Below are 220,758 nucleotides of genomic sequence, written 5' to 3' on the forward strand. Positions count from 1 at the left end.
TCTGGCTCACAGGTGACTGTTTCTGTGTGGGAAAAGTTTTACTTTGGATACACAAAGTAAAAAAAGGGAGCTTTTGGAAACCTGATAAAAGAGTTTTGTACAGGGTACAAATTTTCTTAAGATGTTGAACTGCCTTTGAAATCTTTCATTGTTATTTTTGCTAAGTGAATACCTTGTTACACTGTAACTATTCTGTGGTACGTGTTACTAATACAGGTGTTCTAACACTTAAATGGAATTCGTAAAGACCTGACATGTCCCGGTAAATGTCATTAGTCATGGCTCTAGTTACTCTCTTAAAATGCTATATGTCACAGCAGCAACCAAGTTGCTTTGCCTATTGAATTGCAATGAGATTTTAAATGTGCTTCTTAAGCCTGTCATCACAGAGGGCTGTGATTTCATTCTGACGCCCATGCAAAAATATAACCTCTTCAAGATTTGTTTAAAAAGGGAGGGGGCTTTCTAAGATTAAATTAAAATTAGGTAAATAAATTTTTTTATTAACAGAATTTAATATGTTTAATATAAATTATAAATATAATATATTTGATATATTATTTATTATAGTTTTCTATATTGCCCGTTTCAAAAAGTGTTGTTTCTTACATTACCAAGTGTGTGACTGAGCCCCTGATAAAATGGTGGGCTACAGTTCCATACGAGATCAGTGATTGTAATAGTGTGACTGCAGGTAGAAGAAGAAGCAACAAGAGGGACTATTTCCCTGGACCAAGAGGCCGGTAAGGTAGGTGCGGTCCAGAGACTTTGGCTACTCGTGGGGCCTGGTCCAGAATCAGCAGACTGAGTGGCCCGTGAGTGAAGTCTTTGACAGACCTGGGAGTAAGCATTCCCGGCACCGAGGGGCAAAATGGTCACGAAATGCCCCCAAACCGTGGCCAACCTGTGGCTGTGAAGGGGCCCTGCCCACTGAAAACTGGCACTCGCTGCTGCCTCTGCGAAGGTCAAATCACGCCACTACAGCTGCTGCCCTTCACGCCCCCTGAAGGAACTCAGGGCGGAGAGCAGAAATCAGGCACTCAGTTTGTGCTCTGGGAAAACGGACAAAACAGGCCTTCAGATAGTTAGATATCTTCATGTAAGCATTTTCTTGAGCCCAAATTCTTACATCTTCTCATACCTAGAAAAACACTAAAATTGTTACTGGAGACAACTACTTTGGCTTATATGTTAATACCACATTAAAAGGCTAGAACCTACTCAGACAAGCGTAGACAACTGGCTACCTGGCAAAGCACCGTGTCCGGATTGGCTTTCAGGCTCGTTCTCCTGGAAAAAAAAAGATTTATTTTGTCTGCTAACGTTCAGGTTGTCAGTCCTTCAACTACTTTAACTAGGTTAAAATACATAAAAAAATATATATGACCACTCCAAATGGCTCCATTCCTGTGAAGAGGGTAACTCAAGTGTTGACTCTACCTGGACCAAGATCAAAGTTGCTACTGGTTCTTACTCCTGCTTGGACTGCCGGTTACAGTAATTCTTTTACTGACCTCTGCTCCCTGCCTTTTTAACCTACTTGTCTAGTTTGTTCTTTCTAAGGACACAAGAGCTTCCCAGACGAAGTGAAGGTGACACCTGACCCCTGACCCCAGTCACACACTGAGCCTGACTCTGGTCACACTCTGATCCTGGTCACAGTCTGACCCCTGACCCTGGTCACACTGATCTCTCACACTCTGACCTCTGACCCTGGTCACACTGTGCACACTGACCCCAAGGCCTCTAGAGGAACAGGGAAGGGCATAGACCTCTTAGCAGGGAGGCTTCCCAGCAGAGCACCCAGACCCTGGCTGGGGCACATTCCTCCTCACTCTGTGCACAGCTGTGACTTCAGAAAGGCTCTCTAGGAGGAGCTAATGCCCAGAGGCCAGACTTGTTCCAGAAGAAAAGGACAGGTGAGGTCTCTGGGTCTAAGGACAGAAGGCATTGGGCTGGTCCAGCCGCTGGGAGAATGGCCCAGGAGGAAGCTCGGGTGTGCAAGGTGCTGTCTGCTCCTGTTAGCCGCGCCCAGCATCACCCCGGCGTCCTGGGGAGCGGCAGAATCAGACAGGCCCGGCTGCCGTCTTGGCTGTCATCCAGCACTTCCTTTGAAGTGACCAGCTTGTCAACTTGCTGCGACAGCCTCTCATCCCGAATCTGAAACTCTGGCACCGCCCCTCGCTGTGGTGTCCGGAACCAGGTCCAGGGTCTGACACCTTCTTGGGCGTCTGACACCTTCTTGGTGTTTAGGGAAGGCCGGGCGCCTCTCCCCACCCTGGTGCCCAGGGAGCCGCAGCTCTCCCAGTCTCAGGATCAAAGACCACAGCCCACATGGAGCTGCTGCCCCCGGACTAGAAAAAGCCACTGGGGGCCCTCGGGTGGGGTGGGAGGTTCCCAGGCAGAATTTCAGCCTCAGGACGAGAGGAGGGAAGGACACCCTGGAGCAGGAAGGCAGGGGTGGAGCTGGAGGGGAGTGAGATCTGGACCCGGTGGGAGAGGAGGGAGGAGCCCAGCGGGGCTGTGGTGGAGCCGGGTGAGTCGGGCCCAGCCCGGCCAACCAGGCCTGTCAACAGCCCTGTCCCACTCCTACCCATGCTGACTCGGGCAGCGTGGGGCCCAGAGTGGGGAGGCAGGGTCACAGACAGGGCAGACCCTGGAGAGGCCGAGGTGCAGCCCCCGGGGCGGGGGGCGGGGTGGGGTGGGGGTGTGGGCGGGCTGGGGAGCAGTGCCTGGTGCTGCTTGAACCTAGGACCGGATCCGTTTCTCCCCCTTCTGAGTCTGGGGCCAGGCCCATCCTGTCAACTTGCTGACCTGCAGCGGGGCCAGGGGCTCCGATCAAGGCGTGCCGGACCCTGGAGGGGACACCAGGATTCGTGTCCCCCTCCCCCTCCCCTGCCACCGTCCAGGATCTTTCTGTTGACCCAGCAGTTTTGCTGTCTTTGTGCCCTTAGCCTCTGAGCACATTTTGGCTGGTTGTCCAGGCGACCATTTCCCCATCAGGATGCCCCACGTGACCACCTCAAAGAAGCCGTGCACTGGGGCCTGGGCACCCTGGGAGGACTCGAACCCAGAACCACTAGCCCAGGACTCAACACCGCAGACAGGAGTGGGCATCCAAGGCCCTTGACAGAGGCGGGAGTCAGGGTGCAGGGGAGCCCCCCTCTGCCGCTCCCTTCCAGGCAGGCTGAGACCATCCTGAGGGGCAGTACTGTCTGGTGGGGAGAAGTCAGAGCACCCCCGAGGGAGTTACAGAGGCAGGCAAGGACCCCCAACCATGAGAGAAGGGTCATGAGGGGGTCACAAGGGTGCGGGGAGGGGCCCAGACCGCGGGAGGCAGAGGAATGAGGAAGGGGCAGGGAGGGGCGGAGGAGAGCCACGGAGGATCAGGATCGGGTTCAGGTGGAAGTGGGTGGGGCCCCCGGGTAGGGGGCGGGCCTCCGTACCTCCACCACCCGGGAAACCAATCCACCTAATCTGCACGGCTGACGGGTCGGGTGGCTGCACGGTGCTCCCATCCCCTCCGAGGGGTAGGCCTAGGACCGACGTGCTGCAGGAACCAGACCATGTGGGGGACACGGCTGGCACTGCCAGCGCTGGTGCTGGCCGCCTGCTGTGAGCTCGGTGAGGGGTGCCCGGCAGCCGGAGGGAGCAGCAGGGGCCAGGGAAAGGCAGAAAGCAGGGAGGTGAGGAAAGCATGGGGGGCAGGCACAGAGGGGCACCGGCAGAGGAGTGCCTGGGGCCCAGGGAGGATGAGGACGGGGACAGCGGGAGGCGCTGTCCAGGGCTGGGACTGGCAGGGTGGTTGGCCGCCAAGGCCCTGGGTGCCCACTGTGGGGAGTGGCCCTTCATCAGGGGCGTGGGCACCAGGGACGGGCTCTCCGCTGGGGCAGGCGGGCAAGGTCAGAGTCACATTCCCAGATTCCGGGGCCGTGGTTCCTGGGGCAGGACTCAGGAGATGCCGTGGCGACCCCAGGGAGGCACTGGGGTGGGGGCAGCAGTAGGTGAAGAGGGAAGCAGACCGGACATCCTGGGGGACTTGGGTCTCAGATACCCAGACCCTCACGGGCCCCACTCCCAACCTGAGGAGGAGCTGGTGGGGTGGGCCCCAGCCAGGCTGTTCTGTCCAGGAGGAAACAGAAGTGTCTGGGAGACACAGTAACAGCAGTAGGGGCGGAGGGCCAGGCTGCAGGGACCCGGCTGGGGCACTGGCGCTGGAAGGAAGGGGTCAGCCCACCAGCCCGCACCCTGACCAACCTGGGTCCCTCTGGGCCTGAGCTCTCCTCCTCACCCTTGTTAAGCTTCCACCAGCGGGCACAGCAGGCCCGGCTCAGCCCACCCTGCACACCATACACCTCCCTGCCCGATTTCCGATCCCCCTGCAGCACTTGGGGTCCTGCATGTTGCTGATGAGGACGCCGGGGGTGTGTGGGGGGTGACCTGCTGCAGTGAGGCCCTCCGGGCCCCTGCCTGGGCCTTTACTGCAGAGGTGTGGGTGCAGCCCCACCTCCGTGTGCCTCCCCAGCACCCCCAACACAGCAACATCTCAGCTTTGGCCGGCAGGCTGAGCCCGACCGCCAGGGGCATACTCTGCCTCGGGACTCAGCGACCCAGCTCGCAGCTCTTGAATCTTCCTGGGGTTTTGGTTGGTTGGCGACTGGAGGATCGGTGGCATTGTCCCCCTCAAACCTGGGCTCTCGAGTCCCGAGGCTTGGGAGGGACAGGCCTGCCTGACCAGCCCTGGCCGCCCCTTCCCCAGTGGTCACCCTGCAATGCTACACGTGTCCTGAGCCCATCAACGTGTCCTACTGTGTCACCATCACCACCTGCAATGTCAACGAGACCATGTGCAAGACCACACTCTACTCCCTGGAGACAGGTCAGTGGGGCGGGTGAGCAGGGCCCCAGAGTCGGAGCTGCCTGCAGCCCAGGCCCTGTGTGCGGAGAGCAGCTACCACCTTTGACATTTCCAGAAAGAGCTTTTGGTCCAAGCAGCCAGGCTCCCTCCCTCTTTCCTCACCCTCCTTCCTGGAATGGGAGGCTCTTGCAGCCTTGCTGGGGAGTCACGGAGTGGCCTCACCCCTCGAGGCAGCCTGAACAAGTCACTGCGCGCCCCTGGCGCAATGGTGGTGGAAGGAAGGAGGGGCCAGGTCACAGAGGGGCTGAGCCAGAGTGGGTGCTGTGGGAGGAGGCTGGGCTGGGGCTCGGGGGCCAGCCTGACGCCGGTGCCCCCGTGCCCCCAGTGTACCCCTTCCTGGGGGACTCCACGGTGACCAAGTCCTGTGCCAGCAAGTGCGAGCCCTCGGACGTGGACGGCATCGGCTGGACCCGGCCCGTGTCCTGCTGCAACACTGACCTGTGCAACGTGGATGGGGCGCCCACCCTGGGCGGCCCCTGCAGCCTGGCTGGTGCCTTCCTCCTGCTCACCCCACTCTTGAGCCTCCATCTCTAGACCCTGGCCCGCAGCCCCATGTAGCCCAGCCCCCAGCGCCTCTGAAGAATCACGGCCCACACCTGCACCAGGCCTCCTGAATCTGTTTTCTGGGAGCAGACCTACCCGCTGGATGGGGGGGAGGGCTGCCCGCTGCAGCTCTGGCTCCTCAGCCTAGGCCGTGTCCCCCTTGGCCATTCTAGCCCCTCCATCTCCCCACCCTCTCTGCCCGGCCCAGGCTCTCTCTCAGCCACGCCACTGCCCCATCTGTGGGCCCTCCATCTCCCTGTGATGGGGTAAGGGGGGATGGTCACTAGACCTGGACACACTCTAGTCCTGAGCACCCACTAGTGCTGAGACACCCTCTAGTACTGCACACCCACTGGTGCTGAAACACACTCTAGTCCTGCACACCCACTAGTCCTGCACACCCTCTAGTCCTGCGCACCCACTAGTGCTGAGACACCCTCTAGTCCTGCACACCCACTAGTCCTGCACACCCACTAGACCTGCACACCCACTAGTCCTAGCTCTGGGGGCCTGACTGTGGCAGGACAGGAAGTAGGGCCCACAGGCACACCATGTCCACCAGGGCTGGATCAGGGGTGGCTTCTTGGAGGAGGGGGCATTAGGACTGCCCTTGAATGACAGAGACATTGGGTACAGGATGGCAGGCCAGGCCAGGCGGAAGGTAGGCAAGGGGGGCCAAGAGTGGCCCAGGACCTGGGATTACTCCACGAAGCCCCCCAAGGCTCATCGGCCCAGCCCCTGAACAAGGCCTTACCCTGGGTCAGGCCTGTGGTGACAGGGTCCCCTGCGTCATGTGGCGGAGGGGGCAGAGTGGGGGAGTTCCAGGCCCTCTCCAAGCCCACCCCAGAAAGTCCCCCAGAAAGCCCCCAGCCCCGCTCTCACAAGCCCTACTCCCTGGTGCCCAGGCAGCCCAAGCTCCAGTGCAGAGGGGAGCTCCGTCTCTCCTGGGCCTTGGGCCAGCCCAAAGCCTCCAGGCTGCTTCCCCAGGAAGCCCCCGCCTCACAGGCCTCTCATACCCACTTCCTGCCCCCGCCCCTCCCCCAGGGCCCTATGAGCACAGGCCTGGGCACTTGACGGATGGAGGGCAGGAGATGGACCCCAGGTACCCTGAGACGCACCCCCAGTCTCTGCCCCGCCCCATTTCAGAGGCTGCTCTGAGGCCCTGGATGCACACAGCACCCAGAGTCTCCAGCCACATCGAGACAGGGCTGCACGGCTTTCCTTCTGCACCACAAGGTGCCCCCTCCTAGCCCACAGCCCTGAGTCCGGAAAGCCCCCACTGTCCGCCACCCCCTTTAAGGGTTTCCTGCCCCTGGATGGAGGGAAGCAGCCGCTGGACGCACAGTCGAGTCCCACTGAGGGCGCCCCATGCCTGCGGGACAGGAGGCGGGCAGCCTCGGAGGCCTCCTATCCCTCAGACCCTGGGAACGCCACACCTCGTCTTCCTGCGGGCAAGACTCGCATTCCCAGCCAGCTCCCAGGGGCAGGACCCTTGCAGACCTGCTGCTGGGAGAGCACCTTGGACAAACCCCCCGGAACAGTGGGGGCCAGGAGGCCAGGAACGTTCACACAGTCTCAGACACCACCCCCGGGACCGCATCTCTGGGTGCTGACCCTGTCAAGGAGGAGACCCTGCCCTCAGCTATCCACCAGCCCTCCCACCTGGCTCTTCCCGCCTCTCACAAAAACAAGGGCGGCCGTGGGTCACTTAAGCCTTAAACTCTGGATTGAGACTCAGTAAGGGCTCCCCTGGTAGCTCAGCTGGTAAAGAATCTGCCTGCAGTGCAGGAGACCCCGGTTTGATCCCTGGGTCAGGTAGCTACCTTGGAGAAGGGCATAGCAACCCACTGCAGTATTCTTGCCTGGGGAATCCCATGGAGGAGGAGCCTGGAGGGCTACAGTCAATAGGGCCGTGAGGAGTCAGACATGACTGAAGCGACTACGCGCCCAGGTGTGACTCAGTAAACACACACACACATGGCCCTACAGGCAAACACGGGAAGGCTGTGTGTCCATCCTGGTCACTACCCCACTGCCCTCAGCACCCTCCCTGCCATCTCCACCTCCAAGGTCTTCCGGCTCCTTCAAGGCTGCTTTCCAGCGGCCTGCCCCAACGGCCCACGGGGTCTCCCGGCCTGGAGCCCGACCAGCCCACCTGGCCGCCACGCCACATCCATCACCACCGCAACCTTCGCTGGCTAGTTTTCACAGCTGCCCCCCGGGTTGATGGTCCTCTGCCTGCTTTACATCTAAAAGCAGGGGGTCAGGGTGGCTTATGAGCAGACCTGGTCGCACAGAAGCCTGGGGGTGCCAGGACCCACCGTCTCTGAGGCTCAGACCAGACCCTGCCTGGCTGCACTTGCACAGCCCTCGTGCCTTGGCAGCCCAGGCCCCAGGGAAGGGCTGCCCGGCTGTGTGCTGGGCCACGCCCGCAGCGTGTGACTGCATCGTTTGACCTGGATTAACCACGGTCCTCCCTTTGCAAACAATTCCCTTTGTTTCCTTGCAACCACCTCCCCATCCTCGAGGCCAGGTCACTTCTGCTCTCCAACTGCCCTGGGTTCCTAGTTTCATCACAGAAAACAAAAATCCAGTCTGGAGGAAGGAGAGTCACCCCAAGGTCACATACGGAGACGGCAGCACAGCCAAGGCTCAAACCCAGGCCTCCTGAGTGCCAGCCCTAAGCTCCTCCCAGCACATCACCCAGCCCTGAGACTGGGGTGTAACTCCCTGCCCCACGGCAGGGCCCACCCCCACCCTCCACCCAGCACATACCCCTTCATCCACCACCTCTCTTACTCTTTCATAAGTGGTGAAAGAAGTGGGCACGAGGCTCCAGTGCCGGAATGTGCCCCCTCCCTTTCCAGCCAGCCCGCCCGCCACCTATGCATCGTCCATCCGTTTATTCCTCCTTCCTCCCAGCCACTCGCTCAAGCATCACCGAGCCATCTGTCTTTTCAACCATCCATCATCCATCCGCCCGTCCATCCACACACCCACCCATCCACCCACTGCACCCTCAGAGGACAGAGAAACCAGAGGCTGAGACAGCAGACGGGACCCAGGCCTCTGGCACAGGGGAGACGGGCGGTAGGGTCAGTGAGTGGCAGAGCACAGGGGTGGACGTGGGGCAGTGTGCGGTGGGAGGTGGGCCGCACGGCGGGTCCGGGAGCCCTGCTGTCTGGGGCTGGGAACGGGAAGCTCAGGCCTGGTCTAAAGGCCATTTGTGAGGAAGGGCTTGGCAGTGATGAGGGAACCATTGGGGATGTGGGCCTGGGGCACCACACTCAGCAGTGGAAAGGGGCTCCTGTGTGGCGGCCAGGGGAGGGGCTGGCCTGGCCAGCTCCAGCATCCGGGGCTCCCGCCCCGAAGGCCAGCACCTAAGCGTCCTCTGCCAGCTGCCTGCCCAGCTTCCACCCTGCTGACTCACTGGCGGCTCCTGCCGCCACCCAGAGTGGGGACCCAAGGGCTGGGTATAAATCCCCACGGGCAGCTGGCGGAGACCGCGGCCGCTCGGCTCGACTAGAGGGATGGCCGTCCCCAGGGCCCTGCTGGCCCTGCTGCTCGCCGCAGCCTCGGCTGTGCACCTGGGTGAGAGAGGCGGTGCAGCTGGCTGACGGGGGGACTGGCACTGGTCCTCGCCCAGCCCACCTCCGGGGCGGGGAGGGGGTCACCAACTGGGCTGACCGCCCTGACCCTCTGGTCCTGAGCCCGGCTCCACCCAGGGCAGGGGTCACGCCCTGCTCTCCAGGCAGGGAGACCGAGGCTCGGGTCGGCGGGGGAGGGGGGTTGGGGGGTGGGGGCTCGGGGAGGGGCGGTGCAGGGATCATGTCTAAGCCGGAGGCTGGGCCTGAAGAGACTCAGCAGGGCAAGGCGGTCCTCCAGGGAAGGACTCCGACACAGGCTCCAGGCGGACCTGTGGGGAAGGGCCTGGGGCTGGACCACCCCTGGCCTCTTCTCCTGCCCTTCCTGTGACCCCCAGGGTGGGTCTCAGGGCCGGGTGATGAGGGTCTGCCCCCGCCCCTCCCCCAGGTGAGGCCTTAAGTTGCATCACCTGTGAGCAGCCCACGGCCCTTCCTCTGTGCAAGAACATTACCTACTGCAAGCCGAATGAAATAGCCTGCAAGACCACGCTGGTGACGGTGGAGGCAGGTGAGGAGGGGGCCCGGGGCTCCCAGCTCCCACCTCAGGGCCACACTGCAACCCCAGTAGGGGCACAGGTGACTTCCAGGCCATCGGTCAGTTAGGGTGGCCTGGGAGGAGGCAGGAAGCGCAAGGTGAAGGGCGCAGACTGGGATGGCCAGTGGGGGCGGTGGTGACTGTGCTCTGACACCTGCCCTCCCTCCAGAGTTCCCTTTCAATGAGAGCCCCGTGGTGACCAGCACCTGTGCCAGCTCCTGCGAGGCCACCGACCCAGACAGCATCGGGGCTGCCCACCCCATCTTCTGCTGCTTCCACGACCTCTGCAACTCCGTGGGCATTGCCAGGCTCAGTGCTGGGGCCCTGGCCCCCCTGGGGGCCGTGGTCCTCAGCCACCTCCTTCCCTGAGGCGCCCAACGCTGCCAGCTGGCCGCTCTGTTGGCACGTGCCCACGGCCCAAGCTCAGCAGGCACCAGGCTACTCATGGGACCCCGGGGGAGAATCGTTACAGGGTGCGCTCTGCCCTCCTCCCCCAAACCTGTGGAATACATAAATAGACCGAGGCTGGAGACCATCTCTTCCTTCTGGACACAGAGAGCCCACGGGGCCGCCTTCGGGGAGCTGGGTGGGACCAGGTGTGTTCCGGCACACGAGCCTTGTGCCCACCACGGCCGTTCTGAGCAGCTTCACAGGCAGGCAGGCAGAGGCTTCAGGGGACAAATGCCTTCCTGCAGTCTGACCAGGACTCATTGCTCAGCCAAAGGAAAATCTGACTCTGCTTCCAGAATATTTCCTGGGGTTCTGGAGGCATCCCCCCCACCCCATGCCACCTCCCCAGGATGGAATCGTGTTCTCCATGGGTGGGTGGGTCTGCGGGGCCCAGGTCTGCCGCGGCAACAAGGAGGGGCCTGGGGAAGAGGGTGTGTGGGGATGGCCTGCCCCCCCAGGCTGGGTCTTCCGAAGGGTGTGGGGTGGGGTGTACCTGGGTCTGCGGGCACCCACACAACTCCCCAGGCCCCAGTCACCTCCTGCGACAACAGGCCTACTATACCCTGGGCCCCAGGGACAGCTGAGATTAGAGGGGAGTGTGTGTGCAAGACACGAAGGCTGTGTCGGCTTGCCCCGGACCCCCAGGGCTGGCTCAGGGCCACTTCCTGCGTGGTCTAGCCCGTCTGCTCAAGGATGGGCTGCAGAGTGTCCTTGGGGGCTGACCACTCCCCTGGAGCCCAGGATCCTTCAGCTCTAGGAAGCCCTGCCAGCTATCCCTGGCGGTCCCTTGCTCAAGCCCACTGCAGAGAGTAGGAAGCAGGAGCTGGACTGACACCCGCCTATCAGTGTCACCTTGCTGTCGGGCCTCTGGGCTGGAGATTCTCCACATTCTGCACCACAGCCAGACTTCCAGACCACCCCTGATGTGACCCTGCGCTTGGAGGCCAGGGCCACCACTCACCTTGGCGCACAGTGAAGCCACATCACTGCCCCCTTCAGCCTCGCCAGCAGAGCAACAGGGGGGCACCTCTGGGCGCTTCAGGGGTGCAGAGCAGGTGTGCAGCTGGGAGAGGCGTGGCAGCTGACCAGTCCCAGGGAAGGCAGGTGGCAGGCACCTGTGGGGCCTTCACGTGGCCAGCAGAGGGCGCGCGCCCTTCGGACTCCTCGCCTGGCGCCAGGGTCACCGGTCCTCCCCACCTGCACCTCCACCGGGAGCCATGGAGGGTGGCCTGAGCTCACGGGGGCCCGCCAAGCCCCTGCCCTGGCCCTGGGCACGCCCGCTGGTCTGCACCCCTTTGGGAGCTGGGGAGGCCATGGCTGGGGGCCACAAGAGTGGCCAGCAGGTGGCTGCAGGGTGGACGGCAGCTGTCCACACCATCTGCGGGGGTGTGCGGCCTTGAGGCAAGTGGGTGCTGATCGCACACCCCCACCTCCCGTCACATGGAAGTGGGTGGGTCACAAAGAGCTGCGGCGGGGAGATCTCAATACTCCCCCCTCCCCGCTCACTGGCCAGAGAAAGAAGGGCGCCTCTTCCATCATGAGAGATGACAAGGAATGCCACCACTGCCCCCAGGAGCTCTGCCTCCCCGGACGTCCCGCAGGCAGGTGGCGGGGGTGGGGGGCAACGGTCACCTGGGGAGCCAGACGCCGCACGGACCACAGGGGGCGGGGGCCTGGGGTGGACGGTCCTGTACCTACTGGCGTGTGGGAGGGGGAGCATGGTCTAGGAAGAACCCGTGCCCAGGCCACATGCGGGCTGACAGTCACTTGAACTTCTCAACAAAAGCAGCCACTGCATGGGATCAGTGGGTCTTGTGAGAACTAGGCTGCAGATACACTCCCAACGCCCCAGTCCTGAAGCCAGGCCCCTTAGTCAGCAGGTACCCTTCTCCTCTCTGCTGTGGGCCTGTCCTCCAAGTGCGGACCCAGAACCTCCCCTACCCACCCAGCTGGTCTGCATCTCCCTGAAGTGGACACAGAAGTCCCCATGCCCCTGAGGCAGCCACATGCAGCCTAGATGTCCATGACCATCCTGAACCCCACCCCCACCACGCCAAGCGAGGCAGACCATGCCTGCTGCTGCTGCTGCTGAGTCACTTCAGTCATGTCCAACTCTGTGCAACCCCATAGATGGCAGCCCACCAGGATGCCCCGTCCCTGGGATTCTCCAGGCAAGAACACTGGAGTGGGTTGCCATTTCCTTCTCCAATGCATAAAAGTGAAAAGTAAGTGAAGTCACTCAGTCATGTCCAACCCTCAGCGACCCCATGGACTGCAGCCTACCAGGCCCCTCCATCCATGGGATTTTCCAGGCAAGAGTACTGGAGTGGGGTGCCATTGCCTTCTCCGAGACCATGCCTAGGCACCTCCATTCCATCTCCCCAGCCACTGGTCCCACATGCTCCCAGCCAGTTACTAGAGGCCACTGGCTGAGTGCACCGTTTCCTGTCTGTGGTCCCACCAGGAACTTGTCCTGTCTGGCAACGAACGGTCAGCTCAGTCACCTGCCACGATCCCCCAAACCCCACCGCCCCTCCCTACAGGACCTATGCAAACATGTGTCATGTGAAGAGAAACAGACCTTCTGGGAGGGGGCCCATGTGACCCTCATGTGGCCATTGGCTCAGGACAGGCATGAGGCCCCGCCTGGCAGGCCCCAGGGCCCTTGGGGAAGGTGGAAGGTGAAAAGGGCTGAGGCTCCAGCCAGCCTCCCTGGCAGCACAGCACTGCCCTGCTCCAAGCCTCTCCAGCCCCACCGCCCCATCGCTGAATGCCTGCTGCACACCCAGCCACTTTCAACAGCCTTTCTCTCCCAGGCCCCAGTGCCGGCCCCTCCTGGGGCAGGTGGTCAGAGCACGGACACCACCCCCCCACACCACTCACCTGCCTTCTGTCCCAGGGGTCCCATCCCTGCCCTCCTGGGAGGGCCTATACAATGGTCCCTCTGTTCACCCTGCCCCCCACCCCACCCACTAAAGCCCACTGACTTCTGCCCCACCTGCCAGCCCTCACCCTGCCCAGTGAGCCCAGGAGCCTGGGGGCCCAGACCCAGAGTCTGGGGTGGGACCTCCCAAGCCTCTGTGGACAACCACAGAGAAGGAGAGGGCTGTCTGTGAAGGGCTTGGGGCAGCTCCTTTCAGGCCGCGACCCCGTGAACCGGAACGGGCATAGGTCCTGTCCTGCCAGCGTGGACCCCAAGCTCACCCAACAATCCCGACAGCGACCCCCGCCCCGTCAGAAAGGGCTTCGGAAATGAAGACTCCCCAGCACGCTCACATTGAAGGCCCTTTACTCTTGGGCTTTCCTTAAATAAAACAGAAACACCGCGATGTTCCCATTGGCTGAGGCAGACAACGCCGTGGGGGCAGGGGAGGAAGAGGGCTGTGGCCGTGCTCCTGGCGCCGCTGCCGGGGGTGGACAGGGTGGCCAAGGAGCAGTCCTGGGCCCCTCTGGGCTGCCCCGGGGGCCGCTGCAGGGACACAGGTGAGCGGGCACCCTGCCCAGGGCAGAACCCACCCCCAGAGCCCTGACTCTGTCCCAGCCAGGGACGAGGCCCACCTGCGCTGCCCTCTGAGGCCCCGGGCCAGTGCCTGCTTCTCCCCAGGTGGCCATTGCCCCAGCTGCAAGGCAGGAGAGCGGGCAGGCCCCAGCTGGCACCTCAGCAGGCTGGTAACGCCAGGACAGAGCTGCTCGAGCAAAGCCAGGAAGACCCTGTGTGGCCCCAGCCCACTGCGCAAGCAGCTCTCAGTGCAGGAAGAAACTAACAGATCAACAGCCGGGCAGGACGTCAAGTCAGGCAGGGACAGCCCCAGCAGGAGGGCAGGACCCCAGCCAGGGTCACAAAGCACGGTCCTATGGGCACCCAGGCAGGACCCCACGCCTCTCCCCAATCCCTCCTCAGCAGCAGGTTCCGACTAGGACCCCCCACCCCCACCCCCAGCTATGACAGCTCACCGCCTCCACTGGAGTCTCTGCACATCTGACCTGCGCTGGGCCCATCGTACTCTCCAAAGCCCCAAGCCCCTGCTGCAGGCCCTGCTGCCACCCCAGCGCCCGGTGACCAGGCCTCTCTTCTGAGTACCCTGGGCCGGTCGGCCTGCGCCCTGGCAGGCCACACTCTGCCCCGCCCTCACGTGCAGCAGAGGGATCTGCCTTGAAATGCTGCTCTGATCCTTCCAGCTCCTCGGGGCCCACATTAGGGCCCAGGCCTTGGCCAGCTCCAAGCCCTACCCCCGGCCCAACCCCCAGTGGCAGCCTCAGACTCCAAGCTCTGGCGCTCAGAGCAACCCCAGCCTGTTCCCTGCCTCAGGCAACCTGCCCACTCAGAGCACGGAAGCCTGACTTCACCTGTAAGGCGGCCCACCCTGACCCCCTGCTGCCTGCATGCCAAGGGCCCTGGGCCTCCCAGTTTGCCCATTGTCATCACCCCGAGGGCAGAGCTGGCCTGGGTGCCTGCGTCACCCCCACCCCATGCTGTGTGTGGGATGGGGTACGGAGGGGAATCAATTGGGGGTGGGGGAGGGCCTTGAGCATGTGAGGGGGCTTGGTGGGTCACAAGGCCACTCCAGCCGGCCCATGCTGCCTCCAGGTCAAGGCTGGTGGGCAGGGTGGGCAGGCTGTGGCGGTCACTGCTCCTTGAGAATGTCGTGGAGCCCACTCTCGGCCCGGAGCAGCTGGCTGCTGGCCTCATTGTAGGCGATCCAGTGCTGCAGGTCGGCCGGCAGCTCCGGGGGCTCCACCTGCAGAGGGAGGGGAGGGTGAGACCGGATCCAGACTTGCCTGGAGCCCAGCCCTCCCCACGAGGCCGGGCTGCCCCACACCAGCCTTTCAGCAGGCAGATCCCGGCACTGGGCTCAGCCTACCCCACGTTAAACCTGACACTGGACCCGGGGCCCTCTGCCCCATCTGGGACCGGACGTCCACAGGGTATCCCTGCCAGGCCAGGTGAGGGCCGCCTCACCGGGCATGGGTGTCACCCTTCAGCCCACGCCTGACCTCATGGCACCCTCCCCTGCAGGAAAGTGCCCTTGGCTCCCTCTCCTCCAAACTTTGGTCGCAGCTGAGTCCACGGATTTAAAGCCTAGATGGCTCTCCCCTCCCGGTCTCCTGACGATGCAGGGATACACACAGCATCTCTGTGGCTGTGAGGTGGGTGGGATCCAGGGTCTCTGGGGGTGTCCCTGACTCAAAGAGACAGAAAAGCAGAAGGCTGGGCCTCTGGCCTGCTGTGTAGCCTCAAGCAGTTTGCATCACCTCTCTGAGCCTGTTTCCCCACCTCTGATACAATGGAAATACATCATGCATGCCCTCACCATGACCGAGGTGAGGCTGTCTCCCTCTTCTGAGCCTGTCCAGGGCCAGAGAGGGCAGCGCCCTGCCTGAGGGCACCAAGGTGTCCAGCAGGTCCTGGCTTTGGCATGCAGGTGCCTGCCCTGGCAACCAGCACCGCAGCAACGTCCCCAGGGCCCCGTTGCCATGCCGCAGCTGCAGGCCCGACTGTGCCGGGAAGAGCAGGCCTGGGGGAGGGGCCTTGAGCCCCAGGCAGGTGCTGCCGCCCTCCTTTCTCCAACTGGAAAAGACGCAGGTCCTGCAGCTCTAGAGAGCTCAATTCTCACTCGAACCCAGGGGATGGTGACCCAGCCCCTCAGCTCTAATCTGGGTGAAGGGGGTCTCAGGACCTTGAGAACGCCCACCAATCTCTTGTCACCGACACCACCCCCACCCCAAAGCCATCCTTCGTTCAGATCCGAGGACCCGTGAGACGGGCTCAGCACTCTTAGCCACACTTGGACTGAAGAGAGGGGTCTTCCCTGTTTGGAGGGTGCGGCCGGGAGCCTTGAGGAGCTAGGTTCCTAAGAAGCGGCGGGAGGGGGGCATGCTGAGTCCTGCTACAAAGAGGTAATCAGGGAACCCTGAGGGGTCCCACGAAGAAAGGCATCAGTGAAGAAGGCCCTGGCCTGGGACCAAAGGGAAGGGCGGGAGCGGTACCCGGCGGGAGGAGAGCATCCCGCAGAGGGAAAGCGGCAGTGTGGGGCCAGGAGGCCAGGGGTCCTCAGGGGCCAGGGGAGACGTGCAGGGGACGGGGGACGCTCACCCTGCGCTTGCACAGATGCTGAACAACTCGCTCTGGCGAGGTGCCCAGCACGTGCTGGCGCGAGCGCAGCAGCGCGCACACGAAGCCGTCGCGCAGGCTGATGAAGCGCGCCTCCACGTAGAAGGCTCGGTCGTCCCAGCCCAGTAGGCGTGTGCGCACCTCGAACGGCTCGAACAGACGCAGAGAGCGGCGGTAGCGCGCGCAAGAAGCGGCCAGCACTGCGCGCGCCCCGAGCGCGCGCAGTGCCTCGAGCACACCACAGCGGGTCAGGTGCGCGATGCGTGCCACGTCGGCCTCGCGCAGGTAGCGCGCGTTGTTCATGTGCAGCAGCAGGTCCAAGTCCGAGGGCAGGACGCGGCCCGCATAGCTCTGCTCAGCCAGCAGGTCGCGGACGCGCGGCTGCAGCAGGCGCGCGCGCAGCACAGCGCACGGCACGCGAACGAGATACCAGCCGTCCAGCAATGCGAAGTAGGCGAGGGCCAGGGCCAGCAGCGCTACGAGCAGCTCCAGCATCGTGGCGGCGGCCGTAGCGGGCGCGGGGCGCGGGAGAGCCGTCAGCGCGGGTGCGGGTTCCGCGCGCACCGTTGCAGCGGCGGCGCTGGTTTCACTGCTCTGCCGGCCCGCCTGGGAACCGTTGAGCTTTGCGCGGGCGGAGCGAACCATCTCGCGAGGCCGGCTGAGGGGGCGACGTGCCTGGCTCCGCAGGCCGAAGTACCGCCTCTAGCCGCGGGCCCCCCCTCCACGCTCTCAGTGGTTCGTCCCACTCCGGGGCGCGAGCGGCTTTCGCTTTCTCCGCGGCGGGCGGGGCTCAGGGGGCGGTGAGCCCAGGGATCGCAGCGGCACCTGGCGGTCACTCCGGGCGCTACGGACGCAGGAGCGCCCCCGGGTCTCCCGCAGTGTCGCCCCCGCCCATTCTGGGAGCGCGAGCCCCTCGCACCTTCCCTGGTGCTTGAAGACTCGGACTGACCCCGGAGATTCCACCTCTAATTTGGGAGAGCCTCCAGCACTTCCCTGGCCTAGGCTGTGGAATTTTGCGGGAGAAACGGAAAATAGCCCGGTCGCCAGCGGCGTTACTTGGAGACGACTGGAAACCGATCCTCCTCTGCTCCCAAACCTCCAGGGGCTCCCCGCTTTCGCAGGACGACAGCCCCACGTGCGGGCGGATTCAAGGAGTGTCTCAGTCTGGCCCCAGTACACCTGTTCAGTCTCAGCCTGTGACCTCATTAACCCCGCCGCACTCACCTCTTCCCCGCAAGATCCTGACAACCGCAACCTCATTTCCAAGCATTCCTACCCTTTACCCTTTTTAGAAACGGGAGCAAAGAACATCAGGGTGGAGAGGGAGGAGTTAGTAACTGAAATGACTCAGCAGTGGATTCAACGGTAACTTGAATTAGGCACCTGGACGCCTGGCCTGACGCGCTGCTGCACTGAGTCGCTGTCCTGTCCCTTTTCTCTGCAGGGCTTTGCGCGAAGGCCCAGAGAAGGCAGGCCAGCTCGCCTGACCAGCCTCCAGGCCTCTCCAGCGACTTCATCTGCCAGTGACCCCCGAGGCCTCCTGCTCAGGTCAGTATTAGAGTCACGGGACGGTGGGTTTGCTGAGTGATTGCTGCGGTCCAGTGGCTCTGAGAAGACATCTGGCAGCAGCTGGACTGAGGAAGCTGCCTGTCCATCCAGTCCACACCCAGCGGGCTTGAGCTGCAGGGTTCTTACAGGCCGGGAAGAAGGAGCTCCTGGGGCAGCCGTGGTCCACAGTCCATGGAGCTGGGTGCTAGGCGGCCTCCTTGCCAAGGTCAGTGTCGGGCAGAGGCTGAGTGGTTTGCTTTTCTGGCTTTGCTTCTGGGACCAGCAGCTGGGCGGAGTAGGGCCAGCGTTGTCCTGGGTCCCTGGATCTGCTTGGATACTTCCAGGAACAGAGGGCTCATTTCCAATGTCAGGGCAGGTCCACCCACCATAGGAAACCCTGGCAGTAAGAAGACCCTTCCACAGATGCTCACACTTGTCCCTATAACACTGTCCCTGCCCTGGCTGGGCTCTGAGCCATCTGTCCAGGGGTGGGCTAGCTTCTCAGGGCTAATGGAATGCCATGCCCTTCGAGGCCCCCTTGGCTGCCCCTCAGAATGCAGCCGCCTTGTCACCCACCTTGTCCCATCCCCCCAGGGGAGGACCCTGTAGCTAGAGAACTAGTTCTGGAGACCACAGTGCAGCTTGGTGGGCGAGGCTCCGGCAGCCCCGCCCTCCTCACAGCCCCCGCTCCTGGGTCCTTCTGAGCTTCTGCTGTGCACATCACCCAGCACACACATGTACACACACACACACATGTGCATACACACACGTGCACACATATGCACATGCACACACGACACGCGGGCGCACACACGTGAGCCCACACACATGTACACACACGTGCACATACATATGCACACATCCACACACACGTGGGCACACAGACGTGCACACACGAGTGCACATACACATGCACAGACATCTACACACCACACGCAGGTGCACACATGCACGCCCTCACACACATGCACATGTGCACACACATACACACACATGCACACACGACACACAGGCACACACAGACGCGCACATAGACATGCACACACTGCACATGCTGTTCCCTCTACAGGGGACCCTCCCTTCCATCTGCCCCTTTCTGGAACCCCAAACAGGGCTAGATCCCCAGAGTACTTACTTTTACACTGATGCAATCCGTAGGTAGGGGGTGCCCTCTCCCCGCCGGACCCTGCGGCCAGGTGGCCAGGGCTGGTCTGTCTCGTTGACTGCCAAACCCCAAGGCCAGCGGGATGCTTGGTGCACTGAAGGTGCTCAAAATGTGAATGCCATAAGAACCAGTGCCTTCTCCATGGACGTGGACACACCTTCACCCAGTGGACACACGCCAGCGCCGTCTCCACGCCCCCACCATCCAGCTGCTTCTGTCCCACCCGGTGGACACATGGATCTTGTGACAGGTCCCTGGCACCTTGTGGAGGGCTGGAAGGAGTCCTGGGCGCAGGACCTCGACCCCTTCCCTTTGCCCTGGAGCCTCCGAGCCTGTGGAACCAAGCAGGGCAGACGAACAGAGGGGTACTTCTGGGTCCCCTGGGTTCCTAAGGACTCTCCTATCTGGGTAACGCCGGGCGTCGCCGCCAGGGGCAGGCCTGTATACTAAGCTCCACTGGCCGCCTCCTGGGTTTGAGCTTCCAAGTGAAGAGAAGCATGGGCTCAAGATGCTGCCCGAGGAAACAAAAGCAACAGTGCCTGTAGTCGGAACCAGCAGGCAGCCCCTGGACCCCGGCCCTGCCTGGACCCCGCCCCTGGGTCCAGACCCTAGCAATTCCACACAGGGGTCCCGGATCCAGCGGCAGCAGCTCTGCGGGCCCTTTTGGCCTAGCCAGTCCCGCTTGGGGCTCGCTTGGATCCATGCATACCTTGGTCACCACCACATTGCCATGAAGAGGTAGCCTGGGGGTCGTACAGAACCAGGGTGCAGACCTGTTTGTCTGCAGCGCCAGCTGGGTGGCCAGTCCACTGTGGAGCTGACGGGGTGGTCGCTCTGGCAGAGAGCAGCTCTGTCAAAGCACAGGGGTGGACCCCAGGAGACTCTGGGGGTACTGACCGGATTACTCCCAGGGCTGGAATTCTTTTCTAGGTGCTGTGTGCCCAGGCCCAGGCTGGGGGCAGGGACAGTCCCTGAGCATTCAGCAGCAAGGCGGTGACTCACCTGGGGGCTGCCCCACCCCAACAGCCTATGTGGGCCAGTTGATGGGGTCTCCAGGGGTTGCTCTGCAGTCCTGGGGTACCTCAGGGGGCCCTTCCTGAGTCAGGAGAGATGCCCACCGGGCGTGGGGAAGCACTGGGCATCTCTCCTGACCCAGAAAGGGCCCCTGAGGTACCCCAGGACTGCAGAGCACCCCTGGAGACCCACACTCCCTGCTGTCCAGCCTGCCTCCTTGAGCAGCTGGAGCCAAGTGGGGAGGATGGGGATATCCCTAGGGAGTCAGACCAGTCATCAGCCTAGGGGGAGCCCACCAACCTCAGCCCTGGAAGGGCCAGACAGGTAGTCCAGTGCAGCCAGAGTCCTTGGAGGAGGACGGCCTGGGGCTGACTGTGGCTGGGAGCTGGGGCCAGAGCAGGAGATGCCCACTGTGGGGCCTGGTTTGGGGTGGGCAGGAGCCAGCTGTGTGACCTCAGGTCAGCTCCTTCACCTCTCTGAGCCTGTTTCTACTGGAGTTCGAATATGCAGACTTGCCAGTTCTAACCAGCTGACTGCATGATCTTGGGCAAGCCGCCTCACCTCCCTGCTTCAGGTTCCTCCTCTGCACAGCCTCACCTCTAAGTAGGGAGGAATGAATGAACGATTGTGCGGGAGGTGGCAGAGAAGAGCCTGGCGTGTGGCGAGGGCTCTGTCAAGTCTGCTGGGTCATCACCGGCTACTGGAGCTGCGAGCGGATCAGATAGCATCTGCCCCCTGGAAGATGCAAGGGTCATCTTAAAAACAAACACGCCGGTCCATCTGGAGGACCACTTCGGCCACCACAGGGTTTCTATTCCTTACCGAGGAGAGACAGAGGTCAGAAACAAAAGTGGTTTCCCTTAGAGAGTGTGACCAGGTGTGTCAGCTCGCAGAACATACCTTGTTCCGTACAAGAAGCAACACCATGAGGGTGAGATGGGGGCAGGTGTCGTCCAGAGCTTGGGGACAGGGGTTTGCACTTCCTCTTTGTCTGTGGGGACTGGGGGGGGGCTGCCCCTGCAGGTGGCCCCGTGCTGTCCGTACCCTTGGGGGGGCCCGTCAGTGCCCCGTCCTGCAGGAGGGGAGACCTCTGCCCGGGGAGCTGGGCCGGGAGCCGAGCTGTTGTGGAGGCTTATGGCTGCGAGGCCTCAGGGACGGCAGGAGGTGGGGCAGGACGTGGGTCACAGGGCATGGAGGGCGCAGCCAGGGCTCCCACCTCCGGGGGCCATCCGCCTCTTCCCTCTCACGCTCGCCCGTGGAGTCCAGAGTGGGGTGTGGGGACCCGGAGCACCTCCCCTCCTGAGCCTCGGCCCAGGGCGGAGCACCCCCCACGGGGAGGGGCTGACATGTGAACACCATGGCCTGGAGCCCTGCTCGGTGGACGTGGCTGCTCTCAGCACCTCAGTACTTCCCTCTGGACCTTGGGTCCTGCAGAGGCCTTCCAGGCGCCAGCGCTGGGGATCCTCGTCCTTGGCTTTCTTTCTTTCCTAGAGCTCTAAACGTGCTCCACATTTCCATGTTTACACCCGCACAACCCCGGACCCTGACCCTGACCTCCGCCTGGGGGCAAGCAAGGACAGAGGCTCTCTGCCGCCAAGCCCACAGGCCTTTGTTAAGGGCCTACTGTGTGTATGGTGTTGCTGCCCCCCGACCCCCATGAACAAGCCCGCCCCTCTGAGCTTCCTCTCTTGGGGCTCTCAGGACCTCACACTGCTGACTCCAGGACTACTCGGAACACTTCCTCTCAGCCTTTGCAGGGCCCTCCAGAGAGCCTGCTCCGTGCTGGGTGTGGAGGACACTGCACGCAGAACCTGGCTCAGCTTATGGAGGGGCAGGCAGGGAAGGCTTCCTGGAGGAAGACGTGCTTGAGCAAGGGTTAAGGGTGGGTTGGAATATTGAGCAGGGGTCTGGTGGGCTATCTGCCGGCTGTTTCACATCATGAAGCCCAGCCTGCTGGGCGGTGGGAGCTGGGCAGGAGTCCTCGAGGGAGCCACGGAGCGCTGGGAAGGGCGGGGGGCATCGCCCGACCTGAGTGAGGGTCTCGGAGGGTCTGTGACGGGGCCAGGTGTGTCAGGAGTGGCCCAGGCCATGGATACCGCTGCCTGGCATGGGGCACAGCAGGGTCCTCCTGGATCCTACAGCTGGGCCCGGCCCCAGAGCAGCAGATGGCCAGGAGCACCGAGCAGCACCTGGGTGACGCCGGCCGGCTGCAGGGCCTGGGCCCTGCTGGCGTTGCACAGGTCAGTGGAGCAGCAGGCGATATTTTTCTTGCTCCCGAAGGAATTCCCCGAGTCCTCCACACAGTGCGAGCTGCAGCCTTTGCTGATGACGGTCAGGAGACTGATGCCTTCTGTGGGGGGAGGGGCGGTGGAGATGCTGGGCAGGGCTGGGCCTTGGGCACTCATCCACCTGCCCTGGCCCAGCTCCTGTGGCCTGCCTCCTGTCCTGACTCTTGACTGAAATTCCAGAGCTTGGGTCGACCCCAAGACGACAAGCCCTGTGAGGGCGGGGGCCTGGTCGCATCCATGTCCACATGCCCGGGCATCCAGACCCTCTGCCGGCACTGGAGATGCTCAGTGAATGACTGGATGCGGGGTGGAGGGACGAGGGCCAACGGGTGCGTGGAGGGTGAGCGGTGAAAGGGACGGGTTATGGGTGAGGAGACGGATGGGTGGATAAGGGGTAGGGCGGGGGTGGATGGATGGGAAACGGAGCGTCCGTATCTGTGCCCGGACGGGAGAACAAGGGGGCTGGTGGGCGGGTGGTCCAAAGGATGAACAGTCCAGTTCGGAGACCTAATCCTGCGCCCTTGGAGCGCCTGAAGGAGTCCGGGGGATGACGCGGGGGGCGGGGCGTCCTGGGGAGTGCGCGGGCCGGGGGCGGGGGGTGGCGTCCGAGGGACAGCGCAGGGGGGCAGGGCAGGACGCAGAGAGGCCAGGGGTACATGGGCCGCTCACCGACACGCTCGGTCCAGCACTGGTTCTGCAGTTCTGCACACGCTGGCAGCCCTCGTTGTTGCCCTGGTCCTCGCAGGAGTAACACTGGAGGGCGGTGCCTGTGGGGGAATGAGGGGTGGGGTGATGGGTTGCCCCTCTCTTCAGTGCTGGGGGACAGGAACCTCGTTTCCTCCTCTCCTGCATGGAGTGGGGGGCACCATCTGGTACACAAGAGCCACAGACTAGGGGCCCTGCACACGGGGGCGCCCTGCCCAACCTCCCGAAGGCCCTGTCATGATGCCACGCTCCTGAGAGGGAGGGGCACCAGGCAGGGGAGGGCAGGGTGGATAGGACCCTTCCCAAATGGCCTGCATCAGCGGGCAAGGTGCCTCTCAGTGGCCTCGTCGCTCCCCCGGAGCGACGAGCGGTGGCTGCATCCCTGGCCAGGCCAGCTCTGTCCCTGGGGCGAGGCTCCAGCTCCTGGTGATTCGTCTCCTCGGGCAGGACAGGTCGAAGCTGAGGTCCACACGGCGAAGCGCCAACAGGCCGCCAGCAGCCCGCCTGCACGCAGGCTCCACCGGCGCCTTGAGCCCCTCTCCTGCTTGCCTCCTCCCAGCCGCCTCCTCCCTCTCGGCCCCTCTTGCCTCCCTCATCGTCCCACCCCCAGGGCCCTGCTCCCCCAGCTCTGCCCCGGGCCCACGCAAGCCTCACCCGGCTGCAAGGCCAAGTTAGCAGCAAGCAGGGGGAGGATGAGAGCCTTCATGGTGGTGGGCTCAGGTGAGCAGAGCCTGGGCGGCTTTAAGGGCTCTGCTGGCAGGGGGGGCAGCTGCCCACGGTCAACACTAATGGTCTGGGCCCCAGGGCGGGGCAGATCCTCAGTGCCTGACAGGCTGCACCCTCCCTGGCCTTCTCTATGTTTCCAGAAGGCAGAGCCTGCCGGGGACGGGGCCCATTTCTCAGCCACCCCAGGAGGAGGCCCGCAGGCAGCTTCTCCACCATCGCAGAGAGGGCGGTTCCATAAGGAGCCTAGAAAGGCTTCCACTGGTTAAGACCTGGGGGTGGGAGATTCATCAGCAGGCCAGCTCTTTGGCCACACCGGGACGCCAGGGCCACGGTGGCACTGACTGTGTCCCTTTCCCAGCCTTCTCCCATCAGCGGCTCCGGCCAGCCTCTGGGAACCCGCCTGTATTGCAGAAAATCGTTTTAGGTTTGACGGATTTGTTAATGAAAGAAACCACTTGTTACACACAAATAAACAATTTCAATTTTTAACAGAGGACTGTTTGACTTAATTCTAATATACAGTCATTAAAAGAAAAGCAAAGAAAGAAATAGAACAGAGAGAAGTTAACAGCTTATTAAACATCACCAGCTTGGGCCAACTACTTATCCAGACTTAAAAGCTCTGGGAAGACCCTCCAGCAATCTGGAGTCCTAATTGGGAAAGGGTCCCCAGCGGTGCGTCCACCCCACGGGTGAGACTTCAGATTGCAATTTTGGGGGCTCCTGCTTATAAGCCCAGGCTGCAAACTGATACCATCATCAGCAAAAATGCAGCTTTGTTTTTTAGAAGTTTTACAATGCTGATTGCTTCACGTTGTGAATTAGACCCATGAGGTTGGCCAGACCAACCCCTTCAGGGGTTCAAGAATTCCAAGACCCACTCCCTTTCTGATCTAAAGTGTCGCCTGACTCTTTGCGTGCGGGCAGGCACAGAATCCACGCAGTGACCAGGCAAGGCAGAAGCAGGCCAGAGGTCTGATCTCCTGCTTCTGAAGCCTGAACAAGACTTCTTCCATTTTAATTTCCCTAATGTGGCCCTTCCCGCATTCCTCCGAACCCAGCGGTGGAGGGTGGGAACGGTGGCTCCCGACCACTGTTGACCTGGGGACCAGGAGTGATCCCTGCTGTCCTTTATCTGACCTTTGTGAGCAGTCTTCCCGGGACCCCTTGGAGTGTCGGCAGGGGCTGACGGCCCAGGCCACACCAAGTACCTGCTGGCCCTGGCGTGAGTCTGGGGGCAGCAAGCCCCTCCCTGCGGGGGAGAGTGCCTTTCGCTTCCTCAGATCTTCCTGGCCCCCAGATGGCCTCAGGGAGCAGATCTTACTGCCCTGCTTGATTTACCCTGGAAAAGGGCCAGGGCATGTCACGAGTGGAGAGGACACTGCTGGAGGGTGAGCACTGGAGGGGCTCCCTGGGCTGTGGGGAGGCTGAGGGCTAGGTGGGTGCCTCACTAGGGGGCAGCCCCGGATGGCAGGGGCGACCTGAGACCCGGCCCTCCCGTGGCTCAGCACCCCTGGGTCTCCCCCACCCCCCGGCCCCCGGCTCCCACAGGCTGGGCTCTGTCCAAAAGAGCCTGGGGCCAGAGACAGGGAGGAACCCGACCTTGAGCGGAGGTGAGTGTGGCACAGCACGGCACACCTTCCTTGCCTGGGCTGCCTACCTGGAACTTCCTGAACCCCGTGCGCCCCGCAATCCCCAGGCCATCGCCCGCCCCCCAGGCCATCACCCCCCAGGCCATCGTCCCCCCAGGCTCAACTGCCTCACATGGAAAGCAAAATGCTTGTTCCTTTGCTGTTCCCACTGGGGCCACCTGTGTGCACCCCACCCTCACTCCATTTCACCAGGGCCGGGGTGCCTTGGGCTGGGACCTTTCTTATCTGTCTTTGTAGTCAAGTCACCCAGCACCAAGCACCAGCCTGGAAACCTCATTCTTCAAACATTGACCGTCGCATCTGTGTTTGTTGATGTGATTTGATATGAAGTGGTCATTGTAAGGCAGTGGTTCTCAGACAGGGGCGTTATTTCTGCGGCCCAGGGGACCTTTGGCAGGGCCTGGAGACATTCTCGGTTGCCCTAATGGGGGTCTCCTGGTGTCCAGGGGCACAGGTCAAGAGCGCTGCCCGACGCCTGCAGTCACAGCAGAGTCGTCAGCTGACACCGGGCAGGACTGGCGGCTTTGCTGGGGTTGGAACCCGCCACCCTTCCTTCCAGTTTCCCCCTTTGCAGTGGGAATGTCTGTTCTCAGTCTATCCCACTGCTGTATTAACTCGTCTGGCTTCACAGATTCGCAGCTGGAGAGGAATCTGCCAGGATGAATCCCACCTGGACTCGGCCACGTGCGATGGGAGATTGGGGAGACTTTGGGCTCTAGGCGTTCGCGTTGGCGCTGTGATGAGTTAGGGCTTCTGAGGCTTTCGGGATGACATGAGTGCACCGTGCATGTGAGAAGGATGTGAATTTTGAGGGGCCAGGGGCTGGACAGTGTCCTCCCCAAATTCATACACTGAAGTCCTAAGCCCCGATGTGGTGGTTCTCAGAGACGAGGGCTGGTCTCTGTCCCGAAGGGTCCTGGTGGCCGAGGAGGTGCCCCCCTGCACATCCCTGCAGAGTGAAGTCGGGGAGCCCAGGAGCCGCAGCCACGCCCCCACCCCCCAGGTAAAGTCCCCTCTGCCGTGAAAGACCCTTGCCCTGGCTCTGGTCTCCCCACTCGAGGGTCCAGAACCTGGGGGAGCGGCTCTACTGTGCCCAGTGTGGCCCCGGCCGAGGACCGAGGATCCCAGCACTCAGGAGTCCCGTGGACTCAGAGGCTGGTGATGATAGCTTACGTCGACTAAAAACAGATGCACAACTTGAGAGCTGTGAGGTAAGTTTTATTTGGGCCAAAATGAGGACTGCAGCCCGGGCGGCATCTCAGAGAGCTCTGAGAGACTGCTCCAAAGTGGCAGTGGAGGAAGGTCAATATATAAGGTTTTGGGGAAGGGGGGGTTCAATACCATGAAGCACTCATTTTACAAAAGGTTTTTGTTAGTCATGAGAATCTGATGTCACCAGGAAGGGATTTAGTGCTTCTCTAGATAAGAGGAGATGCAAGGATTGAGATCACAAAATCTGTTCCTAAAAACATCCAACTAGATAAAGACCGGTCCCACCAGATTCCCAAGAATCACCAGATCCTTGGTAAGTGCCGATTTGTAGTTGACGTGGCCCCCTTGTGGTCATACATCCGACCATACTTTGGGGGGCATTTCATGACCATTTCGTCCCGCGTTGCTGGGAAGGCTCGTTCCCAGTTCTGAAGGTTTTTGTCCTAAAACACTCAACGTGCTATTACTGGACTAGGTTTTAACAGTCAAAGATCTCTGGACACCTGTCTTCTAGTCATGGTCCAGGAAGGTACTTCCTTTGTTGTATCTTTTCATACCTAGAGTTACACTATTACAGTCATTGATCATATATTGAGCTATTCATTTGATCAACTGCTTCAAGTCTAGTCATCATTTCCACTGGAGGCTCAGTCATATACTTGGTAATACAAGAAATAATAATCTTGTGAAACAAGCAAAATACAAATGGTATATTAATAACATTAGTGGAATTAAAAGTAAATATTTTTAGCCATGAGGCTCCCACACCGGTTTTTTTTAAAGATCGTCAAGACTAGGGAATGAATCACTTAGAGCAGAAATCTGATTTTTCACGTGGTTCAAATGTGTTACATTAAAGGATTTATCAGGTACGAAAATACAGTATTCGATTTGAATTATAGCACAGATATCTCCCTGAGATGCTGTAAGGTGTCAAGGGCCTTGCAATTGCCTAGCACTGCCTTTCTCATCATAGAGACAGAATTCAATAGGCTAATAGCCCGGTTACTACCATTTAAAGCTTATGGAAGTTGTTAAGGCTTAGATATGGTCGATTACATCCTCCAACACCATTGAAGGCACACACACACAGATACACACAAGCTGCTAAGTGGTCATACCAGTAGAATACAGGTCTTTGACGCACTGGGATCATACTAATGGTAGATTGGTTAGGGTTACCTCTAATTTGTTAACATGTATGAGCTTAAATTCATGGGAATCCCAGGCTACACCTTCGTATCCATCCCTGTATATGTGAAGGCCATAAATTAGTGCCACAAATCCCCTGAGTTCCATACCAATCACTCTCTCTATGGGTAATAATAGGCATAGTTCATAAAGCACCCAGTTTTGTCTCATAATTAGCAGGTCGATCATTTTTAGTATGATTTAACTGTTCCAACATAGAGGAGCCTTTAAACCTAAATGACCATAGCCTGGTGTTAACCATGTAGATCTTCCCCATAACTGTGGGAGTTTTCCTTTTAATGGATGCGAAGATGTCCATGATAGAAAACATGTGGCTGACAGGCATAGGTCCAAGGAATCAAGAAAACATTATCAGTTCAGTTCAGTCCCTCAGTCATGTCTGACTCTTTGCGACCCCATGAGTCGCAGCACTCCAGGCCTCCCTGTCCATCACCAACTCCTGGAGTTCACTCAGATTCACATCCATTGAGTCAGTGATGCCATCCAGCCATCTCATCCTCTGTCGTCCCCTTCTCCTCCTGCCCCCAATCCTTCCTAGCATCAGAGTCTTTTCCAATGAGTCAACTCTTCGCATGAGGGGGCCAAAGTACTGGAGGTTCAGCTTTAGCATCATTCCTTCCAAAGAAGTCCCAGGGCTGATCTCCTTCAGAATGGACTGGTTGGATCTCCTTGCAGTCCAAGGGACTCTCAAGAGTCTTCTCTAACACCACAGTTCAAAAGCATCAATTCTTCGGCGCTCAGCCTTCTTCACAGTCCAACTCTCACATCCATACATGACCACAAGAAAAACCATAGCCTTGACTAGACGAACCTTTGTTGGCAAAGTCATGTCTCTGCTTTTGAATATGCTATCTAGGTTGGACACAACTTTCCTTCCAAGGAGTAAGCGTCTTTTAATTTCATGGCTGAAGCATCTTTTAATTTCATGGCTGCAGTCACCATCTGTAGTGATTTTGGAGCCCAGAAAAATAAAGTCCGATACTGTTTCCACTGTTTCCCCATCTATTTCCCATGAAGTGATGGGACCGGATGCCATGATCTTCGTTTTCTGAATGTTGAGTTTTAAGCCAACTTCTTCACTTTCCACTTTCACTTTCATCAAGAGGCTTTTGAGTTCCTCTTCACTTTCTGCCATAAGGGTGGTGTCATCTGCATATCTGAGGTTATTGATACTTCTCCCGGCAATCTTGATTCCAGCTTGTGTTTCTCCCAGTCCAGCGTTTCTCATGATGTACTCTGCATATAAGTTACATAAGTAGGGTGACAATATACAGCCTTGACGTACTCCTTTTCCTATTTGGAACCAGTCTATTGTTCCATGTCCAGTTCTAACTGTTGCTTCCTGACCTGCATACAGATTTCTCAAGAGGCAGATCAGGTGGTCTGGTATTCCCATCTCTTTCAGAATTTTCCACATTTTATTGTGATCCACACAGTCAAAGGCTTTGGTGTAGTCAATAAAGCAGAAATAGATGTTTTTCTGGAACTCTCTTGCTTTTTCCATGATCCAGCAGATGTTGGCAATTTGACCTCTGGTTCCTCTGCCTTTTCTAAAACCAGCTTGAACATCAGGAAGTTCACGGTTCACATATTGCTGAAGCCTGGCTTGGAGAATTTTAAGCATTACTTTTCTAGCAAGTGAGATGAGTGCTAGCTCTTAGACAAATCAGTGTTACGGCTCTATTTTATTTAGAAGATAGCAGGAGAATCCATCCTCGAAGCGTGAGGGCATGCCAACCCAAAGACGCGAAGAGAAGAGAGTGGAGGAGCGCGCCAGCATGCGGGAGAGAGAGAGAGAGCACGGGCGCTTTGGCTCCTCTTTTTATGTTTCTTCCTCCCCCGGGCCTGCCCTATGCAAACTGGGCTTAGCCAGGAGTGCTGTTTGTTCCACTTGAGGTCTTCACCCCGGTCCTCGGACCTTCCTTTCTTCTATTTTCACAGGCTTTTCCCTTCCTTGTCTTTTAGCCACTGCCATTCTGGACTCTTTTTCCCTATTCTAACTACCTAGCATAACCATATACAAAACTTTTCCTCAGGGTTGACTTTTCACAAACCTTATCCCTTTCTGTACCCATTACTGTCATCGTCCATCTAAAAAGCCACCTGTAAGTTAGGCTTACTTCCTTTTCCCTTCACAAAATGCAATTTCATTCCTCATACCCTTTTTACCGAAAACACACTTCCTACTTCCCTTAAGCAACCAAAAACTGATTTTTATATCAGCATTTTATAGACTGGTGAGCATAAATACCAGTGATAATTTCTAAAACCTTTGTTTTCTTAGAGAGAACATTTTAGGATAGCACCAAACATCATTTATTTTTAATCCTAAATCTCTTATATTCTCTATAAGAGGTAGTGTTTAGTAGTAAATGTTTCAAATTCTTATTTTATTTGGAAATGACTTAGCTATTCAATAGACTTCCAACACTTGGTTAAGCACAACCCTTAGAAGTTCAAGTTACCCCAGTCTGGATAGACTATTTTAGACAGACATTCCTAATAGAGTTCTTATTTCACGTACATTTTTTAAGAAGTTTCTTCATGCAAGGTAATTTCTTTGCTGACAAATTTGTAACAGATATACTAATATTTAACTTACAGGCATTTAATACTGAATATTTCCCAGTTCATGCATGTGAACCTGAAATTCATTTTGAAGAAGGAATTCATAGGGCCTGGACTCCATCTTAGGCCTGTTCATGCTGATCATGCTCGGCCACCTTTCCAGTGGACTCTAAACTCTGTGTTTAGTGCCTATGAAAACAACAACAGAAGGATAAGACCCCCTCCAGACAGGGGAACCTTGAAGATCGTATCTAGGTTACTCATCGCCTAAGAGAAAACATATACTAATCACCCCTTCCTCCAGACAGGCCATAAATTTTTCTGTATCTATCGGAGTGTCAGATCAGATCAGATCAGTCGCTCAGTCGTGTCTGACTCTTTGCGACCCCATGAATCGCAGCACGCCAGGCCTCCCTGTCCATCACCAACTCCTGGAGTTCACTCAGACTCATGTCCATCGAGTCAGTGATGCCATCCAGCCATCTCATCCTCTGTCGTCCCCTTCTCCTCTTGCCCCCAATCCCTCCCAGCATCAGAGTCTTTTCCAATGAGTCAACTCTTCGCATGAGGTGGCCAAAGTACTGGAGTTTCAGCTTTAGCATCATTCCTGCCAAAGAAATCCCAGGGCTGATCTCCTTCAGAATGGACTGGTTGGATCTCCTTGCAGTCCAAGGGTCTCTCAAGAGTCTTCTCTAACACCACTGTTCAAAAGCATCAATTCTTCGGCGCTCAGCCTTCTTCACAGTCCAACTCTCACATCCATACATGACCACAGGAAAAACCATAGCCTTGACTAGACGAACCTTTGTTGGCAAAGTAATGTCTCTGCTTTTGAATATGCTATCTAGGTTGGACACAACTTTCCTTCCAAGGAGTAAGCATCTTTTAATTTCATGGCTGCAGTCACCATCTGTAGTGATTTTGGAGCCCAGAAAAATAAAGTCTGACACTGTTTCCACTGTTTCCCCATCTATTTCCCATGAAGTGATGGGACCGGATGCCATGATCTTCGTTTTCTGAATGTTGAGCTTTAAGCCAACTTTTTCACTCTCCACTTTCACCTTCATCCAGAGGCTTTTTAGTTCCTCTTCACTTTCTGCCATAAGGGTGGTGTCATCTGCATATCTGAGGTTATTGATATTTCTCCCGGCAATCTTAATTCCAGCTTGTGTTTCTTCCAGTCCAGCGTTTCTCACAATTGCACTCATCTCACACGCTAGTAAAGTGATGCTTAAAATTCTCCAAGCCAGGCTTCAGTAATATGTGAACCATGAACTTCCTGATGTTCAAGCTGGTTTTAGGAAAGGCAGAGGAACCAGAAATCAAATTGCCAACATCCGCTGGATCATGGAAAAAGCCAGAGAGTTCCAGAAAAACATCTATTTCTGCTTTATTGACTATGCCAAAGCCTTTGACTGTGTGGATCACAATCAACTGTGGGAAATTCTGAAAGAGATGGGAATACCAGACCACCTGATCTGCCTCTTGAGAAATCTGTATGCAGGTCAGGAAGCAACAGTTAGAACAGGACATGGAACAACAGACTGGTTCCAAATAGGAAAAGGAGTACGTCAGGGCTGTATATTGTCACCCTGTTTGTTTATTTAATTTCGGTCTAGTTAGTCTAAATTTTGGCTATAAAACTATGGTCACCAAATAAGAATTACAATTTTTGACAATGTGGTCACAATGTTTTTTAGACTCCCGAGGAAACTTGAAGAAAAACTTCTCTCTTTAAGAATTCTTGCACTGAGGAAATAACTCCTCCTATACCTTTAGACCAGAGCTCTCTGGATCACTTATCTGCTGCTGCTACTGCTGCTAAGCCACTTCAGTCGTGTCCGACTCTGTGCGACCCCATAGACGGCAGCCCACCAGGCTCCCCCATCCCTGGATTCAGCAGGCAAGACCATATCTAATTCCTGAAACCAAAACGAACAAAAAGGGGATTTTAAAATCTTACTCCAAACATTTTTTTATTCATAACTAAGTTTGGAAAGCAAAGCTATAAGACCTCTTGTGTCTATTTGGATGAATGTATATCTCAGTGTGTGTCTTTTTTTTTTTTTTAATAATATTGCTGATTGCTGAGATCAATTTGTAAATGAGCTGTAATCTAATTGGCCTTAAAAGAAAAAGAAGTAAGCACTTACAAATCAAGTAATTCTAAATACAAGAGAAAGTAACCTAAATTGTTGTAGCCACGCATTCCTGGAAACAAACTCACTCAGAAGGACAATGCGGATAGTGGAGTGCAGTTTATTACACAGGTGGGCCCAGGGCAGAGTCTCCTCTTAGCCAAGGGAGCTAACCCTTGGGTTGGGTTCACAAACCCAACCAGCATTTGTGAAAATCATGTGTATGTGTCTGAGCCCACCACTCCAAATTCCTTGAGACTTACATAAACCGAGGAAAATACAATCCCAATAACCCCCTCATTCATGTCCTATGTGTTCGTGTGCTCAAACAGTCAAACAATTAGCCAATAATCAATAAACTGTTCATCAAGGCTGTATATTGTCACCCTGTTTATTTAACTTATATGCAGAGTACATCATGAGAAACGCTGGACTGGAAGAAACACAAGCTGGAATTAAGATTGCCGGGAGAAATATCAATAACCTCAGATATGCAGATGACACCACCCTTATGGCAGAAAGTGAAGAGGAACTAAAAAGCCTCTGGATGAAGGTGAAAGTGGAGAGTGAAAAAGTTGGCTTAAAGCTCAACATTCAGAAAACGAAGATCATGGCATCCGGTCCCATCACTTCATGGGAAATAGATGGGGAAACAGTGGAAACAGTGTCAGACTTTATTTTTCTGGGCTCCAAAATCACTACAGATGGTGACTGCAGCCATGAAATTAAAAGATGCTTCAGCCATGAAATTAAAAGACGCTTACTCCTTGGAAGGAAAGTTGTGTCCAACCTAGATAGCATATTCAAAAGCAGAGACATTACTTTGCCAACAAAGGTTCGTCTAGTCAAGGCTATGGTTTTTCCTGTGGTCATGTATGGATGTGAGAGTTGGACTGTGAAGAAGGCTGAGCACTGAAGAATTGATGCTTTTGAACTGTGGTGTTGGAGAAGACTCTTGAGAGTACCTTGGAGTGCAAGGAGATCCAACCAGTCCATTCTGAAGGAGATCAGCCCTGGGATTTCTTTGGCAGGAATGATGCTAAAGCTGAAACTCCAGTACTTTGGCCACCTCATGCGAAGAGTTGACTCATTGGAAAAGACTCTGATGCTGGGAGGGATTGGGGGCAAGAGGAGAAGGGGACGACAGAGGATGAGATGGCTGGATGGCATCACTGACTCGATGGACATGAGTCTGAGTGAACTCCAGGAGTTGGTGATGGACAGGGAGGCCTGGCGTGCTGCGATTCATGGGGTCACAAAGAGTCGGACACACCTGAGCGACTGATCTGATCTGAGACCAAAATTTAGTACTCAACTTGGCCCTGATAACAAGGGCAGATTGGCCTCAGCAGGGATTGTCCCTCTGGGGAAGTAGGTGTCTTAGTTTGATCAGCCCCAAGCTGTTGATTACAGGAGGAAGTCCTGGACATAAGGGAACTTCAGTTCATTTTCCTATCCTATGTCAATAAAGATCTAATATCTTTAGGCCACTTTTCTTGTCATTGGATCATAACTATAGATTAGCCAGTCATTTAAAAAATTTTCCCAAGGGGTTCCCAGGTGGGGTGTGGAACCTTAGAGTGAGAAATTCACGTATTAGCTCGAACAGTTTGTACCAGATGTCTGTGCACTTAAACCAAACCAACAAACCAAACCAGAACTTCACCATCCAGGAGTCACACTCCAAATGAAACAAAAGGCAAAGAGATGCCCAGAAATCAAAAGCCAAGTGGCAAGAGTGCCCCAAAAAGATGGTAAAGCGATGCCCCCAAATCAAAAGCCAAATGGCATAAATGCCAAACGTGACCTCCCAGTTCCCCTAGACCTGCGACCTGCAAAGTGAGTGCCAGCAGCCTTTTTAGTTCCGACAGTTTCAAGCAATTTCTTGTTGATTTGCTGCAAAGAAGTTACTCTATCATTTCCTGCTTTAGAAGCTTTTAGATACCAGTCAAAGCACAGCCGGCCTCTTCTAATTGTACACGCAAAAACTTTTAGAATATCAAAGAACCCCAATTTGGCCATTTTAGGGTAAGATTTCTTTCAGTATAATTTCTCCAATTAACTAGGTACTTGCGAGTATGAGCTCTGTGTGTATTGTACATGAGTGTTAGTCAGAGGCTGGCTTTCTGACATCCTTTTGTTTCTATTTTTGAGAGTTTCTGTATCCCATTTTAAGCTGAATTTGTCAGGGATAAAAGTCACTAGTGAACCTGTGTAGTGGGCCCACGTGCCGCTTGTGAGCTTAACTCCTCCAGGAGTCACTCCAGAGTCACTTCAGCTCATCTTACGTGTCTCGGATTCTGCCTCCAGCAATCTAAGACCACCGTGGCTGCTCAGGTCACTGAATGGCAGTTCTTATGTGCGACCCCCAGATGAACAAGTATTTTAGTTAATGAGTGGGTTTCCCTATGGGACTACTGCATGATATGAGGACTAGGCCTCCACCACTCCTGTACATTTCTCAGTCATCTGAGAAAACCAAAACCAGCCGGGAGGAGTCTTGTCCCTTTTCTTCAGAGCACAGCTCTCATGTATTTTCCTCACTTTTACCCTGACAAATTCTATAATGGCAGTCAAATTTAGTGTCATATCAGCCTCTTACTTAACCACTCAGCCAACACCGTTCAGTCCCCTACAACGGAGCGACTTCAGCATCTTTCAGCCGAGCCCTGGGTATTCCTTGATTTTTTTCCCAATCGAACCCCCCTCCCCAGTACCTTTCCACTGGGTGGGCAATTCTCCTGGCGTGTTTCAGCCAGCCCCCCACCCAGGAGCTTTTGACTGGGTGGGAATTCCTCTGTATCTTTCAACTGAGCCCCTCTCAGTGTGTAGACCATGAGTGGGTATGCCCCGGATATTTCACCCAGGCCCCCCCACCCCAGAGTCTTTCCTGGTGGGAGGGGGCAGGTAACTGCCTCCACCGCCAAATAAAACTCAGAATCTCAACCAATATGGGAGATTCAAGAACCAGGAGAGACTTTACCCAAATCCGTCTGCACTCCCCGAGGAAGCGGATGGGTGCAAGGGGCCGCTGCTGGTACAACAGCTCCGGTTCCTTGTGGAGTCCAGTTGCAGGAAGGAAGTCCACTCTGGGTTGTTTCATCGATCACCATAACTGTCGACTAAAAACAGATGCACAACTTGAGAGCTGTGAGGTAAGTTTTATTTGGGGCAAAATGAGGACTGCAGCCCGGGAGGCAGCATCTCAGACAGCTCTGAGAGACTGCTCCAAAGCGGCAGTGGGGGAAAGTCAATATATAAGGTTTTGGGGAAGGGGGAGTTCAATACCATGAAGCACTCATTTTACAAAAGGGTTTTTGTTAATCATGAGAATCTGATGTCACCAGGAAGTGATTAGTGCTTCTGTAGATAAGAGGAGATACAAGGATTGAGATCACAAAATCTGTTCCTAAAAACATCCAACTAGGTAAAGACCCATCCCACCAGATTCCCTGGAGCACAGAGTGTCTCCCTCCACCCTGAACCCCCTCGGGGGTGTTGAAGGTCAGCAGCTATAGGGCATGGGTTCAATCTCTGTAGAGGCAGATGGCAAATGCCTTTGTTGTTCAGTCGTTGGCAATGCTCTTGGTAAGTGCCAATTTGTAGTTGACACTTAGGATGAACGGTGCTGGGTTTGTGATCTCCGAAGAAGAAGATTTAGCTTTGGGACCAGGGACCAGGTTTGATCACTCAAGAGCTTTTGTGTAGCAGAGTTTTATTAAAGTGAAAAAGGGACAGACAAAGCTTCTGACACAGACATCAGAAGGGGGACGGAGAGTGGAGCTGTATACTTTTTAGTTATTACAATAGATCAAAAGAATGTCTCAAGGTTGTAAAAATTTTACCAGACCCACTCCCACAACTTACATTTTAGGATGACAGCATTAGAATTTAACAATGGAAAGATCCTACCAGACCCATTCCCTAATATACATTCTAAAATATCAGGATTAGTCAGAAGGTTTTCAGAAAGGAGAAACTGTCCTCCTGCAGAATACATTGTTGTTATATAATCCATAGTACAAACTGAGTTGTTTGTTGTGTAATCATCAGTTTTGGGCTTAAAGAAAAAAAAAAAAAAAAAAGTTTGTTCTTTCCTTTTCGAGAACCTCAGACCCCTATCTCCTCCCTGGGGACGCTGGACTTATCAAACTGCCTAGGAACTGACTCTCTCAGTGACAGCTGGACCCAGCCAGGCCTGGTGGCCCAGGAGGACCTTTCTGGGGCGCACGGGATGCGGGGACGTCCACTCAGCCAGATCCTTTCCAAGACTTCCGGGCTGGGGACCATCTGGCATGGTTGGGGGCCAGACACTGTCCACTGGGGGGATACTTAGGGGAGGGGGCCCTCCACGTCAGGCTTCATGTGGCACCAGGGGATGGTCTTCCTCCTCCTGTCTCTTCCAGACCCCTTCCTCTCTACCAGAGTGGACTCAGTCCTGGAGACAAGGTCTGAGGTCCCAGTGAGCCGGTGGGAGCTTCCAAGGGAGCTCTATGCAGGTTCGCGGAGGCGCAAGTGATCCTGTGCCCACAAGGTGGCAGCAGAGTGCCCCGCGAGGACAGAGTGGCCTGGACCAGAGAGAGGGGCTGGCAGAGGCCAGATGCTGCCTGGATGTGGAGGCCAGAGTGCGCGTGTTGGGGGAAGGGGGTGAGAGGCAGAGGGCGGGGATGGCTGGGTTTTTGGCTGGAGCGATGGAGACGTGGAGCTGCTATTCACTCCGGTGGGGAAGGTGAAGCTGAAGCTCGCGGGGCGGGAGGGGTGTGCACCCAGGTTTAGAGATGGCTGATTCACAGTGCGTTAGAAGGCTATGAGGGGACGCTGGGCGCTGGGTAGGGCACACGCGGCTAGAGCTTGTGGGCGGGGTCCTGGCAGGAGGCGTACATTTCGCCGCCTGCCTTTGCTGATAGGCACAGCGTGAGGCTGGAGGAGATACCCCGGGAGTGGGTGTGGACAGAGAGGAGAGAGCCAGAGATGAAGTTGGCCAGGTGGCAATCAGCAGGAGAGGGTGAGGAAGGAGGACCAGGGGTGGGAGCATCCTGGGAGCCAAGGCAAGAAGCTATGAAAATCCATCTAAGTTCCCCGCGGCCACCATAACAAGTGACTGTAAACTTGGCTTCAAACAACACATATTTATCATCTTGCAGTTCTGGAGGTCAGAAGTCTGACATGAGTCTTAGAGCTGAACTCAAGGTGTCCACAGAGCTGGTTCTTCTGCAGGCTCCGGTGAGAATGCCTCCTTTTCTTTTCCGAGTCCTAGAAGTTCTGCATTCCTTGACTCGCGGCCCCTTCCTCCTGTGTCTGGCCTCACATCTCCTTTTCTGGCTCAGCTCCCATGGTCCCATGGTTCTTCAGCCCTGTGCCTCCTTCCTCCTCCTCATGAGGAGCCTGTGACGGATGACACCCGGCCCATGGGATAACCGGAATAATCTCCCACCTCAAGAATCGTAACTCAGTAGCATCCACAGTCACTGATAACAAGTGAGGTGACCCAGTGACACAGGGCTCTGGGCATTCGGGCTCGGACGTCCTCTGCCCCTCATGCAAAATACATTCACCCCATCCCAAGGTCCCCAAATCTCAACTCATTACAGCGTCAAGGCTTCAAGTCTTTTCATCCAAATCGTCTCAATTAGGGGAGGATGAGGCTCTAGCTAGGAGACGCGGGTTTGACCCCTGGGTCGGGAAGATCCCCTGGAGAAGGACATGGCAACCCACTCCAGTACCCTTGCCTGGAGAACCCCACGGACAGAGGAACCTGGTGGGCTACAGTCCATGGGGTCGCAAAGAGTCGGACACAGCTGAGCGACTAACACACGGGAGGCTCTAGTGGAGGCTGGGGAGGAGAAAAACAGCCTTGGCCTTTGGGCTTCGCAAAGGGAGGGGCTCAAGCACTGCTTTCCCCCATCCGCAGCCTCCTGCCACCCTCGCCCAGCGATGCACCCATCACCGAACACACAGGTACGGTCACCACCCGGCCCGGGCAGCCAGCCGCAGGCTCCGGCCGCCCGCGAGACCACAGAGATGCCGAGTCCTCCGAGACGCCTAGAGCGCCCCGGAAGTGGCTGGGGGGGCCGCGGGCCGGCGGGGGGCGGGGCGGGGCGCTTCCGGCCGGCGGCGGCGGCCAGGCGTCCGCAGGTGAGCGAGCTCTGGGCCGGTGTGGCGGGTGAGGCGGGCGCCGGAACTCGGGGCCTGGCTGCTGGTGCGGAGCGCTCCTGGGTCCCCCGGAACTGATTTGGTCCCTCCGCAGCCTCCCTCCGAGCCGGGCCGGCATTCCGGCCCGAGGCGGGACCGGCGTCCGAGTTCCTTTCCCCCGGAAGGAGCCGGCCTGAGCCCTGGCCTCTTTCTTCTCTTTTTAGCTTTTGCCCTTCTGCCCCAGACGTGGTCCCCGGAATAGGAGCGTTCTCAGAACAGGCCTCGTCTCTTAACCGAGCCGGTCCCTTGCCCTAGGCTGCCCCAGGCTTGGGTCCCACAACTGCGCCCACGACGGCCTCGCTTCCCTGCAGGGTGTGCCGACGTCCTCGCCTGAGCGCGGACCCCTGCTCAGCCCCTCTTCCCTCCCAGGATTCCAGCCCTTCCTCGGGCCAGAACGTGTGTCTTGAGCACTTCTCCCGATAGTCAACCCCCGACCCCTGCCCCGACCTCACGCTGTTGGCTGCTCCCAAAGAAAGGTGCTTTCTCACTTGCTCCCCCTGAATTCCGCAGGCCTTCTCTGAGGACGAGCCACTCCCTGCTCGCAGGAAGGGGCCGCATGCAGGTGGTGCCTCGCTGCTCTCTCTCTTGCCCACAGTCTGCCCCCTGCCCCCTCCTACCCTCCCCTATGGCACAGGAGGATGTCCACAGCGAGGCCGCAAACGGTCTTCATTGTTCTTGCCGTGTTATGGTACCTTTTAGCGTAAGTTGCTTCAGAAGTAATATACCTGCATGTCACTTTTAAAGGAAGTTTCTGCCTCGCCAGCAGGACCGGTGTGTTCTAGCTCCTGCTGCACACGCCTCGTGTCAGGCACCCAGTGAGCAGTTTCTGGCACTGAGTCCCCTTCTCTGGTCCTTCCTCCTCCTTCCTGTTGTGCTTAGTGTCAGTCCCTCCGACGTGACTGGGGCCCCCTGTTTCCTCCTGGTTTTTACAGTGGTTTTGCACTACACGTCTTCTTGAGGATGGATTTTGGCCTTTCATCCCCTCTGCTCCTCATGGGGCCAGGCAGTGCACAGTCACACTGTCACACAGCCATTAGGATGAAAACAGGTCCCAGAAGGACCAGCACCCCCACTTTGCAGCCCAGGAGACTGACTCAGAGGGCTCAAAGGATGAATCTGGGGCTGGCTGCTGACAGGCCTAGTGTTTGTTTTTGGGAGTCTTGCTACATCTGAAAACACTTCACTTGTGTTGAGCTGTGGTCTCAAAGGGCTGCTTTTGTACATTCCACATGTGAGTAGTCCTGTGGCTTCACCCACAGCATGAAGTTGGGTGGGGCCACACGTGAGGGTTTGGGAGGGAGGTGAGGTGGGGGTCCCACCTGGAAGAGTGGCTGTGAGCGCTGCCTGCCTCTCTGCGGTGGGACGTGCTGGCAGTCACTCCCAGGTCAGAGTGGGTGTGAGTGCTGTTTGCACGCTCATATGTGACTGTGTGACCAGAGGTGTCCGAGGCTGTGGGGACCAGTAGTTGAGAGACTGGCAGCCCCTCCTGGCTCTGGGAGGAGCCTGAGGCCCACTGAGCTTATCTTTCTAGAAGGAGTTTGTAGCCTACTCTTGAAGAGAGGGCTTGAGGGACTTGTTTCTGTAGAGGCTTGCAGGCTCCGCAGCCCCAGACTCCTAGAGGAATCCCTGCCCACTGCAGCTCCTTTGCCCCTGCCTCAGCCGCTCTCTAAGGAACGAGGGTTTTATGAAGGCGCTCATGTCGGGTGGCCCAGTGAGCAACTGTGGAGGGAAAGTTGAGTCTGGATGTGGGACCTCCCAGCGCTTGGTGACACCCCAGCTTTGTTCAGTAGCCTCACCCGTCACGTTTTCCTGGGAGGTCAGATTGCACCCGAGAGCCACTTTTAGTTTGGAGCTGTAGCGAGCGACTCCAAGGTCACCGTGGAAGCTGAGAAGAGCCAGTGAGCCCAGTAGCCCCCGAGCTGGCCTCTTGCGTCACCGCCGGCAGCTCTCTTCATTGTCCCCCAGACCCCGCCAGTGGCTGCTTCAGCGCAGGTAAAGTGCCGAGGCCGTGCTTGCGAGGCCGAGGCACGTGCCCTGTGATGTTTCTCTTTCTTCCCCCTTTTGCTTTCCAGCTGATAAAGCACCATGTGCGAGAGAGAGACCCCCATGGCTCAGGCGGCGAGACCTCGATTAGCTGGAAACCAGCTCCCAGGGGCCCTCTACTCTCCGGTCCATGTTTGAGGGGAGTCGCTGCCACCATCCCTGCAGAGAAGGCCAGAGGTCCAGCCGTGGGAACGCCCAGGGTGGCTGACGCTGGTCCCCCTGCAGAGAGGGTTGGGAAGCTGCTGGAGCTTGAGAGAGGAGCCAAGAAGGGGCCCTGACTTGTGCTGGCCCTCGTCAGCACCGGCAGGCGAGGGTGGGGGAGGAAGCGGCAGGAAGGCCGCCAGCCCCTGCCCAGGCGCGACCCCTTGGCTGGGACGAGCCCCCTCCTCATGGCCTCCAAGCCGGCTGCCGGGCGGAGCCCTGGGGAGAAGCGCAAGAGGGTGGTGCTGACCCTGAAGGAGAAGATGGACATCTGCCGGCGCCTGGAGAAGGGTGAGAGCAGGCGGGCGCTGATGCAGGAGTACAACGTGGGCATGTCCACCCTGTACGACATCAGGGCCCACAAGGCCCAGCTGCTCCGCTTCTTCGCCAGCTCCGACTCGGACAAGGCGCTGGCGCAGCGCCGCACCCTGCACACGCCCAAGCTCGAGCACCTGGACCGCGTGCTGTACGAGTGGTTCCTGGTGAAGCGGTCTGAGGGCGTGCCCGTCTCGGGCCCCATGCTCATCGAAAAAGCCAAGGACTTCTACGAGCAGATGCAGCTGACCGAGCCCTGCGTGTTTTCTGGCGGCTGGCTCTGGCGCTTTAAGGCCAGACACGGCATCAAGAAGCTGGATGCGTCCAGCGAGAAGCAGGCGGCCGACCAGCAGGCAGCCGAGCAGTTCTGCGGGTTCTTCCGGAGCTTAACCGCCGAGCATGGCCTGTCCCCGGAGCAGGTCTACAACGCTGACGAGACTGGCCTCTTCTGGCGCTGCTCCCCCAGCCCCAGCCCAGAGGGCGGGTCGGCACCTGGGCCCACACAGAGCAAGGACCGGCTGACCGTCCTCATGTGCGCCAATGCCACGGGCTCCCACAGGATCAAACCCTTGGTGGTCGGGAAATGGGGCAGCCCCAAGGCGGTGCAGGGCCTCCAGCACCTGCCCGTTGTGTACAAGGCCCAAGGCAGCGCCTGGGTGGACAAGGAGATTTTTGCTGACTGGTTCCATCACATCTTCGTGCCCGCAGTGAAGGAGCACTTCCGAGCCATGGCCCTGCCAGAGGACAGCAAGGCCATCCTCCTCCTGGACGGGTCCCGGGCCCACCCTCGCGAGGCTGAGCTGGCCTCGGAGAACGTGTTCACCATCTTCCTGCCCGCCAGCGTCACCGCCCTGCTCCAGCCCATGGACCAGGGCATTCGGAGGGACTTCATGAGGAACTTCGTCACGCCCCGCGGCAGGCTGCAGGCCTTGGCCCCGCGCTGCAGCGTGCAAGACGCCGTGCTCGACGTGGCCTGCGCCTGGGACGCAGTGCCGGGCGCCGTCCTCAGCCGGGCCTGGAGGAAGCTGTGGCCTGAGGCTGCACTCACGGAGGGCTCATCCTCTGAGGAGGAGCCCGAGCGGCTCAGGACTAAGCCCCCTGACCAGGCCTTCACGCACACCCCCGGGCTCACAGCAGGCGCCCCGGCCCACCTCGGGAGCGCAGCCTTGGGGAGCCTGGAGCCAGCAGAGGCTGGAGGGGTGGACAGGGCGGCCTGGGAGCAGGCGGCGGTGTCCTTCGATGCCCTGGTGCGCTTCGCAGAGGCACAGCCCTGCTTCTCGGTGCAGGAGCTGGGCCAGCTGCGCGCGCTGCGCTCCGTGTTCAGCAGGCGGTGGCAGGCGCAGCGGGGCAGGGCCCCCGCAGCCGCGGTCAAGCTCGAGGCGCCCTGGGAGCGCCCTGGGCCTTGCGGCACCCAGCCTTGCTCCCCACTGCCCGGCTCGTCCACGGCCGGCGAGGCGTGAGGCAGTGAGGTTTGACCTGCGATCTCGGGGTCACGTTTCTTGGAACAGCCTGCCCCGTCGAGGTTTTGCCGTGTGCTCTGTCCTGCCACCTGAGTGCGAGGAGGTCTTGCTGAAGGGCCCACCCAGACCCAAAATGTCCCAGAACCTCCAGGGGCCACCACCCAGCTTGTATTCGCTGCCTGAGCCTTGCAGTGTGCAAGGGTAGGGATGTCTGTCTGTCCAAGCGGGGAAGGGCCACCTTCAGCCAACTGACTGCGGTCCCCACTGCTGCTTGATGGGGCTGACACTTCCCAAGGGCCCCCTGCTTGCGCCCTGGGGCTGTATGCAGGTCTGGGGGCCAGCCCTGGGTCAGGCAGGTCACTGAGGGTAGGACTTGATTGTGAATGAGAGTCCGGGTGGCCCCTGCCTGTGGCGTTGCAGGCCCTGTCCCCACGTCAGTCGTCAGCTCTCCTGGCAGAGTGAGCGTCACTTCCAAGTTGCCCTGGGCCTCGGGCCCCAGGATGCAGTGGTAGAGTTGTTAGAGCCAGCAGGAGCGGGCCACTGGGGAGCCCATTGCCGCAGTGTGGGGCCCCAGATCGCTGCCAGTGTTTGAGCATCTTGGCTCCAAGTCCTGTACGTGGTCCATAGTCCCTCAGTCCCTAGAACTTGCATTTACAGCCTCTGCATTAGTAAAACTGGACCAGACGTTCAGAAGTTCGTCTTAGGTGATGTGACAAGAACAGTAAAAGGAGCTGCTCAGATGCCTAGCAGCGTCGGAACTCTCATTTTGAGCTGTTGGCCCCATAGTGATTCACGTGGGGAAAGCTGACTGTGGGGGCAGCTCTTGTAAAGACCCGTACCAGGAGACTCGCTGTGCTCCCTACGCTTCTGATGCCTCTGTTCTGTATCGCTCGTCACCAGACGGAGTGCCCCTGGCCAGCCTGGTCCCTTATCACCAGACAGAGAGCCCCTGGTCACTCATGACCGGACGGAGCGCCCCTGGCCAGCCTGGTCGCTTGTCAGCAGACGGAGCACCCTGGGCAGCCTGGCCGCCCTCTTTGAATGAACCGGAAGTGGGCATCCTTTTCTGGGCTCTTCAGCATTTGCCTTCTGTTTGGGCAGCTGATTGAACACACAGTTTTCATTCCTGTTATTTATCGCACTGAGACACCCTTGTTCCCGCAAGAGCCAAGGGGAGGCGAGGGTTTGGTTTGTGGTCGTTTCTCTGGTCTTTGCGTCCTTCCAAACACTGAGGTGACAGTCATGGCTGGCCTGCCACTGCTCTGTGAGCCGTGTTTCCTGCTGAAAACGCGTGTGTGAAGATTGTGAAACAAGCACAGGTCATTTTCAAAGTGGCGTTGCCGATTCTTTGGGCCAGACCGCCTCCTGCTGAGCCGTCACGTCGGTCTCCCGCACGTGTGGGGGCGACAGCTGTGCAGCGTGCACTCGCACCCCTTCTGCACTCGTGTGTCCCCTGTGCTGTGGGCATGTAGCAGGGTCAGATGTCGGGGCAGCAGCCTGGACGTGAGGGATGGACACACGGAGACCCTCCCCACGGCCAGCCCCAGTCCAGCGGCCTGGAGCCGCAGGACGGTGCTGGGGGTGGGCCAGCTTCCTAGGCCCCTGGGGGTGCTCGGTCCCCACCAGACGTAGCCCCTGGGCTGGATTCTCGTCCTGCCCACACAGCCTGCTCCCGTCCCCACTGTGTCATGGCCGGTCAGTAAGCAGCCATCACCACTGGCCGAGGGAGCTTGTCCTTGGCGCTCCTTCTCGAACCACTGCTCCCCTATTGCACTGGGCCTCGGGGGTCTGGTTAGACCTTCAGTGTGGGAGGCCCTGGAGGCTGTGCAGATGGAGAAGGCTGATCTGGCCTGCAGGGTCGAGGTGAACCGCCCACCTCACCTGCATTTCCTGTTGGGGGTGGGAAGCAGGAGGCCCTGCCCTGCGCACCCACAGCTCTGATGGCCGGGGTGGTGGGGGCAGGGGGGTTGATGGGTGGGTGGGTGCAGGACAGAAAGGCAGCTGGTTGCAGCTCCTCCTTGGACCTGTCAGCCAGGCTTCCCTGGGGTGGAGCCAGAGCCCCTTGGAGGCAGCTCGAGGCCATAGTAGCCAGATATTTCTGGAGGGAGGGGGGTTGGAGGAAGGGACTCGCGCTGCTTCTGTTCCTGGGAGGCCATGGCACAGGGCAAGCAGGACTCACCCCCGAGGGCCTGCCCGGCAGCTGCACAGACACCAGCTGCAGTGGGTTTCCTTGGTGCATAAGTGTGCTTCCAGCACAGGGCATAGCGTTCCTGAGTACCTGCTGTGTGCTGGGCATCGAGCTCATCTGGAGGCCCAAGGGTGGTCAGACAGACCCTGACCTGCTTCCATGGAGCACAGGTCTCCCAAGAAGGGCTTCTGGGGGGCCGCGCTGTCCATGAGTCACATTCTCCACGGCTGTCTCCACAAAGACGCAGGCAGACTGCTGAGGTGCCCGGGGTGAGCCGTGTGGCGGTTCCACGCTGAGGGGCTGGCCCCGGAGGCCTGGACCGCTGCCCCCTCCTCGCAGCACTCAGCCGTCACTCACCTCCAGCAGCGAGCGTGCTCAGAGGTCTTCGCCAGGGGAGAAGCGGGCTGGGCCTGCAGGAGCGCCGCTAGTGCTGCTGCTGGAGCTGACTGTGTCTCCTGCAGAGCGTGGCGGGGCCCACCCCAGGGTGCTCTCAAGAGACGGATGTCATGGAGAGAGTCTGGACTGCAGGCCCCCTGGGGTCAGGGGAATCCCCAGCACTGACCTCAGTATCTGCTTCAGAGGAGCCAGGTGCAATGGGATTGGTCTGAGAAGCAGCTTCTGCCCAGGGCATCGTTGAAAACAGCAGTTGGCCAGCTGTGAGTGGAGTTTAACCGCTGGGTGCAGGCAGGGACCACACAGTCAGAGCTTTGCCAAAATCACCGCCATGGAGTGGGGTGGGAGGGGTGGGGGGGGGCCGTGGGCCTTCCTGAGGCCGTGCCCCTGGGAAGGAGCGTCAGAGCCTCTGTCAGGGACGGGGAGCCCCTAAGAAGAGCCAGCCAGCAAGACACAAAGTAGAGAAGGCAAGTCCCAGTCTGGGGTGACCAGTACCCAGAGCTGGTATGACACATTACCTAAAAGGACCAGTTTCCAATCCAACATTACGAACATACAAAGAAACAGGGAAACACGACCACATACCATGCTCCTGAAATGCAGGTGGTGGAGTGAGAAGGGGGCTTTAACAGTGAAAGACTTCAAATTGATCATTACAGATGCAGTCAGAGAACTAGAGGAAACTAAGATTGAAGAAGGAAACGGGGGAAAGGAAGATAGTAAGTAGAGAAATCAGTAAAAAGATGATAAATAAAAAGCTGTTTTTAAAAACATGGAAATCCTGGCATTGAAAGGTACTGTAACATGACAGATTGGCCAGAGGGCCCAGCAGTAGATGTGAACTCGTGGGAGAAAGAGCGTGATCTTGATAGCGCTTGAGAGATGATGCCATCCAAAGAACAGGCCCTTTTGCTGCAGGAGGGGCCTCGGCTCTTGATGAGCTGCTGGCCCAGCTGCAGGCCTGCTGCTCGGGATGGGGGGAGATGCTCTGAGGCCCGGGTGGTCTCAGAGCGGTGTGGTCTCCCCACCCGGAACTGGAGACTGGCTGGGGCAGCAGCCTGGGCCTCCATCTCGGCTGGAGCACCTGCCGCCTCCCACCCACCCACCCGGGCTTGCTGGGCGCACAGCCCTTGAAGGTGGAGAAGGCCAGTCCAGGTGGGTGGACGGTCCTCATGACGGCCCCATTTCACGGAGGCGTCCAGAGGCCCGCTGCCGGCCACAGGCTTCCCAGTCAGTGTGCCCACCTCTGTGGGCCTGGGGCAGGAGGGCCTCCTTGGGCAGTGCCAGGAGGGAGGGCTGGAGATGCCAGGCTCGGTGGAGGATGGCCGCATCGTTCTAGCAGTGTTAGCAGGCGCACAAGCCCAGCAATAGGGCCTGGGCCTGGAACTGGCCTGCAGTGAGGAGTGAGGAGAGGCCAGAGGCCCAGCAGAGGGCTCCGGGTGGTGGCTGGAGTCTGGGCATCACTGGCTGCCCCTCCCCTCCCACAGGCCAGGCTGTGATGTGTGGTCACCCCTCTGCCACACCCTCTTGAGGGATGGTCTCCTGGCCTGGGGACAGGGCGTGTGTGGATGTGGAAGCTGCCAGGAGTTGTAACAGCCCCACAGACCCTTTCAGACAAGGAGCTTGCTTTGTCTGTCTCTGGGGGCTGTGTAGCACCTTCTGGGAAACTCTAGGGAGTGCAGGCAGCCCCAACCTAGAACCTTGAAGGAGCTGGAGGGTTCCTGAGCAGCCAGGGGTCTGCCGTGCATGGCCTGGGTGAACCCTGACGCTGGTCCCTCACTGAGCCCCAGTCCTTGGCCCCACTCCTGCGTCCTGACCCTGGTTGCGGGCTGAGCCCCCACTCTGGCTCGTGTGCTCTCTCAGCTCCCAAGGAGGGCAAGACCAGGGAGCCTGGAACCATGTGTGGGACTCACTTGTGCCCTGGGGGAAGGTGAGAGCTTTGTGACCTCGCCCCTCCTCCCCAACGTGTGACGTGGCGCGCTCTGTGACCACACCCCCCACCCCCACCCCCGCCTCTGCCCTGGCTCCAGGCCCTGCTGACAGTGGTCCCGGGGCGGAGAGTGACTGTGTGGCTGACTCACGGCAGGTGGGAGAGGTGTGAATGTCAGAGCTGGGCTTCCCCCAGGGCAGACCCCCGCGCATTCGGGCAGCTCCTGGGGGTGCCTCAGGGCTATGCCAGGCCCCTCTGTGTCCCCCATTGGCAGGCACACACCCGAGCCAGGGTCAGGGCCCCTCCAGAGCAGCCCCGTCCTCCGGCAGCTGCCTGTCCTGCCTCTGCCCATCCCTTGCTGGGGTCCTGGGCTCTTCCCAGTCCAGCTGAGGCCAGTCATCTCTGGCTGCAGGAGTCAGGAGGCTGTAGGTCCTGGAGTGGGAGGAGCCCAAAGAGCCTGCTGGAGGCATCCTTCAAGGCCAGAGACTTCCCTGTCCAACCTGACTCTGTGCTCGCTCTGGGGCCTGCAGCCAGCCAGCCCTGTCCAGACAGCCTGCAGCCCAGGGCCTGGGGGAGCTTCCCAGAGTTGGGTGCTGGGAGGACAGAAGGGACCTGGAGAGCAAAAGGCTGGCGTCCTGGAGGAGGGGGACCATGGTGCCCAGGGCAGCATGGGACTCACCTGTGGGGGTCCCTCTGCAGGCTCTGGTACCCTGACTTTGAGGGTGGGGCCCAGAGGACAGGTGTGAGGAACAAGGGGCTGGGGAGCAGGCGAAGGGCAGACTTTGTGCCCTTGTCCCCCAAGGCTGCAGCATGAGCTCAGGCCTCCAGGTGCCGAGACACTGGCCACCACTGAGGGCAGGCAGGGCTCCCTGTGTTGGAGACGCTGTGTTCTATGTCTGAACCTGGCAGGGTGGAAGCCTGTGTCAACTTGCCCACATCTCTGCGGCTTCCCAGTAAGCCTTGGAGGAGGCCTGCTCCCCATCTCCAGATCAGGACCCCTGGAGCACATGCAAGGTAGTCTGGGTGCAGGTTCTGGCCCCGGGCCCCCAGGCTCACTCTCCACCTCCCCCCATTCCGAGCAGCAGCCCTGCAGCCGGGCCAGCAGCTCGGCAAGAGCTGAGGCCCCCCTGCAGCGAAAGGGCCAGGGGCAGCCAGAGGGTCTAAGGAGGCCTCTGTTAGCTCAGGAAGCAGCGTGGGCCCGAGGGTTCTCCTCAGAGGAGGCTCAGCTGCAGTCTCCAGTGAGTGGGCGTCCGTCCCCCCCTTTTATTAATAAAGCAGAGTAGTGATGTCACTGGCGTGCTCAGTGAGCCTGCCGCTCCACTGGCCGACATTCCCTAATTAGGAAAATGGAGTCCAGCTGTCTTTGGGAGGCTCCTCAGTGGACGGCATGAGGCCTTGGGTGGCTGCCGTCCACTGGCCTCAGGTGTCTGACCTGCCCCACCATCCAGGAAGGGGGCCTGGCCAGGAGGTGTGGTGCCACTTGGCAGTGAGGCTCCGGAGACGGTGATGCTGGTGAGGATGGTGGTTATAGTGGTGGTTGTGGCAGAGATGACCAATTGTGGTGCTGGATCAAGACGCTGGTGATGGGGTTGCTGTGGTCTGGATGTTTGCATACGCCGCCCCGATTTAACTGAAATCCTAACCCCCAAGCTGATGGTGTTGGGAGGCGGGGGCTTTGAGAGGTGATCAGGTGGAGCCTTGAATTGGATTAATGCCCTTAAAAGAGAGACCCCAGAGGGCTTCTCGCCTCTTGGGTCATGTGAGGATGTAGCAAGGTCTGCCGTCCTCAGCCAGGAGGGCTTTCACCAGAACCCAGCCACTCCAGCACCCTGACCTGGGATTTCCAGCCTCCACAATGGTGAGGAATTAATTTCTGTAGCTTGCAAGCCACCCTGTCTGTGGTGCAGTTAGAGCACCCGGATGGAAGAAGGCGGGGATGAAGGTGGCATGGTGGCCAGGGCACTGGTGGTGGCGCATGGGGCAATGAGGAATGCATGGTGTCAATGGTGTGGTGGTTGGCGAGATGGTGGTTGTATCGGTGGTGGCGATGTTGAGGATGGCAGGTGATGTGAACTGATCTGTGTCCCTCCCCCATTCATATGATGAAGCCCCAGCATGACAGTGTTCAGAGATAGGGCTTTCAGGAGGTAATTGAAGTTAGATGATGTTATAAGAGTGGGGCCCTTTTCCAATAGGACTAATGCCTATATCAGAAGAGGATGATGGCTCTCAATTCCCCTTTCTCACAAACCAAGAAAGGGCCTTGTGAGAACACTTCAAGAAGATAGCCATCTACCAGCCAAGAGAACTCTCACTAGAAACCTGATGGACTGACACCCTGATCTTGGACTTGCCAGCCTCCAGAGCTGCAAGAAAGAAATAAATGTTGTTTAAGCTGCCCAGTCAGTGGTGTTTTGTTACAGAGACCTGAACTGACTCCCACTGGGAATGGTGAGGGTGATGGTGGTGATGATGGTGGTGGTGATGGTGATAGTACTGGTGATGGTGATGATGGTGGTGGTGGCAGAGATGGTGGTGATGGTGATGGTGGTGGTGATGGTAGTGTGATGGTGATGGTAGTGGTGATGATAGTGGTGGTGGTGGTGGTGGTGGTGGTAGAGATGGTGATGATGGTGATGGTAGTGGTGATGACAGTGATGATAGTGGTGGTGATGGTGGTGATGGTGGTGGTGGTAGAGATGGTGATGGTGGTGGTGGTGATGGTGATGACAGTGATGGTGGTGATGATAGTAGTGGTGATGACGGTAATGATAGTGGTGGTGGTGGTGATGGTGATAGTGGTAATGACGGTGATGATAGTGGTGGTGATGATCGTGGTGGTGGTGATGGTAGTGGTAGAGATGGTGATGACAGTGATGGTGGTGATGATGGTGGTGGTGGTGGTGGTAGAGATGGTGATGACAGTGATGGTGGTGGTGATGGTGGTGGTGGTAATGACGGTGATGATAGTGGTGGTGATGATCGTGGTGGTGGTGATGGTAGTGGTAGAGATGGTGATGACAGTGATGGTGGTGGTGCTGGTGGTGCTGGTGGTGGTGGTGGTGGTGGTGGTGGTAGAGATGGTGATGACAGTGATGGTGGTGGTGGTGGTAGAGATGGTGATGACAGTGATGGTGGTGATGGTGGTGGTGGTGGTGGTGGTGCTGGTGGTGGTGGTAGAGATGGTGATGACAGTGATGGTGGTGATGGTGGTGGTGGTAGAGATGGTGATGACAGTGATGGTGGTGGTGGTGGTGGTGGTGGTGGTGGTAGAGATGGTGATGACAGTGATGGTGGTGGTGGTGGTGGTGCTGGTGGTGCTGGTGGTGGTGGTAGAGATGGTGATGACAGTGATGGTGGTGATGGTGGTGGTGGTGGTGGTGGTGGTGGTAGAGATGGTGATGACAGTGATGGTGGTGGTGATGGTGGTGCTGGTGGTGGTGGTAGAGATGGTGATGACAGTGATGGTGGTGGTGATGACGGTGATGGTGGTGCTGGTGGTGGTGCTGGCCATGGAGACAGTGGTGTGACAATGATTACACAACTTACAAGTGGGACACTTGGAATTCAGAGCCTGGACTGTGGGCTGTGGATCTTTTTTTTTTGAGAATTTAAAAATTTTTAATACAGTTCAAAGCAGGATATGTGGTTCATTTCAGCTCTTTCACTGCCAAACCTGGGAGCAGGGACTGCTTCAGCTTCTCTGCCTTCTCTTTCTTTGTGATGACCAAGGTGTAAAGGTATCTGCTGCATCAAAATTTCAACTTCACATTATCCTTATTTTTCTTGATCTTGACAGACTTGGCGTCCTTGCGCCAGGCCGTGAGCAGGAAGTCCTTGATTTCCTCAATTTTGCAGGGCATCGCGACAAGCAGGGCGCATGACTGGAACGTCAAGGGGCAAGAAGCAAAGACAGCCTGGGCCATGGATCTTAAATGAATGCCTCCTGCTGAGGGTGGCACCAGGGGCCACACGTGGTGGGTAAGCCTGCAGGCCTGTCTGGGATGGCTCTCCAGGAAGCCACCTCCTGCCTCCCCAGGCTCCCTCTCATATTGCCAGGGGAGACACTGAGATGCGGGCTCCTGACATGGCATTTTATGTTTATCTAGGAAAGTCTGCCTGCCCAGTTCAGGGGGCACAGCTCCTCAGGCGGTGCTTAGATGGTAGATGGAGGGCCTGCTTCCACCCAGCTCCCCCGGCAGGGGCTGGGGCGGCTGGAGATGGATGGCTCCCCACACTGCTCTTGCCCATGGACACGGGCAGTGGGTGGTAAGCTCCTGGGCGGACGAGTCTGCTCTGGTGATGGGCTGGCTTGGATAGGTCCCAGGCTGAGCTGGGTGGGGAGCAGGGCCTGGGAAGGAGGGCCGCACTTGGGGGTCCTGACCCTGCAGGGGTGGGGCTGCCGTCTGGCTCCCCAGATCCCCAGGCTCTACCCCAACCCTGAGGGAGCCAAGCCCCTGAGGCACCCCTGTGGGGGCACGTGGGGCCCCAGGACAGCCTGGTTCTGGGGTGGGCAGCACTGTCAGGGCCGAGGGTGGGGAGCTAGTGCAGACCCCTGCCAGGAAGTGCTCTGTTCAGGGCCCTTAGAGGAGTGGCCCTCAGGCCTGCCGCGGGGGCCGGGGGTCTGTGGAAAGGCCCTGCTTCTCAGCTCAGACGGTCTGTGTCTGTGGACATGGGGCACTGAGGCTGGAGAGGGTGGGGGGCAACCCAGGGCGCTGGACCCTATCCTCACCTTGGATTGGGGAATGGACCACTGCCCCCAGAGGCCATACCTGGGCCCTCCTGCTCCCCTCCTCTCCAGTCCCCCCAGGGTTCTTCCCCAGCCCCAGCCCAGGTGCCCCCAGGAGGGCTGGCCTCCTTTGAGGTGGACAAGGACGCGCCAACAATGACCACTGTCTGCAGGAGGACTGAGGGGCTGGGGCCAGTGGGTGCCACACACAGGCGGGGGTGGTGGGAGGTGTGGCGGCCCCAGCAGAGCAGGGAGAGCCTCCACCCGAGACCTGAGGGGTCCTAGGGCTCCCTCCCTGCAGGGAGCACCCTGTCCACAGGGCAGTCATGGGCCGGGGCCAGCACTCGGGTGGGTGGGGACAGGCTTGCTCCCAGAGCCGGTGGGCGGCACCCAGCCCGGGACAGCTGGCCCAGCCTGGCCTGCGCCCTCAGGCCCTGGCCCCAGGCCCAGTTCCTCTCTCAGGGGCCCATCCTCTGACGTGCTGCCCAACCCCAGCAGGGCCCTGATCCCCAGGCTGTGTGGGCAGGGACGGGCAAGTGTGTGTTGAGAACCCATGCAGTGGGGGGAGGGTGGGGGCGCCCGTGATGGTCTGGGCTGTGCACTCCTCGACCATGTTGGTTTATTTCTGACCCTCCCACTGGAGCTCAGCCAGGAAAGGGAGGGAGGGAGCGGGGAGGGGGCATTGTGCCAGGGCGGCAGGGAGAGCCCAGGGGTCCGGGATCTACCCTGGCCTGTGGGGGTCGGACCGGTGTCCCCAGGCCAGGAGGCAGGCGTGCTGTGTGCAGGTCACGGAGGTCACCAGCCCCTCCCCCGAGTGCCCCGCCTCCCGCTGCTGTGGCCCCCACACCCTGGGGAGCACCTCCAGATCCACACACAGAACTCAGGACCAAGAACGCGGAACATGGGCTGTGTGTCGGCTGTCCTGCCAACCAGCCCCTTACCCTGAACCTCCGAGGGGCCACCTGCCCATCAGCTGAAGAAACTGAGGCTCAGAGGGTGTCCGGGTAGCCTGACCCTGCACCTGGCCAGTGGTGGCAGATGGCAGGATGGGGATCGGCCTTGGGGCCAGGAGACTCAGTCATGTGCTCACCAGCTGGTTCCCCAAGCTCATCCCCTACCCTCCCTGCACCTCAAGCTCCCCGTCTGTAAAATGGGTGACAGTGAGCACCCAGCTGTGTTCCAAGGCACAGGGAGATGCTCGGCACGCACTGAGGCCCTGTCTCCCACACGCCTTCCATGTCGACCCTCTTTCCAGAGAGACCCCCGAACCAGGATGGGGGCCCTGGCAGGTGGACTGCTGTGCAGCGGGTGGGGTCTGTGGCAGAACACAAGCACAGACCCTTTATTCAGAATTGGTAAGAGCTGCCTGGCAGTGACGGCCGGGCACAGGGCCAGAGGGCACAGACGGTGCCCCGGAGACAGAGGCCCAGGGAGGCGCGGCTGAGCCGTGGACAGGCCGGGTGGAGATTGGGGCCAGAGGTCATTGCGGCCGTGACTGGCATCTGAGAGGCCGGCAGCAGACAGGGAGGCACCACACCCCAGGGCGGGGAGTGGGGCGATGCCAGCCTCGGCGGGCAAGGGGCCTGCAGCTGCACCAGGCGTGCAGCTGTGGATCAGGAGCCCAGGAGAGGCCTCGGCCGGACCGGGGGCGTGGACGAGACGCACGCGTGGTGCGGGTGGCTTCAAGGGCAGGGGGCTCAGGCCCCAGCCCCAGGGGCAGGGAAGGAGAGGCTACAGGGAGAATGGAGGCGGGACCCTGGGCCTCCTCCGGGCTGGCCGCCACCGTTTCCCGCGCGCGGGGGCGGAGCTGGGACAGAGCCTGCCTTCCGCCCGCCTGCGGCGCCGCCTGCACCTGCGTGGGGAAGCTCCCCGCGTCACAGCGAGCTATTCTCAGCCCCACTCCTTTTATGGCCCCGGAACTGAGTGGTGGAGGCTGGCGCACTGCGCTGGCTCAGAGATGTAAATGGGAACGCAGAGCACGGCAGAGCAGCGGCCACCACCCGCTCCCTGGCACGGGCGTCTGAGGCACCCGGCTCTGGGGACATCTCCCTGGGCCGGTTGGCAGTGCACCCCGCATCCTGGCTGAGGGCCCAGCCACCTTCAGGGTTTCTGCTGGGCCCCTGGGGGTCCAGGGAGGCGGTGGGGGCTGTGCGCAGCCCGGCTGTGCCGCAGTGGGCAGAGGGGAGGGGGCGGCTGCACGATTCCAATCCCCCAGCCCCCCGCCCGGGAGCCGGCTCTGCTCTCATCCTGACCCCCTACATGAGCTCTCAGAGCGGCCCTCCCACCTCCCCCACACCCCTGTCGTCCTGCTCACTCTCTGGCGTCCCCGCCCCGCAGGACCCCGCTGGGCTGCTGGCCCCAGCACGCTTGGGGTGTGGGCGCACCGCTGAGCAGGCAGAGTCTCTTCGGGCAGTGAGCAGGGCGTTTTGTCCACTCCGTGTGTCTAGAGCAAGCTCAGGGCCTGGCCGTTGGCCAGCTGGAGCACGCCTCGTCCAGAGAGATCAGGAAGCACACGCACTGACACACTGACACACTCTCACACTCTGACGCTCACTCACACACACCTACAAACTGCACAGGTGGGAGGATGCTGCGCTCAGGGGCTCCAACAGGGGCCCAGGGCAGACGAGGCTCACGCATCGGGAGCCCGGGGAGCCTTCCTGGAGGTGGTGACTCTGGGCTGGGATGTAGATGCCCCGTGAGCCTGGCTGAGCTTCTGTGCTTAGCTTCTGACACTGGGCAGACCTCCGTCACCTGAACAAGGTGGTGTGGTGGGCAGCTGGCTGGCCGGGGCCTTGTGCGGACCAGCGTGCCCAGCAGCCCAGTGCCCTTTTCCTCCCCACCTTCCACGGCTGTCCACCCTTCAGGGCGCCGAGGATGGCGGGGTCAGTGGGGTCAAGGGGTCCACAGGACGCCACCCTGAGACGCCTCAAGGAGAAGTGGGGGTGGGGTGCGGAAAGGGGGTGCCCAGCTCCCGGCCAGGGCGCCTGCCCAGCAGAGGGGACACTTGGCTCCAGCTGCTGTGCGGGGCGTTGGCCAGCGAGCGGCAGGCACAGGGGTGTCCTCGGCCCTGGCCGGTGTTCCTGCCCCACACCTCTGCCTCCTGGCCCCATTCTCCAGCTCCCAACAGCAAAGCCACACAGCCTTGCTCCCCAGGCCCCACCTGTCCGACTCCCCGGCAGGCACCCTGGACGCCGCGGCTGCTCCTTGAAGGGCCTGACCCTCTGAGCAGAGGTGCCGCCAGCTGGCGGCCCAGTGCCAAGGGCAGTGGCCCCGTGGGCAGCATGCCTCAGGCCATGCCCAGCCCGGTGTCCTCTGGGGACTGTGTGGGGGCTCACGGCGGTGGCCCTATTTCATGGGTGACCTGCACCTCCCCACCACCCCACCTTGCTCGGTGCCGGCCAAGCCAGGCTACGGAAGTGCCGCTTGATTGACTGACTCACCTCACAGCCAAGCAGGGCAGCGATGGCTGGACCCACTCTGCGGGTGAGGAAACTGAGCCCGGGAGGCGGGTGCTGAGGGGGCCCACCCCTGGTCATGCAGGACGCACCTAGCGCCTTGGGGAGCCAGCAGACCGTCCCCACGCCCTCTCACCAGCCTGTCCCGGCTCTGGCTTCCCTGCGGAGGGGCCTGGAGCAGCCCTGGACCCTCTCGCTGGGGGCTTTGCCTTCCCTTGCGCAACGGCTGGGGGTGGCAAGGAAAGAGTGTCCCTTGAGGACGGGCCCCGCCCCGCCCTGCCCATGGCCCCTGCTGGGGCCCTGGCCTGGAGGATGCAGGGAGGCCCTACCAGGCTGGTATTGTCAGGAAAATGCAGAACTTTCCTTGGCGAGGAGGGAGGAGGGTCTGGAGTGTGAGGCTGCCTGTTCCGGGGACAGGACGCAGCACACACCCTGCCAACTGGGAGAGGAGAGGAAGCCCTGGAGGAGGGGCGGGACAGGAAAGAAAAAGAAAAAACGCTCCCGCAGCTCAGGGAGCAGCTCAGCCCCCCCCCCCCCCCCCCCGTGTCCCCACATGGTCCAGCGCCCGCTGCCTACCCCGGCCCCCAGGCTGGGCCCAGCCCCCTGCTCAGGGTCACTCCTGTCTCAGGTCAGCCCATGCCGGATCCCCCGGAGCTCCTGCCCTGGCCTCCTGGGCCCTCCCAGAGGCTCTGCTGCAGCAGGCCCCCCGCAGGCACGCAGAGCAGAGGGACCCCAGCCGTTGCCTGCCGGCTCAGGGCCTCTGTGAGATGAGGGAGATTGTCTCCCCAGGCAGGAGACCACCAGCCCCAGCGGCTCTCCCTTCTCTGTGCCTCCGTTTCCCAGTGGACGTGCTCCTCCAGGGCCCAGCTCTGCCCCCATGTCCAGGGTCCCCACCCGCTGTCCCGGCCTCTCCGCGGCCCGGCCCCCCGCAGCTGGGCTCGGGACCGTGGCTGGACCGGCAGTGCCCTCCTGGCTGCCTGGGCTCGAGCCCCAGGCCTTGCAGCCGGCTGTCCCCAGGGCCTCTGCTCGGCCTCATTGCTGGAGCCCGGGCAGGTGTTCTGGCCCCACCACTGCCTCGGGGACATGGGCGCTCCCCACAGGGGCCACAGGGAGGGGTTCCAACCACCTCCCACCTCCCAGATCCCGGAAGTGACGCTCCTACGGGAGGCTCTCGGCAGGACTCAGGACGAGGGGGGCGTTCTCGGGTGGGGACCAGGTCAGGCAAGAGGACCAGCACTCGGCCTCACTGGACCCCAGGCCCTGGCACCGTCAGCCCACTTTACAGACGGACAGTTGAGGTTCACGTGGGCAACCGCCAACTGTCTCCCAACCAGAAAGGGAGGGAGAAGGGCCCACTATCTCGCCCGCTCCACGACCCATTGCGCACGCACGCTCTGTGCCAGGCCGGCTTCAGGCTCCGTGGCTCAGCTGTGAGGGTGCGGACGGTGTTCTGGGGCCTCCATCACACCCGGCTCTCGGCTCTAAGTGCCTGGCTGAGCAAGAGGGAAGCAGCAAGTGCGGGAGACCTGGGTTCGTACCTGGTTTAGGGCGAGGGGCCGGCAGCAGTGCTGGCCAGGGTGGGCACCGGGACAGCCGGGCCGGGAATGACAAACGAATGGGCAGGCAGGTGCAGGAGGCAGGAGGAGGCCCCACCGGCTGGCAGGACGGGTGGCGGGCACACGTGGAGGGCGGGCACCTGGACTCCAGGCCAAAGCTGGGCAGGAAGGGCCAGGTGAGAGTGGGTGGCTGACGGCTGCTCCGGGGACGCCGCGGCTTTCCCTCCACAGCCCCCCTCCCCGCCGCAGGAGGCAGTGACCTGGGCCCAGGGGGTCCATGACAGCGGGAGCTCTGCCTGCAGATGCTTGTGCCCACACTGCGGGCTGATGAGAGGCTGCGAGTCTGCAGGGCGGCGGCTGAGGCCCTGCTGGAGAGGCAGGCCAAGCCTGGCTCCCAAAACGCACCCCAGACCCCGGAAGAGGGGCAAGGAGGGAGGCCCGGGCCCAACAGCCTGTCCCACCCCGCCCCGCGGAGGAGTGCCCCTGTGCCTGTGGGGCCTGGGCCCGGCTCTGATGGGTCTGCAGAGCTAGGTGTGTACCCTGGGGACGGAACCTGGTCAACCTGATCATGGAGCAGTCCTGGAAAGGCAGGTGCTGCAGGGAAGGGAGGGGTGGCTGGCTGGAGAGGGTGAGGAGACCCGGGGCTGAAACAAGGGTCTCAGCATCGGGAGAGCAGCCCTGGGGGCTGGGAGCCCCGAGCCCTGGGGGTGGGGTGTTAGAACCCGCAGGGGCTGGAATGGGGGCTGCCCGGACCCTCACATTGGGCAGACCCAGCCTCCCCCGCTCACCCACCTCCGTCCGGAGCAGGTGAGGCCTCAGGAGCTGCCAGGCCTGAGGAACAGCCGCCCAGCTGGGCTCTGAGAGCCGGGGGTGGGGGGCTGGGCCCCACTCAGTCCTTGCACACCCCGGCTGCCCGCTGCACCCGCCCCTCCTCAGCCTGAGCCGGCCTGCTCTGGGTGGGCTAGAGCTGGAGGCCTTCAGCCCTGAGGACAGGGGATGCCGGGGCAGCCCCCCTAAGCACAGAGCTGGCCAGGCCTCCTCTCCGGAGGCGGCGGGAGAATGGAGCCTGAGGCTGCAGCGCGGGGGTGTGCTGAGGGCTTCTGGGGCGATAATTGGGCAGCGATTAAGTGTTCCCGGAGCAGCGGCTGCGGCCCATCACCTGTCACAGCGGCCTCGTGAGCGCAGCCTCTGTGCAGCACCCCCCGCGCCTACGGCAGGCCGGGCAGAGGGGCCACCGAGGGCCGGGGTCGAGGCCAGCTCGCCTGCCAGGCTGCCCTGAGACCCGCTCTCGTGCCCACAGAGGGGATGCCCACCTCCAGCCTCCTGCCCCAGCCGCCCCACGGCTTGGGGGCCACAGGGCCTCTGTAGACTGAGGGCTGACCAGCCATCCCCCACTGGTCACTCAGGTGCTGGCTCTGGCACCCCCGCCACACGCAGGTGTACACACACACACACACATGCGCGAGCACACAGGTGCACACACGCAGTCCCTGCCTGGCTGGCTCGCCGCAGGCTTCTCCTGACCAGGGCCCTCAGATGTGGTCGCAGGCTCATGGCCCCACTCCGGCGGCGGTGACCAGGCCCGCTCACGCACACAGACATCCTACTGCCTCCAGCCCCGGGATTCCTGTTCTGGCAGTGGCTGGCCCACTCCCCACCCTGCTCCCTCTCTGCTCACCCACTTGCCTTTAATTAGAAATGCCAGGAGCGCGATTCAGGGGGAGTTTCTGCCAGGGAGACATTCCTCCTGGCTAGGGGAGAAAGCTTAGAGTGGGAAAGGAGGTGGCAGCTTGGCTCTGAGGGGTGCTCCCAGGACAGCAGGGGCCTCCGGTGGGGCCCAAAGGGGGGATTGCAGCGTGGGCGCCCGTGTGCCCTCGCGCGTGTGAGCAAGACGCTGGGGGCGGGTGGGCCTGGCATGAGGGGGTAGGTGTGGACAGACAGGGATGACTGGATGGGGGGAGGATGGGCGGGTGGGAGGTATGAGTGTCTATATGGGGGAGGGGTGAGTGTGCAGTGTGTGTGAGGGCGCTGGCTGCAGGGAAGGCATCTGGACAGGCAGTGGTGCGTGGCTGCGGGCAATGTGTGCCACCTGTGCCCGTAGAACTGCAGAGGACCTGGGACCACAGCCATCTGTCTCGGGCATCCAGGGGGACGTCCCTTCCCCACACTGTTGCCAGGGAGGCAGAAGGGACCTCCCTCTGGAGGGAATCTCAGCTTCCGGAGCCCCGTTCCTTATATGGTATATGGTGCTTTGGTTCTCAGCCTCCAACCGCATCAGGCTGCCAGCACCCTCCCCCCTCCCCCAACCCCCCACCTCCATCCTCCTAGAAGTCTTGGAGCTTCTGACCAGTTCTGGTTGTGCCCTGGGGGTTCAGGGGCCACACCCTGCAGTGGGAGGCAGGACCCCTCCGTCTGCCCCACCTCCTGCCCCCTGAAAGCAGCCTCCAGGTGTCCCTGGAGGCACCAAGTGAAGAAGTCCTGGCCTCAGCAAAGACCTGGGAGTGGGGTGACAGGCGGTCATGCCCAGCTACTGCCAGCCAGGCACACACACACCCACTCCATGGCCAGGGGAGCCGGGGGAGCCAAGCCCTGGGTGTGTGCCCCTCACACAGGGCGCAGGGCCAGCTCCAGGCCTGGATTCAGGGGCTCCAGGGCAGGGACAGAGGGATCAGGCCACGTCGGGACTCACACCTGACACCTGTGAGTGTGTGTGTGCACGAACATGCCTCAAGGTCTTCAGATCAGGGAAGAGGGTCCGAGTGCCGTGGTGGCGGCTGGGTCTCACCTGTGGCTGAATGTCCTGCAGACCCGGGCTGGGCAAGGTCAGGGCCTGCGCCGGTGGCCCAGGACTTCCTCCCACACCCCACCCCCCAGCCCCCCGCAGGCAGGAGGTGGCAGTCACTGGAGGAGCAAGCCGGGAGGGGCCCGGGAGAGGGGCTTCCTCCTTAGCTCCGGGTGGGGGCCCCGGGGCGCTCACCTGGCCTCCGGGCCCCGCGCTGGCTGAGGGGGCGTCGCGGTCCGTGCCCAGCTCCATCCCTGGGTCCCCACGGGCTGAATGGGTCGGGGAGGGGGCGGCGCGAGCGAGCGCATTAGTCACCCCGGGCCGCCGGGTGTGCAGGGGGTGGGTCCTCCCTCCGCCGGGAGCGCGCGTGGGCGCGGGAAGGCGGGCCGGCAAGCTGGGGGCGCGGGCGGGGAGCCGGCGCCCGGGCCAATCGGAGCCGAGGCTCGGCGACGGGGCCGCCCACGGGCCGCGCTGGCGGCATAAAGAGCCGGCGGCCGAGCCTCAGCGCAGAGCTCGGGCGCTGAGTCCTCCGGCTCCGCCGCTGCCACCACCGCCGCCGCCGCGACCAACCGGGACCGGCCGCTCCTCCGCGGGACCCGTCCGCCGCGCCTCGCAGCTCCGCGCAGCCGGCCCCCAGCAGCCCCTCGCCATCCCCAAGAGGATTTTGCAGCCTCCCTCTCCCGCCTATCCGAGCGAGCCCCGCCGCAACCTGCAAGCCGATGGAGTTGGACCACAGGACGACCGGCGGCCTCCACGCCTACCCCGGGCCCCGCAGCGGTCCGGCCGCCAAGCCCAACGTGATCTTGCAGATCGGTAAGTGCCGGGCGGAGATGCTGGAGCACGTGCGGAGGACCCACCGGCACCTGCTCGCTGAAGTGTCCAAGCAGGTGGAGCGGGAGCTGAAGGGGCTGCACCGGTCCGTGGGCAAGCTGGAGAGCAACCTGGATGGGTACGTGCCCACCAGCGACTCGCAGCGCTGGAAGAAGTCCATCAAGGCCTGCCTGAGCCGCTGCCAGGAGACCATCGCCAACCTGGAGCGCTGGGTCAAGCGGGAGATGCACGTGTGGCGGGAGGTCTTCTACCGGCTGGAGAGGTGGGCTGACCGCCTGGAGTCCGGGGGCGGCAAGTACCCGGTGGGCAGCGACCCAGCGCGCCACACCGTCTCCGTGGGCGTCGGGGGTCCCGAGGGCTACTGCCAGGAGGCAGACAACTACGACTACACTGTCAGCCCCTATGCCATTACCTCTCCACCGGCTGCCGGCCAGCTGCCTGGGCAGGAGGAAGTGGAAGCCCAGCAGTACCCGCCCTGGGGGCCGGGGGAGGACGGGCAGCTGAGCCCGGGCGTGGACACGCAGGTCTTCGAGGACCCGCGGGAGTTCCTCAGCCACCTGGAGGACTACCTGCGCCAGGTGGGTGGCTCCGAGGAGTACTGGCTGTCTCAGATCCAGAACCACATGAACGGGCCGGCCAAGAAGTGGTGGGAGTTCAAGCAGGGCTCGGTGAAGAACTGGGTGGAGTTCAAGAAGGAGTTCCTGCAGTACAGTGAGGGCACGCTGTCCCGGGAGGCCATCCAGCGGGAGTTGGACCTGCCGCAGAAGCAGGGCGAGCCGCTGGACCAGTTCCTGTGGCGCAAGCGGGACCTGTACCAGACGCTGTATGTGGACGCTGAGGAGGAGGAGATCATCCAGTACGTGGTGGGCACCCTGCAGCCCAAGCTCAAGCGTTTCCTAAGGCCCCCACTGCCCAAGACCCTGGAGCAGCTCATCCAGAAGGGCATGGAGGTGCAGGACGGCCTGGAGCCGGCGGCCGAGCCCACTGGCCCCCACCCGCCCGCTGAGGAAGAGGCCGAGTCCCTCACGCCCGCCCTCACCAACGAGTCCGTAGCCAGCGACCGGACTCAGCCCGAGTAGAGGGTGCTGGGCCCCGCCTGCCCGCCCGTGGCCCTTGCCCGCCGGGACTTTAGAGTGGCCCGCCCCTGCAGGGGAGCCCTTAGTCTCCTCGTGCAGCTGGACACTCACCTCAGCCTCCTAGCCCGACTCCAACAGACACGCGTGACCCAGATGCGGGCAGTGTCCCCCAGACAGCCAAGGGGCTTCCCTTCCTTGCAGACCCAGCCCTCACCCTCCCTGCGTCTGTCTTCCCCGATGGTGGACTGGCCTGAGTCAGCAACCCCGCCCTCCATACTCTCAGGCCATGACAGTTTCCTCATCCTGCTCAATGCCTGGGCCCTCTGGGCACTCAGAAACCCAGTGTCCAGATGGCACGGGCTGGCGTGCACCCAGCTCAAGGAACACCCCAGAGCAGAAGCTCAGGGGCCACTGGTGCCCCCGGAGCCTGGGCTTCAGGGAAGCTACTTCTCCTGGCAGTCGCCGTGACCGGCTGGCACCCCTGCTGCCTCTTGGGGCAGCTGGCCAGCCTTGGGCAGTGTGGCTCCCTCCCCCTGGAGGAGAGCCCAAGCTCAAGACACAGCAGCAGCAGCAGCCGCCGCAGTGGCAACAGACCTGGCGATCTGGTGCCTCCTGGCCCCTCAGGTGAGCCCCTGCCCCTTGGCACCACCACCAGGGGGCACCATAGGGTTGGGAGGGCCCTGGGCGAAGCCCACCCCACCCCAGGTGAGCCCATGGAGGCTCAGAGCCCCTGGCATCCCCATAAATTAGCTGCTGGGATGGGGTTGGGGTGGTGCCGAGGGGAGATCTCAGGGGTCAGGGAGGGGGCTGGAGTGGGGAGCAGGGCTGGGGGAGGTTGCTGACCCAGCTCTCACAGGGCCCTGTGTTTTCTCTCCCCACAGCACCAGTGATTCACGCCAGCCTGGAGAGGGACAGAGCCCCGCGCGATGACTCACCCATGGCAGGCGGCAGGTCCCCTGGGGCCTGAGTCCTCCAGCCGGCTGAGGCAGCAGCCGGCCTCTGCAGCCAGGAAAGTGACGACAGGTATGCAGGGGACCCCGCCCCTGGCTGTCCTCACCAAGGGCCCCCCAGCTCCCCCCAGCCCCTGGCCCCAGGCCCCCAGTCCTCTGGCCTAGCTGAGAAACAGCCCCCCAGGACCCCAAGGGCTTGCTCTCTGAGAGGTCAGCCCTGCCCTGCCCCGCCCCGCCCTGGCGGTCCCTGAGTCCCTGACCACCTGTGTCTTCCTTCCTTTCAGGTCTCCAGGCTCCATGTAGCGGAGCCTTTGCTGCTGTGCCCGGCACTGTCCCTTGTCCTCTCCCCCTACAAGCTGCCTGCACGAGAGGAGAAGCCTGAGACCAGAGGAGGGGGCCCAACAGAGAGCTGATGGTGAAGAGGGGCCAGTGTGAGGGCCAGGGCCTGCTGCTATGCCCGCCCCGCTGGCTGCCCACTGCCCGCCCGCCCCCAGGGCCGCCGCCTTCCCGGGCCTGGCCTGGCTCCCACCCCGGAGCCCCTGCCCGTTGCGCGGCCATCCTCTGCTGCCAGAGCTTCCGCCACGGCCGCCCCTGCCCGGTGGCCCCAGGCCCAGCCCCAGGAGGCCCGGAAACCTTTGCCCCTGGGGCTCACTCAGGCTCCCTGCCAAGCCCTGCTGCGGCCTGGCCCGGACCCCCACTGCCCCAGCCACCAACACCCTGGTGCTGGCCGGCCACCTGTGTCTGCAGCCCAAGCAGGCCTGGTTGGGGGCTCCCAGACTCAGGAGACCAGCTCCCGCAGGAAACTCTGCCAGCCCCTCCGTCCTGCGTCCTGCCAGCGCCGCCTCCCGCCCCAGATTTTATTTTTGCATATAAGCCATAACCTGCTCTCCTGGCGCAGGCTACGGGGAGGCCCCAAGGTCCTCAGGGGGGTGTGGTCAAGTCCCCGCCCGCTGTGGATCAAGCCTCGACTGTCAGGCCAGGCCATGTCCACCTTGCCACCTCACCTGAAGACAGACGCTTTTTCTAAGACTTTGTTAATAAAACACTGAAACTTACTAGTGTGTGTGTGCTGCTGTTTCTCTGCCGGCCGGAGGGCGCCTACAGAGGGAGGCCGCTCAGGGTGGCAGGACCCTGGAACCCAGGGGGTACGGCTGGCCATCTTAGAACACCAGAGCCACTGACATTCACGCTGAGTGGGCGACAAGGTGTGGGACGCGCTGGGGGAGGGGGCTGGCGGGGGTGCCAGACACGCATCTGCTGCCAGGACTACGCCTGCCCAGAGGCCTGTGGGCCCAGAGGGGATTCTCAGGGTGTGGACCCATGAGAATTGGGGAAGGTCCCTGCTGCGAGAAGACCCTGGTGAGTCCTGGCTGCAGGGTCTTAAGCTTGATCTTTCTGAGCCTCAGGTTGCTCAGTCACTCAGGTGTGTCCGACTCTGCGACCCTGTGGACTGCAGCACGCCGGGCTCCCCCATCTTTCGCTATCTCCCAAGGTGGTGATGCTCTCTAGCCATCTCATCCTCTGCTGCCTCCTCCTCCTGCCCTCAATCTTTCCCAGTGTCAGGATCTTTTCCAATGAGTCAGCTCTTCGCATCAGGTGGGCAAAGGATTGGAGATTCAGCTTTAGCATCAGTCTTTCCAGTGAATACTGGAAAGTGAAGAGCCTCACATTCCTGGTCTGCAGACAGAGAAGCCATCACTAAAACCATTGTGGGCTCGAGACCTTAGACGGTCCACACTGCGCACATAAGCCGTAACACACCTGCCTTCTTGGAGGACGCCAGGTCCTTACCGGAGATGGGCAGGTGGCCTGTGGGTGGGGCGGCTCAGACCCCTCCACCAGGCAGCGTGGGATGAGAAGCAGGCCTGGGGAGGTGGACATGAAGGGGTTTGTGTCGAGGAATCAGTTCACCGGCTGGTGGGACTGCAGGGCCAGCCCCGAGTCTGCAGGGCAGGGGGGCCCCTTGGGCATGGGACGTCTCCTCTGGTGAAGGCTCAGCTCTGCTCTTCAGGTCTTTCAACTGATGGACCCCGGCCCACCCAGATAATCTCCCTTGATCTTTAGTTCCAGTTGTCTGATACGGAATGTCTGTCGTACTCATAACAGACCCTCAGGACCTCTCGGGGATGAGGGTCTGACGGAACGCCTGGGACAGGCATTCAGGTACAGGTGTACAGGTTCGCCCCAGCCAGGCTGGTGGTAAAAGCCCCTTCCCAGCCTCGCAGCTGCCGTGGTCGTCGGCAGGCCCTTGTGGCCTGCCAGGGCCGGCCCTGCCCTCGGAAGGGGCTGCTCTGCTGGGTGGGGTGGGAGGCTGGGCGCGGCCGCCCCTGCTGAGAGGACGGCGCCCACGGGGACGCAGGGGCCACCCGGGAAGGCCGGAAGCACACGGGAGCGTCGAGAACCACCCGCTGCCAGGAACGCCGTCACCGTGCACGCAGAACCGAGCGGGTGCCCGGTGTGACGCCCTCGGTGAAGGCCGCCTCTTCCCTGTTCTCCTCCTTTATTCCTTTCAAACGCTCAGAGTGCTGACAAGAATGGGGAAGGAAATCGGCAGGAACAGGGGGCTGGGCACCATGGTGATGCCTGAGAGTCAGTCATTTCTCCGGGAGACCTACTCCTGCTCGCATCAGAAGCTGGGTGTTCTGGGCCCTTTTTCCTTTTAATATGAATTTCCTGTCTGTAATTGGATGATTGTAGAACAGGCAAGCTGAACACTCGCAGTAATCTGAGAGGCAGCTCTGTGTCTTTGTGTCCCGAGAAAAGAGGAGGGAGGGCGGAGTGGAGTGGGCTGGTCCGGGCAGGGGAGTGGGACCTCCAGCCACCCTGGAGAATCCCCCAGCCCAGGCCCCTGGACAGAGTGCTCCCTGCCCCCACCCCCACCGTCCTGCCCATCCAGACCCCTCAGGCCCTGGTCTCATCTCCTCCCTCCCTGGCAGGGAAGCTGGAGCTGGAAGGGCAGAGATGGGACTGGGGGCGGGGCTGCCCCAGGGGCCCACCCTGCACGCCCAGCTTGGTGGGGGGCTTCTGAGCCGGGTGGGCTGGGGCTCAAGTCCCAGGGCCTCTCTTTCTATAAAATCGAGTCTACCTGCAGAGCTGATGTGAGGATGTGAGGGCAGGGTGCCGGCCAGGGTAGGCTCAGCACGTTGGGTGTGGCTGCCCCCAGGCCCAGCCAAGCCTGTGCCCCCAGTGGGCTTTCATGGGCCGGCAGGATAGGTCTTGTTGCCTGTGACTTCGCTGGCTGCCCAGGGGTGTCATAGACTCTCTGTGCCCTGAGGTGGGGGGTGCACAGCCAGTAGCTCATCCACCTGAGAATTCCAGAGGGACACCTAACTGCAGGGGGCGGGGGGACAGTGACTCTGGGTCCAAGGCGTGAAGTACGCTCCAGGCCTGCCCTGATCCGAGGCTCGGGGGTGCAGGGACCCACCCTGGACTCCCTGTCTTCCAGGCCTACCTCCTGGAAGATGCTCAAAGTAATGACTTTCTTGAAGGGATGCTCCTGACCTCGAGATCCAAGCTGGTTCGGCCACTAGGGCTGCTGCTATAAGCCACTCCTCTTCCTGCTGAGGGTCAGAGGACTGTCCACGGGAGGCCAGTGTGCTTTCTGGCCTCCCTGTCCCCTCCCCTTGGCCACTCATGACCCCTGCTTCTGACCAGTCATCGCCCCCCGGGCCCTGGCTGCCCACTGGCCCAAATTATGAGACTCCTCTCATGCCTCTTCCCCTTTCCTGGATTCCCCCCTGCTAGGGGCCCCCTCAGACCTGCCAGACAGCCTAGGGGCTCTCCCACGCTGCCTGCCGAGCGCCCAGCTGGTGTCCCCTTCCACAGCAGCTGGGACGGGAGGAATACATCCGCTTGTTTCCTCCAGGAAGGAGGCCGGGCAGCCCAGCACCCAGCCCTCCGCGCCAGGGGGCAGCAGCTGCGGGGGCTCCTCTGGCCCTCCACCCCCACTCCTCTCTGGGATGGCCTCTCCACAGGTGGGGAAACTGAGGCCCAGTAGAAGCCGGGGTCGGCAGTTTCTCCCGACGGCCTCCTCCGCATCTCTGCCATCCTGGATCAGGCAGCCAGGGCCCCTGCTCTGGGCCCCTCCGCTGGGTCCCCCTGCCCTCTGTCACCCTGAACCGGCATCACACTGTCCGTCCACTAGCCGTCCTGTCTTCACCACTCCGGACCCCTGCAGAGGATCCCAGAGCCCCAGGGCTGCCCCCAGGCCACCTCAGGGGCCCCAGGAGAGCAATGTGGGCTGCGGTGGAAGCTGGAGCCAGACCCCAGGGCTGTGGAGTAGCCAGCGGGGCGGACCTTCTGAAAGTGGGAAGCCGTGGGCAGGGCAGGGGTGCCCTCTCCCAGCCCCCCACCCTGGCTGGCCAGTCTTGCTCTTCTCTCTGCACCCATGTGTCCACCTGGAGCTGCGTCTCTGTCCCCAGCCCGGGCCTTGCAGCCTCACGACAACCCTGTCTCCGTGGGGACCCCAGGAGAGGCCTGGACCACACCGGGCCCTGCCCACCCATGGCAGCTCTCCCAGGCAAGCTGGCTGGGGCTCCGTGTCTCCTTAGAGAACGAGTCATCCCACCGGCTTCCGGTGTCCCAGATGACCCGTCCCTGAGCAGCAGCCCCCACCCCTCCCCGGGAGGCCAGCGTGCCTTCCCTGCTAACTTCGTGTTGCATGCTGTTAGCCCGACCTGGCGTCCTCCAGGCTAGAAGGCTAATTTTCCTCCTTCTACTTGTTTTGCTTCTTCCTGGAATTTCAAATAGCTTCTCTCATTCTGTTTACCATCACCACATACATGCTTTCCCCCGGGGGTGCCGCTGTATGAGACGCTGGGGCCTGTGTTTGCATTTGGTTTGCGTTGTTCTGAAACACCCTCCCTGAGTAAAACAGTCTGGAAAGAATAAAATCACTACCGGGAAGGCCCTGAGCCCCGATCTCTAAGCATCTCTGCAACCTCTGGGTGAAGTCCCAACTCCAGGCCAGCCTCCAGGGCCCCGCGGTGGAAGGTGACGCCCACTCCCCAGCCCCGTTTTCACAGCTGCTCCCAACCTCCGTGTCCACTCCTCTCCGCCCGCCCCTCAGCCTCTGCCTCGCTCCCTCCAGCCCTCTGGCCCCTCCCCACCCTGCTGGGCTCTGTCCTTCCAGAATCCCTGAGAGGCAGACCTCCTCCACCTTCCCTCCCCGAGGCACCTGGCCTGCCGCAGGCTCTCATTAGCTGTTTCCTCCCACCTGGCTCTGCGGCAGGATGCATCCTCCCGCTGACCCGCTCTCCTGGCAGGAGCCTGGGACCTTGGGCTCGGCCGCGCCTCAGGCACCTCCAAGCACAGCCTCCTCAGCTCAGCCCCAGAGAGGGTCAGGACTGCGTGGTGCCCTTCACTGAGGCCTTCCCCATGTCCTGGCTGAGCCCCGGGCTTGGCCCTGACCTGAGGAAGGAGCATGGGGGCAGCTGGGGCTCAGCTGGAAAGGGTGCACGTGGAGCCCGCACGGAGCATGCCAGGCCCGGGCTCAGAGTACCCACGGGCCTGGAGTCTGGCTTAGAGTCTGTTCCCCAAATGCAGAGGCTTCCTGAGGAGGAAGTGAGCCCCCACCCCGAGGGTCACCAAACGGCTCCGACCGTGGCCTTGGAGGCCCCTCTGACACCACCCTTGCCCGCCTTTCTGACTGTCCCACTGGGAGCCGTGACACAGCCCACGGTGCCCCCACCTCCATCCCTTCTGCAGGGAGCTGTCATTTTCTGCCAAACTCTTATTCACCCTCCAGAGCCCTGCTCTCGTCGTCCTCTTGCAGAGACCACCCCCCCACCCCCGCACCTTGGTATCAGCTTGGCTCCTCCCCATCCTTCCTGGCCCTGACAGTCGTTGCCTGAGCACGGATGTCCCCACGCTGCCCTGCACCCGCTCCTCGCCCGCAGGCATGCCAGGGGTCCACCGCCTTGGCAGCCCTGGTCTGGCTCCTGTGCTGGCTCGTCTGGCTTCTCCAGTGCCAGGAGTCTGGGCTGCGAAGGAGGCTATTTTTAGTCTCTGTTATCCCCGTAATTATCTTGTCTCTGTTTTGCCCTGGTGCTCAGTACATTTCTGCTGGAAAATGTTAGTCTGTGTCTCTGCACTCAGGAGAAACGGGGACGAGGGCGCCTGCCCTCGGGGAGGACGTCGGCCGGGTGGTCAGAGACCCTCTGCCACATCGTTCTGTCCGCTGTGGGAGGTATTGGCTAGGGGGGCCTGACCAGAAGTCTTAACGCCTCCCAGTAAAGGGGACCAGACATCCCAGACTATGAGACCCCGGTCCATCCTCGGCCTCAGAAACAGCCCGGGGAGGGAGGGGCACTGGACCCGGCAAGGATCCCCGCCTGGCCTTGGGGGGGCATGAACACCGCTCTCCTCTGACCCCTGGTGGAGCAAGCTACGCCTCCCGGAGTCCCATCCCTGGTGAGAAGGAAACCCGCATTCCCGCCGGGACCCTGCCCGGGGTTTGCTCCTTTCTGCTCATGTAGGAAAACCCCTTGCCATGTGGGCTTTCCCACCAAGAACAGATGGGCCGTGGGCGCCCGCACTGCAGGCTGGACCGGGAGTCCACGTCCTTCCTCGGGCTTGAGGTAGACATCTCAGAAGGAGGCTTCTCAGACGGGGCGGTGTGGGGGAGTCTGGGGACACTCCTCCGGGGCTCTGGGGCCTGGACGCACCCGGGACTCCAGTTCATGACCCCCTGATCTGACTCCTGAGGTTGTCTGGCACCCCTGGCACCCTCCTTGGCTCCCTCGGCAGGTCTTCGAGGCCCTTTGGGTGCCCCTCCACACCCCTGACCCGTGCAGCCCGCACTGGAGGCTGACGTGCTGCCTCGCCCCCTGCCTGGCCACCCCCTCTCACAGCTGCTCTCCGCAGACCCAATCCTCTCCTCCTCTGCAGGCTGCCTCCTGGGCAGCCTCCTCCCGATGCTCACTCCCATCCAGGGGTTCCGGAGCTTAAGTCACCCCAGACGAGCCACCCACACCTCAGCCCTGCTCCAGTCCTGGCCTTCCGCTGGACAGCAGAATCCCCCTCCCCCAGGACGCTCCTCCCACACACCGGGCCTGGCCACCCCCATGACAGACTCAGGGATGCTGCGTGGGCCTGTCCTCTGCTGGCAGAGCCATTCTGCGGCCAGCGCTGGCCAGTGCGTTTGTGTGAGGGATGGGCAGCGGTGCCTTCAGCCCAGGGCTGGGCTGCCCCTCAAGGTTATTTCTCCCTGAATGCTCATTTTTGTAAGTTGTTGTTCTTGATCAAGTGTTTCTGTGCATTGCCACTCTCTCCCCTCCCTCACCATCTATGTGTTGCTATGGGAACCAGGCTGTGGTACCCACAGCATCCTTGATGGATGGGTTTCAGGGGCACCTGTGTGTGTGTGAGATATGGTGGGTGAGGCTTGAGAGAGGCCCCTGGGGTTTCAAGATCAGGATGGGAGGTCCAGGGAGGGGGAGGGGTTATTAGAAACCACCTTCTGACTTTTCCAGTGTCCCCACCAAGGGCACCCCGCTGTCGCTGCCACTCTCCCTTTCCCCACGATCCCCTTCTGGATGTCACCGCCCTGGTCCCGGGTGATGTCAGCCTGGCCCTCACTGTCTGGGAAGGCCACGCAGCCCTCGCCCTGCGCCCACGCCCTTGCAGAGGTCCCTCCCCGCACACCTGACCTGGGGCCTTGGGGTGGGTGGTGCTGGCTGATTCAGCCCTTTCCCTTTCCTGGCTTTGCATTGGTGCTGGCCCTGTGTTCCCTGCAGTACACAGGGTGACCGCAGCTGCAGGCCGTGGTCACGGTCAGGTTCAGTGCCCAGTGCTGGGACGCTGGCCTGGTTCCTCATGGACTCACTCAGGACCTGTCCCCTGGGGCCCCTTGGCTCCCCTCCTCCCTCCTGGAGGCCCATGGCAGCCCTCAGGGTAGGGGCGGGGTGGGGAACTTTGTCAAATTGCTGAAGCCCTCCAGGCTGACTTGGACACAGGCCACTGGATGCCGGGGTAGTGAGGGGGAGGGGTCCCAGCCAGGATGGCGAGGCGGGAGGCACCGGCTTGGCGGGGATGGGGGGGGCCTGCAGCGCTGACAGCAGCCCCCACCTGTCATGCAGCCTCCCGCCCACCTGGGAGCTCTGTGCCTGGAATCCCGATGCTGCGTGGGTGAGAGAGGGGAGCCGGCAGTGGGGGGCGGCTGCCTCCCTGCGCCCCGCACCCTGGGCCAGCAGTCAGGTGATGGGGAGGGGGTGCAGGCCTCGGGGCCTGCGGGGTTGGGAGGAAGATGCAGAGCCAGGCAGTGGCCAGGGTCTCGTCCCAGGGCCCCAGGGCAGGGCAGTACCTCCCCATCTACCCTCAGCCATGTTCCGCCACAGCTCTGCACACTGACAAGGGGTGGTCCCGATCGCACCTGCCTGGAGGCTAGAATAAACCCCACACCGAGTATTTTGGATATATTGGGTTAAATAAAATGTAATTAAAATGAATCAATCTCTATTTTTTTGTGAGATTACTAGAAAGTTTTCAGTCCTATTTTCGGCCCTCTCTGTCTCTGTTGCTTGGTGCTGTCCGCCTTGCCCAGAGCCCGCGGGATGAGGGCCACCAGTGGGGCTGAGCTTCCCTCCAAGAGGGGGTGGGTGAGGGGCAGGCCGCTCGGGGAGGCCTCAGGGCCGTGGGGGTGCCTGGTGAGCTGGTCCCAATCACCCTGGGGGAAGGCCGAGTACCTGGGGCCCCTGGAGTTCCGGCTTCCCCACCTATCAACCTGGGGGCCCCAGAGGGCTCGTGCTCTGGGCGAGGTCTGCCCAGCCTTCAAGGCAGCCACAGTCTCAGCGGTGGTGCCCTTCCGGAGCCTGAGGCCCTGCCCTGAGGACACCCTGGGGCCTGCCTGCAGCCAGGCCATGCCTTCTCCTGGCTCCCAGCTCCTGAGGCCAGCTCCACGCTGCCCAGCAGAGGCATCCCTCCCAGACCCTGATGGAGTGTGGGGCTGGAGGGGAGCCTGGTGCCCAGTGGGTGCCCTCCTGCCCTCTGGATTCTGACCGGCCTCCCTGGTGGCCCCTCCCCACTCAGGGCTCTACTCTCCCAGGGGTCAGTTTCCCCACCCTGGGGGACTCCCAGCCATGGGGAGGCGTTTTGGGCCCCAAACTTCCGGGGGCTCTCGTCATGAGATTTCAGCCCCAGAGCCTGGGTTCAAGATAGGTCCCGAGGCTCATGAGGCTGGCCCCACAGGACGCGTTTAGGCAGAAGGGCAGCATTTGGGAGGTGGTCTGCCCCTGCCCTTCACAGGGAGGAAACCCCACGACCCCATGCCTCTGGCCTGGGCCCTCTGATGGACAGTCCCGGTCGGCCTCTCTTCTGGGGCCCCTCTTGCCCCAGGCCTCCTCCAGGAGGGACAGGAGGGGCGCCTGTAGCTTTGGCCTGGATGATGACTCCTTGATCCAACAGGAGGGATCCAACTGGAAGACCGGGTCCTGGCAGGGATCTCTGGGCCCAGCCCAAACAGGGGACCCTTGCTCATGGCCTCCTCCACCCCGGGCCTTGGACTCCAGGCCTGCTGTGGGGGCTCTGCCTCCTGTCCTGTGGGGTACTTCCTGGTCCAGACGTCTGCCTCCAAAATGCCAGCTGTTCAGAGAATCTGGCCTTGGCTACCGTGTCCCTGTGCCCATGGCCCAGCCCCGCCTTCCCTCTGTAGGGACTGGAGAGGGTGGCCCTCCGCCACGGGTGGTTCTGTCTTCCCTTGACCTGGAGCTGCTTACGATTCAGTGGCTGTAGGAGACCACCGTCATGCGGATGGCCCCTGTCCTCGGGAGGCACGGGACTCCTGCTGCATCTCTGTGTCAGTTCATCTCAGATTGTCTTCCTCCCTGTTGCTGTGCATTCCCTGGATTTACCTCTGAACTGGTCGAAACATTTTCCTGGGTCCCTCCTTGGCGAGGGAAATAATGACTCTGACCTGTGCATTTCACTGTTGGGCAGAGAACCGAGGCCGTGCGCCCTCCGCCCCACCCGGGCACCCTGTTTACCAGGGAGTGGCACCCAGCTAGTGAGCCACAGGGCCAGCCGTGGAGACCCCAGCGGCCAGCTTTAGACCGGAAACCTGATGGGGCTCTCTCCAGTGGGCGGGGGTCCAGGTGGACGCCCCACTTCTCCATCTGATTTCCTACGCCTTGCTTCTCCTCTCCTCAGCTTGGCCTGAATGCTGCCTTTTCCTACGAGGCTTCTGTCGGCCGGCCTGTGTGGGGACCTGCTGGGACCTACAGATGGAAGCGGGGAGACAAGAACAGGCTGGCCCTCTGGTCCGTCAGGGTGGGCGCCCTCAGCTAGCAGCACGACCGCAGGTGAGCGGGCTCTGTGGGCCATAGCTGATTCGGCCTGTCCCAGGACTGGAAGGCTGGCTGTACCGGCAGGCGGTGGTGGGGCAGGGGGAGTGGGCTGTCCTGGGCTGTTTGACAGCTAGACCCGGAGCTTCTCAAGACAGAGTCCCTGCTTCATTGTGCTGGGCGGGGGCCGGGGGCAGGGGCACCCCACCACCTGGCCTGTGCTGGGCACTCATTTGACATATATCAACTGAAGGGAGGGAGGGAGACAGCCCCGGATGAGGGGAAAGCCTTTTTCAGAACCAACCTCATTCTGGCCAGGTGGCTCCCTTGCACAGACCTCGCCTCATCCTCCCGGCCCGGGGCTGGGGCTTGGCGCGGTTCCTGTGAGGCCCCAGACACCCATGCCCCAGGGCTCTGCCCCGAGCCCTGCAACCTGGGCTCGGCCTGCTTCTTCCTCGTCCCAAACGCCACCATCCGGGACCCTGTTCCCCATTTATCCAACCCAAGGACAGGGGCTGCGTCTTGCCCAGCTGCTCCCTCCCTCCTTCCCCGCTCCAAAACCTGGCGTGGAGTGGGGCTGCGCTCCTCTTCCGGCTTCCTGTTTCTATCCTATTTCTCTCTCTGGCATTTCGGGGCCCCGGCTGTACCAGGACTCAATTAATCTTCATCACTCCCGTATGTGGCAGCTGCTGTTTTACAGGTGGGGAAACAGAGGCCCAGAATGGTTCAGTGACCTGCCCAAGGCAACACAGCTCACCGCGGGGCTCAGAGCAGGGGGTCCCGTGGCACTGGCCCCCATCAGGCTGGCCACAGGAGGAGCAGCCTGGGCCTGGGGCCACCAGCCGTGAGTGCCTTGCTGTCCCCGGTGCCCTGTCCCATGCTCCTTCCCGGCACACACCGAGTGTCCCTGCCAGCCCAGCCTCTCCTCCCAGCCCCACTCCTGCCCTTGGGCGTCTGGAAGGAGAGTCAGGAAGAAAGGGGTGGGAAGGAGGGAGACAGCAGGAGGTGCGTGGGGTGGGGAGGCGCTTCTTCTTGGGGGGCTCTGAGGAGACAGATGCAGGAGCAGCTGGGGTTGGTGCGGGCAGGAGCCAAGCGGGAGGAAGCCTGCTAGGAGCGCAGCCTGAGAGGTGGCAGGGTCCAGGAGCCTGGCGGGGCCCCTGGACACCTCATGTTCTCTGCTGGCCTTGGCCGCATGGATGCTCAGAGGGACCTCGGAGCAGAAGGACTTAAGGGGGCCTGGAAGCTCCTGTCTGGTCTGACGTCGGCCTCGCCTCCCATTGTCTGGCCTCCCCGGTCCAGCTGGCCCTTGGTTGGACCATGTGACCTTCCTCAAACCCAAGCCCCTCCCAGACACCCCCTCCCACCTCCGGACTGGCCTTTGCCCCTCTCTCACTTGCTCTGAGACTTAGGGCTTCCCAGCTCCCCACCTCTGTGCGCCAGCCCCTCCGCTGAGACACCTCTTCTTTGCTCCATGTCTGGCAAACTCCTATCTATGCATCAAGCCCCAGTTCCTATGCCCCTTCCTATGCAAGGCCTGACCTGAGTACCCCAGGCAGAAAGGGACTGTTGCCACTGAACACCTGTCTTTTTGAATGGCTGTCCGTTGGTGAGTCTGTCTCCCTACCAGGCTATGAGCCCCTAGGGGCACAGACTGCCTTGTTGTCGTTCAGTCACTCAGTCATGCCCGACTGTCTGCGACCCCATGGACTGCAGCACGCCAGGCTCCCCTGTCCTTCACTATCTCCCGAAGTCTGCTCATGTCCATTGAGTCAGCGATGCCATCCAGCTCTCGGTCACATCTTTCTCATCCTTTCTTAAGCCAATGAGGGACAGTACATTCCGAGTGCTTGGTTATCATATGCTGAATAAATAAATGAGTCAGATGGAGACAGCCTGTCATGGGGAGGGGGGCGTGGGCTGCACAGGATTCAGAAGAGTCCGTGTTGTTCCATCCTGTCTTCCCACCAAGACAGGCTCTAGCTGAAACTCGAGTTCCGTGCAGCCTCCACCATCCTGCCTGGCCCCGGGCCCCTCCCCATGTGACCATGGGCAGCAGGGAGCCAGGGAATCACGTAGGGCTGCGTGAGCCTTGGGCAGAGCCGGCCCCTCGAGAGGGGCTCCTCATGGACCCCCAGGCGCCCGGCCCCTGTGCTCCACAGCAGTCGTCTCGAGGTCTACCTGCCTGACTCCGGGTTTGCCAGCTCTGGGACTGACAGGTGCACACCCAGGGGTCAGAGCCGGGTCCAGGGAGAGCCGCACAGGGCGGGCGGAAGCCCCCTCTGCCGCTGCACCCTTCAGTCTGCCCTCGCCCCTCCTCTGGCCTGCCGCCACACAGGGAGGGGGGCCCCAGGGGGGAGCTGCTTCCCTGGGACAGTCGAGCCACCCCAGCTTCACTCTCACAGGGGTGCCAGTGCCTCCCGCCTGGGTCACTCACGAGTGTTTGAACTCAGGCAGTCACAGTGGGGCCTGTCCCCTCCTCAGCCTACTTGTCCCACTGCCACCGTGTCCATCCCTGGATTCTGCCAGTACAGCCTGCATACTACCTACCCCCTCCGCCCCGAGCCCCTCCGCCCGAGCCCCGCCGCCCAGCAGTTCTCACTGCCCCCCATCTAGCCCCACCCTCTGCCTCTGCCCTCTGGCCACTCCCATAGCTCCTCTCACACCATTTCCCCAAGAGCACCCAGGGTCCTCCGTCCCTCTGCTGCCTGCCTCTGAAGCCCTCCCAGGCTGCGCCAGCCCCATGGCTTGCCCATACCTCAGGATCCTCCATCCCTGGTCCCCACATCAGAGCACACTGGCAATGCCACAGGTAGTGAGCTCTCCTTTCAGCCCTGGTCACCCTGTAACGTCTGACCCTGATGGTGATGGATCCAGCCCCCTCCACCCCAAGGTCCCTGAGCCTCCATTTCCCGCCCCTCAAGCCTCTGCATCCCAGACCCCTCCCTCCCCCCGGGGACCCCTCTCTATAGGCTGGGTCGGGGGCATGGGGCAGAGCTGCCTGGGGGAGGGCAGGTGTGGCCTTCTTCCCGGCCTGGAGCAGGAGGGGGCCCTTCCGAAGGGATGGCTGGGCAGGGGTCACTTCCTAACTCTCCTCCAGGAAAGGTTGTGTTGCTTCTGTCCCAGTGACCCCTGTGCTCAGCATTAAGGCTGCCCCCCTTGATGGGGAACCCCAGCTCTGATCCGGCCCCTGGGGACCTCGCTTTGTCCTAGAAGGGGCTGTCCCCACCCCCACCTGCCATTGCTCCCAGAGCTTCGAAACAAGCTTCGGTGCCCACGTATCATCCAGGCCCTCAGCTCAGCCCCTCCCCCAGTGGCCTCGTCGCCATGGAAATGGCACCAGCCTCCAGGAGCCCCCAGGATGGAGGTGCTGATTCAGATCTGGGGTCTCTGAGGACCATGTGTCCTCCATGGTCAGTCCCCCCAGTGTGGCCGGGGGCTCAGCGCTACCCCATGGGGCCTGAGGGCTATCAGGGTCCTTACAAGCCCCACTGTGACACATCCCCAGGGCCCGTTCTGGTACTTCGTCCAGTAGCAAATGGTTCTGATGAAAGTCTGAAGGGTTTGCAGGGACAGCAAGACTCCTGTGTGTCCCTTCAGCCCTAGAGCCTGGGCTAGGCTCCGTCAGGGTCATCTGTCCCCCCGAATAAGCACAGAGGTCAGAGGCCTCGCGGGCCCTGGTTGGGAGCAGTGGGCACGAGTGGAGAGAGTGGACAGAGGACATAGCCCACCCCCCAGGCCTGCAGCCTTCCGCTCTCGGGGAGCCGTGTACTGGGGGCTGCTCCTATAGCCCAGCTCTCTGGGTTGGGAGACTGGACCACAGATTGAGGTCTGGGGCCAGCTGCACACAACTCCCTCCTCTCCCTGCAAGCCCTGGGGCCCACCTCTCCAGGGTGCTGTTGGCTGGGGGGCACACGGTAGAAACCCCCCAACTGACCACCCTGTGAGGTTACCCCTGAGTTCCTCAGGGCCCTTGGGGGCGCCTGCAGGACTCCAAGGGCCCGGGTCACTCTTCCCGCTGCTCTTATTCACACCCTGCCTTCCCCAGCCTCGAGCTACCTGCAGGCCCGCCCAGCCCAGCGCTCTGCCCGTGGGTGGGTGGGGTGCCTGGCTCTAAGCTTCCCTCAGCCCCAAGAATCAGAGCCACGCTGCAGGGCAGCAATTCCCTCCAAAGCCTCCCAGATGCCCCCTGGAAGCCTGAGACGCCCTCTCTGACTGGGCAGAGGACCCCCGGGGGAGCAAGCCCCTTAGACTGTCGCAGCAGACCCTGTTGTGGAGCTGCCCTGTCCTGGGGTGCGAGGCGGGGAGGGGGCTTCCTCCAGTCTTCCAACCTCTGAAGGGGCTGGAGACACCGGCAGGGGGAACAGGCTGCTCCCAGAGGCCCCGGCCATGCCCCGGAGGCGGCAGTTGGTGTGGCCACACCCCCAGCTGCCCTCCTGGTGTGACCGGTGGAGACGCCACTAGTCTTGCAAGGGGGGCTGAGCCAGGCCTGGACGGGTTCCTGCTCTCTTGGGGGCTGAGAACCAAGGCCGAGGGCTGGGGAAGCAAGGGAGGGATGCACGTTCTGGAAGGACCCAGCGAGCCCAAACCCACAGAACAGATGCAGTTGGGCAGCACCCAGTGCCGGCAACAGGGATGGGCCCCCAGTCCTGTCTGCGGCCGTGAGAGAGGGCGCAGGGCTCCAGGAAGAGGAACCCGGGGGTAGCAGGGCCTGTCCTGGGCCGCCACCGTCTCCAGGACCTGTCCATGTCTGGATCAGGTCCTTCTGGTCCCCAGAGAAGCAAACTCAGGGCCATAGAAGTCCCCTAACTGCCACGGACAGCGGTTGGAAGACGGAATTCTTAGGTGGGGTGGCTGTTGGGAAAGTAGGAACCGTGGCTTTGGGAGCCCTGGGACAGGACTGGACTCACAGAGGGATCTCTCAGGAGGTACCCACCCCCCACGCCAGCCCTACCCGCCCCCTTTGGGGCTCCCAGCATTGCTGGGTCCCCACCACCTGCTGTCCTTTGGGCTGTTTTGCTCAGAGAGTGATGCCCACCTGCCAGCAGGGGCGATGCCAGAGTGACCCCACATTGGCTGTCCTCGGTGGGCCCTCCAGACCTCTGGATAAACTGGAGGCCCTGTAGGCACTGCTCCTGCCCGGGGCCGCTGGGTCCTGTGGTCATGTGGCCGGGCTCTGCCCCCATCCTGTGAATTCATAAAGTCCTCAAGCCCTTAGAGAACACATTCCCACTGCTCTGCCAGCCACCACCAGGCGCAAGTCTGGACCACGTGCACCCAGGCTGCCCTGCAGGGTCCTGAGCACCGTGGGCACCGCCTCTGTCCCTCAGATGTCCACAGGGTGGGCAGCGAGTTTGTCCCCAGCCAGAACAGCTGATGTACTGCCCTCTCCAACCTCTCCGCCCACACCAGCCCCTTCCCAGCCAGCTCCCATCGAGGCCTGAGACCTGAGTCCTCCATTGTGTTCTCAGGGTGCTCCGCGAGGTCAAGCCTCTGGACCCACAGAGCTGGCCAGAGCCCTCGTGCCAAGTCCCTCCTCCGGTGGTGCTGTCCACTGACTTGTCTTTTTCTTTTATTCTTAAACCTCATGTCACCTTTGATTTTAAATAAGCAATCTTTTTTTTTTTTTTTCATAAGGGTAATCATTCTCATTGCAGACAAGTCGGAATTTGCAAAGAGTTCAGGAAAAACACCCAAACCCCAGCACCCAGAGGTAATGGTTAATTTTAAATTAGAATCATACGGCTTTTTCATTGCACGTGGGACCCTGAGCAATTTCCCGCGTCATTAAATCATCTTCAGAAAGATGATTTTTAATCACTGCCTGTTCTTCCTGTGTTTTTGAACATGTGTGGCTATTTTAACTGTGCGAAGATTCCTTGAGTAGAGAATTTGCTATGCATTTCTCATTCATTCCATTGATTAAACTCCCAGAAATGGGATCCTCCGTGTGCTCCTGGGGGTCTTATCAGAGACTCCCCTCTTGGGGGCTGTCATCAACGTTTTAAGTGATCTTTCCATGTGACTATCAGCTTCTGGATGCGATTCCATTGGCTGCCGGGAGCTCATATCTGAGACCAGGGTGGAGTCCTCCCCGCACCTGACCCTGCGTGTCTGGGGAGGCTCTTCCCTTCTAGGAACCTAAAGCTTCAGAGAGGCAGATTGAAGGCAGATCCTAATGGGGGAGAAAGGGAGGCCCAGGCTTGGAGATGGGAGGGCAGGGGGGTGAGGGAGTAGGGAACTCAGGGCAGTGGGCAGGAGTGCCCCAGGCAGCAGCGCCCTTGTGCAAAGGCGGGTGGCAGTGCAGTGGTGGGGCCAGGAACTAAAGGGGAGGCCTTGCGGCCCTCTGGGGGAGGGCGCTGGGGGCCCGCAGTGGACCAGGCGGAAGGAGGGGCGTGATCCTGCCCTCTGGCCAAATTATGCTCTCTGGGGCCGGTTACCCTGGGCCCTCCAGCTTTACCTCCTTGGGTGCATGTCCCATTTGCTGACTTTGGTCTGGTCTTACCTCCCCAGGAGGCCTCCAGACTCTCTCCCGCTGTCACTTCCAACAGCCTGGTCCCAGGACCACCCCAGGTGTGGAAGGGACCACAGTGACCTTTCCATCCTCTGTGAAAGTGGTTTGGGGGACCAGCTTGCAGATGAGAGGTTCAACCATCAGGAGAAAACTGTCTCCTCTAAACAGAGCAATAGCCCCCCCAACCCAGCCAAAGCCAGTGGCCGGTGTGCTGGTCAGGAGGGTCTTTGTGCAGCAAGCGTTTCTGCAGGGGGAGGGGGGCTGAGGGGGACCACTGAGGGTGGAAGGAGGGCAGTGGCTGCTGGGCCACCGGGGGGAGCCCTGAGGCGCAGGGGAGCGGAGACAGGGCCTGGCCGGGGGGGGGGGGCCCGGGGAGTGACCCGTGATGGGGGGAGCCCTGAGGCGCAGGGGAGCGGGGACAGGGCCTGGCCTGTGGGGGCCCGGGGGAGTGACCCGTGAGGGGATGCGGCCAGGAGGGTCGGGACTGGAAGGGCTGGTCAGGTGTGGTTCAGGGCGGGGGGCTGGGGTGGAGGGTGGGCTGGAGCGGGGAGAAGTGGGAGGCGGAGGAGACCCTGAGGCTGGCAGGAGGAGGTCCTGAGCCGCAGGCCGGGTGCGGCAAACTGCAGGCCCTGAGAATCGGGATGGCCCGCGCCCATTCTGGGGGCTGGGTTGGGGGTTGTGCGGCTGGATGCCAAGCGTTCTGCTGCGAGTCCAGTTGCAGCACCCGCCTTTGTGATCAGGGAGGGGGCTGGGTTGTGGACTGTGGGAAAACACTGAGCCTCCCCCACACTCGCCCCTGCTGCAGGGACCGAGCTGGTGGGAGGCTGGGGAGATGCAGTGACAGGAGAGGGGCCGGGGGGCCAGAGCTGGAGGTCAGGCCACAAATAGTGGAGGGGCATCAGGGCGTGCGTGAGGGCTGGGCGCCTGGGGACAGAGGAGCCAGGGACAGTTTCTAGGAGTACTTAGGAAAGAGGCTGGAGGTGAAGGGAGCAGTAGCCCCGTCTCGGTGCTGGTCACCGAGGTCCCGCCTCCCAGGGAGGGGCTGCACAGTCCGAGAAGGAACACCTGCCCACTCTGCAGCCGCTGCCTGGGTCCAGGCCAGTGGAGGCCCAGTGGGGCCTCCAGGAGGCCACGAGCCAAGGTGGCAGCCTGTGGTAAGAGATGGAGGCTCGTCAGAAACGCAGATTCTGCTGTCCCAGTGCCTACAGGCCCCTGCCGCTCCGCATGCTGGACGCCACTGAAAGTACAGGCGGGGATGGAGTCCCCAGGGCACCCCATGGCTGCCCCAGGGTCGCCACTGCCTCCCAGAGCGTGTGGCCTGCCCACCTAGGCCCAGATAAGGGGGTCACAGTCTGGCAGTGACCGGGCTGGGCGCATTGTACCCCAGGAAAGTCCCGCTGAGCTCCTGCAGCCTGTCCTCATGGCCCCGCACTCCTGGCTGCCCCTGTGGGGGCCACACCTGTGCTGTGCATGTAAGGATGGTGGGCAGGTGGTCCCTGCCATATGGACTCTGTATTTGAATCACAGAGCCCCTGGGGTGGGGAGCCTGGTGGGTAGGCTGGGGCCCAGGGGCCCTGGTAGTGTCGGGGGACCTCAAATGTTGGCCCAAGTTAGGAACCAGCCCCTCCTCTTCCCCAGGTCCCGTGGAGGCCTCGGAGCTGCTGACGGGGCGTGGGGGGCCTGGCCTGGTCTGGAGTAGCTGACAGAGGAGGGGCTGGCCACCCTGGCCCTGCTCCTGCAGGTGTGAGAGAGGCTGCCCTCTGCCCTCCCAGGACCCGTCCTCCCGGAGTGCCACGCGCCATGGTAGCCGCACCCAGCGACGGCTTCCACCGCCCCTCCTGGAGGTCCAACCGCCTCTCGCCTGAGGCGCAAGAGCTGGACGTAGGTGAGCAGGGCTGAGCGGGACCTCGGGAGGCCTGCTGAGCTGTCCCTCCTGGGCCTTGGTTCCCGTCACCATGGCCAAGTGTCAGCCCCACACACACCCTCCCTTCTGGGGTTCCCTCCTGACACTGTGTGGGTGAGCAGCAGACAGAAACTTCTGGAAGGGCTTCGGCAGTCTACCAGGGGCTGGAGCTGGCCCGCGGAGCCTCACCCAGCACCTTGCTGTCCCCGTCCCCCGAGGCCGCCCGGGCTCTGTGCTGCCTTCCTGGGGTCCTGGCGTCTCGCACCTTCGAGGGAGGCAGAGGGTGGAGTCAGCCCTCGCCGTTGCCAGTCAGGGTCTGGGGACGCAGTGCTGGCCTGAGAACCAAATGAACACAGTCGTTTTGTGTTAGTTTGGGGTTCCGGTGCCTGGCGGGCACAGATCCTCAGCAAGCGTTCAGTGAGCGAGTCAGCGAGTGAGCTGGTGGGCAGGCAGGCAGCTTCCCCTTGCTGGTCAGAGCCAGCAGTGCACCCCCTGCCCCATGACAGGCACACTCACTGAGACGGGCCCTGGCTGTGGGCCGCAGCAGGGGGCTTCTCAGAGCAGGCTGGGGAAGGTGGGGGCCTGCAGAAGGCAGGGGACGTGGGCACCGCGGGGCCCACGCTACGCATGACCACCTGACCCGAGCACCCGACCTGTTTCATTCCCCACGAACACTGGCTTCGCAGCCTTCTGGTTTTTTCTGCTGGAAGAAGTATTGATTATCTGTGAAAGTGTGGGCCATTTGGAAACCAGTCCTCACCGCTATCACAAAGCCTTCTTCTGCTCATGAGAGAGGACTCCTGTCTCTGAGTGGTCTTACATGCTTTTTATTTGCACTTGAGAAGAGTTGCTTGATCACCTTTCTAAGAGGACAAATTGCCGCCTCCCCCACCCCTGCAGCACGAGGGCGTCTCTCTCCACACTCTGGTTGTCTTTGTCTAGAGAAAGACCCTCTTCCCTGGTTTTGGTCTGCAGTCCTTTCATCACTGGTGGGGGCGGGGGCTGCCTTGTGCTTCATTTATTGGCCAGAAGGCTTTCTTCCGGAAGCCCTGGCTCCATCCCCTTTGTCTGTATTCCAAACAATGGTGCAAATCCTTACCGACTGACTGACAGGTGTATGGAGAGTAACCTTGGTTACAGAGGTCACGAGTGTGTGTTCCGGGTTTACTGGTGGGTTGTGATGCTGCCCGGGGCCTGAGTCCATGTTGCTGACTCTGAAAGCCCCCTCTGTGGCTTCTGCCTTCGAGCTGTGTGTAGAAAGCCTTCTCCCATCCCAGGATTCAGAGGCCCCAACCCCTGTTTCCGCTGTGTGTTGACGGTTGTAGTTTGGAGACGCAGCTATCGGGATGCGCCGCCCTTTCCTCGGGCGGGTGCAAGGAGCAGGGTCAGGGTCCAAGTTAGGTTTCGGCCCCGCGTGGTTGGCGCTCGTCGCCCCCACGTCCCCTGTCGGGGGCTGCACTGTGGGCCCCTCTCCGGGCCCGGGCCCTGGTTCTTCCCCCGCCTCCAGGTGGAGTCAGCCCGCGGGAGGCGTCTGCCCTCGGTGGGGTCTTCAGAGCCTCCTGGCTGTGTTCCCGCATCTGTCCCGAGGGTGCCTTGTGCACCAGGCGGTTGCGCTGCGGTGACTGCGGGACCCAGACGGGGCAGGAGCCCTGAGGCCTGCGCTCCTCGGCGTCTGCACCACTGCCTCTCTGCGTCTCCGTGCTCTGCAGACCACTCAGGCAGGGTGGTGGCGGAGAAGCCCCTGCGCCGCAGCCCACCGTGGGAGGAGGCCATCGTCAGCAAGATCAGGACCATGTCAGTCTCGGAGAGGTGCCTCATGCTGGAGTCCATCCTCTGTTGCCTCCAGCAGCACAGCCAGGTGGGCGCTGAGCTCCACCCTCTGCCCGGGGTGGGGGGCTCCCTCTCCACCCTCTGCCCCGGGGTGGGGGGCTCCCTCTCCACCCTCTGCCCCAGGGTGGGGGGCTCCCTCTCCACCCTCTGCCCTGGGGCCTTCCTCTCTACCCTCTGCCTGGGGTGGGGGGCTCCCTCTCCACCTTCTGCCCTGGGGGGGCTCCTTCTCCACCCTCTGCCCTGGGGGGGGTGCTCCCTCTATACCCTCTGCCGCAGGAGGCTGCCCCTCCCGACTCTGCCCCGGGGCCTCAGAGCCCACTCTACCTGCTCCAGTCTTGATATCCCTGACACCCGGGGCATGTTCAGGGGAAGGTTCCCAGAGGCAGGAGGGAGTCGTGACGGGCACATGTGAGGGCAGGTGGGTGCCTGTCAGCTGGCCGAGCGCCTGGACCCCTCAGGGAACCAGATCCATTCGCTGCTGCCCCTTGGGGGCTCCCAAGGACTGGGCGGCGCTGATGCCCCTCTGCAGGACACAGGAGACACCATGCTCAGGCCTCCCACAAGGGTCTCAGGCTGACCTGGGGTGCGGAGCCAGGTCTTCCCTGACGCCCCCCTGCTCCAGCCCTCTGTCCAGTGTGAAGGCCTGGAGGTCGGGTCACGGCAGGGCAAGTGTGCTTACATGGGGGCCGCGGCGGGCGCCAGCACAGCTCAGCCTCGCCCCCTGGCTGGCGGCTGACCCACTCCCAGGAGCCTGGCTTGAGAGTGGGTAGAGCGTCCAGCCAGGGGAGCAGCCCTGTGCAGAGGCCCTGACACCTGGAGACAGCAGCACGGGCTGGGGACACTCTCTGGAGACAGCACGAGGCCAGCCCTGCTCACTCGCGGGCGATACCACAAGGCCAGCCTAGCTCACCCGCCATGATAAGGGTTTAGCCTCTGTCCTATGGGTAGCAGGCCACCAGGGCCCACGCAAGGGTGGGTGTGCTTGGAATGAGTCCCTTGGAGGGTTCTTGGAGGGGTAGCAGCCCCCACCCCCTCCTTACCCTTTCTGGGATGGGTTGTGTGTTCTCTGCCCACACACGGGGTCACTGCAGTCCCTGAAGACTCCCGGTGGACTTGGCCTCCAGCTCCCGGTGGCAGGCCTGCTGGGCCCGTCTGTCCTGTGCACTCTGGTCTCTGGGGGGCTGGGGGCTGGGGTGGCAAGCACTGTGTTCTGCCTGCAGCTTGTGCAGAAGGTGAAGGTGTCAGATGCCAGTATCCAGGAGGTCCTGGAGCCCTTGAACCTGGACTTCAGTTCTCCTCTGGAGAAGGTCGGTGCTACGGTCACCCCCAGGCCCACCCCTCCCCAAAGGCCGACCCAGCCCAGAAAGTACTGGAAAGGCTCACACCTTGGCTGCTCCAGGACCCGACCCCAGGGCAGGAGAAGCGGCCAGGCCTCAGGGACGTGGGCCTCGGGGCACTGGTGCCCCTGTGCGTGCACCACTGCGCGGCCCGTCCGGGCCTGGGCCTGCCTTGCCTGCCCCTCGCAGGCCCTGCGCCCTTGCAGCACGGCGATGCTGGTCCCATCACGTCATGCTGCCCAGTGCTGCACGGGCTTCTAGAAGATTCTGAGTGCAGCCTCCACCCCACCTGAGGGGCAGTGGGGGGCGGAGGGGCCTGGATCTGCCAGGGGTCCCTGAGATGAGCGGGCCGGGAGGCTTAGCACGGAGCTCGGAGCGGGCGCCCGCCAGCCCCACACAGAAGGTGCTCTCTCCCCCTGCCCTAGTCCTTTCTCTTCCACTTGTACGGCGTGATCCTCAGGGAGAGTGCTGACGCCAACATGGTGAGGAAGCACGTGGTCCAGCTCCTCGAGCTGTCCCACCAGTCATCCAGCGACCGGGAGGTGGGTCGGAGGCCCCAGGCACCTCAGCCCCTCGGGTTCCCTCAGGCCCGTGGCCCGGGCCACCCTCCCGCTCACCCGGCTGCTTTGTGACCAAGGTCCACGCCACCCTCCCCATGGGGACTCTGTGACTCTAACAGCACCCCAGCCCTTTTGCAATAAACACAGGGGCCACCGATGCAGGCGCTGACTGTAAGAGTGGGGACTGCCCAGGGCATGTCCAGGCTCCATCCTGGCTGTCAGCCCCCGGGGTGCAGGTTATCTCGGGCAGGTGCAGCAGCCCTGCCAGCCACTCAGCAGGCACGGGCTGCATCCTTGGGAGGGGCGGGTGGTCTGCAGGGCGCTGCCCTCGGGGACGGGCTCCTGAAGGGGTCCTCTGGCCCCCAGGGCATCTCGCTGGCCATCGGCATAACGTCCAGCTCTCACCTGGAGCAGGTGTGGGGCAGGCTGGAGCACCTGGGCCGCACCAGGTTCCTGAGGTCTGCCCCCCTGCCCCTGGAAAGCCAGGTAGGAACAGTGGTGCGGGGATGGGGGGGGTGGGGGCCTGGAGCGTGTCCCTGGTCACTGGTGCTGTCTGAGCCTCAGTTTGCTCATGGAACCTGGGGAGGCGAGTGGTCCCACCCAGCCACCTCCCTGAAGGGCTGGAGCGGGGGATTCACGCCTTCCTGTCCTGGCTGGCCAGGCCGATGTGAGCCTTGCCCCGGGGGCCCCACACAGGGGTCTCCAGAGCCTGGGTCAGGCTAAAGGTCAGGGGCTGAGGGGCCTGCTCTGACCTCAGGCAGCGTGTACGGCCCTGGCCACGTCCTCACTAGGGTGCCAGGCCTGGGGGCCACGCTGAGTGGCTCCACTTTACCTGCCCACCCTGCACGGGCGCCTCTGCTCAGAGAAGACGGGCTGCTCTAAGGGGCCGGGGTCCTGGCAGGGTGGGTCGGGGGAGCAGAGGGCTTGGCGGGCCCTTCTCCCTGCCCGTGGCTCCGCTTCTGACCGTGCTTCCGGCCGCGGCAGCTGGAGCCAGACCTGCACTGGAGGTGGGTGAGCAGCACTGCCCTGCTGTGCTATGGGCAGATGGCCATGCACGCCGGGAAGCAGGTCCTGCCCTGGGTGGACAACATTGCCTCCAGGATGGTGTACTACTTCACCTGCAGCAGCCACGTGAGCCCTGCCGGGCTTTGGGCGGTGGGGGGTGTGAGCGTGTGTGCGCGTGCATGCATTGTGTGTGCGTGTGCATGAGAGCGAGCAAGCCAACCCTTCCAACGTCCAGTCCTCGTGTCCACTGCCTTGCCCATCGATGGTTGTACTAATGGCGCCTGGAAAGTAGTGCCTGGTGAGGAGTCGGTTCTGAAAACTGGGAGCAGGGGCTGAGCGTGAGGCGTGCTGGCGGGGGCTTCCGTCTCCAGGGCTTTGGGTCCTGTCCTCATCAGCAGCTGACCTCTGACCCCGGCCCACTCTGAACCCTGACCCTGGTTGCACACTGAGTGCTGACCTCGACCTCAGCACGACTTTTAGACCCTCACTTCTTTTTCTCAAAAATGTCACTGCGTGAGAGCAAGGATGGGTCAGTGCAGACTTCCCACGGAGGGCTCCAGGCCTTTTAAGCCAGGCGGTGTGTGCACGAGTGTGTTCTGTGTGTGTTGTACGTGAGGTGTGCCTGTGGGCTGTGTGCTGTGCGTGCCACATGCACAGTTTGTGTTCATGTAGGTGCACTAGGGCTTGCTGTGTGTTACATGTTTTGCAAGCTGTCCACGTTGCATGTGTCATGTATGCACGTGGGCACTTTCTGTACATGTGTGCGTTTTGTGCGCATGAGGCTGTGCTGTGTATATGTGTGGACGTGCGTGGAAGTGGATATGCTGTGTGTGTAGTGTGTGTGTTGTGTGTGTAGATGTGCTAAGAGCTACGTTGTGTATGCTACATGCATTGCTGTATGTGCCTCACACATGTGGTGTGTGTGCTGAGGGTGTGTCCTCTGTACCGTGTCTATGTAGCGGTGCTGCGTGTGCGCTGTGTGCACTGTTCATTGTGGGGTGCTGCCTGTACCCGGGCCAGGCAGGGTGAGTGACAGCTCGCCCTGGGCCCTGGCGGGGCTCCGGTCTGTCTGTCTGGGCAGGACAGCACCCTGAAGGCGAGCTTCCTCTCGGCCTCCATCATGCTGGTGAAGGCTCTCAGTCGGGAGAGCAGTGCCCGGAGCTACAAGTTCACGCAGACCCCGGAGCTGATCCAGTGTCTCCTGGTCAGTGACCCCGGGGGCCTGTGCAGCGGGGGAAGGCCGGGCAGGCAGGTGGGCGCCTCCCCCATGCTGGCTCCCTCCCGCCCCCCAGTGCATCCTGGAGAAGGAGCCCAACTTTCTGGCCAACCTCTTCCGGCAGAAGATCATATTGGTCATCATGGAGCTGAGGTAATGTCTCTCGGGTCCAGGAGCGAGCACAGCCAGGCCTCTGAGTTCAGGTGGGGGTCAGTGTGCAAGGAGACAAGAAAGATGTGAGTGAGGGCTAGAGTGGTGGGCCTGGCACCAGGGGCTGAGCGGAGCCCAGGAGCCACAGGGTCAGGGACAGGTTTCCCTTGCTTCTCATCAAGGTCAAGGTTGATAACGGTGGCACATACTGAGCCCTGACTCTGCTCAATGCTGAGCCCTGACCCTGGTCACACATGTTACATGTTTAGCCCTGACCTTATCATATACTGCGCCCTGACCTGGTCACACTGACCTCTGGTCACACTCTCAGTCCTGACCCTGGTCACACTCTGAACCCCACCCTTCTCACAAATTGACCCAGATCCTATTCACAGTGTTGATACTGACCCCAGAATCATCCCTCAGTTTTCTTACAATAAACATCACTGAGCTCAAGAGAAGTGAATGAATGAGTTGGGATGGCCCTTCCAGTCAGATTGAACTTCGTGTTCCCCTCGGCACCCCACCCCCACCCTCACCGAGCCAGAGTCCCTTCCCTCACTTTGGATGGTGTCAGCCTCTGCCGGCCATCTCTTCCAGCCACTTACGGCCCCGACTCAAACCCACGGTCAAGTCCAGAATCTTGCAGACCTGCCTGCAGAGCTTGTACAACCTCCCACCCGTGGAGATGCTGAAGACCAGCTTGCCGCCGCTGGAGCTGGCCCCGGACGTTGTGGTGACCGCCCCGCTCCTGGGGTGGTGGTTCCGGGTGCTGGGCCACATGGGCGAGTGCGGGGAACAGAGCAGAGAGCCCCAGGCTCACTTGCTTTTCAGCCCAGCTTCACGCAGACTTGCTTTGACCTTGGAAAAACCCTGGATCTTTGGGCTCAGCCCCCTCAAATGGGGCTTTGTTCTCCATGCCAATAGTGTTCCATGAGAATCAGAGGGTGCTGGGGTGAACGCACAGCCGGAGATGAGCGGCCAGGCGTCCCTCACCCCAGGCCCCGGGTCTGGCTCGGCATGGTCTGCTCCCAAGGTCCCGCCCCTGCGTGAAACACATGCTCATCACTCCACACACCTCACTCAGGCTCACCTGCATCCTTGGGCACACCTGTCACAAGCCCTGCCTGGAGCCGCTGCCAGCACGGGCACCTCCTTTTAAATTTCAAATTAGTGTCCTTGCTAGTTTTTTTCAAGGGGATTGTAGGTGCACAGAATCAGATGATCATAATCCTTGGTTGTGATAGACTCCTGATGTCAGTCCATGTTATTAGGTTTAGTTATTTACAGTAACAAAACATGTTACCCCAAACCAAAGCTAGTACCTTGATGATAACCTATAAGTAACCGTATATTCCCGCATCTCATCTCCTGCCTCCTACAGCAACAGTTTTAAAAAGTTGAAGTCTAGTTGATTGACACTACTGTGTTAATTTCAGGTGTACAGCAAAGTGATAGTTTTATATGTGTGTGTGTGTGTGTGTGTGTACGTGTATATATACACATACATGTGTGTTCTATATTATATACACACATGTAGGTACACGTGTACATATATGCACATATACACACATGCATATAATATGTGCATGTTATATGTATACACACACACACATACACACAGATTATTTTCCATTGTAGGCTATTACAAGATATTGAATATAGTTCCCTGTTCAATAAGTAACTCTTTGTTGCTTATCTACTTTACACATAGTAGTTTGTGTCCGTTAATCCCATACTCCTAATTTGTCTCTCTCCCCTCCCTTCCCCATTTGGAAACCATAAGTTTGTTTCCTGTAGATTCCGTAGGGTTTGATGCATGGCTTCTGCGAATAAAGGCAGTTGTCTTCCTCTCCAATCTCGATGCCTTTTCTGCCTCATTCTCTACTTGCGGCACACCCTAGGACCTCGAGACGGTGCTGGCCAGCCGTGACGAGGGCAGACGCCCCGTCTTGCCCCTGATCTGAGGGGGACACTCCTGTGTTTACATTCAGGCATGCTGCTAGCTCCTTGTCAGGACGAAAGCTTCCCTTCCCTTCCGAGTTCACTGCGAGTGTTTATGAGGATGGAGGTTGGGCTTTGTCAGATGCTTTTGCTACGTCTACTGTGATGATCGATTTTGATATATTTTCATTTTCACTTAGTTCAAATACTTCCTAATTTCAGTTTAGATTTTTTTAAAAATTTGGTCTATGACTTATTCAGAAGTATGTTAATTAGGTTCTAGTTTAATCTTTTTTTTTTTTCCTCAAATAAAACACTTTACAGAAGTGTGACTCCTTTAAAATGTATTGGCCCAGATCACAGGCTATGTCGGTGAACATGCAGGGCGCACGAATGGGCCGCGCATCCCGCCGTCCCTGGGGTTGCCCACAAATGCCAGCTAGGTGAAGGGAGGGGGTCGCGCTGCTTAAATCTCCTGTGCGCTCGCCAAACTTTGTCTTCTATCAGTGACTGAAAGGGGTGTGGACATCCCGCTACAGCTGTGGGCTGTCTCTGTCCTGCAGCCGCATTAAGTTTGCTTTGTTTATTTTGAAACTCAGTTCACTTTGAAGCTTCGTTCCACACACACTTTGGACACGTGTCCTCCCGGGGCGCAGATGCCGGCGCCCTCACGGAACAGCCATCCTTACTGCAGGCCTTACTCTGCTCTGGAGTCAACCGTCTGATGCTAGTGTAGCCTGGATGTGTCAGCATCACAGGACTTGTTCCTGTTAACTTATTCGTGTCGTAATTTAAGGTGTCTTTTTTTTTTTTTCCTATAGGAAGCATGCAGTTGGGTCTTGCTTTTCTATCCAATCTGGCAACCTTTGCCTTTAACAAGGGATGGTCATGTTAAACTAACTACACATCAAGATAGTTGGGTTTCTGTGACCATCTGACTGCTGGTTCCAATTTGTCCTGTATCTTTTGTTACTCTTTTTCTGTTAAGTTTCCATTTTATCTGTGTTTTTGGCTTATTTGGAACAGCTCTTTGTTATCTTACTAGTTATTTCAGGGCTTTCAGCAGACATCTTTAGTCTATTGCTGTGCACTTCAAGTGATGTTACCCCACTTCACATGTGGGGGCTCCCAACAATCCCTGTGCTCCAGTGTCATATGTTCGTTTCCACACATGTTACCAAAGCATTGGTATTCTTTTTGCTTTAAACAGCCAGTTATCTTTTGGGCTTCCCTGTGTCTCAGAAGTTAAAGCGTCTGCCTGCAATGTGGGAGACCTGGGTTCGATCCCTGGGTCAGGAAGATCCCCTGCAGAAGGAAACGGCAACCCACTCCAGTTATCTTTTAGCAAGATTTAAATAATGAGAAATGTGTCTCATATTTGCCAACACAGTTCCGTTTCGGGAGGCCTTTATTCCTTTTTGTAGATTCAGATATTACATTTCCATCCTGCATGAAAGTCCTTTCATCCAGAGACTGGCCTTTCAAAGATCTGACAGTTCCAGCACCTTGGCTGTCCTCTATCTGAAAAGGCCTTTATTTAGCTTTTGTTAATGAAGTGCGTTTTCACTGGGTATACAATTCTAAATGGACAGGTCCCTCTTTTTTTTTAGTGCTTCACACACTTGACCACTGTCTTATCACGTAGTTTTATCCCCCAAAATCTGCTGCCATCCTTAACTTTGTTCCTCCAATAACAGGTCTTTTTTCCTTTGACTGTTCAATTGCTTTTTGTTTTTTTTGGCACTTCCTCCTTAAGACCGCTTTTAAGCAATTCTGTATGGTAGAGCTTTTGTAATTTTCTTCCTGTTCCTTGTTTGGGAGTTTGTTGAACTTGCTGGGAGTTTGTTGAACATCTGGAACTGTGGACTTATCCTTTTCTCCAAATATGGAGGAGTCTTGGCCGTTATTTCCTCACACGCTCTCTTCATACACCCCACCCCATGTCTCGGATGCGTCCCCAGTGCACGCATGTTAGACTGCTGGAAGTCGCCCTGCAGGTCACTGATATTCTGCTTACTTTCTTCTTTCTGCCACTTTGGAACTAGGAATATATTTTTGTCTGGGTCCTATGTTTCAAATTTCACTAATCTTTTTTCTTTGACATCTGAATTTCATCCCATGGTATGTTTTTTTATCTCATACATTTTGGTTTTCATCTTTAAAAGTTCTATTTGGATCATTTTTTCATATCTTCCTTGTCTTTATCTTACAAATTCAAACTTTCCTCTAGTTTATTAACATGTGGAATACAGTTATAGTAACTGTTTCAATGAGTTTGTCTACTAACTCTATTATCTGTCATTCATGGGTGGATTTTGATTATTTCTCTTTCAATGTGGGTCATGTTTTCTTGCTTCATTGCATACCTGGTAATTCTTAAACAGATGCGAACCATCATCAATGAGGTCTGTTATGTGCTGTAAATTTTTGTATTCCTATAATTATTGGGGGGCTTTGTTATGGTACACAGTTAAATTAATTTTAACTCTAAACTCTAAACCTTTTCAGATCTTTAAAAAAAAAAAAAAAGTCTTTGCTGGTAGGCTAGAGCAGCACTGATTCTGGAACTCCATCTGCCTCAAACACACCTCTGGACTCTGCCCTCTCCCCATGAATTAAGACATTCTCTACCCAGGCCAGTGTGTGCAGGCCCAGGCCCAGCAGGCAGCTCTGGGGGCCTTCTCTCCCATCCTGGGGGGGGGTCCCACCTTCACCTGCTGGACTCGAGGGGACCCTCTGTTCTCTGTGCACCTCTCCCCTCCCTGGTTCTCTGTTTTGTGGATGCCAGCAGCCTTGACCTGCAGTGACATACCTCCATTGGGAGGGGGAGCAGAGGGCAGATGGACCTGCCAGTGCTGGGCCCTCGGGCCCCAGGGTCTGAGGGGAGAGGTGCTCATCACCTCTTTGATGCCCGTCTTCCTCTACAGCACTTAATAGCAACTCAGTCTCAAACTTGTTTAGGTGTTTATTTTTCTTCTTCAGTCAGTTCAGTTCAGCTGCTCAGTCATGTCTGACTCTTTGCAACCCCATGGATTGCAGCACGCCAGGCTTCCCTGTCCATCACCAACTCCTGGAGCTTGCTCAAACTCATGTCCATTATGTTGGTGAGGCCATCCAACCATCTCATCCTCTGTCGTCCCCTTCTCCTCCCGCCTTCAGTCTTTCCTGGCATCAGGGTCTTTTCAAATGAGTCAGTTCTTCGCATCAGGTGGCCCAAATATTGGAGTTTCAGCTTCAGCATCAGTCCTTCTAATGAATATTCAGGACTGATTTCCTTTAGGATGGACTGGCTGGATTTCCTTGCTGTCCAAGGGACTCTCAAGAGTCTTGTCCAACACCACAGTTCAAATGCATCAGTTCTTCGGTGCTCAGCTTTCTTTATAGTCCAACTCTCACATCCATACATGACTACTGGAAAAACCATAGCTTTGACTAGACAGACCTTTGGCGGCAAAGAATTGTCTCTGCGTTTTAATAAGCTGTCTAGGTTGGCCATAGCTTTTCTTCCGAGGAGTAGGCGTCTTTTAATTTCATGGCTGCAGTTACCATCTGCAGTGATTTTGGAGGCACCCCCCCAAATTTTTCTCCTTAGAGTTTTACAAAATGCTCTTGCTTCTCTCTGACTGGCCAGGGAGAGGCTCGTGATCAGGAACCAGGCCTGCTTTCTCCTGCTGCCTCCTGCAAGTGGTGTGATACACGCTCAGCACGCACCCACTGAAGAAGACAATGGATGCATGGCTACTGAGCTGTCATTGCGAGGGTGCCAATTGTACTTCTGGTTCCTATTTGCATTACAGCATAGACCGTCTCCTTTGAACCTGGAAAATCTTTGGTCCCAGGCGGCAGATTGCAGCATTACTATGCAGAGGAACAGCCACGGTTCCCTCATTTCAACCAGGCTTTATTGAGTGCTTGCCACAGTCACTCCCACCACTTGGCGTGTTCACGTGGCATGGACCACAGTGACACAATCACTTACTCATTCAACAGTCACCCAGTGGCTCCTAATGCCGAGTGCCGGCAGGTCTGCGGTCGCCACCGCACGAGTACTGGGGCAGGTCTGCGTATGGCTTTGGGTCTGAGTTCAAATATCTGGGAACATGCACCAAAAAATGTTCCCAGGGAGAAGCAAGAAAGGGAGAGGAGAGAGGGCAGGACTCGCCCCGGGACACGGGTTTGAGCAAACGGAGGACATAGGCCGTGGAGACCGGATCCGGGAGGTGGGAGGGCCACAGGGAGCTGTCCAAGGAGCCAGAGTGGGGCGCTGCCTGCCTCCCGGAAGCACCCGTGGCTCGTGGAGCCCTGTTTCCTCCTGGGGTCTTGGAGGCAGATTTAATACTGCCACAGGCTATAACACGAAGAGTTGGCATCTGTGGGGGCACCCTGTCTGTGCTCACCCCCGAGGTGCCTGGTGGAGGCCAGGCTGACCAGCTACTCTCTGGCCACCAGGCGCTGTACCAGAAGTCCATGCAAGCGCTTGATCTGCTTCTCCAGGCCTTCATCTCTGAGAACGAGAGCATGGATGAGATCTGCTTCCTCCTGCAGGTGAGGGCTCCCAGTGCCCACCCCACCCCGGGGCCCACCCAGGGAACATCCCGCAGGTGGAGGGCCAGGAGGGCAGGTCAGCCAGTGTGCCCCACACATGTATCCAAGTGCTGGGGTGTTCGCCTCTTCCCTCAGAACAGTGCAGACCCTGCAAGGAGCAGGGAGGCCCAGTGCCCTTACCTCCAGGAGCTCCAGGGCAGGGAGGATCAGCCCCTGTGGGCTCTCCTGCAGCCTGGAGAGGCCGTCCCTCAAACACCATCCTCCCTCTGCTCCCCCTGCACAGCCTGGGGCCTAGGGGGACACCACTCGCCCCCAGAGCCTTGGGAGCACCGAGGGGCAGTCATGTGGCTTCACCCTAGGGTGCCGGGCTACTAGACAGGTAGGAAAGGGTAATATGCCTCATAGGCTGTGAGCCATCCCAGCCACGCCCCATGTGGGTGGGAGCTGGGCAGGAGGGTGGGCCTGCAGGCTGAGGTCCCTGGCTCTGGCCTCCACCCCAGCACACGGAGCCCTGGCTGAAGTCGAGCAAAAGCTATGAGCGGAAGCGGGTGGTACAGTCCATCTTCCTGCTTCTCAAGTATGTGGCAGACTACGTGAAGCTCAGCGTGAGTGCCCCGCCGGGCCCCCACACCACCTCCTGTCGACTCCCGCAGTCCCTGTCCGCTGAGCACAGGGATGCTTGGCGGGCGCTGGGGCCCAGACACCCTCCCACCAGGAGCCCAGTCCTGGGGTGGAGGTCGTGGTTCAAATAGAACAGGGACGACCTGGATTGAAAGGCTCCCCGTAAGCAAGACTGGCAGGAAAGAGGGGGAAGCCGGGGGCTACCTGGAGCCCTCAGGCAAGGCCCGACGGAGAGGGCAGTGTTTGAGGACCGGGCAGCCGATACAAGGACCAGCTGGAGGAGCACTTAGCTGAGAGCTCTCAGCTCCAGGACCAGTAGGGCAGGGGGAGCCAAGACACAAAGACCTGGAGGGAAGGGGACGGGCCCTGGTGTAGTCACCCCACCCTCAGCCAAGGCCCCAAGCTGCTGAAATACAACAGTAAACAGAAAAACATCCCAAAGCAGCCAGAAGGAAAGAGTGCACACACAGAGGCGTGCACACACACACACAGGGAAGGAAGGACAGGAAGTCCACTAACTTCCTGTCAGAAGCAACGAGGAAACAGGGGTCCTGAAGGTGAACAAGGGCCCCTCTGCAGACGTGGCGCCAGCACCCAACCCGCAAGACGCTGAGCACAGGAACCGGCTGAGAGCTGCAGGGCTGGGAGGGACGGTGGAGGCCGGGCGGCTGCTCACTGCACACCTCCCCCAGGAGGAGGCCATGCCCTCGGGGCTGGGCCGCCAGGTGGGCCTGCTGCTGCTGCTGTGGCGGGACAGGGACCAGCTCACCCAGAGCCACTCCCACCAGTGCGTCTACCTCTTCCTGCAGCTTCTGATCCAGCAGAAGGGTGAGCCATGGGGCCAGGGGAGGCCTCCCTGGTGGTATGGGGGGAGGGTGTCGTCTCCCAGGCTGCAGGAGGCAGGCCTCCTGACCCAGTGTCCCACCGCAGGGAGCACGGCAGAGTTCATGCATCTGAATAAAATGAAGAACTTTGAAACAAAGGCTCACAAAGATTCAGAGCTGAAGTTCTACAGTTTGGTGAAGGTGAGGGCTGGGAAGGCTGGAGGGTGCTGGCAGCTGGCCCGGGGCTCCTGCAGAGCCCTGGACTGCCCAAGAGCACAGGGTCAGCCTGCCCATTTCACAGATGGGGCCAGGGGAGGGACTCTGCAATCTGGGCAGGGGTCAGGTTAGCAAGCACCCAGTCCCCAGAGCTCTTACCAGGGAAGTACCCCGTCTTTCTTCCCCTTAGAACTCCGCCCCCGCCCCGCTCACCCAACTGTGACGGGGCCCCTTAGGAGACGCAGAGTCTGTGGTCTCACAGACATTTACAGAACCTCCCTTCCCAGCATCCTCTCCTTCTGGCCCCCCGTGGCCCCCCACTAGGGTGACAGCTGGCCTTAGCACCCCCATCCCTGATTAGGGCAAGCGGGATGGCTGGTCTCCCTTCTCTCGCCCCCTCTGCCCCCCGATCCCCACCCAGATCACGTCCTCGGGCTCAGCTCTCCCTTTGAGTTGGACTGAGATTCTAGGGCTTGGGTTTGAGTCCAAGCTGTGCGCCACTGGTTGAGTGCTCTGGTGGGTCGTCGAACTTTCTGTGCCCGTTGTCCCACCTTCTGAGGGAGCCTCACCGAGCCCGGAATCCAGCCGCTCTCAGCACAGGCTGGGACGGGAGCATGGATGTCCCTGAGGACCCTCCCCAGAGGCTCACAACCGAGAAGCCCATCCCTCTAGTGGGTTCCCCAGAGGCGGGGCCGGGGCAAGAGTCCCAGTGCCCTTGACCGAGGAGTGGGGAGGGCTGAGCAGGGCGTGGTCTCAGCCCGGCCCTGGGGGAGGCACCAGAGTCAGCCCCCACCTCTATCCCAGGCTAGGGGTCGAGCACAGCTGCTCGCTCTCCGACTCTGCAGAGCAGTTTCCCAGAGAAGGAGCAGCTGTGAGCCTGCAGTGGCCACATTTCTGGCTACTGAGCGGCGGTCCACGGCCTGTGGAGGCCAGCCGGGCCGGCACCGACAGCCTGCTGGGGGTAGGGGTTCAAGTGGGGCCCTCCTGGGGTCTCTGCAGTCTGTGCAGCTGGTGCTCACTCTGTCCCTGGGTAAGAGCACAGCCCAGCTTTGTCTCCGAGCACACACTGGGACGGCCGGGATGGTGGCTGACCGGGGGAGGACCCCTCGGCCCTTCAGCCCGGCCCCTCTGCTGCAGACCTTGGCCGAGCACCTCACGGTGGCGCAGCACACGCAGCTCGTGCTCACGCTCCTGCAAGGGCTGTGCAGCCACGACTCCCTCAACAGCCACCTGGCCTCGGAGCTGCTCCTGACCATCATGGAGGACCGCAGCATCAAGCCAGAGCAGGTGGGCCACCAGGCGGGGGCCGTGCGCACCCCAGGCCTCTTCACTGAGGCCGCCTGGGCCCTGGAAGCAGGAAGTCCTGAGGCTGCTCTTGGCCATCAGCTCTGGTCGGCACGGCTGAGCTTCAGCCAGGCCCAGGGGTTCCCACCTGGCTGGACTCCTCAAGGTCCCAGGCCCCTGCCACAGGCAATCAGAGAGGCACCCTGTCTCTGTCACAGTCTTGTCCAGCAAGAAAGAGAGAAAGGGGCCCCACCCCTGCCAAGATTTTAACTGCCCTGGTCTGACTCGGCCAACCTAGTCCACAGCCCACTCGGAAAGTCACCTTCCGCAGCGAAGGCCAGGCCCACTGGCCCCTTGAGCTGATGTCCATTTTCACACGAGCCTGCAGCAATGGCGGGCTCAGCCCAGCTGGGGGCATCCCCCTTGGGGCCTGTACACGTCCAGATACCCCACTGGCTGCAGGCGGGGATGCCCTCCTGGAGGAGACCAGGCATGGGGGCTGCTCCGAGGCTCTCGTGGCCCACCCTCCCTGCACAGGTGGCCGAGATCCTGCAGGAGCTGTTTCAGGAGCTGCCCTACATCGTCTTCACGAGCATCCTGCAGACCACGATGAAGGCCGTGACGGTGCTGGGCACGCAGCACACGCAGCAGACCGTCGAAGTGATGCTGTCCCTGTGCCCTCCCTCAGAGAGGTAGGTCACTTGCGCCCACAGCCCAAAGGTGAACATCTGTCCATCTCCGTGGTCCACCCTCCAGTCCAAAGACACATCCCGAACTGACTCGGTTCCTGGGAAGGCAGAACTGCCCACGCACTTCAGCCTGACCTCACCCACTGCCTAGACTCCAGAGCCAGGGCGGCCAGGGGTCTCTGAAGATGCGCCACGCTGAGGGGCTAAGGCAGAGTGTCCCAAGAGGGGCCCCATGGCATGGATGCATCCCTTCAGGCTCAGAGAGCTCCCAGGAACCAACCTGCAGAGGGCGGGGAGGTCAGCTGGGGAACGTGACAGCACTAACGAGCCCCCAGCAGCTCCTGCCACTGCCCAGCCCGGAGCACACCATGTCCCAGCCGCCCCCTGGGCTAATGTGGGGTTTCCAGGAGCCATACCGTGAGGGCCATAGCGTCATGTTAGAAACACAGCCTCCGGCCAGCCCCAGGGTAGCTGAGTCGGCAGTGGGATTCTAACCTGATTTGAGTGGTGTGTGAACTCTGAGGTCCAGGGTGCTGGAGGTCACAGTGCCTCCTGAAGTATCTCGGGGAGCAGCAGCCTGCTGTGGGGTCAGCTGTGCCCCTGACATGCACCCCAGGGCTCACCTGTCCCCCAGGCTGCTAAGGGGTGCACCCTGCTGGGTATGAGCCCCACTTTACAAGTGAGGGGACAGGCAAGAGAAAGACAAGGTTTGCTCACATCCCGGGCAATGGGATACGAGGCGGGGTTGAGTGTGAATACTGGGGAGAGCCAGCCCAGACAGAACTTCAAGCAGGGCCCCCCCCCACCATGGGTCACCGGAAGATAGCTGCTGGACGCCCCCAGTCTAGGGGCTTCCCTGATCCTGCAGAGCCTGGCTACCTCCACTGCCCTGCTACCCTGGGGTCGTGTCCCAGTGGCCCCTCACCCAGAGTGGCCAGCCAGCTGGCGGGACTGATCCCTGCCTCCCCAGGCAGGTCATGCCCCTGTGGAAGGCCCTGGCCACCAACAGCCGGCTGGCCCGCAAGGTCATCACGCTGCTCTACATGAAGCTGAAGCTGCGGCCCCCCCGAGAGCTCATCAAGGTCCCGGTGCAGGCCGAGCTTGTTTCCCTGCTGGTGAGCCCTTCCCCTGCACCCCAACCCCTGCAATGGAGTCTGACATTCAGGGGCCTTGGGGAGGCCAGGGTGGTCTGGCAGAGGGTTTCCCCGGATGCTGAGTCCCAGGGTGGGGCCAGCTCGAGGCTGGCACCAGACCCTCCTCAGGGACCAAGGGCAGTGCCTGTCCTGCTGCAGGCCCTGGGCACCATTTATGAACTCCTCTACATACATGAGTACAAGGCCACGGTGCGCTGGGCCTTCGCAGGGATCCTCCTGGGCCTTCTCACCCAGCTCCACTACCTGTTTGAGCTGGATGTGGTGGAGGGCATGTCCGACTACCAGGAGGAGGCCTTGGAGGCCAAGGCCCTCAGCCCCTGCAGGTGAGATGCAAGACTCAGCCTCTGGGTCCAGCCCTCTCTCAGGACCCCAACCCACACCTTCTTTCTGGCTCCTTCCACTCACCCCTAGAAGCCCTGTGGGCAAAAGGACCGGGGCTAAGGGCTGGGCACCCACCCAAAAAGGATGAGCTCTGGTCCCACCTGGGGGTCCAGGGTGGGGAGCAGGGGACTGAGCAGCAGACCGCGACCAGAAGGGCGATTCCTGCAGGAGGGGCGTGTGGAAGGAGGCCGCTCACCCCACCCAATTGGGAGAGCACAGGTTATGCTGGAGAAGTGGGCCCTTGCCCTCTTTCACCCCATCTCAAGACCCGTCTTGCCCCTAGGACATGCCTGGAGGCCCTAAAGGGTCTCTTCTGGACCACCAATTACTGGGAAGTGTTCGCCCACCTCAAGCTGCTAAGGGGCTGGGAGCTCTTTGAGCACCTGGAAACCTATACCGAAGGGGTGACCCTCCTGGCCAGGTAAGCTCCAAGCCTGGGAGGGGCCTGCCCCAGACCGCACCCCCTGATGGACCCCCACCCCCACCCCCCGAAACTCCTTATTGGGACCCTGCACTCCAGACTGAGTCACCTGGGCCATCTCCCTGAGTAAGGAAGGTCTGTTGGGGTAGAGGGGTCCCCTTGGCCAAGGAGGGAGACTTCATGTCCCCTTGTCTGCCTCCTCCATCTCACAGGGCCATGGCCCACTACGACTGTGAGGTCAAAGCGGTCTTGGGGCAGGCGGTCATTTTCCTGAAGAGCCCTGAAGAACGGGACAACATCGTAGCCATCCTCATCATCACAGAGGTCAGCCCCTTTTGGCCACGCCTCACCTCGGCCCCTCACCAGTGCCCTCTGGCCCTCAGGACAGAGGATGGACTTCCATCCCTACCCCTGAAACACAGGCCCCATAGCTTCCGCCTCCCACGTCAGGTCTACTTGCTGCCTGGAAGTGCGGCTGTGCCTCTAGCCCCGCTGCCTCATGCCAGGCTACGGGCCCATCTCCCCTGGCAGCTGTAAGTAACTGGAGACCTGACTGTGCCGCCCCTGCCTAGTTTCTCAGTGGCCAGGAGCTCACCCAGTACATGTCTCGGAGAACCATAGACAGCTTCCTGAACCTGGGCCTCAACAACCCCAACCCGCTGGTGAGGGCCATGAGCCTAAAGGGCCTCAGCAGCAGCCTCATGCAACCTCAGAAGGTGAGGAGGGAGCAGGGAGGAGGCTTCAGGGAGGAGGGGGGCGCGGTGGAAAAGAGCCTCCGCAGCAGGTCACCTCGGAAGGGGTGGATGAGGAAGGCACGGCAGGCCGGGGCTGGGCGGGGCATACGGGGAGGGCTGGGGACACCCTGCTGCACTGGGCAGCGCCGCGGGTCCTAGACTTTCTGGACCGCAAGGGGCTCAGCGACTTTGAGGTCCAAGACCCCGGCCTCCTTTCCAGGTAGACATCCCTAACCAGAGGCACTCCTGCCAGGTCGTCCATCCATACTCCACCCAGACACCGAGAGCTCACACCTGCCTCTATGGGGACGCCCTTCCCTCTCCTGCCCTGTGGGCCTCCAGGCACACGTCCTCCTCCAAGACCCCGGCTGGGGCCTGGGGCCGGGTCTCCACTGGGCGCGAAGGGGGTCCAGGAGTGCGGAGGAGAGGTGGCCTCAGCGGGGGACTTGGCCTGGGGAGGTAGCACCGGTGGAGAGGCGGAGAAGGGCATTGCGTAGGCCGCAGAGCGGGCCAGCGGGTGGCCGCGTCTCTCGGCAGGTGGTCCTGCTCCGGAACCAGTTGACCGGGCTGCTGGACAGCTTCCTGAAACCCCAGCCCCAGGACCTGCTGGGCCTGATGGAGATCCTGGGTGACGTCCTGCACCACCTGGGTGCCCAGGGAATCGGCGCCGTCAGCGTCAAGATGGCTCAGCACCTGCTGCCGCTGTTTGAAGCCGTGAGGAACCCCGTGCCCAAGCCTGCCAATCAGAACAGCCAGAGCCGCCACACCTCACGCCCACCCCACCCCTGCCAATCAGAGCAGCCACAGCAGTGAACACCCTCCAATCAGAGCAGCCAGGGCGGCTAACTCCTGCCAATCAGAGCAGCCAGAGAGGTTAACCCCCTCCAATCAGAGCAGCCGAAGCTGCTGCTCCTGGCGTCGTGGATAACGTCCACAGGTGGAGCCCAGCGGGAACCTGGCCCAGGGCTGGACGGTTCTGTGAGGCCTTGAGGCCTCCGCATTCCTCACCCAGAAGTGGCGGTGGGCTGGGAGCAGAGGGCAGGGCCCGCCTAGGTTCACACGTAGAGAATGAGTGGGGGCAGGGTAAATGGTTTCAGGGGTTCTGAATAAAGGAGGGGCTTAAGAGTGGTGAGGCTTGAACTGAGGCAGGGCCGCTGGGCCACCAGAAGGACCTCAGGGATTGCGGGCACAGTCCTCAGGGACTGTGTGTGTGTGGGGGGAGGGGGGGTGGGTAGGCAGACTGTGCCACCCTTCACGCTGTGTCTAGGAGATCTCTGGGACTGCTGTCCCAAGGTGGTCTGATGAAGCTGGAGGAACTGGGGCGCAGAGTAGGATAGTGGGGTTCAGCACTCAGTGTGACCCAAGAACAAAGGCGCTGTTGTCAGCCCCTTGCCATAAAAGGGGCAACTGAGTCATGCACGGAAGAAGCCTTGCTGAGGGTCACAGAGCTAGCGGGTGACAGAGCCGGCTCCGGGGTCTGTGCTCTAACCCCCGTCCCAGTCTCCCTGGGAGTTGGAGGTGTGGTTGCTGGCAGCCCGAGGCCCCCAGAGAAATAGCACAGGAGAAACACCGGCGTAAGAGGCCAACCCAGCAGAAGGTGGCAGCTATGGGAGGGGGCAGCAGGAGCGGGCAGCCAGGAGAGAGGGCAGCCAGCCATTGTGACCCGTGCTGGGGCAGCCTGGGCAGCAGGGCCGGGGGGTGGAGGGAGGGGTTCGGCTCACCCTGTGCTGAAGAGAGCAGGCGTGATGGCACCCACTGGCCACTGCCATCGCTGGGCTGGAACGGAAGGTGAGAGGTGGGTGGCAGCAGGCAGGGCGAGTGGCCTGGTGGGGCTGGGGCTGCAGTGGGGCCTCGGGCGCCAGCAGATTGCCTGGCTGAAGGGAAGACCTGCCCGTCTCTGGCAGGAGCAGGAGGGCGTGCGTGGCGGAGCCATCTTCCTATACGGAGATGTCATCTACAGCGGTGGCAAGAAGTTCCGGCAGGCGCTCAAGAGCCATGCCTTCCAGGCCCTGGTGCCCCTGCTCTTCCACCTGGCCGACACCTGCCCTGAGGTGGTCACGGTGAGTGGTCTGGCGTGCCTGTCTTCGTCAGCTTGGGTGGCGGTTGTAAGCCACCACCGGCGTTGTCACTGAGATCCAGAGCCTGGAAGGCCAGCGCCCTTAGGCTGCTCTCCATGGTGTGTGGATGGCCATCCTCTCCCTGTGGCCTCACGTGCTGGTCCCTCCTGGGTGCCTGTGTCCTGATCGCCCCTCCTTATCAGGACACCAGTCACACTGGGTCAAGGCGGCTCTCAGACCTCGCCTTAACTCAGTCACCTCCCTAAGGACCTTTTCTCCAAATACATTCATACCCTAAAGTCCTGGGGTTTAGGACTTCAACACATGGATCTTGGTGACACAATTCTGCCCATCACGGGGACACAAGGACTCTCTAAAGGAGTCGCGAGACCAAGGTCCACGGCTGGTGGGGGCGGGTGAGTAAACGGCCAACACGCTTTCCTTGGATGCCTAGCCCCTGAACTGGGAGACGCACTCAGGGTTGGGAAGGAGGCCTGGGTGGCCAAGGCACCGCTGGAACCCTCCCGTGAATGACAGCAGGACACCCGCGGGTCTCGGGGAGTGAAGACTGCCGCGGGGCCCCACTTCCTGCCATGGTGCAGCTCCCCTGAGGTACAGCTGGGAGGCGGTGCCTGCTGGGCCCGGGAGGGCACAGTGCGGAGGTGGTGACCTGTCTCTGGGCACCCACAGAAGACAAAGTTAACCTTCCTGCGCTGCGCCATCCTGCTGAAGTGGGAATTCCGGAAGGAGCTGTTCAGCAAGTTGGCCTGGGGTCATGGCCCAGGCGCTGAGAATGACATCTTTATCTACATGGTGAGATGCTGCCCCCCCCGGGGCAGTGGCAAGGAGGCAAGGGAGGTGGAGACAGGCTGGGTGCAGACAGGGTCCCCTGAGGGGTTCCCAGAGTGGGCGGGGCAGATGCCAGCACTCCCTCAGGTGCCCTCACCTCGGTCCTGTGGATGTTTATTAAATGCCGGCTCCATGTTGGGTTGGAGGCTTCAGCCTCTGGGAGGACGCTGTTGCCTCTCTGCCGTGGCACTCACAGCCTCCAGGGTGGGCCACGCAGGAGACCACACCCCTGCCACGGGTCTGGACCAGGTGGCCCTGCCGGCAGCAGCCCCACACTGCTGTGGAGGGGCCCTGGGGGACATGGCGGCCCCTGACGTCCCAGTGTGGACGTCGGGCAGGCCCTATAGGTCCCAGCACCAGCAGTGGGCCAGACCCCCACCCCGTGCGGAGGAGATGTGTGCGGAGGTGGACATGGATGGGCTGGGGAGAGCAAGAGACACCGCGGCTCCACAGCTCTGTATTCCGGGCCTGAGGCGATCCCTGCCCCGGCCGTGGCAGCTGCAGGCTCCAGGCGTAGACAGGCCCCTGCTCCCTGGCACGGAGGAACAGCAGGACACCAGATCCCCGCGCATGCCCCTCTGAACAGAGGAGACCCGCAGACCGCCCGCATCCTGTGGGCTCACCCTGTGGAGCCCAGAGTGCTCCCAGAAGGGGCAGAGGCCACTTCTGGGAGACATCTGGACCGTAGAAGGGAGGGGCTACTGGGAAGCAAGGTCCCATTGGAGATGGGCCTGAGAAGGGCGGTCCGGCAGAGCCTAGCCCTGCCAGGGGTCCAGATTGCCTGCCCTGGACCCAGCCTGGGGTCACGGCCCTCCCCGTTCCAGGCTTGGAAGGCAGGGCCAGGGAGCGCGAGGGCCACCGCCCATCGCCCACCCATCTCCTTCCCCACCACCCCAGGTAGAGAGCAACTTCAGCAGCTACCACCAGTTTCTGATGCAGGCGCTGGCGTACCTGGACAGCCCGAACAGGCGCCTGAAGCTCACGGCCATGAAGTTCATCGGTAGGTGTGGCCATCACCCGATCCACGTGAAGCTACACTCCTGGGCCCTGAGGTCCATTTGATCTGCCAGCTGGGCACCTGCCCCTGTCCTGGCCTGCCTCCCTCAGTGGCCCTCACCTTCCCCCCTGCAGGGGGCATCCTGCAGGACTACTTCACCGATCTCTGCTTCTACCTGAAGAAGGGCGACGTGAAGACCCTCAAGAAGTGTAAGCACAGGGCCACCCTGAGCCGCATGGGAACTCCCCTGATGCTGGAACGGCCTCAGCCCCTCCCCAGGGTGGGCCGTCATTTTCCCCTTGAGAACTGATTTCAGGACAGGCCATGACCTACCTCACACACACAGCCCACGTGGGCCCTGGGGACAGGCCGTGACCCCCCCATACCGCTCTGATGGAGCCCCCGGAAGGGCAGTGTCTTCAAAGACCGGATTCCCAGGGCAGGTCCTGTCCCCTCCCTCTGCGCCTCCCCTCTGCACCACGGCCGGCTGCGCCGCGACTGGAGGACCCTTGGGTCTCTGCTGCAGACTTCGAGATGCTCAAGGAGGACCCGGACTCCGTGAGCCGTAAATTCTACAAGCACTTCTCCGAAGACGTCACTGAACTGTCCCAGTATGTGATGATCTTCTGAGTCAGTCTGGGGCTGCCAATGTTTGCAGTTGGTTTTGTTGTGTTGTGTTTTTTTGGTTCTGTATTAAATATGAGGTGTTTCTTCTGGCCTCCCTGGGCTCTTCCTACCCTGAGCCCTCCTGATGCCCCCTCCTCAGCCAGAGCCCGGCAGCCTCCCCTCCAGACCCAAATGCTGACTGGCCCTGGATGTGAAGGGCCGGCAACACAGGGTCCTCAATATCTCGGCTGGGCGTCTCCTTTGGCTGTGTGAGCCAGGCACTCCCCCGAGGGCACTGGGCCTGGAGCCTCGGGGGTCACCTTGGCACCCCCTCCTCACCCCTCCCCGGCCTTTCCAGATCCCATGATGCTGCCTCCCAACTGCTAGAATCTTCCACGTGCCTCACTCTGGTCCAGGCCCTGAGCTCCCCCCTTCCTGTGCCGACCCCCTACTAAATGAGCATCCCACCCCTGCCCATCTTCCCCTCAGGAACCTGTTTAACTCTGAAGTGTGACCCTGGGACCTTTGGCAATTTGTTTCCCACCTTCCACTGCCTTTCGGCCGAGGCCTTCCCCCTGCCTCTGCAGAGTCTAGGGGCCCTGCCCAGCCTTGTACAGGGTGGCCATCCTTCCCAGTCCAGATTTTACCCCTTCCCCTTCGAGGTCTTCCCTCCTGCCAGGGCCCAGGTGGGGGCCTCTGGCTGAGCCCAGCGAGGACCCTGAGCGTCAGCAGCTGGGGGGAGGTGGTGTGGAGCCGCAGGAGCCAAGGGCAGAGCGTGTCTACAGAGCGAAGGGGTGGGCAGTGCGGAGCGCTCCCAAGGCTGGGGGTAAGGAAGGCAGAAGGACGCAGGTCTTCCCAAGGTCACTTCAGGGTCAGCAGGTGGGACAGAAGATAAAGGGAGAGAGTCCAGCCTCCATGGTGCGCAGACTAGATGCTCTGAAGACACCTCCCACCAAAATACAACCGGATCTTGGATAAGTTACAATAACTGTACTTTTTAATACATGGCTGCCTCTCAGAATCAGTGGTGTGAACAAGTGGAGAGCAGTCTGACCCTTGGATGACTAGAATACACATATCTGACAACCCAGCAATTCCACTCCCGCATTGACAAAACAAAGAGATCCTTGTACAAGTCCCAAAGTGCAGAGCGGGGCTTGTGATGGGGGACATTGGAGACGTGGACGGACAGACCACATCCATCTCCCTTGGATGTGACAATAAGTTTTTAGATAGAACACAAAAGTACAATCCATGGAGGAAAAAATGATGCTGATTTTTTTAATTAAAAATATTTTTTTAAATTAAAAAATGCTGCTTTACAAAAGATACTGTTGAAAGATCGAAGAGACCAGTCAGAGACTGGAAGAAAATACTGGCAAAACACGTATCTGATAAAGGATGTCTAAAACATAAGGAGGAACTGAAACTCAGCAATGAGAAAATCAACACTTCTGTGTCCCTCTCGTGTGATGGTTGTGAGGGTCTCAGTCCAGACCTCACCCCAGTCTCACTTGGCTGTGAGAGTCATATGTTGTTGAAACTCATCAAATGCTTAAAATGGGTGATGCTTATTATATATACATTATATCTCAATAAAGTTGGATAAAAATATAAAATTCAAGAACGCACATCACAGTTTCTACGCACAGAGAATGTTGTTATGTATAGCTTCATATAATCTGTGATACACATTCAGCAGTATTTTTTATTAAAAGAAACCATGTCAAGAAAAAAAAAAAAGAGAAATAGCAGATCAGATGCACACATAGCAACCCAGATGGATCTTTGAGGAAAAAAAAAGCATAGTGGAAAAAAAGTGAAAAACAAAATTGAGATATATAGCAATATAAATAAATTTAAAATATGTACCTTTTATTACTGTGGTTATAGAAGATGTTCACATTACAGGAAGCTTGCGAAGGGTATAAGGAACCTCTATACTATCTCGGCAACTCTCCTATAAGCTTATTTCAGAATAAAAAGGTTTTAGAAAACACTTTCTTTTTTTTCTCCCTAAGAGCACTTACAAACAAAAAAGGCACATTAACTAAATTAGAGTAGTTGCTTATAGGTTGGTGGGAGGATTATGGGGGTAAAGAAGAATAAATAAACATGTTAATAAGCCAGAGTGGGACTTGCGTGGGCAGTGGTGATAACGTGCCAGACCTTAATCCTCCGTGGAAAGAAGAGTTTACCATCAGCAGATTGAGGGGCTTAGGAAAACACTCCAGGAGGAAGGAATGAAACCTAAAATACCCTGGTGCCATAGGGTGATTTATAATAAGAAACACACATGTGGTCTTCTTCCCTCTTCTGGCACAGAGTGCCCCAAACCCCTGCAAGGTCATAAGTGATGAGGTTGAAAGAGTCTTTCTGCATGTCAGAGGTAGTTTCTGGACCCACCAGAGGAGAGGGCTGGCTGCCAGGAGAGTCAACCTTGGGACCAGAGGGAACTGTGAACCTACCCCGGCTCTGGGGAGGGGAGAGGGGCTGGAGGTGGCATCTACGGCCAGAGGCCAGGGCTTTAATCAATCCTGTCTCTGTGATGAAGCCTCCATACAGCCCAAAGGCAGGGATTTGGAGAACACGTGATGATGGAGAAGAGAGACGGCGGGAGCTCTAGCCCTTTCCCCACGCTTTCCCTGTGCATTCTCCATCGGGCTATTCCCGAACCTTGTCCTGTTACCATAACCAGTGATGCAGCGAGTACAATGCTGCTCTGAGCTCTGCAAGCAGCTCTGGCATATCCACCGAACCCAGGTGGGGGGCCTGGGAGCCCTGAGTCGCAGCTGTTGCTGAGAGGCACACCTGGACTTGAGGCTGGTGTCTGAAGCATGTGTGAAGGGAGTAGCCATGTGGGCTGAGGCCTTAACCTGTGGCACCTGATGCTGCCGCAGAGCGAGGGTCAGAGCTGAGCTGAACTGGAGGACAGCCAGCTGATGCGTAGAGCACGGCCTGTTGGTGGTGTGGGAGAGACCCCTCATGCACACCCATGAATCGGAATTGGTGCGGAATCCAGTTAAGTGGTGAGCCAAGAGACTGTTATACACATAAGTAAATATAACCAAATGCTGTCTGTTTTAAAAAAAATAATGCCATGCCTGTGTGCTTAGTCGTGTCTGACCCTTTGGACTGTAGCCCGCCAGGCTCCTCTGTCCATGGGGCTTTCCAGGCAAGAATACTGAAGCTGGCTGCCATTTCCTTCTCCAGGGGATCTCCCTGACCCAGGGATCAAACCCACATCTCCTGTGTCTCCTGCGTTGCAGGCGGATTCTTTACCTGCTGGGCCATCAGGGAAGCCACAAAAAGATAATAATATCTAATTAAAGGCAGTAGAAAAATACAGAATGAAAATAATAGAAAATATTACCATGTAAGCCCCAAGAAAGTAAGTGTTCCAAGGTCCTTGTGTTGTATGAAAGGGGGGTTAATAAATTGATAAATTTTGGTCCTTAAGTCAAATAACTGGTTATATTTCAACATCTGAAAGGTAAGCTGAAAGGAAATAGAATCTGTATAGTTTACCAACAAATAAAAGATAAAAGTGGACTAAAAATAAATGTGTTAAATGTAACCACTCCAAAAATCAAGAAAGAGTGTGGTTTTTTGTTTTTTTTTTAAGTAGAGTGAAAACAGGACAAATATAGAACACTAAAGAAGATGGGGAAACAAGTCGAAAGATGTTGGTAATTATAAAAAATATGATTAAAACACAAAGCCCAGAGTCTGTTCTTTATAACCAAAAGACAAAAGAAAAGAAAGAAGGCACAGTTCAAACAACTGGGCACTACAAATGGGACCCAACTAGACTCCTCAGAAATCAAAAAGGTGAGAACAAGATGAGCAATTCCCTTCTAATACATTTGAAACCGTAGTTGGAATAGGTGGATTTCTAAAAATATACAGCATGCTGAAAGTGACTAAGGAAGAACTAGAAAGCCTGACTAGTTCTATAATTTAATGCTGATGAGCAGGACTAGTTAAGGGGAGATGGGGAAGAGTCGCGTGAGCCAGGGAGGCAGATTCCTGGAGACGGAGGTGGAGAGGGAGTCAGGGTGGCTGTGGGTCCTGGCTGGAGGAGGAGCGAGGAAGCGAGGTCGCCCTCCTGCCTAAGACCCCTGTCAGGGCCAGGCCGGGGTCCAGGCGAGATGGACCTCCCTTTGTGCCCCGGGCCAGTGCTGTGTTGAGGGCACAGCAGCTGCAGCTAAGACCAGTCAGACCACTGACTCATTCCTGCAACTCCGGGCAAGTTGCCCAGACTCCCTGCAGGCCAGTCTCCTCTTCTGCAAAGGGGGATGTTAGTAACAGCACCGGATGCCTGCCGTCCACCCTCTGTCCCGACAGGGAGTCTTGTGAAGGCTCAGGTCCTCACTGAGGGCTACTTCAGGGAGCCCTGTACCCATGCGACAGTCCCTGCAGGCCTGGGGCGCACGGCGGGGGCAGTGTCGATGGGCCACAGAGAACACTGGAGCAATTTGCCCGGACTGAGCCCACCTCAGCCTCGACAGTCCGGAGTGGCCCCTGCCCTGGGCGTGGGCTTCCAGTCTGCAGCCTGGCCCCCGCCTCGGACTGTTCTGCCCACTCCGCTTACTGTGCTGTCCCTCTCCCCAGCGCACACCTGGAGGCAGGTAGAGGTGGCCTGTGCAGCCTCCCTGTGTGCTCTGGGGGGCCTGCTCCCCCAGGTTCTCTCAGTATCCCAGCTGTTGGGAGAGCAGGCCTGCTCTGAGGGGGACCAGACCCCCAGGCCAAAGCCTGATGACTCTGGGGACACTCAGGACCGGGGAGGGGCAAGGACGGGGAACTCCAGCCAGACTGGGGCCAGAAGAGTCTCTCTCTTCCCAAGGGGTGACACCCCATCAGCAGCCTCTGAGCCTGTGTTCAGAAGGCCCACCTGGGTGCCCAGCTACCCACCCCGCCCACCTGCAGGCTCAGCCTGTCCCCTCCCCGGGAGGATCACGTCCCTCTTCTGGTTGCCTGCGCTGCTCTCAGGGTCCCACCCTCTCCTTCTAAGAATCAGCACCCAGCCCCATCCCGTCCCTCCCCTTCCCTGCCCTGCACCCCTGCCCACCCTCCTCCAGCCTGGAGCTGGCCTTTAGCAGGGACCGGGGTGGAGTCTGTCAATCCCTTCCTCACTAGGGGCTGGGGGCTTCTGAGCCTGGAAAGGATCTCAGGGGGTCTGGAAGGACACAGGAGCCAGGCAGGGCACGGGGCCGCAGACACAGAGAGCTAGTGAGTGGACAGGCCCCCGAGGCCAGGGGCAGCCCACCTGTCCTGGCACCTCGACCTCCAGGCCACCCCCACCTACCATCTGCCCCCCAAGGAACTCCGAGCGGCAGAGAGGGAGGGAGCCCATGGGGGCGCCGCCTTCTGCCTCTTTCCAACTCCCCTTCCGGGGTGGGGGTCCATATGGTGTTCCCAGGGAGCCATCTGAGCCCAGCAACACCTCCTCCGCCTTCCTAGGCCGACTACCACCCCCCACCCACCCCACCCCCTTGCCCAGCGCTGGCTCTCCCCATCCTGTCAGGGTGCCCACTGGCTGGGAGGCCAGGCTTGGGCTTGGGGTGCCGGACGTGGGGAGGAAGAGGCCCTGCCCTCCCGTCCCCCGGGCCTGGGGAGGGGCCTGGACTGGACTGTGCTGACGCTTGAGCGCGGGTTTCCAGACAGAGGAGTCTCAGGCTCCGTATTTCCAAACTCTGGGGCCAGCGCACTTCCATCAGGCAGCCGCGCCCAGCCTGGCAGGCTCCGGGCGTCTAGCCTGAGTGGACTGCCAGGTCCCCAGCCTGCACCCGGCCCCAGGCCCGACCACCCTCTGGGGCGGCTGTGGGGCAGCCCTGGGGCTGGCAGTCCTGGGGGCGAGGCTAGGGAGCCGCGCAGCTGGGCGCTGACGTGAGCAGAGCCGGCGGGCGCAGCTTCCGCCTCTGCCAAGGCCTTATTTGGAGATGCTTCCGCTCCAAGTAGGGCCGTGACTGGCACACTCAGAGCTATTCAGAGGCGCCCCTCCTCGCCTGGCTATTTTTAGGGCCTGAGAAAATAAGTCGGGGAGACCACTGCTCCCCGGGCCTGGAGAAGTGCCGAGCCAGAACGCTGGCCCCGGAAGGGGGTCTCGGCTGAGCCGCAGAGGAGACCGAGGACTCCGCAGGGGAGACCGAGGACTCCGCAGGAGGCCCCTCGGGGAGGGGCCTGCCCGAGGTCGAGGCCGCCTGCTCCGGCAGACCCACGGCCGGGAGCAGGGGCCACCATCGGCTTGCCCTGCCTGGGGAGTCTTACTGCCTTGGGCCCCTCTGCAGGCCTCTCTGAGCAGATCCGGGCAGGGGCATGGATGCTGCAGTGGGTAGGGGGGCAGCAGTGGGGGGGACATCCCAGAGGAGGTCCCACTGGGGCCAGAATCAGCCCACCGTCTCCCCGGGGGCTGCAGGGAGGGGACTGTGGAATCCCACTGGCAGGGGGACCGAGACCTCCCGGGCTACAGGCCGCCGGTGGCAGAAGCGGCACATGGGCGGGGCCTGTACCATCCCCCACCTCCCCTCAACCAGCACTGTACTCTGAGTTTCGGGGCGGCTCCAGGCAGAGCCTTGGTCCCCTCCCCAGGGCCTAGGGGTGGGGTTTTCTCAGAACAGGCCTTCACTCAAGATACCTGCTGGGGCCTGGGGAGTTCAGCTGGAGGCCCAGTCCCCCAGATTTTACCTCTGTCAGAAAGCGTGGATGGCCTGGTCACCTCCCAGGGAGGCAGGACAGCTGAGACAGGGGTGGGTGGCACTTTCTGGGCTTCTTAAGTGGCACCCCAGCTGCCCTGTCACCTCAGGGATCCACGTGGAGAAGGTTCAGGGAGGCGGCGGTTCTCCGGGCCCTCCCTTCCCGGAGGTTTCAAGAGGTCACCGTGAGCAGGTGGAGCAGGACTGGGAAGGACACTGTAAGCCAGTGGAAGGTTCTGGAACCAGCCCTGGAGTAGGAAGCACACAGGATTTGCGTGGGAAGCCTGAGGGTGGAGGGGTTGATCCTTCGTCTTGAATGAGACACAGAGGGGACAGTGGAGGCTAGGGGTGCTCCCCTGGTGGTTATGAGCAGCCCAGACAGTGATGGGGGAGAAGAGAACTGAGCGGGTCAGCCGCTGGGGGCAGGAGGCGTTCGCACTGCAGCATGAGGTTAGATCGCAGGGAGGACTTCCTGACAGCAAGTGTGTCTGTGCTGGACGGGGGCCAGGAAGCGCGGAGGGGGAGAGGCAGGTGGGAAGACTTCGCCAGAAAAAGCCTCTACCTGCCTGGAGGCGGGCCCACCCCAGGGAAGGGAGGGGGCCTTGTTGGATGTCCCTCTGTGCCTGCACTGTTGGGGCTGGTGACAGGAAAGGGAGTGAGCAGACGGAAGCCAGGTGAGGAGGAGCCGCCTCCCGTCTCAGGAGTGTGGGTGCTGGTGAAATGTCGGCTCCTGACGGCTCCACCCCCAGGTGACTCAGAGGCTCTAGTCACTGTCCTTATGCACCCCTCCTTCCACCTGTCAACCCATTCGCCCTCCAGATGCTCCCAGTCTGTGGGCGTGGGGGACAAGGTGACCCGGTGAGATTCTGCTTTTCAATCTCAGAAGCCCCACCATCAGCAACATAGATCATGGTGACTGCCATCTTAGGCATCACCAGCACCAAAATCACTCCCACCACCATCACTACCTCCATCTCCATCTCCAACTCCACCACCATCACCCTCTGCACCCTCCCCACCGTCACTACCCCCATCTCCAACTCCACCACCACCATCACTACCTCCATCTCCAATTTCATCACCACCACCATCACTACCTCCATCTCCATCTCCAGCTCCACCACCATCACCCTCTGCATCCTCCCCACCATCACTACCTCCATCTCCAATTTCATCACCACTACCGTCACTACCCCCATCTCCAACTCCACCACCACCATAACTACCTCCATCTCCATCTCCAACTTCACCACCATCACCATCATTACCTCCATCAATACTCCACCATCACAGTCATGACGTCCATATCCAGCTCCACCATCACCACCATCACTACCTCCATCTCCAACTCCACCACAACCATCACTACCTCCATCTCCAGCTCCATCCACAAAACTGTCACCACCACCCTGGGCTGCACACGTTCCTGCCCATCATAGTAACCACCACCATGCCCAGCCCCACCCCTCTCCCTTGGGCACGGTGGTGCTGCTGAAGGCAGGCGACGGGCAGCAGAGCAGATGTTCTCGGCTTCACGAGTGACAGATTACATGGCTGCCCTTGGGTAACCCACTCATAGGGGCAAAGATTCAGGACTTAGAGCCCGGAGAGTGGGGCTTAGATGCCCCCTCACGCTCACCACCCAGAGGGACTGGCGAGATCTCTTTGCCCCTGAGTCTCGGCGCTCTCCTGTGTAGATGTCCCCATCGGGGGCACAGCATTCTGAACAGCTGGGGGAGTACAGGGGCAGGCTGAAGGCTGCGGTGGTCCCTGCCCCAGCTCCGAGTACCTCACGCCCTCGGACCTGAAATGCTGCCCAGCACGGGGCTCACCCCAAGGTGGTGGATGGCAGACTCAGGCAGGGCCCTTGGGTTTTGGTGAGTCTTGTGGAACCCTTCCTGGGGGGCTTCTTGCAGTGAAAGCCAGGGAGCAGAGAGCAATTTCTGTGCCTGGTCACCATTCCAGGCGTCAAGAGCACTGAAGAGCTGTGAGCATGGGGCCCAGGCAGGATAATGTGTGGCCTCTCTTGGAAGACATGGCCTTTTTAGAAAGAAGGGCCAGGATTGAGGGGAAACTGGGGGAGTCTGGTCACAGGTTGATCCCGATTCTGGTTGCTCTGATCCCTGGCCCTGGTCACATGCTGACACTGACTTTCATTACACGTTGAGCCCTGACCTTGCTCGTATACTGAGCCCTGAGCCTGACCTCACACTCAGTCTTGACCCTGGTTGCACACCAAGCCCTGACACCAGTGGCTCACGCCGTCTGAGTCATTCCTCCTGTGTGCTTGGAGTGGGTGGCTTGGGCTCTATTCTGTCTTCAGTGCTTTTCCTTCAGTTTTTCCTTGGTGTATGGTTCTGGGCACAAACAGGACAGGGAAGATCAGGGAGCTGGCCGGAACTTGTGCTGGTCACTCCACGATGATGTTGGTGAGCCCTCTGCAGAACCCCAGGATTGCACACCCTGGCCCCATGCTCCGTGCCTCCTTCCCCGGGGGTGTTGCTGGGGTCCAGGACTTCCTCCACCTGGACACCCTGCTCCTAGGGTGTCTTGGGTGTCCGGCTTCCTTCCATAACAGCCGAAGATGAGGGAGGCAGCACGGGCTGCTGGGAGCCGGCATATTGCATATTGAGTGCAGCACTTTCCACAGCATCATCTTTCAGGATCTGGAATAGCTCAACTGGAATTCTATCACTGCCAGGAGCCAGCGTGAGGAGCTCCACCCATGACAAAGGTCATGAGGAAGAAGGCTTGGCATACGCAAAGCGGGATCGAGCCTCAGGAGTCCCCCTGGAAATTCTCAAGCATCTACCCCCAAAACCAGAGTCTGCCTACTTTCTGCTTTGTGCTTTCACCTACACCTCTGACTTTACGGGGGGCTGTCCCCCACTACCTCTCTCTGAAAAAAGACTTAGCTTACAGCTCCAGTTAATAATTCCTGGGTGTGACAGTGTTTCAACCTACAAACTCCTTTGGAAATGCTCTAGCCTGCCTGAATAGGTTTTTCCGGCCACATGTGATTGCTCAGAGCCTCCCAACTGTGAGAGGCAGGAGGTGTTCTAAACTGTCTAAATACAGATTCCTTTGAGCAGTTAAAAGATTGATTAGAAATTGTATTGGTGAAGGGTTTTTCACTTATTGGGCCAATGTTTGCTGCTAAGTCTCCATACCCCTTACCTACTGGTGTCCTTGGCAGTGTATTGATTGATATAATGGGTGTATAGAAATGCAAGTAGTAGCCTCAATGTTTGTAACCTTGGACCCTTGAGTTAATTCTTTTCTTGATTGAGCCCACCTCACCTTTGCCCTATAGGAATGCAGCTTTGTCCAGTGCTTTTTTGGAGGCTGGTGCCTGACTTTGGAATAATCACCTTTAGAGAAAGATAAGTTTCTTAAAATGTTAACAGGCCTCCTGGCCAGAAGATGATGTAATTCACCTGAACTTTTGCATATGATAAGTTTGAAAGCCTGGCTTCGATTAGGACCAGGAACTGCTGTCCTTGCATGACTCCACCTCTTCCCCCATTATCCTCTATGCACAACTTAAGGTATAAAAACTACTTTGGAAAATAAAGTGCGGGCCTTGTTCACCGAAACTTGGTCTCCCCATGTCGCTCTCTCTCTCAAATTCTGGCTGAGTCTCCATCTGGAGCGCAGAACCCGCCATGCTTGCTAATTTTGCCTGGGCTTCTAAGATCCGACCGGGGAGGCCTCAGTGTCTCCTCTCCTTCGGGAGAACGGAAGGACGCCTGTGGCCTACGTAAGTGGTGCAAACTTCTTGTCTTGAAGTTTTATTGGTCTCCCTCGTAAACCAAGCTACTCAGCCTCTTTGCTCCACTGAATTTTCCTACTGAGCTATCCTCATCCTATTACTCTTTATATCTTTGATAAAATATTTAAATAAATAGGTCGCCGACGCTGTCCCCGCTTCGAATACCCTGGATCAGCCGGGGCTGGTCCCCGGCAACGGGCCATGGTCCTCATCTGAATCCCCCTGGCCAGATGGGCTTGGAATTTGGGACTCTGGATTTGATCCAGTACGGTGCACATGTGAGGTTCCACCGAACACCCCAGGAGGAACATGCTAACGTGCATGTGTGCATTTAGAGGTTCAAATGAGCTATAACGAGCTTCATTTTGGGTCACATCTTGCTGGCCAATCTCACCCCACATTTTGGCTTTCTGGAGTGTTCAGAATTGGACTCGGGCTGTGTGCCCTGGGGAAGCAGTGGTTCCCAAGTGCCTGCTGTGCAAGGCTGGAGGGCTTGGCGCCTCTTGGCTGCCGCATGCCTCCCTCCCTCCCTGTTGTCCTCTCACACTGCGTCACAGTGGTCACTCAGCCCCTCCCAGGCAGGCAAGGTCCCCAGTCTCTCTCCATCCGTGGTCACTCACAGTGGGCAGCCCTCACCAAGCTCCTCCCCTTCCCCCTGCTGTTAAGACTATGGGGGAGGGGGTGGGGTCACAGGTGACCCATGCCCGGTGAGATGCCTACAAGCTGGGGAGAGGACGGGCAAGACTGCTACGGGAACCCTGCGCCAGGCAGCACCCACGGCTTTTTAGCTGGTTCTGACATTGCTTTCCTCTTGGATGACATCATTAGTGGCCCATAATCTCAGGGTGCTGGGGCCCCCAAATGCACGTCTCCTCTGTGGGCAGGCCTCTGCCTGCTGCCTCTCAGGGCCCAGGAGGTCTGCCTGGCTGGTAGAGGCCCTGAGGCTCGCCGGGGTGGGGCGCACAGCCCAGGGTGAGTGGATTGGCCACTCCCCCAACAGCAGCCCCGCAGGTTTCCTGCCAGCTCCCTGCGGAGGTTCAGGCTGCCCCCTGCTGGAAGCACAGGAGAAAGGCAGGACCCGCAGCGTCCACTCGCTCAGCCAGCCTTTCAGAGCTCAGGCTGAGAAGCAGGTGGGTGCGAGCCCCCAGGCCTAGCCAGCCCTCCCCGCCCAGGTGAAGGGCCACCGAGGTCGGCGAAGACCACTGCTAGCCCACCAAGGTCCCGGTGTGTGTGCTGCACGGAGAAGAGAGACAGGCAGAGAGAACTTGGGTTTTTAATTCTTTTTATTGAAGAAAAGAAAAGGAGAGAAAAAATAGATTCCCCACCCCTGTTTCTTCCCGGAGTGGGCTTCTGCTCCTGGCCCTGGGTGGCGTAGGGGAGAGGGCTGTGCTCTCCACCTGGGTCTGGGGAGGGGCACCCAGGCCCTGGAAGGGGTTGGGGGGGAGCTGGCTGCTTCCGAGGGGTGGGGGTGTCTAAAAAACGGTGCCAGGCCGGCCGGGCCAAGCAGGCTGGTCCTCTGCTGCAGCAGCTCAGGCGGGCATCCCTGGGGACGCTGGCCACGCCCGGCCTGGCCGTTGTTCTCGGCTGTCTGCCCGCCCGCCAGGGCTGGGCCCGAGTAGGGCAGAGTCTGAGGCACCTTCGGCCTCCGGAGCCCTGTGCCCACAGGGGCCGCTGTCTCCTGTCCCGTCTGGCTCTGGTCCCAGCACTGCGGGCCTCTGCCTGGCCGCCGTCCGAGCGCCCTGAGGCCGGGGCGCGGGCCTCGCCCGCTGCCCACGAGCGTGTCTGTGCCCGTCCTGCAGCAGGAGCGGGCAGAGCAGCGTCCCTCGTCCGTGGCCCGGTGCGTGGCCGCCGCCCGCCCGCTCAGACCTCGGTCTGGAGGTCGATGATGTCCTGGCCCACCAGCGGGATGGTGGCGCCCGACTTCTCCCACTCCACACTCCGCAGCTCCAGTGGGGACGGTGGGAGCGGCTCCAGCTCCTTCTTCACCCAGGCGGGCGGCCCGTGCGCTTTCCGGAGGCTCTCCCAGGGCCGCTTGTTGGGCGTCTGCTGCTTTTCTGGCTGCTGGCCGGTGGGCAGTGGACAGGTGAGGGCCCAGTCGGGGAGACACAGAGCAGACGGGGCGTGGAGAAAAGGAGGCAGGCCGTGAGGAAGGGGCCGTGCAGGAAGGTGCGGGAGGCAGGGAGACCCAAGCACAGAGTGGGGAGCCTGGGAGCACAGAGCCTTTCCCGACGACGCACAAAGGCGGCGACCCCCGCCACTGAGTAAAGGGTGTGGGAGTGGCTTGCCGGGAAGGACACAGCACCCCTTGCTTGGCTGCTGCCTGGCACTGGGGGGCAGCCTTGCTCAGGCTCGCTCAGGACAGGGTCAGCCCAGCATGCTGTCTACCCTTCCAGCCGGCCCCCAGAAAAGACCCGTCCACCCGCCCTGTCCCTCCAGGGTATAGCAAGAGCTGGGCCACACCAATCCTGAGGAAAGGTTAAATGAATGAATGAATGAAACAGGACCAGAGGAAGGAGATAAGGGCTTACCTAAGGGCTCATAGCCCCGTCCATGCCCGGCCCACGCCCCTGCCCCACTCTCGGCTCAGCCCCTCAAAGCCCCGCCCCAGCCCTCGCCCTCCAGACCTTGCTGTCTGGGCCCAGCACATCCTTGTCCTTCTCTGCGTGCTGTAACTTCCGGTTCAGGTCCTGGAACATGTCCTGGTGCCGTTTCCGTGTGTGCATGATTTTCTGCAGGGTGGGGGGAGGCAGCGAGCCCTGAGCCAGGAAAGGGACTGCCCTGCCCCCACCTGGGCAGGCTCCTGGGGACTGGGCTCCCGATGTGGGGAAGGGGGGGCGGTCCCTCTCCCCAGCCCCTCCCCACCTGCTGTAAGGCCTGGGCCGGGTGATTGGGACAGGGTACACCAGGACCCACCTCAAAGTCCAGTTCCGCATACCGTGATTTCCGCCGCTGTGGGAAGAAGGGGTTGGTGTACACTGTGGCAAGCATACCCTCAGATCCCCTAGACACGAGCTCCTGCCAGAGGCTGAGGGAGGCCAGGGACACGCTGCCCCAGCCCACCCGTTCCCAGCCGAGCCCCGGCGGACACACCTCCAACTGCACTGAAGCTATGGCTTTCAGTATCCCGGGCCCTTAGAGGCTACTCTGCCTGGAGACACCTGGCAACCAGGGCTGGGCAAGGGTGTCCAGTTCAGGCAGCCCAGGGCACGCTCCCAGGGACTAGGAGACTGCGACACTGGGTCGTAGCACTTCTGGCCGGCCACACAACTGGAACCCTGGGGCTGAATCACCCAAGGCACATGCCACGAGGTGGGAGCCCGGACTGCAGAGGGTGGGGCTCCCCGAAGGTGCTGGGCCTGGCTGGCTACCCCCTCAACCCTGAGCCCTTATCCTACAGCCTGAGCAGGGCTTGGGGGTCAACTCCAGGTCCCAGGCTGGCCTAAGGCGGGGGTGCGCTGCTCAATCACGGAAGGGGCTGGATTCTGTGCAGGCTGAGGACTCCTGAGCCCTATGCAATCAGTGAGACCACAATCGAGGGTGACCACCTGACTAGTCGCGTCTTTGGCACAGACAGGACCATGTGGGCCCGGCAGATCCCGGGAGCAGGGCTGGAGGGAGGCAGATGCTGCCCCTCTCCCAGGCAGGACCCTGACACACGCCAGGCGGGCAAGGGGGAGGCAAGCTCGCCCCAGCCCAGGCCTCGGGTTCCCATCCTGCCAATGGGGCTCATTCTACAGAGGAGACGCTGGCCTCCTGGCTTTCCAGGCTTGGGCTCCCTGAGGCTGGCTGCCACCCCACCTGGACGCCCCGCACCCCCAGCTAGGCCCTCGCCTAAACCCACAGGGCCAACACACCCGTGCCTTGCCTGCTAGGTTCCCCTTGTCCTAGGAGCAGCTCCCTGGACCCCCTTACCTCCAGGGAGCTCACGGACAGCGTGGAGACATTCTCTGTCTTTGTCCCGGGCCCCGTACTGGGCCCCTGGTGGGCAGCAGGCTCCCCGGGCTCCCCCAGGCTGGGGGGTGCTGGCTCCATGGGGGGCGGTGGGGGCAGGGGCTGCTGGGGCGGTGGGGGTGGCGGGGGCGGAGGCGGCGGGGGCTGGGTGGGGGGCGGCTCGGGGGGCCCGCTGCCGGGGGGCTGGCGGGAGGGCGGGCTGCGGGCCGGGAGCCCCGCGTCAGGCGCCATGCTGAGGTGGATGAGGCGGGTCTGGGGCATCTGGTCAATGTGGATGCTGTACTTGGGCTCCTCCGGGGGCTTGGGCCGCAGCGTGGCCGTGGCCGTGGGCAGGATAACGTAGCTTGTGTCCAGGGCTTTCTCCTGGGCCCGGCTCAGCTCCGAGTCCAGCTTCTTGAAGATGTCCCCGTCGCCAACGAACGACGACTTGGGCGCCCTGTCTTTCTTGAGGGTCAGGGAGTGGTTGGGGAAGTCGGGCAGGGGCCCGCCGGGGCAGCGGGGCGAGCCGTGCAGGTGCAGCTTGGATACATTGGCCGGCAGGCTGTTGAAGTTGGAGGGCGCCTTGGCATGGGCCAGCTTCAGCTTCTCCTCCTCCGGCTGCGATGGCCGTTTGAGCGTGCCTGTGATGGTGGCCGTGCGGCAAGCTGCAATGTCCTTGTTCAGCACTGTGGGGACAGACAAGGGGGTCAGGGTGGCTGAGGGGGGTGGCGCCGGGCCCCCCTGGGTCTCAGCTGCTGACTGATCTGGGCACCCGCCAGCCTTGTGTTTGGTGCTGTGGCAGCCTGTGCTACCATGTGCCTTCAGTGGAGGCTGGCACGCAGGGGTGCCTCCCTGTAGAGCACAGACGACTGCCACCCACAGCAGCTGGCAGGCGCACAGGGGCAGCCCGTGTTGCCTGGCGGTGTGGCACACAGCCCCCCTGCAGGTAGGACCGCACACCGGCCTCTCTGCTGTGCAGCTGCAGGACCAGGCTGCCTTGACCTCCACCCGATCTGGGCCGCAGCGTCCCCAGCGCCTGCCTCGTCCCTGCCGGTCAGCTCGGCCTCTACCAGCCCACAGAAAATGCAAAGCGACAGGCAGCGCTGCCCACAGCCCTCTGAGGCCCAGTCCTCGGGAAACCTGCTCTGGAGGGAGCGCCCTCCCCGCCACGCCTGACACCAGCACCGGCGGTGGACAGGCGCCCATGTCACACCCTGGCTCGTCAGCTGCTCCTGCTTCCTCCTCCTCTAAGCTGCACAGACCAGTGGGCACTGGCCCACCCTGGTCCTCCTTCTCGTCCTCCCCAACAGCCAGGGTCCCAGGCCCCTTCTGTTCTCCACCCCGACCGCCAACACTAACACCCAGTCTGCAGTCCTGCTCTGCCCTGGTCCTCGCGGCCCAACCAACCTACCAATTTCCCTGCCAAACCTGCTCCCTGCCACTCGTCTCAGGTTCAGGGTCGGGAAAGGTCCCCTTGCTGCCTCTCCCATGCGTGTCCCTCCCCTCCAGCTGTCCACCTGGAGCCTGGGTCTAGCCCCGTGGGCCTCCCCTGAGCAGATTCCCTGCAGGCCTCCTGGGCACTCGCTGGGGCCCCCATCTGCCCTGTGCTGGCCTGGGCGGGCCCCTGTGCCCTGGCCCCTGACTCCTCTCAAGGAGACAGGCCAGGCTGAGCCAGGTTACCAAAGACAAACAAATTGGACGCTCACAGAGGCCAGCTCCACACAGGACCGGGCCCAAGACCCCAAATGCTCTCAACTCTGGGGGTCACCTCTCAGGAAGGTTGGCACATGAGGCGAAAATGGAGCAGGAATCAAGCCAGAGATCACCTCCTCCAGGAAGCCTTCCTGGTGTTCTTCTGGCAACACCTGACGCTGCCCACCCAGGGCTGGCCCCGCCCTTCCCCACGGCCACCTCTAGAAAAGATGCTCCCAGATGTCTGACGGGTCAGAGGGGACAGAACCAGCTGGTCCTGCGAGGCCCTGACACCTGGCTCACAATACAACACCTGGACAGCTTCCTTTCACTGGGCAAGCGATTCTGGTTTTGCACTTGCTTCCTGGAAACCCGCCTAAGGCTCACTGCTCCCAGTGACGTGCCCCCAGCCTGGAAGCGCGGCCAGCCCCGCCTCCGCGGATGGACCAACAGTGAGGAATGACGGCAACACAGAAGGCAGGCCTGCGAGGGGGCAGGAGGGCGGGCCGCTCCGGGCCTCACAGAGCCGGCTCGGCCACACTCCCCACAGGGGACAGAGGGCTGAGGATGGGGGCACGCGGGGGTGAAGAACGGGCCAGGCTGGGGTCGGGGAGCCCCAGAAGGTGCTCTCCAGTGCTGAGTGCTCCCCAAGCACGGACGCCCCTCCCCTGCTGGGCCTGAGCCTCAGGACGGCTCTCTGAGCCCACCGCTTCTGCCCCCGGGACCCTGCGGGCAGCCTCGGGGCAGTGGCCGGGGGATGGAGGTGGTTGGTAGGTGTGAGATGAGGACAGCGGACAGACGCATGGAGAAAAGAAGAAACAGTGGGCCCAGGCCAGGGCCACCTGTCGCTCTCACCTGTCAGGCGCTCACCTGATCTACAGGCCAGATCCACGTCCTTCTCAAAGTCGGTCTACGAGACAGAGATGGGCAGCGTGAGGGCCTGAGGGCGGGCGAGGCAGGGCGGGGCAGGGCTGCCTGCAGGCTGGGGAGGAGGGCCGCCCTGGAGCTGCAGCCACACCTCAGAGTGGCGTGTGTGATGCGGTGCGTGTGCACGCGTGTGCAAGCTCCAGAGGGCCCAGGGTGTCCACAGGTCCAGGGTGCCCGTGGGTGATGCGCTGACGCAGAGCGAGCCTATGCGCCCCTGCGGGCCCACGCGTGCGCAGCCGTGTGCCCGCGCCTGTGTGTGCACGCACCCGCACACGTGAGCACGCTCCCTTTCTGGGCGTCTGTGATTAGGAACGGCTCGCTCACACCCTTGGCCTCTGGTCTGTCCAGAGAGATGGAACACACAGAGGGTCCCATACCAGAACCCCTGCTGCCCACCCACTCATGTGTCAGGAAGAGGCCTGCCCCCCATCACCCCTATGGCCCCCACCACAGCCCTCAGGACGAGGAAGTGGAGGCCAGCCGGCCCGGGATAGGCACAGTGGGGTCAGGACGCAGGCGTTCATGCCGGGGCGGGACTCGCCGCCCCTGCAGCGGCAGTCGTCCTACACGCCACCCCCCGAGGCTAGGAGGTGGGAGAGGCGGAGGAGGGTGGTCCCCGCCCCGCCTCCAGGGAGCACCCCGGCTGGGGAACCCGGCTCTGGCCACCCAGGCAGGGCAGTGGCCTTCTCCCAGGCCTTGGGGCCCCGGGGGATGGCAGGGCCCTTAGTTAAGACTGGAAGTTCCTTCCTGGCAAATGTGGGGACCAAGTTGTGAGAAAGATCACAGGGTCTTTGCCCAGAGGTCAGAGGCCAGGAGAAGTGTCAGGGGATCCGGGACCTGGCTTCCGCCCACCTCAGACCCCTGCCTCACCCTTGAAAACGCCTCCCTGAGCCCATCCGCTAGCTTCTGCCAAGGCCCTGCCTGTGAGGTGGCCGGCACCCCGAAGACTGAACGAGCACTTCCCACATGCTGGGGGCACCCAGTGGGCAGCAGGCACCAAATGATAACATGGAGAATTCACCCAGGATGTTACCAGGGTCTGAACAGGCGGCTTGGTGGGGCTCAGGGAAGGCTCCCTGGAAGAGGTGAGACCTGCAAAGTGGGCAGCAGGAGTAGGCAGGGGTGTGCAATGCCCGAAACTGGACGGTGTGTGGAACACAAGAGGACCAAGGAGTCAGGCCCTTGGGGATGCGTGAGCACAAGCTCACGGCGGGGAGGGCTGCGGGGGGCGCGGAAGGTGTGCGCATGGCCTGACATCCAGAGGGCGGCGTGCGGACAAAGGGCACGGCTGGCGCCAGAGGATGAGCCCGGGGCGGACGCCGGCCCCGCCCAGCTCCCTCATCCCTTGACCCTGTCCACGCCCCCAGACTGTGGGTTTCACCTCGGCGAGACCCCAGCCTCAAACTGGGCTCAGAGGTCCTCCTAACGGGGCTGCTGGGGCCGAGCAGGGGCTGCCTGTGTCCCGGCCCCGAGCCCTACCATGAGCTGGGCGTGGCCGTTCTGGAAGGAGCCCCCTGAGTCCCCGTTGCCCTCCTCCTGGCGGTCCACCACACGGCACTTCACAGCGTCCTGGACCTGCGGATGGAGAGCAGAGGCAGTCAACGGCCAGCTACGCCCCCAGCGCCGGGAAGGCAGGTTCGAGTCCAGCAGGCAGGATCTCGGTGAGGGGCAGGCCTATCGTGGGTTGCACGGGTCCACGTGCCACGGCGGGGGTGGGTGGGGGGCGCTCACAGGGGCACCTGCTCGTCTGTGGGCCAGAGCGTGGCACGGCACGCGGGGCAGCTTCAATAGCAGCTGCCCAGGGCCCGGCCTCTGCTCTGACCTCTGAGATCTCCTCTATGCCCGTCTTGGGGTGAAAACTCAAAAACCACGGAGCTCTGGGCCCCTGAGAAAACGCTGCAAGGCTCCTGTTAGGAATCTGTGGGTAAGAGCCCACACCGCCAGCCTGAGTCGGCTGGTGTCCAGATGTGTCCTGAGTCACTGTGGCCAGCACATCCCTGAATGTCTGGGGCCAGCTGGGGTCAGGCCCTTGCTCCCTTATCACCAAGAACAGAGCGCTCCGTGAAAGGGGTGAGCCATCACGGCCTTGGGCTCTTCAGAGGGGAGAGAGAGGGCGGCTGCGAGTGAGGGGCCGGGAGCAGGAAGCAGCAGCAGAGGAGGAGGAGGAGGAGACCGAGTTAGCCATGGATGCTGCTGGTCTGTGTGAGTGGGAGCCACGGCCGCCACCTCCGCCTGCTGCAGACAGCACCAGGCGCGGGGACAGCAGTGAGCAGAGCACCTGTCCTCAGGGTGCTGACACTTCAGAGGCCACAAGGCGGGGCTCAGGGAATAAAGGAAGGTGCAGGAAGCTAAAGCACGGAGAGTGGGCTGGGCTATGTACGGAAGGCTGCCTGGAGGCCGTGTCCTGAGTTACGGTGGGGAGAGCTGGGAGGAGGGCTTCCAGACACTGACCCAGCACACACCCAAGAATACGTGCCCAGTGACCCCGGCCACTGAGCCTGTGCTACTGTGAGGACTGGGAGAACCCAATGCACACGGCCACCCGGCCGGTCAGGTCTTGCTGGCCCCAGGGCTGTAGACACGCGGAGCACACTCCCAATCTCATGCTCACCGACCGGCCAACAAACGTCTGCTCGGCCCTGCAGCATGCCCAGCAGGGCAGGCCTGGCCCAGGAGACGGTGGACTCGAGGGTACGGAGGACACGCTGTCCCCTGGCACGGACGGCCGCGGGCTCCCCATGTCTCATTTCCTCGTGCTGCGACCGACTCCGTGGGTGCCGGCAGAGACCCTGCTTGTGCCCCTGTTGGGATGTCCTGTGCCCATGGGGCCGGCGTCTGAGTGCCCCTCCTGGCCCATCCTCTCCAGCATAGCTGAGCGGGCGCAGGGGGCCAGGCCCCTCCCACGGGACCCTGGAGCTCACCGAGGGCAGGGGAGGCCGGTCCATGGGTCCTCCGGCCCAGCCCTGCAGGCGCACATGGGGGCTTCCGAGCCCATCGTCTAGTGTCCCAAGGGGCGGCCTGGAGCTCCCGACAGCCCGGAGCTTGTGCCAGCCCACGCAAGCCCACCCTTGGCGTGGCCTGCCCTCCACGGGACGTCCGTCACCTGAATCCACCTCTGACTTCTGCCCTCACCCCTTGGGACACAGCCTCTGCTCCTCCATCTTCCCAGTGCTTCCGTCTCTACTCAACATCTTTGCTGCCCACAGGCAATCTTCCTGACCCAGGATGTCACTCTGTCGTTGCTGCCCATCTTGTTTCACAGATGGCGAGGCGGCTGAGGGCCAGAAACCCGGGCCACCGCAGCCTCAGTCCATCCAAGGTGAGTGGGCACGAGCTACTCTGGGGGCTGTCCCGAGGCTCCTTAATGCACGTGTGCAGGGGAACAGGCCCAAGCAGGTGCTGGGCTGAGGGAGCGAGGTTCTCTCTGCAGGGCGTCAGCGTGGGTCCATAAAGTCACCTCCGCCTGGGCCATCTCTGGCTCCAGCATGGGCGGCCCCCGCCTGTCTCAGGGGAGGCTCTCCCTGGGCCCTCAGGACTAGAGAGCGGACACGCAGGACCGACTGGACGTCTGCAGGTGGCGGGGGCACCACTCCCTTGGCAGAAACGTCAGGGCTCCGCCCTGCTGTCTTTCCTGCAGCAGGAGCCCCTGGGGAGGGGCGTCCCCGTCTCCCCCAGGTGTGAGCAGGGCAAGGGGTGGGCTCGGCTGTCCCTGCCAGGGCGGCCCTATCTTCAGCTGTGCAGAGCCCCAGGCCAGGGCCCTGGCGTCCACGCCCAGAGGAGAAGCTCTAGGCAGGGAGGCTGGGTGGGCCACGCCGGCTCAGCAGACAGAAGACAGATCGCCCCTCAGGGTCTCAGGACTCCCCTGCACCGAGGGACGCTCTGGCCTGGCCTCCTGGGCTGCCCAGCACGCTCACTGCCCTCCACGAGACCCTGGGGTGGGCTCTAGTCTAGCAACGTCTGATGCTGGCATGTCAAACTCCCGCCCCCCAGGATAGGGCATATCACCTCCGTCGTTGATACCAGCCAAGAGACGGTCGGGCAAGGGTTCGGTAAAAAACCTTCTCCTATACCTTCCGAAGAAGCCCAGAAAATGCCACAGTGGGAGTCCCAGCTGCCCCGGGAGCCATTCCCGCCTCTGGGCCCCCACCAGCCAGAGTACAAGCCCCATCTCGGCTGGAGCCAGCACAGGGCACCGGAGCGGCTTCTACAAGAAGCTGTTGTGTTGACTGAGCCCCGGCTGCATGCTGGGCCCAAGTCCAGTCTCTCAGAAGAGTCAGGGCCCAGGAAGCTGCCCCTCCCCCACTTCCTGCCTCCTTCCAGAACCTTCCGGCCCCGGGGAGGTGGCTTCCCAGTGTCCAGTGCCAGGCTGATCGCTCATCCTCAGCCTGGAGGGCAGTGCGGGCCCCTGGCCCCGCTGCGAGGCCCAGGGAGGGAGGGCACCCCCCTGCCCGCCGGCCCACCTCTCTCCGTAGGATGCAGTGCACCATCACGATGACGAAGCCCTCCAGCGAGTCGAAGACAGCAAAGAGGATCTGGAAGAGGGCGGACCTGCGGTCGGTGACGGCGAGCACAGCAGACATCCAGGTCAGCGCCAGCAGCGGCAGCACCACGCAGGAGCTCCACAGCGAGGCCCTGCGGACGCGGCGGGCGTCAGGGCTGCCCTGGAACCTGATGCCCGCCGGGCTTGCCCCGGGGACAGGCCGGGTCACCTCCCTTCCTGGGCTCAGGCTTACCTCCCTTCCCGGGCCAGTCCCCGCCGTGCCCTCTCCCCCCACCGGAGAAACCCGCCCCCACCCAGCCCGGCTGCCTCCTCTCCTGGGGAGCCGACTTTGCCAGCAACACCCTCAGCTGGGGGCTCGCGGGGCAGCTGGGGACATGGGACGGGGGTCCCAAGCGGCTGGGTGGCAGTGAGGGCTGGGGGGACGGGTCTCTGGAAGATGCAGGTGCTTGACCGTCCCGGAGGCCCCAGGAGGGAGACACGCACGCTGCAGGGAGGGGTGAGCTGGGGGAGAAGGGGTCTCCTCCCAGGGCCCCCGGCCCCAGCCAGAGGCCCAGGGCCAGGACTGCAGGAGGGCCGCAGGGGAGGGCGTCTGGCCAGGCCTCTGAGCACTGAACAGAGAGACAGGGTTGGGGTCAGTGGGGTCAGGGGTGGGGGGACCAGAGGACACCTCAGGGAGAAGGAAGGAGCAGACCTACAAGGAAAGAAGACAGACGACAGACAGACAGGGCCATATGGGGAAGGGACAGAACAGACAGACAGGAACAGAAACGACAGGCGCGTCCCCCTCTTGGCGGGCCCTGCTCTGCCCTCCCCAGGGCAGCAGCTACCCTGCTCTGAAGCCTTTGCCCCTTCCTCCAGGAAGTCCTCCAGGAGCACCTCTGAGGCAGGCATCACCCTCTGCACTCCCATACCCTCTGCACCCCCATGGGCTACACGGGAGGCCACTCTGGACTGTCTCCTCGTCCCCACAGTGGGGACACTGTGAGTCAGCAGGCTGTGTGGGGACAGAAAGTGCGCCGGCAGGTCCTGGGTGCAGTGTGAGGACGCCTGCGGGTCCTGGGTGCAGTGTGAGGACGCCTGCGGGTCCTGGGTGCAGTGTGAGGACGCCTGCCTGACGCCCGTCTCGCCACTACTGCCACTCTCGGGGCCGCCGGGCCCAAGGACCGCAGCCAGGGTGGGCTCTGCCCCTGGGCCGGTGACTGCCCGCAGGGGGCTCCGGCGGGACTCTCCCCCCAGGAGCAGGTGGGGCAGGGCCGCGGGTGGCCACGGGGGGAGCTGGTGGGAGAAAGGCTGGGGTCCCCTTAGGTCCCCGAGCCCCAAGCTGGCGGGGCCTCCAGACAGCTCGGTGAGATCCCACCAAGGCTGCGCCACCCCTGCAACGGACCACCCTTGAGGGGCCCAGCCCCGCGGGACAACTGCCCTCATCCACCCGGACAGGGCACGCCGGCCACACCTGCCTCCCTGGGCCTCCACGTCCCCCCACTGCCCTGCCCGGCCGTCTCAAGGGCCCGGGTCCCCACCTCAGGGCCAGCCCCGTGTCTCCTCCCAGGGGATCCCCTAAGGCCACCCTAGGGACGGCCCCCCACCCTGGGGCACATTCCCTGGACACGGCGGGCCTCCAGAGCTAGACTTGGCCTCTCTTGTCGCCTCACAGGCCCCCCAGACCACTGGCGCTGAGAACAAGGGGGCCAGGCGGAAGCCTCCGGGCCGGGCACCTGCACCGCAGGCTGTGTAACCCTCTACGCCTGCCTGCCGTGCCCACATCTGGCCCGGCGCCTCAGAGCCCATGATGCGGCCCCGTCCCGGCCTGGGCCTGTCTAACCCCAGGGTGGGCAGGGCCCCGCCGTCTGCCTCCTCTCTTCCACGGCAGGCCCTCTCAAGCTGGACCCCAGGCCCAGCCACCCCTTCATGATCCGAGCAAGAGGGCCCGGGCCTCCCCCATCGAAACGCCTCATCCTGCTTTGAGTCACCGTCTCCCGGGCCCGAGGCCTGGCGCTCACAGCCAGGTGCTGCAGCCGGCTGGCAGATGGCCGGGGCCTGGGGACCCGTAAATTACTCAGATGCCTGCAGTCCATCCTCTGCAGCTTCTGAAGCGTTTCTGCCTCGCAGCTGGCGGAGGGTGGGAGGGGTGTGTGGGGGGTGGGCGTGCAGGTCCAGGTGTGACCGCTGGACAGGAGGAGGGGCAGGTGCATAGCCGCCCCTGTGGGAAAGTAAGATGCCCCTGGGGAAGGGGTCTGGGCGTGAATGGGGCTGGGCAGGCCCACTGCCACTGACCTCCCGTGCGACCTGCCCAGTACGTCCCCCAGGGCTCCGAGGACAGCCTCTCAGCACAGCCCGAGTCACAGCTGAAGCTGTCTTCCGCCCCACGGGCCTGCCTGCCTGCAGAACAACGGAGGGGCTCAGCTGAGCCCCAGGTGTCCGGGCTGTGGACCCCAGCACGGAGGAGCAGCCCATCCCCCTCCAGAGGATGCTGCGTCTCCACCCCGAGTGTCCAGAGGCCAGGCGGGCTCTCCCCCAGGAGGGTCCCGGGGACCTCTGTCTCTGGGGACCAGATGACCAGACACTCCTGGGTCATCTAAGCCCCCAGGCTGCACTGCCCCTGCCCTGCTTGTGGCCCCTGGAGGCGGCCGGGGTCAGCGAACAGGCCAGCTGCCCCAACACACCCGGTTTCCACAGGTGTGGCGGCCTCTCACACACTGCAACTCCCGACCAACAAACAACTCCTCCCACACTCCGCCACACTCACGCGGAGCACGGTGACCCCAGCACGACCACACCCTGACGACGGCCACCAGCAGACCGTGTTCTCACGGCCAGAGGCCCAGCCCGGCTCCCTGCCCTCAGGCCTGGCTGGTTCCCCGAGGCCCTGGAGGACGGGAAGGGAGAAGACGGGCCGGGCAGGGACCGCGGGACCGCAGCATGAGGAGACTGGGGGGCTGCCGAGGCCCAGAGGGGACAGCAGAGACTACACGAAAGACAGAGAAAGCGTAACGCGAACGAGACGTGACCGCGGGGCGCAGAGCCCGCGTGCGGGCGAGCGGTGGCACTGACGTGGCGTGACCGGCGGCTTCAGAAGCGGCGTCAGCCTCAGAGAGGGCTGCACACTTGGCACATTTTGGGGGGCACCTGAGGTGGGGCCCGGGGCAGCTGACTGTGAGTGAAATTAACAGACTGAAACGAGAGCAAAACTGTTCTCACGGAAACAGGCAGGGGGAGCAGGAGGGCTGAAGCCCCAAAACTAATCAGAGGGCGTCCAGCCCAAGCCTCCCCAGGTTGGGGGACCAGGGTCCGGGGGGGTGAGGCTCCAGGGCATGGGTGAGGATGGGGGCCAGGGGTCCCTGGGTCTCTTTCCACCCGGGGTCCTGGACCTGCTAGGTGGCAGGGAGAGCCGAGTGTGGGCTTTGAGGCTGGGTGCGGCTGACCGCAAGGCAGGGCCGGCCCGGGCCCGTGTACACCCGCATTCAGCACAGCGTGACGCGAGCTGCCCACATTCACACCAAGCAGCGGGGCACCTGGACGAGGCCACGGTCCCTGCCCTCAGGTCCCGCACATCCGGCAGGACCAGGCGCTGCCCCAGCCAGAGACAGAGGGATTCGCTCGATGGTCCCGGGGGACACCTATGAGCTACCTGGGCAGCGGCCCCCCGGCTAGCACTGAGCAGGCGGGGTGCTGGAGTCAGGCCCACAGGTGAGTCCAGCTGGGCTTTTGAGCCCTGGCACCACTGCACCCGGGGGAGGCCCAACGGGGCAGGTGGCCTGACCTGACTCCAGCCCTGCTCCACCTGCCCCCTGCCCCCTGCGCCACCCCCCAACCTCAGGCTCGGTCTGCGCTGCTGTGAGATGGGAGCAGGACTGCAGACCCTGCCTCACGGAGTCACCGCAGGAGACAAAGAGGACAGCGCCACGGGCGGACGGGCCCAGCCTCGCCGCCGCCCTGGCCCCCAGCCTCGCCGCCGTCCTGGCCCGTGCTACACCGTTCCCGAAGCAAGCGTGGCTGACGCTTCGCAGCCCCCACTTCGCAGACTCAGAGCAGAGGCCCAGGCCGTGCAGGGCCCAGGCCCACAGCCAGGCCGGCTGGCTCCCAGCCCCCGCGGGCTCTCCAGGGTCACACGCCTCCCCCAGAGCAGGTTTCTAACCGGGACAGAGCCTGCCAGGGGCTCATGGGGAAGGGCTCCTGAACCTCTGTTCACGGGGAATGCAAGAGCAGGACGAGGCGAGGGAGAGAGACAGAGAGACGCAGACCAGGCAGGACTGACACAGAGTGGGGTGGGGAGGGGCGTGGACCCCGCACAGACACTGGCCAGGGCAGAGGCGAGGCGAGGAGGGCTCAGCGCTCGGGCGGGACAGGCCCCGTCCGTGACCCCAGGGGGCTCCCGGCCCCTACAGCTGGAGGAGCATCGCCCCAGCCCCACGTGCCTCTGCCCAGGTTGGGCACTGCAGCCCCTGGGCACCGCCTGCCCAAGCGCCGCGGGCCTGTCCCGGCGCCACCCTCTCGGGGCTGGCTCCCCAGGCAGGAGGAGCATCCCGCCTGGCCCTGCACCCTCCCCGTGCTGAAGGCACTGCAAGGATGGGGCGCTGTGCCAGTTCAGGGCCAGCCGACCACAGAGGGGCAGGGAGAGGCTAGGCGCGCCGCCCTCCACCCTGTGGGCCTGGGGTCTTGGGAAGCAGTCAGTTTCATGGCCTCTGAGAACTCGTGAAGCCCCTGCTCTGTCAGGGGCTCCGTGCCTCCATCTCCCGACCCACTTGGTGGGGGCAGGGGCTCCGGGTCATCCCGCCTCGAGGGGGGCGCGGCGCGGCTGCCCAGTCCTACCCTGCCCGCTCCTTCAGCTTCTTGTCCGTGATGCCGTCCTTGGACACGAGCTTGTTGAACACCAGGATCCCGATGACCATGTTCACCTGCAGGACGGGGGGACGTGGGTGTGGGGGGGTGCCCCAGGGGCACTGGGGCCGGCCCCCCAGCCCCGGGCAGCACGGGACGTCGCACGGCCCCCCGCGGGTGAGGAGAGGAGCTCCGGGGAGGATGCAAAGCCCCCCAGGGACGGGGGAGCTACCAGCTCCACCCAAACTCTGGTCCCTTTGCCCTGTCGTCCTCTCCTGGAGCCCCAGTCCCTAGCGGGGGTTCTCCACCCCACATGGTCCTGCCAGACCCCCAAATCTCCCATGTGATGGGTCCCCAGGCCCACTGCCACCCCTCCTTGGATCAAGAGCAGTTTGTGAAGCCAGGAGTCCATCTGGGATGGAGTCTAGAGGTCAGGCTGGGGTAGGAGCAAATCAGCCCCTGCCCGGAGCAGTCAAGCACGCGAGTAGGCTGGCCGTAATGCCCCGCGGGGCACCTGTCCTGCGCAGACCACAGAAGGGCCCGCAGGTGACCACCAGTCCAGCTGCTGCCATGCCCAGGCTCACCCTGCGCCCCCATCCTTAGCGTCCCGGCAACTCATGTGCGTCCCACGAACGAGCTCGCCCAGCTCGAGCCCGACCTGACGCCGTCTTGGGACAGCCCATCCTGGCTCCGCCTGGGGCCACATTGCTCTCCACACAGGGCAGTCCTTCAGAGACCTTAACTCAGGACCGCCGCCCCACAGGTCTTCTCTGAACCTGCTACCACTGGGCACCTGCCCCGGGAAGTGCTTCTGGGAGCTGAGGCGAGTCTCGTTCTACTGCTCACACTGCCGTCCGCGACAGAGACAGGCTGTCCCCAGCGTCCCCACCGGCCACCAGGCCCTGGTCTCCCCTCTCCCCGGAATGCCCTCCCCTCAGGCTTCCACTCTGCAGAGGCTGCTTGACCCCTAGCCAGGTTTCTGCATCTGAGAGACCCTGGGATTCCAGGGGTCCCTGGACCCGTGACCCTCGGCCCAGAGGTCTGGGAAGGCCGACTCCCTGGGCCCCCTCAGCTCCAAGCGCTCATGGCCGCACACACAGCGGCAGGCCTGTCCCTGCCTCCTGTCCTCTGGCTGACAGCGGCTTTCCTGGGTGACCTCGTTTTCTGCCATGGCTGGGGCGGGGCGGGCAGGACACCAGCGGCCACCACCCTGCCTGCAGCGGCTCTGTGTCCTACTTTACCTGCGTGTGCTCGTGTTACATGTGGAAAAGACCCTCAGGCTGGGAAGGACTGAAGGCAGGAGGAAAAGGGGACGACCAAAGACGAAATGGTTGGGTGGCATCACCAATCAACGGACATGCGTTTGAGCACACTCCAGGAGATGGTGAAGGACAGGGAAGCCTGGCGTGCTGCAGTCCATACAGGGTCACAAAGAGTCGGACACGTGTGAGCAACCAAACAACCAGCCCGTGTTACAGGAGGGGCCCCAGGCAGCAGTGCACAGCGGGTCAGGACCAGGACCATGCCTGCCCTCCTTGCACAGTGGGAAGGGATGTGGGGGACTCCTGCCTCTGACAACCCCCCTCCCCGGGCCCTTAGGAGGCCCAGCCCACTGACTAGTAGCACTGAAATGCAGAGCACGGGGCCTCCCTCCCTACCAGTCTTCCAGACTAAAGGAGCAGGCGGGCTGGGGCTGGGGGCAGGGGCCTGGGGGCCGCCCACGGATCCTGCCTACCAACTCCGTCTGCCCTCTGGCTCCCCCATCTCCCATCCCTTGCAGGCTCAGCCTCCCCTGGGTGCCTTGGGCCTCACTTTCCTCTCCAAGTCCAGTCTGCGCCCCCAGCCTGGCTCAGGTCTGACAATGAGGCAGTGAGGCACAGCACGGCGAGCAGGACCCTGCAGAGCGATGCCCTTTCCTGGGGGCAGGTGGGAGAGGAGGGCGAGATGGGCTCAGATCTCCAGTCTCTCCCTGCTCACCGGTGACCCAGGGATGGTAACCCTGTGTGCCCGGGGCACTGCCATCCTCACCAAATGGGAGGGGAACCGCAGAAAGGAAGTGCCGGGAGGAGTGGGGGCAAGGGAAGGGGCTTCCTTCCTCCAGTGAATGACCAGTCGAAGAAAAAAACCCCGGTGTGGTGGCATCTCTGCTGGCCTGGCCATCTGTCTGCCCACCATCCCCTCACGGTCACACACCCGCACAGGCCTCCCGACAGGTACACGGCTGCTACACAGCCACCAGGCAAGCTGCACCCAGAGACACAGGAGGCCGCTGGCCCAGCCTCTGCGCCCCAGCTGCTCTGTGGGCCCCACCGGCCCCTGGTGACGGGGGCGACCCCGATGGGGAAGCAGACGCAACTGGAGGCCCGGCCCGAGGGGAGGCGAGGGGCGGGGGTCCCTACCAGCACGACGGCCGCGGCCGGTCCCACGAAGGCGTACAGCAGTCCCCCCTCCAGGGAGAGCCAGCAGCTGGGGGAGGGAGGCAGGCTGGTTAGTGGCCAGACACGACCCCACCCAGGCACAGGCTGGACCCCACCAGCTTCCCGGCGGGCAGGTGCAAAGCCCAGAAGGGCAGGAGCAAGCGAGGACACTGCGCAGGATTAATTCTTTGGCTTCGCAACTCGAGGGAGCCCCCAGGCGGCGGACAGGTGAAGTTCACGGGTGGAATCGGTCCAGAGCACAGGGTTCCGGGAGCCCTGACGGTCCCCCTCCCCCGACTCTCCCCCAGGCCTGGGCTCCCCACCTCGCCCCGCAGACCCTCCCCGACCTCACGTGCCGACCCTTTCTCTTGGCATCATGCTAAAATGTTAGGCTGGGTCCCTGGCCTGGAGTTCTTCCTGCCCGCTCAACCCAAGCAGGCCCGAGGCCTCAGCATCAGGCCTCCTGCTCACGGGAGGACCTGAGCCCTCTTCGCCACCACACTTATCTCCCTAAGTCTCCTGGACACCAGCTGGGGGGCCCCCAGGAGCCCTGAGCCCAGGGAGGGCTGCTCTTCTTCCCCCACGTTCTGTTTCATCTGCCCTGAGCTTCCATGCTATCTGCCAAACACACTCGTCTTCATCCTTCAGAACCCCACTGTGACACCCCACTTCCGCCTGATCTGGCCCCAAGCCGGGTAGACTGGTGTTCCTTCTTCTCAGCTGTGGGGTCAGTGTCCATGTTTCCTTCCCGGTACTCACAGCCCCCACCCCCGCCAGGGTCCCCAGACAAGTGCAGGGGATGCCTGCCCCAGGGCCTAGTCACGTCCCGGCCCCCTGGGCTCCCCAGGGAGCCGGGCCTGTGCAGCCCCTCCTTCTGCCCGTCGCTGCCCTCTTCCTCCCCACATCCACAGCCACTGCCCCCCAGGCCTCAGTTCTTCGCCCCCCACCCTAGGAAGCCACACGGCATCCTGGTTTGGCATTTAAGGCCCCTGGACCTGGGCTGGCTGAGCCTTCAAGGCCTCAGTGACTTCATCCATGAGGCAGCCCCGCCACGTTCCACCCCGCGCCTCCCCGCCCCGGCAACTAGGGGCCACGCGCTGTGCTGAGTTGCTCAGTCGTGTCCGACTCGCTGCAAACCATGGACTGTAGTCCACCAGGCTCCCCTGTCCATGAGCTTCTCCAAGAATACTGGAATGGGTTGCCATGCCCTTCTCCAGGAGATCTTCCCAACCCAGGGATCGAACCCAGGTTTCCTGCATTGCAGGCAGATTCTTTACCGTCTGAGCCACCAGGGAAGCTGCAGGGGTCATACAGACTCCTGAAGACCTGGGCCCTTTGTCATGCAGACGTGAACGGAAGCTCTGGGGGGCTAAGCAGCTGAGGACACGGGGGCTCCTACCACCTGGGGCCTGTTTCTCTTGAGCCTGCTGCCCACCATGAGGAGGAGCCGGCAGACAGGGGCCAGAGGGCTACCCCTGGGCCTGGCCTCCAGCTCCCAGGGCCCCCGCTCGCGCCACGCCTTGGCATTCTCAGCTCTGAGACAGGTGCCCAGCCAGCCCTCACCTTCCAGGGTGGTGGGAGGGTCTGGGGGAGCCGCGCGGCCTCCACCACGTCCCACCCCGCCCCAACTCACTAGTTCATGGTGCTGTACCCTCTGGCCTTGGTAAATCCCACGGAAATAGCCACGACCAGCGCAGGGAGCCCTACAAGAGCAGAAAGAGAAGGTGTCGGGCGGACCCCCACCGTCTAAGGCCCAGCTCTGCAGGTGGGCGAGGGGAGGGGATGGGGCGCCTCTGAAGCCCCTGAACAGAAGGTGACAGTGAGCACGTGAGAGAGGGGACACGAGGTGGACCAGGACGAGAACCCACAGAAATGGGCGAGGGCTGCCAGGCCAGCAAGTAAAGCCGGATGCCCAGCCACCTCTGGACTTCAGATAACGAAGGAAACATTTCCCATCGTAAGTTTATCCCGGACATCGCCTGGGATATACTCATACCACCAGGTTATTCCTCACCTGGCACTCAGACAGAGCCAGGTGACCCCCTGGAGGCGGAGGCTGGAGGGGCCACTGGAGGCGGAGGGTGAGGGGGGACGAGGAGGGGGCCGAGTAGGGCACCCCGCTGCCCTGCAGTGCTCACCCCAGCCCAGGCACAGGAAGCGCTTGCGGACGAGGCGGTTCCGCAGGCGGCCAGTCACGGCCATGTAGGACTGCCAGGCCTCGGTCAACACCCAGCAGAAGGAGGACAGGAAGAAGAAGTGCAGGAAGGCGGCCACCAGCGTGCACACGGCCTGCGAGGGCAGGCGGCGGGCAGGCGCTGGCTCACCGGCCCCGTGCCCACGCCGCGACCCGGTCGAGTCCCCAGGCCGGACGCCACCCAGGGTCCACCTGCCCCACCGCTGGAGACAGGCTGTGCGCGCTGAGGCCCTGGGGCGTGCTTGCCCAACCCAACTCCCAAGCTGCCAGGGACAGACACCCCTCTCCCTGGCTTCCCCGCCCACTTGCAGACACCTCGGAGGCCGCGGGAGCCCACCCAAGAGCCCCGGCCCGAGCCCACCCGCTCATCAGCTGGCGATTCTGAGACCACATCACAAGGCACAGACAGGCTTGGGGGGCCTGGGCCCGACGCTGGGCCAGCGTGCTGGAGCTTGAGTCAGTCATCGCAGAGCACTAGTCCCACTGGAGACTCTAGACAGCCAGTCCCCACGCCTGGCCAGGTGACAGCCCCTCCAGGCTGAGCCGTGGGGCTGCCGCAGCCAGAACAGTGAGGGGTCTGCAGGGGTCTGCCCCCGCCTCAAGCGCCCCAGGGCCTGGGGCCCTGCTGCGGAGCCTCCCCATCACCGACGCGACCCGGGGCACAGAGGAGGCCGCTCACCTTGTTGCGGGTCTGGGTCTGCCCGATGAGGATGAGCGCGTTGGAGGAGATGATGGACAGGCAGAAGTTGATGAGGATGACGGAGCGCTCCGAGCGGATGTACCTGTGGGTGAGGGCGGGTGGCGTGCTCCATGCCCAACAGGGCCTCAGCTCCTCAGGAGCTGGGCGCCGCGGCCACTAAGGCCGGGCCGCCTCCTCCCTGCGGGGCCCTGGCCTCCACCGCACCCGCACTGCTCCTCGCGTCACCGACTCGGCAGGGGCCACGGGGTCCTGACCACCCCACACGCGGAAGGAGGTGCTTTGCAAACCACAGCGGCTGCAGGGGAGGGTCTGGGCTGGGGGGCCAAGCAGGCCCACGGTGGGTCAGGGCAGACGTCCGAGGAGGGGCTGCTGGGTCACTGGTGCCTCTGCCCTTGGGCAGGAGGGGGCGGGGGCGGGGCAGGAAGGCACGCCCCCCCCCCCACTCCACCCCATGGCTGCATCGACCCCTCCTCGTGGGCCTCAGCTGCGGTCATGCTGCCCTTGGAGCCCACACACTGGGGATCGGGCTGGACCCAGTGGGTGGGGCAACCTTGGGTTGACCCTTGGTGACCCACAGTCCCAACCCCTGCCCCTCAGGGCCCACTGGAAAGGGAGTCTGCACACACACGCCCCCAGCCCAGGGCTGCTGATGGCTGGACGGGGTCACCCCCACACTGTCCCACCCCTGGGGACCCAGGGACTAACACCGGTCAGACAGCACCCGGGCGCAGGGGTCCATGGTGGGGAGGCTTTGCAGCCTGGGGCAGAGGGCCGGCAGAGGCTCCCACTGGACACATGCCCCCAGGCTCAGGGAGTGGCCTGGCACATCCAGGTGACGACAGACCACAGACACGGAAGTCGGGGTCTTGGGGCCCAGCAGTCATGGGACAGGGTGCTCAGCTGGGCGGGTCCCACTCAGAGGGTGGGAGGGAGCAAGGAGCCTCTGTGAGAGGCCTGTGGGCACCTGGCTGGGCAGGAGCAGGAAGGCCCAGCGCCCTGGGCTGCCCCTGCGCCCCCCCGCTGCCCACCAGCATCCAGGGGACTGCAGTCAGGAGGGCTGGGGGTGATGACAGAGGTGATGGATGGTCCCAACTGGGAAGGTGAGAGGGAAGGACGGCTCTGGGCTCCCAGCCCACGGCCGCCCCGATGGGAGAAGGGGTAAGGCAGCCCCAGCCACCCCTTCCTGGGGACCGCCCCTGCACAGAGCGCAGTCATCCTTCCTGGGGACAGTCCGCACCGCTCCACCCCTACCTGCGGGGGGTGCCACCTCCCCGATGGGAGGACGAGTAAGGCAACTGCAGTTACCCCGTCCACACCTCCCGGGGAACCCCCCGTAGTCACCCCTCCCGGGGATCCCCCAGTCACCCCTCCCGGGGACCCCCCCCGCGGTCACCTCCACACGGAGACGTAGATGATGATCAGCATGAGCAGGGTCAGGGACGACACGCCGCAGCCCACGATGAGCGTCACCGACGGCGTGGCCACCTTCTCCATGCTCTGTGGGTCCCGGGGGGGACAGAGAACAGAGTGAGGGGCGGGCAGGCCTGCGGGGGACGCCGGGGGAGCCTGCCCCCCGCACCTCCGGGAGCCCCGCGTCCAGCAGCCCTCAGCCGCCCTCCCGCAGTGCCCCAGGCGGTCCCTGGGGCGGGGTCTCATCTCCGGAGGGTCTTTGTGTCCCCCACTGGTATAATCGTGTGGCAAGCCCAGCCACAGCGCCCGCCCCATTTCAGGAAGGGTCCCCCCGCATCACAGGTGAGTTCACCAAGGCAGCTGTCCCTGACCCTGTGGCTCTGCAGCACCAGCCAAGGGCAGGGACCCGGCTCTGGGGGGCAGCCGTGGCCTCTCAACACCCGCCACAGACCCCAGCCCTCCACCCTGGCCCACCCCGGGGCTCTGCAAACAGCAGCTGCCCTCAGAGGCCCACGCCGCCTCCATGTGAGACCGCCCCCACGCTGGGCACCCCGAGTCCGCCCCCAGACTCCAAGCCTGGCCCCGCTGCTCCGTCCGCCCAGACGCGCCTCAGGGCCCTCTGGTCTCGGCTCGTCCCCTCCCAGGGGGCCCAGGGCAGCCCTGAGCTCCGGCCCGGCCATTCCCATGCTTCCGTGTGCAGCCCGTGTGAGCGTGACCCCAAAGCGGGAGGCCCACGGATGCTTGCTGAGGAAAGATCTTGGTTCCTCTACATCCGGAACCCAGAGACAAACTGGGGGCCCTGCAGCCCCTCCCACCCGACTCCCCTCAGAGGAAGGAGGGGTGAGTCCTGGAGCCGGGGGGAGGGGCCGGGGGGAGGGGCCAGAGGACAAGGGGAGTCTGGTGGCCCCTCCCGCAGAGCTGACCCCTCTGTGGCCCGGCCCAAGTCTAACCTGGGTGGCACGTTGCTGACCCTGCACATGCAGAGCGAGCCTCCAGGTCGCCTCCTGAAGCCACAGCAGCCCTTCGTGCCCCAAGATGGGACTGTTCACCCTCCTCGGGAGTCCATGGTCTGGGGGCTGCTGCACGGGCACCCCAGGGCCCCCCCACTGGGCGCAGCTGCTCCTACCCGCTCCATCTGCAGCCGGACAGCCCTTCCCCCCACCAGGGCTGCTGTCCACGCCCCGAGCCACTGCTGGGGGTGCCTGTCTGTCCCCCGAGCCTGCTGTCCTCACATCCGGGAGCCCCCCTCCGCCAGGCCCAGCACGGACAGGCGGTCAATGTGACTGGCTGCATGAACGGAGCCCGGGCAGGCAGGCTCCTGGAAAATTGAGAAAGTCGTTCAAGGTCAGCCAGGCCATCCGCTGTCCCCAGGGGGCTGGCCCGGGTGAGGCTCTGGAACCAGCTCCTGCGTTTCCACACAGGGAGCTGGAGGGCCCTGGGGAAGGGGGACTTTGGGCTCCAGCCAGTGCCCCTGAACTCGCTGGGCAACCTTGGGGCCCTGGTCAGCCACACAAGTCACGGGTGGCCGAACAAGTGGCTCAGGTCCACTCCTAGGCTGCTCTGGCCCCAACCTCCGTGGCCATCTGCCTCCATCTGCCCCCGTCAGGCCTGGCAGCCACACGCCCGCCGGCTGCCCACCTGCCCGCCCGTGCCCTCCTCCTCCTCTCTGCCTGGCTCACCCGTCGCTTCTGACAGCCCTAACCCTGCAGGTTCTCAACAGTGTGGAGAAGGGACAGGTGACAGAGCGGTGGACAGGGGCGTCAGGGATCTCAAGGTCTTGCTGGGAGGGCTGGACCGGAGACCTCAAACGTGAGAGATGGGCCTCAGTCCACACAGAGAGCAGGCAGACGCAGGCCAGCCTCCTGCCAGAGACGGGCTCCCTAGCCAAGCTGCATGCCGCCCCAGGGCCTTTGCACAGGCTGGTCCTACCCCAGTGCTCTTTCCCTGCCCTCCACATGGTCAGCTCTTCTCTCAGCTTAGCTGTCATCTCCCCAGTGGCTCAGATGGCAAAGAATCTGCCCGCAGTGCAGGAGACCTGGGTTTCATCCCTGGGTCGGGAAGATCCCCTGGAGAAAGGAATGGCAGCCCACTCCAGCAATCTTGTCTGGAGAATGCCATGAACAGAAGAGCCTGGCGGGCTACAGTCCATGGGGGTGCAAAGAGTAGGACACGACCGAGCGACTAACACTTCCCGCGCTCCTCACAGTGAGGACTGGACAATCACTCTGAACTGGTGCCTCATCTGTCCGCCCATCCTCTTGCCTTGAGCCTCTGCAGGGCCCCGGCCCCTCCCACCCCACACCCAGGCTTTTACTCCTTTGTGGTTCACACGGTTACTGTCAGTTTCTGCCACGCGTCTTCTCCCAAACCATCACACACCTTACGTGCCCTGAACTTCTGTCCTAAGGCCCTGTCCTTAACCTAGCTCCACTCCAGCACCGCACGTGGCTCACAGCCCTCACACAGACGAGCCCTGACTCCAGCACTGACTGATTCCTGCTCCTGGTCACACGCTGAGCCATGATCCTGGCCGCACAGCTCCGGGCGCATCCCAGAAGCGACGCCACCAGCCACTGTGCCCTGCAGACCGTTTAGCACATGCCAGGCTGTGTGGACCCCGCCAGTACCTCGCCAGGTTCGGTCCCCACCCAGCCTCGCCCCCTCAGATGTGACTCAGAGCAGTTACTCAACCTTCCCATGGTCACAGCCTGGCACAGGCCACGGAGCCAGGACTTGACACTCCAGCTGCAGGTAGGGCTGGGGTTGGGGGGATGCCAGGGTCTTGTCTCCCTTTGCTTCCTTCCCCCCAGGATCTAAGCCCTCCCTGGCTCCCGGGGTGTGACTACAGCACCCCTTCTCTTCCGTCCTCTGTGCGGCCCTTGCTCTGGACTCCAGCCCCAAGACTGCTCTGCACCCTAGGAGCACAGCCTCCGCAGGCTCAGACGGACTCCACACACAGCGCACAACCTCCACTCCGTGGGTGCCGGCAGGCAGCACCCACCCCCACGGCCCAGCTCCCCGCTGCCACCACCCCCTGCCGGCTGGGTCGTTCTGCCACGCTGGTGGGACCCCTGTAGGACCCCAACCCTCTCACCTCCTTTCTCACCGCCCAGCTCCACTGACCTCAGCGTGACACTCCTTGCTAAAGCCCCTGCCCCCGTCGGGCAGGCCCTCCAGACCCAGCCCCCTGCCCTGCCTCCTGCTCATCTCTGCCTTTCTCAGCCTCTCAGGGGCCGCCGTCACTCCCCCCAACCCTGGAGCCGCTGTGAACTCCCGTTCACCCCTCAGGGCTCTGCTCCGTGCCTCCTCTCTTGCCCGTGTCCCGAGCCACCCACCCCTGGGAAGGAAGGAGGCTGGTGCAGAGCCTCCAGAGAGGCCCTCTCTCCACCTGAGCTGTCTCTCCAGTAGACATCGTGCCCCCTGAGGGCCCAGCCCCGGGCACACAGAGGGGTGGGCTGCCCGAAACAGCCTCCCTCTCGCTCTCAGCCCTTCCCCATCAGCACCTCTGGGGCTGCCCTCACTGGGGCCGGAGCCGGCTGGGAAAAGTCAGGAGAGTGGCAAAGGTTCTGATGGCAGCTAAGCACGAGGTGGGACGCCCCTCTGAGCCACGCCCAGGCCTTCAGGGCTGCAGCACATGCCCCAGCCCACTACTCTGCCATCTGACAGAGGAGGACCATGAGGCTCACGGAGGCCCGGCAGCCTGCCCTTGGTCCATGGCCGAAGGGTGGCTCTGTGGCTGCTCAGAGCTCCCATACTCCCGGATTCGGCTGCCTCTTCTGGGACGTGGGGACAGGGTGTCCCCACGGGTGTCCCCGCCTATATGCAGACCAGGCCACTGCAAGCCCCTCTGACTGTGGCTGCTTCCCGCCCCCCCCTGCCCGCCCCTGGACCCAGGCACAGCCTAGACCCCTTCACAGACCACAGCTATGTGCTCGCCTGTGCACACTGGTGCAGGGCCCTGTCCATTCACCCTCGGGAGAGCCAGTGCCAGGCCAGATCTTCCTAGAAAGGCCCCTTGGGCCTCATGCTCATCCCCAAGCTCCACCAGCGTCAGCCACCCACCTGCCCCTCACCTAACACTCTCCCTGCTGGGCGGCCCCGGGCTCGGCAGGAGACCACCCTTTCAGGATGCGGGGGCCTGCCTGCTGCAGGCCTGGCCCAGGAAGGTCCCTGTCAACCGGCACAGCCCTCACAGTCACCCTGAGCAGCAGAGGCCACTTCCGTTTTCCAGGGGAGGAAACCAAGGCTCAGAGGGACCAAGGGCCAGTCTGTGGTCGCCAAATGTGAGGGACAGCCCCATGTTTCAAGACTAGAGCAGCACTGACCTCCTGCGGGCCTCACCTCAGACTTGGAGAGGGCATCTGGGCACCGCACCCTGCTCCAGAGCCCCCCAGCACCTCCCGCCCCGCAAAGAAGAGCAGCTCCCAAGGCAGCCCTGCTCCACCTGCTCAAAGCTGCAAGGGGACCCAGGGAACCCCAGCACAGTGGGCTGCTTCCCTGTGCAGAAAGTCACCTCTTCCAGGAAGCCCCCAGCAAGGCCCCGGCTGCTGTCCTCAGGGCCAAGCCCCCAGAAACAGCAACACCTACAGTTACGTCACGGGGACAGCCTGAGGGGGATGGCACTCCGGGATCTGGGCCAAGAGCACAGATCCGGGTCCAGCAGCGTAGCCCCAAGATCCTGAGCAGACCTGCCCCCGCCGTGACCTCCCTGCCGGTAGATGGAGGAGTTAGAGGCAATGATCTCCAAGGTCCCACCCAGCTCCTACCCTCTAGGGGGTCCTGGCTGACATTGCCCGCCCTCCCCACGTCCCTGAGGACAAAGGAGGGGGCAGACTGCTCTCAGAGAGGCCTGGAGCCATCCTCCACATGGAAACTAGGGTTCTGTGACGGGGGAGCAGTGCCACCCCCATCTGATGAGGGCCAGCTACCCCGAACACCCCCAAATCCGTGTCCCCCTCCCTGTCTGTCCTCCACATCTGCTGCCTTGGGCACCCTCCCACGCCAGGCCTGGGGGCTCAACAAGCAAAGACCCTACCCCCTATGCAAGGGCTTAGTGGGCCCTACCCCCTATCTGGGTACCCGCTTTCCTGGGTCCAGAGACTGAAACTCGGCCTTGGGCAAGAGCGCCCCCCAGCCCCGGTTGGCTGGGCCCAGCACCCAGGGCCCCAGCCAGCGAGCTGGCCCCAGATGCCGTCGCCATAGAAACTGGCAGCCCCCACAAGGATCATGGGAACAAAAAGGAGGCCCCTGAGACGATGGGGCCTTCCGAGGGAGGGCTGCGAGCCAGGTCTCCAGCCAGGACCCCTACCTGGGGACGAAGGCGCCTCCGAAGACCAGGGTCCATTTGGAGTGGGTGGGGAACCCCCCCAAGGAGGGTGGCAGCTCCTCCCCCTCCCTCTACAGGGCAGGCCAAGACCCTGCCATCCGCTGGGGGACGGACCCTCACCAAGTGACAGCATCGACCCGGCTGGCTCTGCCAGGCCATGCCTTCCTGCAACCCCAGCGCCTGGCGGGGGCTGCCCATCTCCTCTGAGCACCGGCTCCCTCCAGGGTCCTAGGCCCCCAAGGAGAGTGCGGAAGACTCACCCGTCAGTCCCTCCCAGGGGCCCCAGCCTGACTCTTTCAGGGCCAGTCCCCAACTCCACACCGCCACCCACTCGGCTCCCACCCGCCCTCTCCAGAGGCCCAAGCCTCTTTGGCCGGGCCACGGGGGGCATCGGTGTGCAGCCGCCCCTCCCCGCGCCGGCCCTGGCGGCGACCGTCCTCCCCGGAAGCCCCCTCCCCGCGCGCCCCCGCCCGCCCGCCAAGCGCCCGGCCGGGGTCTCACCGCGTCGGCGCTGAGCTGGGCTAAGATGGCGAAGGTGGAGAGCCGGTCACAGAGGCAGCGCGTCCGGAGGGCGTCGAGGGGCACCGTGCGGCAGCCGCGCCACGACCAGGGCCCGAGCTGCGGGGGGGCGGGGGAGGAGGGTCTGGGGGCGGGACACACGGGGGGAGGGGAGACAGGGGCGGCGTGAGCGGCGGCCGGCCGCGCCCCGGCCCCGCGTCCCCGGCCCGCGCCCGCACCTGCGCCCGCCGCCGCGCGCGCCCCGCCGGCCCCCGGAGCCCCGTGCCCCATGGCCGCCGCCGCCGCCGCCGCCGCCGAGCCACGGGAGAGCGACTCGCGGGAGCGCGGGCCGGCGGGGCCGGCGGGGCGCCGAGCCCTGGCCCTGCGCCCAGAGAGCGCCCCGCCCCAGCGCCGGGCAGGGAGGGGCGCGTGGGCGCACGTGGAGCGGGGCGCCAGCCGGGGGCCGCGGCGGCCTGCGGTGCGCGCGCGGGCCGGGCGGGGTGAGGGGCGCCCTGCGCTGCCCGCCCCCGGGCCTCGTGTCGCGCTGGTGACCTTGGGGCCGCCCTGCCCCCACAGCCACCTCCCGGGGCCGGGCCGCGTCGGCCAGAACGTGCCCCCTGGCGTCTGACCCAAGGCCCTCCTGCTGTCTGCCGCTCGGGGTGGCGCGGGTTCCCTTGAAACGAGCACTTGCTAGGGCCTCAGTGCGCCGGACTGAGCTACTCTGCAAACCAGTCGCTGTTGATCCAAGTTCCCCATCCCCAGGCCGGCCCACTTGTCCGGCAGCATCCAGCCAGGCACGCAGGCAGAAGGTGCCCATCAAGTGTCCGTCCCAGGGCCCTGGACCTGCAGGCTAGGGGGCTCCAGGCTGCCTGAAGAGCCGAGACTGAAACGGTGGTTCAGGAGCCACAGCTGGGAGGGGACTCCTGCCCCTAGGGCCGAAAAAGCCCCTCTCCTCCTGCTCACAACTCAGACCCGGAGTCTTCCCCGGGGGAAAATTCCAGGTCTCTGTGGCCAGGGTCTACCCACGGCCAGCCCTAGATCCCTCGGCCCCAGCCCAAGCAGTTGGGAATTGCAAGGAGCCTTCAAAGGCCTCAGTCTGCCTCTCCCATCCCAGCCCTTCTGTATGGGGTGAGTGACTCCACCCTGCACTCCTCCAGGGGAGCCACGACCCACCCCTCACCCCGACACCGAGAGGGCCTCTGCTCGACACCTGGATACAAGCCACCACCCTGGGCTACCTCCTGGCTGCGTCACCTGGGAAATCAGGTACCAGCCCGAGCTTCGGTTTGTGGGGAGGGGGCAGTCCAGAGGATGACGCGGGGCACCCAGCCAGCTGCCCTTCTCCCCAACACCCACATGGACGCTCAGGAAAGCAGAGGGGCTCGGCCACAGGCATCCCGGAACCCAGAGCAGCTTGTGCTGAATTTGAGATGTTACACAATCTCTTTTCTGAGCGTCAGGCCCCAGGGGAGGAGGGACACGCTCTGGACCTGCTGGAGGCCCTGGAATCTGCTGTTCTCTCTTCACTTCCCCCACGGGTAGGGACCTGCCCCCATTTTACAGAGGAGGAGAACTGAGGCAGCCCAAGATGACAGCTAGGCAGAGGCCAGGCCTTAGCTCCGAGGGGTGCATCAGGGCTCTGTGGCCCCAAAAGATGCCTCCCACCCACACTGTCTGTTCATCTCTGAAATGCAGGGAGGGGAAGGGACATCTCTGTCTTGGGCACTGGGGCCCGAGCCCTGGGGGCCAGAGTTTGGGGGATCCAAAGCTCTTCCATCTTAGGGGCCCTCCATAAGGAAAGCCACGGGAGGGTCCTGGGGGCTTCTGCCTCTTCGGCTCCCGACCACGCCTCTGCCTGAGCCCACCTGCCTCGGCCCACCTGAACCCCACTAGTGTCTGCTGAGCCGAGTGGAAGTCAAAACCTATTAGGCCTCACTAGAGATCCTTCTCCCCTTCCTTCTCTGGAAAAGAAGATCTCGATAGCCACAGGGCCAGAAAGAAGACCTGGGTGATGGAGGATGGGGAAAGGGAGCATGGGGTCCTGGAGAGTGGGCCTCCTGGGAGGTCCAGCCTGGTCCTCCCGCCCCCTCGGTGAGGGGCATCGAGGCCTCACTCAGCTGCCCCGGGCCCATCACACCCCGTCTCCCTCATCCCCCAGCATCACACAGGACAAAGGTACAGAGTACTGAGCCCCAGCTGCCCCCGGTCCCTCTCACCCATGGGGCACCCTGTCCTCACACTTGGGGTGGCGCATGCAAGCCCCGGACCAGACGCCAAAGGGCCAAGACAGTGGAGGCCAGAAGTCCTGAGACCCCGGGGGCTCGGGAGAGGTGGCCTCCCGGGGCCGTTTCAGCCGGGAGACAGCACCTCCATCTCTCACACTTGTCCACAACGTCAGCCACGTGCCTGCTCCTAAGAGCTGGAGTCTGTGGCCAGCCGGGCCATTCCGGGTTCAAATCTCAGCTCTAATCTCCACCGCCCAGGCATGGACGCTGTCTCGGCCCTTCTCTGAGTGGAGGCGGGGACCCTGACCCCAGCTTTTCCGCCCGCTGAAGGCTGTTGGGAGGGTCAGGAGAGGACAGCACCCCAGGCCTGGGGCGAGGGGAGCTGGGCCGGCGGGGGCCAGCAGCCTGGCAGGTTCCCAGGCAGCGCTGGCGGGTCTGCTGGGCGCCAGGCTGACAGCTGCCGGCCACCTCCTGGGAGAAGGCCAGCCCCGGTTGGTGGCTGGCCCCACAGGGTTCCTGCCATGGGCACTAATTAGCTTATCAGCCTCCCAGAGGAGGGGAAGGCGAGGGGCACTGCCCGCTGCCGATGGGCTCAGCCTCAGACCACGGAGGACACGAGGAGGCATCCACCCTGGTCCAGAGAGCTGGCCACTGGGGTGGGCAGCCCGGGAGGCGGGCAGCTGCTCAGCTTGCCCAGACCCCGCAGGACTGCGGGCAGGCTCCCTGGTGCCTCCCCACAGCAGGGCCCCCCGGGCTCCAGCGGGCCGGGGGGAACGTGCCTGGGCTCCTGACACACGACACAGGGATGGGGACTCGCTCCTTGCCCCTGCCCCACCTCAACATCCGTAGCTTTGTGTGCATTTTGTCATGTAATCTGCAGTGATCCCCAGCTCAGCTGTGTAGATACAGAGATCGCAGCTCAGAGAAGTGGGGTGATTGCCTGAAGCCACGCAACATGACGACAGAAGGGCCCAGATTACAGTTTTCTCTGTCTGATCAGCCCATGCCCCCGACAAGGCCTACAGCATCTGAACCGCTGGGCTCTGAGAGGTCAGTCTGAAAGGGGCCCTCAAGGATGGTGTACGGCCCCTCCCCAGGCCCTTAGCTGAGCTCTCTGGTCTGGGCCAGGCACAGCGGAGGACCCGCTGGAGCAGGACGGGTGGGCAGAGGTCCCTGACGGGAGGATCCTCGCCAGCATTCCAGGCACACCCACCCTGACATGGGAAAGCGCAGGCACACTCAGCCCTCCTCCTTCAAAAAACCTCTCAGACATCCTCAGACACCGACGACCTCTGACAGAAATCCCTCCTGTTGCTGTGACACCATTACCATCTCTGCAACACAGGCAGCTCATTCCCTGCACGCCCTCTCCCCGACCACTCCGCGCGCCAGAGACCACTGGCCGCCTCTTCACTGAGCTTCAGAAACGGGAATATCTGGGTCACAGAGCCAGGCCCCCCTTCCTGGGCCCAGGCCTGGGGAATCTGGGTCGAGGACACCTGCTCCACCCCAGCCCCCAGGTCCAGAGCCAGAGAAGGAGCTGGAGCCGCGGCCCCTCCCTGCCTGAGTGGAGGCGAGGGTGCAGGGGGCGCTGGGCCCTCAGAGCAGAGCTCCCAGAGAGAGGCTGTCTCTGCCCCGTGAGACCAGGGCCTCCAGGACACGACCACGCCTGCCCCATTGGACCGCAGCCCCTAGGCCAGAGCTGTGTCCCCGCATGTGCTCTCGGAAAGGTCCAGCGCTGCCCACCCCCTGTAGGCCACCAGTTCCTCACCGCGGGCTCCTCCCACCCTGCTCCTGCCAGACCCCGTGTCACCAAATCCAAAGGACAATCCCATTTACTTCAGACAGAGCCAGCAACCTCTAAACACAGCCTCCGCCGTGCGTCCTGACCCTGCGCTGAGACCTGAGTTTCCCCTAGCTACCCCAGCCCCCGGCGCCTTGGGGTCAGTCCTGAATATACCCTGCCTCTTCCCCCCACCCCCGTGCCAGCCTCACCCGCCAATCTCGCTCCCTGGGCAGCTGGCCTCCCGTTCCCGCCTCCCCACCCACTCCCACCCACCCCAAGTGGTCCTTGAGAATGTGTCCCCCAGTGGCTGTCTGCGGCCTGCATGCCCGTCAGCTGGGCCTGGCCTGGCCAGCTCATCCCCCACATCCGTAGCCACGGGCTGTGCGCTGGCTCTCACAGCAAGGCCATCCTGACCCGCGACCTCTGCCTGCAGCTTGGAGGGTCCTCCTGCCCTGTGATGGCCTGATGATCACGCTTGCATCCTGCTCTGAGAAGGTGAGAGGGGGGCCCGGCTGGTGCTCCCCACTGCCCACACCCTGCTGGGAACGGAGCACCCGGCCGGGACTTGCTGTGGGTGGGCAAGCGAGGCCCTGCTGCCTGGCGGTGACCCCCAGGCCCCCGCCCCTGAGGCTTACACCTGCAGACCCGGGGGTGTCTGGCCTGCCTTGCAGATGCGAGAGTCACTGCTGCTCCCCACCCTGCGGCCACCGCCTGGCGGGACCCCCCTCACCACCAGCTTCCGCCCTGCCCTCCACCGCCTGTCTCCCGCCATCATTTGAAATGTGCCAGGACACGCTGTCCTCTGCTCAAGACCTCCCGCAGCTCCCTCCTCACTCAGGGGCCCACAGCCCCGGGGACTGCCCCCCTCCCCAGCACTCCCCTCCAACCACACTCAGACGGTGAACCGCAGCGCCCTGCAACCCCGCCTGGCACAGCCACCTCACTCAGCACCCGGGCAGGAGCCGCACCTTATCCTGGTGCCCAGGTCGGGTGGCTCAGAGAAGGCAGCCTGGGGAGTTGGCTGGGCCCCACCCAGCTCAGGAAGCCCACCAGGGACCTCCCCCGGGGCCCAGGGTAGATGAGAGGAGGCTCAGCCTGTGGGAACTCCCTGCCGGCTCCCTGCGGGGAGGGGGGGAGCACCGGGGGCCAAGGTCTGCTCCCCTCCTGGGCAAATTCCCTCCAGGCCACTCAGAGCTGCGGCCCCCTCTGTGAAGTGGCACCAGCCCCCCGGTGATGTCCAGGGACCACAGGCACACCGTGCCCAGCCCGGGGCCCCGCATGCTTATGGCACATCAGGGACGGCCATGGAGAGCCCGGCCTGCCCACGGAGCCAGGGCCTTCACTGCGCTCAGGATGCCTCCCACCGGCCCGCAGAGCAGGCGCTATTATGGGACTGTGCCTCGGGGTCCCCTGGGGTTTGATGGGCTAATTCACACTGGAGTGTGAGTGACTCATAGGTGTCCTCCCACACAGCAGAAAGAAGCCAGAGTGGGCACAGATCACCCCGGTGAGGGAACAGGGAGTGGGCACGGTGTCTCTGCAGGCAGGGGCTCCCTCAGCCTGGCCTTTGTGCTCCCCAGACCACCCATTCCAGGCGCAACCCCTGCGGGATTGTGTACGGGACACATCCAGAGTGCCTACCTCCCACCTCCCGCTATTGACTGTTGACCCCTATTGACCACTGATCCACAGATCAAGGCTTCTGCTGAGCCGCCTCGTCCAGGGAGCCTGCTGGGATACGCAGTGAGTTCCTAAGCATTGCACCTGGCTCCTGCACCAGGTGCTACCCTGCTGCTGCCCTGGTGCTGCTTTTCTGGGTCCTACCTCAGCCAGCGGCTGGAGCTCATAGTGACCGCCAGGCCCTCCCCACCCCCAGCCTGGCAGCCCCGCTTGCAAGTGCCAGCCCAGAGGAGCCACCGGCGACTCAACATAGGCGCCCCTCCTGCCCCCAGGTCTGGGTCCTGGCCAGTCCCTCTGACCACACACTCGTCTGTCCCCTGGCTGACTCAGCCTCATCTTTCGGGGCTCCCCCGAGGCACTGCCGTCTCCAGGAGGCCTCCTCAAGCTCAAGTTCCGTGCCCAGCCCCCGTCTCCCCGTTTGGCTGCTGAGAACCCACAGAGCAGTTCCATCCCCTCTTGGTTCAGGGTCTGGGGACCCCGGGGGATGGATCCGTGTCAGGGCAGAACGTACCCGTCCAGCCTGCACCCCTGCTCACGGGCTGCTCTTGCAGCGCTGACAGCGTCTCGGGCTCCCTCAGCATTCATCAGGCAGCGACCGGGGCCTCCGGGGCATCTCACATTCCCCACAAAGCTGCGATGACCATCTCCTGGCTCTCAGCTGGCGCCGCTCCCTCTGAGTCGGGGCCCCAGGCCGCAGGCCTGCCCTAGGCTGGGAAACTGGCCGTCCTCAGGACCTGGTGGTTCTTCACTGACTGACCCACCCTCCTGGGCAAGGCCACCAGGGCCCCAGGTGAGTCTGGGGCCCGGAAACTCCCCAGCCCTGCCAGGAAGTCCTCTGGCCTGGGAAGGCTGGGGTCCTGCCAGCCTCAGCCCACCTGCTGACCCTTGCCAGCTCAGAGTCCATGAAGCCTACCTGAGCCTCTGCCGCCCACTCAGACCTCCGCCTGCTGCACTGCAGGCCTAGCTCTGTCCAGCCTGTCAGCTCCCCTCGCCAGCCAAGGGGCCGTGCCTTCACGCCTCACTCTCACGCTCCAGGTTGGCTGGTCACTCACTTTCAGGACGCGAGTCCCTCGCCGGCCTGCTCAGGCCCTGTGCTGGGCATGGGCACCTCCACGGCCACTCCCTCAGCTCCAGGAGATACCAGAGCTCACAGCCTCAGCCAGCCCAGCTCCTCCAGGACACCCTCTCCTCGGCCCGTGCACCCAGGCCTTTCATCTCCCCGGGCTGGTGTCTGACCCTGTGTGCTGCAGTCGGCCTCGAAAACTGTGCCATGGGCAAGTCCTAGTTCCTGGGAGGGGCTTCACATCTCCCAAAGAGCTGAGACCACCACCACCACCATAACCGTCACCACGACCTCCACCCCCACGGGTCCCACTGAAGCCGCCACCACCAGCAGTAACGTCACCACCATCATCATCGGCCACTGTCACCACCGCCACCACCACCACCACCACCAACACCAGCGTGCCATTGTTAACAGCACCACCAGCACCAGGAATGGCACGAGCATATCACCGTACCACATCACTGAACCATCATCACCACGACATCATCGCCATCTGTTGTTCAGTCGCTCAGTCGTGTCCGACTCTTTGAGACCCCATGGACTGCAGCACTCCAGGCTTCTCTGACCTTCACTATGTCCTGGAGCTTGCTCAAACTCATGTCCATTGAGTCAGTGGTGCCATCCAACCACCTCATCCTCTGCCGTTCCCTTCTCCTCCCGCCTTCGATCTTTCTCAGCGTCAGGGTCTTTTCCAGTGAGTCAGCTCTTCAAATTAATGTTCAGGACTGATTTCCTTTAGGAATGACTGGTTGGATCTCCTTGCAGTCCAAGGGACTCTCAAGAGTCTTCTCCAGCACCACAGTTTGAAAGCATCAGTTCCTTGGCACTCAGCCTTTTTTATGGTGCAACTCTCACACCCATACGTGACTACTGGAAAAACATGGCTTTGGCTGTGGACCTTTGTCGGCAAAATGATGTCTCTGCTTTTTGTGCTGTCTAGGTTTGTCATAGCTTTCCTTCCAAGGAACAAGTGTCTTTTAATTTCGTGGCTGCAATCACCGTCCGCACTGATTTTGGAGCCCAAGAAAATGAAATCTGACACTGTTTCCCCATCTGTGTGTCATGAAGTGACAGGACCAGATGCCATGATCTTAGTTTTTTGAATGTTGAGTTTAAAACCACCTTTTTCACTGTCCTCTTTCATCTTCATCAAGAGACTCTTGAGTTCCTCTTCACTTGCTACCATTAGAGTGGTATCATTTGCATATCTGAGGTTGTTGCTATACCTCCCAGCAATCTTGATTCCAGCTTGTGATTCATCCAGCCTGGCATTTCTCATGATGTTTCCTGCATGTAAGTTAAATAATCAGAGTGACAGTATACAGTCTTGACATACTCCTTTCCCAATTTTGAACCAGCCCATGTTGCATGTCCAGTTCTAACTGTTGCTTCTTGACCTGCATACAGGTTTCTCAGGAGGCAGGTAAGGTGGTCTGTATTCCCATCTCTTTAAGAACTTTCCATAGTTTGTTGTGATCTACCCAGTCAAAGGCTTTAGTGTAGTTAACGAAGCAGAAGTAGATTTTTTTTTTGAATTCCCTTGCTTTTTCTATGATTCAGTGTATGTTGGCAATTTGATCTCTGGTTCCTCTGCCTTTTCTAAATTCGGCTTATATATCTGGAAGTTCTCGGTCCATGTACTATTGACACCTAACTTGAAGGATTTTGAGCATGATCTTGCTGACATGTGAAATGAGTGCAGTTGTATAGGGTAATTTGAGCATTCTTTGGCATTGCCTTTATTAGGGATTGGAATGAAAACTGACCTTTTCCAGTCGTGTGGCCACTGCTGAGTTTTCCAAATTTGCTGGCATATTGGGTGCAGCACTTTCACAGCATCATCTTTTAAGATTTGAAATAGCTCGGCAGGAATTCCATCACCTCCACTAGCTTTGTTTGTACGATGCTTCCTACGGCCCACTTGACTTTGCACTCCAGATGTCTGGCTCTAGGTGAGTGACCACACCATCGCGGTTAACTGGGTCATTACAAGCATCACCGTTGCCACCACCAATACCGTCCTCAACACACCTGCCGTTTCCACTGCATCAGCACAGCAGCAGCGCCGTCAGTACCAACACCACTGTGCGGCCAGCAGTGTCCTCGTGACCACCACCTTCACCGTCACCCCCACCGCCGACAGCGTCACCGTTACCACCACTAGCAGCGGCCCTCGCTGCCGCGTGGTCATCACCACTGCCCATCACGCCATCAGCAGCAACAGCGCTGTCGCACCGACATCACCACCACCGCCACCACCACCGACGACACATCGTTGCCAAAGCTGTCACTCTTACCACAGCCACCTGATCACCGAGCTCACCAGCGTCACCTCCGCTGTCAGCAGTGCCCCCGTGACTGCCATCGCTGCTGAGCCAGCACTGTGTCTGTGGACTGACACTAGCTGGGAACCCCCATCACCAACACTCAACCCGCCACGTCCAGAGCCCTGTGTAGGCAGAAACCGTCTTGCAGGAGGCCTCACCACCCACCATGCCCGTCAATCACGATGGGCTGAACCCAGGCAACCTCACCATCAGCATCATCTGATCCTCCACACCACTGACCACACCCCACCCTCCAAGGTGAACCTCAAGGTCATTCCATCAGGGTCATTTCCAGGCCAGGAAAGGATAATGGTTACCGTGGTCACTCCACCCCTCCTGCTAACGTGGAAGCTTTCCTGTCTCCTGCACCTCTTGCCATCTGCATCCTGAGTTGGTCCTCTGCAGAGAAGAGGACCTCAGACCCTCTCAATACCACCAGCAAGCCACCGGGCAGCCTGGAGAGCTGGGGTTTTGATTAAGACTTTTCTGCCTCAGAAAACTAGCAACTGCACACCCCAAGCGTGGAGAAGCAAGTGGCGCAAGGGAGGAGGGTCACCTCACACCCTCCAGGCCCATCCCAGTACACGGACCCCCAGTCCCCCAGCCCCTAGTAGCTGTCTCTGTTGCTCCAGGCAGCCCCTCTTGGAGCCCCCAGATCTCAGTGGAGGAGGGACGTGAGCGCCCTCCCCACTTGCGGGCACTGCCCCATGTACTCAGGGCCCAGCACTGACCTCCTTGATGGCCCCTCCTCCACAAGGGCAGGGAGGGACAGGCTCTTCCTTGTTCCCTCATCCCCAGATCAGTGCGGGTGCAAGAGCCAGGGTGGGAGGAAGATTCAAGTGGCCCCTCCCAGCTCCCCTGACCACAGGCCACTCGACCAGGGACAGAACATGTGGTTGGTCCACTTGCCCCTCCCCACCTCTGGCAGCTTTGTGAGCACCTTGACATCCTCCCAAACCAAGCCATCCAGCGCTGCCCCCACCCGCATCCAGCAGGTCCCGGGAGCTCAGGACAGCCACACTGTGCCTCCCCTGACGTGCCAGCCCCGACCCCTCCTCCATGACCACCACCGACTCAGGCACCCAGACTCACGGAGCCACAGAAGTGGGAAGGTGCAGGAAGGGAACAGCTGGACTTGACACAGTAGACCCACAGGCCCTGACTCCACCCAGTAAAGTGCCCACCGGCCTTGAGCACTCGAACGCATGTCCCCGTGTCTGTGATGCCCCCTCTCCTGGCAGGGCCCCACCCCTGCCCCAGTGTTCCTTCCAGTGGGAAGTGAAAGCAAGCAGGTGGGGGACACTGGATGGGGAGACCCAGGCCCTGTATGGGGAGAGGGCTCACACTCTGCTGGGGGGTTCACACTCTGCTGGGGGTTTCACACTCTGCTGGGGGTTTCACACTGCTGGGGGCTCACACTCTGCTAGGGGAGCTCACATCCTGCTGGGGGGCTCACACTCTGATGGAGGTTCACACTCTGATGGAGGGTTCACACTCTGATGGGGGTTCACACTCTGCTGGGGGTTCACACTCTGCTAGGGGAGCTCATACTTTGCTGGGGGCTCACACTCTGCTAGGGGGGCTCACACTCTGCTAAGGGAAGTCACATCCTGCTGGGGGCTCACATTCTGATGGGGGTTCACACTCTGATGGAGGGTTCACACTCTGCTGGGGGCTCACACTCTGATGGGGGTTCACACTCTGCTGGGGGGCTCACACTCTGCTGGGGGTTTCACACTGCTGGGGGCTCACACTCTGCTAGGGGAGCTCACACTCTGCTGGGGGCTCACACTCTGCTAGGGGAGCTCACATCCTGCTGGGGGGCTCACACTCTGATGGAGGTTCACACTCTGATGGAGGGTTCACACTCTGATGAGGGTTCACACTCTGCTGGGGGTTCACACTCTGCTAGGGGAGCTCATACTTTGCTGGGGGCTCACACTCTGCTAGGGGAGCTCACACTCTGCTAAGGGAAGTCACATCCTGCTGGGGGCTCACATTCTGATGGGGGTTCACACTCTGATGGAGGGTTCACACTCTGCTGGGGGCTCACACTCTGATGGGGGTTTACACTCTGCTAGGGGAGCTCATACTTTGCTGGGGGCTCACACTCTGCTAGGGGAGCTCACATCCTGCTGGGCGGCTCACACTCTGCTGGGGGCTCACACTCTGCTGGAGGGGCTCAAACTCTGCTGGGGGCTCACACTGTGATGGGTGGACTCACACTCTGATGGCGGGGCTCACACTCTGCTGAGCGGCTCACACTCTGCTAAGGGAACTCACATCCTGCTGGGGGGCTCACACCCTGCTGGGGGGCTTACACTCTGCTGGGGGCTCACACTCTGCTGAGGGGCTTACACTCTGATGGGGGCTCACACTCTGCTGGGGCATTGCACACTCTGCTGGGGGGTTGCACACTCTGCTGGGGGGTTGCACACTGCTGGGGGCTCACACTCTGATGGGGGGCTCACACTCTGCTAGGGGCTCACTCTGATTGGGGGGCTCACACTCTGCTAGGGGCTCACTCTGGTTGGGGGGCTCACACTCTGCTGGGGGCTTACACTCTGATTCGGGGGCTCACACTCTTCTGAAGGACTCAATCTGCTGGACGGGCTCACACTCTGATTGGAGGCTCACACTCTGATGGGGGGCTCACACTCTGATGGGGGGTTCACACTCTGCTGGGGGGGGGGCTCACATTCTGATTGGGGGGCTCACACTCTGATCAGGAGGCTCACACTCTCATAGGGGGGCACATGCATATACACAGAATTTTGGCAAATGGGAGTCAGAGCTGAGAAGCAGGGGACCTGGGGGGCATGTAGGAAAACAGGAAGAGAGGCCTCCAGAAGCAGGTGGCTTTGAGGCCGGAGAAGAGGCACAAGGACCAGGGACAAAGGCGCCAGGCGTTCTAGCTGGCGCCAAGGAGGGGAGTGGTGAGGGGCCCGTGGGGCAGAGGACTGTGGCTTGGGAGCCGGGCTGCCTGCCAGGGTGGGGGACTCACTGCCCCAGGTTCTGAGCACAGCTGCTGTCCCTGGGCCGTGACCTCATGCTGTCTGTCCCCTCCAGGTCCCAAACCCAGCTGAGACGGGCAGGCCCGGACTCAGATGCCCCTCGAGGAGGGCAGGCTCAGAGCGGGCCTCTGCCAGGCCCCCCACTCCGCAAGCACACTGTCCGGGGGAGGCTCAGAGAATGGAGGGGCGCTGGGGAAGGGGCTGGGGCTGAGTCCAGAGTAGGGGCTGGGGGTGAGTGGTCTCGCCGCTGAGAGCAGCCCTGCACCCCTCCCCCGGCCCTAGCTCCCCACCCAGGTGGGGGTGCAGAGCACGACCCCACCTCCCACCCACGCTCATGAAGGGCCACCAAAAGGCCTCTGTGTCCAGCTGTCTCCCCCTCCCCCGCCTGCCCCCCTCGCCCGCCTTCTCTGCCCCCATCAGGAACCAGACGGCGTGGGAGAAATCGGGCTGGGAACCGGCCGCTGACAGCGACCTGGGGACCCTGCCAAGTCTCCCTTCCGCTTGCCCCCCTCGGCCTGCCCCCTCACCGCCCTCTCCAAGGAAACCAAGGACTTCGGCGGGGGAGGGGCAAGGCTCTTAAAGGGACCAGGACACGCACTTGGGCAAGGACCCCAGAGAGAAGCCCGGGCCTGGGTCATGAGCGTCCCCCAGGATAGCTGCACCTGCAGGGGGTGGGGAGAGAGCCCAGACTGGCACACCTACAGGGCACCCGAGGCTTGTCGAACAGAACTCTGGGCCCAGTCCTCAGCCCGACTGAGAAAGCTGTGTGAGTGAATGCTGGAAGGTGCCTGGCGGGCGGTCAGGCTTTGGAGAAGACCCTACAGACTGGGGGAGTGCCCCGCCCTCCACCAGCCTGTCCCAGCGTCTGCTCTCCCAGCTCAAGTTCCAGAGTGCAGGGGTGCCAAGCGCCCACTAGTTAGGGAACCCCCAACCTGACTCAATAGCAGCCTGCTGCAGGACTTCTCAGAGCCTTTACAGCCGACTTGAGTGTGGACCCGGGAGCACAAGATGTGGTGGGCATGAAACCCTGGAGCCCACGTGGGCCTGGTATCGGGCACAGCACCTTCCAAAATGGGGGCGCGGCACCCAGGCCTGTCCTGTCCTGACGTCCCCACGCTGCGGCTCAGCCAGAGCAGGTGACTTCCGAGGGCCTGCCCGCTCTGACTTCTCTGCTCTGTGTAACTCTCAGTTGTTCATTTCTAAAAAGGAAACCGCAAAACATTTGCAGCTTCTGAGAAAGACACAGGGAGCTGTCCTTTCAGAACCACAGACGTGAACTCTGGGCAGTGCTTTTGGCCTTTGTCAACCCCGCCACCACCAGCCCATCCTTCCGGACTCCCCTCCCCAGCCACCTAAACATCTGAGAATTCTGAAAAGACTCCCTTTCCCTCCCTAGCAGCCCTGCCCCCTAGGCCCTCACTGCCACTGGCCAGGCTGGCATAAGGGTGTGGGGGCGTAGGGGGGCGGCCGAGAGCCTCACTGTGAGCAGTCGCCCCAAGTGTAGATGCTGAGCCTGTGTGTGCAAGAGTGCGTGTGTGACTGGGGGCGAGGCAGGTGGAGGGTCTGCACTGTGGGTGGGAAGCCTGACTCAGACTTTCCGAGAAGAGTGTGTCACATGCTTGACGGGTGCGTGTGTCTGCAAGAGGAGGCGGCCCTCCACACACATGACACGTGCACAGTTGCACGTTACATGTGAGCACGCGCAAGTGACGCCGGGTGAGACGCTGCTCAGTGTGTGCCCGGGGCCAGGAGTCAGAGTGTGCCAGGGCCGGGCTCAGTGTGTGCCCAGGGCCAGGAGTCAGAGCGTGCCAGGGCCGGGCTCAATCTGGCTTGGGGTCTAGGCTCCTGCAGTGACTGGGGCCAAGACTCAGTCATGGGTCAGAAGCTCACTGCTTCTCAGCTGAAGGTCACTAGCTGCTCTCAATTCCCACCGACCCCTCCCCCCCACCCACATACACACAATTCTGCAGACATGAGACCCTTTCTCATCCAAACACAGGCCCATGCCAGCAGAGACCTGATCCCTGGGCACACCGGTGGAAGCAGCCTGGGGCCCTGGCCCTGATCCCTGCTTCGGGTCACCTGGGAAACCATCGGCTCTTCTGAGCCCTTTTACGTGAGAGATGGCCTCACCTGGCCACGGAGGGAGGTGCTTCCAGCACAGACCATGGGCGGGGAGAGCCAGCTGCCTCCTTCCTGTCCCGTGCCCCCACCCCGTGACTTCTGGGCCCCAGGCTGTCCAGTTCTGGGGCAGAAGCTTCGGTCCCTACCCTGAGCTGAAGCACCAACCTTCCAGAGCCTTGGCTTCTCCAGAAGTAACAGGCAGGGCTCCCAGGGCCACCCCGGGACTGAGCAGGGAGCTGGTGGGCGCATGCGTTCTGGGGCACCTCCAACGCGGCCCAGCTGTTGGCACCTTCCCCCTGTCCACAGGGCCCTGGGCCCAGGCACAGAGGCCTTAACAGTTCCACCTGTCCAGGGGGTACCAGGAGAGGGCAAAGGAAGTCTGGGGTGCGGGCAGGCCCCCGGTTAGTGGAGGCCACGGCCAGACGTGAGTGTCCCATGGGCCTGGCCACTGTCCGCCCCCTACCCCCGCTTTGCTCCCACACGCAAGCAGGGAGACTCCAGCCACGGGGACACTCCCAGGGGGCGGGATCTGCCCCGACCGTGCCCCGGGGACAGTGAACCCGACACTCATTGGGCTGGCCAGGCCTCTCACAACCTGCTGCCCCTGGAGGGCAAAGGGGAAGGATGGGTCCACCTTTCTGGAAAGCAATTTACTACCAAGGCCTTGAAGTTGTCCAGGGGTTTGATGCCAACAAAACAATCATAAATGTGAGCAGAGCTATCCAAGGGCAGGGCTGCTGGGTGAACCAGCCACCTCAGGGGCTCCGGGCCACCTTTGAACAGCCCAGTGGGAGGGTTTCTAGACTGTGGGGAGGGGCTTGTGCTGACGTCAGGGGCCAGACGGAGTGGACGGCAGCCACATGATGGCCACAGGGGCCAGCCTGGGAGGACGCGAGCCCTCATTCTTGCCTTTTATTTTTTCACCCTTTTCTGTCAATCCATTTTGTGCAAAGTTTATGCTACTCGCGAAACTCAGAGAAAAACAGTCTCCAGCACAAAGCCAGAGGGCTGGTTTCCTGGGGTCACAGGGTCCACCCTGGTGCTTCCCTGACCCTGTCTTCAAACCCCAGAGCAGGCGAGGGCAGTGAAGTCCACGCACGGGCCTGCACTCTCTCACCATGGGGCCTTTGCACTGTCTGTTCCTTCTGCCAAAATGCTTGTCCCCAATCACCCACGTGCTGTGCTGAGCAGGCGTCTCTCAAACACCACCCCAGAGAGGCTTCTGTGGACCTGCTCTCGGGCTCCTCACCCCACCTGCCACCAGATCCACTGCTTCCACTTCTTGGCACGTGGCGTGACTGCACAGTTTCACAGGGATCTGGATGTTCCTACTTTCCTGTCCTTCCTCACAGGGGATAGGAGGAGGCTGAGCACCAGCACCTCGTAGAGCACGCTCTGTCAGTGGTCAGGAATCATCGAGGAGGGACGAGTGGGAGGGTGGATGGATGGGGTGGATGGAAGAGTGGATGGGAGGATGGGAGGACAGGTGGTTGGGGAGATGGGTAGGTGGGAGGATGGATGGACAGATGGATGGATGGGGTGGATGGAAGAGTGGATGGGAGAATGGGAGGACAGGTGGTTGGGGGGATGGGTAGGTGGGAGGATGGATGGACAGATGGATGGATGGGGTGGATGGAAGAGTGGATGGGAGAATGGGAGGACGGGTGGGTGGGAGGATGGATGGATGGAGTGGATGGAAGAGTGGATGGGAGGATGGGAGGATGGGTAGGTGGGAGGATGGATGGATGGAGTGGATAGAAGAGTGGATGGGAGGATGGGAGGACAGGTGGGTGGGAGGATGGATGGATGGGAGGATGGATGGACAGATCAGTGGGTGGACAGATGGATGGATGGATGGAAGGATGGATTGACAAATGGGTGGGTGGAGGATGAATGGATAGGAGGATGGATGGACAAATGGGTGGATGGACAGATGGATGGATGGATGGATGGGAGGATGGATGGACAGATGGGTGGGTTGAGGATGGATGGATGGGGTGGATGGAAGATTGGATGGGAGGATGGGAGGACAGGAGGATGGGTGGGTGGGAGGACGGGTGGACAGATGGATGGATGGATGAGGTGGATGGAAGAGTGGATGGGAAGATGGGAGGACAGGTGGGTGGAGGATGGACGGATGGGTGGGTAGATAGACAGATGGGTGGATGAGAGGATGGATGGACAGATGGATGGATGGACAGATGGATGGATGGACAGATGGATGGATGGGAGGATGGATGGAGAGATGGGTGGGTGGAGGATGGATGGATGGGAGGATGGAAGAACAGATGGATGGATGGATAGGATGGGAGAACGGGTGGGTGGAGGATGGATGGATGGGTGGGTGGGTGGACAGATGGATGGATGGACGGATGGATGGATGGGACGATGGATGGACAGATGGGTGGGTGGAGGATGGATGGACAGGAGGATGGAAGGACAGATGGATGGATGGATAGGATGGGAGGATGGGTGGGTGGAGGATGGATGGGTGGGTGGGTGGAGGATGGATGGGTGCGTGGGTGGGTGGACAGATGGGTGGGTGGAGGATGGATGGATGGGAGGATGGATGGACAGATGGATGGATGGATAGGATGGGTGGGTGGAGAATTTTGATGGACGCATGGTAATCACATCCCTCCCCAACAAGTTCCACAGGTCCACAGCCCCTACAAACTGCCTCTTGCAGCCTCCCTCCCACCCCACACCCCTGCCCCTGTGGCTGCCCACTCTTACTGGCCATGCCTCACATTCTTCCTGTACCTTCCAACCTCCACACTTTTGCTCAAACTGCTTCTGCCCGAGACCCCCCTCCATCCTCTGCCAGGAGAACGTGTCCTCCTCACATGTCAGCCACTCTGGGAGCCTCCCCTGACCTCACAGGACACACCTCCATCATCATGCCCACGGCATGAGGGACGTACCCCATGGCCCTGGGGCCGGCCTGGGGACTGGCAGTGCCAGGGCTGAGGGAGGCAGGTGGTGACGATGACATGCCGCTCTCTGACCACCCCCTCCCCAGTGGATACCAAACGCCTTGGGGGAAGGCCGAGTCCCCACCAGGCCCACCTGGTCCATCAGGTTCCAGCCGCCAAGCTCTCTCCTGCCCAGTTTCCCCAAACTCTGACCCTTCTTGCCTCTGAGGGCTGCCCCCACTCTGGGGCCTTTGCACAGACTCTTTCCTGTGACTACACGAGCCCCCACCTACCTCTCCCCTTGTCTCCCTGTGTCTGGGAGGAACCCTGCTCTGGGTGCCCATGCAGGTGCTGTGACCCTGAATCACAGCCTGGCCAGTCCAGCCCAGTGCCCCGCCCCCACTCACAACAGCAGGGCGGCAGCGCGTGACACAGGCGGGTGCCGCGTGCTGGGCAGGGAGCTGGGCCCGAGACCCCAGGAGTCCCCGCCTCTGCGTCCCATCGGTCACCCTGGGTCTCACCCAGCTGCCCTGCTCTGTGGCCATGCCCCTTCCCCTCACCTGGCCTGGGGGACCCCCGCAGGCCTCTGGACCCGCAACCATGGAGCTCCCTAGGAGGGGTGGGAAACTGGCTGGGTGGCCCCCTGCACTGTCAGTGCTGGACCAGGCAGGGAGACACTGTGCCCGACGGGCGTGCGGGGTCGGTCAGCAGGCGGCCCCGAAGCTGGAGCCCAGGCCCCTCCCTCCTGGCCGCCGAGCCCGCCCCGGAGGCCGCACGGCTGAGACACTTACGGGTCTGTCTCGTCCCACAGGATGCAGGTCTGGTTGGTGGTGCCCTGGGAGAGACGGGGGAGTCAGGCCACCTACCCGCCCTCGAGCTCCACCTGAGGCGGTGTCCACGCAGGGTCCCGGTGCCCCGCCTGGTGCCCCGCCTCCGCTGCTCCCCAGAGACGGCGTTTGCAGAGGAGAAACTGAGGCCCAGAGCAGGGAAGGGGCTGGTTCAGCCCCCAGCCCACTGCCCGGCCTCGGGGACCCCTGTCCCCTCTCTGGGAGGGGCTGGGCAGCAGCGGCCGATTCCGCTTAATACGAAATGGCCACTGGGAGGGTCAGGGGCACAGACAGGGCTCGGCAAGCATTCCTGCCCCACAGGCTGCGGGGTGATTACAGGGGGGCTCCTGCCTGATGAGGGAGGGGCCAGGCACAGAGAGGCTGGGCACGGCCCAGCGCCGGACGACGCTGCCCGTCCTGGCTGGAGAGCGGGGCGGGTGTGGGCAGGCTCTCGGTGGTCAAGGGTGTCTCAGGCCCGACAGAGAGCCCGGGGAGGAGAGCGTGGTGGGCCTGCGGGGGGGACATGGCAGAGGATGGCTCCATCCTCTCCAAGGAGCAGCTGGCCTGGCAGGGCCCGGGAGCAGCAGCCTCGGACCCGGGTTAGGTTAGGTTGCATTCGGCTCCTTCAGTCCCTGCCTGTGACCCTGGGCAAGTCCCTGAAGCTCTGCCAGCCACTGTCCCCGCCCACCGCTCGGGGGTAAAGGAGCTCTCTCTCAAGGCCAGCCAGAGGCCGCGACGTGTGTGCACACGGGGACAGGTGGAGGGGTCCGTGCACGCGGACGTGCACACGGAGGGTACTCACGTTGTACATGTGGGCGAACTCGATCTCCAAGGGTGTGAGCAGGGAGCGAGGCGGGGGCTTCACCGTCACCGAGATGACCTTGGAGTTCAGGACAGTCGTGTTCCTGGGGGACAGCCGGCAGGCCATGCTGGGGTCAGGAGCCCCTCGCCCCACCTCCCCTAGGCCTGGCCTCCCAGGCCCCCACCCCTAGACCCAGCCTCCCCAGGCTCCCCACCCCGCAGACCCGGCCTCCTGAGGCCCTCCACCTCTAGAGCTGGCCTCCCCAGGCCCCCACCCCCCAGACCCGGCCTCCCGAGGCCCCCCACCCCCTTGACCCAGCCTCCCCAGGCTCCCACCCCCGAGGCCCGGCCTCCCCAGCCCCCACCTCCGCCAGACCCAGCCTCCCCAGTTCCCACCTGTGCCCGTGATGCCCACCTCTGCAGGGCCAGGAAGCTGCCCAGGTTTCGGTAAAGCACAGTGCCCACCACGAACACAGACGAGTCATCAGCCTCTGGAAGAGAGCACAGTGGTTGCCCTCCTCCCACCACCCCCAGGCCAAGGCCCTGCTGGGCAAGAGGAGTGTGTCCCCCCCTGCCACCCCCACCATGGACACACTGCCGTGGAGCTGAGGTACCTCCTCGGTCTCCCTGAGTGGCCCCTGAAAGCCAGGGGCAGGCAGGGCACAGTTTCTCTTCCTGGGAACTGGAATCGCCTGCTGTGTGACACCAGGCAAGACCCTCTCCCTCCCTGTGATGAGGGGGTCCATTCAGCCAAGATTGCCTGGGGTCTCCCAACATAGGGAGGGCAAAGAGGGCTTCCTGGAAGAGGGGGCAATCTCAGGAACACTGAGATTGTGTAGAAGAAACGGACACCACCCTGGCCCTTGATGCAGCACGTCAGAACTTCTGGAGTGCTTCTGGAGTGGGGCTGGGAAGTTCTTTCGGGGGACTGAGAAGTTCTAGACTCTGGGGAGCTCCTCCAGCCCCCTGAGGCCCTCACCTGCCAGCCCCGTGGAGAAGACACTCTTGGACACAGTGACCCTGTCCTCCGGCACCTTGGCCCAGTCGCCTGTGGCCCGCCAGCCCTTCATGGGGAAGCTGATGTCGGTGGCTCCGCTGGCTGGGAGCTTGTGGATGCTGAGGACTGCGGCAGGGTGGGGGGTGGGGGGAGGTGAGAGACAACAGCGACAGACAAAGGGAGACGGAGACAGAGCGGTTTCAGGGTACGGAGCCTTCGCCCTGGGACGGGAAGTTGGGTGGGACCATCACGGGGCTGCTCCTGGCTCAGAACAGGCGCAGTGTTCGTGGGGCCACCCAGCCACACCACACGAGGGGTGTGCAGGGGGTACACGGGGTGCACAGGGCGTAGGGCACTGGGTGCAGAGGATACAGGGCTATGAGTATATGAGTGGGGTGAATCGGGGTGTGGGTGTACAGTGGGTGCACAGACTGTATATGTGTAGGGTGCACAGGTGCGAGTGTATGAGTGGGGTGTAGGGGAGAATGGGGGTGTGTGGATACATGGTGGGGGAGGGCTAATGAGGGGTGATGGGAGGAGTCCAGGGCCTCCTTTGGTGACAAAGGCTGGGCCCTGAATGTCCACTGGCTCCGGACAGGCTCCCTGGAGGTGGAAGGTCAGGGGACTCGGCCCGGGCCTAGCCCACCTCCAGGGGCTGTGGGTGGTGCTGGGTGGCCAGGGGTCCAGCCTCTACAGCGAGGTCCAGGGCTGGGGGGCCGAGAGCTGAGGTGGCCTCCGGGTCACGCCTGTCACATGTGGCCACAGAAGAGCCCGCTTTCCGGCCACTCCCATCTCACCCAGAACAAGGGCCCTGTCAGCCCAGTGAGAAAGAGACCCAGCAGCCTGGAGCCACTGCTGACCCTGCCTCCAGGGAACCTCCAGGCCGGGGTCTCCCCACCTACAGGAGGACACTGCTCCCACTCCCTTGGCCTCAGGGGTCTCCCCAGCTCTGGGGTCCTGAGCTCAAAGGCGTAAGGCAGGACCAGGGCTCTAGGACCTTCTAGCTTAGCAGGCATTCATCGCTGTGTGGGCAGGTCCCTGGGTGCGAGCAAGCACAGTGGGCCCAGAGGACATGTCCCCAGAGGCCCAGGAGCCTCTACAGAGGCAGTGACCATCGCCCTCCTCGGCGCTGTGTGGACCACCGCCGGGCCTGGGCTGCACCCCAGCTCCCCACTATGAGAAGATTATCTGGGGAGGTGCCCTGGACAAATGTGGCCAGGAGAGCTGTTTAAGAGGACGTGGTGGTGATCATGGAATGCAGCTGCTGCAGGTCCTTGTGCCGACAGCCATCGCGAGCCTCCCAAGTCCAGGCCCACCTTTGGCTCTCTCCAGCCCCTCGAGGCCTGCACCGCCGCCTCCCCATTTGAGATTCTGTCAGTGCTACTGAGCTGGGTGTCGCCAGGCCCCTCTGACAAGCGCTTCTGGGAGCAGAGTGCAACCTTGCCTTCAAATCTCCGAGGTCCCAGCACAGCAGGTACTGGGGACAAGGCACCGTGGGCCCCCAGCCCCGGGGAGATAGAAGCTGTGGCTGGGGCTTCCTGCTGCACCCCAAGACTCTAAGTGTCCAGGGCCTGGTCTGGGTCCAAGAGCCCCCACGCCGACCCCCTCCCAGGATCACATCCGACCATCGTCAGGAGACTCAGGTCTGTGCACTGAGGATCATCCTAGAACCCGGCCCGGGGGTCCTGAAGTTCCGGCACACACGGCCGGAATCTGAGGCTGGAGGGCCCCGTCCAGGCGTGCCAGGTGAGGCCCAAGGGTCAGAGAGCGAGGGCCGGGCTTACCCAGGTTGTCTGTCACCTGGTACGCGTCCCGCAAGTCTTTCATGCGGAAGCCGATGACGTCCACGAAGTCCTCCACTAGCCGGAAGAGCTCCTTGGCATTGGGGCCCATCTGGGGATGGGATGGGGGCAGGGTCAGGGAGCCTCAAGGCGGTGGGGGGCAGCCCAGCCAAGAAGGCGCCAGATCTGAGTGTCACCCGAGTCCCCTGCCCCCGCAGCGGGGACTCAGCCGCCTCCTTCCCTCATCTGTTCCCTCCTCGACGGGGTCCTGCTGGTCACTCCCTACCCCGCAGGGCTCTGGACCTGAGTGTCCACCGCCTATTTGTGGATGAGAACACTGAGCCCAGAGGGGCTGAGGCGCTCCGGCCTATGGCCGGGTGTCCAGATGGGAGGAGAGCAGGGGTCTCTGGGCACCACAGCCCCTGAGTACAGGGAGTGGCAGGTTCCCGGTCAGTGCTGGGGGGAGGCGGACCGTTCTCTCCAGATGAGAAGGGACTGCCACGTCCCGGCCTGCACCCTACGGCCAACACACTTTCTCAGACCCCTCCCTGAGCCCCGTGCGGTGGGCCTGTCATCTGACGGATGGGAACGCCGAGGCTCAGAAGGCTGAGTGACTTCCTGGGAGAGGCCCATCTGGGATTTGAACCCAAGAGCCCGCCCTGAGCCGGCCTGGGGAGTGGGGAGGCGCGGAGACGCCCGCAGCACCCCAGGCGGGCAGGCGTACCAGCTGCGCCTCCTCCCACTTGTCCCGATTCTCCTCAGCCAGCAAGTTGCTGATGATCTGCACAAAGTTCTGGAAGGAGAAGAAGAAGGGCCAGTGAAAAGGCATGTGTGTGCACCCTCTGCGACCCCAGGGCCTGCAGCCCGCCAGGCTCTCTGTCCACGGGATTTCCCAGGCAAAGAATACTGGAGTGAGCTGCCGTTTCCTTCTCCAGAACAGAGAATCAGGCACCAGAGTCATGGCTCAGTGTGGCCGGGGTCAGAGTGTGGCCAGGGTCGGGGCTCAGCGCGGGGCCCGGCTCAGGGTTCAGTCTGAGGTCGGGACTCGGTCTAAGGCTGGGGTGGGGAATGCCCTCCTGGGTGCCCACCTGCACGTCCCCAGGGGTCGGGCTGTAGTACGCCCGGCGGAAGATCTCTGTCATGTTCCTTAGGACGTCGATGGTGGACAGCAGGTCCCCGCTGTAGCTGGTCCCGTCCTGGGAGATCTCCACCAGGGTCTGGATGACCTCGGAGACGCCCTCCCCGGGCAGCCCACGCTGCGCCTTCGCTAGGTGCTCCCGGGTCTAGGGGGACGGACGGTGCAGGTGCTGGACTGCAGGCGCCAAGGACCGCCATGCCCAGAGGGCGCTCTGCAGCCCCAGCCACGCTGACCCACGTCCACAGAGCGTGCCACTGGGGACGCAGGGTTATGTCTGGGAATGGGGGTAGAGATGAGCCCTGGAGTGATGGGAGGGGTGGGGTGGGAGACCTCGGGGCCCAGCCTCACCATCATTTGGATGTTCCGGTAGTCAATCGACACACAGCGGATATAGGTGGGGGGCTCCCAGTAGGCAATGCCTTCTTCATCCAGCTCACAGCGTCGCAGGATGAGGCCTGTGGAGATGGGGGGTCGGCTCCATCGCCCACTTCTCAGGAGGATGCGCACGTCTGCTGCAAGAGTCCCACCCACCCAGCCACAGCTCCCAGGTGCCTCCAGCTCTCTGGATGGCCCCCAGCCCTGGAAGCGGACACTCGCCTGTGGCCGTGTTCCAGGAGCAGGGCTGGCACGGGGGCCAGGCCCCTGGCGACTTTCTTTCACTCAAAACATTTCTGAGCAGATGCTGCCAGCCAAGCACTGGAGCCTGGTAGGAGCCAAACCTACAGGCATCCTACCTGTGTGGAGGCTGAACCCTGGGCCGAGTGACAGGCTTCAGAGTTCAGCCCAGGGCTTCTCCCGGAGCCCCTTCCTACCCAGAGCCCTGGGGACAACCAACAGCCCACCGCTGCCTGGCTCCACCTCTGGGGTCAGGGGGCCCCTCATGACCCTGGTGTGCTGTGGATGCTGGGCAGCCTTGGGGCTGACTGGGGTCAGGTTGGACGGCCTTGAACATGGGCACAGCCTATGACCCAGACCTTACTCCCAGGGAGCCAGGCACAGCTGTGATGACCCTAGGGAACTGCCAGGACACTGTCCCCCAACAGGAGCCACGGGGCAGGATGGGACACCTGGTCTACAGCACGGTGCAGAATGAAAATGAGGGATCACACAAGCAAAGGCTAGAGAGGTGACACCATCCTGCGACTCGTGTTTCCACTTTACTTCCCTGGGTTTGCAAGTCGCTCCCCAGAATCTGTACTATTCAGTAAACAGAACAGGGCACGGGGGCTGAAGCCACGGCTGGGAATACACAGCCTCCACCATGGTCACCAGCCTTATTGGGGGGTGGGGGGTGGGGAGCCCACAGCAAGTTCGTTTTACAGAAAGAAATGGAAGTTCAGAGAGGGTAGGTACTTCCTGAATGTCACACAGCACACGCTCCTCAGACAAGAGGGGAAAGGAACCCAAACTGTCTCTGCAGAGGCCCTTCTGGGAGCCCACCCTGCTTTTCCCCCACCTCATATCACTCCATAGGGTTGCGTGGGGATCAAGACCACGGTGTCCAAAGCTGACTTCCCAGTTACTGGCCACGCAAGCCCAGGGCAAGGGTGTGGGCTCTGTGCCTCTGGTTTCCCACATGTAAAGCAGTGACATCGTGGAACATCACACTAAAGGGCTTCATGCTGGTACCGGCTCTGCTGACTTAGGACACGGCAGCCCTGTGTCCCTGCCCGCACCCCTCCAGCCTTGGTGTGCACGGGGCTGCCCGGGCGGAGTCTGGGCCATGTGCCCTGTGCTGACAGCTCTCAGGCAGGCCTCCAGGGGCATCTCGGTGCCTCCAGCACATCCCACAAGGAAGGGACAGGTGCCCTGCCAGCCCCTGCCCCCTCGGCCCTCACCTGTGGCGTTGCGGGGACACCGGACTGCAGCCACCTCTCCGGCCGGGGTCTCCTTCCAGACCACAGCTCCGAAGTTGTCCTCATCACAGATCTCGTGGGGCTCTGCCAAGGGCCAGAGACATGAGTCGGGGCAGGGGAGAGGGAATGCAGGGAGGGGCAGAGAGCTGGCAGCAGGGTCAGGAGGGCCCAGACGCCACGGGACATCCACCCTCACAAAGCGGTCGTCCCCCAGCTGCACCCCGAGCGCCTCCCCCGCCTCAGGGTCCAGCTGTGGGGTGGGGTAGAGACACTCACCGGGACACCGCTGGGCGCCACACTGCCGGTATTCATCCTGGGGGCCCTGGCAGGCCACTCCCCCAAAGAAGGGCCCCAAGCAGGCACGCTCCCGCCGCTGCGTGCCACCCCCGCATGTGACGCTGCAGCTGCCCCAGGACGCCCAGGCCTGCCACTTCCCATCCACTGCAGGACACGGCGGCGCATGGAAGCATGAGAATGGGGACGAGGGGTGGGCAGGAGCCATGGGGACGCAGGGGCAGGGAGCCGGGAGCGGAAGGAAGTTGACACCAGGGAGGGGAAGGCAGAGCTCAGCTTGATACACGATAAGACAAGTACCCCATGTGCACCGGCCCCCGGGACCCCCCACCACCACCCCCATATCCCTGGGGACTCGTTCCAGGGCCCCCCAGCAGCCCCCAGCCCACCAAGTGACTCAGAACTGCAGGTCCCCACCCGCAGGCCCCGGGGCATGGCCTGACCTGGACACTGCTGCAGGAAGCAGTCTCGCGTCTCTACCCAGTGGCCCTGGCACTCAGCACCCCCATACGAAGGCCCGTTGCACTCGCGTGTGCGCTGCTGCCGGCCCTGGGAGCAGCTGGCGGAGCACGTGCTCCAGCTGGACCACTCGTTCCAGTTTCCATCCACTGCCCGGCCCAGGGGAAAAAGGGAACAGGAAGCCAGCGTGAACAGCCAGGGCCCACACCCCATCTGGGGTACAGGTGTGAGCACCCCACAAAGTCTGAGGCATGGGTGTGACACCCAAGGAGGTCCCAGCACCCCAACACCCCTGGCGCACCAGTAACAACATTGTAGGTTCTCTGGCCTACAGCCTGATCACAGCCTGGGGTTCCAATCTCACCTCTGAGGCCCCAGCAGGTGGGTCTGAGTGGACAAAGTTGGGCTCCGCGGGCTGACCGGTGGCCCACGGGGTCCTTTCCTGTCTCACCCCACCTAGCGCCCTCCCTCTCACCTACCAGGGCACAAAGCGATGTTGCAGAACTTGGTTTGCTTTTCCGGGCCCTCACAGGGGTTGCCTCCAAACTGGGGCGGCCTGCAGGTGCGCGTGCGGTCCCGGAAGCCGCGACCGCAGGTGCTGGAGCATAGGCTCCAAGGCGACCACTCGTCCCAGGCGCCATGCACTACGGAGGGAACGTAGCGCTCTGCGACCCCTGTCCGGCCCAGCCGGCAGCCGAGCCACCTGCCCCGGACTCCCCGACCCCGGGCCGGCGCCCCGCCCCTACCTGGACGCCCCGCCCCCACCCCTGACGTCCCGCCCCGACACCACGCCCCTAGCGGACGCCCCGCCCCGACACCACGCCCCTACCCGGACGCCCCGCCCCCTGCCGGCGCCCCGCCCACCTGGACACACGGCCGAGTTGTTGCAGAGCCGCTGCTCCCGCAGGGGCCCGCTGCACTGCGTGCTGTAGGAGGTCGACACGCAGAAGCGCGTGCGGGTCTGCCAGCCCTCGCCGCAGGTGCTGGAGCACACGCTCCACGGGGACCACTCCTCGGCCGCGGGGTCACCTGTGGGCCCAGACCTACAGCATCACAGGCCTGCTGCTGCCCCTGTACCTGCGCTGCGGTCAGACCCCCCAGGTGGCCGCAGCAAGGCCCGTGAGCTCCCCCCTCCTTTTTTTTTCTCGACTGGCCCCTTCGCCTCACACCATTTCTTCTAAATCCAGTGTGCCTGGAGACCAGCGCCTGGCACCTGAGAGGTTAGTCTAATTATGGGAAATTATTACAGTCATTAATTGGAATCAGCAGCAATTAATGACGTACAGTATTTGGCCAAAGACCTAATACCCTGGAACCAACTTTCCCCACTTGCCAGTTTTAGTGCGTTTGCTGTCAGCCCCACCCAGACGCTGCCACTTACCTGTCTGCGGGGCCGGGAACCCAAACTGCTGCAGGTCGTCCCCCAGCTCCTCACGCCGCCGGGCATCCGTGGACCGCAGGGACTGGCTCCTGGAGTTTGTGCGCCCGGCGGCTGCAGGGCGGGTCCAGGTAAGCGCCCAGGCCCTGGCCTGAGGCTCCCGCCCTGCAGCTCTAGAGGGGCGCTCTTGGCCCTTTGTCCCTCAGTCCTCAGTCACAGTAGGGCCCAGGCTTGCCAGCACCAGGGCCACTTGGTCCCACTGGGCAGCTGAGAAACCTGGGACCAGGGCACCCTGGTCTGGGGCCAAGCCCTGTCCGATCCAGACTCCCCTGCCCTGCGCCCCTCCCTCTCTCCCCGCGGGGCCCGCAGCGTCACCCGCAGGGCGCCAGGTGTGGATGGCTGCTGCTGTCCCCTCCTTAGCATCCCGCCTGCGGTCCTGCGCCCCGCGGCCCAGCCCAGACACCACAGGGCCCTCCCCAGGCTTCTGAGATGAGCTCCTCTCCCCAGGAAAATTCATCGGGGAAGAAACAACCCGAAGAATGACAGTCTCATTATAACTTGATTTAACTTTATGGAAGCAGCTAAAATATGCATGAGGTCATTAGAGAGCCTTATTAGAGAAATACATCCTGGAGGCAAGATGCAGCTGGGACAGGCAGCTCTGGTCAGGGCTGGGGATCGGGGTGGAGGGAGAAGCCCACTGACGGCCTTCCCCGTGCACCCCAGAATTCCCAGTCCGCAGGTGCTAAGACAGCCACATCCAGTCTAACACCCGGTCCCGCCCCTCCTCCTAGGCCGTTTCTTCTGATGCCACTCGGCCAGGACGAGGAGTTGGCCCCGCCCTTGGCTAGGCCACACCCCTGGTCCCGCCCCTCACAGCCCGAGCCCGGCCTAGCCTGGCCCCGCCCTTGGGTAGGCTCCACCCCTCTGACCCCGCCCCACCCCAGGTCCCGCCTCTCACAGCCTGAGTCCGGCCTAACCTGGCCCCAGCACCTTCCCTGGTCCGGCCGGACCCAGCCCCCCGCCCTTTTCCCCACCTGGCCCGGCCCGGGCCCCTTCTTCTCCCCACCCCACCACCCGCGACTCCTCCCGTCCCACCCTTCCGCGCACTCACGGCCGCAGGCCTTGCGGTTGCACAGGCGGCCCTCCTCCAGCACCCCTTCGCAGCCGCCGCCCTGGATACCCGGCGCGGGCAGGCAGGTGCGCGTCCGCGTCTGCAGGCCTCCCCCGCAGTCCCGCGTGCACTCGCCCCATAGGGACCACAACTTCCAGCCGCCTGGTGGGAACCAGAGGACAGAGTCAGGGCCGGGGTCAAAGGGCTGCAATGTCTTTCAGGCAGTGTCTCAGGGATCTTGCAGAGGTCTGGGGGTAGAGCGGCCGCTGCGAAGATGCCTCAGCGTCGGAACCAGCGCAGCGCCCTGGAGGGTCAGCCAGGAGGCGAGAATGGGCCTGGATGAGGTTAGCGATGGGGTGCGAAGCACAGGCGGCCAGCAGGGCAGGGAGGGTCAGAGGTGCAACCCCAGTTCCCTCTGGGGTCTGAGTGCTTTCTGGCTGTTTACAGGCTCCCAGGCCAGGGTCTCCTCAGGGACACCAGAGGCCCCACACCTGGTGGCCTAGTGAGGTCTCACACCCTGGGCCCCGCCAGGCCTCCCCTCCCCAAGACACAGCAGAGACTGGCCTCCAGGCCCCTCTGGCCAGCCTCCTTCAGCCCTCTCACAGATCTTCATCCCGGTCCTGTCCCCTCGAGCATCATGACCTCATGTCCCTGAAGGTCTGGGCCCCTTGGCAGTCCCAGTGCCACCGAGGATACTAAGAGCCTCCAAGTACTGGGGAGCCACCGAGGGGTGCGGAGCAGGAGGCCAACATCTGGGCGAGAGCTGGGCTGCACTGATGGGTTCAGGGAGGGGCTGCTTCATCCAGGCATTCAGTCCAAAAGTCAGATAGCTCCCGGCCTGAGGGGCTCTGGTGCTGCCACCCCATTTGTCCCCAGGAACTTCAGGGCCCCTTGCTTCCAGAACAGCAGGGTCAGGGCAGACCCAGCAAGGGCATGCACAGGTCACCAAGCACCTACCATGGGCTGGGTGCCCTGCACGCAGCCCCTGACACAGCCCCCAGGAATGGGGCAAGGAGATGGCACTGCCAAGGCCCGGCACTGGGAGTCACCCTGGAGCTGGGCCACTGCCCCACCTGGGGTGGGAGCAGGGGAGCCAGGCTGGCCAAGGGCAAGTCACACCTGGCCTGGCAGGAGGGCCCCTGTGGCCTCTCAGAGCCTGGCTTCTCTGGGGAGACGTGGGGTGAGAGGGCAGACTGTGCAGATCCCTAAGGTGGGTGCTGAAGCTGAAAGACGGGGTTCACGTGGGGGCCCCACCACCCGCTGCCCTGGGATGGACAGGTCCACCCCACCCTGCCCTCATGCCCTCCACCTGAGGATGAGGGCGCTCCTTCCCAAGTCTGCCGCCTGTGACGGCAAGCAGCAAGAAACGATGGGGAGACCACAGGCGTGGGGTTTCAGTCGATGCTAGAAAATCCCACTTTGTGTGTGTGTGTTTTGGCACACTGCCCAGCATGTGGGCTCTTAGTTCCCAGACCAGGGATCTGAACTGAGCCAAGGCAGTGAAAGCGTCAAGTCCTAACCACCGGCCCTCCAGGGAATTCCTCCAGAGAGCCTGCTTTGATGCGCAGCAAGTTGGGCGTCCAGGTGCTGGGTTCTGTGGAGGGCCACGCGAAAGGTGTCAGCTATGCTGTGCCTGTGCAGGAAACTGACCAGCAGGGGGCGCTGGAAGCAAATGAATGGCAGGCAGGGGAGTGGGCCCAAGTCCCCCAGTTCAGAAGGCAAGGCTCATTCACCCTCCAAGCCCCCAAGCCATCAAGGATCCTTCTCTGCCCTCACAGAGCCCCCCTTCCCAAGCATCCCACCTCCCCTGGAGCCCAGAGAGGCAGAGCCTCAAGGGCACACAGAAGTCAGGCCTGTTCTCAGACCTGCCCTGCAGTTGGGACACGCAGGTGGGTGGGGCAGGTGGGCAGGCCAACGCACCCCGACAGGGGCCCAGCAGGAGGGGCCAGCTCTGACCTTAACTGCGTGGTCTGTGGCTGGGCATGGGCCCTGCTTTCCCCCTCCCGCACATGCAGTGCAGAGAGGCCCGGGGAGGACCTTGCCAGGGCTGCAGAGTAGAGGCCGGGCTGAGCTTTGCAGGGACTCTGGTTCCAGGGGGTCAAGGGCCCTGATTCCGAGCCCCTCCTGAGCCTGGGCTTGATGCCCTGTGCTCCCGCCAGGGCCTCTCTGTCCCCATTGTCCACGTGAGAAGTCTGAGCCTGCCCTAGTGACAGAATGCTTGGGCTCCCCTAGTCAGGAGGGGCTGAGTAGGTCATTGGACCTGGGCTCCCACCCTTCAAGGCCCGGTGCTCCCCCAAGGCTGGCCCTCAGGTAGCATCCTGGGCAGCAGAGTCCTGTCTTCCCCACTTCCTGTCCCCCCTCCCTGCTCGGCACTGGATGCCTCAGGAACCTTGAGTCCCAGTCCAGGAACCAGGTGTGGACCCACTTACAGCAGAGGAAACCGAGGCTCAGAGAGGGGTGGTCCAGACAGTCGGGAGCTGGTGAGGCTCCCCCCACCCCACCCCACAGGACGATCTGCCCTGGAGTTGAGGAGGCAAGCAGGCCTGAGCCTCACCAGGCAGGGGGCTCCAGGGTCCCCAGGGCTGGGTAGGAGCCAGAAGCATGGAGGCTACTACGCAGATATGACTTGGTTTTGAACTGCAACTGCCTGTGTCCCAGGGGTTCGGGGTGTGTGGCCAGCAGACCAGGGCACAGGGGAGTGGGTGGGGGGCCCCAGGACAGCCCCCCGTGCATACTGCCCGTGAGTGGCTCTGAGGGTGTGACGGGCTGAAGCTGCCCAGACGCGGGGCCTCACTGCCACCACTTCAGGTGCCTTCCCTTGGGGCGGTGGTCGGCAGGAGCCCCACAGCCACGCCCATTTGATAGCAACGGGAGCCGGGACCAGGCCCCCGATCAGATTCCAAGCACTGCCCCTGTGGCTGTGTGGCCGTCAGACAAGGCAGGCTGCCAGCAGCACTCTAGGCCGCTGGCCTGGGGCTCCGTCTCACCGGCTGAGCCCCTGTCCTTCACACTGACACGGAGGAACGGGGAGGCTGGAGTCGGGGGCGGCCTGGCCGCAGGGACACGGTGGGCCCGTCCTGCCTGTTGCCCCTTGCTGCCCCAGCCCAGCCCCCGTGTGGAAGCCTGAGTGACGTGGAAGCTGGCAGTGGGTGGGAGAGAGAGGGTGTCCAAGCCAGGCTAATCGGAGGATGCCACTTGGTTCCCATGGCAACTGCTGCAGAGCTCAGTCTTTCAGGATAGACTCAGGTTAGGCCTCAGCTGCCAAAACACCCACTACTTCAGGGCTGGTTACCTTGGTGACCCAGGTGGTGGGGACGTGGTGGGGGGAGGGGAAGGAGAGGAAGGGTCATATCAGGAGAGGCCAGGCAGGGGTCCACTGGCTCAGAGGACAGACTGCCCCCTGGGCCCGGCCCTGACTCTGCTCACATGCTGATTCCCGATCCTGATCACACACGGCCTTGATCCTCATCACAGACTGACTTCTGATCCTCGACACAGGATCGCTGTCGCATACCGAGCCCTGACCGCTGGTGCACGCTCGGTTAATGGCAGCTGCTATCTTTGTTACCGTTTTTACCATGTGTCGTCACACGAGGCTGACACCTGATACACGTTCACCAGGCAAGCACACCCACGACCAGGGAGTCCCCCAGGCAGGTCTCCCGGGCCCGCAGAGCTGGGCACAGAGGAGCTCGGCCCACCCTTTGCTGGGTGACCATGGGGCTCTTGGGCTGGGTGGGCTTTGAGGGGGCAGCAGAAGAGTGGGCAAGGCTGGGGGGTGGGCTGCCCCTCCAGGCCCGGAAAGAAGCCGCCATTCTTCCCAGGCTCAATGCCCCCTCTGTCTGGAAGCCTCATTTCCATCTCATTAAGGGATGAATAGAGCCAATTAATGGCCGCCAGGCAGCCTTGGCCACCCATGAGAGCGGACACACGGCGAGGGGGCTCCGGGCCTCCTTCCCACCCCAGCACCCCCGTCTGGAGGCTGTGGTCGCCCCGGTACCGGGGTCCCTGTGCCCCAGTGGGCTGGGGCGGGGCGCTCAGGGAAGCCCTCTTCCCCCCTGGGCCTCCCCGCCTCCTGGGTCCCCTTTGGAGGAGGCAGTCTGCACTTCCTGTCTTGTCCAGCAGAGGTCTCCCCAGTCCAGCAGGTCAGGCTGCACCTCCTGTTCCCGCCCTGCCCCTGACCGTCAGGCCAGGGTCCCTACGCAACCACAGCTCAGTCCAGCCCCCTGTGAGGACGGCAGCCCCCAGAGTCAAGGCCTGTCCTGCGGCATGCAGGTTCTTCCTCTGAACCCCTTGCATGGATGTGCAAATGAAGGCCACAGGGGATGGGCAGCTCCGCCCCCACCCAAACCACAGCCCCGCTCTGGCTCTGTAAGTCCAGACTTGGTGCATCCTTCACCAAGGCCTGCAGCTGCCACATCAGGGCCCGAGCGACCAGCACGCCGTCCAGCTGCAGGAGGCACTGTGGGATCTCAGGATGGGGCTGAGAACCACGGCCACTGCCCACAGGCCACTTGCCAGAGGAGGCGGACAAGGAGAGTTCCTCCATGCACGATAGAGGCCCGGACCCTACAGGCAGGTACTGTCCCATTCCCATTTCACAGAAGGAAACTGAGGCTCGGCAAGTCAGTGACAGGACCCCGTCTGCAGGGTTAGTCCGGCAGGCGCCCCCGTCCTAAGAAGGGTGCCAAGGCCTGGGTCCTGCTAGCTTTCCACTTCAATGCTGGATGACCTGGGCAGGTCTCTTCGCCTCCCGGAGCTTTGGCTATACAACTCACAGCCCTTCCCCGCTTTGGGGGGAAGCGAGACCCCAGCACAGCCACAGCTCCCAGCCTCCCAGCTGCAGGGTTGTGTGGGAACCCCACTCTGGGCGGCCCCCCGTGTGCTCTTATGGGCTCCACGGGGTCACGTCTTCCTCTGTCCGCCTACGATACCTGGAGGTTGTCTGCCTGGAGCTGGAAACCTTGTTTTCCAGGTTTTCTAAGTTGGCCTTTGCGCAAAAGAACAGCTCCCCAGGCTGGGATGAAAACTGTCCTGGCAGGGAGGCCCTGACCCTTCCTGCTCCTGTCCCCCCCATCCCCCTAACACATTCTTGGTCACCCCTAAACTCCAGAGACACACCCTTTCCCCTCGAGTACCTCCTCCTATCAGAGCCCTGCCTCTCTCCACACACTGCAGCCCCTAGAGAGGGTAGCTGTGCGGCACTGAGGGTGGGAATTACTCCAAAGCCCATGGGGTGTCAGGGCAGGGGCACCCCGGCTGAGAGCGGACGGGCCTGGAGGCACCGGGGCACTCAGCCTGGGGCAGGTCACGGCCCTAGGCTCAGCATCCCTGCCTTACACGCGCTGAGGATGTCACACACTCAGGCTCCAGCCCAGCTCCACCCCACCCAGGCAGGCACTTGGGGGAGGCACACATGTGCACACGCAGGGTCATGAACACACAGGGACACACACATGCCCAGGGACACGCATGCACACACACAAGAACACACGCACACACAGGACACACACACAGGGACCCACACATATACACAGGGACACACACACACACACACACACACACACACTGGCCCCCAGCCCCCAGGATGCTGCTTTTTCATTATCTTACATGTCGCTTCTGCAATAAAATTCTTTAATTAAAACATGAATATTTAAAGCAACCCTTGAGAGAAATGGCCCCATCTCACCAGAGGCAGAAAAACGCAGAGAGACTCTGGAGGGGGTGGGAGCGGGCGGGCTGTGCAGAGGGGCAGCCGGTTGGGGGCAGGGAGCGGTGCTCTGGCCCGAGGAAGGCTTGCCAGTCGGACGCATGGCATGGCCATGTGGCGATTGGACAGGCCGGGCAGGGGCATGGCTGAAAGTGGGCCACGGGCTGGCCTGGGCCGCCTGCTTGCTCTGGGCATCGCACGGCCCCCTCGAGCAGGGACGGAGGACACGCCTGGCTCAGCCTCCCCTGCTCGGGGTGGGGGGCGTGGCTCCGGGGCACAGGCTCCGCAGCATGATGTGGGGTCTGGCTCAGCTGTGTGTCTTCTGAATGACTGCTAGACCTCTCTGGCCCGTGGGCCACCTCGCCCCTACACACACACACACACACACACACACAGACCCTCTCACCTGAGCTCTTGCAGGAGAAGCCCCGGGTGGCCAAGAGCTGCTCTGCTCCGGGTCTCCCCTTTCAAGCTGTGTGAGCCTGCCCGCAGCCTGGACGCCTCTGTGCCTCCCCCCACTCAACACGTGTTTATCAAGGGCCTGCTGCCACCAGGGGCTGGGCCACAGCAGGGCGTCCCCAGTGAGCAGGGCCAACTCCCCTGCCCCACGATGGGGACATCCTGGCAGGGACAGAGTCAGGACACAGGAAATTCTCAGGTGTTCACGGGCGATTCCGTGTGGGAAGAGAGGGAGAGAGAGGGAGGGCACAGTGGGCCTGGGGCTGCCGCCACGTGCCATCTGGGCAGCCCCTGAGCGAGGGGGCATGTGGGGAGAGTGCTCCGGGCCAGGGAGCACCCCGGGCAGAGGCCCTGGGCCGGGAGGCGGGTCCTCGCTGGGAGCCACCTGCACGGCTGGGAAGAGTGAACTGGTTAAGATGCTGTGGTGTAACCTGCTGACGCCACGTGTACCCCCAAGACCTCAGAAGCATCAGGGCCTTCGGAGTCCAGGCACGGGCATGGAGTCTGCGCCGCCCCTGGGTGGGGGTGACCACCTCCTGTTCCTGCTGCCCCGCCCTCAGAGTCGAGCGCCTCACTTCCTGGTGGCAGCCCCAGCCCGCATGCCCTCCAAACTGTCTTCCACGAGGCAGTCGGCCCTGCCACGGAGCCTTGACTTGAGCTTTGTCAAGACTTGCGCAGAGCCAGCCTAAACACACACACACGCATGCGCGTGCGTGCACAGTGAATTCAAGTACATACCAGTGTACACGTGTACACGCTCACACACACGCATGCACAAACACAGTGCACAAAGATACCTGATGGCTGTACACCAGCATGCACACGTGTACACGCCAGCCACACAAACATGCAAATACTCACATGTGTATGTGTGAGTGTGTGCAGACACATACTGGCAGCGCCTGTGTGAACGCACATACATGCTCCCCCCACACACACTTGTACACATGGATGCATGAACACACACATGTTCACATAACACACTGAACACACACGCTTACATAACACTGTGCACATATGCTCACGTAACACACTACACACATGTGCACGTAGACGTGTGAGTACAAGCATGTGCACATGTGTGTGCACACACGCACACCGGCCCACCTCCCTCCAGCACCACATGCAAACATTCCCCTTCTCAGAATCTCTGCTCAAGTCCAGAGTCCCCACGTAGCCCTCCTCCTCCTCTAATCTGTCTCTGCCTGCCAAGCCCTCCAGATCCCCTACCTAATAATAAACATAGATATTGACATTTCATCACTGATGTTGCTTTTGCTTAGAAACACTTTCACCCCAGTTCTCATTCTTCATGACAACCAAGGAAAGAAGATGTTTTACTCTCTCCATTTTAAAGACAAGGAGCCTGAGGGGATTGGCCCAGGGACACAGAAAGTGCAGGGCAGGCTGGGATTAACTTGAACCTGACCCCGTGGTCCCTCTCAAATGACATTCCCGCTGGATGGCCTATGGGCCTCTCATAATCGGGTCCCACTCTGACCTCCGGATCTTCCTCCCCACCACTTCCCCACCTCAGCTGAGGTCCTCACGCCCAGACAGAAACCTGGGCATGGTCCAGCGATCAATCTCCTTCCTCCACGCCCACATCCTTGGCATCAGCAAGTCCATCAGCTGCTCACCCCATCCCCCAGGCGCTCCCCCTTCCTCCCGGCCAGGCCAGCATCAGCTCCCTCCTGGATTTCTGCTCTGAGCCAGACACTGCATCGACAGCCCCAGCCCTGTGCCCCCTCTGCTTAAAGCCCCCACGGCCCTTCAGCTCTCAAGAAGAGGCAAACCCCGTCCGGGAGGCCTGGCCACATTTGCACCCAACCACACACCTGGGCCTGCTCCCTCCAGCACCAACGTCAAGCCCTGAGAGCTCACAGCTCATCACAGCGGCCCCGCCTCCTTGACCTTGTCCCACAAGCTCTGTGCAGCTCCAGCTAGACCAGGTTATCTCCCTAGCACGGTCACTGCCCTGGGATGCTGCAGAGGCCAGCTCTTGTGCTGTGGCCTCCACTGTGGGCCAAGCTCCAGGGCCATTAGGCCTGAGGCGACTGGACAGTCCCTCAAAGCAGGCAACACCTTGCCGGTGAGGACACTGAGGTTCAGGTGGCAGGTGACCACTGGGGAGTGGCCGAGCGACGTGTGCGGCCAGGTCACCACCCTGCCTGGCCCTCCTGCACCCACTGGCCTCCCAAAGCTGCTGCCCCCTCTCTGCTCTGTCCTCCTCCTCCACCCGGAGGACCACCCCCACCACCATGCTGCGGGGCTGCCCATGCCAAGGTCACAGCGCCCTCCATCTGGTCCAGCCCGAAGACCAGCCCTTGCACCCCATCGCTGGGGACCCTGACCCAACTGATGGAAGGCGGGGGTTTCCCGACGGCTTCCTGGACGCTGCGCCCCCACCCTTGGGGGCTCTGCCCGCCCCCTCCCTCTTCTCCTCTCCAGCTACGCTCACCGCTTCACGGAGGTTTCTAATCTGGGCTCCACGGCCCAGGGGCCATGAATAGAACCATGTTCCAGGAGAGCTGGTTCCCCTTGAAACCCCCCACGGAGCTGCTCTCATGCCTTGAAAGACGTTTTTCTGAAGAGTCCATCAGTCTCAGTGGCTTGGGAGAGGCCAAGAGCCCTGAGCATGTCACCCAGCCCCACGGGGACCCACCCGCATGGATGCCCAGCCCAGCCTGGCTCCCGAGCACCTGGCACACTGTCTGGTCTCCACCTGCACAGATGGTGAAGAGCTGTCTCCTGTCACCCTCACCCTGGGGTCCCACGGGGGGCTCCCCTCCGTGCGCATTCGGGGTCTCCCTCCTGCCCCGCCCCCGTGGAGCTCCGCTCCCCATCCCACCCCCTGATGGTACCAGCCCTGCCCCATGCTGGTGCCTGTCTCACCAAGGACCCCAAGCTTGCTAAGAAGGTGGGGCTGGCAGAGCACACGCTCACCCTCACCTCTGCACTGCCCTGCCTCTGACCCCCACAGGGCTCACCTGCACCTCTCCCAGAATTCCAAATAGTGTACCCTGGGACCAAGTGACCCCTGACCTCCAGGTGACCAGCAGCGCCCCCCCGGCCCCGCCCCCTGCGCTGTGTCATGGACGCCTTGCCGCTCACTCACCTGGAGTGCCATCCCCGCCCCGGTCCTGGGTCAGGCTGGTGAGGCAGTTCTCGGGGCCCCCAGCCACGCCGTCCCTCAGGCAGACGTCCCCACGGGGGGCCAGGGAGCCAGAGGCAGAGTCGCTGGTGTCCCCGCCCAGGCAGGCGCAGGGGGTCTGCATGATGCCGCAGGGGTGCGAGCTGCGGCTGCCAGCCAGACAGGCGTCCAGCCAGCGGCACAGCATCTGGCAGGCGGCCCGGCTGGGGTTGCGGTTGCCGACCACTAGGTACTCCACGGAGAAGTCGTCGCTGGGCCCGGGGGGCCCGTCCCGGGTCCTCAGGGTGTTGTCTTGGGGCGGCCGCAGGCGCTGCATCTGCAGAAACTGCTTGCTGGCCTGCAGGAAGGCCAGGGGCGCCGAGGGGTCGCAGAGCCTCAGCACCTCATCGAAGCTCTCCACGCCCAGGTAGGTGCGCGTGGACTCCAGGAAGGAGTCAAACTGGTAGGTGCGGACGCGGGCGGGGCCGCTGCAGGCGGGCGCCTTGGCCACCTTCATGTAGAGCGTGTAGCGGCGCGGGTCCGGGTTGCGCAGGGTCCAGGAGCAGCGCGAGGCGTTGGCCGGGAACACCGCGGCTGCCGAGAAGTAGCCGAAGAACTTGCCCTGCACCAGCGTGGCGCAGGGCTCAGCCCCGGGCCCTGCGGCCGTGCCCGCGGCTGTGCCCACCTGGCGCCCCAGCAGCAGCAGCAGCCCAAGGATCCAGAGGGCACCCGGGCCGGCGGCCTGGCCCCTCATCCTAGCTCGCGGGGCCGCCGGGGTTCCGCGGGCTGGGCAGGCAGGCGCGGGCCAGGCCTGGACATGCCAGGGTCCGGCGGCGAGCGGGGTTGGGCCGGGCTGGGGGTGCCGGGGCTCTGGACCGGGGGGCAGAGGTGGCTTCCGGGCACTGGGGGGGCAGTGGTGGCTCCTATGGTCCAGCAGCCTGGCACCTGCCCATGGCCTCAAGCAGCAGCTGGAAGAGAAAGAGCAGAGTGCAGGGTTGAGCCCCTGGGAGGGCACACTGAGGGCAGTGCCCACCCTGGGCTCTGAGCCTCCAACGCGGGCCTGGCCCGCATTCAGTCACCTGTTCTGCCCGCCTGCCAGTGTGTCCACCTGCAGGGGCAGAGAGCCAGGGGCGGGTCACTTCCTCCCCAAGCAAGCCTGGGCGGGAAGTGGTGGGCAGCCCTGGCCAGGGCCGCTGGCCCAGGGGCCTTGGCTGTGCCCGTTCAGCTGGGAAGCCTGGTGAGGCTCCGGGGGCTCCGGGCCTGCCCACTGGCCCCATCACAGCCATGGGAGCCATCCTGTCGCTGGGCCTCTGGGCCTCTCAGACCACACCCCTCCCCCACATCTTTCAGGAAGGATCTGAAAACCCAGCCAGAGGAGAAGCAGGGTGGAGGGCAGAGGACAGAGGTCACCCCCGGCCTCCTGCAGCCCCGCCTCTCTGAGCCTTGCCCTGGCGGGTGCGGAGTCCTCACGTCTGCATGAGTGACTGGCTCTGTGGGGGACGAGGGTGGGGTCAGACCCTGGTCTGGCTTTGCTGACATCCATCCGCCCTGTGCCTGGCACATACCGCTCAGCCTCCTGCCTGCATTCCTGCCAGGGAGCCACCCTCTCCCCTTCCCTGGAGTCACCTGCAGCCCCCGGGACCAGGCCTCGGCCCACGCTGACCCCTGCCTGTCCCCCCAGCCAGGCGGGCGCTGTCCCCCTCCATGTCACATGAGGAAACCGAGGCTCAGATGGGGTCACAGTGAGGGGGCAGGGCCACACTTGAAGCCCCAGGCTGCCCCAAACTCCTGGCCCTGGGGTCCCCTGACCTGCGGAGGAGTGGGCCTGGCCATGTACCACCCACTCACTGCGGGGGGTGGGGACGGGACGTCACAGGTCAGCGGGGACGAAGCGGAGCCTGGGCTCAGAGGCTAGCACTGCCCCTCCTGACCCGCCTGCATGTGGACCTGGAGAGCTCCTTTAGCCTGCAAACCTCACCTCCCCGAAGCCCCTGCTGGGGGTTATCCCCCATGGCAGCTGGGCGGGTGGGTGCAGGAAGAGCTGCAGCGGCCTCCCAAGTCTCCTGGCCTGGGGCGGCCCCTCCGCTCTGCTGACCGCGCACACGCCAGCCGCTTCATGCTGCCAGGCCCAGCTGGCCAGTGGCACAAGGTCGGCCACCGCTCTGCAGTCCCCTCCTGCTGTCCTTCCCCACAGGCTGTGGAGGCAGGGCAGGGAGCGGGGCATGGGCGGCCTCGGGCTCTGCGCCAGCTAAGCCAGGGTGGCTGGGTGTGGGTGGCCCCCCTCATGGCTGTGTGAATGCGGCCACACCCTTACCCCCAGCCTCAGTTTCCCCATCTGTACAGGGGGGTGCAGCCTCACTCTCCCAGCATAAGGGAAGCACTGGACCCGTGGATTTACCCAGAGATGGGGCAGGAGGAGACCCCAGTGGGGAGAGGAGCCGGGAGGGGGCTCCAGAGCACCAGGGATGGCCCCTGGGGGCTCTTTAGTGGCAAACGCTGGGGAGGGAACTTGCAAACTCTTTGTGCTGGCCCTCTGGGGAGAACTGGGCAGACTGCCCTTGGCCCCTGCCTCCAGGAAGCCGCTGATCCTGCCACACCTCCAGGCCATCCTGGCCAGCCTTGGGCCTAGCACCGCGGAGCCCCATAGCCCATGTTCGGGGACTGAGGCTGGGGCCAGGGTACTACGGCCAATCCCAGAGCTGGGAGGCTGCCTGCAGGGTGGCCGTGGGATTCGAGACCTCACATGAGCCCCTGCCCCAGCGGCAGCACCCCCTCCCCTGGCCCTAGGCTGGGAACCAATGTGGCTGCCAGCCCCCCAGCTCTGTTGCCCAGGAGAGTCCCTGGTGGATGTCAGCAGAGCCCAGTGGAGACCCTTATCATAGTCTGGTGCCTCCTCCAACAGCCCCCCGACCCCACCACTCAACAGCCAACTCAGCCTGTCCCATCCCCCTGGACCCAGGGTCAAGGCCACCCCAAAATCGCACACCTGCCCCTAGAGGGTCCTGCTTGGGCCCTGCCCACCCTCCCCCCACCCCATCCCTGCTTCTGGGAGCCCACTCCTAGCCCTCCCATCTGGAAAGTGGATACAGCCTGGAGCAGACACTCTGCCTGCATGCTGGGGATGAGGGTCTGGTGAGGCACGGCCGCCTCCCCAACCTTGTGGCCTTATAGGCCTGGATGGGGCATCGGCCTGGCCCCGCGTGGCGGGACGCATGGGAAGACCTCCTCTGCCAGACACAACTCTCCACAACCTGGAGGATCTCTGTGCAGAGGGGCCTGTGGCCACAGAAGAGCCACCTGGGTGGGAGTCTGTGGGTGCTGGATGCCTGAGCCAGGGTCTGGCCCCGGGTCTGCAGGACAAAGCCCCTGCCCCCGAGAGGCAGGGCACGGCCCTGGGTCAGGCAGACTGCCCTAGCCCTGCCCATGCAGGGGCTCGTGCGAGCCGGCCTGCCCTCATCCAGACCGGCTCACTTGGATCCGGTCAGCCTGTGCGGGGAGCGAGGCCACCCCCGTGCCCTGCACAGCAGGCAAGAGGAGCAGTGAGGGTCACAATCAGGGCAGGGCCCTGTTCAGAACTGCCCCCCAGAAGTGTGGCGACATGAGAAGCTGGCCCGAGAGCAGGAAGGAAGCGGGGCAGGTGCTGGGGCCACAGGAGGGAGTGGTCCCGGGCCCAGCGGGCAGGGGAGGAGGGCACCTTCTAGCCTGCACCCTGGGGACGTGGGAGGTGCCAATGGGCGCAGGTAAGGGGAGGTCAGGGTACCCTTAAGACTGAGGCTCCGGTGTGAGCCTTCAAGAGGCTCCTGGGGCTAGAAGATGGCCTGGCAGAGCCCCCCGTGGGGTTTTCACACAGGGTCCCACAGCGGGGGGTCGCTGGGGCCACCAGAGGGCCAGGAGTTCTCCAGAACTTGAGGGCTCCATGCCCTGGGCCTTGGGGACAGCTCTGCTGGCCAGAAGGCAGTCCCAGCTCTGAGCCCGAACCCCTGAGTGGCCTGGTCCGGCCTCTTTTGGCTGGACTCGGGGCAGAGCTGGGCAGGAGGCCCAGGCCGCCAGCACGGATGGCCCCTGAGCCTGCCAGCGGCCACTCACCTGCACCTGCCCAGTCCCCGCCCTCTGCCCCGCCCCCGACAGGCCCACAGGTGCTTTCCAACAGCGGGGCCCCCCCGGCCCTATTCCCTGCCTGCCTGAGAGCTCCAACAAGGCCTTGGATAAACGGCTCAGAGGCCGCTCAGGCCGGGGCACACCAGTGTCAGGCCCCAGGTGACACAGCGGGGTGGAGACCAACCAGTCAAACCCATCCCAGGCTGGGAGATCACAGCTGAGAGGGGGTGGGGCCCACGAGGGAGCCCCGGACCCCGCCTGGCACCCTGGGGTAGTGTCCCCTAGGGGCGATGCTGGCAGGGTCCTGAGATCAACAGGGGTGGCCCCTGATCTTCACTGAGGGGTTCCTCTGACAGGGTTGGGGGCACAGGCCCAGAGAGATGGGAGGAGATGGGCAGGGGGCAGTCAGAGGACAAACAGGGCCTCAGAGATGACCAGACCCCCACCTTAAGCAAGTGGGTGATGGGCGGTGGGGACCCTCGCTGAGCTGGGGGAACAGACGCGTACGAGTATCTGTGTGTGCATGTGTGTGTTCTGTGTGCACACACGTGTGTGCGAGGTGTCTGCACACGTGGGCACCTATAGCACGCTCGCACGAGGCTGACGGCAGGAGGAGGGCTCAGTGTGTGCTATGGGATGTGTGGGTCAGTGACCCGGGAGGGGTCAGCCTGGAGGGGGAGCCCCAGGGAGCCCAGGGCAGGGCCTCAGAGGAGGGCCGGGCCAGGGAGGGCGGCTCCACACCCCTCCCTTCAGGTAACCGCAGTGGCTCATTTGAGCCGTGCTCCCACCCTCAGCCACACCCAGAGCCTGGGCCTGCCGTCGGGTCAGACTCCACAGGCCCACCGACCAAAGGTGAGGTAGGTAGGGGCGCCTGGCCTCAGTGCTGGGCTCCGGCGTGGTCGCCGGCCCCTCCTAGGGAGGTAGGGGCGCCTGGCCTCAGTGCTGGGCTCCGGCGTGGTCGCCGGCCCCTCCTCTCGGAAGTCCTCACGGGTGGCTGTCTCTCGGAGGCTGCAGGCCTCTGTCTGGTCCGTGGGTTCACATATCCCGACTGGGGTCACTGCGGCGTCGAGCGCCCTTTGCCCGTCCTGGGTTCCAGTGATCAATGGGCACCCGAGCCCCTTCAGGGTCCCCGCCTCCCCAACCTGCCTGCGGCCAGGAAGCCTGCCGAGTGCCCGGCCCCAGCACTTTGGCCAGCCTCTGCCCCGAGCCTTCCGCATGGCCTCTCGGAGCCTGCAGGGCAGCCTCTGGGTGAGGGATGGGGGACCCCAGAGAGCCAGGTGAGGGAGGAGGAGCTGGAGTCATGGTGATGAGAGAGGGCTGACCGCACACTGGGCCAGGTCTCGGGTCTCAGGGGACCCCTGCGAGGCAGTAACAGTGTCAGCCCCACATCACAGCTGGAGGGGTCACCAATCTGCTGAGGGGTGCCCCACCCACCTCCCACCATGTCTCAGATGCATCCGCACCCAGGTGGACTGTCCAGCCCCTGCCTGCCATCAGAAACCAGGGTGCCCCAGGTTCCCTGCCCACAGGGGCGTGGGCTCGATGCTGGCCCACCAGGCTCGATGCTGGCCCACCAGGCTCCGGGATTCTCCAGCCGCACCTCCATCCTTGGGGCCCCTCGCTCCCCTCCTGGCCCTGCCGTCCCCTCCCCACCCACCCCAGGCCACCAATGGCATCCCCAGACACCAGCCACAAAGGCGCTCTGTTGTCCCGGCCGGCCCCCTGAACAGTGCCCGCCTGTGTCCTGGAGAAGGCTGCCCTGGGGGAGGGGCGGGTGGGCAGCCGCGGTACGGACGGCGGCCCGAGGGCTGGTGGGTGGGCAGGGCTGCGAGAGGCCACCTAAGGGCGCCTGACCACCCCGCCCTCCCCCCGTGGGATGCCCAGGGCCCCCACAGGTCCCTCCTGGGCCATGGCAGGTCAGGCAGCTAGTTTCCCAGAGGCACAGGCAGCCCCACTGGGCAACCCCGGTCACAGACCCCAGACAGCCTGCCCAAGCGGTCTCAGTGGTATGGGGCCACAGGGAGGGGCTGGGAGCCGGGGCAGGCCTCCGTTTACGAGCAGAACCGGGGGTGGTCTGCTAGGAGACCCTGGCCCCCAGCCCCACGACCACCACCTGCCCCCACTCCTAGCCCATGTGTGGCCAGCCAGCGTCCTGAGCACCCCAGCCGACTTGTGGGGCATCCCAGGCCTGCCCCGAGGGGGCCTGGCCGCGTCGTCCTCCCAGCAGAGAGGGGAAGCAGACCAGGAAGGGTCCCCAGGTCCAGGGGCGCGGGTGCCGGGGCGGGGCTGGGCTGCCAGTGGGGAGGCTCCCTCCCCTGCCCGCCAGCCTGGGCACCGGGGCGCCAGGGGAACCTGGCCGGGAGCCAGGCAGAGCCGCCCCGGAGGAAAGAGAAAGGCGGCCCGGCCGGAAGGTCCAGTGCTGGGGCAGAGAGAGGAGCCTTGTCCTGGGCTGGCTCTGCTCCAGGCTGCCCCGTCCAGACCCGCACTCTCATCACGCCTCTCCTTCCCAAGAGCCTGTCACCCCAGGCCACTTGCAGGCCTTGAAGACACCCCACGCTCCGCGCTCTGGGCCTGTGCTCACACCCGCCCGCTCTGAGCAGCTCTGCCCCACCCCCACCCCCCGCCGGGCAGACACGTGTGGTCCTTCGGGTCACGAGCCTTTGGGTCACAGGCAGGGTGGCTGCCCTGGAAAGCGTTACCTGAGCTTGCGGGGCCTCCCAAGAACAGACGCGCCCTTGCGAGCTCCCACCACGTCCTGCGACCAGGGCACACGCACACGCACACACAGTGCTCTTGTGTTGCACAGACACACTCTGCGGAGTCCCGGGCGGGGACAGTGAGAGCATCAGCCCCTTCAGCTGGGCGTCCCTCGGGGGCAGGGAGCTCTCCCAAGGAGGGGAGGCTCCCGAGATTCTGGCTGCGACCTATGTCCCTGCCTCTCCTCTCTGCGTCCCCCTGCTTGGTACCGAGAGGAAGCCCATGCTCCCCGAGGGAGACACGGCGTCCTCGCCCGCTCAGCTGCTAGCCACGGGTGACGCTCCACCCACGCCCCACGCCAGGGTCTGTTCCCGGAATTCTCAGCAAGAGGGGCTCATCCAAGGTCAGCGGTCCAAAGTCACACGAGGAGGGGGTGGGGATGGTGGCAAGATCGGAAGAGGCGGTCAGGAAGGGCCCTTGTGGCCGGGCCAATGACGCGGAGGTCCCGGGGGTGTCCCAGGGGTGTCAGGGTGTCCCTGACAGCATGGGGTGGTGGGAGGGGCGAGAACAGAGGAAGGGGTGCTTAACCTGGACATGCTTCAGGGAGCCTAGGTCTCGGGGCTCTCGACAGCCCTGCCCCGCCCCATGGCACCAGCGGCTGCATCAGGACATGCTGTCTGAGAGGAGCCTGAGCACTTGGTGCTTAGAGGTACCAAGGTTCCCGGCACCCACAGACACCTTCTTCCCCGTCTCCAGGAGGGCTGAGGGGAGGAATGATGGCAGAGTGTGGGCCGGGCCCAGCGCCACCACCAGCTGCACCCTGAGAGCTGGGGCTGGGTGGGCAGCGAGGGGGGCAAGCTGACCTGTGGCCCAGGGCGAGCTCTGGGGAGGAGGCTGACCCCAAAACCAGGGCTGGGCCAAGCCAGAGGGACATGTGCCCTTGCGGGTTGCACAGGGACTGGTGGGACCCGGAGGGTCAGGGCTTGGGCTGGGGGCAGGGACAGCGCTCTCTACGTTCTGACCTCACTTGCATCCGCCTGGACAAGCGGGCTGGCAGCCCCGATTGCCCAGGGCGGCGCCTACACTGCCTGTTCAAACTCCACAGGCCAGGCGGCAGGGAGGCTCCGCCAGCCCTGGCCACCGGCTCCAGGGGGCGGGCCCCCCACCATCACCCCCTGACCCCAGTGACGGCCAGGCCACCTGGGCCACGCATGGAGCTCCGAGGCCCCTGCCTGCCAGCTCCTCAGGTCCTCTGCCTCTCCTCTCACCTTGGGGACCCCTCAGCCGAGTCTCAGCTGAAAGTCAGCACCCCAAAACCAGCCACCCCGTGAGGGACGGGGGCAACCTGGCCCTCATCTCGCCATCCATCACAGCCTCTGAGGCCCTGGAAACCTCCTGCCCTGGAGGCCTCTCTGCTCCCGCAGTCACCCGGTCACTCAGCAGGGACCAGTCCGTACCCCCACCCCCAAGTGAACCCTGGAGGATGCACACAGACCCCACGGGCAGGGACCCGCTGGAGAGTCAAAGGCGAGGGTGGGGGTGCTGCGGGGGGTGGGAGGTGAGGGGAGGAGGCGTGGGGGCAACAGTGGGAGTGAGGTTTGGGGATGAGACAGCCAAGGGGTGAGCCAGGACCTCCTGCCGCACGCAGGCGGATTCCATTGTCTAAAGCACTTTATGCTTGTAAAGGCACAGAACATTCTGGAAGGATAACAGGGACACCTTAACAGGAGGACCTGGGGTCTAGGGCGAGGAGACTCCCTCTGCACTCTAGCCCTTTAGGGCTGCTCCCATTGCTTGTCACCTTCCAGGTGCATGCGTCAGGAAGGTCTAACTCTCTGCAACCCCATGGATGGTAGCCCTCCAGGTTCCTCTGTCCAAGGGATGCTCCAGGTAAGAATATTGGGAGTGGGTTGCCATGCCCTCTTCCAGGGGATCTCCCCGACCCAGAGATCGAACTCACATCTCTTATGTCTCTTGCACTGGCAGGCAGGTTCTTTACCATTAGCGTCCCCTGGGAAGCCCAAGTAGAAATGAATTAATAAGAAAAAGCGGAGGGAATGGTGGCTGCAGGCAGGAAGGAGCCCCGATTCCCGCCACCCTGTGAGCCAGGGGGACACTGGGTACAGGGAAGGCTCCGGATGCTCCAGTAGAAAGGAATCCGAACTCCTCTGTGGCAGCGGCCACGGCCAAGGGTCCCGGGTCTCCTGCCGCGTCTCGCCCTGCAGAGGAGGCCTCGTGCCTCTGTACTCTGCCGCTGAGGCCCAGGCTGGGAATCAGGGGGAAGCTCTTCCCCTCTTGGGCCTTGCTTTCCCAACAACGTAGAGTGGGAAGAGGGGTTCCCCCAGCACCCTCTGCCCGGTATCCTCAGAGCAATGCCACAGCCCCAGACATGAATGTCCACCACGGGGCCCAGCTTCCAGGGCAGTGCACACTCGTATTTGTGTTTTGGGTCTGTTTGTGGTACACACTGAAGGGGGTCTTGGGTGGTATCTGGATGACAAGAGGAGCCTGGAGTCCAGTGTGCTTGTGGGCAGAGGCTGCCCCTCAGGAGCACCTACCATCTCCTTGGCCATTGGGGCAGGTCACGACCTCAGTCTAGGACCACTCCCCTCCCCTGCCATAGTCCCCACTATTCCCAAGACACAGCCCAAGGCCTGCAGGGCTCTGGGTTCTGGCTCCCTTCCCTCTGGAGCCCCAGTCCTGCTGTTCATCTCTCCAGCTCCTGCACACGAGCTGCCTACGCCTCACACCTGCCACAGGGCCTTTGCATGGCTGCTCTGGTGTGAGACCATCCTCACCACTTCCACCCCTCTTCTCCTGGTTTAGCTGCCATTCCCCATAGAGGGCTCTCGGAGACCCCTACCTCTGGCCTCCTGCAGGCTGCTGTCTTCCATGCCAGAGCCCATTCACTGAACTGAGCAGGGTCTCTTCCCTGCCTTATTCCCACTAGCCTTCACATGGCAGGGCACGCCCTCTGCCTTGCCCAAGCTGCACTCCCAGTGCACACGTGTCCACGTGGGCACCTGTACTTTCACTACATGTGTGCAGGCTATACACAAGGGTATCCAGGCCATATGTCTACCTAGAAATCGGTGCTCTGACCGGTAGCACGGCCGCAGCCACGCGGGCTGGAGCCCAGAGAGTTCCAGAGGACAGTGGGCCAGAGTGGGTCAGTCGGGATGCACGAAGCTAACCAACCCTCCGGGTTTAGGTTTGAGGGGGCCACGGCTTGCACGCCGCCACAGGACCTGCCGCAGGTAAAACGTGGTTAGATTCAATCCTGCCATCCCGGGCGCGCATTGACACAGATCTGCTCTGCGCACGCACACACGTGTGGCAGTCTGCGTGCCTGCCCACACAAGCCGCCAGCTTGCCGGCCGGACACGCACGTGCACGCGTGGCACACAGGTACCCAAAAGCGCTCCTCACTCCCGTGCACCGGGCACGCGGGCACGGCGAGTGCGGGGAGGCGGCTGACTGCACTCGGGCTCTGACAAGGGAGCCTAGGGCCCGCCGAGAGGCGGGGGCGGCCGGGCTGCGGGGATGGGGCGGGCGCCCCGGCCGCGGACGAGACGGAAGGGGCGGGCAGGCGGCCGGTGGCGCGGGCGCCCTCTCTCGGCCGCTCGGGGCAGCGCGCCGCCCTCCGCCGCCGCCGCCACCGCAGCCCGGCGCCCGCCGCCCCGGCCGGAGCTGGAGGCGTCCCCAGGGGGCGGACTCGCCCTCAGGACCCGCTCCGGAGGCGGGCCCGGGCCAGGCGGGCCGGCCAGGGGGCGAGGATGCCGAGGGAGGTTGCCCGCACCCCGCCGCTCGTCCGGCCCCGCCGAGGCCGCCTCCTGCCCGGCCCCGAGGCCGCGCGTCCGCAGGCGCCCAGCTGCCTCCGGACACGGCCGGCCGGGACGCTGCGGGCCCGGGACGCTGCGGGCCCAGCGCATCCAATGTCCGGGAGAGCGCCGAGGGCCTGGGCCGGAAGGGCCCCCAGAGCCTCCCCCTCGCCCCCATTTCACGGACGCGGCCACCGAGGCCGGAGAGGGGCCGAAGCCTGCGGGCGAGGCAGGGCCCCCCAACTTGGCTGCGTCCCCTGCCGACCCTGGGTCCCGAGCAGAGTGGCGTGATGCCGAGGGCGGCGAATCCCCTTTTCTGCCCCCGCGCGGGAGCGCAGCGGGGACAAGCTCCATTCCCCGGGATCGGAGGCGGCAAACTCCGCGCTCGAGCCTCCGCGCCGCGCCCGCCGACGGAGCCGCGCGCCGCCCTGGCGCATTCCCGCCGGCCTCGCTCTCGGCCTCCCTCCGCTCGGGTTCCGGGACTCCCAGGCCGGCCCCCCGCCCCCCAGATCCAGGCGCAACAAGTCTGAAAGCAGCGCCGAGCAAGAGCGAGCTAGCGAGCCGAGAGGAAGGGCGCGCGGGGCTGGGCGCTCCGGGATCCCGGAACGCGCAACGTTCGCCTCCGGGGACGCGGCGCGGGCGGCGGGCGGTCCGGACTGATCGGCGGGCGGCCCCCACCCCTTGAGTGGCCCTGACACTGCGCGGGCGGGGGCGCGCCCGGCAGCCCCCACCCCCTCCTTCGTCTGCTTGACCTTGCTGGGGTCCTCAAAGCCGGACCCGGCCGCACCCGGGCGTCCGGACGCAGAGTTTCGCGGCCACCTGCGGGGGCGAGGGAGGCTCTCTCCCTCGACCTCCCTCCCCTCGGCGGCGGCGAGGGTCGCCGAGGAATAGAAGGCTGCAGACTCTAGGAGACGCTATGGCCGCCTCCTCAGACCCCAAATACACGGTATTCCACCTCCGGATATGAAAAGAGACCCCGGCCTCCCGTTCGCCCCCATCCCGCCCGCACGGCCGCTGCTCGGAGGGGGCGTGTGTTTGTGTCTGTGAGGGAAGGCGCTGGGGGTCCCCTTAGGTCCCGAGGGTGGGTTGGGAGCGCAGATTTCCCAGCCCCCTTCCCAACACGTTTGCCAATTGGCTGCTTGGGGAGGGGGGTGCGCGCCCCCTGCCCACCCACACACCTGCACACATTTCAACTCCTCGGGAGTAGCTGCTAAGGAATTCTCGGCCCTGACCCGGGGGAATGAAAGGGCCGTGACGGGAGCGCGCGGAGGGAAAGGGCGCTGAAGCAGGGGTGGGTTAGGACTTGTCTGTGTCCATCCTGGCTCCCTGCACGCCAAGAAACTTGGAAGCCGAAAATAAAAGTGGGGAGGGTAAGGTGCCCAGCGGGCCGGGGCCAGGGTGCTGGAACGGGCGCTCCCTCTGAGCTGCCTGGGAAGTGACCCAGCGGGAGCCGCCGCACCCGGCAGCGGTCCACGGGCTCGGAGCCGCATCCTCTGACAAGCCTTCCCGGCCACCAAGCTTCGCGGCGATTTTCAGCTCCGCCGTGCCCTCCCGAAGCAGGCCCGAGGCGCGCTGTGCCCTGCCCAGGGGGCCGCGGGGACTAGCGGGAGAGGGCGGCCGGCCTGGCCCAGAGCCCCAACCTGCCCGGGAGGGGGCGGGGGCCAGGCTAGTTCCTCGAGGCAGCTGCGCGGCGGCCGACGAGGACCGACGGCCTCGGCCCGCTGGGAATGGGGACCGAGGAGTGCCCGGCGCCCGCCCTCGCCGCTTCGCGCGGAGAGGGCGCAGGGCCGACCCAAAGTTCGGATCCGCTTATCCGCGCGGCCTGTCCGAGCGAGTGGAAAAGATCAGAATGGAACGAGTCAGGGCGTTCGTGTGTGTGTGTGTGTGTGTGTGTGTGTGTGTGTGTGTGTGTAGGGGGCCGGACGGTGCTAGGGTAGCCCTCTGACCATCTGGGTGCAAGAGCACCTCCAGGGAGTGTCCGCCGCCGGTGCCGCGTCTACCGGAGGCTGCGAGGGAGAGCCTGTGCGTGCGGGGAGGACATCTCGGGCCCCTACAGGGGTTTAGGGGCTCTGGGTGTGATGAGGGGAAGGGGGACACACCGGGGTGTCTCTCCTGAACCTACCTGGGTCAGTGTGTGGCTGCGGGGCACCTCTGGGGCTCCCGAGACCCCTGCCAGCGCCCGTGTGGGTCGGGGACACAAGGGGAACGCCTTCCCCAGCCGGCCCTGGCTCTGTGCATGTGACGGGGAGGGCTGTCTTCCTCAGCCTGGCCTGCCACCCCGGCCAGGCTGCGGGTGTGTGGACTCGGGGGAGCCGAGCAGCGCCGAGGAACCTCTCCCACGTCCAGGTCGCCCCCTCCTCAACCCGCCCGGTGCGGGCGCGCGGAGACCTGCCAGATTCCGTCGCCGCCGCCGGAGGAGGCAGGGGGCGGGGGCGGGGGGGTGGGGGGGCGTCCGAGCTCGGAGCGCCAACCTCGGAGCTACGAAGCCCCAAACGGCGAAGTTAGGAAGTCCGGGCGTCCGCCCCTCCCCCGACCCCCCTCCCACCCTCGCTGCGCCCCCTCTCGCCGCGTCCCCAGTCCCCAGCCCCCCGCCAGAGCCTTCCTTACCTTCCCCGGCAGCAGCGGCCCCGCTGGCGAAGACTTGATCGGGCGAGTTGCAAATCCCCAGGAGCGCCCCGCGTCGCCGGCGGCCGAGCCGGGCGCCCGACCGGAGCGGGGGCTCCTCCTGCCGCCGCCACCCCCGGCCCGCTCCAGGCCTAGCCGGGACGCCCCCGGGAGCACACTCGCCGGCGCGCGCAGGCCCCCTCCCCTCCCCCCGCCTGCGGGCGCCCCCCGGACGCCCGGGAGGTCCGGATGCCCGGGCTGCGGGCGATGCGGGGCGCGCGGGCCCGGGCCCGGCCAGAACGCGGCGCGGCCGCCTGTGCTCCCGGCTCGCCGGCTCCACGCTCGTTCCGCCGGGGCCGCCGCCAACGCCGCGCCCGCCGCTCCCTCTCCGGCCGCCGCCGCCGCCGCTCGGCTCCTCTCTCCTGGCCCGCTCCTCTCGCCTTTTTTCCCCTTCCTGAGGGGGGGGCGAGCCGAGCCGAGCCGGGGGCGGGGCGGCGCGGGGAGGGGGAGGAGGAGGCCGAGGACGGCGAGAAGGAGGAGGAGAGAGGCGGGCTCCTTCCCCCACCGGGCTGCCGGCGCTCCCCAATCTCTCGCTCTGAAACTGGATCCCGAATCGGGAGCCAGAGACTGCATTACGGATTACATCAGGCTTTCTAGAGCTTCCAGATCACACATGAGAGGGGAGCGCGAGCGGGGGGCGGGGTGTGGGGGAGGGGAGAGGTGGTGGGGCGGTGGGGGGGGGGTACGGATGAACGCACACACGCGCGCACCGGGGGAAGCCCGGCGCCCGCCCCATGCAGCAGCAACACCAGGAGTTGGGTCTCAGCTCTCTGCCTCTCCCGGGAGCCGAGGAGTGGCTGCCGCGGGCCGACTGGGCGAGTGGACTGACGGGTGGGTGGATGGACAGGCAGGGCAGATGGATGGAGGGAAGGAAGTTGTACGGGGTTGTGCCCCGACGGGGCGCAGAGGTGCCAGAGAGGACGGGCTGGGTGGAAGGGCGGATGAGGTAAGTGGGCTTCGGTCGAGGAGGTGCGGGAGGGGATGCGTGGAAGGACAGATGCCTAGAGAGATGGGCGATGTGATGGATGGAAGGATGGAGGGTGGGTGGATGGATGGAGGAACTAGGTGGAAGAAGACGGGCAGGAGAGGTGGCGGCATAACTGGGCGAATGGCACCTGAGTGGAGGGCGGAAGAGATGGCTGGGCCATGCAGTTGCAAGGAAGGTGCGTGGATAGGTGCAGGAGGGGAGATGGGATGAGGGAAGCGCAGGACAGAAGCCAAAGAACAGACCCAGGCCCGCGTCCCTGAGGCTCAGAGGTTGGCGGACACCGGGAGGCCCAGCTTGAACGGCTCAGGTTGGGTTTGTCCAGTCTTTCCTCAGGGGGCTCTGTTCTGAGAGGCACTGAGGGAGGGGCCCGAGAGAAGAGCCCGGAGGGTTAGAAGCACCACTCCCTGAGGGGCGTCCTCAGTCGTTTTGCCCACATTCATGTCCTCCACGCACCCTCCTTTGACTCGGTGACAGTGGGAGCATCCCAGTCCCATACACAGGTTTTGTTTGTCCATAAACTGGGGGAGATGCCCCTTTAGCTGCTTCATCTCTCATCTTAAAGTGACCATAGTCCCCCTTCTTCTGAGGCCTTTGGCCAGATACCCATAGGGGGCCTCCCTAAAATGAAACACAGCATCTCGGAGAAAGGACCTCAGGGAGATTACTTCAGGGTCCTTCTCTACTAGGACATTTATGCCTCCCAGCCCCTCGCGTCTTTTTCATAACTTGTGGTCCACTCTGAATGCAAAATCCTCGTTGAGTCTTCCTGAATATGCAATAGTATACACATTTCTCGTCTTAGCCAGCCACCAATGCCTTTGCGGCCCAAGCCCAACATCTGGTCCAACTGTCGGCTTTTTTTAGCTTCTTCCCAGAAGGCTCCATCAGGGTGTCATCACTGTCACCATCAACCATTAATTCACAGTCGCTGTCACCATACTCAGCCTGAACATTAGCATGTAGCCCCTCACAGTTCTCCCCATGGCCATCACTGTAACCCCCAAGCAGGACCTCTACAGCGCCATCACCAGCCACGGCACGTGGCTCACCTCATCAGGGACAGCTCCGTGCAGACCAGTCCCTCTGGGAAGGGCAGCCTGTGGACTGAGGCTCTATCGGGGGCATCCTGAAGGGCTGGTCGGAAGAGCTAGAGAGACACGGTCCCCAAGGCAATCGGAGGGCAGAGGAGGCCCCTTTCCCAGTCCACCCCCAGGGCAGCTGTATCCCTCCCCCTTCATCCCCGGGGAGAGGACCTTCTCCCCAGAGTCTTTGAACTGAGGGAGGAGGCAGAGGCGGTGCCCCTGGGGGGCTGCCGCTCCCACCCTTCCCGGCCCAGATCCTCAGGGCCTCAGCCTTTGCTTCGCTCTCCTTTCTGCACTAGCAGCCTGTGGCCACCAGGGGGCCTTTGCTATTAGGCCATGGACCGCGCCAAGGGTGCCTGCAGCTCTGAGTCAGGATTTCAGCTGCCGCTTTGCCACAGCCCTCCTTGCACCCATGGAGGAGGGTAGCAGCCATCCCACGCTCCTCTGCTCTGGGACCCCCGACGGGGGTTCCCAGGGCAAGGTTGGGGTCCCCTCCACTCAGGCCATCTGGTGCGAAGCGGTGTCCCCTGAGACAGGACTTCTCAGCAGGGCCCTGCCTACCCCTCCTCGCCTCCCTCCACTCTTTGTCCTTTCTAGAAAAGGGTCTCCTCTCCCCAGTTCCTGATCCAGACCCCAGACAGTTCCCCTCCTGAAGGCAGAGAAGCCGTCTGCCCCCTGCTCCTCAAGGAGGGAGCAGAGTCAACAGGGCCCTGGGATTGCTGCACAGGGAATTCTACCCACTCCCCAGGCCCGTACCCAGCTGAAGTCCTGAAACAGAGTTGCACTGGCCCCACTGGGGCTTCAGCAGCCATGGGGACCGTGACAGAAGGGGGTGAAGGTTTCTTGCAGCCCAGACATCCCAGAATTCTACACTTCTGAGCCAAAGGCCACTGTTCCTGAAATTTGCTCCCAGTTTACCTCCAGCATTCTCCACCAAAGCTTGTACAATCCCGATGGCTCACACTGACACGGAGGGTGGGGCCACAGCTTGTAGTAGTCCAAGGTGGCCTCGGCACAGGAGGTTGAAACTGATGGACCCATGCCAGGCCAACCCTATCCAGCCGGGCACCAAGTCTGGAACCTCTTCACTCAGCCCCAGAGGGAGCATGATATTAAACTTCATGGCCATAAACCAATCCCTGACTACAGCCATCGACTCACTGACCACTGACCCTATTCACACAATGAGTCCTGTAACTGGTCCCACTCTGAGCCCTGACCCTGATCCCACTCTGAGCCCTGACCCTGGTCCCACTCTGAGCCCTGACCCTGGTCCCACTCTGAGCCCTGACCCTGGTCCCTCTCTGAGCCTTGACCCTGGTCCCACTCTGAGCCCTGACCCTGGTCACACCCTGAGCCCTGACCCTGGTCACACCCTGACCCTGGTCCCTCTCTGAGCCCTGACCCTGGTCCCACTCTGAGCCCTGACCCTGGTCCCTCTCTGAGCCCTGACCCTGGTCCCACTCTGAGCCCTGACCCTGGTCACACCCTGAGCCCTGACCCTGGTCGCACCCTGACCCTGGTCCCACTCTGAGCCCTGACCCTGGTCCCTCTCTGAGCCCTGACCCTGGTCACACCCTGAGCCCTGACCCTGGTCACACCCTGACCCTGGTCCCTCTCTGAGCCCTGACCCTGGTCCCACTCTGAGCCCTGACCCTGGTCCCACTCTGAGCCCTGACCCTGGTCACACCCTGAGCCCTGACCCTGATCCCACTCTGAGCCCTGACCCTGGTCCCTCTCTGAGCCCTGACCCTGGTCACACACTGAGTCCTGCCCCTGGTCACATGTTGAAGCCCCAGACTGGTCCCACTGAGCCTTGTCCTCCTGGTGCTTTTACCCACTCAGCTCTTTATTCCCAAGCCTGAGTGTGCACGCGAAGGCATCCCTGAGGACTGAGAAACAGAAACTGTGTGTGTGGGGGGGCTAGGAGGACCCCCAGTGGAGCAGCAGGAAGCCCACTTCGGGGTCCTATCTGTTTCCAGCCATTCTCACACAGGACCAGCCCCTCTCTGGGGAAGACGTGAGGGTTTACCTGCAGTCAGGGGGAGAGCTGGGATGGTCTAGAGCCGAGCCCCCCAAGTCCTGGTCTCCCCACCCGGCCTCCTGGCACCAAGGCTGAGTGAGGGCCTGCAGCACCTGGCACCCCTTCTCCAGCCTTCAGAGGCTGCCTGGGGGCTGGCTGGAGGGCACAGAGCAGGGGTCCCAGCCTGGGGACATTGTGGCCCTCTCCAGCCACTTGGTGGACTTTGTAAGCCAGAGGGTGGAGGTGGAGGGTGCTGAGCAGAGTGAGTAATCGGCTGATTCACATGCATGTAATTAGTTGTGGATGCAACATGCCAGCGTCAGCCTCCCAGCCAGGACACGCAGGGTCCGCACTGCCGCTCAGCAGAACAAGGCCCCGCCCTGTGGCCGCTCTGCCTTCCCGCTCCCCTGCTGCCCACCCGCTCAGCCCTGGACTCTCCAGGCTACGCGCCTGTGAGGAGATAGAAAGAGAAGGGATGCCCAGAGAGGAAGGAAGCAAGCCCAGGGCTCCCAGCTCCTCTGGCTAGCCACAGGCTCCATGGGCCCCTCCTCCAGGAAGCCCCCTACCTCTGGTGATCTCCCCCTTGGCAGGCATGGCCCCCGAAACACCCCAGACATCTCAGCCCACCTGCAAGCAGACAGGCCAAGGCCCTCTCTGGGCCCAGTGACAGTGACCAACCCTCCTGAACCCCCGGCCAGCCCAGAGCTGGGTGACTGGGCGGCGGGGCCAGCATAGGTGGGCCCGGGCAGGTCCGAGACATCCACAGTCCTCCGCGAACCATCGTCCTGCCCCAGCCTCAGCCAGGTCTGCACACACAGCAGCGACCCAGCTGGGGTCTGTGTCCTGGAGACCAAGTTCAGGGCCAGAATCAGCGCGAGTAGCCAGAGTCCAGCAGTGAGAGGGCCCCAGGGACTGACCTCCACACCCACACTGCTCAGGCTGCTCATTCCTGGGCCAGGGGCCCTGGGGTGGGGGCGGGGGCAAAGGGCAGAGAAGGCTGGTCTCCAGATGGCTCTACAGAGCTGGGTGGTGGCCATGTTCTGTGCGGGGCTGACCAGCACATCCACCACTGGCCACTGGCTACTGAGTGTCAGGAATGTGGCTCGTGTGCTTGAGGAACTGAAGTTTTAATTTTACTTACTTTTCACTAGTTTCACCTAAATAACCACTTGTGGCTGGGGACTGCCCTACTGCATGGTGGCCTGTCTTCCCCGCAGGGGACTGGCCTCCAGGAGTCCTGAGGCTCCCCCCGGGGAGGGCTCTGGGCCGGAGGCGGCCTCGGATTTGTCATTAACTGGACTCCAATGAGCACGCGACCTGTGGCTCCAGGCTCCACAGCAGAGCTGGCGAGCCGCCTGGCATCTCGCCTTCCCCACGTCAGCCTCCAGGTGAGAGTGGGGAGTAAGGGCAGGTCGGCACAGTGGCTGCAGCCAGACCAGGGTCTGGTTTGTATCCCGACGGCCCCAGCTTCTAGCTGTGTGACCTCAGGCAACTGCTTCCTCTGTGCCCGCTTCATCTGTGTGCCGGGGACAATAACGGCACCCACTGTGTGGTCTTTGTCAGGATCGAGTGAGTAAATCAAGGCGGGCCTGGCACAGATGGCCAGTTCCGATGGAGGTGTGGGCTCCACGTCAGAGCCCCAGTTTTCCTGCTCTCTGGTGCCAAACCTCCTGGCCTGGGCCCAGCTCCTGCCCCCTCCCACCTGCTTCTCTGCACTGACTCAGCGCAGCCACAGGGTGGGACCCCTGCCTCCAGGCCCTCGGGGTCAGCGGGCGTGACGGCGGCAGATGGCTGCCCACGGCTTCGCCCCCTCTGGCCCCAGGGCCTTCAGCTCCTGCCGCCTGCCTCAGCGCCACGGAACCAGTGTCCTGTGGACCACTGCGCACGCCCTCAGGGTGCCCCTGCCCCGTGGGCCCCCGGCCACCACCTACGCCGGGGCTGAGTGATGGGCCCGGGGCTGGCAGGGCAGGAGGTGGGGGGAAAGCTGCCTGCGACTCCAGCAGTTGTAACCCTTGCCCTTTGGAAGTTCCTCCCGCACCTGACCTTAAGCCCTCTTGCTGCAGCCTCGACCCCGGCCCTCCATCTGATCCCAGCTCCCCACCTCTGCCTAACGCCAGGCGTGCCTGATGAGGAAATCTCAGATGGAGGGGTCCACTTGGCAGTTGGGGTGGGGGACACCAGGCTGAAAAGCTGGAGGCCCCCTGGCAGGGCACTTTCAGCCAGGCAAGGTGCTTTCTTCCCTTGCTGGTGTCAAAGCCCAGGTGGTGCTGGGGTGTGGGTATCTAGGAGGGGCCCACGCCTCCCGAGCAGGGAGCATACAGGCAGGGGCAGAGTGGGGGAGCAGCCAGCCCCACTTTGGACTCTGCTGAGCCCAGCTCGGGGCCGGGACAGCCCTTCTGCAGGGAAGGCGAGGAGAGGTGAAGGCCCCGGCTGAGCCCATCAGGCAGGACCCAGGCAGACTTCTGGGGGGAATGGGTCTTCTGTCTGGGGGACTCGGGACCAAGTGCTTGAAGAGTTTCTTCCACCCAGCCCTCAGGCCTCAGTTCTCAGTCTGCATGGCCAGCTGCTGCCCGCAGGCCCGAGGGGCCCACAGCCCGGGCCCTGGATGCCTGGTTTCCTGGCCATGGTGCTGAGTCCTCGGCCTTCTCCCAGGGAGCCCGGGACACCGAGCTTATGTAACCGGAGTGCCCTGCCCGGCACCCCTCGCCTGCCCTGCCCTCCCAGGGGAGGAGGAGGCCGGGGTAGTTTCGGGCTATTTTCAACCACTCGTTCTCACAACTCTCGGGTGAGAACCGGGCGCGATTGGCGGGTTTTCCTAACACCCCTGTGGGCGGCAGGGCCAAGGAAATGCAGGTCAGGGAGAGGCGAGGAGGCTCCAGCCCATAACAGGCGTTGTTGCTGCTGCTGCAAGGGTCCCGGGCTGGAGCCAACTGGGGAGCCCGTAGGGTCTCTGAGACCCGGCAAGTGGGCAGCCGGTGGCCATGCTCCCCACATGTCCGCAGCAGCCATGCTGCCAAGGCCACTCCACTCTCTGTCTCCTTCTGCAACCTCCAGGGGCTACAGGGCATGGCGCCTCTTGGAAATGGGAAATCTCGTGGCTCAGAGAGAGGGTGTGACTGGCCTGAGCTCACACAGCCAGGATTGACACCAAAGTCTTTCCTCTGACCAGGTGGGACCTAGAGTCATGGACTTCTTCTTCAAAAAGAGGGAGGGTCTTCAAGATTGACAGTGCAGACAGGGAAGGCAGGGTCCTTACATGTAGCTCCTGGCTCGAACCCTGGACACTTCCAAAGCGCCATTTCCAGTCCTCACCATCCTGACTGAGCCCCGACCCTCCCTGGTCAACCCTGAGGATGACCATCCACAGCGGCCACTTGATGGGTTTTCTTGGACCCCTCTTACAGGCTGGCACCTGTGTGCCCCAGCCCTGCAGTTCTGGTTCCCAGAGAGGCTGGCCAGCAGCGCCCGGCTTCCGCCAGGCCCTCCCCCGGGCTGAGTGAGCCCTTGGGAGGGCGGACACGGCGCTGCTCTGGGGGCTTTCAGTGGACAGAGATTAAGCGTTGAATAAACAGTGCAGTGAAAATCAATACAGGCAATAGCAGAGATCACAGAGCTGATGGAGCCAAGGCTCAAGGTGGCCTGGCCGGCTCTACACACTCGCCCACCACACGTGGTGCCCAGCAGGCTCCTAGCGGCATGGGTGATGACTCAGCCCCCTTGCCCCTCTGGGTCACAGGCCGAGTTCTCCCCCACAACCCAGCACCCTGCCCAGGTCCCCGAGACAGGCACATTCCCCAGCTCTCACCGCCTCTGAGGGCCAAGGAGGCCCTGGTGTCCACAGAGAACCTGGACACCACCTAGGTCTCCACATGGGTCCTCCCTGCAGCCCCCGAAGTCCCATCACCATGGCTTCACTAGGAGGCCTCACGAGCTCTGGCTGCCACTGGGCAGGAGGACTGGTCTGGGCACCGCAGGACACTCCAGCCTGGGTGCTGCACGGCCCGACAGACAGGTGTGTGGAGGAAGACAGATGCACAGTTCCACACCGTGGTCTCTCAGGGAGTGGCCTCTGACCCCCGGTCCATCAGGTGACTCCCTGGGACTGTGAGACGGGACTGTGGGTGTGGGCTCTTGTTGGTCTCGCTGTCGGACCCCAAGCGCTGGCGGTGGACAGAGAGTCCAGGGCCCCTGTGGAAAGTGCTGGGAGGGCAGAGGGAAGAGCGAGAAGGGGGTCGGGGAGTGGGACGGATGCCACACCTGAGATGAAAGAGGGAGGCTGGCACCTCCGGGAGACACGTGGACACCATGTGGAGCAGAGACGTGGCGAGCACACTGACCTGCTGTGTTCTCTGTCACAGGCAGAGGTTTCTAAGCCTCTCCTTCCACCCAGCCCTGTTCCCCCTGGATCCCCGCAGCCCTGTCCTCCCCCCGCCAGTCCTGAACCAGACCAGGGCAGGGCAGCCCAACCAGGGCCAGGTGCGGCTCTCCCAGAGGCTCCCTGGGGATTCGCATGTTCACTTGCATGTTGTTTGCATTCCAGTCAAAGGTGGCATCCCTCTTCCAGCTCCTGGAGTTGGTTCCTGGAACTGCAGCACTCCCAAGACCCGGCAAGTATGTGGTTGCTGGGAGGGGGGCCAAGAGAGGGAAATGGTCTTTATATACTGAGAAGAAAGAATAACAGTTGCTCAGCACTTCAAAATTTACATAACACCTTCAGATAGTTCAATTTATTTCACTCTCAAAGCAACATGGAAAAACAGACAGGTCAGGGAGCATAATCCTACTCTTAAAGGTGGGGAAACTGAGGCTCAGAGATGGCAAGCCAGCTGTGCGAGGTCACGCGACACGCAAAGACCGCGGCAGGACCTCAGGCCTGCGCCTCCTCCAGCTCTTCCCAACTGCCTGCCCTGACTGGCAGGGCCCTCTACCCAGAGGCTAATACAAGAGGGGAGTGGTGGTGATGGTGCTGCTGGTGATGATGATAGAGATGGTGGAGATGGTGCTGGTGGTGGAGACGGTGCTGGTGGTGGAGATGGTGGAGATGGTGCTGGTGGTGGAGATGGTGGTGGTGGGGGAAATGGTGGTGCTGGGGGAGATGGTTGGGGGGGAGATGGTGGTGGGTGGGGAGTTGGTTGCGCAGGGGAAGATGGTGGTGGGTGGGGAGTTGGTTGCGCAGGGGGAGATGGTGGTGGGTGGGGAGTTGGTTGCACTGGGGGAGATGGTTGCGCTGGGGGAGATGGTGCTGTGGGAGATGGTGGTGCTGGGGGAGATGGTGGTAGTGGGGGAGGTGGTGGTGGTGGGGGAGGTAGTGGTGCTGATAACGGTGGTGGTCGTGGTTGAGATGGCGGTGGTGATGGCTCTGCTAGTGGTGGTGATGGTGGTGGTGGTGGTGATGGTGTGGTAAGGACAGTGGTGATTCTGATGGTGTAGAGAATGGGTCTGCCTGGTGTGGATGTCTTCAATGCACCCCGGCTCGCACAGGGTACTGCCCCTCCTGACGGGTGTCACCAGCTGGGCTCATACTTTCCCAGGGAGGGAGCTGAGGCTGCAAAGGAGCCTTTGAGAATCAACCAACTTGAGTGTCCCTGGGAGCTGGTGGGCTCAGTGCTTCAGGGAGAGAGAAAGGGGGAACCACAGCCCCTGGGCAGGTTGGGGAGGCTCCCTGAACGCTAAAGAGGGGCTCAGATGTAGAATGGCGGCCTTGGGAACCAGCCAGCCAAGTCATGTGCAGGGGGTCCAAGAGGGGCCCCACTCTGTGGTGGCCATCCTTGATGGTCAAGGCGCCGCAAGGGTCTCCTGCACCCCTGCTCCCTCTGGGGGACACTGTGCCCACGCGAGCCTCCAGGACTGCTGAGTTGTCAGCATTCCACATCATGCTGCAGAGGTAATGGACGCCGTTTCTCTTTTAAAACATATATATCTTAAGTAACGTCATGTAAGTATGCTGACAAGTATGGGGGCAACACGGACTGGGGACCCCAGCCCAGGACCCAGCTTCAGCAGAGCTCAGTGTTTTTCCTGAGATCTTTCTGGCTTTAGGGGGAGAAAGCCTCACCAACGTGGGCGAGTTCTCTGTGGCTCTCCCAGCACGCCCTCTTCTGCCCGTGTTGGACTCGATCACGCCTCTGCGTCTTCCCTTACGTCTCCAGGCTGCATACACTGATCCAAACCATGCCCGTCATGTGCGTGGTGACACGGGTGGGTGGTCCCAGGCTAAACTCCTTTCAGCTATCAGCTCGACTCTGTCTGCAGGGTTAACGCAAGTGATGGTTCCTCGTCCTCTCCGCTGTGAGGTGCTCCACCCTGGACCAGGCCTCGGGCTTTTCACCTGTCCTCTGTCCCAACCACATTCCCAGAGCTTCTCTTTGTCCAGATGTGGCTGCGTGGACGGGCTTCCAGCAGTGCCCGGCCGCTTTCTCTGCATCAAGCTGTGAGGCCTGTCCTGCTGGTGACCCCTGGGGGTCATGGGGTGGGCTTTCTCCAGGGCGTGTATCCAGGAAGACAAGGTCTGCGTCAAAGGGCACATGAAGCTTGACCTGTCCAGCCCTGGAAGCTTGACCTGTCCAGCACCCGAGGGGCGCTGGCTGTCACCTCTCCTGTCCTTGGCGCAGGTCCTGCCTAGGGGCACAGATGGGCATCTCCTGTGGTTTACATTCGTCTTTCCCGGTCCTTCAGGTGACCCTGTTGACCTAGGAAGCTGAGTGGAAAGGGAGAAGGGAAAGGTCAGCTGGAGCGGGTCAGTGGAGTAGATCTGGAGGGACTCAGACCTGCTGCCTGCCGGCCCCTGAGAGCAGCAGGAAGGCAGGGGGCCGGGCCCGGGTCTGGGTGTAACCTGGATTCGGCTCCTGCTCTGAGCACTGGTGGGAGCGGCAGCTCTGGGGCCTGAGAGAGACCCGGGGCGGGGGCTTGTCTCACGCCCACTGCCTCAGCCCTGAGCTCGCAGCCTTCCTGGTTCAGACCCCGTCTTCCAACACGGCTCATTCCTGAATCCCTGGGGCCCTCCTTCCTTGTCAGCCAGGCTCTCTGTGGACGAATGACCCAGTGAATGATTGAGTGAATGAACAAACCAACTAGCCAGGAAGACTTCACTTAGGAGCCAAGATGCCCACTGACTTAAGGACGTTAAATCACCTTCAGGCCAACAGCTTAGAGGCAGCGTGTGCCAACAGGCCTTTGGGAGAGTAGGGGTCCGGGTGCCCCTGGATGAGCCCTCCAGCCCTGTCAGAGCCGGGCCTGGCCACGGGGTGCAGGGCTGGGGCTCTGGCTTCCTGTCTTCCCGGGCACCCTTGCTGCAGGCAGGCCAGGTGCCAGGCCAGGTGCCACCCCTCCCCTGTCAAGCTTGACGCGTGGAGCTCGGTGGGTGGGGAGAGGAGAGCGGCAGACGAGGCCGGGGCAGGGATGGGGGTCTCCAGGGGGGGTGGCCATGACCTCCGCGTGGTCTGAGAGCAGCCACCCCGGGTGAGGTCCACCTGCTGACCTAGCCCAGTGAAAGGGAGAAGCAGCCGGAGACACCCACAGAGGGGAAGGGGCAGACACTTCCAGCCAGGGCGCCTCTCCCCACCAGTCAACAGGCCCTCCCCGTGCGCCTGGCCAGGCCCCGGGAGGAGGTAGGGCAGTGACTCTGGACGCCCCAGGCTGGCTTTCTGGGGCCGTGCTCACGGCCAGGAGCTGCCTTGGGATTCCTCGTGGTGTCCTGTGGCCTCCCCGGGAAGGGCCACCTCTGGGCCAGCACGCTGCCGGCCTGTCTTGGGCCTGCCTCCCGGGCACATGGCCCCAAGCCCTCTCTCCACGCAGCCCCCTGGTGGGTGGGCAGGGGGGCCGGTGTGCCTGGTGGGCTGGAGTGTGACTCAGCCGGAGATGCATACCAGCGAGTGGCGGAACGTTGCCGCCAGATTAAATGAGGCGCCTCAGAATTAAAAATACATATTTATTTTAACCGGTCGGGGTGTTTGGAGGGAGATGAAAGGGAGGGGAGATGAAATATTACAAATTAGATAATTAAGGCCGCAGAGAGGCGCGTGTACTGGGCTGGGAACCGGGAGGGTGAATTCCCCACTCCGCGCCAATTCAGAGGGAGAAAAAGGAGTGAGACGCAAAGAGGGAAGAAATAAACAGGCAGCCAAGAGGGTTGGGTACTGCTCCGTCCGAAGAGGGGATGGGCGGCCAGCTGAGCTGGCCTGGATAGGGGTCAGTCGGGCCCGAACGAGGCCGGGCACCAGGCGGGACGAGCGGGAGCCCAGAGGTCCTGGCGAGGCGTACCTGATGCCGGAGCAGGGCCCAGCGGCTTCAATCAGAGGCCGTGTGCTGGAGGACCTGAATCCCGGGGGAAAGCTCCGGTCCCGGGAGGCATGTGGCCCCACAGACAGCCGGGTGCTGGGCTGGCAGAGCGGGCCACTGGTTACCAGGGGGAGGGCATGGCACCAAGGAGACGGGTGGTGCAGGTGGCTGGCGGTGAGGACCGGTGGACTCAGGGGCCAGGGACGCCAGCATCCTGGGATGGGAGCCCTGCGTGTGCGTCTGCGGGCAGGCGGCCCCAAACGCCAGCTCCAACCCTTCGAGCTCCTGAGGCCTGGGGCCAGTCACTTCACTTTGCTGCCGTCCGTGTTCCTTGACCTCCCGTTTCTGCAGTCAGATTCTTCCCCGAAGCTGGGGGTGGGATGGAACGTGGCAGGCGGGGCAGGGCCCTGGTGCCCCTGGTGGTCAGAGGGCAGTGTGGGTGATGAAGCAGAGGCTCCGTGCTGGGGTCACCCGGGGCCTGGCATGAGGGGCTATGGAGTCTGGCTCCTGCCCAGGACGGGCCGGAGCCCAGCTTCTTGGATCAGGTGAGGGAAGGGAGAGGGTTTAGGGGGCCTGCCTGGGGGTGTCTACAAGGGCAGCGGGCCAGGGTGTGTGTGTGCGTGCGTGCGTGTGTGTGTGTGTGTGTTGTGTAGGGAGTCCAGTCTCAGCATACCCCACTCACCTCCACCCCTGGAACCTCACTGCAGCGTTCACTCTGGCAGTGCCCCGAGTGCCCTGGCAGGCGATGTGGGTCACAAACGGGGCCAGGGCTGTGGAACTTGTCCCTCCTGGGCTGACCTCCTTTGTGCCCATGGCGCCCGCGACCTGCCGGCCCCAGATTTAGATGCGTGAAGATCTTCAGCTCCCCAGGCCCTGAGAAGGTGGGGAAGGCTATTTTCCAACCAATACAAGGAGAAAAGACCCAGGACTTCTCCCTGCCCTGGCCCCTCCCTGCCCTTGGAGCCCAAGCGCTGATCTGAGGGTGGGGGATGGTTCCTCACCTTCACCCCCCATGACCTCCTAAAATGTGGCACCCCCACCTCTTGGCACAGCCAGCAGGGCCTGGAACCACCTGACCAAGAGTGAGGGGAGGTGCTGAGCTCCTGGGACCCCCGCAGGCCCTGAGATGCGTGTGTGTATGCTGGTGTGTGTGTGTGTATGTGTGCACAGAGCCCGTGCTGCACACACGCACCACACCTGTGTCAGTGTGTACACCCACAAGGACACAAGTATGCACACGGGGGCTTGGCCATGGGTATGGCGCACCAGTGTGCGCACAGGTCACACACGAGGGCACTCATGTGTGTGAGCGTGAACACTAGCACAGGACACCTGTGGAGACCCACGGGCATGACAGCACAGGTGCGTGGCTTTGTCATGTGTGTGCGCGCCCGCCTGGCATGTACGTGTGGCCAGAGGAGGGGGGAGTGGCAAGCCTGTCTGCCCTGGAGAATCTGGGGGGCCTGAGGAATAAAGCTGCCCGGATTGTATAAAGGTCATGCTGTGCTTTTCACAGCTCCAGGGAAAGTGAGAGGTGCTATCTGCGAAATTTAAATTGGGCCGAATGGAGACTGGCAGCGTCCTGGGCTTGGCAACCAGGAGACACCAGTTCTGCCCCCGTCTGAAGGGCTGCTCACCCCATGCCCAGCCCCCACGCCCTCGCCCCACTGCCCGGAAGTGCTCCTCCTCCTCCAGGAAGCCTGCCCTGAGTGCCCCAGCCTCCTTTCCCTCCTCAGGACCCTGCCCACACAGGGCAACTGAACCGCATGCCTCTCTCACAGCACTTGTCTCCCCCCACAGTATCTATTGGGAAGGTTTCAGTGGACAGTAACAGAAATCCATCTCAGCTGGCTTAAACCATAAAGGGAATGGATTGACCCCTGTAAATGAAGACAATATGGGTTTCAGGCAAACTGTGATCAAGGTTCCAGCTCGGCTTCTCTGAAATCTCCTTGTTTTGCCTTATCCTCACGCCTTGACTTTGCCTTCATAATGGCCCTCTTCACAGAGCAGGGTGAATCAGCATCCATATCCTCACCTGCACCCCACACAGTCTTCCTCATCACACATCTTGTACCTCATGGTGCAAGGTAACTGCTTGAGCTCCAGCTGTTGCGTCTGTCTTCTGGCTAGTAGGAAGGCAAAGCAGAGAATAGAGGTCTGCTCTGCTCTTTACAGGTGCTTCCCATTCATCACTTCCTATGAATCCTGTTGGTCAGAAAGTAGACTTGGGCTGCCCCACAGTGAAGTCTTTATTCTGGCAGCTACTCACCCCCTGCAGACCCAGGGCTCTGTTCCGAGGAAGGAGGGGCACTGGGTGATGAGGGCCTGAACCCGGTGGCTACAGGAGTGCTGAGGTGATCCCAGCACAGGGCCTGCCCTCACGCCTGGGCCGAGCCCTCAGCCAGAACTTGACACCCATTGGCAAGCGGAGCCGTATCCCCTGTGGGAGCCGTGGCCCAGGGGTGACCTCCCTTGGTCATCCATAGATCACTGGGGGCATAAGCCTCAGATCCAGGTCAGAGGTGACGGGGGACACAGAGATGGTCAGACATATGCCCACTCTGGGCAGGGAGGAGGCAGCGTGGGCCAAGACAGGGAAGACCCCCATGGACGGGCATGGGGCAGACCACCCACCGGGAACAGCCACTCAGAGGTGGACCATCCAGATGAGGAGATGGGCTGGCCTGCCTCAGAGGAGGGGCCGGGCATGGTGTGCAGCGTGGTGCTGCCACCCCTGCACCCCCACTGTGCCTGTGCCCGCCCGGCCTCCGAGGGCTGCGTGTGGCTACGAGGCCTGCAGAAGGGCCTGGCCTCTGCCCAGCGAGCCCCCAGCGGCCTGACCGGCCACCTGAGCCGCCCGCCTCCTGCCCTCCTGCCTCGCCCCAGATCCTCGAACCACGGGGGCCGTTCTCACTCACTGGCCATGCAGGGAGCCAAAGTGTCATTTAATTAATTAACAAGTCCTCTCCTGCAGCGGGAGGCAGTTTTTAGCACAACCCAGTTTGACGGCGTGAGTAGTCATTGGCAGCCAGGCGCCTGGGCCGGGCTCCCACTCAGAGGTCTTTGGGTGCCCCAGCCCCAGCCACCCTGAACTGAAAGGAGTCCCTGCGTGGTTTCCAGGCCCGCCCAGCATCGCTGCTGCCCCCTTGCCCCTCCCCTTTGGTGGTGGACAGTCGGCGCAGAGCGACCAGAGGGCAAAGCAGAAGCAGAGGCAAGACCAGCTGTGGCGTGGGAGGGGGGCCCTTGGCTTCAGGCGGCCTTGGGTTCAAATCCCAGCCCTTCCTGTGCCCACTGCCACCTCCAACTGGGCCTCAGATACCTCATCTGTGAAGTGGGGCGAAGGTGTCCCCCTCACGGGTGTGGTGTGTCAGCGACCAGCAGGGACCCACACACAGTAGGTGCCCAATAAGTGCCATTCTCCATCTCTTATTTCCACTGTAATGGGGCAGGGCCCCGCTGCATTCAGAGTGTCAAGGTGGGGAAGACGGGACACCAAGGGGGAGGAGGCAGAAAGGGGGAGCCGGGGAGCCACAGATGAGTGTGGAGGGCCGGGCCCCGCTGGCCGGGGGCGGTCTGTCTCAGCGCCACGGCAGGGACGGCCCTCGAGCTGCTGTCCCACCCAGACTGCCCCCGGGGCCCGGCCGTCCCAGCTCTGAGGCCCTCGCCCCAGACATTTGTTGTCATTGGTTGTGTCTGACTCTTTGCGACCCCATGGACTGTAGCCCACCAGGCTCCTCTGTCCATGGCATTCTCCAGGCAAGAATACTGGAGTGGCCCTCCCCCAGGGAATCTTCCCGACCCAGGGATCAAATCCACATCCCCTGAATTGCGGGCGGGTTTTTTACTACTGAGCCACCAGGGAAGCCCGATAGACTCACAGGAAGTTGCAAAATTGGCACAGAGAGAGAGGTCCTTCATCTGGGAATGTCATCATTTCACCTTCCTTCCCGAAAGGTATTTTGCTGGACATAGAAGTCTGAACCGCACTTGGCAAACAAGGGTGGCCCTTCTGTCTGCCTCCGTGGTTGCTGATGAGACAGTCAAAGTCATTTGGATAATTTTCCCCTTACAAATAATTCGTTATTTTTCTTTGCACTTTCATGAGTTAATTCTTTGTCTTTAGTTTTTAGCAGTTTGATCTTGATGCATCTGACAATGAATTTCTTCAGTTCACTGATCTTGAGCCTGTAGGATTATGTATTTTAACTAATCTTCAGCCATTTTTTCTTCAAATATTTTTTCTGCGTCACACTTTCTTGTCTCTCTCTGAGATCCCGAGTCTGGGAATATTAGACCTTCTGATAGTATCCCTCTGGTCCCAGAGGCTATGTTTTTCTTCTCTTAATCTCAGCTCTCCTCCTGCTCGTACCAGAGACTCTGACTTGGCCTGTGTTCACGTCCACTAGTGATTTCCTCTGTTTTCGCCTTCTTCTCTGGGACTCCACCCCTCGGTGCTTTTCACCTTGCTTACGTATTTTTCAGCTGTCATGTTTCCGTTTGTTTCTTCCTCTTGTCTTTATTTCCTGAGGTTTCTATATTTTTTATTTCAAGAGTGTTTGCCCATACTTATTGGAACATTTTTATAACGGCTGCTTTTAAATTTTTGTTTGGTAATCCTAACATCTGTGTTATCTCAAGTTGGCTCCTGTTTATTGTTTTGTTCCATGCAAAACACAAGTTGTGATTTTCCTGTTTTGTATGCCAAATTGTTTTGGATTGCATCCTAGAAATCTTGAATACTACTTTATAGGCTCTGGATGTTGTCTGAGTCCCATGGAGATGTAGATACTTAGGCTGGAGCAGACAATCTAACCAGTCGCGTTCAGGCTCTGACCAGTCTTCAGGGGCTGGGATTCCTGCGTCAGGTCAGAGGTTAGAGCCTTTTGTTGCTCTTCAGATCCATCCTGTGTGAGCGTCCGGCGGTCGTTCTGGGCTTGGGTAGTGTCTACCCTGTAGCTCGTTTCTTAGATTTTTGGCACACCGTTCATCGTCCACACCCGCTTAGCTTGACCCTTGGCAATCACACACACGTAAGGGTCACTTTCCCACACCCCTTCTCTGTGTTCTCTGATCCTTCATTTCCTGGGATGCCTTCCTTTTGGTCTTTGGCCAAAGGGAGGGGTTTTCATTAGAATGCTCTGCTGTGTACTTCCTAGGGCTGTGTCCATATCCAGGACCATGTGGAGTGAGGAGGGGGTGATGGAAAAAAAGGTGAGAAAGAACTGGCATTCTTGAGCGCACAGCTTCTAGTTGGAGAGGGCATCTCCCCTCCACTGGTACACTGAACGCCCGCGGGCCCACTGCTGTCGCCAGCTAAAGCCAAGCTGGCCACTGTGAGGACTGCCTGGGGGCTGGGTGATGACAGAGAAAAGAAAAATAAGCTGGGCATCTCTCTACCCTCTTCCTTGAGCCATAACTGGAGGGATTTTCTCTGAACTCTTCTGGTGGCTCTGATGCCTATTTCAGACTTCAGCCTGCCTTGAGTCTAAGCTGCAGGACCCGAGGGACAAAGGGGAGAAGCCGCCAGTGAGTTGAGGGTGCTTCAAAGTCCAGTTTTCTTCCCAGGCACCTGCTTGCCTTCACTCGCCAGAGTCCTCACGCAGCTGCTCTGTGTGATCTGTCCAGGTTTCATAGCCACGTTCCATGAGGGGGTGTGTGTGCCTGCACCGTCCTACCTAGAACCGAACCCCAGAGACTGACACCAATCTCCCCGCCCTACGGCCTCAACCACCAGGGTGTCTGTGCACGTGCGCTCAGTCGCTTCAGTCGTGTCCGACTCTTTGTGACCCTATTGACTGTGGCCCACCAGGCCCCTCTGTTCATGGGATTCTCCAGGCAAGTATACTGGAGTCAGTTGCCAGGCCCTTCTCCAGGGGATCTTCCTGACCCGGGGATCAAACCCACGTCTCTCACATCTCCTGCACTGGCAGGTGGGTTCTTTACCACCAGCGCCATCTGGGAGGCCGACTGGGGCGCCACCTATCTTCAAATGGGAGAAGGTAAGAGGGGATGGGTCCCCCCATTTAATTATCTGTGTTTCCAACATGGGGGAGTCACAGACCCTCCATCTGGGACATGAGGGAGGGTCTAGGCTTGACCTGCCAAGCGAAGCATCACCCCACATGCAGAAGGCCAGGGTGAAGGTAACCGGGCCACGTGATGGGGCAGGCACGGTCCAAAGCCATCACTGACCACTCGGCCGAGTCACCCAGAATTCAGGAAGGGTGGGTGGCAGGAGCATCGTCCTCTGACCTTCTGAAGATGTGTGGACCCTCCCCACACTGCCTAACAGCAACCTTCCCTCTTTGACTCTTGAGAAAAGCCTTTATCTTCCTATGAGATGCTGGCCCTCTGAGCCTTTAGACTTCTTTTTAGAGGCTTATTTATTTTTGGCTGTGCTGGTGTTTGTTGCTGCATGTGGGCTTTTTCTAGTTGCAGCAAGCGGGGTATATACTCCTCACTGAGGTTCACAGGCTTCTCACAGCGGTGGTTTCTCTTGCTGTGGGGCATGGGCTCTCGGCGTGCACGCTCTGTAGTTGAAGCTCTCAGGCTCTAGAGCATGGGCTCAGTAGCTGTGGCACATCGGCTTCATCACCCCAAGGCCCGTGGGATCTTCTTGGACCAGGGATCGAACCTGTGTCCCCGGCACTGGCAGGCAGATTCTTAACCACTGGACCACCAGGAAAGCTGCCCGGAGACATTGGTTCCAAAGTTCTCATCCTCTTCTGTCACTAAATGGACGGAAGAACCAGCCTCTGTTAGGCAAACAGCATTCTTGGGACTGAGAGCTGGTGGGCCTCCCCAGGGTGGGGGAAAGGTGAGGGTGGATGGGGCCACCGTGGGGCTGAGTGTTGACGCCTGCCCTGCGGAGGGGACGTGGCCACCACGCACAGCTGTGACAGCGGGGACGGGAGGTGTCCATGCTCCCACGGTGGCAGCAAGACAGTGGTGGGGGAGTGCACGCCACGGCCGCTGCTGACGGCAGTGTGGGTACCTACTCCTGAGTTGCACTCCTGTGCGACTCAGGAGTGGGGTGAGCTGTCACCGGTGAGACCCCGACCCAGTCCGGGGTGGGGGGCAGGGAGGTGGTGGCCCACAGCCAGAGTCCTGTCCCTGGGTCCTGAGAGACTGGCCTGCTGGCAGTTCACTGTGGAGAGTGGACCGGAGCAGCTCCTGGGGTGGGTGGGGGAGAGGCTGCGCTAGGCGCCTTCGTCCCGGGCTGGTGGTGGCTGGCAGCAGTGCTGGGGAGCTCGTGCCTGGCCTGAAGGAGAAAGGGGTGCCTGCCCCCCCACCCCCGAAGCCACTGCGAGCCCCAGGTCCGGGGCAGGGGCCAGGCCTGCTCACCGCTGACCCTGCTCCTCCCAACGCGGTGACTTCTTGGAGCTGGATTTCAGCAGCAGAGCTCGAAGCAAAAGTAGATCATGGGGAGGGAGGCAGGAGGGGGGGTTCAGGATGGGGGACGCATGTACACCCATGGCTGATTCATGTCAGTGTATGGCAAAAACCACTACAATATTGTAAAGTCATTAGCTTCCAATTAAAATACATGAATTAAAAACAATAGAGGGTGGGATGGAGCTGGAGGGGAAGCTTCATGGCTGGAGGCCAGGGGTGGGGGCCTTAGACGGTGCAGGGCTGCAGGTGCCTCCTCCGCATGGAACCACCCTGCTGCCTGTAGGGGCTCACAGGGGAGTGACTCGGACGGGGTCCAGACCTGGATGCCGGACGAGGACACGTTCCCAGGCCTCCAGGTTCCCAGACGGGACCTGAGCATCGCTTCCACTCAGGGCTTCAGCCCCAGGGGGGACCTCCTGCCTCCGGGCCAGGCGGAGACCCAGCCTCAGGCGTAGGTGCGGCCCTGAGCCTGGTCTGAGCCCCGCCTTGCTGGACAGTCTAGGGATCCCGTCCTTGGCTGTTGGGAGGCCTGGGTAGGAGAAGCAGGGGGGCGGCGGTTGTGGGGATCCCGCTTTGAGCTGGGCACCAGCTGCGTGACGTCCGCCGGCAAGTCCACGCTCTGTCCGGGGCCCACACGCTGCTGCCCCTCCCCTCTGCGCCCAGCCCAACTGGACTCCTGGCAGGAGAGGCAGGGCCCACAGTGCCACGGTGACTCCCGCAGCGCCCCCTCACTTTATTTTTATCCCCGTCGAGCCCTATAAATACTGCAGTGATCGCCAAGTACAGTCAACGTGCCCGAGGCCTCCTGCCGTCAGTGCTGCCCACCCACTTGGTGGGCACCCAGGGCCGAGGGGCAGAGAGCCAAGGCTCTGGGGAGGTGGGGCAGGCCTGGGATGGACCCCAGATCCCCTCCACTTGGGGCATGTTGGCACCGCCCCTCTTGCTTCCTGGTTATGGTGCCAAGGAAACAGGATGTTTCCTTTCTCTGAAGGCTCTGGGCCTCAGTTTTCCCATCATAGAAACAGGGGTGACAAGCTGGGTGGAGGTTGGACGTTGTCGTCTCCCCTCTCCCGATGCCCACTCCTGGAGGGGACAGGGGTTTCTCTGGCTTCAGTCTCTGCTGCCCCTGTGCTTGGGTCAAGACCCTTTGTGAATATTTGTTTGGTGAGTGGATGGATGGATGGATGATGGATGGAAGGATTTGATGGGTGGGTGAGTGGGCAGATGCATGGAAAGTTGAGAGGGTGGACGGATGAAGGACATGAACTAACGGCCGGAAAGTGCTGAACCCAAGGGGCTCGTGCAGTGCGCAAGCCACGCCACTGTGCTTTATCAGGGCACGCCCCCTTCACCTCCAGGCAGCCACTGCTCTTGGATGGCAAGTCCTCCCTGGATCTGTCAAGACATGGAGGGAGGAGGGGCTTAGGAACTCACCTGGAGGACTGGTGGGGGAGTCCCAGGCAGGGGCAGGGGGAGGGGGGCTCACGAAACCATAAAGGCAACGTGGGTGTGCTCCCCAGCCGGGAGACTCTGCTCTGCCCCCCGTGGTGGTGGTGCCCCCAAGCGAGAATGTGTGGAAATGCCGACGTGGCTTAGGACACAGGGCCACAGGGGGTCATGGTTGGGCTGGGCTTGGTCCTCCCTGATCTCACCGCAGGGACCACCATTCCTGTGCCCAGCCGGCACTGCAGAGGCCTGGGCGTGTGTCCCCATGCTGGACCCCCACTCAGCTGGTATGCCTGCCTTGATCACCACCCACCTGGATGGAAACGAGGGAGAAGCCTGCCTCGGTGGTCTGCTCCGCTGTCAACACAAGGGTAACGCCACCCAGTCGCCCTGTACTGCCTGCGGAGGTCCAAGACCTGCATCCCACCCCTCGTACCCTGGGCGCTCCCTGCAGTCAAGGCTGGGGAAGCAGCCACTGTGGTCCAGCCTGGATTCCCTTTCTCTCGGCCTCCATCACCTCTGAGGGCCAGAGATGCCGTCTGTTCTCGTGCCGGACACTCTCAAGGGTAAAGGCGCAAAGGGCCTGCTGGCTGCAGGGAGAAGTCCCCAGCCATACCCTTCAAGCCCCCTTGTCCACCTGTTTTCAGAGCCCACAGCTCGGCCAGGGGGCAGGTATCTGAGAGGGAGAAGGGACAGTCAGGGATCTGGGCTGAGAGAGAGACTTTTAGAGCTTGAGGAGTCGTGGGGACCCCAGGGAAAGGGACAGACAGCAGAGCCTCCAGCCCTGGGGACCTGGGCAGTCAGCAGAGAGAGAGAGAGAGACGAGCATTGGACCCGTAGCCAGGAGCTCAGGCTCCAGTGCTGTGAAAGAGCAAGCCCCGGGCCGGGCAGCTTGGAGCGGCAACTCCGTGGCAGGGCCAGCCTTGAAGGGTGGGGACCGACCGGGCACGGGTGAGAGGCGCACCTGGAGAGTTGGTGCTGTGGGCTTGGGTTGGCATCCTGAAGGCACTTGGATGTTATGGTGGATGATGGTGGCCCAGGAAGGGCCTTGAATGGGGGGTTCATGCCCCCAAATCAGACAGGTGCGTGAGCTGGCAGAACAGGGGCACTGTGGAGCCGGTCCTGGGGAGGGTGCTCCCACTCAGCCCCGCCACAGACCCCCTGCGTCAGCCCGGAAGGTGGGGCTGGCGGGCTTTCCGCCCACAGGCAGCACTGTCGTGAGGTTCAGCAGCTCTCTGGGTTGCAGGGAGGGGGCCCTGGAAGCACACAGTTGTGATTTTGTAAAATGTTCTTCTCATTGAAGTTTACCTTTGTCATTAGCATCTTGTTACCTTGGTTCCCTGCACGTGCTGGTGGGGATGGGGGATAGTGCACCAAAGCCAGTTCTCGACTCTGAGTGTGAGAGGGTGTGTGACTGTACATGAGTGTGTGTGACTGTGTTTGTGCCAGTGTGTGCAGGGAGGAGGGGAGGGGAGATGGGGGAGCCCAGACAAATCCCCACGGGTTAGAGGAGCTTGGATAGAATTCCACCCAGGAGGTGGACACGGTAACCCTCTGCAGCACCCACGGTAGATTCAAACCAGTCCTGCCTGGCAAACTCCTACTCATCCTTCAGCACCCAGTCCAAACGCTCCTTCTCTGGGAAATCTTTCCAACACCCTGGGAAAAATGTACTGTTTCCGAATGTGACCTTCTAACTCAGAAGGTAAAGAATCTGCCTGCAATGCTGGAGACCCAGGTTTGATCCCTGGGTTGGGAAGATCCTCTGGAGAAGGGAATGGCTACCTGCTCCTGTGTTCTTGCCTGGAGAATCCCAGAGACAGAGGAACCTGGTGAGCTATAGTCCGTGGGATTGCAAAGAGCTGAACATGACTGAAAGGCGATAATAAAAAACAACAGACTTAGCGCCCAGTAGGTGATTCTGTGGGCCTCCCTGTCTCCTTCTGCTCCTCTGAGATGCCGAGGGCAGCACCAACATGGCGCCTGGCAGTAGCGCTTGACACCACCCAAGATTCAGTGATAAATCGGACAGGCCACGTGCTCACACGTGCCCTGGGGCTTCAGCGGGCCAGGCCTGGGCTAAGGGCTGGAAAGGCTTGGCAGGTGCCGGCCCACACGAGCCTCGCGTCAGGCCGCAGAGCAGGGCACATTGTGGTCCGTGTCGCAGGCCTGAGGAAGCCAAGGCTCAGAGTCGCTGCCACCCTGCAGGCCTGTGGTAGAGCTGGGAGGATGTGCTGCAGGGCTGGTGGGAGGCTGGGCAGTCGGTGGCTGTGGCCACTGGTCTGGTGGCCCAACTGGAGAGAGAAGAGGAAGAGGGAGGGAAGAAGGAGCCCATTTGTCCCTAAAAAGAGACCCGATATCGAAAGAACCAGGCGCTGTCCACGTGCTCACGTGCTCACAGGGGCATGGAGCAACTGTGAGGAAATCAGGGGCTTGCAGGCAGGAGCTACGCTGGTCCTGGTGTGGGGGCTCCTCGGCAGAGAGAACTTACCATGCTACTCCCAGAGGAGTTCAAACCAAAGGCCCAGCTCCCGGCGCCCTGCCTGGGGGTAAGCCAGACCCTCACTGGGTGCTGGGAGAACCCTGACCTCTCCCTGCCCCCTGCTGTTGACTTGTCTTCCTCACAGACTTGCCAACTCCTCACCCCAACTCCCTGGGCCCCTGGGAAGCGGCGCTGGGCTGATCGTCTGGGCTCAGGGTCCTGCAGAAGCGGTACCTTCTCCTCTGTCCATTTCCTGACCTTGCCCTCTCCTCTCACACTCGGTCACCTGCAGATGAGACGGCCCCTCTCCTGGGCCCATTCCCTCTTGGGGCTTGTCCGGTGATAACCGGGGGCCCTCAAACCGGGGGAGCCCTCCACGTCCTGGTGACAAGGGGGACGCACGCAGGACCGTGGGGCTGGCTCATGGCGGCTGGAAAGGGGCGTCCTTCACTGCTGCTCCTGGTCCTGTGTCCAGGGCCAGCCATGGGGCCACCAAACTGCCCGGGGGGCCACAGAACGTGGCTGTGTCCAAGACAGAGAAGCAAGCACCCAGGAGCGCTGGCTGCCTCGGCTGGTCCCCAAGGTGTCCCCTCCGATGTCTGTCTTCCCACTCCTCCGGCTCTCGCCTCCCACAGGAGCACTGTGGGCTGCCCCGTGGCCCAGCGCGGCCGGCACACTCACCACCCTCATGGGGTCCCAGCTTCACCTGGGTCCAAGTACCGCCGCACAGCGTGTACACCGAGAACCGTAATCTCGGGCCGAACTGCGTGCTGTGGAGTGGAAGGTAGGAGGTACTCTTCAACCCCGCAGCCCGTGATCTTGCGGCCATTACAGGCTGAGAGCCCCAAGGGGCGCCAGTGATGCAGAGGTGGGGCCTTGGCTGGGTGTCAGTGACAGGCCTGGGCCCCCAGAGCCGCCGAGGCCCTTTGGGACCTGCGGGTACCCATCCCCACCAGGGCCAGCACCCCGCCCCCCGCCCCCCGTGGCTGAGGGAGAGAAGAGGTGGGCAGAGCAGCTGGCGCGGTCAGGACGGATGGCTATCCCTCAAGACTTCCCCATGCTACGCGTCCTCGTCAAGGGGGCCTTCCCTGACCCTCAGCCCCCTTGGGTCCCCACACCCCCATTCTGCTCCTGTACAGCCTCCACCCATGTTCCCACGCACATCTGTGTGACCTGCAGCCCACCTGCTAAACAAACCACAGGCACTGCGACAAGGGCTGCGTCTTCACAGAGGCTGCTAGGTAGGCCCCATTGCCACCGTCTTATTGGTGCAAGAGCCCAGATGGCTGCTGGGAACATAATCCTTGGGAGGAAGACATTTCCTAGCCTCCTTTGCAACTTGTTGTTGTTGCTAAGTCACTTCAGTCGTGTCCGACTGTGCGACCCTGTAGACAGCAGCCCACCAGGCTCCCCCGTCCCTGGGATTCTCCAGGCAAGAACACTGGAGTGGGTTGCCATTTCCTTCTCCGATGCAAGAAAGTGAAAAGTGAAAGTGAAGTCACTCAGTCGTGTCCGACCCTCAGCGACCCCATGGACTGCAGCCTTCTAGGCTCCTCCGTCCATAGGATTTTCCAGGCAAGAGTACTGGAGTGGGATGCCATTGCCTTCTTCAACTAGAAGTACCCAAAGGACCCAGTTCTGGCCAAGCGGGGATGATGGTGTAAGCAGGTGTACAATATCTAGGAAGTGTCTTTAAAAGGATGGGATGGGGATGAGTGACTTCCCACTGTCCAGATCTCCTTCTTGCTATTGAAAAGCAGATGTGATGGCTGGCACTTACACAGCCACCTTGTGCCATGAGGCAGAGGGCCCATTTTGAAGATCAGAGAAGCAACAAGATTAAACCAGTCTGGGATACTGATGATTGTGAGGGGCGCCCTCCCAGCCTTACAGCCTATTTGGGCTAGAATGTGTAATACTGAAAGTACACACTGATCTTGTTTCAGTCACTGTCATTGGAATTTTCTGTCATTAGCAACCAAAACTAATTGTATGGCATCCCCATGGCTTAGTATGTTGCCTGACACTGGAAATAAGATTGTTGAATGAATAAGTGATGACAAACAGGATAAGATTTGGCAAGAGGAGTCTGGACGTTGTGCCAGGTAGCAAGCCTGGGTGGTGGGTGTGGAACAGACAGATGGCTCTTTGGGGCGTGGAGATGCCTCCTCCCACAAGGATGGAGAAGAAGCAGGCTCTGCTACTTCCTAGGAGGGGGGGCAAACTCTTCCTTCACAGAGGATGTGATTAGCAAAGATGACACTCAAATGCTCCTGTTGGGATTTTCTTTTACTTTTTTTTTTTTTGCCACTCCTGCTTGGTGATAAATACCTTGGGAGGCTGTTACGAGTTTCATGCTGGAGTCAGTTTTCTAAGAGCCTGGGGCTGTGATGAGACTGCTCTTGAATGGTTGGGGGCAAGATTCTTCTTTTGGTCAGATCCCTGCGGGGTGCTGGGCCTGTGCCAGAACTTTCCCAGCACACATCCCCCTGTGACACTGCCCCCCCCCCACAGGTGACAGGGGCGACGTGGTATGCCCCCCTCCCCCCACCCTGCCCCTCCCACGCCTGCGCTCGGGCACTCTGCGGCCTCAGAGGCTCCCACATCAAGGCTTTGGAAAATGTGCCCAGAGGAGGTGTCACTGCTCAACATCACCCAGCAACACAGGTGTAGGTGTGGTGATGGAACAGACTAGGCTCTGTGGGGACACGGAGTGAACACTACGGCCCTGTGCGTGTCTGAGGTCAGCTTTAGTGGGCGCTGCAGAGGGTCCTCCAGAAGCGGGGCACGGGGGGAGGATGAGACTCACAGACAGATATCTTGTGGGGTCTGCAGCAGCTTCCTCCCTCCGTTCTTCCTCTGGGGGTCTCTTAGACGTCCCCTTTACCCAACCTCCCTCCTGGTTCTCCCAGGGGGAGGTCCTGATGGAGGGGCCCGCGCTACTGCTTCTGGGGGGTGGGGTGGGACGCTAGAGGGCTTGCCCCAGATAAAGAGGAAGCAGCAGGTACTCAGCACTGGCTCTGGGCTGGCCCTGCTGGCACGAGACCAGGGTCCCCCAAACTCTAGGATCTAACGCCTGATGATCTGAGGTGGAGCTCATGTAATAATCACGGAAATAAAGTGCACAATAAATGCAACGCCCCAAACCATTCTCCTCTCTCCCCCAAAATTGT

The 220,758-nt window shown here is 61.9% G+C and overlaps 7 protein-coding genes and 1 pseudogene across 34 annotated transcripts; 5 read left to right on the plus strand and 3 right to left on the minus strand.

The window, feature by feature from the left end:
- The first annotated feature begins 3,449 nt into the window (after window positions 1-3,449).
- LYPD2 (LY6/PLAUR domain containing 2) lies at window positions 3,450-5,519 on the plus strand. Its single transcript, XM_002692566.6, has 3 exons — window positions 3,450-3,624; window positions 4,760-4,879; window positions 5,244-5,519. Exons 1-3 carry the CDS (start codon window positions 3,567-3,569, stop codon window positions 5,450-5,452), a joined length of 387 nt encoding a protein of 128 aa, XP_002692612.1. The 5' UTR covers window positions 3,450-3,566; the 3' UTR covers window positions 5,453-5,519.
- A 3,446-nt stretch (window positions 5,520-8,965) lies between these two features.
- Window positions 8,966-10,164, plus strand: SLURP1 (secreted LY6/PLAUR domain containing 1). The gene is made up of 3 exons (XM_002692594.5): window positions 8,966-9,052; window positions 9,494-9,613; window positions 9,810-10,164. Exons 1-3 carry the CDS (start codon window positions 8,992-8,994, stop codon window positions 10,007-10,009), a joined length of 381 nt encoding a protein of 126 aa, XP_002692640.1. The 5' UTR covers window positions 8,966-8,991; the 3' UTR covers window positions 10,010-10,164.
- Window positions 10,165-13,362: 3,198 nt separating this feature from the next.
- On the minus strand, window positions 13,363-16,839 carry THEM6 (thioesterase superfamily member 6). The gene is made up of 2 exons (NM_001099375.1): window positions 16,185-16,839; window positions 13,363-14,829 (listed from the first exon to the last, which is right to left on the minus strand). The coding sequence occupies exons 1-2, from the start codon at window positions 16,695-16,697 to the stop codon at window positions 14,716-14,718; spliced, it is 627 nt and encodes a 208-aa protein (NP_001092845.1). The 5' UTR covers window positions 16,698-16,839; the 3' UTR covers window positions 13,363-14,715.
- Window positions 16,840-21,864: 5,025 nt separating this feature from the next.
- Window positions 21,865-23,628, minus strand: PSCA (prostate stem cell antigen; annotated as a pseudogene).
- Window positions 23,629-36,640: 13,012 nt separating this feature from the next.
- On the plus strand, window positions 36,641-43,972 carry JRK (Jrk helix-turn-helix protein). 3 transcript variants are annotated; one of them, XM_059874400.1, is made up of 3 exons: window positions 36,641-37,653; window positions 38,342-38,388; window positions 40,695-43,972. In XM_059874400.1, exon 3 carries the CDS (start codon window positions 41,055-41,057, stop codon window positions 42,639-42,641), a length of 1,587 nt encoding a protein of 528 aa, XP_059730383.1. In that variant the 5' UTR covers window positions 36,641-37,653; window positions 38,342-38,388; window positions 40,695-41,054; the 3' UTR covers window positions 42,642-43,972. The 3 variants fall into 3 exon arrangements, with proteins under 3 accessions (XP_059730383.1, XP_005215350.1, XP_005215351.1); XM_005215293.4 differs by lacking the exons at window positions 36,641-37,653; window positions 38,342-38,388 and adding an exon at window positions 38,526-39,853; XM_005215294.5 differs by lacking the exons at window positions 36,641-37,653; window positions 38,342-38,388 and adding an exon at window positions 38,526-38,565.
- Window positions 43,973-60,180: 16,208 nt separating this feature from the next.
- Window positions 60,181-63,589, plus strand: ARC (activity regulated cytoskeleton associated protein). Its single transcript, NM_001206407.2, has 3 exons — window positions 60,181-62,208; window positions 62,466-62,607; window positions 62,819-63,589. The coding sequence occupies exon 1, from the start codon at window positions 60,397-60,399 to the stop codon at window positions 61,585-61,587; it is 1,191 nt and encodes a 396-aa protein (NP_001193336.1). The 5' UTR covers window positions 60,181-60,396; the 3' UTR covers window positions 61,588-62,208; window positions 62,466-62,607; window positions 62,819-63,589.
- A 13,073-nt stretch (window positions 63,590-76,662) lies between these two features.
- On the plus strand, window positions 76,663-104,751 carry LOC101905222 (maestro heat-like repeat family member 5). Of its 21 annotated transcripts, none has more exons than XM_059874396.1 (28): window positions 76,665-77,736; window positions 78,446-78,521; window positions 80,961-81,207; window positions 82,935-83,083; window positions 84,276-84,362; window positions 84,818-84,934; window positions 85,319-85,438; window positions 85,937-86,083; window positions 87,039-87,161; window positions 87,250-87,326; window positions 87,924-88,059; window positions 93,717-93,812; window positions 94,313-94,417; window positions 95,126-95,261; window positions 95,364-95,458; window positions 96,611-96,760; window positions 97,295-97,449; window positions 98,417-98,561; window positions 98,739-98,923; window positions 99,265-99,402; window positions 99,615-99,726; window positions 99,975-100,118; window positions 100,674-100,850; window positions 102,041-102,196; window positions 102,884-103,006; window positions 103,982-104,042; window positions 104,174-104,248; window positions 104,478-104,751. In XM_059874396.1, the coding sequence occupies exons 3-28, from the start codon at window positions 81,123-81,125 to the stop codon at window positions 104,606-104,608; spliced, it is 3,225 nt and encodes a 1,074-aa protein (XP_059730379.1). In that variant the 5' UTR covers window positions 76,665-77,736; window positions 78,446-78,521; window positions 80,961-81,122; the 3' UTR covers window positions 104,609-104,751. The 21 variants fall into 21 exon arrangements, 18 of the variants coding, with proteins under 18 accessions (XP_024857767.1, XP_059730381.1, XP_024857768.1 ...); XM_025001993.2 differs by having other exon boundaries at window positions 76,667-77,736; window positions 103,940-104,042; XM_025001995.2 differs by having other exon boundaries at window positions 76,667-77,736; window positions 103,940-104,042; window positions 104,483-104,751.
- An 11,626-nt stretch (window positions 104,752-116,377) lies between these two features.
- ADGRB1 (adhesion G protein-coupled receptor B1) lies at window positions 116,378-193,957 on the minus strand. 6 transcript variants are annotated; one of them, XM_059893265.1, is made up of 31 exons: window positions 193,833-193,957; window positions 180,595-181,577; window positions 171,308-171,469; window positions 170,197-170,307; window positions 169,680-169,844; window positions 169,295-169,459; window positions 168,800-168,964; window positions 168,339-168,503; window positions 168,045-168,146; window positions 166,555-166,661; window positions 166,157-166,351; window positions 165,793-165,861; window positions 165,072-165,180; window positions 163,270-163,413; window positions 162,706-162,781; window positions 162,292-162,394; window positions 161,454-161,497; window positions 143,529-143,670; window positions 137,685-137,788; window positions 136,271-136,373; window positions 135,536-135,686; window positions 135,049-135,100; window positions 133,380-133,446; window positions 130,972-131,057; window positions 126,122-126,293; window positions 123,141-123,236; window positions 121,605-121,644; window positions 119,025-119,728; window positions 118,026-118,061; window positions 117,737-117,841; window positions 116,378-117,170 (listed from the first exon to the last, which is right to left on the minus strand). In XM_059893265.1, exons 2-31 carry the CDS (start codon window positions 181,361-181,363, stop codon window positions 116,973-116,975), a joined length of 4,707 nt encoding a protein of 1,568 aa, XP_059749248.1. In that variant the 5' UTR covers window positions 181,364-181,577; window positions 193,833-193,957; the 3' UTR covers window positions 116,378-116,972.
- Between the last annotated feature and the right edge of the window lie 26,801 nt (window positions 193,958-220,758).

Source organism: Bos taurus, chromosome 14 (assembly GCF_002263795.3).
Source record: "Bos taurus isolate L1 Dominette 01449 registration number 42190680 breed Hereford chromosome 14, ARS-UCD2.0, whole genome shotgun sequence".
NCBI classification, from domain to species: domain Eukaryota; kingdom Metazoa; phylum Chordata; class Mammalia; order Artiodactyla; family Bovidae; genus Bos; species Bos taurus.

Excerpts from the sequence above, each read along its gene's own strand:
- JRK (XM_059874400.1), top strand. The coding sequence starts at position 41,055 with ATGGCCTCCAAGCCGGCTGCCGGGCGGAGCCCTGGGGAGAAGCGCAAG.
- ADGRB1 (XM_025001586.2), bottom strand. The coding sequence starts at position 181,363 with ATGAGGGGCCAGGCCGCCGGCCCGGGTGCCCTCTGGATCCTTGGGCTG. Across the intron at positions 169,845-170,196 it reads GTTCCCGGCCCCGCAGACAG|GTGACCCCGCGGCCGAGGAG; the intron begins GTAAGTGGCAGC and ends CTGGGCCCACAG. Across the intron at positions 168,965-169,294 it reads CAACATCGCTTTGTGCCCTG|TGGATGGAAACTGGAACGAG; the intron begins GTAGGTGAGAGG and ends TGGGCCGGGCAG.
- SLURP1 (XM_002692594.5), top strand. The coding sequence starts at position 8,992 with ATGGCCGTCCCCAGGGCCCTGCTGGCCCTGCTGCTCGCCGCAGCCTCG. Across the intron at positions 9,053-9,493 it reads AGCCTCGGCTGTGCACCTGG|GTGAGGCCTTAAGTTGCATC; the intron begins GTGAGAGAGGCG and ends CCCCTCCCCCAG. Across the intron at positions 9,614-9,809 it reads GCTGGTGACGGTGGAGGCAG|AGTTCCCTTTCAATGAGAGC; the intron begins GTGAGGAGGGGG and ends CCCTCCCTCCAG.
- LOC101905222 (XM_025001993.2), top strand. The coding sequence starts at position 81,123 with ATGGTAGCCGCACCCAGCGACGGCTTCCACCGCCCCTCCTGGAGGTCC. Across the intron at positions 99,403-99,614 it reads GGGGTGACCCTCCTGGCCAG|GGCCATGGCCCACTACGACT; the intron begins GTAAGCTCCAAG and ends TCCATCTCACAG. Across the intron at positions 100,851-102,040 it reads TGCTGCCGCTGTTTGAAGCC|GAGCAGGAGGGCGTGCGTGG; the intron begins GTGAGGAACCCC and ends CGTCTCTGGCAG.
- LYPD2 (XM_002692566.6), top strand. The coding sequence starts at position 3,567 with ATGTGGGGGACACGGCTGGCACTGCCAGCGCTGGTGCTGGCCGCCTGC. Across the intron at positions 3,625-4,759 it reads GGCCGCCTGCTGTGAGCTCG|TGGTCACCCTGCAATGCTAC; the intron begins GTGAGGGGTGCC and ends CCCCTTCCCCAG. Across the intron at positions 4,880-5,243 it reads ACTCTACTCCCTGGAGACAG|TGTACCCCTTCCTGGGGGAC; the intron begins GTCAGTGGGGCG and ends CCGTGCCCCCAG.
- THEM6 (NM_001099375.1), bottom strand. The coding sequence starts at position 16,697 with ATGCTGGAGCTGCTCGTAGCGCTGCTGGCCCTGGCCCTCGCCTACTTC. Across the intron at positions 14,830-16,184 it reads AGCATCTGTGCAAGCGCAGG|GTGGAGCCCCCGGAGCTGCC; the intron begins GTGAGCGTCCCC and ends CTCCCTCTGCAG.
- ARC (NM_001206407.2), top strand. The coding sequence starts at position 60,397 with ATGGAGTTGGACCACAGGACGACCGGCGGCCTCCACGCCTACCCCGGG.